Here is a 228,737-nt window from a genome sequence, read left to right as displayed (position 1 = left end):
CAAAATCTCTCCAGATCCTTCAAATTATGAGGTTCACGCTGGTGGACTCTCCTCTTCAGTTCATCACACAGGTTTTCTATGGGTTTGAAGTCAGGGGACTGGGATGGCCATGGCAGGATCTTGATTTTGTCAGGTCCTGGTCAGTAAACCATTTTTGTGTTGATTTTGATGTGTTTTGGATCATTGTCCTGCTGGAAGATCTAACCACGCCCATTTTTAGCTTTCTGGCAGAGGCAGTCAGGTTTTAGTATCTGTTGATATTTGATAGAGTCCATGATGCCATGTATCCTAATGAAATGTCCAGTTCCTCTGGCAGAAAAACAGCCCCAAAACATTAGAGTGTCACCACCATATTTAACCGTGAGCATGAGGTACATTTCCATATGGATGGGGCACCGCTAGGGTTTCTGGTAATTTGTACTCCAGGCCCCAAGCCCCCACCCCCAATTATCTTTTCTTATTGCCACATGTAAAAAAAACAACAATCATTATCAATAAGCATAACAATTATTGCGTATTGCGAATAAAGAACTACATTTGAAAAGTTTATTAAATTAACTGAAATTATGCATTTATAACGATATACAAATAACTATATATACAATACAAATAATTAACACCATTGTACTCTCTCTCTAATACACAGACTCCATAGAAACTCTGTCTGGATGTCTTTATAAGCAGTCGACTTGTAATTTCTCATTCACCAAGTACCAAGAACAATGAACTTTACTATTATTATTATTATTATTATTATTATTATTATTATTATTCATCGAGTGAATAATAAGTTTCACACACCAGCAGCTCCAGAAAGAAATGTGGAAATGAGCTAAAACAGTGACAGTATCACTGAATCAGTGAGTTGAACTCGAGAATCAAATCGGTTCTAATCGGGAGTGAATCACTCAGACTGGTTTTATCAAGGGGATTCTCCAATTCATTGAAATGAACCACTCAAACAAACGATTCACTCACGAATCGGACACCATTACAACAATTCTCTCACAAACTCACTCAGGAAAATTAAAGCAGATTTATATGATTACATTCAATTTCGATCGATTCCTCACAGAAATCTTTTGCAAGGCTTCAGAAAGCTTGTTTTATTGTCGCTTGGTGATTTTCCATCCTTTTTCTATTTGATGTTAATTATAAAAGCTTCATATGGGCTAGCTTCAGAATCATAGCACAAAACAAGGAACATAAATCACCTTATTTATTTGAAAAACTGGGTGTTGTCACTGTTTGTAGTAATAACAGACAGATAAAATAAATAACTTTTCTAACTAGGCTAGTTTGGTGTCGCTAGCCATGGGTCGGCACAATGTATGGGTTTAGCTGCTACAGAGCCATGCAACGTACATTATCTTTCCTTATGCTCTGCTCATATCATGTTCATGTAAACTGGAACTCATATAGACATTTACATACCTTGTTTTCACAATCAGCATCAGACGATGTTACTGTTTCAGTTTCAACCCCTTTACTGGTTTTAAAAAAAATCACACTGACTGTGTGAGCTAGTGTTTGGCAGAATCGAGATCTGTCAGCCAATAAGACATGATTGTTTGCAGGTATTTTCCTGTAAACCCTGTCTGACTGGTTTCACCTCCATTCACTGAAGATATAAAATTACAGGTGATCTTCTTTTACTGATGTTCAGTTATGTAGTGACAAACTGCTCCAAGTGGAGAATTATTCAAGGCTAAAGAAAAAAATCTTCGGTGCAAAACGTAATTTATTTTAAAGTGCATTTTACTTAATATTGTTTTCTTAACAATAAATTTGTAACGCAAGTAATGTAATTTTATTGACATCAGTAATTGTAATCAAATGACACAAATTTAAAACGTAATGTGTTACATTACTAAAAAAAAGTAATTAGATTACAGTAATGTGTTACATTACTAAAAAAGCAATTAGATTACAGTAATGTGTTACTTTGTAAAGTTCAATATACAAAGTAGTAGCCTAGTTAGAACGCTAGTGTACAGTGTTAGGCCGGAAGTCGGTGGTCATGTGACTCTCTACGGTGTGACGTTTCTCAATGAAAAGTTGAAAAGAGAGGATTAGGGAGGCAGGACCAAAACATCTTCTGCTGCCTGTGTAAGACTTCAGTCACTGTTCTGTAGATCAGGGTAGTCAATATTCAGCCATGGATCTGAGTGCAATTCTGATGCAGATTGAAAACGGGAGCGATGAGGAAATTGAAAGGCGTTTGCAGGAATACAACGTAGAGGTAGGTTTCTGGAACATGCTAGTAGCTTGCTAGCATGGCTCAGTGTACTGCACTGGGCTGTTAGCTAGCTGAATGACAGCAGTGATTAGCAGTGTTGGTAAACAAGGTAGTCATCGGTGCAGGTGTATTATTTCACCTCTGTACTAACATCAGACAGACTTTACGATCATGAAGTATATGAAGCTGTCATGAATCGATTCTAGACGCTTCCTGGCTTTATCAAGTTCGCCTGATAGCCGTTATCAATCTGTTTACATTAGCTGTTTGCTATCTAGCTCAGTGGTTCTCAAACTGGGGTCTCTAATTTGGAAATAACAACACATCATTATTAATGTAATAACAACTATTATTATTATTATTATTATTATTATTATTACTGTCCAGTGCGAGTGGTCCCTTGAATTGAATGGGTTTAATCTCAAACTGACAAAACAAACAAACAAAACCCCATGAAGTAAATAACCTGTAAAGTTGGAAAGTAGAAAGTGGAAAGTTCTGGCAGGAAAAAAAGCATAGAGGTTTAATAAAGAGAGGGAAAAAATACTGTATGTATTTAAATAATGTTCATGAAATAAATCTGTAGTGAGATTTCTTTCATGCTTGAAAGGATCCCTGGCTACAAAACGTGTGGAGAACTCCTGATCTTGTAAACTGAAAGTGATTTCGCGGAGCCATGTTTACACTACAGTCAGAAAATAAGTTGTATTAAGTAGGTATGGGTGATATGGACTTAAAACTATATCATGATATTTTCTGGTATTTATTGCGATAACGATATCGGTGATGATGATGATGATGATGATGATGATATAAATACAGTGCACCACTGTTTTTGGCTATAAGTGATATCTGTGATCTTGAGAGCCTCAGAAACATAAACATTAATCTAAAAGTAAAACTGAATTTCTGCAACCAAACCAGTTCCAGATTGTCGAGGTAGCTCCTCGTTTAGCGATAAACTCCTCCTCAGCTTCATATCTGCCTTCCTCCATACTTGTTTTCTCTCAGCACATGAGCTGAGAAAGGGTCGCACACATAAATACGTCATCAACTAGACTTTATCGTTATTATCACGGGAAGACTCGTTGTTATTGCGGGGAGAATTTCTACCGGTATATCGCAAACGGTAAGGTATCGCTCATCCCTAATACTAAATTGTAGAAGCGTTCATTTAAATAGTGCAGTGCAGCTTAGTAGTGGATTCAATCTGCTTGTGTCTTTTGTATGTTGTTTTGGTGTGTACGGCTAACATGACGTTAGAAATGACCGGTCATCGTTTGATCTTCCAATTTATTCCATGTAGTTTCTTGTCCATCCTTTTCACTTTGTGAGCGCAACAACTCTAATAAATGGCTTATTGGTGTGCTGAAGTGTTGTCAGTGTGCTATAGAGCAGAACAAATTAATCATCTACACCTTGATGCACGTTGTATACAGTTGTGTACAGGTATAGAGTTAATGACTGCTTCTATCTGTCAGTCAATAGAAAAGGACTACTGCTAACCTTGCCAGTTTACCTTGGATGCGGTTACAGCTCAGGCCCTTTACTTATTGTTCAGTTCCTGATTGGAGCACCAGTCATGGCTTTAAAAACCCAGTAATGCTCTGCCACCTGATACACTCTTACCCATAACACACATACCATGTCAGTGCTGTAACTGGTCTATCACCTGAATAATAGCAGATTTAAAAATATATATAATAAAAAACTAATATATTAATTTATTTACAAAATGACATATTCACAGGGGCACGGTGGATTGGTGGTTAGCACATTTGTCTCGCACCGCCAGGGTTGGGGGTTCAAATCATGCCTCTGCCCTGTGTGCATAGAGTTTGCATGCTCTCCTTGTACTTCCTCCAGGTACTCTGGTTTCCTTCCCCAGTCCAAAGACATGTCTTGTAGGCTGATTGCCATTCCCAAATTGTCCCTAGTCTGTGAATGCGTGTGAGATTGTGCCCGTCCAGGGTGTCCCCCGCTTTGTTCCCCGAGTTCCCTGCGATAGACACCAGGTAGGATAAGTGTTACAGAAAATAGATGCTTGTATTTTCTCATTTGTAAGTCGCTTTGGATAAAAGTGTCTGCTAAATGAATAAATGTAGATGTAGATGGACTTGCATACTCTACCGGTCAAAAGTTTAGACACACTCATTCTTTATTTTATTTTTTCCCCCACATTTTATAATAATAAAGTCATCAAAACTCAGGAATAACACAAATTGGAATTATATTGTGATAAAAAAAATCAAAAATAATTTAGTATTTTAGCATCTTCAAATTTCCAGAAATGTATTCTTGGCATTTTCTCAACCGATTTCTTGAGGAATCCCCTGAGATGCTTTTTAAACGAGTATTAAACGAGTTCCCACCTACGCTGGACACTTATTGGCTGTTTTTTGGAATATTCCGCTCCAAGTCATCCGTTTTAAAAAAAAAAAAAATAATAATTATATAATATATAATATATATATATATATATATATATATATATATATATATATATATATATATATATATATATAATATATATATATATATATATATAATTTGTAAATAAAATGTTTTTTTTATAAAAACAGGTAATAAAAGGTTTTCTAATGAAAGAAATGAAAATGTTGGCAAATTTATATTTTTGTCTACAGCACCGATTTCAAACATTTTAATCCTACACCTTCAGATCAAAAGGTTTTTAAAAATATGAGAAACATTTCAGTCATGTGTCTCCAAACTTTTGACCGGTAGCGTACATGCATTTAAACTGAGAATATATGTTTGCCTGTATGTATGTATGTACTGTATGTTATTATTATTTATTTACTTATTTATGCTTTTTAAACAGTTCTGTGTCTGCAAAAAGTTGTGCAGCTTTTCTCCTATTGAATAGTCACCACAGCCTATTTATCAAGTAAACAGCCTCAGTGTGTTTCTTAATTGTGTGATTAATCTGTAAATGATGTAATTGGATAAGAATCTGTACTCTACTAGAATGTTCATTTTTTTTCTTTCAGAACTGTAAGACTTTTGCCTTTGACTGCAAACAAGAGGACGCTCGAATAGTGAGTATATGATTGACATTGTGGCTTTAGGTAACCTGCTGAATAATCGAATGAAAATAAGGACAGTTTCTCATGTCCAGATTGCTGAGTGAAATTTATTTGGACCCATTAGGTTTTCTCACCTGACAACCACAAAAACAGGACACGTTTGCTGAGGGTTGAAAATGTCCTCTGAAAAGTCTCAACAAAAAACATGCAAGCACCAATAAATGACAGAACTCAACTGAGCATGGAGACTAATCATTTATTTATAATTAAATATTAGTATTTTTTTCTTAGATCAATATTTGCGCAAACTGTATGCATCACTTGGTATGCGTCACAGTTGTGCAGCAGGTAGTGTTGCTGCCTCACAGCTCCAGGGTCTGAGGTTTTATGCTGGGTTTGGGTTGCCATCTACTGTATAGTTCAACTTGTGTGGGTTTCCTCATGGTTCTCTGGTTTCCTTCCACCTGTTAAAAACATGCCAGTTGGAGGATTGGCTAAATTGCCCCTAGATTGATCACATCAAAGTAAATAATAGTCACGTATGTAAAATTGTCACTATTCTGCTGCTTATCTGTGTTTCTCTCCTGCAGAAGCTGTGTCAGGGCATACTCGCAGTGCTCGCTCAGCCTGTGCGGCCCCAGTGTCAGAGCACCTGTCTGGAGACCATGCGCATCCTGTCTCGTGATAAGCGTGTCCTTGGGCCTGTAGCCACCCACGACGGCATTGTTACTCTTGCCCGGCTGGCGTGCGTCCCACTGCCTGATGTCAACGTGGAACCTCTGAAGAAAACCGAGTCAGCGGCTGAGGAGCGAGTAGTGGTGGAAGCACTCAAGTGCCTGTGTAACGTGGTGTTTAACAGCGTGGCAGCGCAGCAGGTGGGTGCAGACGTGCAGCTGGCGCAGGGTTTGTGTGCCCGTCTGCGCTTGGCCAGCTCCGCCCACCATGACATGGAGCTCTTCTCTCTCCGTTTGCTCTTCCTGCTTTCTGCCCTGAGGCCCGACGTCCGGAGAGGGCTGCGCCAGGAATCAGACGCTGTGGAGCTGCTCACTGGTGTACTCGAGCGCGCCTTGGATGTGCGCTGGGCGGGGCCGTATGAAGTCACGTGTCCTGACTCACAGGCCCCACCCATTCCTCTAGAGAGGAACGAGCGGGCAATGGAGTCACTCAAAGCTCTGTTCAACATCACCATGGCTGACTCAAGTGATCAGGTGAGCACCTTTTCCTACTACTCTGTGACAAGCAAATTATTTATTTTTTTAAATTATTATTTTAAACTAAACTATTTATTTAACAATAATGTTATAATACAATGCCCCTGATTTGCACTACTAGATTTAAAGTAAGCACTCTTTATTACATTAGCATTAGGAGGGTCGGTAGGTAATTGTTCTCTCTCTGTAAAGCCACACTGAGTCAGACAAAATTAAACAGTGTGCTAGGTAACTAGTAGTACATTTACCTTGTGTCTTGTGAACAGGCACTGTCTGGCACTTTAAGTTCTGATATGAAAAGCTAGCAGCTATAAACAGTCACCAGTCACTTTAATAGGAACACCTGTACATCTGCAAGCCATTCATGTGGCAGCTGTAAAATGTGTAAAATCGTGGCATGGTTGTTGGTGCCAGATAGACTGGTTTATGTATTTCAGAACCTTTTACACAGAATGGTGTGATAAATAAATAAACATCCAGTGAACAGCAGTACTACAGGCGTTGTTGATGAGAGAATGGCAAGTTTGGTGATGACAGGAAGGGAATGGTAACTCAAGTAACCACTGTTTATGACTGTGGTGAGCAGAAAAGCATCTCAGAAAGCACAGTAAGTCAGACCTTGAGGTGGATAGGCTACAACAACAGAAGACCACATGAACATTAACTGAAGCTCTTGACCTGTATGTGCATGCTTTTATGTCCATCATTGGGTGTTTTGGATAATTGCATAAATGCATACGGTGGTCCTATTAAAGTGGCTTTTGAGTGTATACTATTTGGTCTATTTGTGTCCACAACTCCAAGAGCTCTAGACATGTCAAGTATTTAAAAATCCTCTCACAATGGAGACAGTTCTTTTATACAAACAAATTTAAACATATAAATATAAAGTGATTTATTTGTTTAAATATTGATTCATTCCTTTTTAAAAGGGATGACATGGGGGAATTTGTCAACCTGTAAGCAAAGCATAGCACTGTTGGTAATTGAACTCTTTGTCATTAGTCAGTAGGTTGCTGTGTGGAGGTGAAGTGAGATTTTCTGGCCCCTTTTCAGTCACACACACTTGAGTTGCAGTGTAACACTCTGGTAGTCTTTTGGCTAACAAATGTACCAACCATATTCTACCCAAATTAGTGTTTCCTGTAGGTATAAAGCAGTAATACATTGAAATAAAACATGTGTATATGAGGTCAAAGTTGAATTTGAGTTAATGCTCCTGTGCAAAATTTTTTTGTACTGTGATATCAGTCCGTGTCCAATTTACTGTTAAACCATTTAATCATTTTCAGTTTATAAAGGTGGATTCTGCTCTGTATATGTACGCCTCCATTTATTCAGCGGCGATACATTCCCTGTGTATAATTATAGAAAACACATCAGCAGCAGATGCATTTTTTTTTCTGTAGCAAATGTGGACATGTGTTTGGAGGGTTGTTGTGTTGTTACCTGTTGGAGAATTTCTCTGGTATTGTGCTGCGCCTGCTTGAACGAATTATCAGAAACTAATAACAACCCCAGCAAACACACTAAATGTGCATAATTTTTTTTTATTAGATCAAAACAGTGCTGTGAAAAAAAACCCCAAACAGATTTCTCATAATAGTTTTTGATCGTCAAACAAAATACAATACAACACAAAACAAAGGCAACCTGAGTAAACACACAATACAGTTTTTATTTATTCATTCAATTGAAGCAAAAAAAGTTATCAAACACCTATCACCTGTGTGAAAATCTAATTAAACTTAAAATTAAGTTTCATTTGAATTACATTTAAAATCTGGTTGTGCCACCTTTAGGAGGAATAACTGCAACCAAACGCTTCCAATAACTGGAGATCAGTCTGTCACTTACTTCTAGGACTAGGATTTACTCCTATGCTTTGGATCATTGTCTTGCTGCATAATCCAGTTATGCTTGAGTTTTAACTTGCAGATTGAAGACCGGACATTCTCCTTTAGGATTTTTTGGTATAGAGCAGAATTCATGTTTCCCTCAATTATTGCAAGTTGCCCAGGCCCTGAAGCAGCAAAGCATCCCCACACCATCACACTGCCACCACCATGCTTGACCATAGGTATGATGTACTTTTTGTGGAATTCTGTGTTTGGTTTACCAGATGTAATGGCACCCCTGTTTTCCAAACAGTTCCACTTTCGACTCATCAATCCACACAGCATTCTCCCAAAAGGTTTGAGGATCATCAAGGTGTGTTCTGGCAAAATTCAGACGAGCCTTAATGTTGTTCTGGGCTAGCAGTAGTTTTCACCATGGATGCCACTTTTGCCCAGTGTCTTTCTGATAGTGGAGTCATGAACAATGACCTTTATTGATGTAAGAGAGGCCTGTAGGTCCTTTGATGTTTTTGGCTCTTTTGTAACTTCCTGGATGAGTCATTGCTGTGCTCTTGGAGGAATTTTGGAAGGTCGGCCACTTTTGGGAAGGTTCACTACTGTGCCGAGTTTTTCCATTTGGTAATAATGGCTCTCACTGTGATTCTTTGGAGTCCCAGAGCCTTTGAAACCTTCCCAGACTGATGTATTTCAATCAACTTCTTCCTCATAATTTCTGGAATTTCTTTCAACTTTGGCATAGTGTGTTACTGGGTAAAACCTTTTAACCAACTTCATGCTGTTGAAAAAGTTCGATTTGATTGAACAGAGTTTGCAGTAATCTGGTCAGCTGAACCTCATGAACGCAGTTTCATAGATTTGGGGAATTAGTGACTACGGGGGCAAATACTTGAACTGTATTTTGTGTGGATTTTTTTGTGTGTCCTTTGTTTTATCTTAGATTTTGTTTTAATTTCTGAAACAATTTCGTATAAGAGATGCACAAAAACAGAAGACATCAGAATGGGGGCAAATACTTTTTCGCAGCACTGTATATCTGGTGGCCAAACATTTTTTTATCACCAGTACACAATACCCTGCATTTCTTTGGTGTCAGTTTATGTGTTCATAATCAGTTATATTTAATTAGATTTAGCTCACTCTGTACTTGTGTCTTTATTTCAACAGCATAATGATCACCAACTGAGGCGTATAGCAGCCATAATGAGGCATATTCTAATGCTGAGGGTTCAGACAGAGGAGAAAACAGAGGAAGCTCATAGGTAGGTGCTCATGATGTCCTTAACTCTCACACACACTGGTGTTCCTGAGTTTGCATATTTAGGTGAATGATAATAACAGCATTTGAGTCATGCCTCTAATGAGACTTGTCTAACTGGTGTTTCAGTTTGGTAAACTTCTAGTTACTGAGTGTGTGTGTTTTACATAGGGTTAGTAATGCTATATTGAAATCCTTACCAAAGTCAGTGTGTATATATTTGAAGGCATCAATGATAAAACGATCAAAGTCACATTGTGCTCGAATTCCAGAATTTGAATTTAAAAGTTCAGAATCTTCTTATGTCATAATAGTTAAGAACAGAGAAAATCTTGATGATATGTTCACTAGACGCATTCATAGTCTTTATGAAGACACCAAAAGTTATCAGCCATTATTGTTTACATTGTGTTAATTGAAGCATGAAAAAATGCTTGTGCGGACTCTGATCTTTCTTTCGTGGGTATTCACAGTAATACAGTGATGAACTTACGCTAATTTATTTAACTGAGCATCAGCAACATCACTTAAATACTGAAAACTCACAGAATATACATTATACATCAATCTCAACTTGAATATTATACACAATTCTGTCATTTACAGGGAGTTCATCATTGCCTTATTCTGAATTACTTCCATGTATCTGTCTCTTCTTTGGTTTATCAGACTGTTGAGGATACTCATCCATGTTTGATCTAGTACTGAAGTTTGCTGAGTGCAATTACTAATGAGATATGTTGAAGAAATTTGACAGTAAGTTAACAATGAAATTCACTCAGCTGGGTGTCCACCATTACTCAAAGAAAATTGGCTGATTTCGGTCATGTGACTGGACTGTGATCATTTTCTCACAGTAGGCTATGGACTCGGATCATTTTTCCATAGCATGGCTTTATTTTAAATGGAAAATTCTGTGACCCTGATCTATCATCCAAGTACATTTATGAGATCATTCTTCAATGCTCAATCAACAGCCGTGGATGCACAACTCCAAAAATACAATTTTGTGACACTGTTCGTTTTTTCATTGTGGTCTTTGTTTACATGTCTGAATTTCAGTTTGGTTAAAAACTCCTTTGAATGCTGCAGCAGTAAACAGTAGGTATGAGTGAAGGGGTGTTATTTTTAAGTGATTAATGACATCCCTTTTTGCCCTGCAGAGAGAAGCCAGCACAGTCTGAATTCCCCGTACCACGGTTGTGTGGGTTTGACTCATTGTGTGCCCCATAGCTCAGTCGCCAGCCTTTTCACACCTCTGGAATGTCTTGCTTTCTTGACACAAACACAATGCCTTCTAGCACTCTCTGGCCTCGCTGACTATATTCTGTGCCTTTTTAAAGCAGACTGAATGTGCTGAAGCAGACTCGGGCACTGGTAGCCGGGCTTTTGTTATGCAAATAGGCTCAGGAGCTGACTTCTCTCCCTCTCCCTTTTCCGGCTTTGCAAAATGCTGGACACATACATGTTAGACAGCACTCTTACCATGACATGTTCGTGTCTGTCATATGGCTTGCACATCGATCAGTGTGGACACTTTGTAAAGAGGTTTGCAAATATTTAACAGTTTTTACTACGAGTCAGTATGGATGAATAATACAGAGATGACCAAGAGCCTGAAAAGTACAAAACATTTAAGTAAATGTCCAACTTTTCTGTATGTAGTTATTAGAGGCTGAGGATGTATTACTTCTTAATGGCAGTGTTTATAAACTTTGCAACTCTGAAAGAAATCAAGCCTTGTAGATAATGTGTGGTCAACTTCAAACTTATTGAGCCCCTTAATAAAAATGAGTAATAATTTATGCTGGTTTGAACACTATTTTTTTACAGCAAAGTTTTCTTCAATAATACAGTGGTTGCAGAATTATTGACTGCCCTTTAGTGAATATTCTGGAGAGAAGAACAACTCTGAGCCTGTCTCTCTAATGACAAACAAGATTGGAGAAGGCTTTTAGAGGGATCTTGGACTGCTCCTACAGTATAGGCACAACATTGCAGACGGTCTATTTCAATTCAGACCACAGACTTTCAATACAAATGTTCTAGAAGTCATGCAGATCAACAATCCGCAATCCATTTAATTTATGATTATAGTTTTTTTTGGTTGTTTTTGCTTTTTCTCTTGAAGAGTGCCAATAATTCTGGACTTGGTTGTAAAAATGATTGCAGTATAATCGCTACAATACTGTAATAGTAATCATCCATTATCGTGTCCATTAACCTCTTCCAGTCATGCCATAAATCTTCTGAGCAACCTTCCCGTATCCTGCTTGGATGTCCTGATCCACGTGCCTGTACAGGGAGGACTTGAGGAGTATGATGGAAAGAACATGGATACTCTGCAGGTGCTTCTGGACTTCATGGAGAAAAGAATAGACAAGGTACTGAAACAGAAACACTTTAATATAAGGCTTTGGTAACAAGCTGTCTGCGTGCTTTTTCCACCATGTGTGTATGGAAAATACAGGGCTTGTATTTTTTTCTGCCTTCTCAGGGGTCAAATTACAAAGAAGGCCTGACTCCAGTGCTGAGCCTGATGACGGAAGGTTCCAGATACCACAGGGAGATTCGCAGATACCTTAAAGCTAAGGTATAGTCTGCACCCTCATGTGTAAAACCCTGCTCTCTGTCAAGTAGCAGTCCACTCGATCGACTTTGTCCCGGATTTTGGTTTAGTCATTTAGCACATATCATGCCTGTTCTAACGGAAAGTGTTTAATGCTCAGGTTTTACCGCCTCTAAAAGATGTAAAAGAGAGACCAGAAGTGGGCAGCACAGTGCGCAACAAACTGGTGCGCCTCATGACCCACATAGACATGGGGGTGAAACAGGGGGCCGCGGAGTTCCTTTTCGTCCTCTGCAAGGAAAGTGGTGAGTGTTGGTGTGTCTTAAGGCAGAGTTCCACATAAGGAACCAGGATGATTTTACGGTTCTAGGCCATACAGTAGTTCTAGGAAATAAGTGTTGTGTTTTTTTTGTTTGTTTGTTTGTTTGTTTGTTTTTTGCTATTCTGAACATAGTAAATAAATGCTGTTTTTTTCGAAACAAATTCATCAAATGCAGGTTTTTAAAAGAGATTTTTTTATCCTGTAAATGATTTAAAGCTCTATGTAAGTGGAAGTTTTTCTTTGATTAAATAATTTGATAGCTGGTTAGAGAGCAGGTTTATGATCCTTCCCATGGTTCTGCCCTGAGTCGTTCTTTTTTTTTTCTTCTCTCTCTCTTTTTTTTTCTTCCCCCTTTCTTTTCTTCCGATCCTGCAGTGGACAACCTTTTGAAGTACACTGGCTATGGCAATGCTGCAGGGCTGCTGGTGGCTCGGGGACTGCTGGCAGGGGGCAGAGGAGACACTGAGTACTCTCCTGATGAGGATTCAGACACAGAGGAATACAAATCAGCAAAACCATTGTAAGTTATCAAAACCATCGTCCCATACCAATGGCAAAAAATCTATTTTTTAAAACTGTAAAATGTCAATTAAGGTCACATATAAGGTCATATAAGGCATTATACATGTTGCTATAATTATTTATGAAATATCATTGCAGTTCTTAATAATAATGATGATGATGATAATAATTGTTGTTTATTTATTTATTTATTTTTAACAGAATAAATTATAAATCATAATACCAGTATCAACACATTCAGGTCCGTTATATTGAGTTGTAGACACAATAACAAGTTCTTTTCAGAATTTGTAATGTTATATAATATGGTTTCCTGATAATACACTATATGACTAAAAGGATGTGGACACCTGACCATCACACCCATACTGTATGTGGGCCTTCCACAAACTGTTGCCACGAAGTTGGACGTACAGCACTGTGCAAAAGTTTTAGGCACCCTATTTTTTTTTTTTTTTTTTTTTTTTACATTTTTTATTAGTACAAACTTTTGTTTTTATGATTTCAACATTATCGAATCGGTACAAAAACATTTTAGATTCCCAAACATTAGTTTTCCAGCACAAAATTCAATTTTACAGCTTTCTTTACTTACATATTTGTATGTCATTAAAGAAAGCAGCATATTAAGTGGTAAGAGAACACTTTTCAGACAAAGAACACAGTGAAGGCTGCTGGGTTTTGCTGGAAAAATAAAAAGCAAGTGCAACAGTCAAAGTCTGCAGAAGAACTGTGACTGGTTCTGCAAGATGTAACAGTAACAATTACAACTCATTTCCTTATAAAATTGCCTGAAATACTACCTGAGACTACTTCTATTTATTTATTTATTTATTTTATTTTTTTAAGTAAAGTGTCGTCACATCAAATATTGCCTTTGTTTCATTTATTACTGTTTACTGCGCTTTGTAGTATTATTTTAAATGGAGAAATATAAAATTTTTATTTCTCTTCACTGGAACTAAGGTGCTCAATCCAGTTCCAGTATGACAATGCCCCTGTACACAAAGTGAGGTCAATGGCTTGCTAAGGTTGGACTGGAAGAACTTGAGTGGCCTGCACAGAGCCCTGACCTCAACCCCACTGAACACCTTTGGGATGTATTGGAATGTTTTCGCACCCCAGGTATATCAGTGCCTGACCTCATTAATGCTCTTGTGGACAAATCCCCAGAGCCACACTCCGAAATCTAGTAAAATACCTTCCTAGAAAAGTGGAGGTTATTATAACTGCAAAGTTAAAGTAAATCTGGAATGGGATGTTGGAAAAAGCACATAAGGGTGTTCTGGGCAGGTGTCCACATACCTTTGGCCAGATAATGTATCTCTGTTATTATTCTTTAAAGGAAAAAATAAAGTCTGGTCTCATGAATAACTACCCAAAGGTAGTGTCTAATAAAGGTAACTATAAAGTTAAATAAAAATAAAAAAATTTGTGTAATGCATTTCCTTATGAATGCATTATAACGTGACGTGAATGTTTTTATAGTTCATTATAATATCTCTTCCCCCCTCCCCCTTGTATCTTTCAGCATTAACCCGATTACAGGCCACATAGAGGAGCCAATGCCGAACCCTATCGAGGACATGACAGAGGAACAGAAGGAATATGAAGCTCAGAAACTTGCAAACATGATTGGCGAGTTGTCAAGGTGGGAATTAAAAAGTACAGGCCCCATAAGCACTCTTGTAAATGCTGATTTAGTTCAGCTTCTTTTAGTTTTAGGCAGTTCACTCTTGTTCTGGCAAATACACGCCAAGGAAGGGAGGTGATTTTGGAAGAGCTAGATTGAGAACTATCTGCAATATTGCACATAAAGCTCTCCTAATATCTCTCTAATCTGTATTCAGAGCAAGAATTTGTTCCTGCACTAAAAATGGTAGGGGAAAGAAGGAATTGTGCTTTTTTTTTTTTTTTTTTTTTTTTTTTTATAGCAGATGACCGTTTGGTGTATACTTTTTAAAATAAAATTAAAATAATAATGGGCAATTAAGGAAGTAAAAAATTGTGACGCAAGATAGTGGGATTATAATTTACAGTATACAGTTGGAGAAGAGTATTTTATTCTCTATTATATTCTATTCCTATCTAATCCTATTTTACTGACTGTTCCCAGTTTATTTCTATGGGTGGTTACAGGTGTGACATTAGGTCTGTGCTCACTGGTGTTCTTCAGGGCTCAGTTTTAGGCCCTTTACTTTTCAGTATTTCCACTTGGGCATCTGCTGCGATCGCTCAGCCTCCGTTATCACTTTTATGCTGATGATACCCAAATCTATATACACTCAAAATCTGGTGACACAACTTGGTTTGTTTTCTTTCTGACTGTATTTCTAAGGTAAAAACATGGATGAATAACAATTTTCTCTGCCTGAATAGCGGTAAAACCGATGTTATGCTTATAGGTTCCCGTCATCAAATTCTCAAAGGAAAATGGGGAACCTTGGAGTCATTTTTGATACCAGTCTTACATTTGATTCTTTTCTACAGAACACTGTTAAAGCATCCTTTTTTCACCTCAGAAATGTAGCAAGATTGTGCCCCAATGCTAAATTTCGTAGCTAAATTTCGTAGTAATTTTGTAGCTGAAAAGCTGATAAACTCAATCATTGTCTCTCGGATAGATTACTGTAACCGTTTTAGCTGGAGTTTCTAAATCCACAATCAATAAGCTCCAATATGTACAAAACTCAGCTGCAAAGATCCTGACTGAGACCAGGACATGCAATCATATTACTCCTGTTTTGGAGTCCTTGCATTGCCTCCCGGTCAGATTTTAAAATTATGATTCTGACGTACAAAGCATTACATGGCTTGGCTCTTCATTATTTATCTGCATTGTTAATCCCTTACACCCCAAATCGCAGACTGCGCTCCTCAGTCTAATTTGTTAACTGTTCCACAAACCCGCTTAAAATCTATGTGTGACAGGGATTTTTCTGTCTATTCTCCTTCCCTTTGGAACTCTCTTCCACTTGAACTTAGGGAAGCTCAGGCCTATGACATTTTTAAAGTTCAACTCAAAAGTAAGCATCAGCAAGCATAGTTTTAAAAAAGTATGTCTTATTTATTTTTCTATGTACTGCTTATTTTGTGTACAGCGCTTTGAGAAGCTGCTTTTTATTAAGTGTATTATTATTATTAGTAGTAGTAGTAGTAGTAGTAGTATATTGTATGTCATTTTGTAAGGCATCCAAAATTATTGGTCACTGAAGCTCAGTCACCATAAATATTCAAAACAAAAAAACCTCATCAAAAAGTTAGACGATCAATCGATTAGTTGATCATGCTGATTCATCCCGTAAATGTGTATTACATCCACTGATGAAATTCTTTATTTATTTATTTATTTATTTATTATAATGTATTCTGCACTATGTCTACCCATTCCAAATCCTTGCAAATGAGAGCATTTGTAAACTGAATCAAGTGCATCATATACTTCTTGTACTCTCTCTCATTAGACTATGGTTAGAGCAGACTGCCTCCATGTTCCATGTTGACCTTTCTGTTAAAGACCGGCAGCGAAGGCTAGTGAGGCTCCAGTATGAGGAGCTGTCGCGTTGCTCTGACAGGTTCCTTACCAACCGCTTCATTAAGGCAAGAATCTCTCGCTGTGTCCTTCTGCCTCATTTACAGCTGGCCTTCCTCTTCCACATCAGTCCTGCTGCATTAATTACCAGCTAATTGGCACACACAGTGAGCTTTTGGTCTTTTGCGTGCACAGATTTTTTTTCTTCTTCTTGTAAATACATATACATGCCTCTTTTATACATGGATCTCTGTATTCAACAGGCGTGTCAAACATTATCGCAAAATAAGAAGTGAACAAGGGTACTGGCTCAATTAGTGTGCGTGTGTGCATGTGTGCGTTTTTAACTGTTTGTGAGGACCGAATACCCTCGCGTTGATCGGATAGTGTCAAGATTTTATTTATTGATGATTACTTGTCATACTATTACTCCGTCCTAATTCACCTACTATCCGTCCTAAATAATAAATAATGTCCCAAATCGTAGTATGTTGAAATGCGTATCCCAAAGGTACTGAGATGGCCTACTGTTTCCAGTCGATTTTCAAAGTGTGGATAAATGGACACTTTTTCTGCTAATATTGCATGCGTGAGGTTTGTGATTTTTAACTGTTTGCTTCGCCGAATTCATGGCGGACGAGTGTAACGCATTTACAGAGGTGTAAATGAAATGTGGAAAAATAAATCAAGGGCATGGTAAATTAAATGATGTAGTATAAATTATATAAGGAATAACGAACGAAGAAAATTCAATGAGGAGTTTGTTTGCGGTGACCGTGTGCATAACTAGGCAACGACATTCTCTTCCGACGTGTTCGCATGTCCCAGTACTTGCGTACTCTTGCTACACACTCAAAAGTATGTACATTTTCTTCAGAAAAAGAGTCAATAACTTTAGTGAATAGTATAAGTAGGTGAATTAGGATGCAGCATATGAGATGGTCCCGGTAAATCTTGGCCCTAAAAAAAAAAAAAAAAAAAAAAAAGGTATTGTGTAAACAGAATTCTTGTGAGCTTGAGATGATAAGGATTTATTTTTTCTGTCCTTTAGTATGTTTTGTTTACATACTGCCATTGCCGCTACTTTTATTTATAGCTGTCCCATGAGTTTCATGTAATCCTGTGTCGTCCTCCTATTGGTGGCTTTTAGACGAGCATCATATCCGCGGTCACTCTGAGTCACATCATCTGATTCATCTTTGGTCACATTGGCACTAAACTGTTTCGCTGTTATCGCGTTATTCATTCTAAGATCATCAGTCTTGATACAGCAGTATCAATTATTAAAGCAGGATTTTTTTTTCAGGTTTTTTTTTTTTTATTTATTTTTTTTTAACGATACCTCAATATGTAATAATAGAAGTCTGTCTCCTGTAGAAAAACTACTATTTCAGACACCTGGAAAAAAGTCAGTGAGTCTGTTATACAAGGTTCTTAATGCTACATTTGAGGGAAATGTAGTTCTGAATACTAGACTTGCTTGGGAGAGAAAACTCTGTTTCGTTATGTAATCGTGCCAAGGCTATACAGGTCAGAATTGTATATAGGATGCATATTTCACCAAACCGTGAAATATGGTTTGGTCATATCGAAACTGGTCGAATCTCGGGACTGAATTGTCAACTATTCTGCGGCGGCGTTTACGTATTCTTTTTTTTGTTTTTGTTTTTTTAAATATTATTTATTTATTTATAACCTTTTAAGTGGCCTAGGTTAAATGTGCTCTTTATTACTTCTGCCATTTTATTTATTTATTTTTGTTGTGTTTTCTGCTAAAGTTGGGAAATGTTTAATAAATATATTTGGAAAATAAATTAAGACCAACAGTCTCACCTCACAACCAAAGAATTTTTTTTTTTTTTTTTTTTGGATGTGCGAGTTTTGTCTATGAAAGCAAGAAGCTGGCTTAAAAAAATGCAGAAAATTTCCTTCTGATCACTGAGATTAAGGCCCTCACAAAGATAGAGAAACGTGAGTGTAAGACAGACCGAGAGATATGTGGGGTGTTAAATAAGTTTGCAAACACAAGAGGACATCATTGTTGTTGTCCATCTATAGGGTGGTTGAGCCATAATGAGCAGCGTGTGCCCAGGAGAAGCAGATTCCTTCCTCGAAAGGATCCTTCTTTCTTCTTTCTCCTCACCTATTCTCTTCATTGAGGAGAAAGGAGGTGATGTGGCGAGGGCACAGGGACAGTCACCAGTTTCCCCAGTACGGCTGCTCAGGAGACAGCTCAGCCACCTACAAGAATGTTCCCCCACCTTCCTACAGCTTGACTCGCTCCAATTAGCACTGACTCAGGCCCACCCCCAACGCCCTCACTCATACTCATACTTCTGCTCACTGCTTCATCATCTGTGGAACTAATTAGTGGGGGTGATTTTTATTTATTTATTTATTTATTTATTTATTAATTTTTTTTATAAATGGACCGGGGATGCATCTTTTTGTTCTTCTTGGCAAGCATAATCATTATCCAGTGAATATAACTTGAATAAAAAAAAAAATCCTATCAATTTCTGACAGATGTATTGATCAGTGAGTGCATGGGGCATTGCATTTTAGCAAATTTACAGAAATAATTTGTGTCCATGTCAAATACACACATTAAGGGCTTAACATGCTTTGAACGTCCTTTTTTTTTTTTTTTTAATAAAAATCAGTGTTTTTAAGGTGGCTTCTTAAATTCATGTATATATTAGCAAAGTTACCTGGTGTTGTGCTTAATGCGTTCAGCTTCATTTGCCTTCGACATAACTTGGAAATTAATTAGTCCATCATGTATTTGCTCCACATCGACCCAGAAATGAATGTAATTGAGATGTTTGATTTTCAAGCTTTGATTGGATAATGTTGTGATAATCTTGGGTTTTGCTTTGATTGGATAATGCTCTGATGAATCATCTTAGGCTGTGCTAGTGACACATAGTGCAGATATAATTGGATTAGTGTGAAGGAGCAGCCGCAGCTTTGAAGAGATTAGAATGAGTACTGATCCTGTAATTAAACTGCAAAGCGGGGGGGAAGGTAGGGTGTGCACAGCTAAAGGGCTAGGTTCTGTGTGTGTGTGTGTGTGTGTGTGTGTGTGCGCGCTCGCTCGCTTGAAGGGCTGTCTTTGGGGCCGTGATTCCAAGAGCTCTTATGTAGCCGGATGTGAAGGAAAAGAAAGATGTCCTACACATCAACAGGCCTCTTTAGAGGAAGGACCTCAATGGTATTACAATGGCAGACACAATGGGTTGCTTTCAAAGAGCAGGTGCATTGTAGTGACAAATTGGTGGCTTGAAAAACTGCATTCACGAGATGTGAGCGCAACAACTGCATCAAATGATTACCCCAAGCAGCCATTGTCTTGGCGATTGTGTTGTATCCAATGACTTGCTCCATTTTTGCATAGTAAGTGTATACAGGAAGTGCACCTGGAAAAAAAAAAATGTGTATATATAATATATACATACACATAATTGGATTGCAAGATTTGTTTTTGCATGTTTCTCATGCAGTTGTTTGCGAATGATCATTTTACAATTCATCTTCTATTATAAGTAAATTACTGACCGCACTCTTCTCTCCCTGCAGACAGCAACTGATCAGGCCAATGGGAGTGAGGAAGGATGGCACACTAGCTCCCCTAGAGGAGGCGGTACACATGTGCAACGTTCCAGACAGCAGCGACTCGGACACGGATTAAGACACACGGACTCTTAACTCGCTCGTGCGCTGAAGCACCACAGAGTCAGCGCTCCATATTAAAAGAAAGCATATAAATCAGTTTGTGTTGTGTTCATGTTAGAAACAATACTTTTTGGGCCTGTTTGATTTTTGAGACATCACGCGTTATACGTCAGTGCAAATGAGTGACCAAGAGTGGAGTCATGGTGTAGTGAACATGTAAATCAAACAGGCACAGACTGTTTTTGTCCAGCACAACCAGGAGCGTGATGTGGTGAGCGCGACCAGAAATTTACAACGGACGATAGCTATTTTATCTCAGAAACCATACTAACAAGAATTTACAAGGTACAAATGTATACGTTTTATTACATTTCTTTTGCAATGTTGGGCCGCGTTCACCGGGTACCTCACTGATGCTCAGGACAAGGCCAGTGCAAGAATCTAACAGAACCCACACCAGTCTCAGACCGTAAACCATCCCACTATCCCCACTCAGAAGCAGAAAGAACATACTCATACCTAATGCCTTTGTTTTTCTGTGAGATCAGTTTGGAAGTTTTCTTTACCTTGCTCCATCGGTAATCATTCCTTACCTTATTCGAGGTGCACTGAACTGTTAACAGGCATTTACGCCTAACGGCGATGGAGAAAATGAAGGATGTTAGACTGTTAATATTATCTTGTAAGTGAAATTAGGACAGCTAGCGTGGGCTGCTCCTGCTGCACGTCTCTTTATAAAAGGTTTGTGAGCAGTAACCTACATCAATAAGCGTATTGTAGTTCAATAGAAAAGACACAGGTATATACACACCAGGCTAGTCTATAATTCTAGCATGATTTCATTACTTCAATATTACATTTGGACAATCTACTTTTTTTTGTATAAGATTAAGCCATAAAATTTAATTTATTATTATTTAAAAAAGAGATTTAAATACTCATTTAATAGATTGGTATTATTAACTAAAGTGGATTTGTTAATAATACTAAAGAGAATGCTGGAATCACACGGAAGTGGGGAAAACTTTTTTTTTTTCTTTTTTTTTTTTTTTTAAAAGAGATGCACCAATACAAAATTTCTCGGCCGACACCAATAGTTATGCCTTCTTTTAAATTAATAATAATTAATTCCACAATTCTGAAGGAAATGGAAATAAAAACTATTCTCTCCATTTCAACAAGTTGTTTCACAGTAACTGGTCTCATAAAGAGAAAACACATTACTCACATTAACACAATTTATTCTCAGAATTTAGTTCAAGATTTCTTAACTTATTGATTATTAATTCATATTAATATTCTAAATTCTGAACTCTAAAAAAGCAGTGCAGAGCTTACAAACTGCAGTTTTGTCGGCATTGTCACCCAATAGACATCTTTACATAAAGCACAAATTTGATGTTTTTTCCCCACCCTCTTTTGATTGACAGGCTATAATTGGCCCTGATCATCGGATGTTTTTAAACTATCGGTTGATGGCCCATAGCGTGAAAAATTGCCTTTATCGGCCAATAACGATTATCAGCAGATACATCGGTGTGTCTCTTTTTTAAAAATTTTTTTTATTCAAAATTCAAAGTGTTTAAAGAAGAAAAGATTAGCCGTCACTATGTAGAGCATAACGTGTCTGTAACACTGCTGCACAAATGATCTGTAGTTCTGTTCAGAGACATTCACTGACCTTCATTTCTGTTTGATCAAAAGCCTTATTTCTCTTGAATGGGAAACCATGAGCCTCTTTCCTTTGTGCTGAAAAACATTTATCTAAACATCTATGGCCTTACAGTGAAATCTAATGTTTGTTTTAAAGTCCCTTGTTTAGCTTCTGGAACATCAAATTTTCCTGGTAAACTTTTTTTTTTTTTTTTTTTTTTTTTTAAATAATAGTAGTTCAAAATGGTTCACAACAAAAAAGAAAAATATTTAGTGAAACAAAGTCATTTTCGACGGTTCACAGAACATTTATCTATTTGCGCATTCACTTCTTTTAACTTAAAAGCCTTTTAACTGACTGCTTCTAGTCAGAATGATCTTTTTGTTCATGTAAATGCATGGTCTTTCTGTAAATTTGCTTATTATTTTTATTCTGAAAACTGGGAAATCATGGGCTTTCGCTTTGCATTATAAAGTGCTGGGAACATGAATGCTAGATTCAAGTGACTCATTTAAAAAGTTGCTTTGCCTTAGGAGTCAAGTTTATTATTTTTATTATTAAAAAAGCCTGTATGGTGATAAATATAAATTGCATGTAAATTAAGCAAAACATTATCCATGCTTTAAGAATTGTTTCCACGTTTTTATACTTTTGTTTGTTTGTTTGTTTCCTCACCCTCATTAATGCTACAGTTCTGCTTATAGATCATCGCTGATGGTATGTCCCCACATTCAGTCACAACAAAATATTCCTGACACTTTTCTGGAATTCTAACATAACATAGATTGGTATTTTCAATATTTAAGCGCTTTTTTATTTTTATTTCCTTGATTATGCACGTGTATGATAGATTACACACACTGTGTCTATTTGTCATTTTTTTTATACTGTACTAAACACTGTTTAAATTAGGAATTGGTCAGTCTGTGTTCTGTTCAACATCCTGTTGCATTACTGTTTGTTTTTAGTGCTTATAGCTGAATTTAGTTTAACTGCTGAAATATACACCATGTTAGACATGCCCTGCGGTCTGGGAAGGACATATTGTACCACATGAGGCTGATACTGTTGTAGACAAATGCTGATTAAAAAAAAAATACAACTCAATTACATAATCTAACACAAGCTACATCATCTGTTTTGATTGGGCAATTTGTAAAAATATCTAAACTAAATGAACATGGCCTCTTTTCCAATATGCATCATAAAAGGATACTTCAAAACAGGGGTTAACAACAATGTTTTCAGAAAAAATGAACAGGTAGGTAGACCTTAAATACTTTTAATATCAAATTGATCAAACAGATACAATGCATGTAATGTGGGGGGGGGAAAAAAACAAAAAAAACCCAGCAGCATCTGATAATCCAGAATAACTTTTCCCCGAACTGTTCAGATCTAGAGTTACCGTCCATACACCAAGTACACACCAAGAACACTTAAAATACTTTTAAAATGAAAAATTCCATACTTCAGTCTGAAATTGAACAAATCCAAAGTTTTAAGACACACGTTCTGACTTCTTACGAGTACCTCGACATATGAACCAAAAACAGGTACGAGCAGATATGATGAGGATTACGTGATCATTATTTAATCGACTGTGCAAAATGGAATAATTGCTTTCTCTCAATTACACACTGGTGAGCAAAATTACCGTTCTCTCACACACACCCTATTGACAGCCATTTACTCACACTGACACAAAGAAGCAAAAACACATTTTCACACAAACACACACACACACACACACACAGCAGCAGGATATTGGGTCTTTGTTGCCAAGCAGAGACATTTATTAGAGTTTTGGAGGGAGGCCCCAGCTTGGAGACCGCCGTGCCTGTGAAAACACACACAGCGGGACACTACACACTCAGGAGGTCACGCCTCCCATGCTAATTTAGCACTGTCCTCTCGGAGCTGGACCTGCTCCAAGTTCCACAGAGTACACTTCGACCCAACACACATACATACACACACACACACACGCCTACGCCATGGGTTATGTCCATTAAAATTCCTACTTTGTCTTGTAATCGCATAAGGTTCAAAACTCTAAATAAAACTGATGGAGTACAGAAAAGTTCTGCATGTGGAGATAATTAAAATATTTTATTTTAACAATTAGTATTTTAATATCCTATTCAAATGTTCACAGAGGTAAGAAAGTGCCTTTGACACATCAAGAAAGACACCCACATAATATTACCTTAAATAAAAAGAAGGATAATGTGGCCAGTATCACTATTGTAAGTGTAGAGGTCTGGGACTGCAGGTGACTGTAGTTTACTCCATAACTCAAGTGCTCTTACTGTCCGTCTCTGACGAGTCACTCTCTTCACTGTTGCTGGAGGAGCAGGCTCTGTGCTGCTGTCCACTTTCTGAGTGAGGAGCAGATATCACCATAGGGATGGCCTGCAAATCCTAAAGGGGATTAAATTTGATTATATGTCAAATTAAACTCCAAAGAGTTAGAGAAAAGAACAACGTTATACAGCGGAACGCTACACTCCTTCAAATTTGTTATTTTCCAATTCTTAGCCTCAGAAACGCCACCTGGAGCTCACTTATTGGCCATAAGAGTCTAAAAATCAGTGCACACCAACCCTCTTCCTTGAGGTCTACCTTCCTGCAGGTTTCATCTCCAAACAACATGTAATACACCTGCTTTAGCTGATCAAGAACTTCTTAAAGCAATGATTGGATGGTCAGATGGGCAAGATTAGGGTTCGAGTTAAAGTCTTCAGGAAGACAGATCTCCAGTAACAGGGTTGGTGATAACTGGTCTAAATAGTGAAGGTTGCAATCTCTGCACTTCTGTGTCAGGAGGGGAAAAAAGCTTTGGAAAACACTGACACAATGAGCTTTTCGGAGAAAGTGAAAATTAGCTCAGGTTTTTGTGGCAATTAGTAGATAAATCATCCCTTATCGTTAAAGACAGGAGTCGCCATGTATGCAGACGCAAGACTAGTTATTTTCTGATAGGAGGACCTTGCTAATTTCCAGTGTTGAAAAACAGTGAACAATTTTTATTTAGTTAAGATTGTAGCCCTCTAAAGTCTATCAAATCTCCTATATGTGCAAATGAGGAAAAACACCGACAGTAACCCAAGATCAGGACTGAACTGTAATAAAATGAGCAGAGCATATACTTGGCAATTTATACTTAATGCCTTGGATACATTTCAATACTGCTGAGTAGCAATGATTTAAAAGTGTAATTACATATTTGGCTGGATCTGCTTATAATGTATTAAACCATTTTCTACAGCCATTATATAGCACTTTATTTAACCAAACACATGGACCCGAGTTTATACCAGAAATTATACTAGCTGAACACCACTACATACCCCGTTCCCATCGCTGTTCATCAGGTGTTGAATCTCCGCATGCCAGTCCAGAATCTCAGCAAGTCTTCTGACCAAGTCCACCAGGTCTCCCAGCTCCACGTAGTCTCCTCTCCTCAGGGGCTTACGCTCAAATGGCCCAACTGCATGTCGGTTCAGCAGCAGACGTAAAACTCTGGACTTAACCGTGTTCACCAGGCTGGCAAAGGGCTCGATCTACCACAAAAAAAGGAAAAAGGAAAAACAAAAAGAGCGTACTTTAAACTAGCCTTGTGTGTAAAGTGAAAAAGCTGAGACTGTGTTTCTATTATCATTTCAAATTGTTCCTGAAGGTCTGTGATGATGATGATGATTATGTAGGAGTCTGACCTTTAGAGAAGTGCCCATGATGATGAGCAGGTCTGCTTTGGGGAAGTCTGTTTCATTTTGGAAATATTTTTCAGGTAGATCCTCTCCGAAAAACACAACATTCGGCTTGACTGTGGCAGAACAGAACGTGCATGTGGGGACACTGTCACTCATGATGGCTTTCTGAAATGAAAATTTAAAAAGGACATGAAATACAGGTGATCATTATGATAATGTAGAGCCGTTAGGGTTAGGCGCCATTTGTGCTTCACCTTGGCTTCATCGGCAGGAAACGGTGTATAGCACAAGTGACAGGAGGCCGTCGCAAAACTTCCATGAGCTTCCACTAGTTTATCATCAGGAATACCACACACTAAGAAAAGAGCAGAAGACATACATGCATCATTGCTGCTGGTTTTTTTTTTCTTAAAAAAAAAAAAAAAAAAAGTGGCTGTAAAGCTCTATTAAAATTTCGTTCAACATACTTTTCTCCAAGCCGTCGATGTTCTGGGTGTACATGCGGAGCAGCAGACCTTTCTGGTGCAGCATGCGGATAAAGTAATGGATGTAATTGGGCCGATGTCTACCAGGGTACAGCTCTTTGGCCAGCGAGAAGAAAGGACGAGGGTCATCAGAGAAGTAGTCAATATTGAACACGGCTTCAGGGTAGGGAACGTTGTACTTTTCCAGGTTGGCGTATAATCCTGTGCCTGGCGTTCTGATGGGGGAATAAAAGAACCACACGAACTAATGGCAGTGGAATAAATAACTGAAAAACTATATGCAACAGGAAATGAGAAGACAGTTGTATTTAATTACGGAATAAAACACGATGCTGGATGCCATGCTGAATTTGATTATTATTTAAACAGCAGGTCCCAAAAGTGGCTTATTCTTCTAATATCCAGTGGTTACAACTGTTTAAAAAAGAAAGGCGTATCAGTTTATAGTTACACATAATGTTGTGGAACGTTCACAAAACAAGTCTCCCCACCCCTTATAATTTTTTATTACAAAAGCTATAAACAGCCGCTCCATTAGCAGCCTCTCTCAAGGTTAACAAGACAAAGAATTGCAGCTTGTCTTGTTACAGAGAAACCTCAAATCACAAAGTCCTGTGTCCTGAAGGCTGTCCCCCTCAGAGAGGACAACTTAAAGGAACAGCTTCATCGCAGACAGGGACTTTCAAAAACGATTCTTCTTTCATAAACAGCAACTTACAAAAAGCCTGATCAAAACAACAGCTATATGTTATTCACCATTAAATATGTTTAAAATACGCTTATTATTAGGCCTAAATTATGTGAATGTCTACCACACAAGTCCCTGATTTAGCTGACACTAGGCCAGTATTGCAGCTGACACTACAGCGAAGTCATGCTTTTCGACAAAATTAATCAATACCTTCTGACCAATCAGATTAAAGAATTCAGCAGCACTGTTGTCAAAAAAAACCAAACCACACATTAAAAATGGAAGTGGAGAAATACATGCAGTGCTTGGGACAAAGTGGAACTCTTACCTAAAGTCTGGTATGCCACTGGCTGTGCTGATTCCAGCGCCGGCCACCACTACCACGTTACGCAAGCGACCCAGCTTCATCAGTCGCCCCACAGTCTCAAGAGCTCCTCGTGGGACCGAGCGACCTGACGTGCTCTTACTGACGTCAGCGCCCGCTTTTGATGGCTTCCCTTTCCTGAAATGATAAGTAGAACGCGTGTAATTTTTACAATTCATAGTAATTAGTGCAATTAAGAAAGCCACTGCACTATCTCACCGTGCTAATGAGGCCTGCAGCTCGCTCACTCTCATCAGGCTCAGGTCGTTGAGCAGGACCGAGTCTGAGGGTTTGCTCTGCTGGGAGGAGGATGGAGTGGACTCCTGAGAGGTGATGGAGCTGCGCGTCACTCTACCAAATCCAGGCTGGTTGCTCCGTCTCTCTCTGCTCATCTTCGCTTTGCTCATACCTGCACCTGCAGAAATGGATATGGTACGTTGTGACATTGCATTATACCGCAGTGCTGTTGAATTCTCACATGTGATTGGTCAAAAGATGTTGATTCATTTTTTCTAACTGACAATAATACAGACTGTAAAGCAAAATCACAGGTTTATATTAATGCACTCAATGCAATACATTTCCTTTTCTATAGTAACAGCTCATTCACGGGGACTCACATGGCACACGCTCCACATAATCTATGACGAATAATAAACAGATTTTTTTTTTAAAACAACATGTAATTGATTGATAAGTTGATATTGTCAAACTTTCTGTAAGGAGACATTCATTTAACTTTTATGGAAGCAGTCTCCAGTATCAGTGCTTTGTAACAGTCTGAGGTAAAGCAGAGGCAAAGCTTTTTTTTTCCAGACAGAGTTTTTCAGACAAGTCTTCAGGATAAAGAAGTTACAGTTTCTTGGTAACAGGAACTAACTAGTTTCACAGACGTTCCACAATATTAAATGTAACTATAAATGGAGGTAAAGTATGATGTGATGTTCCTTAAAAAATAAAAATCTGTAATCATTGACAAACTGCTGTAGTATAAGACAACATTTTGGGTGCGCTGTTACAGGAAATAACTCGACGTCGGATTGGTACCAGTCAGTCCACACGGTCGTTGTCTATTCTCTTATAAACAGCACACCCTGTCATGATTTATTCCTTATTCACAAAATTTACTATGATTTTCTTGCAGCCTAATAATCCATTAACAGTTTAATTGACCACTCAGTCACAAAAACACAGAAAGCAGAGGCTAAACAAACAGAGCAAAAAGATTTAAATTTATATTCAATTAAAACAAGTGGACCAAGCGCTTAAAAAGATATTAACCGTTTCTCACAGTACACTGGCAGTACACCGTTCCACCAGTATCAGTCTAAACAAATTCGTTATTTTATCGCCGCAAGTCCGTTATAAGATTAGTCAGGATACCGTTGGGTTTCTGTATGTAATCATGACTCTGTGTTTAGCTGCTGGTGAGCAGGGCGGTGGGAAATGGGAGGGGTGTGAGCCCAGTGCTGTGCAAACAATTCACACCTCTCCACAATAACACCAGTACAGAGATCAAATGGACAGCACAACTAAAGCTTTAAAATAAATAAATATTTTTTATATTATATTATATTATATTATATTATATTATATAATAATATATATATATATATATATATATATATATATATATATATATATATATATATATATATATATATATATTTTGTATACAAGTGCCACAATAAAAATGATAGCATTTAAATCTAGTAGCTAGGTAAAAAAAATAAAATAAAATACTTACGAAAAACTGCAGATTCTTAAATTCTTCTATGAACCACTAACCACTACTGTGGAGTGTGACATCACAAATAAATTCAACTTTGAACACACAGGCACCCCAAAAGAGATGGAAATTTTATTTTTGGCCTCTGGAATAACCAACTGACTGACATGATGGGTTCAAATCCTGCTCGTTTGTGGAAACAATGCTCCACATGCATGTAAATAGACATTTCACGATAAAATTAAATGATCAAAACCAAATGCATTCATTCATTCTAACTGATGAAAATTTGCATCTAAACTGAGTCTTTTCTTCCCTCAAGTGTCTATAGTGCTTCAAAACCAGATTATTTTATAATACATAATTACACCATCAGCTGCAAAACGCCCAAAAAAGACTGAAAGACCTTCCCCCCCCCCCAACCAACTAAAAAGGCCATGGATTACCATGTGGTTTTTAACTCCATTAATGTATGCCATGATTATCAAGATGTTTTTACTCTATTTGTTCCTTTTCTTGATTTGAGCAACAGGTCCCTTAGTCCGTCTCTGTACTATCTCGGATCCAGAAGCTTCAGAGGCTATATTTAAACGGCAGTTAAACCAAAAATCACAGTGCGGCTCTTTTGTCTTCTCCCGCTTTGGTTAGTGAAAAGCTTCAATGTTTTAAAACTGTCACCTCACAAACAAAAGCTAATGGCTGTAATATATTTAGTTCCCCCCCCTCTTTTGGGCAGCTATGCTAATACAGCTCACAGCTGTGGCAGCTTTACTACCCAGAGAAGGTGGAAGGAGGAGGCATGTTTATTTAAAAAAAAAGAAGAAAAAAAAAAAGAAAGAAAAAAAAAAAGTGGGGGGTGTTGGGGTCCAGGATTGACCGTGTGTCAACAAACCCAGCTGGAACAGAAAGGAGGAAGCCCCTTAGAAGGCCCCTTGCACAGCGCAAAAGGAGGGAGATTGAACAGAGATAGATGATTCAGAGGTAAATTTCAATAACGAGAGTGCACAGGATGCTACAGAGATGTGGGAGTGTGTTGCCAAAACCAGCAAAATATTCAGCCAAATGAGTACATGTGTCGACAGTGTGCTGAAGCCTGTATCAAATTACCACATGATTGACGATGCTTGCAGCTTTAAACATCACCAGAAAGGCGTTTAACTGCTTTGAAAGTTTTGTAGCTAACCAATGTATCTAACACAGATTGTATATTTGATATGGAGTGGAAATTTACTGGCAAACAAGATTGAACACATCCGTCAATTTTCCATACCACTTATCCTACATGGGGTGGCGGGGGAGCCTGGAGCCTGACAAAGCTTTGGAACTTTTACTGGCATGAAAACGAAGAAGCTAAAAACACCTCACACGACGCCAAATAAATATGCATGCACTTGAAGATTAAATAAGATTAAACTGTGTACCAAAATATAAAATGATTTACTTTTAATCTTCAAATATAATATTTACTTAAACTGCATATTTACTTATAAACAATATTAAAGCAATACACGGATGTAACATGTATTCCTAGAAAAAGTGTGAATAATTTAAGCAGCTTCCTCTTCAGTAAGCACTTCATCCTGGTCAGGGTTGGGGTGGATCTGAAGCCTACCCCAGAAACACTGATCCACTGCAGGGCAGCACACACACACACACACACACACACACACACACACACACACACACACACACACACACACACTTACTTTACAACCAATCCAGTGACTGACATTTTTTTGAGAGGTTGGAGGAAACCGGAAGACACAGGGAGAACATATGAAACCTCACGCAGACAGTAACCTGATCTCTTGATCGAACCGGGGACCCTGGTGATGTGAGGTGGCAATGCTCCTGCTGCGCCATGTTTAATTACCCTACCCCAAAAAAGAGGTAAAAGGTTGTGACCTTGTGCTGGTATTTTGGTGCTGGTTTACTGTGATCTGGAACTCTTTTAAACCACGATTTTAAGACAAAGAAATGCATCCAATAAAGCGCAGCCTGCGTCATGGCATACAAACGAGATAAGTCAGTCCTTTTACTGAAGAACATTAAACTTATCACAGGCTGGAGAGGCACCATAATCACATTCAGAGAGACAACAAGCCTTGTTTCATTGGAGTGATAAACCCATCTACTCTGGGCTGTTCCAGAGCATCTGACAAAACTGTCTAAAGTTGGCAGTCTTATGAAGTTTAAAAAAAAAAAAAAAAAAAAAAAAAAAAAAAAAAAAAAAAAAAAAACAAAAACAAACAAAAAAAAAAACTCCACAGCACACCAATAACAGGTTGATTTTGACTACTGGTGACACACCAGATGCTACTTGGGTTTAAAGCAGATTAGATGTCTTTTTTTTTTTTTAACGCTTCAGTCTTTTTTTAAAAGCATCCAGGCTTACTCCTTATGAGATTAAACTTCCCTATCTTCATTACTTTAATACCCATTTCTGTGGAGCTATTAAAAACTACAGGTGGCAAGAGATCACTGCTTTTGTGTCCTGTCCACCCATAGAGACACTGCTGAGCAGGGCCAATATATCACAGCAGATCTTAATACGACTCCACACAGAGCGTTCTAGTACATCTCCCCCAAAAAGAAGAACACCAAGAATGAAAAACACAGACATGAAGTAAGCTACAGATGAAATCAAATGAGATGCTGCATCAGGGAAACTCCTCGTTCATACACTTTCTGCACGTCACAAACGTTAGTTTTAACATGAAGAGAATTACTGTATAAACCGAGGTGTTGGCTCACTGCAATCATCTCAAGCATCTCGAAGTAACACACTGATGGGAAACGACTTCAGGAATTCCCCAAAACCCGTTACATATCACATACACGCACTTTCTGGTTTAAGCACCACCTAACGTCACACAACTATCAATCACATGACAACAGTGTGCACTGTCAATCGGGCAGACCAGCGTTTATGCCATCAGCGAGCATTGGAAAGGGTAAAACAAGTGACCCGAGTTACAGGATAGGTGTTTCAGTAGTACGATTAGGTGTTGCAGTGTAATCAGCCTCCAAACAGTTGCTGTCGTGGGCTTTTCATCACACAAGTCGCAACCATTTCATGTGTTTAACTAGAATGGCTTGGAAAGCCTAAAAATCAATAAGTCACAAAAATACATGCATAAATACATTCTGTAGAAGCCACCAGGGAATCAGAGGGGCCAAAGGAGAACGATGAGGATTACGCCTAAAAACAGACAGGCCACAACCACACAAATTAATCAACCAATCTAAATTCAACTTGTACCTCAAATGATAAAAATGGCAATTAATGTCAAATGGTTGAATCCTTACACAAAGCACTGTATATCTATAAAACTGACCACTCAGTGTATAATCACTATAATTAAAAATGATTCCAAAACAGTGTTTGAGAAAACAGTACCCCAACTATATTTTTATTCCTCAAAGAAATAACATTTATAGATGAGACAGGAGCAACAGTTTTCAAACTCAGTACTGAGAAATTCATGTAGACCTTATCAGTCCCTCCAGGATGTCGCAACTTTGCGACTGCAGAAATTAATCCCTTATCAAGCAAAACAAAAAAAGTTTGTTTTTTTTTGTTTGGTTTTTTTTTTAAGTCCCGCAGATTCGGGTCAAGATGCGTCATGTGACATCACAATGCACATTCAGCCAATGCCCTAAAAGGTCTCATTTACCAACAAACATCATTGCGAAAGACCAAAACCATTTCGTGCAACTGCAATTTCACCAATTCAAGTAATTTTCCACAAAAAAAAAACCCCAAAAACAACTAAAATTGCATCACAAATTTTGGAAAAAAAAAAAAGACAGCAAAAATCAAGAATTTTTGGCCGCAACAATCACACACACACAAAAACTAAATCCTGCATGGTCTGACTTATAACGACGTCTCTGCTACATCAACACAACTGATTTCTCTCTCTGTCTTTAGATCAAAACTTGCATGGCTTCAAAAATGGATCAGAAATGCATAGCTTCCGAATCACCCGCACCTTCATCATAAAGTGGGGTCTCTCCATACTGTTCGATTACTGCAATTGAATTAATATGTTGCCATGGCACCCTGGATCACTTTAGAGCTCCTGTCTTCCAATGCACCTAAAACCCAATTTGAAAAATCACTTGAAAACTTCATTCTTTATTTCTTTCATTCGAATTTAGTCTGATATCTGCCCCATCTCAAAGTGCTACATCTGTAAGCAGCTTCTTATACGATGTCTGCTGTCCCCGTTCAAGTTCTGGCCTCACAGCTCCGGTCACCACGGTGATCACTTCAACACCAAAAGGTCTCCTCTTGTCTGTCTTCTCCATTGCGCTAATGACATGTCCCTTTGGTTTGGCTCTTTGTTCAATTCTCATATGATACAATGCAACTAATTTGGGCTCAATGTACTATTTGTTCAGGGTGGGTGCAAGTGTGTACATAAGAAGCAGCAAGCAACTGACTACGGCATTCAGTAGACTGGATTAAATTAAGTTACTGAGAAAAGCACATACTGCACAGAGGGTGCTGTGTCATCATTTGGAAATATGTGATGTGATGTTACAGTGCTAAAAATGGCCTGGCAGTGGCTTCGACTCTGGAGTGCAGTCTCTCAAAATACACAACTTACCAGACATTGTGTTCAATGTGAAACAGGTGAAGACCACGGCGGAGTGAAAGCACATTTTTTTTTGTATGGTACCGACTGACATTATATATTTTAGTGCAATGATTTTTCCTCCATTACTAATGTTGAACTGATTAAAGGAAAGACTTGTTCTCTTGTGGAAAATCTGGTAAAGACTGACATCTAGTGGTGCATATAAACACACAGCAACGTGGGGCTGTAATTGCCTGGCCTGGCCTTTTTTTTTTTGGCGGGGTAAGAGTGATCTTAGTGATTTTGACCATAGCATGGTTGTTACTGCAGGATGGGCTGGTCTCTAGCGTTCACACAGAATGGTGTCAAAAAAAAAAAAAATTCCAATGAGCAGAATTTCTGCAAGTGGAAATACTTGGTTGATGAGAGAGGTCAGGGGAGAGTGGACAGACAAGTTTGAGCTGATGGGAAGGCTACGGTAACTCAAATAACCACTCTTTACAACCATGGTGAGCAGAAAAGCACCTCAGAATGTACAACACACTGAACCCTGAGATGGTTGGGCTTCAACAGTAGAAACCACATCAGGTTTCACTCCCGTCAACCAAAAAAAGGGATCCGAGGCTACAATGGGCACAGGTTCACAGGAACTAGACAGCTGTAGAGTGAAAAAATGTTGCCTGGACTGATGTATCTTGATTTCTGCTGCAGCTTGCAGATGGATCATGGACCCTACCTGCCTTGTGTCAACAGTTCAGGCTCATGATGGTGGTGCAATAGTCTGCGAAATATTTCAAGTGGGGGTGGGGGGTGTTCAAAACTTGAACCGCATAACCCTGCAGATCTATCCCAGTGGGTTTACGCCAAATAATTAAAAGGTCACCTAATGTTTAGTGAGGGAAACATAATAGATCCTGCTTTGCTTCTAGGTGGCATTGATCTCTTAGGTAGGAACTGCAATAACAAACATATTCGCAAGATTTTTCAAATGAAATGTGACACCATGGGGTAAATTTCACCTGGGATCCTTCATGACGGATATAGATTGGAAAAGGGACTGGATTTTACCCAAGTTTTATATATCTAATAAGGTTAAGGAAGTCTACTTGTTTTAAAAAAAAAAAAAAAAAAAAATCTTCATAAAATCTAACCGATTAATTCCTACATTTCTACATATTCTGGCAATGATGCAACATGACCATTTTGTAATCTTTTAAAAGAAACAGCTGCCCTTTTTTTTTTTTTTGGAATGCAATAACAAAAATTCTGGGCTGATTTAAGACCCTGATCACTTGTCTCTTGAATATTTTGCCAACTCTATTATACACCCATCCATTCATCCATTTCCTTTACCGCTTTTTCCTACACAGGGTCACGGGAAGCCTGGAGACTCGGGAGAGAACGGTGTCGACACATCACAAGACACAGTCGCAAAAAACATATTCACACACTACAGACCATTTTAGAGACGCCAATCATCCTACAACGCATGTCTTTGGACTGAAGGAGAAAACTGGAGTATCCGTATTAAACCCCTGAAGCACGGCAAGCTCCACACGCACAGGACAGAGGTGGGACTCGACCCCTCCAACCCTGGAGGTGCGAGGCAAACATGTTAACCACTAAATTTCTTCATTCAAACAAAAACAGGTCAATATCTCCATTGTGACTTCCAACATTCCTTCTTGAATTCAACTCTCTAATTTCATCCCTCAGACTTCAAATAAAAACACCAGGTTTTTGATGTTTTTTGAGAGCTTATGTAAAGCTGGGATATAACTTTCATATCACTCTTTTTTTTCTATTTCAGTGTGACTCAACAGCTGTGATTTCTGTTAGCTACAGCTCCAGTTAGCATGTTCACCGCCTGAATTAGCCGTTTACACAAAATGTTACCGTGTTATTTCCGGTTTGTTTGCGTCACACACATCAATGTATCTGGTAAAAATAAAGACTAGCTAATCATTCTGTGGTCAAACCTGCCTCCGGTTGGTGTTCAGTAGTCAGGTAAATGTGCAGGGTTGAGATGAACAGCTCAGCTACAGCCCAAACAACAGCACCAGCAGCTCCGTGTTCTCCTCTCCTAAAGCACTGGCAGTTACAGACACTTACATTACACCGTGTCGCGACTGGGATAACGAGAAATGAAAGTTTATCAGTGGGTTAGTATTCAACCAGACAACAACAAACGGACAGGAAATACGTCACTCTAAATAAGCGCGGGAAAACAGGACGGGTGCATATTCAAACAACACTAACAAGCTGCACTGCGACGCTTCTGGAAGGGGAGCGGAAATGAGGAAAAGGGTGTTTTTTTTTTTTCCTGTGGAAACGGCTTTATTTAATTTTTTAAAAATTATTATTGCAAGAAAAGAAATACAATAATATACAATAACTTTTATGGCATTGAAACACAATAACAAAAGAAAAAGGAAGAGAGAAAAAATAACAGCATCTCAATCAGTAATAAAAATATGATCATAACACTTCAGAAACTGTAGTGAATAATGTGCTGTTTTGGGAATATTTTTTTAGAAGTCTGATATGAAACGTAAAATCCTCAGTGCACTACATTAGGTTTGTGTCCAAATTATTTACCTTATTAGGTACCTCAGGGCAGAAAAGACAGAAATGTCCAAAAGCCTTGCAGTCTGTTGCAGAAATAACCAGTGACTAAACCAAAACTATTGCATTCTCTGTGGCAAAGAATGGGCCTACATCTTCACAGCCCACAAGCCTAAATATGAAATACCAAGACTGGCATTTGGGAAAGAGATACACAAACACAAATGTGATTTAAAAATCAATAACAAAGGAACTTTCATTCACTCTTTTCATTCACAAATGGTATCTTGTTAGACTAGTTCTTTCCTGGCTTTCATTCACAAATCAGGCCTTATTAGACTAGATCTATTTGACTTACAACAGAGATATAGAATCTGATTCAACCCACTGCAAATGCTGCTCTGAGTTTTTAATAAGGATTGGAGTAAAAAATAATATAGGCAGGGTCATATGAGTATCTGTTGAAAATACAATCATTAGTTTCCTTGGGACTATTAGGACAATGCTTAATATGAATCAACAAATATTTCCAGATCACCTAAAAATGAGGAAACAAGTATATTTGATGGAACTGGTGACCATCTGATGACCTTTGACTGAGACTGCAAAGCAACTGGGGAAAAAAAAGAAACAGATAAGTAATACCTTTCAAACGTAGACATGCATTTCATACTCTATCAGTGTGATCCAATCCTTCCTTAGGAACCCTAGCTAGTCTTTTACTGAACTTCTATTTCAGCTTTTTTTTCTATCCAAAACAAAAAAGTACTACTAACTGATTCAGGTGAGCTGTGAAAAATAACAGCACAAACATTTGAAACCAGACCCACTGAAGGAACAACTGTAAAATCTGCACAGCCTCGGCTGAGTGGGGGTCTGGAGAATCAAATTGCTCAGAAAGAAGAGAAATATAGGCCAAATGTGATTGAGTTTAGGTCAGTAATAGCATTAGCAAGTGTACTGTGGGTCACAAGTGGCCCAATGGTCTTGGGCATATTTAAAATGATTAACAGCATTTGGAATGCGGTTCCGTTTTGTTCTGGACCTGGGCATAACACCTGGCAGGCCTGCTGGAAACCTGTTACATATATGTAATGTAATCTCGTTTTCACAGGCTCCATAGGAGGGTTTAAACTATACTACTGCCCTAACACATCATAGCACAAAAGTCATTATTAAATGGATAGATTTTTAAGATTTAAGTATATAAAAAAAAATATTTATCAAAAGCATTCATTCATTCATTCAGTAACCACTTTATTCTAGTCAGGGTCGCAGTGGATCCAGATCCTGTCCCAGGACCACTGTGCACAAGAGGAAATACATCGTGGATGGGATTCCAGTCAATCGCAGGACACCATGAGCATTCACACACTCATTTACTCCTAGGGGCAATTTAACGTAAACAATCTACCTGCCACCCTGTTTTTGGGAGATGGGAGGAAACCAGAGAACCCGGAGAAAACCCAAGTGGACACAGACCCACAAAATCCTCACAGACCATAGCCCAATCCCTAATTAGAAGAATATTACAGAAGAATTTATATTTAAATGTTTATAACAGTATGTTATTTTCATGATTAAACAATAAAGAAAGTATATTCCAACACACTGTTCTGTAAGTCTTTCTGTTGAAAGTGGAATATTTCACTGTGAAATAAATATTTGAATCTGAAGAAAATCTAGAAAAATATTTTTGGTTTTGTTAAAGTCCCTGTAAAGTGCCCTGAAACGTACAATGTTTAATGTGTTGATATAGAAGTGTTGCAATTTCCACTGAAACAGGAAGTCAGGGCAGGACAGATTGAGTAGCTCCTCCCCCTTTTTTTAAATAGCCAATAACATTTAGCTTACCTCACAGCCCAGGCTATGCAGGTACTTGACAGTTAGTACTGTGGAACCTTAATATTGGGGGCAGGACACTTCAGATTCCAGAGAGTATTTGATTCCATATATCCATTTTCTATACTGCTTATCCTACAGGGTCATGAGGACCTGGAGCCTATCCCAGGGAGCATCAAACAAGGTGGGGAACACCCTGGACAGGGTGCCAATCCATCGCAGGGCACACTCACACACCCATTCATACACTATGGACACTTTGGACATGCCAATCAGCCTACCATGCATGTCTTTGGACTGGGGGAGGAAACCGGAGTACCCGGATGAAACCCCCACAGCACGGGGAGAACATGCAGACTCCGCACACACAGAAAAGCAGCGGGAATCAAACCACAACCCTGGAGGTGTGAGGTGAATGTGCACGTGCTAACCACTAATCCACCATGCGATGGAGAGCATTTGATTGGAAGTGCAGAATGATGTCATCAAAATTGTTGATCCGTATTGGTGGTACAGAGAGAGACTGTAAATTTTTAATATGTATGTCTTCTAAATGCAAATTTTGTCATTGCTTTGCAGCACACTAACTTATGGATAACCTTAAGCCAAACATATTCATACTAAAAGCACAAAACTTAAAAATATATATTTAAGTATACAAATCTTTAATTACATAAAGCTTAATTTGCATAAATAAATGTACAATATAGAAAAGTTCCAGCACAAAAGATACAGAGAACTCTTTGTGCCTTAAACATGGAGTACTGCTGTGTTTTCGTTGTGCCAGTGTGAACGATAAGTGTTGATTCGTGTGAGTTTTGAACAAACGCTCGTGCAGTGTTTAATCGTGTGGAAGTTCTGAAGTACGAGACTGTAAAACGTCACTTCCTGTCTAATGCGGCCACACTGGCAAAAGAAAAAGGAGCAAAGTAGAGCGCCACGTCCACGTCACGCAAAGTGTGAGTGTGCTGTACGTGAGAAGGGCGGAGAACTTAAGATTATTTCTGAGTGAAATTTTTTATATTATAAAAAAAAACACAAAAAAAACCCCCCAAAGCTCCAGGTTACTGTAAGAGAGGCAGAGAGAAGCGGGCAGAAGTGCAGGTTCAGAGGGAAAACAGCTGCTACTAAAGTAAGTACATCACGTCGCTAACGTTAGCTAGCAGTTCAGAAAAGTTTTCATGTTCTGGAGGGCAACATTTACACCGAGCTGTGAGGTTAACTAGCTAGAATAACTGTATAGGAGTCATAACATAAGCATTGTTCTGGTTAGTAGTGGTAGATATTTCGGTTATCGACATGTGTCTATACATATATATATTTATATAGGCCTATATATTTGTATTTTGCTGGTTGTTGTGATGGCCCATTTTGGGCTGCAGAATAACAACCTCCCTTGTGCTGGATGATGTCCCTAAACATGCCTTTTATTTATTTCCCTCTTAATTTCACTTTCTAACCTTTTACAGTCAGTAGCAGTGTGTTTGTAGCCCATTATAAAAGACACACTTACACTTTACTGTCTAATTAGCATTTGAGCTTTTGTTCATGTTACACGCATTGATTTCTGATTTATGTAACTTATCAAGTCAGCCTGTTCGATTTTCTTGTTAAATAAGGGCATCCTAAGTGAGTTATTCCGTAATAAATAATGTTTTCTGAAGTCATTTCTAGCCAGATTGATGGAACTAAGCCCTGAAGAGAGGCACATTGCTGTACCCTTCATGCCTACGTGTAACTGCACTCAGTGCATGACTTGTTTTTTTTTCTTGGGCTTCAGGCTCATGTTCAGCACACTCACTGGAAACACTGAAGGCCTGTATTAAAGGAAAACCTCGACACCGAATGACTTTAAAAACGTGATCTATGGTGTGATTTTTCAAGAGCATCCAAAGATTTATTTTTGTAATGAAATTCTGAGATGCCTATTTATTTATTTCCCTTTACTTTCTTTGTTCATCTAGCTGTCCTTAGTATTGCTGGTGGGAATTAATTGCGCTTCACCTTGACCAAAAACGAGCGCTGCAGCAGCGCTTTAGTCCTTAAATCTGTCCAGATCTCTCACTTCATCATCTGTACACCATCATGCTCTTCATCTCATAGCTCACTATCTAGCCAGGCCTCTGCTTTAGCTCAGGGCAGCTGTCTCCTATACCTGTATAGCGTTCTCGCATTTGAACTCCTTCAATATTTACAGTCTCCACTATTACTACACTGGATTTCTCATAAATATGACACTGAACATCACTAAAATGGTGAGTGAGAAAAGACGTTCATGCTGTTTTATTCTTAGGAGGTCTCACGGTTATGCCTATTCCATATAAATGGCATTGTAACTGCGCTAGCAGTGTCCATCTTTGATATCAGCATGTAACATAATCCATACGCCCTCTATATTGCCTTTAAAGAAAACAGAACGCTTACAAATGTGTATTCAGTGGTGTTTGGATGTGTAGAGTAAACACAATCCTGACTGGCTGTGAACTGGTCAGCCTTGTTCTTTGTTGATGTAGGCAGCACACCCTAAATCTTAGTTAGTGCTTTGGTCCGTTTCATAAGTGTATGTTAAAAAAACATGTGAGTTTAAAGACTTTATTGTCATTGTACAGCTGTGCAAAACAACAAAATTTTGTTGGTATCACACGTTCTCAAACATTTACAAAATTTGCAGATGACGTAACGGTCATTGGCTTGATCACGAACAGTGATGAGTATGATGACCGCATGGTGCTCCAACGATAATCTCATCCTTAACACCAAGAAGACAAACGAGATCGTGGTGGATTTTAGGAAGACAAGGAAAATTGATCTGAGTCCGGTGTTCATAAGCGGAGTAGCTGTGGAGAGTCACCTGTTTTAAATTCTTGGGGTTGAACATTACAGAGGATTTTTCTTGGACTACACACACCTCCACTGTCATGGGAAGGGCACAACAACGTGTTTTTATTTTCTGAGAAGATTAAAGAAAGTAAGGTTGCCTCAGTAACTTCTTATGAACTTTTATCGATGTGCAGTGGAGAGTGTACTGACATCACATCTTGGTATGGTAGTTGTATAAGAGGAACGCTGCAACAAGCTACCAAAATGGCACAAAATATCATTGGCGCACAGTTACCATCAGTTGAGGACATTTTATTTGTCCAGATGTCGGAGCAGAACCTCCAAAATTATTAGAGATCCCACTCACCCTGAACATTATTCCTCCCTTCGGGTAGGAGATATAGGACAATTTATTCTCGTACCACAAGACCGAAAAATAGCTCGTTTGCTAGAGCCGTACAACTTTTGAACATTTCCTGACTGGTATCCACCTATAAGTTATATTTGTAAACATTCTGATTTACCTTCCACAGAGCCACAATGAGCAAAATAGATGAGCCACAGCATGATGAGCCTGCATACTTAAAGGATGAACCTCCAGCAGGTAATTAGTTTCTTTTGAGGTTTTTTTAAAAAAAAAATTACTTTGGCATATGCCAATCAAACCTGGCATATGCAAGGGGTAGTACCTCTGTGACTTCACACGGTGGTGCTCTTGTGCCATCTAGCCCTCCATCTTCCAAGCAACCCCTATATTTAGATATTGTTGAAAAAACAATATCGACCTAATTTGCTAACTTGCACTATACTCCCCATTATCCCTTTTGATTACATTTAGTTGAAGAAGCCAAAGGTTGCGATCACAGTTCATTTATATTGCATCTTTTCTTCAGTGTATATCAGTAGGAAAATTCTTGGTGAAGGTCTATGAATGCAGACCTACAAACCTTCACGCATTTTATCTCGGAGCTCCACATGTTAACATCAGAGTATGCTAGAACATGATATTACTCAAAAAGTTAACTTTTTTCAGCCTAATTAAAAATGGCAGCTAAGCCTGTCAACACATAAATCTGAAATGCTTGACAATTCTAGATGTTTTTAACTCTCCAATATTAACTGACATTCTCTGGTAGCCCCGCCTCCTTCCCTTAATCTCACATATGTACTTAGACAAGTATATGGTTAAGATCAGTTACCTACAGTATCTCACAAAAGTGAGTACACCCCTCAAATTTTTGTAAATATTTGATTATATCTTTCATGTGACAACACTGAAGAAATGACACTTTGTTACAATATAAAGTAGTGAGTGTACAACTTGTGTAACAGTGTAAATTTTCTGTCCCCTCAAAATAACTCAACACACAGCCATTAATGTCTAAACCGCTGGCAACAAAAGTGAATACACCCCTAAGTGAAACGTCCAAACTGGGCCCAATTAGGCATTTTCCCTCCACGGTGTCATGTGACTTGTTAGTGTTACAAGGTCTCAGGTGTGAATGGGGAGCAGATGTGTTAAATTTGGTGTCATCGCTCTCACACTCCCTTATACTGGTCACTGGAAGTTCAACATGGCACCTCATGGCAAAGAACTCTTTGAGGATCTGAAAAAAAGAGTGACTTACATTTATCTCATTTATACAACTGAGCAGTTGAGGGTTAAAGGGCCTTGCTGGGATTTGAATTCATGGCCTTTCGATCAGTAGTCCAACATCTTAACCACTGAGCTACCACTGCCCATTTATTGATCTTTATTATTGCTATAATTTATGGGTAATTATTGCTGATCATAAGTATGTTATATTTTCCATTCTACAGATACAAATAAAGACCACCCTCAGGTTCAGCCGGGCATGTTTTCCAGAGTGACAGGAGGTCTCTTCAGTGTCACCAAAGGGGCTGTTGGGGCCACTGTTGGTGGGGTGGCCTGGCTTGGAGGGAAGAGCTTGGACCTCACTAAGACCGCAGTCACATCTGTTGCTGCTGTTCCTGGCATGGGAGTAGGATTGGTGAAAGGGGGCGTATCCGCAGTGGCCGGCGGAGTAACTGCAGTTGGCTCAGCAGTTGCTAATAAAGTTCCCATTGGAGGGGCCAAGAAGAAGGACAAGTCTGATTGAAGTGTATGAATTGTTGAGGGAGATGCTGTCATCAGTGACTTTGTTTATATGACTCCTCAGTGGATTGATGGCTGGTTTGATATTCTGCAAAATTATTTGTTGGAATCAGATCTATACGCTAGATCTGTTCTATGATTGAGCGACTTCAGTGTACTAGGAGCTTCTATCTGCTTCTCAGAAGAGGATGTTTCTGTGTCCTAAGTTTTGTCCTGTGTCCTGTGTTTTGGAACATGACAAGATGTGAATGTTTTGATCCTAGTAATGGCAAAATATTTTAATTTTTGAAGTATTAGTTGTTGAAACTTTGAGACTTGGGTGTTTAGTGAGGGACCACTGTAACATTGTCATGTTTCGCTAAGCCACATTACACCGGGTTTGTGTCTTTGACCATAAACTGGGGAACACACATATCTTTTGTACCAGAGCCTTAGGGGAAATTAGTACCATGAGCCATAAGTTGAATTAAGACTGGCATCACTTGGGTATCCCTCAATATACTGCAGGAGAAAATGTGATACTGTGGTGGGTTGATGGAAATGCTTCATCTCTCTGATTGATTCTGTTTGTGAGATACAGTCTCTGGGGTCCAGGCTGAACCTCTCATACAGCTTTGCTCATCAGTCCCTTTTTTCCACCAGCAATACAGAGAAATCCTGAACCTCCAGCCACAAACTAATGTGTTTACTGTGCACCAAAAAAAAACAGCTAAGGAGTTATTCCTGTGAGAATCTGAATACTGGTAGGAAATGTTCCTTAGCAAAACAGTTTGTAAGATTATTCAGTGAAATAGCTGTTTAGGTTAGATTATAATATCTGTTAAATAATGGGCCATTTTTCTGCTCTAGCCTTGCAGTGAAGATTGTCTATACAGGTTAGTATGTTCGACTATACTTGTTTTATTTATCCTAAATATTTTTCTCTCTCAGTGGCTTTCAACTTTTTTGTCCATTTCATAAATAGAAGTATTTTCCCAGGCCAATACTGCATTACATTTTTATATGGTGATAAAGTAAACGAGCAAAGACAGTATTTTCTCTAATATGTGTTCAAAATCTTTATTTTCCTACAACCAAAGAATGCAGAATGCTCAGTCAGTATGGGTCTTCTCTGTAATAAGCAATATGCTTTCTTTCCCCTTTTTTCCTTTCTTTCTTTTTTAAATTTTATCAATATAAGTGTATTCATTTTATACACAAATATGTAAGTCTACGCTTGAATATATAATGTGAATTAAATAAAGAAGTAGGGTTCAACATTGCATTGCATTGGTTTTGCCTCATTATAAATGGTGGGTAGTCATGGAAGCAACGCTTAGAGATCAAAAGTCACGCTTAGTTTCAAGGTCATTCCAAATCTGAGCACTGTGCAAGATACAGTGCCCTCCATTAATATTGGCACCCTTGGGAAGTATGAGTAAAGATGGCTGTGAAAAATTGTCTTTCTTGTTTAACCTTTTGTTAAAATTCACAAAAATACCCTGCTCTCCTGGTTATAAAAAAAAATACATACTGTGATGGGCTCTCACTACTAGACGTCATAGATCTTTTGCTCCTCAGAAAACCTTGCATAAACAACGTCATACTAACTAGGGACAGTAAGCTTGAGTTGATAACATTTCTTCTTGCCAAAGCAAAGGAACTACATGCCTAGCTTTTCTTCTTGGTTTACTTACAGGCACATCATTGAGACAGACTTTCAATAATGAAACCTATCTATCACTCTGTACACCTCAAAGCTCCTGTTTAAATGACTAGATTGTCAAGAGAGTAGGGAGAGCCAGAAAAAAAAGTCCTGCTGCCAAAAAATAAAATAGTTCTGACTTTTAACTGAAGTGCTCAAATAATTCAATTATATACAGTATGTGCATATAAAAACATTGTGTTATTTAATCAATTGTAATATCTCTGTGGATGTTTAATAGTTGCAGTATTTATGTAATTTAAAAAAATTATTCCTATTATATTTGTATTGGTTTAAGGTTTCACTTAAGTCACTTACCACTGTGGAAAAGCCTTTTGTCATGTTTGAAATTTAACAAGGGCAAAAGTTCATACATCTTAGAATTAGAGAAAAACAATAAGACTGATGAATCTAAAATGTGTGCTGTTATTGATATGCACCGATCTGAAAAGGCCTTGATATGCAGTGGCAATGCAAAAGGGCTGGCTGTTTAACCAGGATGAAAATAAGCGTTCTACTTCCTTATGTTTAGTGGGATGTTCCTCTATGCTCATTTACTTGTTGAGTACCAACAATTAAGTCCCCACCTGGGTAGCCTATTAAAGGTCCGTGTTACATCACACTCATCCTCTTTCTTATTCCAATGTCCAGATGTCATATACTATTGCACTCAAATCCTTGTTTCTTGCTAATTTTGCTATTGTTTAACCTGCACCATCAAAGGCGTGTGCTCTGCTGCACACCTTGGGTGATGCTAATTCTAGTGATTGACTTACAGTTATTCTCACCATGGTTGACCTAGAACACATGTATCACCATGTAGCTCTAAATGACGCATTTTTCCTGAATATAATTGAGCAAATCTCCTTAGCCGCACTTGCCAGTCATTTCACTGCTGTCCTAAGTTCTAATAATAACCATCTAGCTATCGTAAATCTTAGTCTTACTGCTTTTGGGAATAGACAGTGGTGGAAAGAGTACAAAACACTTGACTTGAGTAAACATGCTGTAGTAATAATCCACTTGAGTTAAAGTAGTGATAAAGAAAACTACTCAAGTAAGAGGTATTCTGCATTCCTGACCAAGTAGGACCTGGGAAGTGTCTGACTTCCCACTAGGAAAGACCTCTCCAACTCATAATTCTTATTCAGAAAGTTGGATTTATTTATTTATTTATTTTTTGAGCGCATCCAGTTAAAAGTCCATGACATTACTTCGACAAGGTGGCGCTTATAAATATTGTCACCATAGTAATAATTCACTGGAGTAAAAGTAGTGATCAAGAAAAATGTTGAAAAACTACTTGAGTAATTACTTTACAAATGATGTGTACAGATGACATCTAATCGGAAAATGTTCAACTGCAATTTGAGGAATGCATTTTTGAATAATTATGTTAACTAACCAAGTAAGTTATACTGAAATGAACGCCACCTAGATTGTCAACAATATAAAAAGAAAGGGAAGGATACCACAAGCTGGACTGTGAAATGCAAGTACCTCCACAGGTATTTTCAAAGGAGTTAACAAAGGGGTTAAAATTATACTGCAGCCAGCCTCTAGATGGCCTCAAAGACATTTTGGCTTAACTTTTGACCCCTTTTACAAAAGTGCAATTCAACAGGCTTGCTATTTAAGCTGACTTTTTTTTTTTTTAAGAGACACCTAAAATTAGAACTTGTGCAGCTTAAATCCAACCAACATCTGCTGTGATCCTTACTCATGTGGATTAAAGCTTCTTTGCAGTTTTTGCAAAAAGGGCTTTGGAAACTCGCTCATTAATACAGTATTGTGAATGTAGCCACGGTTAACTTGGATGGAAACTTCACTAAACCACACTCTCATCAGACTCCAGACAGAGTATAGGCTCTGGTGGGGCTTAATGTCCTATCAGTTAAACTGGTTTACACTAATTATATGTGCCATTTGTTGTCACTGTTCTCTCACTCCCATAACAGATACACTGGGAACCAAGGAAGTGAAGCAAAAAAATATGCTCAGCGAAGAGCTAGTAAAGGCACCACTGTGTATATACCATCTCCTCTGAAAGAAGAAAATATGTACACCCCATGGAAATTGTTGGCATTTTTGACATATTTGGACAAGCAAACATTTCATCCTCTTTTGACATTTTGTAGTAATGTTCACAATTGAATTTTTTAATTATAATGGAAAAAGTAAGTACCCCCATACATTTATCACACCTTCAAGTCCTTAAAATTAGAATCAGGTGTTTAAGATTGGGTGCCAGTGATTAGAAGCTGCTTAGGGAGTCTTATTTATAACCCTCTCATATCTAGTGTCTGGCATTCCCTTTGCTGTTGAGATGTGTGGTGTCATTATGCCAAGATCTAAAAAGTTCTGTAAGACCAGGACTGGCTGTCCCAGCAAATTCAGCCCAAGTGCAGACCATCTGATGCAAAAAGAAATCTCCAAGAACACCAAAATTTAATCACAGGATCTGCTAGTAAATCTTGCAGTTGTTGGTGTCAAAGTGCATGCTTCTACAATCAGAAAGAGATTGCACAAATTTGCCCTGCATTGGAGGCATGCCAGGAAGAAGCCGTTGCAGGACTACAATTTGCCAACGAGCATATAGGCAAAGACCATGCATTTTGGGATAATGTACTCTGGACAGATGAATCAAAGATAAAGTTGTTTGGCCACAGTAACAGCAGACATGTTTGGTGCAGACCAAAGACAGCTTTTCAGGAGAATCACCTCATACCAACTGTAAGTATGATGTAAAGTATGATGGTGGAAATGTTATGGGACTTCTGGAGGCAAATTGATGAGATATGAAGATTACACCTGATAGCAAGGCGATGAGCCTGGTGTTACCAACAGCAGGAGATGAAGAAGAAAGAAATGAAGCAGAGTAGCAGGCTGGTGGTCCTGAGGCACAGAACAATGATCAAGTCAAGACATGGCATGAAGCAATGGTATTGTTCATGTCAGTTATAGATAAGCTATTGGCAGGGATGAACTTGAGTTCTTGCAAAATAAACGTTTAGAATGACTTTTAGAACAATTTGAAATTAATTCCATCTCTTTTGGCCTCGTTTGATTTCATTGTCATTTCCTTTAACCAAATGTAACCATTTGTCATTTTCAAGTCAAACTGCTCTTACAATAGGCAAACGTTCCCCTCTTCTAACTGACCCCACCACATCTGCTGAATCTACATATGCTTCACATCTTTAAAAAAAAAAGTATATGAAATCACAGCAATGTTCATAATTGACAAGAAAAAAAACGGTAACGATATGGTATAGCCACTAAATGCTTGGAATGTATAATTCTTCAACTGTGATTCCTGTAAAATAAATGAAAATTTAAACGCATAAAAATGAAAGAATACACTATGAAGTGCAATAATTTATTTAAGTAATCATCTGTTTATATGAACATCAAGATTTCTCACTATACTCTCTCTATTCCTCAATAAGAAATAGACTGTATTAACAACAACAACAAAAAAAACAACTGCAAAGCAACTGCAAAGCATCTTGGTTTTTATTTCCAAGAAGTAGAGCCTAAAAACACTAATACAACATGCTTAAATTATTTGTAAAAACCCTCTGTATCTTTTTTCTCTTCTCACCTCTTCTCCAGTGTTACATTTCTGGATCAGTTTATGATATTAATACGATATCATTATGCAGTTGTAAAGATATTTTTTAAAAGCATTCCCATTATCCATGAACCTGATTTTATGTATTTTTATAATATTGCTATTGGTGATATTCCTGAATTTAAAAAAACTGTTTTAGTAAGTAAAGTAAGTGTGGATTAAATTGAAATGTGTCAACAGCAGTAAAATCATTAAGACTGGCAAGTCTTATCTTGGTTTGTGATCATACTCTTTATGTCCTTCATGTGGAATACACCAACACATTCCTTGCTTTCCTAATGGACATGTAATGCAACAGTGATTAAACTGCAGCTTAGTTTACTCTATTCAAAGAATTGACACCCATAACTGTAACTAATGTATAGGTAAAAATCATGAAATTATTCTCTTTTAAATGCTCTATGTTCTTCCATTTCTTCATCTGCTGATGTCTTGCCTTTGTTGGTGTTGAAACATCAGACTCTGTCTAGTTGCCATGGGCCTGTCCGTGTCTATAAAATGCCTCCATCTCATAAAATATAGAAACAATTAGAAATTATTTCAGATTGTAATATTGCTAATTACTCATTACAGAGTCCAGGTGCTTTAGCAATCACATTCCATCAATGAGCACAGTGGGGCAGGTAAGCATTTCATTATTCTAATTACAGACTTGCGATTTAATGTAAATTTAATTTTATTTTATTTAATTGTTAATTATTAATTATTAATTATACATTTAATTGATTTAATTTAAAGTTTCATAGGAGAGAAACAAGCTGCAACACACACTACATATTAAAAAACATCCTACACAGTTGTTACTAATGAACATTTGCGGTAGTATTAAGTTAATAATTTAGTGAAAAAAACACAGTAAATGAGTTACTGTAACACTGCCTTTTTGCGTGTAATCACCTCAGCAGAAACTGTGAGAAATGCATGCCTTGGTGATTAGCTGTCTTGCATACATTGGTGGCCAGATGATTCGAAAGTGGTTAAATCCAGGGTTTCTGCCCAAGATCATATCGCCCAATTTTGTTGAATCAATCAACTGACTTCACAGCATCCCATGAAGGTGAACCTACAGAGTATTCTTGTTATGTCCTGTACATTCACTATAATACTATTTGGACTGCACAATGGCGATTCAGTCATAAGATCACTTGGTCCATCACAAATAAAAGATGTGAGGATTGTCCCATCTAAATGGAGACTGGCCTACTATGTGATGGACGTCATCATCATGGCCTACAGACTGCATCATATTTCACTTTGTGATTTTTATTGAAAGGTCACGCCATGCAACTGTCTCAGTAGTAGCCAAAACAGAGTTGTCTATTCTAATTTGTTATCGATAAAATGATTGTCATTTATATGTAGCTGGAAGGGGTTAATGTAAATACAGTAGTGTACATTCACAAAATTGGGTGGTAGGAATTGAGAAAAATATAGTTTTGGCCTTGTATCATTGCCAAGATAGGGTCCTGGTAAGTGGAGATATTGGTGCAACTGTGGACAGTGGGTGTATTTGGCTTTATTACATTCTATTCAGCTAAGAAACTTTGAAAACTTCTTTAAAAACAACCACAGGGTGGGTGTTAAATTGGAGGTACAGTGTTACGAAATGAGTCTATAAACAGAAGCAAGCGCAGATCAAAGTCTTTATTCTCAAACAGAAGTCAATAAACATGAAACGCGGTCTAGACTGGAAGAGATAATCGAGGTTTAAATATGAAACTAGATTCCGAGGCATGGAACAAGAACAGGACACGAAAACACGACCGCTTGGCATACGTAAACGTATTCACCTATACATTCATTCAATACTGCACAAAGTGCACAGCAACACAAGGGCTTTAAATAACAAACATAATCACGCTTGAATACAGACAGCTGGGACCAATAATGACACACCCTCGAACATCAACCAATACCTGAACAGGAAGAGAACAAAACCAAAACAAAGGCACATGTCCATAGGAAACAGTCCTCATTATGTAATCTCATGCACACACGCGCGCTCTCCAGCTGTCCGTGCACATCGATGCCACAGTGCCATCTGCCGGCGAGATCGTGACATACAGTATATGTAGAAATTTGTGAATTTTCCTTTTAGCAGACACTTTGAATAATTCAAAGCACTGCTCATTACAGGATAAGCTGGAACATTAAAGGGTTATTTATATATTCCTTACAGTAAAGCCCTCACCAATGGGTTTAAATCACATTTAAAAATTGATTATTGAGGCTAAATCACTATGCACTTTCAACATGATTACTGGGAAACTGACCTTTACCTTCTCATTTTTTCTTCACAAACTAATTAAAAGTCCTTGGTTCCACTAAACTATTTGTTATGTTCCTCAGCTCCACCTCAGACTGTGCTATTTTGTAGCCCAATAAAGCCAAAGTATTATTACATAGTGTCTGCACTGTCTTAACAATGTCAAAGCCCAGATGCAGTCTCCAGCTCTCTGGTGTGGTTTTGGAGTCTCTGCTGGTGGAGAACCTTGACTTACTAGAGGAAGTGGCATTGGTGTTTTGAGATATCCATGTAAGAACTTTATTGTCTATATTCAAATCCAGGAATTTGTAGATCTCCTTGGCCTTAGCTTCGGGATTAATTGCTAGATCCTCATAGCGCACTAGTAGATACCGTCCTTGCAGCCAGGCTGGCTTCTTCAGACCAATATCCACAGAGTACACCATGTCTTGGCATGTTCTCGTGATCTGTGTCAAGTCCACATGATTTGGTTGCTTGTCTGTGGCATTCCAGATCTTCCAGGCAATGAACTGTTCAGTGAACGCAGTTATGCGTGATGCCAAGATTGCTCTGGGATCTCTTACCAGGTGAATAATCCTCAAGTCTAATCGTGGGTCTTCTGTTAGGATGCGGAGGTCACTGACCTGAGGGATCCGTACTGTCTTGATGGCCACGTGGCTTCTGGAATGGCAAACCATGGAGGCTAAAGTGAGGTTTAGGATTCGACACTTTTTGTGACACCAGCTCTCATCTGGCTGCCCTTCCATAATCTCCTTTTTACCCTCTTGACAGATGGGTGGTGAGCAGAGAGCATGGCTGGAGGCCTGACGGAAGAAAGAAGTTGTCAGGTGATCTTTAGGCTCTGGCTGGATGTAGTTCTCCAGGACATTAATGTAACAGGTATATAGGTTGAAGAGGAGGTCTCTGTAGAGTCCCTGCATAAATCTGTCAGTGGGCTTCCCAAGACACTTGCTGTAGTTGAAGATGGACTGTTGGGCATGGTAAAGTGGCTCAAACATGTAAAAGATATCTGGGTGTTGATTAAACAGCTGGCCAGCGAAGGAGGAGCCACTGCGGGTTTGTGAAAAAAGATGGATGTGCCTCCGAGCAGGTGCAGTGGTTGGTCTTGTGGGTACAGAGTTGTTTTTATAGGAAGATTTCAAGCTGTGATCTGGGAATAAAAATAGCAGACAGTTAGATTTTATGAGCTTATGGGTCACACAAAGCTCAGCAACAAAATACCCAGTTCCTCTAGTTTTTCTAATCAAACACCTCACAAATACAGCTTGAGAACATAAAGTTTTCCAATAAGTAGAGAATTACTCTATCTAAGCTCAACAATCAGCACATTTATGGCAACAAATGTAACACAATGTTAAAGACTACATTGTTGAGAACAATTGTGATAAGAATGTCAAAAAAGAGTAAAGCATTTGATTGTGTTTGACTTTAAATCTTAAATTAATAACTTCTAACTATAGCACAGAGTCAGACACACAAAGTGTAAATACAACTGATGAGAAGCTGATACGTGAGACTCTAGGGTGTGTGGAAGCACTTTGAGAGTAGACTACTGCATATCATTTATGAGATAAATGTGAAACCAATTACAGATATTACATCTTTGTGGCACAGCCAGTAGCTTCGCTCCCTCACAAATCCAGGGTCCTTAGGTTCGATCCTAAGCTCACGGAAGTGGTAGCTCAGTGGTTAAGGTACTTGACTACAAATTAGAATGAATGAGTAAGACACTGACTATACTTCTCACCCACTGACAAACCAAACAGCTACACTTTCATGAACACTGAGATGTGCATGATACTGGCATGCAAATCCCCAGCAGCAGTGATCTTTGATGCATGAGTCTATTCATAGCATAACCTACATGCCAAACATAGTCCCTAATTCTGTGGCACTGAAGGTGCTGTGACTCACCTTTCTCAGGGTATTTCTGGCATTGACTGAAGTCCTGGCATGGTCTAGGGAAAAAATCCTGAATGGAGCGGAGGGCTGTGTACTGCACCGCCAGACAAAAGAATACCAGCAACAGCACTAATTTCCATGAGCACTTCATAGTGGTCTGCTGCCATTCCATTCTCCAGTCTGCCAGACAGGATGCACAGACAAACAGGACACTCTGTTACTGCAATACCTATTTTGTCTAACCTTTAAAGTCTGCTCACTCTGCCCTGGCTTGGCTCTGGCTTCTGCTCTTTTATTATTGTTTTAATAGAAGACAGTGCTGACATTTAAGGCACCAATCAAAGATCCGGAAGGTGGTGAGAAGGAGGAGCTAGAGACTTTTATTTCCATCAGTGAGCACACCAAAAAGCTGAGTTTCTTTCTTTTGACAAAATAGTCAAACCACAACAACTGTCATAATCAAAAAGAGTCCTTATAGCCAAAAAACATTACCACTTGCATCCTTCTTTTCGTTTCATGTTCTGACCCCTTATAAGACAATTGTGGTGCTGTTCATATTGCACTGGTGAAACAATAAAATCCTATAAAAGATGCATGACACATTAGTCTGATATGGGGTTTTAAATTAAATTTAATTAAAATAAAATAAGTTTTCTATTACTATTACTATCTATTACTGCTATATATTACTATCTCTGGTACACTTTGTGTAGTTTTATAATGAAATGAGCTGTAAGTTTTATTGAGCATCTTGCAGAACCAGTTCTTCTGGAGACTTTGACTGTCACATTTGCTTCTTATTTTTGTTTTTAAATGTTTTTTGTACTGACTTGATAATGTAGAAGTCATAAAATAAAAAATATATTACAACGTTTGTACCTAAAAAAAAAAAGTATTATTTTGTATTTTTTTTGTATATTGCTAACATTTGATAGCGAATACTTGATTAGCTAAGTTAGCGAACACAACAAAAGCTACAGAATTTACAGATGAGACTGAGCTGCACTTGAAGCCCTGAACAGGTCAGTAATTTTGCTACATTTCCCTGCTTCTTTTTGGAGGGCTTTCCTCTTGCATGCCCTTTCCCTCTCTGATCCACCTGTCTGCTTCCTCTCCATCCTCAGTGAGGACCGTTCGCCAGAGCTGAGGCCAATGGTAGCATTGCTACCAAGACAAGCAGATTCATGATTTATTATTGATTTATTATTGAACGCCAAATTCTTAAAAGATCACTTGAGTACATGTCTTGGTCCATTGGAGAGAGGACCTCACCCCCACGCAGCGCCAAGAGCTAACAGAGCTGGTGGACCAGCTTACAGACATTTTATCATCCACCCCAGGCCTGACCCACCTGGTCCAACATGAGATCAAAACCCCAAAAGGAGTGGTGATCAGACAGCGGCCCTACCATATCCTAGAGGCTCGCCGTCAGGCTATTGTGAAGGAAGTTAGCCAGATGCTACAGGATTTTTGTAATGACTTCCGGAGGCTGAATCAAGTCTCAAAGTTTGATAGCTACTCCCTTCCCTGAGTTGATGACCTGGTAGATTGCCTGGGCAGGGCCCAGTTCATCTCCACCCTGGATCTGACCAGGATCATGATTCTGTGGTTGTCCTTGGATTTGATCTTATAACTCATAGTCACTAGCACAGAATTTTAACCACTAAGATACAGGTGGCTCAGGGCCGTCGCCAGAAGATACAGAATGGGGGGGGGGCATTTCATTTTCATAGGGGGGGAACAATTTTTTATGGTCTGAGAAACAGACCAAAACAACCTGTATTTGAAATAGACCAAGTTCTATATTAAAACAAATCCCTCTGCTGAGGGATTGATGTCAGATCCATCTAAGGTAGAGGCAGTACGGGCTTGGCCTACACCTAAAACCCAGACTGAGGTGAAGTTTTATAGGATTAGCCTCCTATTATAGGAGATTTATTAAAGGGTTTGCGGAGATTGCTTGCCCTTTACATCAAAAAAAGAGGAAAAGATTCTGTTTTGGGGAAGAATGTCAGGAGGCCTTTCAGCAATTAAAAGCCAGTCTTATTAGTGCTCCTGTCTTGGCCTATCTAGACCTTAAAATGTCATCTATTTTTGACAATGATGCCAGTGATGTAGGAATCAGGGCTGTATTGTCTCAAGAGGATGGGGGCTTGGAGCGGGTGGTGGCATATGCTAGTAGAGCCTTGACTAAACAAGAATGGAAGTACGCCACCACAAAGGAGCTTCTTAGTGTGGTAACATTTACAAAGTATTTTATACATTACTTGCTTGGGAGGGAGTTTATGTTGTGAACTGATCATAGCTCATTGTGTTGGCTGCATAACTTCAGTGGGTTGGAGGGGCAGTTGGCTCGCTGGGTAGAGCAACAGGCCAACTTTCAATATAAAATCATTCATAGACCAGGATGCCCTCTCAAGCCTGCCAGGGTCTGTGGGTGGAGGTACCAGGGAGGGGGGTGGTAATTTCCCTCAGTCTAGGGCTCAAGTGACAGTAGTTCGGGCTGTGAGTGAGGCTGAAGGAATAGGGTGTCCCATAAGAGATATGCAGGAGAGTGAGGATGAGTTATTTAAGGCTCAGCAAGAGGACCCTAATATTCAGCTGCTGATTCAGTTGAAAAATGGGTCAGGTGATAGCCGTAGGGAAGCAGAGCTAAACCCTAAAGTATTTGCCAGTGTGAGATCAATTGCAGGTCCAAAGTCAGCAGTTGGTGAGAATACCTCCAGCAAATTCTGATGCTGCTTCTGTAGTACAGGTGGTTTTACCTAGAAGTCCGGTTCCAGGGGTATTGTCCATGCTCCATAATGCACCCACTGGGGGGCATTTAGTGATTCAGAAGTTACAAGCTAAGGTGAAGTATTATTTTTATTGGCCTGGGTTGTTTGGGGATGTAAAAGAATTATGTAGGGAGTGTCATGATTGTGCATCTCGCAAGGCTAAAGGAAAGGCTCCTTGTGCCCCTCTTCAGATGTCTGTTGCATCCCACCCATATGAGCGTGTGGCTGTTGATACACTGCATCCGGAAAGTATTCACAGCACTTCACTTTTCCCACATTTTGTTATGTTACAGCCTTATTCCAAAATGGATTAAATTCATTATTTTCCTCAAAATTCTACAAACAATATCCCATAATGACAACATGAAAGAAGTTTGTTTGAAATCTTTGCAAATTTATTAAAAATAAAAAACCAAAAAGCACATGTACATAAGTATTCACAGCCTTTGCTCAATACTTTGTTGAAGCACCTTTGGCACCAATTACAGCCTCAAGTCTTTTTGAGAATGATGCTACAAGCTTGTCACACTGGGCCCATTAACAGAGACTCTAACTAAAAATAGATATATTTTAGTTATTGCTGACTATTTTTCTAAATGGACTGAAGCATTTCCCCTTCCTAATCAAGAGGCTCAGTCCATTGCTAGAGTGTTGGTGGAGGAGAGGGTGTGCAGCTATGGAGTACCTCGGAGTTGCATTCTGATCAAGGGAGATACTTTGAGTCTAGCCTGTTTAAGGAGTTGTGTAGATTGTTGCAAATAAACAATTCTCGTACTTCTCCTTATCGTTCTCAGTCTGACGGGCTAATAGAACGGTTTAATCGCACTCTATTATCAATGCATTCATTGTTTGTGGATGACGATCAGACGAATTGGGATAGGTTGTTGCTGTATGTGATGATGGCCTAACATAGTAGTGTGCAGGCAAGCACACTTTTACGTTTACACTATATAAAGTGTTATTTGGGCAGGAAATGGTCCTTCCAGTGTATAGTATGTTGGGTGTAGATCATTTGCAGAAATTTCAGTCTGTAAATGAATATGTGACTGGAATAGCAGAAAGTTTATCTACAGAAGTAGAAGCAGTAAAAAGGCATCAGAATCAAGCTTCTAAGTGACAGAAGACATGTGCTGTGTGTGTGGGGGGGGGGGGGGGGGAGGTGTGGGGCGGGTTATTTAGGAGCACTGGCTACATGTTCCATGAGCACTTAAAAAGACTGTGTGCACAAAGAGGACCCATCACCTGGAATAAAGTGAAGAGCGTGTGCTTTCTCTGATCTGGGGACTGATCTGGCATGGCTGATTCCTTTCCCTAGACCCCGGGGTGGGGTCTTGTTTCCTGGAAGAGGGGAAGTGTTTTATATTTTCATTTTCTGTTATGGGTTGTGTGTATGTGTGAGTATGTATGTTGTGGTTGTGAGTTTTAAAGTTGATATGAACATGATTACTCCATGTATGCTGGGCAGGAGAAGTGCTGATTTTTCCACATTGATTAGTGTTTGATTACAATTTCTATTGTGCCGTGTGGGGCGGGGAATAACCATCAGAGTGCATTGCAGTGTTAGAGTTTGTGTGTCACTGTTTGTCCTAGTGAGGGCATACAGAGTAAATGTTTGTTGAACTTTCTTGAATGTTTTAATGGTTATATTTTTCTAAATAAAATTGTTAATTAAGTGATATTTTTCTGTAAAGTCCCTGTGGTGTCATGTACCCTCTGTTCTCCATAAATCTGGTTAAAACTCTTAAAATAAATACATAAATACATAAATACATAAATAAATAAATAAATAAATAAATAAGTGTGTGTGTGTGTGTGTGTGTATGTGTATATATATATATATATATATATATATATATATATATATATATATATATATATATATATAGAGAGAGAGAGAGAGAGAGAGAGAGAGAGAGAGAGAGAGAGAGAGAGGTTTATTACAATATTAGACGCCCAAAGGCATTCTTATACTCACTGGTTTGCATTTATGAGCCTACATCTTAAAGGTTATATATTTTTTCTATGTACTATACAGTATATAAAGAGTTATTATGGCTTCTTACTACCAAATGTAGAGACAATACTAACATAAAGCATGATTCCTTTTCATTTAAAGAATGTGTATTTACTCCAAAGTATATTATTGACTTGTTCTTTGTTTCTACTAAGTTTTTCAGTGTTAATACCGACAGAAGGCATAAGCTATGTTTCATTTTATGATGCTGTTGCACTGTATACAGCACTCATTAATCAATATCTAAAAATATGAAAAACAAATGTCTAGGTCACTATTTAACTTGAAGCAAATTTACGATATTGACCATGTAATGCAATTTTATGATATTGACAATTCAGATGTCACTGAATTAATTTGATCTAACATGGATCATCAGGTTTTACACAAACTTGTGTTGTCCATTCCAGCTCGAGTGCACGCTGTCATTAAAGTAAAAGGGGGACATACCAAATATTAAGAAATACTGAAGTTCATGTAGATAATTCTTTCTATGTTTCATTCAATTAATTGCTGATAATATAAATTGTAATAAAAATTATTTATTAAATTAAAAAAACAATGTGAAATTGAAGCATAGCACTTGTAATGCACGAGTTGTCTCAGACTTTGGACCCCATCGGATAAAATTAATTTGTGTTGTTTATTATAACCAAGAGATAATCACAAGCTGAGAGTTTGCAGATATTGTACTGTATGAAATATTTGCACAAACACACTTTACGGAAAATTATCTACACATTGTAATCACATTTAAGGAAATCGAAGGAATGGCTCTGTAGAACAAAATATATAAATAAATTGTCTAATAAAAGATTATTTAAACAGTTTCTCCTCTTCAACACAATTTCTTAATATACCCACTGTCTGAAATGTTTTTTTACTTACTTCTTAGCAGATTTCTTTGCCTGCTGGTTCAGTCCCTCGGGGTTCTCATGCAATTATATTGAAATATGGAATAGTTTGCTTTGCTTCTTTTTTTTTGACACGTATGCAATTTGACCAATAGCCACACCCACTCAAGGATCCCACCCAACTTGCTGTAAAGAGAGGCAGATCTAAATACTGATCTGCATAAAAAAAATATTCTGATAGCCTATATAGCTACTAAAAAAGATATATCACACAAGTTCTGTTTACAATCTCAATTAGTATTTTATAAAAATGTTTTTTATGAGAAGAGTACGTGTTCCACGTTATGTCAAGGTTACGTGTAAATAGTAGTTAGACAGTTGAAGGATACTGTCACGATTTGGAAATATTATTGAAGACAATGGGCTGTCCAAAACTTGTTATAAAGGAAACATTTGGTAATTGATTAATGAGAAGAGCTACAGTTATTGAAAGTATGTAAATGATTAGCATCTATGTTTCTTTTTTAAAGATAAAACATTATTTTTCATTTATAACCAGTGAGGAATACATGGTCTCCTTTAAAGTTTCTCAAAATGTAGTGTGACTAAGGCTTAGTACTGTCATAACAAAGATTATGATATAGCTCAGGTCTAACAAAGTAATCATTTTGTGCTCATTCTGACAGTTCAATATGCCACTGTAAATAAAGCATTAATAGAGATCATTTTATTCCAGTGCAAATACTGACATTTCCAAACAATCAACCCATTAATCTAACATTATATTGTATTTTTTGTTTCTTCTTTTTTCTCTTTTAAACATTACTTTTGGATGGCAGTGAGCCCAGATGGAAGACACTATGGTAACTGCTTGCTGCCTACAAAACCAGAGTTGTTTCCTTTACCTGTTTTTTCCCTCTCCTACAGGAACATGTTCCTGCAGCTTTGTGCACATTAATTGGGCCCCATATCACTCTGTACTCAGATGTCATTATCCAACCTCCATCCTCTCGCTTACTACATGCTGTTCAGATTATAGACATTTTAGGGCCATTTACTGTTTGTACTTTATCATGATCACAGAAAACATAATGAAATTAAACATATCAATCTAGTTACCATTAAATATTTTACTTCAGAGATGTAGTTGAACAAAAACCAAAGCAGTAAGTGACGTCTTTTTATGGCCAACTTCCAAAAATGACTTCATAGGTAGTATGAAAGCTTATTTTGGCTTAATTGATGATTTTATTTCAGGGTCTTCTGATAATGTACACTACTTATACAATAAAACAACATGACAGAACACATAGATACAGTATAATTGCTGACACATAAGAACATAGAGTTAAATGTTATTAGCCATTAATTTCATTCATTCGTTTATCTTTAGTAAGTGCTTTATCCTGGTTGGGGGCATTGTGGATCTGTAGCCTGTCTGAACTCATAGTGAGGACACATTCCATAGCAAGCCTCCATGCAAACACACATTTATTCACTCATTTATACCTAGGAGCAATTTAGAGTTATGCTAGCTGATCGTTATAGGAAGCTAATGTAAACTATCACTAACATTAATTGACAACATTAATGAATTTCAGTATTAATAAGCTAGTATAAAAAGTAACAAAGTAAGTTAAATAAGCAGTATCACACTCGTGATAGAGTACGGTTATCCTGAATATCTGCATGGTATTCAGTGTAACCACATGACTGCGAGTGTAATATTGCTTTTATACAACAGTTCTGTAAACAAGAATATCAGACATTTCAGACACGATATGGCTGAATGTTCTGTTTATTTTTATATCCTATAGAAACCATACTCACTTTATAGCACATCGGCTAGCTGGCTAGCTAGCTCTAATTGATTTGGATATTCTCATTAAAGGGTCATGAAACACTAAACTACATTACTAAAGACAATGTTAGCATCCATTCATTTTAATCGTAGGAGAAATCTGGTTAAATTTGAGCTTTTTTCCACTATTTTCATCTTCCAGGTTTAAAATCTACATGATGTGTGATATGTCAACATCACAGGCTGTGACTTGGCAATGTACTATAGTACTATATGATGACACATTGGTGTCTCATAATTATTAATGAGACTGTGTGTTCTTATCCTATGAGAAGAAGCTGTCTCTTAAGTATTCATGACAGCATGAATTTCCTATGACAGACGTGTCACACTGTAAGATCATGTAGTAGATGAGAGACATTCATGGGTCGCAAGTGTTTGTTTCAGTGGTGTAAGAGTTTGAGTGTGTTGCATGGCTCTCTCCATGATGCTGCCACCCACTCCCCTCCCTTCTTCTCACAGCCATCCACACCCATTTAAATTGCATTTTTCAAAAAGATTGTGAGGTAGACTTGAGCTAAAAGAGGGGGGTTTCATGACCCTTTAAAGGTGTTTCCATTAAAAGTCCCTTCTTCCTTTCCATTAAACTGACAAGCTTTCATATTTTCAACCAAAAGTTATATGCCTGAAAAGGATTGTTTGCCATGTCTGCTGATGATGTCGCTAACAGTACTGTAGTAACAGTTTCAAATTAGGCAGTGGAATTTTACGAGGCGAACTCAGATAAGTGGAGTGATACACACAGTGACACATCCCATTGTGGTTATAGGAAAGATAAGCACTCTTGGAACGCTGCATGACCAATCAAATTAGTGGACCAGAACTAACTGTTGTACAATATTTGTATGTATACTTTGACATTTGTTTAAATGTTAATGAAATATACCTGCATTCCATCCATCCATCTATACCGCTTATCCTACTGGGCCGCAGGGAACCTGGAGCCTATCCCAGGGGGCATGAGGCACAAGCCAGGGTACACCCTGGACAGGCTGCCAATCCATCACACGGCACATACACATTCACACACCCATTCACACACTACGGACACTTTGGACATGCCAATCAGCCTACCATGCATGTCTTTGGACTTGGGGAGGAAACCGGAATACCCTGAGGAAATCCCTGCAGCACAGGGAGAACATGCAAACTGCGCATACACAGGGCCGTGGCAAGAACCGAACCCCCAACCTTGGAGGTGTCAGGCGAACGTGCTAACCACCTGCATTGACTAATGTTTATTTAATACATGACTAAAAATTAATCCACATAAATCAGCAAACATTGAATTTCACTGCTACTAAATGTGGTTAATTTACTGAACTCTGGTCTCCAGGTGCAAAAAATGGAACTTGCTTCTACCTCAGTTCTGAAACTTTGCCAGTTAACAACTACACACTTGCAATTAGGGTGCTGGTTTATTTGGTCAATTATGGGTAATTTTAGTCAATGATTAAATAATTGAACTAATTGTGGGTCATTTTATTAAAATGATTAAATAATTTCAGCAATTGTGGGTCATTGTACTCAGTGAGTAATTTTACTCATTGGTGGTTAATGCCACCATTTTCATTAATTTTTATTTTATTTTTATGCTAATTCATTGCTACTCATGGTGTATTAAATCTTGTTCATGTTAACTAATAAATTAAATAATGTCAGATAGACCTACAGGCAGTAACCTGATTTCACGGTCTGACCACGTACCTCGAAGCTGTGTAAATGCTACCCGCTGTTCCTCCGTCCCGCCCAAACAGGAATTTGAGTATCAAAATACATAATTACTATGGACTTTCTGTGGTATCAGTAGTTTGTGAATTTCCCTCAAAAGATGCATAATGCACAAGAACGTTCACACACATCATATATGAAAACCCTGAATCCTTTATGTAGTTACAAAATACAACTCTTACTAATGTTAAAAATGTTAATGGAACTTTAAAAATTATTTTTACAGTTGGTGCTAAGGAATTTGATCTATGTACATATATTTAGATGACATTGAAACAAACCAACTGTTCTTATGAGGATATGTCACTTTTTTGCCCGGAGCTGTTTCGCATTTTACACCCATGCCTGATTACAACTGCATAACCGAGCCAAACTTTTCCCAGTTCCTTTGTCATTGTCTACAGTGTAAACTGAGAATTCAGATCACCTTTTCTTAATACAGCAGTTAATATGCATGAGTGTTTTCTATCTTTAGTCCTAAACCTGCTTGTGCACTGCGTAGTTTCTTGTTTTGCTTGTTTTAAGAATGTGATAAGGGTGTCTCAGGACTGGAAGAAATATTAACAGACAAATGTACATGAGGATTTCTTATTTTCCACTGAATGCCCTTAACATTTATCCTTGGTAAATATTGACACATTAGGACCTCTGTTGAAAAGTAAATATGTTTACAGATCTGTATTTTTTTGCCAATATGAATAGGCATTTAAGTGAAAGAGGAGACAGGTATGATATATGAGAAATGATATTAAGTTCTAGGCTACAAGCATTTACAAGGACATGAGTGGTGCAGATACAGCTGAGTCCTTTTGCTGTGCTGTGGGCTCAGCCCTAGTTGAGTGCAAGGTTTTTCTCTTAACTCTCATCTTCACCACAACCACAACTATGATCAGCCCCAGTATCACTATACCAAGCACGCCCCCAATTATAGCATACGGAACTGGACTAGACTCAGACACAGACTCAGTTTTGGAGCTTTTACTAATGAGTGGAATCTCCAATTGCGTCACTTTCTTAAAAATGCACGTTTCTGTATTTTCTTCCTGGTCTAACCATTCAAAACTATAATCCATATTGTCATCTTCCTCCTCCTCCTCCTCCTCATCCTCTAAGGAATCAACAGTATCCTGTCCTACACTCTCCAGCAGCACTACACACCAATATGTTCCACTGTCATTCTGATTAAGTTCAGTGATTATAAGTGAGGCATTTGACTCTACAATATGCGTTCTGCCTATCATATCAACAGGCATGTCTATAGAAGGATCCCCTGAGTCATAGATGAGTTCCGTAATCTCTCTACGTCTGTACCACAGGATGTTAACAGGCAGATCTTGAGTCAAAGTACAAGACAGGATAACCTTATTACCATTGTACAACTGGACATTATCTGACACCAGTGCAGAGCAAACAGTAATGTAGTATTCTAATACAACTGAGTTCGACATACATATATATTCCCCAGAGTGATTGAGAGTGATAGAAGGTATAACCAGTAAGTGATCTCTAGTCTCTTCACTGTTTGATATATACACCTGGCTGTGTGGTGTGGTTGGAGTAACATTTCCAAAAGGTGTTGTCCAGTAATTTTGCTGCTGATGCAGATGTTCCGATATACACAACAGAGCGGCCTTCTCTCCCACACCATAATAAACAGGCTGCATCTCAGGCTTATTGTTCTCTGGCAGATGTATTTTCTTCAAGCTCTTGCATTGACCCCTATTCATAACAAGGCAGTAGAAATTCTGGTTGTCCTCCAGGCCGGCCTCTGAGATGTAAAGTGAAAAGCCGTTATCATGCACTTGGAGAACATCATTCAGTTCCTCCTCTAATGGTTCCTGTGACCTCTCAGTATCAAAAAACAAAGACATTTTGTATCTAGGATACACGTCTCTGAACCATTTGATACTAGTGCTTTCATGTTCAGAGTAACTGATGTCACAAACTAGCATTGCACCTCCATTTTGTAAGAAAACATCCTCAGATGGGCTCTCTTTTTCACACATGTACAGGTAGCTTGTCTGACTGATAGTAACATTTCCTTCAAGCCAGCATTCTCTCAAGTATACTCCTGAATCGGATACGTTGAGATCCATAATTTTCAATCCAAGTAGTCCGTGGAAACTGCTGGAAGCATTGAGCCGGTTCTTGGAAGCCTCAGAAGATGAGCCTGAGTTTGAGGAGTTCCACAACAGTTGCTTTTCTCCCTCATTTATTTTGTGCACTGTCATATAGTCCACTCCAAAGCAAAAGCCCATCTCCATTGTTTCTCCTACTACTTTAAAAATGGGCAGTGGGTCCTCCTGGGCCAGAGACTTAGCCAGCAGCAGAACCAGTATTAATCCGAATTTAGGCATCATGTGGAAAGCTGCTTGTCTACGAAACTCCCAAGCTTTCTGAAACACTGTCTCTTCACATTGTCAGAGTGAGGTCTGAGTAACTTGTTTGGCATTAAGGTCCGCCCATTTAATGGTGTGCAGTACTTATTGCTCTATTCATCTATATTTGTTAATGCTTTTACTTTATTTGCCCCTTTGTTCACATGTTTTGTGTTCCAAAAAAATGTGAGAATAATTTTTCAATTGTGCTGTTGTCATGTTGCATGTTGCATGTGCTCCAGTTTTATAACTTTGTATTCCGTGAATAAAAAGAGACACAGGTTGCATGTCAGTTTGTGGTCGGACAGGTTCAGTGTTTTTCAGCAGGTGCAGGCATTTGTGTATGTGCATGTGTGTGTGTGTGTGTGTGTGTGTGTGTGTGTGTGTGTGTGTGTGTTTGTGTGTGTGTGCGTTCATGTGTGTGGGTATGCGGGGGACATGCTGGAATGTGCAAGGAACTTTGCACAAGGAAAAATACACCACTGCATACCCATAGAATCACACATTGTGGGTGATAAGTACATTATGTTTGGAATGCATTTGTTCTCTGGAATGCTGAATATGAAATTAAAAAAATCACAGTCCAACCCATATACCTATCACATATTATAAGACACATGTCCAATGTCAAGTACAAAAGTATGCCTTTTTGCTTATATTTGGGCTTCACTATGTTCTTAGAGCTCTTTAGGAATGTCTTGCTTTACAGACCGAACTGTTTCATCATGGCTGAACATTTTGAGCTGTGAGATTTCTCTTAAATGTGCACAAATAAAAAATAATCCAAATAATAATAACCTTGATTTGTGTGTTTTTCTTGAACTTTTTGTACTAGTATGGGGATATTTGATTTTTGATGGACTATAAAGCATAAGGGATAATGGTGTCTGCCAAATGCTGTAAATGTGTTAGTGTTAGAGAGTGGGGACAGGTAACAAATGCTATTTTTTCAGGGTTCTAGGTAGTTTTTATTAATGTTTTCAATTATATACAGTGCTGTGAAAAAGTTTTCTTCTGATTTCTTTTGTTTTTGTGTATATCTCATACTAAACAGTGTTAGATCTTCCAACAAAATGCAACATAAAACAAAGGAAACCCACAATAATTGTGAGTAAACACACAATACAGTTTTTATTTATTTTATTTTATTGACGCAAAACATTATCCAACACACCTATCACCACTTAGAAAAACGAATTACCCGTTTAAACTTAAAACGTGGTTGTGCCACTTTTAGCAGCAATAACTGCAACCAAATGCTTATGATAACTAGTAACTAGAGATAAGTCTTTCACTTAATTCTAGGACTAGGATTTACTCCTATGCTTTGAATCATTGTCTTGCTGAATAATCCAGTTGCGCTTGAGTTTCAACTTATGGACGGAAGACCGGACATTCTCCTTTAGGATTTTCTGGTAGAGAGCAGAATTCATGTTTCCCTCAATTGTTGCAAGTTGCCCAGGCCCTGAAGCAGCAAAGCATCCCCACTCCATCACACCTCCTCCACCATGCTTGACCATAGGTATGATGTTCTTTTCGTGGAATTCTGTGTTTGTTACTCCAGATGTAACGGGACCCCTGTCTTCCAAACAGTTCCACTTTCGACTCAACAATCCACAGAACATCCCAAAGGTTTGAGGATCATCAGTGTGTTTTGGCAAAATTCAGACGAGCCTCAATGTTCTTCTGGGTTAGCAGTGGCTTTCACCTCGCCACACTTCCATGGATGTCATTTTTGCCCAGTGTCTTTCTGGAGTCATGAACAATGACCTTCATTGATGCAAGAGAGGCCTGTAGATTATTTTTATGTTGTTCTTGGGTCTTTTGTAACTCCCGGGATGAGTCGTTGCTGTGCTCTTGGAGGAATTTTGGAAGGTCGGCCACTTCTGGGAAGGTTCACTACTGTGCCAAGTTTTTCCATTTGGAGATAATGGCTTTGGCTGTGATACTTTGGAGTCCCAGAGCCTGTGAAATAGCTTTGTAAACCTTCCCAGACTGATATATTTCAATCACCTTCTTCCTCATAATTTCTGGAATTTCTTCAACTTTGGCATAGTGTGTTACTGTGTAAGACCTTTTAACCAAGTTCATGCTGTTGAAAAAGTGCTATTTAAGTGTTGAATTGATTGAACAGGGCTTGCAGTAATCAGGCCTGGTTGTGTCTAGTCCACCTGAACCCCATTTTGAATGCAGTTTCATAGATTTGGGGAATTACTTACCTGTATTTTCACAGGTACTGGATACTGGTATTGGATAACTGTTTTGCTTCAATAAATAACATTAACAATTAAAAACAATATTTTGTGTTTACTCAGGTTGCCTTTGTTTTATCTTAGATTTTGTTTTAATTTCTGAAACAATTTAGAAGAAATACTTTTTCCACAGCACTGTACCTTAAATTTGCAGTTAGATTAATGTGCAGGATACTTTACTTAATAATAAAATGTATTTTTCTGTTAATTTTCCTGTATATTTATACATATAAAGTCCTGGGGATGGAAATGGCACCCAATCAGTGGAATGGCTCATATAGTCTTGTTACAGTACTTATGTACATGGTTCACTGTAACAGTATGTTGTAACATTTTTTGTAACATATCATGTATCATGTAACATTTATCACTGTAACATTCCTTTTTGATGACCGTTACAGAATAAAGAAATATAATGCATTTAACTCTAAGAATATAAGCCAATATAAAATAAGCCAATAAAAAGACAGTATGAAGTTTAAAGTATAAAGAAACTTCAGATGCCAAATGCTTAGACAACAGCAGCAGTATCTGAGACAGTGGAGACAGATGGGTATTCCTGGCCCATGGTTCCTCAGCTTGTAGGTAACGCGCAGGATAATGTGTAAGAGAGCTAACTATGTAGCTAGAATCGTGTATGAATTTACATGAACTGAAACACCACCAGCATGTGGTTAAGTTACCTAGCCTGTTAATGTTAACTATTTATATACTGTACAGTATACTGTTGATAATGAAGGTGGTGCTCATTTCAGCATAGCTTACTTGGTTACTGTTGAAAAATTCCTCAAAAATAGAACTTTTTCAGATTAGTTGCGTCGATTGTAGACTTATAAAAAGTAATTTGCAAAGTAATTATACAACTAGTTTTTCACCAGATGACTTTTTTACTTTTATCTGAATAAGTTCTATTAATTTTTACTTTTACCCAAATGGATTATTACTGTAGTATCTGTACATTACTCATCACTGTGCTTTGTTCTCTTTCCACCACTGGTAAAAAGAAATCTTTACAATTTTTATTTATTTATTTATTTTTACAAACATTAGAAAGATACTCTATATGACCATCGCATTCATATGTGTTCGTTGAACATCTCATTCCAGATTTAATCCCCCTTTACTGTTATAATAACCTCCACTCTTCAGGGAAGACTTTCCACTAGATTTTGGAGCATGGCTATGGGGATATGTGCCAATTCAACCACAAGAGCACTCGCTGATGTTGTTTGAGCAGGCCTGGTACATAGTCAGTGTTCCAATTCACCCCAAAGGTGTTCCGTGGGGTTGAGGTCAGCACTTTGTGAGGACACTTGACTTCTTCCACACCAACCTTGGCAAACCATGCTATTATGGATCTCCCTTTGTGCACAGGGGCATTGTCATGTGGGAACAGGTTTGAGCTCTTTACTTCCAGTGACGGGAAATCTGAATTCACAGCATACAAAGATATTGTAAACAATTGTGTGCTTCCATCTTTGTGGCAGCAGTTTAGGGAAGGCTCACATATGGGTGTGATGGTTAGGTGCCCACAAACCTTTGGTCATATAGTGTAATTTAAATGGTTCCAGTGATTCAAAAGAACTGCAAATACTTTTAGATGAGCAGAGATATGCAAATTGTCAAGTAATTGATTCAGCATGGAGAAGGATTTTCCTAGATCTTCTTATTCCACATTCATCTAGCAGATTTTTAAGATCTTCTGATAGGTTTCTTTTGTATGTCCCTCGATCCCGTTTAAAATCTAAGGGTGATTGGGCTTTATCAGTCGCTGCCCTTCGTTTATGGAATCAATTGCCACTGGACATCCTCCTTGCACCTTCTATTATAATTTTTAAAAAGAGGCTGAAAGCATATCTTTTCTCCCAGGCCTTTTTATCTAATTTTAGTATTATTTTATTGTCGGTTTTCTATTTGGTTTTATTCTGTTTTCTATTTAACTTTTTTCTTACTCTGTTCAACACTTGGGTCAGCTTTGCTGTGTTTAAATGTGCTAGGGTCTATATAAATAAAATGTACTTACTTAATTTACTTTACTTACTTACACTCCTATCCTGAAGGGGGCAGACGTGCACCATCATATCATGGCGGTCACAAAAACGGGAAAAACAGAACAACAATGTTCCTTTCCTCAACAGCTGTCTGGTGTAAAATCTGTTAATGATACCTGGCAAATGTTTTATTCACAAATGCACATTTTAGGGTAAGATCCCGCTACGGTCAATTTTTCTGGTAGACTATAATTCCTGTTTTATCTTTGATGTTCATAAAAAAAAAATGGCTTTGAAAAGTCAAAGATTGCTTTCAATGTTTAACCTTATAACCTTGTGAAATATGTCTTGTTTTTTTTTATTGTTCTTGCTGTCTGGTGTAAATATATTGTACTAAATAGTGTGTAGAAGCTGTTTTATAATACCCTATTTAGTGGACTGTGGATATGAAACAGTATTTGTGATCGTTGAAGGTTTTTTTTTTTTTTTTTTTTTTTTTTTTTTCCAAAGGTTTGGATTGGTGCTTGTGGATCATTTAGACTTTTATTGAATACCGTGTAAACTGGGCAGGTAGTATGTTAAATAATTCACTAATTGAGCCTGATGTGACTCACTGTTGTAAATATTTTATTTAGCCACACCAAAGATTTCCAAATAAAGTCAGTAAAATCTAGTCAAAACCTGTTTTAAATTGGGAACCCGCCTTTATCTTTATACCTGCTTGCCCTTTGGTGTGTATGTCTAACTGGCTTTAATGACAGTTGAGTGAATGAGATTTTCATTTTAAGGAATGTTTGCATGTCCCACAGGTAGCAAAAACACATCTGTGACATGTGCAGACATGCTGCGCTCTTTCACAGTGTCCCTGATGTTTTCCTGGCGGGTCCAACTGCTCCCCAGCATGCATTGCTCGTCCATCAGGCAGCCTGAGAACACATCTGCCATTGATGCACTTTACAACCTGTCAGTCAACATCTCAAAGATCCGTAAGCTCAAGGGCTGGGTGTTGTACCAAAGCCCAGTTTATGTGACGGAGACTGTGACAATGCTGAGAACCTTGGGAGCCAAAGACCCGCTGATCGCGCAAGTGCTTGAACACCACCCAGAGGCAATCCTCTGCCCACCTGAACATTTGGAGGTTCAAAAGGAACTGTGGATGTCCATCTGTGCCAGCCACAGTGATCTAGTTGGGATCATTGAAAAGTTCCCAGCCTCATTTTTCACCCCACCATGCTATATTGACCACCAAAAGGCCAACATCGTGCTCTTCCAGAACCTGGGCCTTAATAAACGTGTCATTGCTAAGCTGATGGCGAGCGCCCCGCAGAACTTCAGAAGACCTGCAGAGCAGAACAAGGAGATGGTCCATGCCCTTCAAAATGCATACTTGGATCTAGGAGGAAATGAGACCAGTATGAAGGTCTGGCTACAGAAGCTGCTCATTCAGAACCCGTACGTGCTCATGAAGTCTCCAGAAACCATGGGAAATAACCTCAAGTTCCTGCAAGAACGGGGCTTCACGAGCAGTGAGCTCCTTCAGCTTCTCTCCAAACTTAAAGGTTTTGTCACAGAGCTTCACCCAGAATCAATGGGTCTTACTTTGTGTTACTTGCTGGAAACGCTGTCCTGCAGTGACGCCGAGCTTCGACAGGTCATGCTGCAGTGCCCAGCATTGCTGTACTACTCTGCACACATTTTGACAGATAGATTCAAATGCCTACTCAGTGCTGGAATTAGCCAGCAGCAGATCATACAGACACCCACAGTCCTGGAACTGACCACACAGATTGTTCAGTATCGCATTCAGAAGCTGCATTCTTATGGTCATGATATTAAGACAGGGAGCCTGGAGCTCCTCAATGGCACTAAGAAAGACTTTGAAATGAGCTGTGGAAAATTGCTCCTGAGGCGAGAGCGTCCGCAATTTAACCCAGTAGCACCTCTAAGGACAGACGAGTGAGATTGCCTGTTGTGAAAAGGTGCTATGAGCTTCTTTCTAATCAGTAGAATCTCAAAGTTAACTACATTTATTATCCTGCATCTGGTGCTGAATAACAGCTATATGTGTATAATTACAGAGATTATGATTCAATAATTATAAGTCCTTAAATCTGTGTTTTAAAAAAAGTAATATACAAAAATCAATAAATGGACCTTTGTGTCATGGGTAGGTAGAATCTGATTTGAGGTTGTTTTTTTTTTTGTAAAACTACTTTTTAAGCCACTGTGTTGTGTTAAAGTACTACCTTTCTATTTTAATGATACAAGCTGTGTAAAACTGCACAAGCTTTGTTAATAAGGCATAATAATGCTTAGTTGTAAAGGCAGTTAATTTAGTCATTGATATATAATATATAATATCGTAAGAGTGAGATCCGGTGTAATCATGGCAAGCTAGTATAAATGGGCTAGCAGGGTTAGGCCCTCCTGCTCTTTTAGGGAAAAATACATGAAAATAATGCTCACATTTTTGTCATCCGTATCAAATAGTCTTCCAAGTGGTGCAATAGAAAAGTGTTTGCTCTGTTGTCAGGAGATTGTGAGTTTGATTGTAGGTAAAAGTATACAGGTTGGGGCTTATATGTTCTAGACCAGACTGTAGATTCACACAGACTATCATTGACAGTCATGTCAAGTTATTACACTTGCTCGCTAGATTTCATGCTCATTGGGGCTGCTTTATTTAAGCCCACTTCTCTGCCACAACTCGTCATCAACAATGATTGAGAAGACTCGTGAAAAACAATGAAAGAGATGAATTACATTCTTGATCACCAGTTTTAAAAAAAAATATCTTCGGAGGAACTAGAAGTAAATACAAACGTTTAAAGTACAAATTACAGGAAGGGACAACCGGCAGAACTGTCCATCTAATAGCAAGGTCAGCTTTTATGATTAACATGCCTGCTATTTAGAGGAAACACAGCATGATTACAGACTTAAAACACATGACTTAAAAATATCAATCATGAATGGTGTTGCCTATCTGTCTTTTAATAATAGTGTGTATGCATAAAAGATTTATGCCTATGAATCTGTGTTACAAGGTTCAGCCGAGTTACTGATAGATAGGCATCCCATTCAATATCGTGACCAGCCTTCACTGGGTATAACAGACACTGTTTATTCTCTCAGTTTAATTTAGGGCACTATGTTGATGTATATCTGCACCAAGCACCACAAACCCCCCCCCCCCCCCCCCGAATATAATCAGATATGCTAGATGATTGATTGCTATTTTCTAAAATCAAAATGATCCGTTATCAGGAAAATTGAACGGCTTATTTCTACGTCCATTCTTGTATTAATCTCTTGTTCTCCATGCTTTATCCTCTCTCTGCCCATGCTGGCTGATAGTCTTCAGCTTTCTCCCCAACCAATGACAAAGAATTATACCCAAAAGCACAGGAGGTTAATAAGACAGGGTATAAATAGTTCTTTTTTCATTTAAGTCACGACACTGGGTATTATTAACAAGTGTTACACGCTTTATGGCTTTATGGGGCATAACTCAAGGAAAATATGAATACAGATGACACATCCAATTAAAAGCTCTCATTTCCTGCCCTGGCCACAAAATGGTAGAATATTATTAAGGTGGTAAATATTCCATGTGTGGGGTCATGCAGTTCATACATGGATTATGATGGCTGTCGGACCAGTGCTTAGTGCTTCCATTTTCTCAAATACTATTCATCTGAAAGCTCCTAATTATAGTGGCTTTGGAGGAAATTGACCTCTTTCAGGAAATGCTGTATTTTACAGGTGGGATATCAAAGATGGACAATAAATTGCAGTTATACATTTTTTTGTATTATTATAAATTATCAATATAGAATATGAAATTCAAAGTTTTATCACATTACACACAATGAATGAGTTTTTGATCTAATAAATTAACTAGTATTACACCTATGTATACAGTGCACAGCTGTTAAAAAAGAAACTGCAATTTGATTTTTATTTTTTACTCAGGCATTATATCAGGCATTATTTTTACACTAAATATGAAGCTGCAAGTCTGAGGTTTTGTGAAGGATCAATGCTTACCTTGATCAAGGTCTCCACCTAGTGGAAATATTCTTGTACATTTTAGCGATCTGCATGCTGGAGTGATACATAGACTTTACCTGAAGACATTTTTTGATATAAGTGATATATCAATTATCACAATATTTTGATATTTAACAAGCACGGAAAGCATTTATATCAAAACCCAGAAGATCATAGATTTGTTTTTGTTATTCAGCAATTACAAAACTTCATGTAGAACAAAGGAAAATGAAATTTTAATGTTTGGTGCACAAAAACAGCCAGACGATATCAGTGATATCTCAGAAAAGTGTACCATATCATATAATGTATACACACACCATCCACTTTATGAGGAATACCTGTATACCTGCACATTCATGCAGTTATCTAGTTTAATCTAGCCAATCAAGTGGCAGCAAAGCAAAGCAAAAAATCATGCAGAAACGGGTCACGTGCTTCAGTTAATGTTCACATCAAACATCAGAATGAAGAAAAAGTGTGATCTCTGTGGGTTTGATCGTGGCAAGGCCAGATAGGTTGGGATGAGTATTTCAGAAACTTCCAATCTCCTGGGATTTTCACACACTCTCTCTAGAGTTTACACAGAATGGTGCCAAAAAAAAACAAACAAACAAACAAAAAAAAAAACCATTGCATGAGTGATGGTTCTTGTTGATAAGAGAGGACAGAGGAAAATGGCCAGATTGGTGGTGAGCAGAAAAGCATCTCAGCATGAACAAAACATCAGAATCAACAAAGACCACATCAGGTCCCACTCCTGTCAGTCAGTCTGGGTGAGTCTGTGCCCATGATAGGCTTAGATTCCTGTTCTTGGCTGACAGGAGTGGAACCTGATGTGGTCTTCTGCTATAGTAGCCCATCCACCTCGAGGTCTGATGTGTTTTTGTTTTTCACACCATTCAACTGGGATTTGATTTAATTGGGATCATCTTTATCCTGAATCTACATAGACTAGCTCATAATACTGAAGTGGGAGTTAAAATCTATATAGTCTGTAAAATTATTTACCAATAAAGCATCAAAGTTGTTTGTACAGACTCACCACCACTGGTGTGAACCCCTAAAATAGTTCTGGTGCAATCACTTGCCATTAGAAGTCAAATAATTATTAAAATATAAAAATAATTATTAAATAAACATCTAATATATAAATAACAGCTACAGCTTTAATAGACCATCCACCAAACTTCAGTAACTGGGTAGGGAGGGTATTAGTCAGAGAGGTAGCCAAGAGGTCAAGGGTAATGCTGAACTTCATGCTACCACCACTCTGCTTCACTGTGTGGATGGTGTTCTCAGGGTGATGAGCAGTGTTGGGGTTTTGCTAAATGTAATGGTTTGTGCCAAGGCCAGAATGTTCAGTTTTGGTCTCATCGGTCCAGAGAACATTTTTTTCATGTTTGCTGAATTACCAATATGCCTTTTGGCAAACTCTAAACAGAATTTCATATGGCTCATCACTCTTCCATAAAGCCCAGGCTGTAATGTTGCAAAATATGGAGAAATTTAAGGGGGTAAATACTTTGGCAAGGCACTGTATAATGCTCTAATGAAGGAAAATATAAATATATATATATATATATATATATATATATATATATATATATATGTGTGTGTGCGTGTGTGTGGTATTTTGTAGTCATCATACAATTTGTACTGTCGGGGACTTTGATAGTTCTGGGACTTCAATTCACATTATCAACTAACACAATTAACAAAATACAAAATTTGATTAAAAAAATACAGTTACAAATACAGTTTTTATTTTTGAGTCACTAATTCAGTGAGCACAATAAGACAGATTATGTCTTGCCAGAAATAGCACTTTCAACTTTTTATTGTAGCTAACATGGTCAGCTTTCTTTCATGAAGACTTGAAATCGAAATTTGATTCCATTTTCTTCTTGAATCTCATTTGGCACACCAGGGAACCTGTGTAAAATAATAAATAATGACTGAGTTCAGTAGGGCAGAACAAAATTAACATCAGTTAAGTAGATAAACTTCTTAAAAAACTGAGGCTTTTCACAGAAATACAACACTTACTTATTTTGTTTCCTGTAAAAATTTTGGTCAAAACTTGGGAAAAAAACATTACAGTCAAAGTCAGCCATGATGTCAGTGAGGTAGATGAGGTCACACCAAGGGTGCTCCAGAGCTTCCTGTAAGGAATGACGTATTTCAATGGATTATTGTTTTGTATCCAAAGTGTGGAAATGCCATGTAAATGAAATACTCTAAAACATGCATTATATGACCAAAGGTTTGTGGACAAATGACCATCACACCTATATGTGAGCCTTCCCCAACCTGTTCCCACAAAGTTGGAAGCACACAATTGTAAAGGATGTCTTTGTATGCTGTAGCTTTATAATTTCCCTTCACTGGAACTGGAAGAGGCCCAAATCGGCTCCAGCATGACAGCGATCTTGTGCACAAAGCAAGCTCAATGAAGATATAGTTTGCAACATTTGGAGTGGAAAAAATCAAGTGGCCAGCATAAAGCCCTGACTTTTCACACCTTTGGGATGAACTGGAACACCAACTGCACAACAGACCTCCTCAACCATCATTAGTGCCTGACTTCACTAATGCTGTTGTGGCAGAATGAGCAAGAATCCCCATAACCACGCTCCAAAATCTAGTGGAAAGCCTTCCCAGAAAAGTGGAGGTAATTATAACAACAAAAGTGGACTAAATCTGGAATGAGATGTTCAAAAAGTATACATATGGGTGTGTTGGTCAACTTTTGTCCATATACTTGTTCAATAATATATGTGGTCATTTCGAAAGGCAAAAAAGGACATTGTTGATTTCACAGTTTTTCTTTAGTGGAAAAAATGTGAAGCTCTTTAGGAACTTGTTCTGCTTGTGATATTGAGAAACAACTGAATGGAGCAATTAATAATTAAAAAAAAAAAAAACCACATTTACTGCTTGCAAGGTGAATTGCTATTGCAATGAAAACATTGAGGAGCCTTCGGTTTCCCCAACCAAGATATCTAACACTTTTAACTGTTATTTTATTTATTTTTTTTAAAAATGTGTACAAACCCCAAAAATAGTAAAAAAATACAAAAAAAAAAATGCTATTTTTGTACAAAAATAGAAGTCTATTTTGAAAACATCTGCAAATTGATAACATCTTAACTGCACTGTGTTTACTGTATTTATGTACGTATGAACTGTATGTTTCCTTTTAGAACATTTTAGGTCTTTTAGTGTGTTTATATTTTCAGTATTGTATCTTTTGTTTCAACAATGATCAGCTGAAATTAATAGCATTTTCATTTTGTTGCAATGAAATGAACACTGTTTTAGTGGGGGGAAAAAAGCCAGGGTTGAGAAGCATAGTTACAGCTGGGGGTGGAGCTAATTTCTAGGCCAGAACTATGTAAAGAAACTAGCAAGAGCCACTGCATGGCAATATTACACATCACAGTTTTTATAAACTATTTTTAGAATAATAATTATATGATTCATATAGATCTAGTAACATTTCAAACTTGTATTAGCATTGCATAGCAAAACTGTTGACCAAACTCTAGATAATAGCACACACAGGGCTACACTGTCTTTAATCCTAGATGCAATTTTAAAACAAAAAGGTTGTTCATGTAAATGTTTTTTGTTTTGTTTTGTTAGTGTGCAAATTTAGGTGTTATTATCACTACATTCTAAAGTGTATAGTGTATAATAGTGTAATATTTATTGCATAGTACACAATATACTGTATGAGTTGAGTTCAAGTCTTTAACTGCTCAGTTCTTTGCTTGGATTGTACCCTGTTTCAACTGTAAGTTTGGATAAAAACATCTAAAGATTTTAATCTAAACAAAGGAAGTTTGTGATTCTAATTCTCACCTTGTACACCTGCGTTCCTCCTAAGATCCAGATGGTTTCTATAAGATCATTAAGAGGAGGATGAGAGGCCAATTTAACGGCACTGACAAAGTCCTCACACACGTAGTGAGCACGCTTTGGGACAGACCTGGGAATGCAGTGATGAAAAATGAATTGAATTGTTGAATAATTTTCAAACATATGTTTTTCTGAAATATGTAAAGGAATGTCCTGACTATATAACTACTTAAGCTCAATAATGCTAAATAGTAAATGAACTGCTTTAGTTCACACATTGTTGTTTTATTTGCCAGTGTAATGAACTAGCTTACATCAGCTTTTTGCTCAGAACCACATGGAGACTGTTGGCCAGGGGGAAAACACTCTCTGGGCAGGAGAACCAGCTGTATTTACCCCATATGATCAGGTTCTTCTTTCCTAAGATAAAGCAGAAAGCATGTGCTTTTAAGATCTGTGTAATGATTCATCTAAGCCACATGTTTCCAACCCTGGTCCTGAAGTACCCCCATATCCTGCACATTTTAGTGTTCTCTCTATTTTATTCGAACACCTTAACCTACTACTTAACTACTGTATTAGAACAATAAAAATGTTAAATTGTGTGGTTGGTACTCCAGGACTTTTAATCTAAGTCAATCGTAATGTACTCAATATGTGCCTAAGTGAATACTGCCTACTTCTTTGCATATGAACTATCAAGGAGAACAAATAGTACATGTTTTTAAAAGTTGTACACTTCAAAGTTTTCTCACACGCTAAAACTTCCAAGGTCAATGAGTGAGTAGGGTACCGATGGCATGAGGAAGTTTCTAACAAATCAATCAGTGTTTCCTTAAAAGAACAGACAACACACTTTGCCCAGCCATATCACTGCAGTGACTTACAACAGGGCATGCAAGCATTAGGGTAAGCATCCAAATAACACCGTTTCTTTGTATGCCTTCTGAGGTTGTTAGATTCTGTCACTGAAATCAGCAAAATGAAAATAAATAGATAACATGTTTGCTGTGTGTACACTACTCACCTGATTTACACACAGCTGTGATGGTATTCAAAAAGAACTGAAACTCTGTCCTAGTAGATTGCAAAAAGAGATATATATTGTGGTAGTGCAGTTTTCACAGTTTATACTCAAACATTATATTTTGCCTCATTACCCCCCAAAATCAAGGTGGTGGGGTGTCAAACTCATTTTAGGTACCAGGCAACATTACATTTAGTCCAATGTCAAGTGGGACAAAAACACTTCCCCTCCCCAAAAACAACCACAACAATAGCAAAAAAATAAATAAATAATCAGTTTACTAGACAATAAATAACACATCAGCTCTTCCTCTTCAGTTTGTTCAAATATCTAAAAGATACATTCTAAACGCACAAACAGATCACCAACAAAACAGATGAACGGGCTTCAATTTATTACCAAGGAAACAAATTTCCTTTGTATATATTTTTCACCTAGTTTTCACCTAATACACCCTCAGATGAAACACTTTGCCTGCACAGCCGATGAAGCACGTTTGTCTGAAATTTTGTGTACACCTATGTCATTACTGAAGTAAAATGTAGTTACATAGTCCTAGATTCTTCATATAAGCCCAGGTAACATTTTTCCAATCAACTGACAGTGAGTTTGTGCCCACGTTGTAGCCTCAGATTCCTGTTCTTTGCTGATAGGAGTGGAACCCAATGTCTTCTGCTGTGGTAGTGAATCTGACATGTTGAGGGTTCTGAGATGCTTTTTCTCTTACCATGGTTGTAAAGACTGATTATTTGAGTCACCATAGCTTTCCAGTCAGTTCAGACCAGTCTGGACTTTGTCCTCTGACCGCTCTCCTCAAACAAGGTGTTTCTACCTGTATATTACTGGACTCCACTCACTGGATGTTTTATTTGTTTTTCGCAACAACAACAACATTACCACAGTCAAAGTCACTGAGATAAATTTTAATCCCATTTGGATGTTTGATGTGAACATTAACTGAATCTCTGTATTTTTCATTACAAATTATATTTTGGAACCTGAGGGAAAAGTTTGAATTTACATGACATCTCAAGTTTATGCAAAACCTTATAACCCAGTTTAGATCACATCCATTTGTTTCATTTGAACACATGCTTTTAGAAATAGTCATTTAGGCGAAACCCAGGGCTCAAACCAAGAGTAAATATTTAGAGCTATTCATTGTTTGAGCAAGAATTCTAACAGGGAACACCTGGGCAACAAGAATATGTTCCAATCTATGTTATATGTTGGTGTATGTGGTATATGTATGTATATAATATATGTTCTGTCATATGTTCCAATATTTTTGATCACCTGGAAAAAAAACCCGCATGTGTTGTACATCAGGAAATGAAATCTACTGTTTCGTATTCATCTTTTGATCTCAAACCCAAATGTCTTCAGGGTATAGTAAAAAAAATAAAATAAAATAAAAAATCATTCCATAATTTTAGAAAGGTCTGTATAATATAAATATATATATATATATATAAATATATATATATATATATAAATATATATATATATATATAAATATATATATATATATATAAGTATATAAATATATAAATATATATATATAAGTATATAAATATATAAATATATATAAATATATAAATATAAATATAAATATAAATATAAATATATATATGTGTATATATATATATAAATATATATATATATATAAATATATATATATATATATATAAATATATATATATATATATATATATATATATATATATAAATATAAATATATAAATATATATATATATATATAAAAATATATATATATATATAAAAATATATATATATATATATAAAATATATATATATATATAAAAATATATATAAATATATAAATATATATATATATATAAAAATATATATAAATATATAAATATATATATATATATAAAAATATATATAAATATATAAATAAATATATAAATATATATAAATATATATATATATATATATATATATATATATCAAAAAAACACTGCCCATCAGTAAACTGTAGTATAATACACCCGCGTCATCCTGAACATGCCATGTATTTATTTATTTTGTGGGGGAAAAAACACATCAAGATGTCTTACGGAAGATTCCACGGAAGGCGACCGTCCTTGCCTATTCCCATATTTCTGCACGCTGCCGCCATCAACCGAATCGGCTTCTGTACTTCATTCCTCGGCTTCATGTTTTTAACACGACTACCACACACACACACGGATGTTCTCCTCTACTCCACTCCACTCTCCTGTTGAATCGGCGTTTTGAACATCTGTAGTTTCACTGGAGTTGCCAGATCGGAATGAATATTTCTTGCTAAATTATTGTTTTAAACACACCAAGCGAAAACAGACGCTTAGTAATATTCCTGTTTCAGGTATTCCTCAATAACATGTACGCCAGCGCGACGGGATTTCTCTGAACATGACACATAGAAGGAAATCCATCAATCTGGCAACACCTAGTGCGCCTGGGGGCTGGCCACGTCCCTAATCCTCCTCCTCTCTGTACAAGTGCACTAGTCTGTGTAATAACGCCTACTACACCCTATTCGGAGCACTCGGTGTTTAAACAGAGGCCATTTGGGACAGAACCCGACCTTGGCGTTTGAACAGGGCAGACAGGTCGTACCTTGATTATTTCTAGGAGTTTATCTGCGTGGGTTGAGGGGTCTGGGTCGTTTAATAGCGGTGTTGTATTTTGCCCTAGAACAGGCGATTACGCAACTCAACTGCCATTGGAAAATCAGGACACTTATTCTAGATTAAATTACCAGTAAAATGTTATATTATGAATTTTTGATTTAATACCTATTAATAAAGAGCACATACAAATAAACAGACAAAAACTGGTATTGTTTTCCATATAAAAATATATAATGTCTGCCAATAAGCCAAAAATTTACATGCATATTTACATAGCAGGCTGTACTGTCCCTGTAATTGTACAAAAACAGACTTGCTCAAGCAACCCCCCCCCCCCCCCCACACTTCAATGATCAATGTTGTTAACGCTTTCCACAAAAATAAGCAGTGGGGTCATTTTAGACACTTCAGGTGTCACATGAGACCCTTTTTTTGTTAGACGGACTCCTCTTCCTCTTAACATAGTAAATGCATTCATGGCTATATATTAAGATATTATATGAACAATAATATGCAAAGTGTCTGCACTGCACATCCTTATGGCACTGATACACCAATATGAAAGAAAAAAATGCATGCAAATATTTACACACTAGTCTGGAATACTGACATGGAGGCTTATGCATGGAAATTTAGTGCATGGACACACAGTTGACTATACATAAAACCAGTGTACATAAGCATTTAAAAAAAAAAAAAACATTTGCACAAACACTAAAATGTTGTACACAGTGCTTTAAATGCATATAATATCAAATGAATATGCACAGCTTATGAACTGGATTTACAGTCAAATATCTCACATATCAAAGGTTTACTTTAAGTAAGCACTTTAACATACAGGGCACATGTACAATGGAAATTAAAAAAAAAAAAATGACGTTAGATCTTTTCCCACCTTTAAACAATTGCAAAGTATACAAATAAAGTGAAAAACAATCAAACTTTTTAGGAGGAAAAATATCATGGAACATCTTGACTTGTCAACATTTCCCCACTATTTGTTGCAAAAACATTTTAGATCAATCAAATTGAAAGGGCATCTCCTGTACACAGGCCACTTCAGGTCACTGCACAGTTTTATAGTTGGATTCAGGTCTGGGCTCTGGCTAGATCATTCAAAAACATTGATCTTCATTTGGTTAAGCCATTCCTTTGTTGATTTGGATGTATGATTTGGGTCATTTTTGTACTGGAAAAGTGAAATTCCTTTTCATCTTCAGCTTACTAGCAGACACCAGAATGTTTTGCACTAAGTCTGCTGATATTTGTAGCTATTCATGATTCCCTCCACCTTGTTAAAAGCCCCAGTTCTGGCTGAAAAAAGCAGCTCTAAAGCATGATGCTGCCACCACCATTCTTCAGCATGGGTATGGTGATTTTTTTTTGTTGATGTGCTTTCTGTGCACTAAACATTCCTTTTGGAACTGGCCTAATCAGACCACAAAATATTTCTCCACATGTTTGGGGTGATTTAGTTGAGCTTGGATGTTTTTTGTGAGAAAGGGCTTCCGTCTAGCCACCTTAGCCCATAACACAAACATATGAAGAACACAAGAGATTGTTGTCCCATGCAGAGAGTCAGCTCCATTAATGTTACCGTTGGTCTCTTTGCAGCCTCGCTGGTAAGTTTTTGTCCTTTTGTAAATTTTAGACGGCTGTCCTGTTCTTAGTAAGGTCACAGTGGAGCTCCATTTTCTCCACTTGTTGATGATGGCCTTCACAGTGTACCACGGTACATCTGATGTTTTCAAAGTTTTCCGCACCCCTCTTCTGATCAATTATTTGTGACAGTGAGACCTGGTACAGGCTTTGTCAATTCTTTGCAGACCATGGCATCAGCAGTCAGACAAAACCAAGTTGATGTATGAAATCAAATTATGAAGATCAACAAAATTATCTGAATAATGTCAGTGATGACAGCTGCATGATAATTATTTATGAACAGGAGCTTGACACAGCCACACTCCCCTTATAAAAAGGTGTGCACACTTATGCAACAAGGTTACTGTACCTTCTTTTTTTTTCCCCTCTCCTATTTTTCCCTAAAATGTTTTTGATTGTTTCTCATTTAATCTTTATACGTTATCATTTCACACTGAGGGTGGGAAAACTTCTGACATGATTTATCTTAAACCAAGTCCCCCCCATCACAAAAATTTGCCATTTTAACAGGGGTGTGTAGATTATAAATCCACTGTAGCAGATAAGCAATATCTAAAAATTGCTTAATGGTAGTCCTAACTACTACCATTGGGACTACATCCTGCTCGCCGCCTGAGAAGTGTGTGCTGTGGTCACTGTGAAGGTGGCTTATCACTGTTCCTTTTCTGAATCTTGCATCCACGGTTTGATACGGACTCTTCACTATGTCGCTTTAGCGTGTCTGTTCTTCTGTCTAAAAAAAAAAAACCCCAAAAAACATTCCAGTCAGCTGACAAGAGAGTACACAATGTTCCCTTGCAAAGGTGTGACTGTTATCTGATCTTGTTTGACTAAAAGATGAAATTCCATCAACACACATCTTGCTAAACAGTACAGCCCAGCCCTTAATTATAATGTGTTCCTGGCACATTATCTGTGTATGGAGGTCAGAGCTGTTTGGCTCACCTCTCTGTGTTTGCTTTGTGTCTTGTCTCCAAGATTTTACTCCACCAGTTCCTGATATACCTTTTAGGAAAGCAAGATCAATCATTCAAACAGCTGAACACAGACCCCTTTCTGCACCTTTGTCCCTAACTGAAGGTTTGACCGATATCTGTAAATTCAGAATACTGTGTATAATAAAAATCAGTTCCTTGTTGAAAAAGGAAACAGTTACTATGGAATGCAGCTCCCACTGTATATACACAATTCCTGTCTTTCATATAACACACCTGTTATTAGTCCCATGTTTGACTGTAAAAAGCAGCTATAATACACACCTGCTGGTGACTGGGAACTAGTGCCAGTTAGTTGGTCAGTACAGGACAATGGGCTTGCTGACAAATCTTCTTGAATGTTGGCCGGGGTTAGTTGCACTGGTAGATAGAAATAAAAACCTCTTAAATAAAGTCATGAACAAAACACTTTATCATTTAAATCTGCAATGACATATGACAAGGGTGTGTCTGCCTCGTTTGTGTTACATGCCATTTTCTGTGACAACTGGATGTTATGTGACGCACTGTTATGACTGGTACAAATGCTATGCAGTAAACATGTAATGAAATTACCTGCAGCACTGCTCTCCTGTGTGCTGTCTGTCGGGTTCAGACTTGCTCCTGCACCTTCGCCGTTACCACTGGCATTGGACGGCACAGAGGCCAGAAGCCCTGAAAAACATGAAGATTAGTAATAATAAGAAACGTTGGTGCCTTCAAACGTGTTCGGGAATGATAAAGTTTACAGGACAAACTGGAGCAAATCCGGTCATCTCATTCCTGTGTTTATTTTGCACTGTAACGTTTTGGACTATACATAGTGTATGCGATTGTGGCGGCATGGTTGAGCAGCAGATGTTTTCAGTGCCTTCCATAAAAAGAAAGAAAGAAAGAAAGAAAGAAAGAAAGAAAGAGAGAGAGAGAGAGAGAGAGAGAGAGAGAGAGAGAGAGAGAGAGAGAGAGAACAAGCAGAGATGCATGTGCACATGCAGAGAGACTGTATTTAGGTGTTCAATTGTGAATGTACTTTGTCTAAAGTTTGCGTTGTGTTGATATTTTTACCGGACATTGTGTCTGACAATTTTTGAATTTATCCGACTAAAGTTTTTAATAGTAAAAAACCCAAAACAAAACGGTATTTACTGGCTAACAGAAATTCTGGTACAAGCATAAACACTGAGCTTCTGTGTTAGCCAATTCCCTCCCACTGGATAGTTCTTCCATAATCACACAACATCCATCAACCCAGGTTGGTGAAAACTAGCATGCAATTCCACTGAGGCACACCGCTCAATAATAATGGCGCTAAACACATTTGGAGGATAGGACTAACTACCTTATTATTGCACTATTCTGCATACATAATGAACATGATTTGCTAATGCTGTCTTGATATATGAGGGAGAGGAAGGCCATCTCTCCCACCCAGCCAGTAGCTCAGTTATTCTCTCTTGGACTCCCATCCATGGGTGACAATGACATGCAATCCTACTGTACACAAGCAGTACACCATTTTTCAATACCTATGCTTAAATGGTACCTAATAATCTGTAGTGGTCAATGATGTTACAACTGCTAAGCCTTTAGTTAAAATTTTCTTCCAGTTGTTCACAATCAAATATCAAGTTGAATACCGTTTGAACCAATCCTTTACACCATCTACCCAATACTTACCAAGGCCTCTGTAACACGACAGCTGCTGGTAAATTTGTTTCATGCGCTCAATGTTCATTCTGCTGGCCTCGGCATGGTTCACCATGGGCTTGGGGTAGTGAGTCCCAATGATGCACTTAGCAAGCTTCTGTACACTTTCTGGTGCATTCCAAGGGTCGTAGATGTATTTGGCAGGAAAACCCCTCAATATAGGCAAATACCGACTGTACACAAAAATGTCAAAACTTTATATTACTGTTTTGTTTGGAACGTTCAGTACTGTTACTTACTAACACTAGTAAGTGACCTTGTACAAAACAGTTATGAGCAGCATCATAAGCATAAAATTACATGCAAGTGGTATATCTGGGAGAGAAATACTACCGTATATAATCTCCATTGGGATCGGTGCGGCGACCAAAACCCACTGGGCAGTAGCAGTGGAAGAACTGCTGAAAAAATGAACTGCAGGAGAGCCACATCCAGCTGCCTGCATTAACACTCCAATCTGCATCCAGCAACAACTCTTCAAACACCTGACAAACACAAACAGAGACAGAGACAGAGAGAGAGAGTCAGTCAACCGACAATATTCAAGACTTGTTACAGTCATTTGATGCAACTTCATGAATGCCTTTTTTGTTCTAGCTCAAAATATTTGAAAGAAAACAGTAATACAAATGTCAGAATAAACAGAGGCATAGAGGCCAAAAACAGACAGTGATCGAGCATGTGAAACGTGATGCTAACTGCAGGCAGGAAAAGTAGCAGCACATTGATTCAGGCACCTATAGAATGCCAAACTAAAGTTAGCTAGCAATAGTAGTAAACATACAGGTTTATGCTGTTATCTTGAACAGATGCTCTAATGTCTTGAGGGTAGATTGTTTCCCCAAGTTCTTCCCTCATGATTGAAGGGGAACCCATGAAATAAATTCAGCAAAACAAGCAGTAAATAGATGAATGAGAATTACAACTTGGGCTACAACTACCAATTATTTTGATTATTGATTAATGTGCCAATTATTTCTTTGATGAATCGATTAGTTGGGTTAAAAGGCCAATTTTTATTTTCTGTATTTTTAAGAAACAAAAACATTTTTTCACATTCTGCCCGATGTTGTCCTTCAAACATTGTGTAATTTGAAGGCTATGAAAAAGGTATTAAATGTATCTATGTGGGCTACAGTATAGATTGTGCAAAGGATTAAAAAAAATATTTACATTATATTTAGAAAAAAAAACAATTGATTGTCCACAAGCTTTAAAGCAGACGTTAAATCACTATATTAAAATTGCAACAAAAAAAAACCAACAACAAAAAAAACTAAGTTTGAATGTTCTGCAGTAACACACACATTCACTCATCTGAACAGTAACGTTAATTTATTCTGTAAATGACACTTCTTACATTTATATACAATCACTCCACAGTGACGTCACAGACCAAACTAATCCATAATCAAATTTGTTGTCGATTATTTTAATTATCGATTATTATAGATTTAATCGATTAGTTTTTGCAGCCCTAATTACAATATACTGTGTACTTTTGTATTATTTTATGAAACATACTAAGGGTTTGTCTATGAAACAGACAAACAATTATATTTTATTTGATGTACTTCAGTCTCTAAAACACAGTAAAATGCTTGCATTCAGATATAGTTGTGATTTTATTTGCTTTTCAGGACATATGACAAATGAGTAAAACAAACAGCCTTCTCTTCCCACCTTGACGCCTTCCTCCCAGCTGATCCAAAGGTCTCCTCTGGTGAGGAAGCATGCAACAGCATGCCGTGCCAGGTGATGAATCCACCCCTCCTGCCTCAGCTGAGTCATGATCGCATCAATCCAGGGAAAACCTGTCCTGCCTTCTGCCCACTTTGCTAATGCCTCTGGGTTACGGTCCCATGAGATCTGCACACAGATTGGGTTGCCCTCCATTTTGTCAAAGCACGGCCTGTTTGTGGCAGCTGTGTAGAAGAACTCTCTCCATAGCAGCTGGCCGTAGAGAGACAGTGGAGGGACACTATTTTTCATTACCTAACAATGACAGAGAAAGAGTGGATAGAACAGTTGTTGAAGATTGAATGAATGCTAATAAATAATAATCGACTAATTCCAAACAGTATACACTTGACAAGAAAATACTGCAAGGAACTGAGACAAAGTGGCTATATTACTATATAGTATATATACTTTTACTAAACCACTTAATAATCTACATTTCAAATTAAATCTAGCTTGTAGCCTTATACTCACCTTTTTGTACAAGTCTGTGAGTTTAAAGTAGAAGAGTCTACAGGAGAGGCAGCCGAAGCGAAGATAAGGGCTCAGACCTGTAGGGCTGGCTAGTAATGAATTTGCATTCATTCTGGGACGCTCAAAGTTAGCCACCCATGCCTACACAAAGACATAAAATATCATGGATTTTTCAAGGAGGACATAATGCACATAACTTAAGTGCAAGAATAAGCATATGGGATTTTGCACAAGAGATCTGCTACTTTTGTGAATATGCAGACAGCTGAATGTTCTGAAGGAGAATGATTGTTACAACTCATTAAAATGGAGGGAAAAAAATAATCGATTTATAGCCACCATCCAACAAACAGCATTACTGCCAGAACACCATGTCACTACTCGCCTTCGTAAAGCCTTGATGGATGTGCTCCCAATGTCAACAAGCATGGAATGCACATGAACATAATCCATATCGCTGCATCAGTACCATCAGAGTTTTCAATTCACTCCAGACATTATTTTCTATATTACTGAGGCATATAATCCGCATTAAACTGAATCAAGTCCAAGATGCTTGTTAATAACAAGTCTCTCTTCTGCTCACCTTTCTCTCCAAGTGTCTCTCCAGACGAGTCAGAGCCTCAGTCTCTCCTCCTGGCCACACAGCAGATGGTAGACCTTCTGTCTCAAAGCCTACACCAAAAAGACAGGTTAGGAACTAGCAAATTACTATAGAGCACACACACACACACACCAAGCAAGTAAGTAAATAGATAAATACTGTAAATCATACCAAGCTCCTCCAGTGAGGGCACACCAAACCTCTCGTCATGGTCATCACCAACAGTCATGATACATTTGCTTAGTATCTCAGCAGTAATGGTCTCTGCTGGTATTTCTACAGCATCCATTCTACTGAGTATTGTCTGAAAGCGCTTATATGTGAGAGGTGACTGCCCACCATTCAGCTCAATGATCCTAATTTGAGAGAGAGACAGAGAGAGAGACAGAGAGAGAGACAGAGAGAGAGACAGAGAGAAACAGGATGTTTGGTCAGGGAAGGTGATGGATGGAATAAAAACCATTTAGAAACATTTAGTGCCATCAAAACATATATAGTTTCTTATGCAGTGTTATTTATTTATTATTGTTTTATAAAGGATTTCCATTTTCTGTATGAGCTTGAGCTAATTAACCACCATTTTCCAATAACCTTTTCATCCATCTTTATATAGGGTGCCAATAATTCCAGAGGTGGTAAACTATTACACTATTCATAAATAAACAAGGACTGGCACCCTGTCCAGGGTGTACTCTGCCTTGTGCCCGATGCTCCCTGGGATAGGCTTCAGGTTCCCTGTGACCCTGAAAAGGAGTAAGCGGTAGAAGATGGATGGATGGATAAATAAAGTAAAAACCTGTTCCATATTGTTTGATTGTGAGCTCAAATGAAAGAATGACACCCACAACCTACTTGTAGCCCCATGCCTGAATTAGACTGTTCAGCCCCAATGCTTGAATTTCAAGTTGCTTGAGATAAAAAGAAATAAAATAAAATTTAAAAAATAATAATAAAAAAAATTGTCTGCCAAATGAACAAATGTAAATGCAAGATGACAAGCCATATGGCAATATGCACAAATACACACTCACTTCTCTGGATCATAGAGTGTGTGGGAGATTCTAACAGTGACCTCCACCCCTGCCTCATTGGCCAGCTTCTTGATGGCTGCATCCCGCTCTTTCCCAAATGGTTCGGAGTCATACTCGTATGACAGATGCGTGATCTTCCACTCCTGCAGTAAAGAGCAAAGTCTGCTTATTTTTCCCCAGGAATAGAACACTGAAAAGAAAATCCAGTTCTCACACGGATTAAATCTCTTAATCTTATCAGATGGACGATATGCATTCTGTAGCAAAAATAAAAAAAATAATAAATGGGGGGGGGGGGGGGGCTGAGCACAAACAGTGCTTGGTGCCACAAAACTGTTGCAGATCAACACCTACTTTCATGTTTATTCACAAAACACAGCTTCTTGACAGTCTGTCTATCATCTGCAGGTCTATGAAACTGAATGAAGATACACTGACAAGTTCATGTGTAAAAGCTGTCTGACAGTTTACCGCAAAAAAACTTTATTATTTGAAGAAAATCTAAGGAAAAAGCTTTTCTGTATTCAGGCTGCAACTGTTTGTTACAGTTTTATTCACTGCTTAATTAAAAATAGTAAAATGACACGTTTTCTGCTCGGCCTGTTTTTTGCAGTGGGCCAAGCAGAAAACATGGCATTTAGTATTTTTTAAAGGATAGTACATTTACATTTAGAAAAACAATATCAAAAGTGGTTAACCTTGAAAAGCCTGGGAAAGACGTCAGTGGGCTGGCCTCTGATAACATACAAGCGAGAGTTGAGTTTTCGAAGGCTGGCATCCAGGTCCTCCAGACACTGCAATAAAAACCTGAAATAAAGCAAATGACAAGAACAGTTCCAACAGAAAGTTTACTGTCATGTTTACTGGCATAAACTGGCAGTGGGTATTACAATTTTCAAAAAGTTTAAAATAGCTTATAAACAAGCAGACAATGTTTTGCAAGATGCTCTATATGCTGAACTTTGATCATTATAATGAAGGTCATGTGGGTTTGACAATGCTCCCATCACATGAGAAATGGGGTCTCTAAAGTATCATGTACAATACCAGCCTGTGAGCAATAAGTGTGTTATGAATGAAGAAGAAATAGATGTTCTTCCTCCAGAAAATTTTTTAACTATTACAAATATAGTATCTACATTTGTGATACTTCTGGGTCTATAGATAAAGTGTACCACTGGGAATGAATCTTTAAAAGCCGCAGAAGTCACCCTCATTGGTGAGTGTTCCTCAGTACCATTCCCAGTCTAAATAGTTGGCAAGCTAGTCAATCAAAGCAATTACATAACCACATCTTTAGAGGGAGCTGATTTTTCTCAAAATCATTTCAGCAATTTTGGCAAGTGATCTACAAACATTAATTCAGCAGCACAGACCTATATAAATGTCCTCTGGTCAGTTCATATTCAATATAATTTCAATGAAACACTAAATGACCTCCACTATTACACAAGGTCTAGGACGATTTTGTCCTTGTGGGACTTGTGCATGTTTAGCCTCATAAGGGCTAAATCCTGTCTGAGCTGCATTTGTACCTCTTTTGGCCTGTCAGGGGAATCACATTCAGACTGGGTCAGCAGGTCAGAATCCAGTACAGTCTGACAGCAGACTTCCCAAAGATGTCTGATCCATTCAAACTCCTTCCAGCTAGGACACTTTTTTTTTTTTTGGTAAACTTCGATAGGCCATATTTACTAAGAATTGGCAGGCATGAACATTTTAGAATGTGACATGAGTACATTACGAGTTTTCTTTTCCCCTAGCTTTCATTCAGACATCATGTGTTCATAGTGCTCAAAATGCACACTTGTTCCCCTGCTTTTAACCTTAAAAAACAAAACAAAAACACACAAAAAAACACCACATCTCAAAATAGCTCACTGTTAAGGGACCGATGTAACCTGTGCATTTGTGAAATGATTCATCAGCTTTCATGAAGGGATGTACTAGTCAAGACTTTCACAAGGAAATTATCAGTTTTTATTTAATAGCAGAGTCCTCTACTTTGAAGGAGTTCAAGTATCTATTCTCAAGTTCCATCATGTTAGGAGAACCTGACAGCAACACTGTGCTATTGTAGCTCTAATGAAAAGCACATACCGATCCTTGCTGTATGTCTGTCCATGTTTGTGTGTTCCAGCAGATGGACTGGTGTGTGTGTAACAGGAGTGGTGGCGGCGGCAAAAGTAGGTCAGAGCTGACTGGGGAACGTGGTAAGTGCCACTGCTGACACGATGACCCAGTTATATCTGTCCTGTTCTAGAGCGGGAGACGTGGGTCCGCTCCATGTTACGTCATCGGCATGACTGTCAGCGTAAAGCCTCTTACTAAAGATCTCCCACCACTATACACAGATACTGCTTTTTAAACACTGAGGTACCATGCCAACGCTATCCTACGCTCGACTCTGTATTTGGGTACATATTATCGTCAGAACTTTTAGTTCACGGCATGCCAGTGATTTACAAAAGATAAGACTGCAGCTGTATTAAAGGAGACAAGCTGTGACTTGAAGGATCTTGATGTTCAGCCAACGGTGTTATTAAACTGCCGATAGCACAATCAACAGTAAACTTATAAACCAACTTTACTCATAGTGACTTCATTAGACCTTCCTGTACGTAACCAAGGATTAGAACATGATAAGTGTTGGAAGAGCTGCCCTTAACAACCGAATGTTCATTTACAGAGGACAGAAATCAGTTTGGGGGAAACAGTGGAACTGACTATCTAGGGACACCTCCCCGTTTTAGGATTTCCCTACTGAAAGACACTGATTCAACCCAGCATGTAACTCCCAGGATTAGTACATGTGCTAGGACAGGAAATCACCAAACTTGGCTGCACTCCAGGATTGAGATTAAGGACCTTTGCAGTACTTTGGCAAATATTTAATGCAACAAGAGTGCTCTAAATGAGGAGCAGTTTTTTTTTTAATCCAAACACAAGGAAATCATATGTTTGAACAGTAATTTATATATAACAAATATACCTAAACCTACTAGATCTGAAGCAACAGGCATGCAGCCATTTCAGCACATCAAGGTTTCCAAGTCTAATAATAATAATAATAATAATAATAATAATAATACACTACAGCATACACTAAGTGTAACCCTACTGCTAATTAGTAGACTGTCTTTTATGCTTGGTTTTGGTCATTTGTCTCCCATGCACTACACCTTTATGGTTCCCCGGTCTCCTCCATGGTTTGAAAGGTTGAGCTACAGGTCTTACCTCCACCTATTGATTCCCACGTTGGATGAACCTGCAAACCAGGGGTCAAGAATGTAAATACAGCGTAAAGAGTCCGCCCCTACTATACTCTCCAGGAGTGAGGGGTTATCATGCAGCCTCAAACCCTTCCTGAACCAGTGCACCGCGTTAACCACCATTACTCCACTCTGACGTCCTTCACACACGCCTCCTAGAATAAAGCTGGACAAGACTATTCACAGGTCCAGAACACGCTGGGAGGAGAATTTGACAGCGGACAGGAGTAGCCCAGACGTCCCAGTGAACTTAACCTTGCTCGAGGAAATCGTTTTCCATGCTCTCGCTGCTGATGGATCTGAGGTGAATTATCCGGGACGACTTCATAAACACTGGTCACATATGGTGCTACTACAGTGGAACAAAAAATACCATTCGCTCAATTGTTTCTTCAGTAAAACTCACAACTCAGCAACAAGCTATAAAAACAAAAACGACGACAAAAACTCCAAAGAAATGTCTGCTTTGAGGCAGCAGTTAGCCGGTTAGGTCTTTTTAGGCTTCGCTAGCTCAGACAAAGCGGCGTACAAACGTCAGGACGGGAATAAAGGGGAAATAAACACGCAGGAAATAAAAGGAAAAAAACCTGCCCGTCGTGTCGGTTTGCACAAACGGGTACTTCAGTTCAACACACGCGTTTCTCGTGTAACCGACCAGCTTAATATTTAACGTACTACTGGCTGGACTCTCGCGCTTGAGCATCCGTTTTATTCCAGCTCGAGCGCTCAGGCGCTAGCGACTCCGCCCACACGCCCACACGCTCGCGCAATCACGGCGTGACGTCACCCTGATGGTCCAAACCACACATAGCTACTAGATGTCACGTTTTAACGCGTCTCGTCAAAAAAACAAATTAAAGAACATTATATAAGTCCTACATTAACTTAACTCACATTGTACATTATATGGCATAATGAATATATTTAACGCGTTTTAATGTACAACAAGATACAACGATTAAATTGGGTCTGCAGACAGACTTGTTTGAGTGTGTTCCGCGCTGATCAGATAGAAACTCAGTACCCGGATGTGCACATGACCTAGGGAGAGTCAGGAGTGTTTACCCTAGTCAGGGCTCCTGTGGGGTGTTTCAGAAAGCTGATTTAGTTCTTAACTCCGGTGTGTATACACAGAGGTCGGGAAAACTCTGAGTTTTCCATCTCAGAAACCAAAATGATTCTTATTCAGTTACTATGGTGCTATTAGCTGAGATGCTAACCTGCTTGGTGGCAAGTTTAATTAAACTAAACCTAGTTTAAAGACTCTTTAACTCGACAGGTGTCAGAAAGGCCATGCCCTTTCATCAAGGATACTGTAGATACTGATACTTACATTTTTCACAGCTTTAGGCCTATTAAACCTAATCAGATATTCCTTAATTAATATTTTCATAATTTGTTTGAATAAAATCAATTTTCTTTATTTTAAATTGTCATTTTTTTTAATCATTATTATATTTACTGTCTGGAAGCATGTTTTTTTTTAATGTGGCTAGCAGTTTACTTCTTTAAAATTTTCACAGAACTGCTGGTTTGACAGTTAAATCAAAATTTATGAAAATGCTCCAGCCAGTGAGGAATTTAGCGCCATGTCATATTTCAGGATTTTCAAATGTCAAAGAAGGATATTATTCATTCATTATCCTATTCTTGTTCAGCTTTTTTTTTTTATCGAGATGAAAGATTTAATGCCACCCAATGTTAATGGTGGTAAGTGAGTTCAGTACAGCTCATCAATCAACAATAAACAATACACTAAACAATAAAGTGCAGGACAAGACAACAAGACAAAGCAAAAATGTGCATTAATATTTAACAGATAGCCAAGGCCCTTTACTTTAAACCACACATAACTGTGCTCAAACAATTAGATTTCTAGCCCCCCCCCCCCTTTTTTTTAAAAAATCATACTTTTTATTCGGTTCTTCAGATATTGACCTTGCATAACTTATTGATAGGCAGGTAGGAAAAGGTGAAACATGAGGTTCAAAAGACCTACAGTAAATATTCCGCTGAAGCAGCAGCACAGTCTCCTCACATTTGAATTAAAATGCATCATTTTGGATGTGGGTTACTTAAAGACATGAGGAAAAATCAGTGCAAATATAATATACACATGTGTGAGTGTCTGATGCTGTACTCCTGTATCACAATCATTGTTGATGTCATCAAACATGTTATGTCTGTCCTGTTACCCTTATATATGTCCTATGTCAACTCTGTCACTGAGATGTATTTTGGTAGGAAATGCTAACCATTATAAAATCAATAGATTGAAACAATTGCATTTCAAAATGGCATCCATTTGACTGATGATGAAAAGTTGCTGTTTGTCAACCAACTTTGTTTACTATACCAGACTGTATTAGATACTAATATTACTCATTGGATGTACAGTATATCGTATACATAGAAATGCAATTCTGTTATAATCTAAACTTGAGGTCAATGACAACACTAGATGGCAGGATAACATCAGAAAACTAAATCTAATAGGCCTATGGGATGTGTACAGTGACTACATATGGTGCGTAGAAGACAAATGAATAAATAAGAGAAAATGTGATCAGTGGGTTGAATATTCTGTTGGAAATTACTTTCTAGATTTATATCTACTGTCACGTGACTGGAAACAATGACCCTGCTTTCACCATAAAGGCAATTCTTATAAGAGGATGCTAAACGGATCAGTTTCTCGTAGCCTACTAGTTTCTGATCTGAGAAGTCCGACCATGTTGTCTCCTGAAAATATGAATGAACCTGTGGGTAGCATAATTCTCCAGAGCTTTCATATGTTTATAAAGCTTACTCAAATTGTTGAATATTTCACTGTGTTTTTAATCTTCAGCTCCATCTAGAGAAATAAATGACCTTGACAGACAGTGTAAATGCTTTTGAGCTCACATGGAATTACCCAATTCAGGATATGTGATACATTATGCATTCCATTAAATATTAATCAAGAAGAGTCTTGTTGCCTTAGCCAGGTGTTCATCTGATCCCTATCACTTTTCTCCAGACATATGTTGCATTTGAACATCATTTTAAGGAGGTTACTGATCAATAAAGTAGCCTGCATTTGATGTATCTATCTATATAAACAAATCTGGCCTATTGAAAGCATGCAGGATGCACCACTTGACAAGCTGTTCATTACTTCTCTACAGACTGCTTGTCTGTTGTGGCTTTCAAGGACAAAAAGGGCCATTTAAGACAAAGTGTTTTTCATTTAAGTGGCGATTGGGTCCAAATGTAAAATCTTGAAATTCTGGGGGGAAAAAGTCCAGACAACAGAGGACTTACTTTCAAAGATGACAATGAATGCAAGTAATGACACACGATTCAGGATTATTTTATTTTAAAAGCTAGTTATATCCAAAACCGCCTATTACCGCAAATAACTAGAGTATATAATGCAGTACTAAGGGGTGTTTATGGTACTGGTACGTTTTTAGTACGGTTGTACGGGGATTTTCGACGTCGCCACACACTACTTGTTTACAGCGATTCAGTCTTCACACGAGTGTATTGGATGTATGCTTCATCTCTCTTATGGCCCCTCCTTCCTTCCACAGCTACTTCAGCGCCTTTAACTGCGGTGCATTGAGCGCGCTATACACACCGCTGCAGGCGACTTTCAACATCACCTCAAACCGTCTGAGCTCTTTATTTCACTTTCTCTACTGCTACAGAATCACTGTTTACATCGAAGCCCACTGTCTTCTCTTTCGCCTGAACTTTATTTCTGTTGGCGCCGAGCTCGCGGGACACTATGCGGCGCAGCCATGGCGAAGAGGGCTAAATCGGTCACAAGGACCCTGGAGGATTTGACACTCGACTCGGGTTACGGCGGAGCGGCGGACTCGTTCAGGTCGTCTAGCTCCTCGCTGTCCTGCTGTCCCGAGGCGCACGCAGCGTACGCGCATGGAGCGAACTGCTGCCGCCTAACCGACCGCATGCGCAGTCGCCGCGGTAGCTCGGACACGGTGAACGCCGCGCCGGTCGACGACGGCGAGACGCTGGAGTGCCACTGGGCCAGGCTTCCCGAGCTCGACGAGGTACCGTGGAGCCTCGTGGAAGTGCAAGCGGTGCTTGGCAAGCAGGGCGACCCGCGATGCGCCACCTCGAGCCCCGAGCTGCTCGCCAGGCTCTCTGCGCTTGTGAGTCGCTCGCTGGTGCGCATAGCCATGGAGGCGCGGCGGCTGAGCCTGCGCTACGCGCGCTGCACCAGGTACGAAGTGCAAAGCGCCGCCAAAATCGTGCTGTCGTGGACCATCGCTGCGAACTGCGCTGCCGCCGCGCTCGGCGCGCTCTCCATGTACACCATGAGCACGGAGGACAGATACAGCCGCGGCAAGTCGGAGCGCTGCGGGCTCGTTTTCAACATCGGGAGATTCTTCCGGTGGTTGGTGGACAGCAGCGTGGCGTCGAGGATCCACGAGCACGCCGCCATCTACCTGGCCGCCTGCATGGAGAGCCTCTTCCGCGAGGTGGTGAGTCGCGTCCTGAACAGCGCGCTCTTGGAGGAGAGTAACGGCATGCCAGCAACGGTCACTGTGGAGGCCTTTGAGCAAGCTATCAACAACGATTCGGAGCTCTACGGTCTCCTTCAGCCTTACCAGCACCTCGTATGTGGCAAAAATGCTAGTGGTAAGTCCGAAAAAAAAAATGTTCTGGACCAGAGCAACAGGTTTACTGCCCCATGGTAAAGTTTATACTTCTAATATAAAGCTGTACACTTTAAATTATGTTCTTTAAAGATCCATTCATGTTTCTAGAACTTTTGCAGCAAGGTGCACTGGTAAAACAACCTCAAGAGCCCTAAAATGTCTATAGATCTTTAATGACCATATGTTTTTGGTTACAGTGCCCATGTTTAAAAGAAAAGAACAAACAAAATTGTGCACTTAATCTTTGTTTTTTGTTTTTTAAACCTGAAATTAGGGCTCTTTAAGGAAGCATTTGTCATGTTTCAATAACTTTTGCAAGGTCCTAGAGGCATTTTAACTGGTTGCATTGGTAGCACAACCTCAGTAACCCTAGAAGATCTTCCATGACCTTTTGTTTTTAGAGTGTAGCACACATGATTTAAAAGCAAAGCACACAGAAAAAAGTACACATGGATTAAAATAGCAGAAGTTATAGCTACAACACAAATAACAGCCATTTTATATAAAATTTGGAAGACTTGATTAGTGGAAAGCTTTTGATTTGTTTTATTTTTCAAAAGAGCCGATGTTGTCTTTTCTGATTTTGATGGACCTTGCAAGGAACCCTGCTATTATGTTTATCCAGTTAAATGATCTCCTGGGCCACTTGCCCAGACACTGACATCATCTCTGTGTGTGTGTGTGTGTGTGTGTGTGTGTGTGTGTGTCTGTTTGTTTTACTGTAGTGTTACTGTATTCTGCGTGTGGACGTTTGGGCCAAAGTCCAGGGATTCAGAGTCTCAGATACACGATAATACAAGCTTGGAATTTTAGTTTGAGTTTGCGTGTGTGTGTGTGTTACAAGTGTTTGAAAGAGTGATTATGACAGCAGGGATGTTTTATGGCTCTGTGACCACAGATGCTTGTTTGTGGAGCCTTTCCACTGAATTAAGTGTAGCAGTTGAAATGTGTTTGGATTGGACTTTAAAAAACAACATAATTTGGGTATTTATGAAACAAAATGTACACAATAAGAGAACTTTATAAGCAGAAGAGGCTATACTAGCAGAAGTTGTTCTTTCAGACTTTGATTGGTTTGACATGACAAAGAAATGCCAGTGACTCAATGTCATTCATGCTGTGGCTGTGTTGAAATCGTTTAGTTTTCTTATGTGACACAATCAAGTTATGCATCCTCCAGCCAACTTCCCATTCTATGGCTAACATTCCTGTGGTGCTTGAGCCACATTATGTTTGCAGTCACAAATGTGATTCAGAGGAGACAAATGATATATTCAAAGGAGCCTTGATCTATCTTCAGGCTAGGGTGATTATTGCTGATGAGCTTATTCTAAATCTGGCACTGCAGCAGTTTTTGCATTACAGCTATTGTAATGATGGGATGATATATACACACACACACACAAACCATGAACTTGCATTTTATGAAAATTAAGGAAGTTTACTGGAGAGTTAGAAAGAACTCTGTGCAGAAGAAGAGCTGTATTATTCAGAGCTCATGAGTCAGTACAGTGCCATGCTCCTCTTGCAGCATATAGTGTTGATACCTTGAACGTTATTTTAAAATGTAACTGCTGTGACAGTTTAATTTCTTTTGTGCTCCTGGAGATATGTCATTTTGTATGCAGATGGTGTCAATTTTTTATCTTTGATGGTCAGGAGAGAACACTACAGCCCAGTGAATGTTATGTACAATCACTAGCCACATTAGGAACACCTGTACACCTGTGCATTCATGCAGTTATCCAGTGAGGCAATCATAAAACATGATTTAGCTTAGCCTGTGAGCCTGTGGCTAGTGTAGCCTTTTGGTTGACTGGAGTGTAACCCAATGTGTTCTTCTGCTGTTGAAGCTATTCACCTCAAAGCTTGATGTGTTCTGAGATGCTTTTCTGCTCACCACAGTTGTAAAGAGTGTTTAATTGAGTTACCATAGCCTCCCTGTCAGCTTGAATAAGTCTGCCAAATCTTCTCTTAGCTCTCTCATTAAAAAAAAAAAAAGAAGAAGGAATTTCTACCCTCAGAACTGCTGCTCACTGGAGGGTTTTGCTTTTTGGCAACATGTAAACTCTAGAAATATCCCAGAAACCAACAGTTTCTGTGACACTCAAAAAAGCCTGTCTGGCACCAACAGCCATGCCATGGTCAGAGTCACTGAAATCACATTTTTCCTCATTCCGATGTTTGATATGAACATTAACAGAAGCTCCTCACTTGTCTCTGCATGATTTTATGCACTGCACCGCTGCCACACCATTGACAGAATGGATAACTGCATGAATGAACAGGTGTACAGGTGTTCCTAATAAAATGGTCGGTGAGGGTATACGCCGTGTATATATAAATAAACATATTACTGTGTTCTTGCATGTAATATGTTGTACTATGCAAGTCCTACACAACCTCCCCAATGGATATGTATTAATGTTCAAAGTATGGTCCATAAAGGAATGTAGGCTTCCTCCACCTCGCTGAAGTAGATGTGGGGGCTGAGGTGCAGCTGCAGACGTAGGCAGCTTAGTGTCACAGGTCTATTGTGCAGCTATGTTTGCTCTGTGTCAGGCACTGAAGGGTGTGTATGTGTGTTCAGTATTAGCTGGTGTAAGTGTGTCCAGGCATGTCACAGCGACCAATATAGCTATGAGATATTCAATAGCAGTTTGCAGACAAAGTTACTTATTGTACAGTGTACATTTGCATAGAACAAACTCCAAGACCATGGATTTTCAATGGACTGACCTTAACCTCGTGCTTAATTGCTACAGTGATTATGTTATGGACTTCTTAAAACACTTCCAAGTCCTGCATATACAATCTAGTGCCAAAGTGTCTGGAAGTCAAATGGGTAGTAGAGACTAATTAATTCATTCTTCTACAACAACTGCTTTATTCTGGTCACATTCACAGAGGAACCTGAACCTGTTCCAGGACACTGAGTGTGAGGAAGGAATACACCCTGAATGGGACACCAGTTCATCACAGGGCACCATGCCCACATACATTTACAATTTATCATAGCTAGTTCATCTACTAGCATGTTTTTGGGAAGTTGAAGGAAAACAGAGAACCCAGAGGAAATCATCCTAGACAAATATTATCCTGATCTCAGGATCGAACTAGAGACACTTAAGCTTTGAGGCAGCAACAGTACCTGCTGTACCAATGTGCCACTGCAGAGCAAATGTTGTAAAGAATAAAGAAGAATTGTTCAGTGTTTCCCACAGGTTGAGAATATACTTGTGTCAAGAGCAGCGGTGGTCGAGCGAGCTAGACGGCGAATGAGGAGAGTGAGCGGTGGTAGCGAGAAAGCCGGTGAATGGAAGAAATAAAGCGTTATTTTCTGATTGTTAATCCTATAGGAAGGTGCCACAATGCACGATTTGGTGTGAATATGGCCCACAGCTACATAACCTTACATGGTGGTGATTGAAAACACTCACAAATGTCCGGTGTTACCGGTACCACCAGTGCTGTCATGAGTTTATTTCCTCATTGTGGCAACCCTATTAACATTACCTGTGTTGCTTTTTGCCCCTCTTCATCTTCCTGGCGCTTTCTTTTTCACTGGAAATATGATTCAATGCCATTTACAATGGGATTCATGGCTGGTGGAAAAAAGAAGTGACCGTCATTCTGGTTATGTTTGTCCAGCTTTCCATGAGGTCACATACACAAAAGTTGGTAGTTGTATGCTCTTGATAACGTTACCTAACGTTAGTAAGTGTTTGTCTTAACTTCTTGATAACGTTAGAGCTACGTCACTTTGCACGGAGTGTTTAGATCGAAGCTAGCTCTACCATTACTAGACCGCTGGCTAGCCAGACCAACTAACGTTACTGTACCCTCGTAAGTTAAAATAATATGTATAGCATTAACGTTTAACGTTAACACATTAAGTACAAAGAAGCATTCTTTTTTTAGGCATCCAATACACAAACTACTAAGTGTGGTGTTTTTATTACCGAGTTTTTCTGTTCCTCAGAAGAAGTTGCCGCTGCTAGTCAACCGTTTAATTTTGACGTACCAACTGAATCGCTGTGTCTCGCACGCCTGACATTCGCATTGTCTTGAGAAAGGGGGGGTTGGAGTGGAGGGTTAAGGTCTGCTGGTTTGTGTTCATTATGAACTGACAATTGTGTGTCTTGATTGAAAAGAAAATTGGAATTCTGATTTTATCTACATGGGTGGGACTTAATCTACCTGGGTGGGCCGCCCAAGTAGAGCCTATGTATGGGAAACGTTGTTTAAAGCACATATTGATACTAATAGACAGTGATGCACCACATGGATCCATTTTATACACAAGCATTTCCTTACATATTGTTTATTATTAACAAGACTTTGATTTGTGGTCAAAATGGGCAAGGCATCTCATTTTATCCGGAAGATATCCGTTACATAGCTAGCGACATGTATATCTATAGTGTGGCCATACCACAATAGCTTGGAGCACTGAAACCATAGAAACCAACAGTAAATAAATTATAGAAATGCCTATTAGTGACTAGCATTGACCCCTTTTTTCATTGTGAAAAATCTGTGACAGTGTTAAATTCAATACACTCGCTCACAGATGTATAAGGTCTAGACTACACTTTTGAAAAATGTATAAAATTTTTACTCCCTGTTGTGAATAAAAAAGACTGAGACAGAATATCAAGTGTAAGCAGCGTGTTTATGTATTTTTCAAATGGGATTACTTATTTATACCTTTGAACATTGAAGCTGTAGTATTTGGAAAGGGTTAGCTTTTTAGTTTCTAATCATGTTGTTTTATTATTAGGGATAAAAGACTACGAAGTGCAAAAATACAGATTTCTTTCATTGGGTTTTATGGGTTAATTGTTCAGGCTTTGTACAATGATTCTGCCTGGAATCTTTTCTGAAAGGGAACCCTCTGTTGTAGGGTTCTACCTATGACCTTTATGGGATTCACTAGAAGGTCAAACCTGAGAACACTTAACGGAACGTGTTTTTCTGAGAATGTCACCAAAACATAATCTTTTGGTAGTTATTTCAAAATGGTAAAACACAAAAATGTGAGAAACACTTGATCATCTTATTCATTTTTTGAACAATGGGCCTCAATTATTAAGCTCGATTGATTGGCTTCAAAACATGAAGTATGGATTTCAATGTGAAGTTTAAATAGTTTATGTATTTCAATTATGCAAATTTAATGAATAGTTTGTAACACCCAGTTCATATTAAAGTCATTAACTAAAGCAATATTAATTTTGAAAAAAATAACGCAAGCAAACAAATCCATAATTTAAGACAAATAAGACCAGCCATTGAATTTAGAATACTTCTGTATAAAAGGAGGAAATACTTAAATAACTGCAGTGTATAGGTTCTGTTTTCCACGGCATCTTCTTTTAATCCTGTGCAAACACTTTATTAAAGCCGGCACTAAGTGTCCAGTAGTCTGATGTGCCTCAAGCTGCAATGTGCTGTATACTGCATAGTGTGCCATCATCAGGCTTCCTGTGACACTTCTTGCTTTTGCAATACGCCATTGGGGAGGGTTTATTGGTGCATTCTGGGGGACACTTTGCTTTGAATAAAAAAGCATTTTTCCCTGCTTGATGTGCTTGGTGCCCATGATCACATGGGTTCAGTAGATATTTCATGTCAAACTGTTTTCTTTTCATTCCCCTTAATTTACACCTAATTTGCCTTTTCTCTCATTTGACTCCAGATTTTGGGCTTTTCATGGGGTTACACTGTTAAATAATATGTAGTTTTTTTGGGATAGACCTGAGTCAAGATAACTTTCACTTCCACCTCTGAGTAACTCATTTCTGCTCTGTGAACTATACCATTTATGGTGTCTGTGGGCATCACCAAATGCAAATTAGCAGTGCTGTGTGTGTGTGTGTGTGTGTGTGTGCGTGTGTGTGTGTGTGCCTGGCAATTTACGAATGATTGGCATTCATCAACGCAGGTACAAAGAAAATCAGCGTTTCTGAAATTTTTGTGAAAAGGGGGAACTACAAACAACTTTACTAAATATCGATAAATGAGGCTCAATATTGGGAGATTCTGACCACACAGAACCAGTTAGAGACTTTGGAAAGGTTCTGTTATCAAGAAATCTTGCATGTTCTTCTGGTTCATCTGGGAACTTTGTAAGATTTAGTTAAAAAGGATACAAGAGATGACATTTTTCTGAAACCCAGAAGCTGAATAAATAAGGAGACAGTGAGAAAGGATAGACAGTGGTCGGATCATGCTTTCATGGCTTCACCCTCCTTGAGGTAAATCCTGTCAGACTTGACTGGCTGCCAGAAGGAAGTGTTGTGTGACAAATAAAATGTGAAGTCTGACTAGTCAGGATGGTGATATACTTTGCTGGGGACTGGGGACATTCCAATATTGTCTTACTGTGGGTAATGGTGGAAGAGGAAGGAGGAAGTGCAAATCCCAGCACCATCAAGCTGCCACTGTTTGTCCTTTGAGGAAATCTCTTAACTCACCTCCTTTATTATAATTCTTGCCTCTTAGAAGCCATGTTTGTTGCATGGGTCTCAAATTTGGCAAACTAGCATGTACAGTAGATTTCCTTCTGTAGGCTTCTCATGGCATTTATGACACCGTGTTGGAGCCGAGTAACAGAAGGTTCCCAGTGTGAAGTGGCAGGTCTGGACAGGAGGTAATAGATTATTGCTCTACTGTGAAAAACAGTGAGACATCTATTACATACTGTCTCACTCACACATTCAAAGTACACAGACTCACGTAGGCTTTCTCAGAAATATTTCTCAACAGACATCATGGATATGAAAGCATACCAAGCATACTTATTTATATTACATAAGCATTTGCCTGTGTCTTTTAAAAAAAAAAAATCTATTTCAAGATAACTAGCAATCTGGTTACAAAGAACTTCTTGTGTTTGGACAAAAGCTTGAGTGGTATTACCAGTAGTCTTCACTGAAAATAATGCACAACACAGATCACAGAAATTACAACCATGACTACAGAGTTTGAGCCAATAGAAGTTTCCTAACAAGCATTTTCTCAGGAGTTATCTTGGGTCATCAGGGATAATGAATAAATCAAGCACAAGATTACTGAGAAAATGCTATGGGTATGCCGTGATGATGATGTTAGCAGTGAGTTGTGACGAGTAATCACAAAGATAAAAAAAACATACGCATAAGTTGTAACAAGTCTGGAAGTGTTTATTATTTCCTGTTCCACAACTAGTGTTGTAGATGTTTTTGACAGTGTTATGAATATCTTTACTGTAACTTTATAACCGAATATGAGTACAGTATTTGAAATGAACAGTTAATATGTTCTAAAAAGATACAATTACAGATATGAATAGTAGGTGTAGTATTTAAAAAATAATTTTTTATTATTTTTTATTAAGCTTGTCGGAAAGGTTCCCAGGGCATCTGGTTGAGACTATAGACATCGAGACTGGGATGTTGCAGGACACAATGAAAAAGTTGTGCGAGTTGGAGATTTTCATTTTCATGCAGTCAGGAGCGAGGCTACTAGTTTGTTTAAATATTGGTATCGTGGGCAGGTACAAACAAAAATAATAACTGTATAAGTGGGATTAAAAACACTCCAGCACACATCTCTAATTGAGATCAGTTATAAACTCAAGTGATGTAGTTGAGGTTGAAGAACTCTCCTTGCCAGAATTCACATGACCATGCTGACAATGCGGGTATTTCTATCGACCTTCCAGTTTAGACCACACTAACTTTAGGTGTAAATCCTAATACAAATACAGATACGGATATTTGGAGTGCTAAACAAATACAGATACGGACACAATAGAGGCATTGCATTACACCCCTAATTTCAGTAGATCCCTAAAGCAAAATAGTGTTTTCTGATGTACTGTATAGTTACCAAATATTCATGGTGCGGAGTTTTCCCAACATGGATAAACCATTATTCATTTAGCTCAGGGAGATAAACTGCCATCATCTCATGTCAAGTTGAGTGTTACTTCTATAGTGAGTTCTGGATGAGTTCCATACACTCCAGGATTTGCAGCACCTCCAGCAGAATAGACACCCAGGCAAGCAGACAGAAAGCAGTTGACCATGGCCTAATTACACCTATCTGGGCCTTATGTACATAGACGATGGAATTACACTTCTAATGGTGCATATGATCTCATGTCTCTCTGAAAAATTGCAAGAGGTATCCTTGAGAAAGAAAGAGAGGGAGAAAACGTCAGATTTTTTTTGTGGCTTCTTTATACAGGTGCTGCACAGCTGTGACTAGTGAGGAACACAGATGTTAACCTGTGTATGTGATTAGCAGTGTGTGTGTGTGTGTGTGTGTGTGTTTGTTTTTCGCCACTTTGGTTGGGCTGTAGTTGTACTATCAACACACACTGGTTCTTTCAGTGCTAATGTTACACTTTGAAATTAAATATACATTTCACTCTTCAAGGCATGGTATAAATATAGCGCATGCTGTCATGAGCGATTGAGTAATAAAAGCGGTGTTATGTTCATGAACACGTGATAAAACGTGCAAACAACCTGAACATGCCAGACACCTCATCAGCGCATAGAAAAGGTCAGGGATCCTTCTGGGTTGATTTCCATAACATTTTACATGACTGTCACATGGGATACATTACTTGAATGTGTGTGCCTAGTGTTTCTTTGGTTTTCATTACACTTTTATTGGAAATACGTGCTTGTTCTTGTTCTCATTTCATGGAAAGAGTTAAGCTGCATGCTGACAATGTAGAGCCCATTTTTAAAAAGTTGGCAGCATTTCCATGTATATTAATTGCTTTTATCTTTCAAAGAGATCATTATTTGGTAATAGTTAGAATTAGAGTAAAAATTCACCTTTTTAAAGAATTTTAGGCTTCGTATCCCCACCAACTGTGTGTGTGGGGGTGGGTGGTGGGTTGTTGTTTTTTTTTGTTTTTTTTGTGGGTGAAGTTTAGTCAGTGGAAACGCTCTGTGACTGAATAATTAGAATATTCATAATTTGTCCCATGTTGACAACAGTGGAACTGTTCCTGGCTGGGTGTCTGTAATTAAGCTGATGGATGGCCGAGTATGAGACGTATGCAGGCAGTGAATTCATTAAGGCCTAACATGCTAATTAGCTTCCGTATTTAAGGCTCAGCCCAGGAGAACACACAGGGATCTTGAGTTGGGGTTCACCAGGTTCTTCATCCCATGCGGCGGAAACTGCAAACTTGAGGTTGCTCAAATATGGCTGCATTCGTCTCTTATTAGTGTGCCATTTTCCGAGAATATTAAAAAGACTGCAAGGCAGGAAGAGATGAAATATGACTAATACTGACTAACAGTGATCCAGGCATTTCTTTGTAGTCATTACAAAAGAAAGGGTGCTTTCAGTTCTTTCCTGTGCCTTTTTTTATTTCCATTTCTAGTGCAACTCCAATGCTATTAGTGCATGGGCTTGGTTTTTGCACAACATGAGCGGTTCCAGAGACTTACTTCAAAAGTCTTATGTAATTTCAGTGGTTCAGGTGCCTAATAGGAGAATTAGGCAAAGCGACTTACAGGCAGATGGTTGGAAATCATATTGCCAACATTAATCATGTGCATTTTAGGCATCTAAAAGCTCATTTGTCTTTAAACGCCTTATGACTTTCACATTTATTTCTCACTTCCAATATTTCTTTTGATAAATGGTGTAGGAGAAAAGCAATTACAAACAAACGGTCCTGAGTCTTGAGTGTACAAGGGGAGTTATAAGCAAATGATCGCATACCCAACATGTTTACTGTTGAACAGCTATTGGTAGTCTTAGCAAGTTAGCTGGAATAAAACATGCAAGCTGACAAAATCATGCTGATAAGTAGTGATGTACCGAAAGACCGAAAGGACAATTCTGGGCCAAAACTGAATAAAAAAAAATAAATATTTTTAATAAAAATAAAAAAAAATAATAATTTTTTTTTTGTATAATTGTGTTAATATTAGACTTTTTCATTCATTTCATGAATTCAATGAATCTGAATTGAAAAGCTACAAACCAATAAAACAATCACATTTTTATTGAAATTAACACACAAAACAATATTAAATATATTATTCTTCATTCAGTTCTGTAACAATCAAATTTAACAGATTTTTTTTTTTTTATCCAATTGTCCAAATAATGTAACGTTAACTATTATGATCTGCAAAAGAGCAGTCACGTAATGAACTTAGCAGCTTTAGGCTAGCATCTTGCAAATACAAAAAGTTTAAATATGCTACACAATCATTTTAATGAAAACAGCAGGCAGAACACAGAATGGCAGAGGGCCTCTGTTCTGTCGTTGTTGTTTTGCTGTACTGTGCATATTGAACGGGATGTTGTGTTTTCAGTTGGTGTAACAAACATGTCGTGGAAAAGTGCTTCGGCACCTTACCCCCTCTTGAAATTTCTGCGGAACAAACACTGCAGATGGCAAATTTGATGTCCTTATCAGAAACTTTGAAGTATTTCCAAACCGCTGACATGATCGCCCTTTGCCGGGTAGTGCCGTGATCGGCGAGATCGAGAGTGAAATCTGAGCACTGAGCATTGAGGGGCGGGCATGGCAGCATATATTTTAGGCCTTTTTTCTCTTTCGGCCAAAAACCGAAAATGCGGCCGAAGTTTCGCTGCATCCCTTCTGACAAGACTTGTACAATGTCTGTGTGCTATGACGTGGTTGCTGCTATTGGCCCTGAGCAGCTGTATTTTGGCCCATAGTTCACTTTCAATTATTGTCATTCACAAATGTCCTTAGGAGTGAGAGAGTAATTGAAAATGACCTTATCTCATTATCATCATCGTTGTCGTCTCAGCAGGGTAATCTCATTTACAGCAACACTGAGTCAGGGTCATTGTCATCCTTTCAGATGACTCCTTCTTGCCATCATTGCCATTCTGCTTTGTAAACCACGATTGTTTGCGCTACACAAGAAATTACCAGTCATTTTAAAAATGCCTCGGTTCCTAATTTGCTCCTGTACTACATTTATGGAAGTTTCCACAGGATTATACTTTTGTAAGAGGATCCCAATAGCAGGAAAAAAAAGCCTCTTCTGTTCTGCCCTACCTAAAAGTCTTACAGTGAATTTTCAGGGTAGACTGCCTGCACAAGCAAGTGAAAACTCTTCCATCCAAATTAGTCCATTTAAACTCGCTGCTGAAGCTGAAAGTAGGCCGGCCACTGTCTAAACACGAAGCCACCAAATTGTCCTCATGCGTCTCTGTTTGACAGGAAGGTTGAAGCTAGTGCTGGCAGTCCCTTAGGCCTTGGCGGGGCTGTGAGATGCTCAGTGAAGAAACGGTGGATTTGTATAAGACAAGCGCAAAAGAAACCCATTTACACCAATCTCAGAATGCAGCCGAGCACATTTTTAATAGAACGTTCATAGAAAGCTCATGGAAAGTCCAGGATTATAGAGAATGTCCCCACTGAGTTCACTACCCAGCTGTGTTTGTCTTTAAAACCAAACCAGGTGGACTTCAACCTGAGATTTTAATTTTATATTACTTATAAACTACACACAAGATTTTCAAGACTTATACCTTAACACAAAGAAGTGTATATATCGTTCTCCCACAAAACATTACAAGAGCTTGTGTGAATATTGTATGTGCTGCTTTTTTCCAGACTTCTCAGCCATTGTAACACACAAACACATTTTTTGTGTTTCTAAAACACAATTTTTGGCACAAGATCCGTCATTAGCATATGGTGTATTTTATATTGGCCTACTTTTAAATGACAAAGAACAACTAGAAAGACTGCTGGCTCTTTTGTTTCCGTTATGAGTGATTATGTAATTGTGAATTATGCCGAAAATAAAGGGGGAAAAAAATTAAGCAACTTTTTGACAAGTTTGATGTGGAAATCATGTTATTCTGAAAGATTTTCATTTTTAAAATGTATTTTTTGCTTACATCAGCTTTTGTCGCTGTGACAGTGCTTCGTGAGAAACAACATTTAAAGAAGGAAAAAGCTATTTTAAAGACATGGCAAAGAGGAAGGATCAATAATTCTCCCTTTATGGGCTGGAGAAGAGCATTTAGTTGTTCCTCTCTGAAGGTGAAATGAATTTGAAACATTTGGGGGAGGGGTTCGGTGTTGTGAATGATGTCACCGTTGTCTTCATGACAGAGTCAGGTCAGAAGAACATTGATTGTGGGTTAAGTGGTGTGTCTGAACCCCTGCACATGCATGGCGATTTAAAAACTTGGTTTCTCTCACGTGAAAGGAGAATAAATCAATGCAGCTGTAAAGAGGTAGCTGTTTATGATTACAGAGGGCTGAACATTGGCACTGTTAGGGGTTAGTTAAGGTCTAGTGCATAATAACATGTAGACAGAAAAACAATAGCGTAGGCATGGATTTTATTGAATGATTTATTGTATGTCGAAGCTGATGGTGGCCTGTAAGTTCAAAACATGTTAACAAACAACAAATTTGGGCTGCAACTAACGATTATTTTCATAATCAATTAATTGGACGATTATAATTTTTTTGATTAATCGGATGAAAAAACAAACATTCAATAACAATTTTTCATTTAAAAAAAAATAAAATCCACAAACTGAGTGTTACAAATGTAAACTTTAGTCTAAAACTTTACATTAAAACAACAATTCATCCATCCATTTTGTAGATCGCTTATCCTACAGGGTTGTGGGGAGCATGAGGCACAAGGCGGGATACACACTGGACGGGGTGCCAATGCATCGCAGGGCACACTCGTACACATTCACACACCCATTCATACACTATGGACACTTTGGACATGCTAATCAGCCTACCATGCATGTCTATATGTGTAGATATATATATATATATATATATATATATATATATATATATATAAATAAAAAGCTAGGCTAATCATGAGAAAGAATTACAGCTATATTATAATAATGCACAGTGCTGTGAAAAAGTATTTTTCTTGTTTTCCTCTATTTCTGCATATTTGTCACACAAAATGGTTTCAGATTCTCATACAAAATGTAATTTAAGACAATGAGTACATGAAGAAACACAAAAAATAGTTTTAAATGAAGGAATATAGTAAAATAGTTTTATTGAAGGAAAAACGTTTTCAGCACCTACACTGTATGACCAAAAGTATGTAGACACCTGACCATCACACCTGCAGTACACCTTTCCTTTCACTGGAACAAAGTGGGCCAAACCTGTTCCAGCATGGCAATGCACCCATGAACAAAGTGGAGTGCATAAAGACATGGTTTGGCAAAGTCGGTGTGGAAGAACCCGAGTGGCCTGCACAGAACCCTGGGTTAAACTGCATGCCAGGCCTCCTCGTCGACATCACTGCCTGACCTCACTAATACTCTTGTGGCTGAATGGGCAAAAATCCCCCCAGCCACATAGATATATCCCCCCACCCCCACAAACGTAGTAACTGCACCTTTTGCAGGAACACTTGCAACCAATTGCTTCCGATAACTGGAGGAATTTTGGGCACTCTTCTTCGCTGAATTGCTTTAATTTAGCCACATTGAACGGCTTTCATGCATGAACTGCCCTTTTAGGGTTTTTTCCAAATTCGCTGTCATATTTTTGGTTTTGCTGTTGTATGTCCTGATTTGCTATTGTGTTTTAGTCATTTTGTAAAAAGTGTTTTGCACTTGCGCCCAGATCCAATAGTGCCAAAATATCAATATTCTACTGATTAAATAGTCCACATTGTGCATGCATACTAAAAATATCTTCTTTTGCATATGCCAAATGAAACATTCAGCCTTGATAAATATCACTAAATTCTGTATGAGCAACCCTGTCAGGCTATTAAAGAGAGCGTTATAAAAAAAAAAAAACAAGGACATTAATTACCCCTGTCATCCCTGTACTCTCCTTTCTCATTTTAAATTCTTCTCGCTAAGATACTTTGCTTTTACTGAGAAATGTGTTTACATCGAAAGTAGCAGTAATGCTAAGATGCCCGTGTCAAAAGACATCAGAGAACAATAAGCCAATGCCCCTGCCAATCCCTCTGGCTTTTGTTCAGAAGTCATGCAACCACCCCATCTGTCCCGAGATGCTCCATCAGAAGTGCTGCTGTCTGGCTCGCTTTATATTTATGTCCCTGCCAAGCACCGCATTCCCCCATAGTCAAGCTGCAGTGCAGATTGGAAAAATGTGTTGTGCCTGTGATTATGATAAATGGCACATGAACCTCTGTTTGCATCCTCTCCATCTCTAAAGTTCAGCTTTAAATCAGTTGCTTGTTTTCAGGAATGGTGCTGTATTTTAGCCAATTTACTTAAAGGCTATGCTCAATTAAGGCTTCTGTCGTGAGTGCATAAGAGGATTGTTCAATAACCATTTCAACACGAACAAATAGATTTAAGATGGATGTAAAGAGGATGTTCACTCAAGCTGAGGAGTGTACTGAATGTAGTGGTCTGTCAAACGTCATTATACTTTTATAGAGAGATTTTTTAATTTACTAGGGTATGGGCTAAGAGCTTGTGTTTCAGAGCCAAAAAAACAGCAGCTCCAGTACAGAAGACAGCCAAGGATGGAGATAAGTTTGCAGGGCTGGAAAAAGTACTGAGAAATTATACGTAAGTGAAAGTATACGTAATGTTTCACAATCTTACTCAGTTAAAAGTGGAAGTATCCAGCCAAAAATGTACTCAAGTGAAAGTACAAAGGTTGCTACTTCTAAATGTACTTAAAAAGGCATTAAAAAGAAAAAAGTACATCTTTTTTAATTCATGAAGTTAAAGTAACTTTTATTAGCTTCATTTTAAAGCAGCTGTGCCATTTTGCCTGAAAACATTCAATCTCTGTAGGTTTGCTAGTCTAATATGGCATAATTATAATAATCTAACGCTGCATAATTTGATAATGAATTAATCAGAAGTAAAATATCATGTAAATAACCAGTGTTTACCAATCTGACTTTCTGTCTTGCCAATTTGTATTAGCTACAGGAATTGATGCTAAATGATAATGTATTTGAGCTGCTTTTAAGATTTCAGAAGGTCCCAGTGAGAGTGATTAAGGATTAATCAAAACTCTGGGTTTAGTTGCTGACTGATGGGCAAACCTTTTAGCCCAGGTATCTTAGTAGGGGAGGTTGGTACAGGGCTAAGTCCCATCTGCCTTTCAAAGAATATAAGACCTCAATTTAAGGTTATTTTAACATCCACAACAGTTTATTTGCTCTGGAGGAGAAAGGCTAAGCATAGACCGTACAAATGAGTACAAATTACATGACATGCATGTCTAACCCTGCAATAGCAAAGAAACAGGCTAGCCAGTTCATTTGAACAGATTAGTGAAGCTTACCTCGACATGCTTCTAGGAAGGTAAAGTACAATTGCTCAAGTATTTTCCACTTCTGTAAATATGTCAAAAGAATGGACAGAGCTAGAGATGCTGGACTCAATAATTATTTGTAAACAATAATGCTTGCTCTGTTTGTTTGTGCTTTCCTTATAGGATCCATAGGTAAATGTACAGTAAAAAAAAAGTATGAATTGTTGTGAATCAAGTATTTGTTTTGGTACTTCTTTAATTCTCTCCTCATATTAACTGTAACAGTCTTGACAGTATTCTCACTTAAAATACTTTTTGCTTTATTCAGCAGCAGTTAGTTTGGAGATGTCCTGTTTTATCCTTCTGGCTACAGTGCCTCAGAGACCAATATGTGGCGAGAGAGAGAGTATTTCCTATCCTGTGTCAACATCCGCTGTGCTGTAGATTGATCGACATTTATTTGGTTATGCAGCATTATTCCAGCCCTCTAAAAATAAACCTCTGGCAGCCTCAGCCTCAGCTGCGTGCGGTTCATGATACTGGACTCCCTTGTGCTCCCAGTAGAAGCCTGTCATTTACACAAAGCACATCTCTCATCTAATAAAGTAGCTGCAGTTAAAAACATGACCTACAGAATTTGTACGGAAAAGACTTTGAATACCTTTATGGGGTAAAAGACTATAATATTTGAATCATTAAAATATCATTAATATAAATGTTTCCGTGTAATTGGCCAGGGGAGAAATGACTCCAGAGAAATGAGGCTAGTTTCCATTATTTGATACAAGACAATGACGGCATGCTTGGATAGTTTTTTTTTTCATGTCATTTATTTCTCATTTGGTAAGCTAATGTTAGTTATTCATTGCCCACGGCAAGGCTTCTGAAATAGTTAGGCATCATTACAGAACCTAATAAGAAAGCAATTTTTTTGGCATAACTACTACACGTTACCGATATAATTTTATAGATATATCATATAATATATATTTTATTTACTTGGTACCACATGAATTTGCAGTTTCGATGCCTGGTTCAGATGAGTTTCATAGAAGGCAATGGATTTAAAGACCACCCATGTATAGGTAAAGGTCATAGTTTGCATAGATAATCAGGTTATCTCATCATGTGTGAGTCATGCTTTAATTTATAATTCATCCAGTCTCTGAAGAGGCTCATCCTGTGGACTGGCTTCACTTCTCCCCTCCATTTGGAAACACTGCATGGAGCGTTCCAGTTCTGTGGTCTCAAACATTGCATCACTGCAAATCCTTGTAGGAATCTTGCTCTTACCCAGCAAACTGACATCACCCATGAATTATCCCAAGTAAACAAAACCTCCTCCTCACTATACTACAGCATGGGCTAGTAGTTAATTTGCTTTTCAGTGCTTCTATACCTTTTGGCATTATGATATTGAATACATTTTGTAGCTGTTAATGCAGAAGTGGACATACTGACCATTAGTGACCATAAATATTTCTAAAATGATAATGTATTCAATCTGCTTTTAAGATTTCAGAAGGCCCCAGTGAGAGTGATTAAGGATTAAGCAAAACTCTGGGGTGTAATTGCTGACTGATGGTCACACCTTTAAGCCCAGGTATCTTAGCAGGGGAGGTTGGTATAAATGGGCTAGCAGGGCTAAGCCCTTTCTGTCTTTCAAAGAACATAAGACATCAATATAAGGTTTAATTTTTAACATCCACATCAGTTTATTTGCTCTGTTGTGGAATATTTTGGTCAGATATTAAGTCTATCAGTGAAAGTCATGTTACGTAAGGAATGTGAATGATATGGCTTATTTACTTTTGCCTTTGACTCTTTTTCCAAAATGCCTGTGGATGAGAAACACTACGCAAATTACATTAGATGACAGCCAAGTTTAATGGTTTTGTTGTTGTTGGGTTTTTTGGGATATATATATATATATATATACGTGTGTGTGTGTGTATATATATATATATATATATATATATATATATGTACGTATATACATATGTATTTAGCGAAAGGGTTACATCTTTTTAGTTTATCGTGTTTGGTATTTGAAAGAAACAATAGAGTTATGGGCATGAACAAAATAAAAAATGCCCCCTTCCATGTAATGATGACTGGCCATGACCAGCAATAGTGAAAAATACATGGAAATATACAGTAGATACTTGGGGAAGGTTCTTGATTGATTTTGCTGCCAAAATTGGCGGGTGTTTTCTAAAATTACATTGAATTAGAAACGTGGAAGAAGTCATTTGTGTGGAAATGATTCAGAAAGAATTCCTCAGATCCCTCAGAATGAGACAATGAGAGAAATGGTGAGCAGATGGAGAGAAAGTAAGAGATGGAGAACTGGCACAGAGAGGCTCACGCTCTGAATCACATGGATCAACTGCATTTCTGGATGGAAAAATAAACCAAAGAGTCAGGTACAGAATATGGACCCAGTTACCAGTCTTAAATTATATTAAACCAATGTGAATATGAGTATACTGGAGATTTATGTTCTCTCTATACCATTACCAACTACAGCTTGATGTAATACTTCTTCATTAATAGTGTTGTGCCACATAACACTTGTTTAATCAGAACATCTGTTGTGCTTTTCTGGCACCAGTGAATAAAACCAATCAATATAAGCCTTAGCTGATCTCATTAGTAAGCACACCTGCCAGTATCAATGCATTAGCATAGAAAGAGCATACTGTGGTTTATTGTGTGTGGCTAGTTTTTAATATCTCACATTTTGGTGTCCTCTCTGATCATTTTTGACACTGAATTATTATCACTAAAAATACTTTTAGTAGGTCTGTAGATTTTACAGAGTAAACATGTCATATATATACAAGGCAATGATGTAAACTACAGTATGTACTGTGTACCTTTACTGTTTTAAGGAAGTCTTTTTAAAACAAAAACATAAGTCATTTTGACACTTTTGTCCCGGTCATTGTGAACTGTGAAGGTTTAACAAAACTTAGACCATGCATACATTTAGTTATTTATACAGATGCACAGATGAATCTGCCAATAATCGGTTTCGGCCAATAAAGACAATTTTTCACATTTAAAAATATGTGATGATCAGTGCAGATTATATCCTGTCAATCAAAAGAGGGCAGGAAAACATCAGTTTCAAGCTGTGTGTAAAGATGATGTTTCTTGTGTGGAATGATGACAAAACTGCAGTTTGTAATCTCTGTAAGCTCTGCCCTGCTAAAATTTTACACTGGACGCTGCAGCAGTGAAGTGGGAGTTTCGGCCCCAAGTCAAATTTATTTATTTTTTTGCCGCGCTGCTCACGCTGAATTAAAGCACCAGTACACTGTTGACAGATTTAAATGATGAGTTGACAAAAAGTATATATTGCACAGAAAAATTTGTAGAGTTAATATATAAAAAATTTCTATTATATATTACCAGTTTGATGTTCAGTGATGACGTAGAAATGCTTTTGTTAGTGATGAGTGAATATGAAGCCTAATAGGAGGTTTTTTTAGAATTCAGTCAATGTTAATATGAATTAATAAAATTCAATAAGAAATCTTAATTTAATCTTTAGAATTTAGTTAATGTGTTAATTTGAGTAATGTGTTTTCTGTTTATGAGACCAGTTACTGTGAAACAACTTGTTGAAATGGAGAGAATAAAGTTTTCATTTGCATTTTATTTTTTAGAATTATGGAATTAATAATTATTACATTAAAAGAAGGTATAAAAGGCAGAATTTTCGGCATCGGTTATCGCCATCGGCCGATATCAATCTGAATAATCTATTATCGTATCGGCTGAGAAATTTAGTATCGGTGCATGTCTAGTTATTTAATGCATCTCGGGTACAACAAAGATTTAACGCTAACACTATGCAATCAAGACACGACACACGACACATTTTTTTGTAAATATATCCATCTTAACAAGCCACATTTGACACAAACACAAACTATTCTGGTACATTAGAATATAATGCATGAAATTTGGGAACCTTAAGGAAATTAAAAACACCATGCAAAATCAGATTCTGATGCAGTGTTTTGCATACAAACTAGAAACAAGGAATAACATACAACGTTGGTGGTAAAGTCACAACCTTATTTGCATGTTTCAAATAATACGTCAATACAATCAGGTTGTTATTGTTGATAGCTCTCTATACAATACAATACAATCTAGATAAAAGGTCGATAAAATGACCAGGGGTAAAGTGGGTCATAATTTCCTAGTGTATGATTCCGAAGGGCCCTTATTCATCAAACGAGTGTAGATTGAGGCTCCCAGTATGACACATGAACAAATCAGTGTCTAATTCATGAAACTGTCATGTGAATGGTGAGTTGAGCGTAATTTATGAATCAGCTTCAGCTCCTATTCATTAGTTTCTTCCATGTAATCTAGAACTATATGAATAGGGTGTGCCCCAATTTACCCTCATATACACCCAATTTATATGAACACATTCATTTATGTAAGTGTTGCAATGGTGAGCCGATTTAAAAAAAAAAAAAATCATTCAGAAGAGTACAGTTATCTTATAAGTGAGCAGTAAATCAAACAGGGAAAAATGAAATTCGGTGATGCTCAGTTAAAAGTGCTCCAAGGTTGCTGATCATATAACTGTTATATACCCACACATATAGTATACACTGATTAGCCATAACATTAAATCCACCTGCCTTATATTGTGTAGCTCCCCCTCGTGCCACTAAAAGAGGTCTGACCAGTCGAGGGATGGACTCCACAGGACCTCTGAAGGTGTGCTGTGGTATCTGGCACCAAAACTTTAGCAGCAGATCCTTTAAGTCCTGTAAGTTGCGAGGTGGGGCCTCCATGGATCGGACTTGTTTGTCCAGCACATCCCACAGATGCTCGATCAGATTGAGATGTAGGGAATTTGAAGGCTAAGTCTACGCCTTGACCTCACACCATTCCTGAACAATTTTTGCAGTGTGGTAGGGCACACTATCCTGCTGAAAGAGGCCAATGCCATTAGGGAATACTTGGTTGGCAACAATGTTTAGGTAGGTGCTACGTGTCAAAGTAACATCCATATGAATGCCAGGACCCAAGATTTTCCAGAAGAACATTGCCCATCGGAATAGACGGGATAGCCTTCGCTTCCAACGTACACCAGTGAGGCTTGGGCGCCCATGGCCAGTTAACTGTTTGTCCTTTGGTGGACCACTTTTGGTTGGTACTAACCACTGCATACCAAGAACACCCCATAAGACCTGCTATTTTGGAGATGCTTTGACCCAGTCGTCTAGCCATCACAATTTGGCTCTTGTCAAAGTTGCTGATATCCTTACTCTTGCCCATTTTTCCTGCTTGCAACACATCAACTTCGAGAACTAACTGTTCACTTACTGCCTAATATATCCCACACCTCGACAGGTGCCATTGTAACAAGATAATCAATGTTATTCACTTCACATGTTTTTTAAGTCAAAATTAAGAACACAGAACTGTTTTCCACCAGAGGGTAGTTATGTGAACTCAATTTATGGTTAGGTTTTTCTTCATTTTTTAATAGGTTAGATTTAATTAAAGCTTCATTGATAAATATTGGTGAGCAAATGCTCCATCTTGAACAAATAATCAAATGCTTATTTCATATAAACAAAACACTGGAAGAAATAAATTGAGCCAAAATGAATAAAATCTGGGAGGATTTAAAAAAAAAAATCTAATTATTAGGGGTTTATTGATACATAAAATTCAAATTTGATATGATAGAATTTTGATACAGCAAAATAAGCATTGCTTAAATATGAACCTTAGGTTTCTTAAAACATTCATCATTATGAAAGTGCAATAACTGAAACTTAATGACAGTGTTTGAGTGATCCATTCAGATTTTTAGCAGCATAAAATGAAACTGGGGGAGAATATGGGTATAAGAATGTAACAAGATTTTATTTAGTTAAAATTTAGCTCAACGTTTTGTCTTGGCAAAATATTCACCCCAACTTTAGCTAAAAAAAAAAAAAAAGCAAACAGAAAAAGGGAGATGAATGTTTCTTATTTTCAAAGTCTTTGCATCTTAACCAACTTCATTTTTCCACCCAAATTCCAGTCCGATTTCATATCAAAATATGTCATCCTGGCAACCCTGCTGGTGTGACTCTCATGGGGATTTGTCTGAAGTCACACAGCTCTCTGTAGATCAGATGTGTTTTTGAATCCTGCATTCTCCACTATACCTTGTGGAGTGTCATTTCTGTAACTATGAACTTCCTAAATACCGCTCTGATTTCTTTAACCTGGATTCAATGTTGGAAAAAAGCAGCAGAGAGAGAGAGAGAGAGAGAGAAGAGAGAGAGAGAGAAAGAGAGAGAGAGAGTGTGTGTGTGTGTGTGTAATCATAGCCTTTCGTGATACAAGATGAAGGGAAAGTTACATTTTCAGAGGAGGGAGTGTGGGCTTGATTAAGTTTAAATGTTTATTTTACCTCATGATTATCACTTTGATTTTTATTGTTATTAATTATACTACTTGAAGTACTATACTTATACTATACTACTCCTTGATAATACTTGAAATGCTTTAGTTTTTTAACCGCAAATCAGATTGTTAAAACGTTATAATCAAATTTACATCTACTATAACCAGATGTGAGTTTGACTATACAGAAACAGTATGGCAAGATTAAATGATGAATATGGAAACTGAAAGTGGAATTTAGTTTATGGTACACTTGTTTCAGATTATACCGCAACTTTGAATAATAAGGCCAGTGTGTTTTATTCCAAACATGAAAATGCCCCACAAAATGTAGTCAAAATATAAATAATAATAAGCAGCAAAAAAATTTTTTTTTCTTTGTCTCTGAGTACGAGAGTCAATAATCAATATATTTTTTACCATTTTTTTTTTTTTTTTAATAGATTTTGTGAAGGTCAGTTTTATATTTTGTGGGTGTGAAAGCTGCTGAGGGAAATGACTCTAGAGCTGACAAAGGAGTGATTATATTACATACGCCCCTGCAACAAATCTCTGCTTTTCCTGTGCAGGCAGTCCTTTTATTTCTATTAAAGGACAGTTATTTTTCTGTACATCTCCTAGCTCAAAACTGCCTATCATATCTGCCTGTCGTCTTCATCTGCACCTGTCTATAAAGCCACATTTCATAATCATAGACATTATTCAAAAACAGAGAATGAGTGGAGATATGGAGTACAGAAGTAGATTTTGTGAGAGACACATTGGAATGCCTTACCGTTTTAGTTCTGTCTGCATAGAGGACTGTAATTTCTTTCATATTATTTCATATATGGCTTTTCTGGTTACTGTCATTACAAAAATATCTTCCATTAAAAGGCAGATGTTTTCTTCGTCCTTATTTCCTGTGTATGGTAAATGGATTTGAACTTTTGTGAGACATTTTTCAAGAGAATAATGTATCCAATGCTTTTAGAATCTCTTACTTTTACAGTAAGTCTGCGTACCAAGCGACACCAAAATGACCAAATGACATTTCCATGTGGCAATGCAATGACACGTCTCAGAGGATCATTTGTACGTTGATTAAACTAGCTGCTGAGCGTAGAGGAATCTCATCATTCCTTAGCTTGGGCATGTGTGAGTCAGAAGGTTGGTTTGTAAAGGTAAATATCAAGGCATCTATTGTGTCTAATATTTCAACATTTTAAATTTTTCTTTTTTTTTTTTTTTTTACATAAAAAGGTTAGGTGGAACCTGATCTGAGTGTTATGAATGTAAATTAATTGCATACGATTGTAGGCTTTTACTAGCAAAGGTAATTAATGTGCTTAGCAGTTAGAAGACTAATTGCAAAGGCCAAAATCATGACCGTGGTTAATATCTGTAGTAATCCATCTGCTACTGACATGCACGATACATCTTGGTTTTTCTGTTTGAGTTGAGACATGAACAAACAAGAAATGTAATGGGAGTAGATGAGCTATTGATCACCTGAGAAGGGGCCATGCCTTACAGTGATCCCAGAGCTCAATATGTATTTATTTTTGTCATCTAAGGATCAGATAACAGAGATGTGACATATAAATATTCTGATTTATGTTACTGTTACAATGTCTTTTTTCTCCATGATTAAGACAGTTATTTTAGGGCCTACTTCAAAAAGGCTTTAGAATGTCAAATGTAAAAGTCCCCTAGCAATAGTTTTCATGAACATTATTCCTTAAGTATTTTTCATTAGGATCTGACATGGCAATGTATGCATGAGCTCTGAGACATGTTTATACTTTTAAGACCTGCTGTCATTTGTAAATGCTTAATGCTTTAATCGCTTTATTTATCTATTTTTTTGCTTTGTTTTTTCAAAAGTAGTAGGGCACGCACTGTTAATCGTGGGTGCTAGTGGATGTGGGTGGAGGACATGACAGGCACGATGAGACATGTGAGGGATGAGTATGATGAATGGGACAAGAAGATTGCTTGTCACACTGGCAAGATCTGGTGTTTTCATCACACAACAGCATTCTCATACGCTAAGCCATGCGAGGTGCTTCTGCTCTATGCGTAGGCAACATCAAAAACCCCATGGTGCCCACACAGACAATGACAAAGCATTACATACTGTGGTAACACAACATGTTGTCAGATAAGTATGATTTTAACTAATATGTTAACTATTTGACACAATGGGTTTTTTTTTTTTTTTTAGGAAATGTGTAGGGGCTCTTTGTGTTGATACACACAATCAACCACACACCTCAGTGTATAATAAAACAGGCTCTTGTGTGTTGACAGATACTTCAGAACATATATTTTAAGTGTTGTGTGTAGGACTATAAAGAGACCTCTGTGATGTCCAAGGGGATCGGTTTTTCAGGATATATTCGTGTTACCTAATACTGTATCTGTATCTTTATTTCTGTGGCATACTGTCCTTCAGACATGCTGAATGTTTATCTGAAACAGCTATTTCTACCTGTAGTGAAACAGCAGTGTCCTATCATCCTCTACAGTCCTGCTACAGTTTATTATGTATCTGTGTATCCATTGAGATTGACACCAATACAACCTCTCAGCTGAGAACAGGGTCACATTGTTAAGCTGCTTTGTGTGAAGCTGTCATCTCTTGGCACCAACCAATTAAAAAAATACTGAATGAATGCACATGCAGTGTACGTGTCACAGATGAAGAGTGTAAGACCACACTGTTTGTCAGTACTGGTTAAATTTGATGATCTTTGAGTCAAATTGCAAAAGCCAAGGATCGGGATCCAAAACATTAGCAGCAGATCCTTTAAGTCCTGTAAGTTGCGAGGTGGATCGGACTTGTTTGTCCAGCACATGCTACAGATGCTCGATCGGATTGAGATCTGGGGGAATTTGGAGGCCAAGTCAACACCTCAAACTCTTTGTCATGCTCCTCAAACCATTCATTAACAATTTTTGCAGTGTGGCAGGGTGCATTATCCTGCTGAAAGAGGCCACTGGCATTAGGGAATACTATTGCCATGAAGGGGTGTACTTGGTCTGCAATAATGTTTAGGTAGGTGGTACATGTCAAAGTAACATTCACATGAATGCCAGGACCCAAGTTTTCCCAGCAGAACATTACCCAGAGCATCACACTGCCTCCATCAGCTTGCTGTCTTCCCATAGTCCATCCAGGTGCCATCTCTTCCCCAGGTAAGTGACGCACACGCACCTGGCCTTCCACATGATGTAAAAGAAAACATGATTCATCAGACGAGGCCGCTTTCTTCCATTGCTCCATGGTCCAGTTCTGATACTCACATGCCCAGTGTAGGCGCTTTCAGCAGTGGACAGGACAGTATGGGCACTTTGACCGGTCTGCAGCTATGCAGTCCCATACGCAGCAAGCTGCGATGGATCGTGTGCTGACACCTTTCTATTATAGCCAGCATGAACTTTTTCAGCAATATGTACTACAGTAGCTCTTCTGTAGGATCGGATGAGACGGGCTTGCCCGTCGCTCCATATGCATCAGTGAGCCTTGGGGCCCTGTTGCCAGTTCACTAGTTGTCCTTCCTTGGACCACTTTTGGTAGGTACTAAATGGCGCACTTATATAGCGCTTTACACTGTGTCTCATTCACCCATTCACACACACACTCACACACCAATGGTAGCAGAGCTGCCATGCAAGGCGCTAACTTGCCATCGTCTGACATCGTTCAGTGTCTTGCCCAAGGACACTTCCGTATGTGGAGTCACATGGGCCGAGAATCGAACCACCAACCCTACGATTAGTGGACAACCCGCTCTACCACCTGAGCCACAGCCGCCCCACTAACCATTGCATACCGGGAACACCCCAGAAGACCTGCTGTTTTGGAGATGCTCTGACCCAGTCGTCTAGCCATCACAATTTGGCCCTTGTTAAAGTCACTCAGATCTTTACACTTGCCCATTTTTCCTGCTTCCAACACATCAACTTCGGGAACTGACTGTTCACTTGCTAATATATCCCACTCCTCGACAGGTGCCACTGTAATGAGATAATCAATGTTATTCACTTCACCTGTTTCTAATTTAATGATCTATATCATTAAATAATATTTCCCGCCACTGTAACGAGGTTATCAATGTTAATCACCTGTTAGTGGTTTTAATGTTATGGTTGATCGGTGTATAGCCTCATTTATTTATAGGAAAAGCAACATTACTGCCTGATTTAAAGAATCTTAATAGAATCTTAAGAATTTTAAAGAAAGAAGTTTATGATGGGAAATAGTTCTCCCTTTGATTATCAGCTTCATCCACATCAGTTTCTGTCTCTTCACATGAGGTAAAGTCATTTGCAGCATTTAAACATTGCATCGTAGCATTGTCATCTCTGCACGTGACTGCTCTCTGTCTTACATAATTTCAGAAATAATCATTGATCCATTTAGTCAGTTCCATTCTGTTAACTAAATTTCAATTAAAACAAATAATATTTTATCCATACAGAATGTGTGAGCGTCATGGACATTTTGAAAGCTGGTATCTGATCACACACTGAATATATTAGGCTTAGGCCACATTTTGCTATGATGTTGACTGATATAACTTGATCATGAGAAAAGCACATTGGGCTAGTAACGTTTTAGATTGCTTTAGGCAGACTGCATTTGCTGCTGCGTTTGTTAAATTGAATTTTTACTCAACATGATCTTTGCAGGCAGACAGCCAAGGCAAGGTTAAAAATGAGCCTAAATAAAACATTTCCACATTGTTTTGCAGAAATATATTTACGCTTTCTTAAAGGACTGTTGGCATAAAGACTCAATTTTGAAGCCAAAACATGATTTTTCATAATCTATGGCTTTTTTCCAGAATTCAGTCAAAGTGATATCTGACAGGATTTTGCAGACTGTCACACATATGTGAGCACTTAAAACATTAATCAATGACCTACCATCTAAACAGAAAAACATTAATGCTATTAGGTCACTAATATTATAACTGGGATGCAAGTTTGGAAAAGTCTCTCTGAGACTAGGTGATTTTCCTAATGGCTTTTGACGATTCTTTCCAAAACTCAACTCTTGTGACTAGCTTGGCTGTAATTTCTCTGGCAGTCCTTTCAGTATTATGTAACATGTTTGAATGTGTCTGTTGTGGAATATGTGACAATATGATTTCAGTGGATAAGGCTGTAATGTGTAGCCTGAATGGTAAAAAACAAGCTGACATTTATAAAATGGTTAATAGAGTGAAACTGAGGTAAAAAAACAAAAACAAAAAACAACCCAAAACCCACACACACACATCATGCATAACAGTAGTACAAATACCTGAGGAGGAACTCAAGTCCAACCTTAGTTAGTCTTGCCCCTCAGCCGACATGCCAGACGGAATAACACTTACACTTCTGTTCCGTAAACATTGCTTTTGTTGCTTTAAAGGACAGAAATGTGAAATTTATTTAAACTTTAGTCCCTTGCCCCAGCTGCAGAGCAGCACACCAGCTGTTGTTGTACACTCTCAGATCTCATAGTGTGGCTTGTTTATAAAGGTCAGCAAGCATGGGCTATGTGAACTCATTGAAGCTGGCTGATTGGTCTCATTATTCATAAAGTCATTAACGTGCCAAGATGTGTGCCAGTGGAGCAGAAAAAGCAGCAGTGTTAGCCTGTGACTGGGAGATTCAGAGTTCGCCTGCTCTTGGGTCATGGTCACTCTTAATAGGATGTAATCATCTGAGCATGAAGTGCCTCATGTGCTCCAGAGGCTCTCTGCTTTGTGTGAACTGGAGTAGGGGCTGATGGGAATGCTACATATGTCCATGCTGAGGGAGAGCAGAAAAAAAGTTACTATACAACATGTCAAAAGCAACTGTTAAAATAAAATGATGCATGGGGGAAAAGTGACTGGATAAAAAGACTATAATCCTGGCACCAATATGCCAGTATGGCTGGTACTTAATCATGCAATGAGATATATATATATATATATATATATATATATATATATATATATATATATATATATATAATATTATATTATATTATAATATAATATAATATAATATTATTATTTTACAGAAAATCAGGGCACACTGGACTGAAAACCAAAACTGGAAAACAAGTGCTAGAGGTTTTTCATATTATGATTAGTTCACTTTATGTACCATTGCATAAATTTGAATAATTTGTTTAGCATTTTGTGCTACTGAAAATGAAAAGGATTCATTTAATTAATGTTTTCTACAAGGCAATATAAAAAACAGTCTATTATTAGCAAGTCTGTCCTTTCAGTAAGACATTGCTCCACAAAACCAAGCTTACAGTAAATAAAACAAATAAAATCTAAAATGTTATGCATGGTCTGCATATTGACCAGAACGTCATGCCTTCAGGTGGTGTATTAAATCTTTGGATGAAACTTTTTCTTTCAGAGTATTTGGCATTTTTTTACACTTTTAGTTCATCCATGTATGTGCTACACATCATTTTGTATGCTACCCCTAGGTCAAATTATTCGTAAACATGGAATTAGCTTCCACTGTTATGCTGATGATACACAGTTGTATGTTTCAGCGAAGCCAGAGGACAGACAGAAGCTTAGTAAAGCTGAGGATTGTGTAAAGGACATTAGACATTGGATGTTAACTAACTTCCTTCTACTTAATTCTGATAAAACAGAAATACTTTTATTAGGCCCACGTGTAGCTAGAAGTAATCTTTCTGATCACATGGTTACTCTGGATGGTCTTTCTGTTTCATCATGTGCAGCAGTTAAAGACCTTGGAGTGATTATTGACTCCAGCCTATCATTTGATGCTCATGTAGATAATATTACTAGGATAGCCTTCTTTCATCTCAGAAATATTTCTAAAATAAGAAACATATTGTCACTACATGATGCGGAAATACTAGTTCATGCATTCGTCACCTCTAGATTAGATTACTGTAATGCCTTACTGTCTGGATGTTCCAGTAGGAATATAAATAAGCTCCAGTTAATCCAGTATGCAGCTGCTAGAGTCCTAACTAGAACTAGAAGGTACGACCATATCACACCGATATTATCAATACTGCATTGGCTCCCAGTAAAATCTCGCATTAACTATAAAATACTTTTATTAACCTATAAAGCACTAAATGGTCTCGCCCCACAATATCTAAGCGACCTTTTGGTTTTATATAATCCGCCACGCCTACTTAGATCAAAAGATGCAGGCTATTTGACGGTACCTCGAATAGTGAAGGCTACAGCAGGGGGAAGAGCTTTCTCTTATAGAGCCCCACAGTTATGGAACAGTCTTCCTATTAGTGTTCGGGACTCAGACACAGTCTCAGTGTTTAAGTCTAGGCTTAAAACGTATTTGTTTACTCAAGCCTACCCTGACTAGATTCTGTTCTACTACTTCGCAGTCATAATAATCTTTTTTCTCCCTCTCTCCTTTCGCCGAGCCCCACATGAATTTATGGAGATACTAGAGATCCAGATCCTTTCTGCCTCTGGATGGAGCTCAAATCTTCTTTAATTCCAGACTGCTGGGACTACGGCTGCTCCTAAGGCCATACAGACTTCATATAAATCCATAATGAACTTTTTCACACTATCTGTTGTTACCCAGATGAGGATGGGTTCCCTTCTGAGTCGGGTTCCTCTCAAGGTTTCTTCCTCTTAAAACATCTTAGGGAGTTTTTCCTTGCCACCGTCGCCACTCAGTGGCTTGCTCAGTTGGGATAAATTCGCACCTTTAATATCTGTATACCATGTTGATATTTCTGTAAAGCTGCTTTGAGACAATGTCTATTGTAAAAAGCGCTATACAAATAAAATTGAATTGAATTGAATTGTAGATGGTGAATAAGAATATTAAAGATCAGCTCCAGACAGAACAAACTACTAACTATCAAGTGCGAGTGCTTCCAAGTTGAGTTAAAAGTTAAAAGCAATTCTAATAAGCTAACAGAGTAGGAAATACAAGCTAGCTACCATTCATTCACCCACACTACTGTCACTATCATTATACTACTCTGGAACAGCAAGAACAAGTTTATTTCAACATGCAGAGACCTGTACTCTGTGTGTTTGAGTATATCGCAGACGTTTGAAAGAAACACCAAGTGCATCTTCCCAGGACCAAACTGACAGAACTGAATGTAATTAACTATTTTCTTCTCTATTATCTTGCTAGAAAATATAAAATAAAGCTAAAGCACATGATATACACAGCCACATCATGTTTACTCTGATTGTTTATATATATATAAATATTATAATAATACAATCAGAGTAAACATGATGTGGCTGTGTGTGTGTATGTGTATATATATGTATGTGTGTGTAATATATATATATATATATATATATATATATATATATATATATATATATATATATATATATATATAATATATATATATATATGTATGTATGTATGTATGTATGTGTATATGTATGTGTGTGTAACATTATATTATATTATTAATATATATTATTATATTATTATTTCATTATATTAAATCATTTTATTTTATTACCAGATCTGGCAACCTTTATGCATTTTGCATAGGAGTGACACATGTAACATCAGAATACACTAGTATGAGTTATCACTTAAAGAATATGGCCAAAGAGCAGTACTTTTCTCTACAATAAAATGGCAGATAAGGGGGGTGTGCTTGTTCAACAGGAACACACAGTATGTGTCATGTTCAGGTGTCCACAAACTTTTGGCCATACAGTGTATTTCAGTATAAATATATTTAATGTGTTTTAGGGTAGCGTTGACTATAAAAGAATCTATTCCATGTTTCTTATATAAGGACAGTTGTGGATGTCTGCTCATGAACATTATTGAAATTCCTACCCCTGGCCTCTACAGATTTGATGTGTATCTTTTCTCCCCTTCAAGCTGGCTGTCTGGTATTGGTCAGTATTTACATTGGAGTACTTTTATTAAATTCAAATATTTGACTTTGAGATTATGAAAGTGAATTGCAAACTAAACATGCTAGTGAACAGTTTGTATCAGTTCATAACAGTATAAGACTATGAAAGACCTCAATTGAGAATGAAATGCACAACTTCTTCAGCATTCTTCAGAAGCTGTGGCTTCAGCAGCTGTCACAAAGCATCTCATAGCTCTTTGTACCTTCAGGACATATTTAAATTAGAATGTGCTTATTTGGCTTCAGACAGTCGTTTCAAACCTTCCATGCAGACAGCAGGGAAACAGGTTACCTTTATGTTTGTGAACAGTCTGTATCTGTTTCAACTGCTATGGACTGACGGTTTTCCCTAAGACCTGATATCAAGTGTTAGTATATTAAAGCAAATATGTCTATGATGCATTATTTTAATGTAATAGATGATCATCACATCAGTTAGCAAACAGATGAATCACCGTTGCCAGGTAGTTAGCGGTAGTATTAGTTAGCCAGCTAGTTCTATTGAGTGGGAATCAGTTTTGTGTTAATTTTACAATTCTGTCAACTAACCTTAAAAACAATCATACATAATTGCATATTCATTTGGTACTTCAGTTTCTGCTAAAGAAGCAAACATAATTTAGCAATGCTAGCTACCTTTTAGAGAAATTATATCTGTCAGCTCACTAGCTGGCTTAGATTAGCTAGTAGGCCTATAAATGTTAACATGGAGTTTACAACAGAAATTCTCACAAGTCACTTTATGCAACTTTCAAGTCTGCACTGCAGTCATGAACTTTATTTAAGATAAAAAAACTTGTTAACTGTAAGCATTTTATAGCGTATACGTAAAACATTGCTATATTATTTCTAAGGAATACATTGCAGTCCACATTGAACATGGTACAGCCATATTCTCATTTCATTTCTGAAAAAAATGTCCACACACTTCCTCATTTGCATGCATGTATTAAAAACAATAGCAAGTTATTGGGTGTTGCAATAAACTACTGTACACAAATGTAAATTTTTTTGTTTTTGTTTTTTTAAAGAGGTTTTATTCACTTACTAAAGTATGTTAAGTTTAAGGCTTCTAATAGTGTTTGCTCATGTTTTTAGCCAGATTGTAATTTCAGGAATACTTGTAACAAGTCAGAGCAAGTCCAAATTTGAGCTGCTAGCTCGACTTCTCATGCTTAATTTAAATATACACGACTGGAATAAATGCTTGGGGCAGAATTTTCTTCCAGAAAAAGTTTGCTATATCCTCTTGCCACTGCATACCACTTTTCAAAGTCATCCCATCTAATATGCCGCTGACACAGTTTGGACGTTTGCAGATTCCACTGTCCTTGATTTTTGCAAATTGCAGCCATCTTGCTCTAATGAACAAATCTTCTTAAAAAAAAAAAAAGCTGCAGATTTCTGGGACATCTAAAAATGAATTTCTAATGCCTTTTAAAAGAACTCTCATAGTTGTTGCACTTTAATAAGATTTCAGTGTATATATAAATAAAATGTATGGCAACAAAACCAGCAATATTATCGACTTTATGTTAAATTTGACCATTATAACAAGTTTATAATATGAAAGACAATGAAAAAATACTCAGTAAAAGTGCAGTGTTCTTTTTACTGGAGGAAACTATTTTTAATATAATAAAAATATTTTACATAATTAAAATATAATTGAATGTAGTATTAATCACATAATTAACTGTATCTATCTATATTTGTCCAGCGATATGGCTAAATGCATTTTTTTTTTTTTTAACTTTAGAATTTCAGAGATCTACTGTATCTGCTGACAGTGCATTACTGACGCATTTCCCTGCCTAAAAACAGCAGCATTATGATAGGCTGTTTAAAATGCCTCCCAAAACCAGACAAAATTTTGTTAACTTAAAGTAAGAATTATATAATTGATAGATATTTTCTGATATTGTCTTTCATTGTCCCATTAAAACTAAGTGGCCAGTTAAAACATGGAGAGTTAAAACATCTTACTTCCACAATCTACTCCAGTTGCTGAATAGATTTTAGAGAACACTTTAAGCCAGGATCATTCTCATTTGAATGATTTAAAAACTTTTAATGAGACAGAATATGTACACGGGTGGCAACAGGTACTGTTGAAGCCTCATAGCACTGGGTTTGATCTGGAGCTTGGGTTACTATCTGTGTGCAGGTTCTGTGCATGTTCTCCCCGTTTTTGTGTGGGATTCCTCTGGGTTCACTGGTTTCCTCTCAGCCTCCAAAAACATGCCAATAGGTGCATTAGCTGTGCTAAATTGCCACTGCATGCTGCCCTGTGATTGCCTGGAATCCCATCCAGGGTATATTCTCATCTCATGCCCAGGGTTCCCTGGATAGGCTCTGGATCAATAATGACCCTGACCAGGATAAAGCACTTTAAAAGTACTGAAGATGAATGAATGAATGAATGAAGGAAGGAAGGAATGAATGTGCACACAATAAATATACAGATGACATATACATGGAATCTAACTTGACAGAAAAATGGGATGCTTTGTGTGGAATATTGTAGGCAGTTATAACTAGATTAAAAGTGTCAATTTGAAACGCATTTTATTAAAACGTAATCCAAATTGTGTTAATTTTAGAATATTAAGATTTAAGGTACCATTAACTAACTATACCTGATCGAGCATATTTGTGTTTTTAAAAAAATGAATGCTTTTTGACATCTTTACTCTGGGTAATATAAAATAATGTGGGCAAATAGCGGGTTGTCTGCTGAGTTGGCGTGTTTTTAAAGAGCAGACCGGTTTTATGACAGCTTCTTTAATTTCCTATATATGGTTGGCCCACTGTGTATGGGTATGCTTGTGTGTGTGAGAATGTGTAATATAACTATAATCCCTTAAGGCATGTAGGACAAAATGAAATGGCAAACATAGACCTCTCTGCTAGAGCAAGCTATTTAAAACTGGTGCATAAGATTTATTTTGTGTTTTAAAAAAATGGAAGCATCATCACTGATTTAGGAATTAGGTCATAATGCGCCAACATTAGGCAGAAAGGACGTCAGGCTAGTGTCAGTGTTAGGTGTTCCGACAGATACGTTAACAGAATAGAGAAGATCCGGTAAACCAAACAGGGGCCGTTTGTACATATTGTTATCCAGTTGTTCTTGTATCAAGCAACAGCAATTCAATCAAAGCAAGTCCTTGTCTTTGCTATTTGTTTTAGCTAGCAGGGTAACATTAACCAGTTAGCAGTATGTGTTTGGCCTGATTTTTGTGTTTTGACCTTGTGTATATTGCACAAAGTTCCTTTGGTGTGTGTATTTGGTAAATAAATGGTAAATGGCACACTTATATAGCGCTTTTATCCAGAGCACTTTACACTGTGTCTCATTCACCCATTCACACACACACTCACACACTCACACACCAATGGTAGCAGAGCTGCCATGCAAGGCACTGACTTGCCATCAGGAGCAACTTGGGGTTTAGTGTCTTGCCCAAGGACACTTCAGCATGTGGAGTCATGCGGGCTGGGAATCGAACCACCAGCCCTACGATTAGAGGACAACCCGCTCTACAAACTGAGCCACAGCCGACCAGCCGTATTTGTTTTTAATTTTTTTTGTAATTTGTGTCTTTTATTCTCTGCAAGCGAGCTAATGGCATATTATAACCCTCTGTGAACAAATTCTAATGATTTATTGTTTGCGTATGTAACTAGCTAGTTTTCATAATATTGCATCATTACTTGTAGATAATAGTGATTTAGTATATATTATAAGGTTTGCAATGCAGCCATAAATATAGGGTGTCTGAAAAGTCAGGAACCAATGAGAGTAAAACTACATATACTTTTGTATTTATTATTGTATTGTATTTTATTATCTTAATTGTATTATTTTTTATTTTATTAAATACAACATATGCTCTTCATGTTCACCCTTACACTCTAGACATTGGACATTTGGGCATGGACATTTGGACATTGGCAGCAGTAGCTCAGTGGTTAAGATGTTGGGTTACTTAGGAAGGTTGTGAGTTCAAATCCCAGCATTGCCAAGCTGTCACTGCTGGGCCCTTGAGCAAGGCCCTTACCTACACCTGCTCAGTTGTATGAATTAGATAAATGTAAGTCGCTCTGAATAAGGGCATCTGCCGAATTCTTTAAATATGCACCTTTTCTCAGCTGTTGCAGTCTTTTTGCGGCTTATGCTCAACATATTCAAGTTCAAGTTCACTTTATTGTCATTTCAACTGTATACAGCTGGTACAGTACACAGTGCAACGAAATAACGTTCCTCCAGGACCATGGTGCTACATAAAACAACACACTAACCGCATGAGACAACATAGAACTAAATAAGATCTACAAACATTTTTAAATAAAGTGCACGTGCAAACGTGTGCTAACAACACAGGACAGTACAACACTACTAAAACAAGACAATAGGCACAGTAATTGACCGTGTAGCACCGACCAGTACACAGTTTTAGTGTGGAAGTGTCCGATAAAACAGGTAGTGCAAAAGATAGGTGCCAAAGAGTAACAAAATAATTAAAAAATAATATAGATATAAACATAACATGCTATAAACATAACATCTAATTGCCATTGATTACTGACTTTTCTGACACCCTGTACTTCTTATATTTGTATGGCATTCCACTGACAAGCATTATAATAATTCCTATGGGGATAGTCAGGAGCGGCCTGAAACATAGTTGATTGCAATAACATTTTTCTACCAGAGACTGGGGTGTAGCCAGATCTTTTACAGTGGTTTGGGCAGGTTTTTCCCCCAATATATTGGGGTGGCAATCTAGGGTTTGGTAAAAATCTGTACCAATAGACAATGATAATATTTATAATAATATTTCTATCTCTATCTGTGTATGGCCTGTGTAGGTTCCCCATTGAACATAAAACGCAGACACTTAAGCAACATTTGTTTGTCCTCTAGCAAGCTACATAAAAGCCATAGTCTACATAAGATTAATCTGCATCTTTTGATGTACACTAGCTTTATGAATTCAATTTCATTGACTAATGGCAGCTAATAATGAACTGAAGAAATCCAATGTTATGCCTTCAAATAATTAATATCATTAATGTAAAAAAAAAATGTTTGACCAGTGTTTGCTCATCTATTTGTTTGTTGTGGTCTGTGGGGCCTGTGAATAGTTCACTTCTGTGTTAGCTAGCTCTTAACTATGCCCATGACCAGAAAGGACTCACATCTCCAAAGTTTCATACTATTGCATAATTTGGTGTTGTCAGTGTTGTTTTCCTATCATTCTGCATCAAAATAAGGTTGATATGCATAAAATACCTGTACTCTATCATAAGGGACTGACTCTGTAGAGGTTTATGCTCATATGTTTGTGTTTCCTAATCATAATAGATCTAGACCTATGTTACTTGATTGCAACGAACATTGATACTATTATGGATACCATAAATTGATGTATTACTACTATATTTGTTAGTTTACTTTGACTTGCCATTTGACATGACACACCTGCAACTTCACATCCATTTAAGTTTTCAAAAAAAAAAATGGAGTTGTATTCCAAGTGAAGTACGCACTCAGCTCTTCCCAAGAGGGGACAAAGACTTTAAAGGGCGAACCTTTATGAGACTATATAATATTATCATGCAGTAAGCAGTACAGGTATGCTCTTGGAGGGCTCCAGCAGGCCTCAGTCCCATCAGTCACTGGCTACATGTTCAGCCCACGCTCAAGCTCAAGTAACACATAGAGCCCCTCTGCTGAGTCAAAATGATGAATCACACAAGCGCAGATAAGCAATTACAGCACAATTTAAAGTTCAGCTGCTCGCAACTTATCGCCTGACTCTAGGAAGAATGTGAAGAATAATAAGAGGAGACTCCAAAAGAAAATAAAAGTCCCAAATGACTGACTCAGTGGAAAAGCCTCTCAGGAACGCGCTATGATCCACTGGACTTTCTGACCCACTCTTTCATCCAAGTGGACGAATGGCAGAGCATAAACCTCACGGGCATCTTTGCTCATGTGTCCTACAACAGCCTTCTCTGTCTGAAAAGAGAATGGTACGTACGGCGGGGTCGGAACAGAGCGCTGCTGCGTGACCCAGATTACTGATAAGTGGATGGCTGTGCCTGTTTATGAACTGCATGCTGCAGCAGGGAATTGAGAAGCCTGAGTTTTACTGGATCATCGATGGGTGATGTAGCTGTAGGGGGAGTGTTACTGCATGAGACAGTGATTTCCATTGTGGTTTTGTTTGATTTTTCCAGGAAGAGGTGCTGTCTGTGTCCCCCGGGCTGGCCATAACGTGGACATTTAGCTCAATGTCATGCTGGCACACAGAGAGTGCTTATGTCACAGTCATTACCCAGCAGCCATAGAGAGGAATTGTTTCCTCATTCGAGGATATATGCGTGTGTGTGTGTGAGAGAGAGAGAGAATTCTGCCCATTCATCCACAACTTGCTTGTCAATAAAGCAGTCTCCAGTTAAATGTCAAGTAGGAAGTCCGGTGTTCTTTTTCATATGGAGAATAATGAGACACTTATAGAATAAACTTATGCTCGTAATAAAAATGTGTGCTGTTTGACCTTTTCAGGATGTTTGACCTTTTGATGATATTCCTTAATGCTTATTTGGAAACATCAAGGTTACATATTTCATCCATCTTTTTGCCAAACCACTTATCTTACACAGGGTCGCGGTGGAGCCTGGAGCCTGTCCCAAGGAACTCTGGGCACAATGGCGGGGACACCCTGGATGGTGTGCCAAGCCATCGCAGGGCACAATCGCACACACATTCACACACCCGTTCACACTCTATGGACAATTTTGAAATGCCAATCAGCCTACAGTGCATGTTTTTGGACTCAGGGAGGAAACCGGAGTACCCAGAGGAAACCCTCAAAGCATGGGGAGAACATTCAAACACCATGCACACAGGGCAAAGGCTGGGTGCGAGCCCACAATGCCAGAGGTAAATGGTAAATGGTCTGCACTTATATAGCGCTTTTATCCAAAACGCTTTACACTGTGTTTCATTCACCCATTCTCACACACACACACACACACCCCCAATGCAAGGCGTGTGAGACTCCTTGCCATGCAAGGTGCTAACTTGCCATCAGGAACAACTTGGGGTTCAGCGTCTTGCCCAAGGACACTTCGGCATGTGGAGTCACGTGGGCCGGGAATCGAACCGCCAACCCTACGATTAGTGGACAACCCGCTCTGCCACCTGAGCCACAGCCGCCCCAGAGGTGTGAGGTAAACGTGCTAACCGCTGAGCCACCGTGCCCCCCTACATATTTCATATTTAATATAATACATTCTCAGCAGGACACCAGGGTTCTCATTTTTCCTAAATGTACATAGAACATTCTAATTCTGTGTATAAGAAGAGCCAGTACACACTAGAAAATTGGTATTTATCACACATGCACACCTGTACACAGTGGATGATGATAAATTCTACACTTTTTAACAATTGCTATGTTCAAGCAAATAGGTTTACATAAACTGTAGAAACACTCCCAAATCATCATATATGGTAAACTACAGTATTTCCCTTTAAATGGGTGATCTTATGACCACATTTGTGCAATTGATTGTACCAATCACATTATGAAAACTTGTTTTGGCATGAAAACTCTCCATTATTGTTGTATTAGGAAATGTAATATATTTTGGCATAAGTGATATGAATGCAAGGGGGGGCACAGTGGCTTAATGGTTAGCACGTTTGCCTCGCACCTCCCGGGGTTGGTGGTTCGAATCCAACATCCACCCTGAGTCCATCAAGTTTGTATGTTCTCTCCAGACTTTAGGTGTTTCTTCTGGGTACTCCAGTTTCCTCCCCAAGTCCAAAGACATGCTTTGTAGGCTTTGGCATTTCCAAATTGTCCGTAATGTGTGCGATTGTGCCCTGCGATGAGTTGGAACCCTGTCCAAGGTGTCCCCAGCCTTGTGTCCAGAGTTCCCTGGGAAAGTTCCCACGCTCCCCCGTGACCTTGTGTAGGATAAGCAGTACAGAAAATGGATATGAATAAATATACAGGGTGTCCCAAAAAGTCTCTATACATAGGGGACTATGTATGCCAGCACCACATCAGTTGTGCCTTCATCAGTGGATATTTGTGGAGGACCACTTCTCAGTTGGAAGTGTCACTTGGCAACACTTCCAGTTTTTTAAAAATTTGTTAATAAGTTTGGCAGCAGTCTCGTGTGTGTGATGTGCTTGCCATGTTTCCTGTTAAAGTCCATCGCAACCTTGCGACAGCTTCCCGATACAGCCACGAGAATGATTTCAATACGTTCTTCTTTTGGCAAAGGCATTCTTAAAGGCTATCTGAAAAAATATATAATATAAACTAAGTATGAAAAATTTTGGAAGGCATTTTGCTAAAAAGTGTTAATTTCCCCTATGTATGGAGACTTTTGGGACACCCTGCAGAACGCCATGATTCACCTCATAATTGGTTGGGAAATGCTCTCATGGTTGGGAAATTTCTCATTGAAATGTGCCCATAGCTAAAAACCTTTCAGTAGAAGGGTCCTGAGTGTACATAGGATGCTATTGGCCTCTCCAAAAATGGGGTGACGTTCTGGCAGATCAGCTAAAATTGCACTGGGTAAAATGAAATCAACAGATGAGTCACTTATCCCTCTCAGCAAAGATGCCCCTGTGTTTCTTTACCTGTGCAAAGCTGCATGCGTCAAATCTTCAAGCAATGCATCATCTCATTCAGTCTTTAGGTATGCATTTTATGTGGTTATAATTTACATATCATCTGATCACCAATCTGCACCTTGTTGTGAGCACCATAGTCAGCAAGTTCTCTGTCAGTTATGCTGACATGATTGACGAGCGTTTCATAAGAAGTTTACCTGCAGCTATGCTTTTCTCCACAATTCTGCATACATGTAGTCAGGAGTAGTTCTAAATATACGCACATTCCCATGCACAAAAACTTGATGAATCACAGTCTGTGTCAGATCATGTTGTAAAATGACATGAATTAGTTGACTAAAGCCAAAAAGTTCCTATGGCAGTTTTTCAACACCGCTTTTACAACCGAAAAAAATTCCGAAAAAGTTGGGACAGTATGGAAAATGTTAATAAAAACAAAGAGGAATGATTTGTAAATGTACTTTGACTTGTATTTAAACAAAAAAAGGTATAAAGACAATGTATATGATGTTTTACCTAATCAACTGCATAGTTTTTTGAAGATAAACATTTATTTTGAAATTGATGCATTCAGTCTGTTCCAAAGAAGTTGGGACAGAGGCAATTTAGGACTAATAGCGATGTGACAAGTTGAAATAAGAAGGTGATGTCAAACAGGTGAGGCAATCGTCTAATCATAGTATATAAGGAGCCTCCAAAAAAGGCATAGTTCTTCAAGAGCAAGGATGGGTCGAGGCTCACCAATCTGCCAACAGATGCGTCAGTGAATAATCCAGCACTTTGAGAACAACATTCCTCAAAGACAAATTGGTAGGATGTTGGGTATTTCACCTTCTAGAGTGCATTTTCCATACTGTCCCAAATTTTTCGGAATTGGGGTTGTATTTAACTCATACTGGCTTTGATTGGCAGCACATATTATAGAAATGATTGATGCCTCTATTACCTTTTTGTGTTTTATTTTAACAGGAAATGTCCACTTTATAGTATCCCAAGTCTTCTTTTAGTCTGTCCTTTATTCAAGTGCTTGGTTTGCCTTTCTATATCTCTATTTGACTTGTGGGATTTTTGAAAGATCTGAAATGTCATCATGATTCATGTCTTTAATGTAAACAGACACCATGCAGTCAACAATACGCTCCAAATATATCCAACTTTCTGATCACTTAACAATTCCCTATTGCTAAAGGGCTTGTGGTTGGCCTTTCTTGGAGATGTATAGTGAATGTAGACATGGCATGGCTGCACCCTCCTCCCCTTCTGTCTCCCTTTTCACTAAGACAGGCTTCCTGGTTGCTATACATATGGTCTCCATCTGCTCTGGCCTCTGAAAGATAGCATTTTTTCAAAAGATAGTTGGCTTTATAAGTATGTGTGATTTAACCTATTAGAAACACATAATCCCTTGGCTCCTCTTTGTGAGTATGCTAGATGACTTGATTGTAGCATGTGGGCTGATACTGGAGGATGTTTAAAAGTAGCGTAGGAAAGACCATCGCAGTACAGATTTCGCACTCCCTAGTAGTGTCATTAAAATACCAGTTTACACTGTCGTTTTTTCATGTGTGATTTTAGCTGAGTGTGCTTCTGGTGACAGAGTTGGACAAGCCCATTGGTGTGATGGCAGTAGGTGCGGTAGATTGGGTGTCGTTTTACATGATGTTGATGAAGTTACAAATGAAGTGAGGACGTATAATACCCAGTTGGGGGCTGGCCTCTGTAAAAAAGCCTGAGAGGTGTTTTTCCATGCATGCAGACAGACAGCAAGTGTGTGTGTGTGTGTGTGTGTGTGTGTGTGTGTGGCAGACTTGGCTCCACTTCCCTTCAAAATAGATTTAAATATATAGTGTGAACCGCAGTGAGGTCAGTGGCTGATCTGCACTCAGCCTGGGAACACTGGGAAATGTTCCTGTCTCGCCCAACAGCTCTTCTCCTGCATGTTGGACTGTCGCATAGCACAGGCTTGCATTCAGCCAAGAGGTGTGTGTACAGCCAAGCTAACACTAGAGCACAAGATGTAGTACAGTGCAATACATTTCTGCCCCCATATAAATCACATTTTTGAGGGTCTTGTCCAATCCAACAGGTTTGAAAGGATATAATATATATATCCTTTTGCATTCTTGTCAAAAGCTCAGGCATGTTGTTCATTATATATTGCCAGTCTCAGTTACTCTTTGACATTGTTGTGGGGCATGGGATCCCCACACAATCCAGCACAGTCTCCAGCTGGTTCACACATGTTTATTCATGTGATAGGTGGTCCATATCTTTGTATAGCCTGCATCTAATGAACCATAGTCCACATTTCTTGGCAGGCTAAACATATAGGGTTGATTTTATAGGAATTTATCCGCTGTAATTTGGAGATCCTTTAAAATACTGATTGCCAGTAGTTTTTTTTTGGCTGATGTTTGTAAAAGGTCAGTATGTTCCACAGATTGACAGAGCAGTTCGAGGTAGACCAAAAGGTTTATTTAAAAAGCAAACTCCAGCCTATTATTACACCTATCACTTTTATAAAAACTGACCTTTACTGTAATGTGGGATCTAGACCAGAGGTCAAGACAGAGAAAAGAACTGTGAATCATTTCTGTGAGAACATCTTTCCCTGACCTGCAGGTAGTAGTAGGAGGACTTGTATTAGAGTATTGATATATACCAACCATATGTTCTGTATAGATCATCACCTTCAAGTGTTCAACAAATGTTAATCTTCATAAAGTCAATATATTTTAAAACTAATTCTGTCTTTTTGAGTGAACAATGATTTATAAAAAAAATATGTTGCTATTTGACAGATATAAGCTGATATTCCATTGATTTACTCTCCTGTTTATATATTGTGCATATACCTGTCAGGATAATGACATTATTGACTTATCGTACAATATATGGACATGACCTTGATCATTTTTGCTGACCTCGATATTGTCCGTAGTGTTTACATGCGTGTTGGTATACATAAGAATGAAAGTCACCAAAACCAACACTGCTCTAGGGCTGTCATGAATGCAACAAGATGTGTAGCAAGCACCAGAACCAATTTTAATTCAAACATACTGTTGAAAAAATCACCAGCAAGATATTAACAATGCACCAAAATTGTTTTTTTAATGAAGAAAAATAAAGAAAGAATAGTTCTAATGTTTCAAATAATCCAGTTATAGTAATTAATGTCAGGGATTGAGCCGCTTAAGCTGCGTGAGCTGAAGCTGAACAGTGAATGGAGAGCGGGAAGCTGAAATGCTTTACTAGCAGGTTAATTAACTCACCCAAACGCATCCTATAACACATTAATTGGACATATACACAACATAAACCTAATGTACCTTCCTTCTGCACAAAATGACGCAAATGCACAAGTGAACTTGAACTTAAGTAACGCGTTGTGAATACACTCTTTCCGTAACAATGCACTAAAACACAGAAAATGAATAACTAAAGCATAAAGAATTCACAATATTGTATTACAATAGTGTACTCATTACTCAGAAGATCAGGTTTTCAAGGGCAGATTTTACATGTTTTTGTTGATACATGTTTAAGTTAATCTATAAATGTGTGAATATTTGGTTTCATTTTTGCATTGTTTCATCAAATAAAGATCTCACTGACTAATATTGAATGCCATTTCTGAAATAATGTCTTTTAGAATTTGAATATAATTCAAATTTTCAAACTATTTATGTGAAAATTAGAATTATTGCATCAAATAGTCTTAAAATGACAATAATATTGTTTATTGTCACAATATATCATCCAACAAAAGTAGTTAATGTGACAGGCCTAGCTGCGCAATCAAGGGGCAGTTAGCTTCCATAGTCATTATTGCACCTAGTGGTCAAAAATGGGAACTGCAGCATGTGCTAACAGAGGCCCATTGGGACAGGAATCACTGCAGGAGTCAAAACACAGGCAGACTATATCATGTAAGGAATAACACATAATAGACCATGCTGTTATATGAAAATAATGCACGCCAGGGGGGTTTCCCCAACTGGAAAGCCTAACCTCCTCTGTCCTGAAGACTCTGTGGAAAGGGCCGGTGTGGGTGCAGGTTTTCATTCCAACCAAGCAGGATCCACACCTGAGTCTATTGAAAGCCAAGATCAACTGATTAAACAGGTGGAATCAGGTGTGGCTCCTGCTTGATTGGAATGAAAACCTGCACCCCCACCGGCCCTTTGCGGATGAGATTGGACACCCCTGTTCTAACCATTCAGATTCAATAATTCAAGTGTGCTGTGGTATAAACAAGAATAATCCACAATCATAAACATGAGAGTGGTCAAAACCAGGAACTCACATGAGAAACAAGTGAACAACAGAACGAAAGAACTGGAAATTCACATACCCATACACTCACTGAGCACTTTATTTATTATCATTCATGCAATTATCTAATCAGTCAATCGTGTGGCAGCAGTACAATGCATTAAATCATGCAGATACAGGCCAGCAGCTTCAGATAATGTTCACATGAATCATAAGATGGGGAAAAAATGTGAGTTCAGTGATTTTGACCGTGGCATGATTGTTGGTGCCAGATGGACTGGTTTGAGTATTTCTATGCTGCTGAACTGCTGATCTCCTTTGATATTCACGCACAACAGTCTCTAGATTTTACTAGATTTTTTTTAGAATGCCACAATAAAGAAAAAACATCCAGTGAGCGGAAGTTCTGCAGATGGAAGCGCCTTGCTGATGAGAGAGGTCAACAGAGAATGGCCAGACTGGTTTGAGCTGACAGAAAGGGTACAGTAATTCAGATAACCACTCTGGGCAATTGTGATGAGCAGAAAAACATCTCAGAATGTACAACATGTTGAAACTTGAGGCGGATGGGCTACAACAGCAGGAGACCATGTCGGGTTCCACGTCTGTCAACCAAGAACAGAAAGCTGAAGATGCAGTGGGCACAGGCTCACCAAAACTGGACAGTTAAAAACTAGAAAAACATAGCAGGGTCTGATGAATCTTGATTTCTGCTGAGGCACACAGATGTTAGGGTCAGAATTTTTGCACAAACAGCATGAATCCATTGACCCTACGTGCCTTGTGTCAACAGTACAGGCTGGTGGAAGTGGTGTAATGTGTGTGGAATGTTTTCTTGACACACTTTGGGCCCATTAATACCAATCAATCATTGCTTGAATGCCCCAACCTATGTGAGTATTGTTGCTGACAATGTGCAGCAATGTCATGGCCACAATCATGGCCACAATTTACCTTCTAAAGGCTACTTCCAGCATTATAATGCACCATGTCACAAAGCAAAGTCACTTCAAACTGGTTTCATGAACATGACAATGAGTTCAGTGTTCTACAGCAGTTTTCCCAGTCACCGGAGGATCTGAGTCCAGTAGAACACCTTTTCGATGTGGTAGAACGGGAGATTGGCAGCATGAAAGTGCACCTGGAAAATATGCAGGAATTGCGTGATATAATCCTGCCAACATGGACGAGAATCTCAAAGGAATGTTTCCAACATCTTGTGGAATCCATGCCACAAAGAATTGAGGCAATGGGAGTCCCTACAAAGTATTAGATTAGTGACTTTCCATCCAAAAAGGCCCTACCCAGTATTAGTATAGTGTTCCTCATAAAGTGCCTGGGAAGTGCATACCATGACAAGATTTCACAATGAAACAAAGACACAGAAGAGCGTAAATAGGCAAAATAATGAGGAACTAACACGAAACAGATGCTCACAATCACAACACAATAGAGCCATAAACCAATGATGAGACAAGGGTGGAGACAAGACTCAAATCAAAACAAAGCGTGACAGGAACTCAAAACAAAGCATGCTATGCTATGCAATGCTATCTGCGCTGGGTGCCATGACATATGCCGAGACTTACAGGGCACACTGAGAGAGGAATTCGTCACATGATTATGCAGAATGAGACATTTCAATTTGCTGTTATGTTATACTCACTACTACCTGTATGCCTTGGGCATAGACAACGAGTCACAAATCAATTCTCCTTCAATTGAAGTGTTCCGCTTCAGGCTGTCTCTCTATTTTTCTCTGTTACACCACAGTCAATGAGACTCCATTCTTCCAAAGACCCAATTATTCAGTGGAAGCGCTATTATGGACCTCCTCAGAATAGTTGCACAGGGCCCATGGGCTGTTGTCCAGAATGAGTTCAGAAGATGGGACAGGCTTAATGCACTGTGGCAGTGCTGTTATAGTCAGAATACTCAAGAGTGGAGATAATAGTGTTTGATGATAGAACATAATTGCATATAAGGATTGATTTGGTTACCAGAGTACCATGTAAATGTTTTTTCAATGTCCATTTGTTCGTTTGATTTTGGCATATGGAAACTCATGAAAGCAGAAACCAATTAATCCTCTCCTGTCCTTTGTTCATTTATTCATGGTCTCTCTTAAAGCAAATGTTTGGAGGGCAACCTGAACTTGCCAGAGGTTGCTGTGGCTGAATTCTAAAAAGCAGCTGAAAAGAAAGAAAAATTAGGTTTTGACCAAAATTGAGTTTTTCTACCAGTAAAATACTTTGCCATCTCTACTTTTATTTTTTATTTTGCATCTCTGCTTTACTTTTATTTAGGACAGTTTATAACCTTGCCTTGACTTTCTTCTTTCAAAGAGCATGTTGTGTAAGGAGTCATTTTAACAAATGTAGAAGTAAATGCAGTCTGTCTAATGATGTCTGAAACCTTTCTGCTACGTGTAAATATTTTACGGTTTGTTCAGGTTTTTGGATAGTTACATGTTAGTCCAAAATGGACATAAGCCAAATCAATTCAGTGTGTAATCAGATACCAGCTGTCAGAATGTCTACGATATTTCTGGGCCATTACATCATCAATATGGAGAAGAGCAATTTAACCTCAGAGTGATGAGACAGAGACTGATGTGGATAAAGATGATGGTCAAATAATTTATTTCTTTTTAAACTAAATTTAAACTTGTAAGTCATAAAAATCCAGCAGTAATGTTTTTCCTAAGTAGATTAGGCTCTAAATGTAGACGTAGGTGGGGCATTTTTCTCATTGAAATTTGAATGAAATCTTTTAAAATATTTTCTCCCTTTTCGCTTTTGGGGATATCCAGACTTTATAAAAAGCTAAAACTTCACTTGTGGTTGAGACATGGGGAATATGATTTCAGTTCAGGATAGCATGTAGTTGTCAAAACATATATATATATATATATAATGTACATACATATATGTATGTATATGTATAGTAGAAAATGTTCAAACATTGAGAAGGGTTTTTGCAGGCTGCCAGACAAATGTAGGGAGAAAAACTCCCAAGGGTGATATATTAATGTCGTGATTTGTTACTTGTGCACCCATGAGACACATCAAAGTCATTAGCAAAATCTGTTTTACCAAGCACCTGTTCATCTATTTATCATTTCCTTGCTGGTAAACAAATTTTTATTAGTTGACAGTGAGCGGGCTTTACGAACAGAGAAAAATGAAGTTAGCAACTGTCTTTGTTTACTTATGAAAAGGAGCTGGATATACAGCCACGACCTTGTTCTTCATCGTCTTTGGCAAACAAGAGATCCATGCCAGGCATTTGTATGGACAACACATCAAATGTGTGCATGCCTGTGTAGACTTTACGATTTTGCGTGTCACAGCCTCCTGTAATTTGAACCGTTTACCCCAGGAGCGAGAGGGAAAGGTTGTGGGGGTGGGGGCTAAGAGAAAGCGTGTGTGAGAAATGCCAGCTGTACCACCCGCTGCTTTAAATGTTTCCGGCTGCGCTGGAGCCTAGCACCCTCATTCGTCATGGAGAGCCTTGCTGGACTCCTGGAGTGTACAAGGGTGTAAGTTCTTTCACTATACATGCTTTTTTCTTTTTTCCTTTTTTTTTTGTTTCCACTGTTTTACTTTACCTGCTTATAGTGGACAACAAGGAACTTTGAGCAGACATGGCATTCAGCATCATTATGTCAGTATAGCTAAACAAACACCTACGTTATGTAGCTTATCTAACTTTATTCATAGCGAGATAGTTATAAATGGTTACTTACTGTCTGTCAGGTGATTCTTGCTGTGTCTGAAATGATTTACTGTTCAGTATATAGTGCTTTATATTCAAGGTCATTAATTTTCATGGAGAATATCCCACACACTCTTATAATCTCATAATTCACAGTGATACACTACATGGTCAAAAGTTTGTGACACTTGACCATCACACCCATATGTGGTTCTGCCCCCAAACTGTTGCCACAAACTTGGAGGCACACAGTTGTATAGGATGTATGCTGTACCATTATAGTTTCCCTTCACTGGAACTAAGAGACCCAAACCTGTTCCAGCATGAAAATGCCCCTGTGCACAAAGCGAGGTCCATGCAGACATGGTTTGCCAAAATTGGAGTAGAAGAACTGGAGTGGCCTGCACAGAGTCCTGACCTCAACCCTATTGAACACTTTTTTGTTAAACTGGAACTCCGACTGCACCCCAAGCCTTCTCGCCTTACGTCGCCGCCTGACATCACTAATCTTGTTGTGACTGAATGAGCTCAAATTCACCCCGGCAATGTTCTGAAATCTACTCAGTTCAATTCAATTTTATTTGTATAGCGCTTTTAACAATGGGCATTGTCCCAAAGCAGCTTTACAGAAATATACACACACACACACACACACATATATATATATATATATATATATATATATATATATATATATATAATATATATATATATAAATATATATATTCAGAATATAAATTTAAAATTTATGAATTTGTCCCTAATGGGCAAGCCAGGGCGATAAAATCTAGTGGATAGCCTTCCCAGATGAGTGGAGGTTCTTATAACATGGTGGTATAACATGATGGCGTCCACAAACTTTTCGCCACATATAGTGTAGGTAGTGAAATAGTAGACATGAATTTCTCCATAATGCATTCCATTGTCTGGTTTGAATTGAGTGCACCGTCACTGAGTAAGACAACAGCCTAATAAAATGACCCTCTTCAGATTTCTCAGACTTCTTACAAATGTAAGGTGCATATAAAATGTTTTACCAAATCATCTCTATAGTAAAATTTTGCAGCTCAGTTACTTTATTGACTTAAGTTTTGATATGGGTCAAATAATTATGCGGAAAGCTACTTAGCTAATGTTTGTGTTTATATGGCAATCAAGCTCATGGAAGTAGTGAGGGAAGACTATTTGAGAAGCAGACTACGGTAGAGATTTCCATAGTTTAATAACCATGGCGCAAAAATATCTGCTTCCTGAATGAAACGGAGGAACAGTAACTGTACTGTAAATTGTCAGTGATAAAGCCATGCATGTAGAATACTGCAGTATACTGTATAATATGACTGTTTAATACAGTTGGAGCAACATCTTGTTCAGTATGATCTGCAATGTTGTGTGATTTATTTATTTTTTGAATTATTATTTTTTTATGAATGAAATGTAGCCACCTCTCACACAGACACATACACACACTGAGTTTGGCTTACATCCTCAACGGATATCCTTGATATATCAAGCTGTGTTTTGTGAGCAGTGAGGTGTGGTTATGCATCTCTAAACACCTGAAATCCCTCCCATGCCGCAGGCAAGCAACCCACCCTGACACCCCTGCCCCGTCTCTATGGCAACCATGGACTAATTCTTCAAGGCTGTATATTTTACTTAGCAAGCAAAAGATGCTGATTGAATTTCTGCTGTTCTGATTTTCAGCTCTATAAAAGATCAACACCAACATTGCAACTCAAAATGAAAGAAGCATACTGTGTGTATGTGTGTGTGTGTGTGTGTGTGTGTGTGTGTGTGTGTGAGCGCGCGCGCGCATGAGGGAGCGTGACTGATGGCAGACCATTTTCACCTCCAGCCATCTGAAATTGTGTTTACTTCACAACTATAAATGAAACGGTTCTCACCAAAAAGCTCCCTTGTTGACTGGACAAACAGTCATGGTTTTCTGTTACACAATAATTTAACACACAACTGGCTCCATCAGCAGAGCAAAGAGAATATAACAATAGAGGCAGATACAATTTTCTTATGACTAGGGTTACAGTGCCACAGTTTCATGGTTAGTCACAGTGTATGCTCGAATGATTACCTCACCGCTGATTTCAAAATGCTCTTCCAAGTATTACCGTCAGCCTGTTTTTATCTTTTCTACCTAATCAAGGATACGTGTTTAAGGATCTGCAAAGACACCTATGTACAAAGAGTTCATGATAAAGTTTCATTATAATTTATATCACAGGCTTGTACAGTATGTTTTTAAATGGTTGAATTCCACAATACTGTGAGACCAAGATATTTTGAGATTAGGTTGTAATGCCGTCATATTTTTAAACCAAATCCAAATTTTTAAAAATTTTGACGGTGATGCGAAAACCAAGTGGAGTGTCTGCCTTCAGAGGTTTAGCTTCATGTACTGATGAGTGGTGCAGAGTTTGTGTGGTAGCACGAAAAGCGGAAAAGTTTGGCAATTCAGATTGTGATCTGAAGAGGACTGATCAGCTTGAACAGTTTGTTAAGAACAAGTGATTACAATTGTATCCACTGCCAGAGACAGGCACATACTCCTCCTTACTGTAATCGCTGCGTGTTCTGAAACATAATAGCGTTTCCATTCACCTTGTCAAAGATTGCAGATGGAGAGCAGTCAGCCAAGTCTTTGAATAGCAGGCTGTCTAATGGTACAGAGCTCTTCATCTATATAGACTTACATTATAGAATCATTAGGTCTATCGTCAGTACCAGTCATTAATTCAGCTTAAAGAATGCTCTTTTAATCTCATAATTCACTGTCATACAGTATATGGTTAAACTTTTGTTGACACCTGACCATCACACCCATATGTGATTCTTCCCCAAACTGTTGCCACAATCTCCACAAACTGTCTTCCACAAACTGTTACACAATTTTATAGGTTATATGCTGTTAGTTGTACACTTCATTAGAAGGAACTAAGATACTAAGATATCTGTTCAAGCATAACAATGCCCCTGTGCACAAAGCGAGGTCCACGAAGACATGGTTTACCAAGGTTAGAGTGGAAGAAGTTGAGTGGCCTTCACAGAACCCTGACCTCAACACTTTTTTTGAAGAACTGGAATGCCGACCGGATCAATGCCTGACCTCACTAATGCTGTTTGGCTGAATGCTCAAATCCCCATCATATCATTAGGTCTTCCATCAGTATCGGTCATTAATCGAAGGTGATAAAAATCCTCAGGAACGGTGTATTTTTACATGTTTTTCATTGGCTTAGAGAGACATCTTTTATAATAATAATAACAATGACTGAGTCTCAGTGTTCACACCTGCTTCTTTGTGGTTCCCAGTAAAACATGAGACCCATACACTCTTATCTTGACTTACTACTTTAAGTGACATTCATCCGACATTTTGTGTTTGAGTACATTAGTAGGACTAATGAATTGTGACCACAAGCCATCTAATTTCAGACTTGTAATATGAAGGCCACAAGAAAGAGCGATGGCTTGGATGTCCTTCAGCATTTCTCTCAAAGGTCCTAACTCTTTCTGTCTCTCTCTTAGGTATCCTGAGTCTGCCAGACAGTTTTAACCTGCACAGAGAACAGCAGCGGTCAGGGAAGGCTGGTGATGCCTACAGTCAGGCCGAGCTGCGCACTATAGAGCAGTGTCTGCTGGCCACACGTGTGGGGAGCATCGCTGAGCTCAGTGAGTGAAAGCCATAGTCTCTTTTACAGCAGCTGAATCAAAATCTCCTGTGTTAAAAATAGTGTTTGTTCCACGTTCAGTTCCATGCCTTAAGGAAAACACTGTTTGTTAATATTTGTGCTTCTCCAGTATCTGTATGCACAAAATACAGTATTAAACTGCACCCTTTAATAGGACTAAAGCCATATAAGGACAGAGCATGTTTACATAGCTGATGCAAATCTGCTTCTCTTTTTCTGTCACTTTTTTCTCTGTGTGCGTGTCTCTCTCAAACACACTCATACACATGCAAACACCTCCTCCCACCTCTGTATATTCAAACACGTGGCCTTATTTCAGCCCACAGAGTCTTTCTACCACATCCCTTGTTTTACGAGTTACTATAAGGGCAAGATTACTGCCTATAACTCCATGACTGTGCTTAGATGCATGCTTGCCATGAAGCACATAAGGATAAAACACATTCCCTAAATACTTCACATTCCTTTGATATGAGTATTGGAGACTTCTGAGATTTATGTCAGAAAATTCTGGTTTTCTTGCTCATGCAAATATCTGAAAGCTTTAGAACTGATGTTTGAATTACTCATCTGGATTTGTATTTTGATCTTTTGCCATGTAATCTATAATATGTCATATAAAAGGAAGACACAAATTCTGGAAACCATTAGTATAATAATAATAATAATAATAATAATAATAATAATGATTATGATGATGATTAATATTATTAGCTAGAAATACTATCTGTTTTGCTCATGTTCATGTGGCAATATGACTCATAAGTGCTACAGCCTCATGCCTTGCACTGACTTCACACTTTGTGATCACAACCCATGTCTGTGTTGGTATGCATGCTGTTTGCATAAAATTGTACGCTTTTATTGCCCTGAAAAACAGTTGCTTGTCATCAGCAGGATTACATTAATGGTTGAATTATTCTTCTGTAATTGGACAGCAGAGTGCACTGTCCATTGCCTCAAAATGCCCCCTGCACTTAAAACCTCGCCAAGCCCATTTTCATACCTATAATTTCAGCACAGCATGTCTTTCAACTTCACCAGTGTCTCCTTTGTATTTTATATTTCCTTTCTCTTTTTTTCATTCTACATCTATCCATGGCTGCTGTTGTCTGTAGCCCTGAAAGGGAGTTTGATTGCGCTTGCATCTACAACACGCACATAGCAACTGTGCTGCCTGCCTTAGGGCTGTCATAGAGAAACTATCCTTGTTTGGACAGCCATCACAGAACATACTAAAATGGCAAAAGCTATTTTAAGATATTCATTACAGTGTGTTTGTTACATGAAAACAATTTTATTGTGTCCCAAGCTATTTAGGTAGTAGTAATTTTCATAATACATTGTATTTATGTCTACAGTGCCCTCCATTAATATTGGCACCCTTGGTAAATATGAGCAAAGAAAAGGCTGTGAAAAATTGTCTTTATTGTTTAACTTTTTGATCTTTTATTTAAAAAAAAAAAAAATTCACAAAAATACTCCTCTTCAGTTTACTCTACAGGTTTTCTGCCAGAAAACTTTCTGCACTGTATTCACACAGAAATTGAGTGGTACCGTAGCTGCCAAAATGGCAAGGTTACTGTGATCTCTGCCTTCTATCTCAAGGGAAGATTAAAATTAAATTTAGTCAGACATTAGTTGCAAACATCTAAGTAAAAATAAATTTAACCTGCAAGATGCACTACTAGTAATGTTGACATGCATTCTGAGATTTTCTCCTTCCTTAGTATCCATGAACAAAATATAACTGAATAATAAATTTCTCTCTCTCGGATGAGGCTTGGGATTCTGCAGGATTCTCAGGATTCACTTCTTCCATTCCGTGTTGGAAATATTAAGTGCTTAGGCACCAGTATCTCACTCCACTGCTTAAAACAATAGATAATGACCTTAGACGCTGGATGAATCTTCCTCTCTCATTAATAGGACAAATAGCAACTATCAAAATGAAAATTCCACCTCAGATTACTTATCTCTTCTCAATGCTCCCTGGGCGATGGGAGACCTCCTGGGGAAAACTAAGGTTGCTGCTGGAAATGGTATTAGTGAGGCTAGGGGGGGTGCTCACCCTGTGCACTGTGTAGGTCCTAATGCCCCAGTATAGTATAGTGACGGGGACACTATACTGTAAAAACAGCACTGTCTTTCAGTTGAGACGTTAAACCAGGTCCTGACTCTCTGTGGTCATTAAAAATCCCAGGACATTTCTCGTAAAGAGTAGGGGTATAACCCTGATGTCATGATGAAATTCCCCCATTGGCCTTTATCTATCATAGCCCCCTAATAATCTCCATCCCTGAATTGGCTACATCACTCTGCTCTCCTCTCCACCATTAGCTGGTGTATGGTGGGCGTTCTGGGGCGCTATGCCTGCCGTCATGTCATCCAGGCGGATCCTACACACACTGGTGGTGGTTGAGGAGATTTCCCCCTATACAATGTAAAGCGCTTTGAGTGCCTTGGAAAGCTCTACATATAATGTGTAGGTGTGCGTAAGTGGCGTTTTTTAAAAGTATTTATTTATTTATTTGGTCATGCATGAAAATTTGACAATTCGCATTTTTGTCAGGCAGGCAGCGGTATTAACTGTAGATTTCAGATTATATTGTGGTATCAGATTCATTCCAAAAAAAAAAGAAAAAAGAGCTGGACTCTTCAGTAAAAGAAAGCAGGCATAACTTGTCTGATAGAAACGTGCTTCATGGTTTTGTTACAGAGTTGGTCAGAGTTGGCAATTAAAACGCGATGGCTGGATGGTCCTCAATGAGTGTTTCCATGTTTCCACTTTGTTTTTTCTTCTGTTTTCCTCTCCTAACTCTGATAACGACCCTATTTCTTTGGTCTTCTCTCATTACCCAGCATGCCTGTAGGAGTTCTTGGCTTTGTTGCCAGTGCCTAATGGCTAAAATATTAGCATTGCATGTCCACTTTCCCTGCATGAAAAAAATAATCCTTATTTTGCTGTTACAGTTTCCGATATTTAAGATTAAGCTGTGTGGATGTTTCTGTGAAATACCAGATAAATTGAATTACCAAAGTATACAATGTTTTAACTTTCTTTTTTAAACCAAAAATTAAATTTATTAAAATTGTTTAAATTCTGAATAGCTACCCAAGTTTTACATCAGAAAATGTATGCTGATATACCCTGTCCAGGGTGTCCCCCGCCTTGTGCGCCGAGTCCCCTGGGATAGGCTCCAGGCTCCCCGCTCCCCTGTGTAGGATAAGTGGTACAGAAAATGGATGGATGGTATGCTGATATCTCTGTTAAATGTTAAATGAGGCATAATATATTTTGAAATAGAGAGCTCAGCTCAAGAATTCATAACCGTTCTATGTACTCTAATGTACATATGTTCATTGCAGTACATAGAGCAGATGAAAATACTTGTTTGGCCATTTGCTAAGGGGATGTTGATCTGATTAAAAAAAAAAAAGGCTGTTGCATACTTCAGTGACAGTGTAGAGCAGAACAGGCCTTGCACCTGGCGCTCATCAAGGCGCTCATTCTTTATTTATGCTTTAGAGGAGGAACGATGAGCCATCAGTTGAAGCTCAGTTTTCCCACTTAAAGCCTGTTCTGTTCTTCATTTGCTACTGTATTCCCACTTTGTGCTTTCAGTCATGAAGGTCACCTTCGTGGCCATTAAAGCTCCTGGATATTGTGTTCATCTAAAGACTGGGAAAAGCACAAGGGGAGAAAAGTGCCTTTAGATGCTGCAGAGTTTCTTCCTGATGGTTAATCTGGAGTGGATATCACTCTCAGTCAGCTCCTACTGGCCTTTGGACTCACAGGAAATATCACAGGCTATCATGAATAAGAGATGAGAGTACTGATCATGGAACTGCCCTCTGAGAACAGCTTTAAGTCTCCTTATCTCATTTCCAAAGCTGCTTGTCATCATATATACCTCGTGCTATGCTTATTTGGTGTCTGCATGAGCATGTAGCTACTGTAGTCTAGCGCCTACATGTCCGCAGGTGTATGTCAACACTTGGGTGTCTTTTTGTGAAAATACGTGACTTCTATTTTTTCCATATTAACCGCTGAAACAAGAGTATCTCGTATATCTATGTAATCCTGTAATTGCTGGATAATTGCTGTCTCTTTGCTGTCTGCTGTCAGTTAATTCACGTGTTATGCACAGCTTTTACCGTGCTCCCTTTACTACATTCTTTATTGAGTCCTGTAGCCTTGGCTGTGAGGGAAGAAAAACACAATTATGTCAGTTAAACATCCCCTTGTTTTCTTTTTCTAAACGATTGGGCCTGTTGGGTCTGTCACGCACTGGCTGTGTGGATGTTAATTCATTGAAACAAAGAAATATGTGAAATGGAGAATAGCTGTGACTGCAGCATTCTGATTGTTGTGTAATTTATAGAGGCGTTCGCTCACTATGGTCTCGCAGCGTGGCACTATTTATTCATTGCCGTATGCAGTGTGAAGTGCCGTTGTATTCTTCTGAATGGATTTAAAAGTGCTAAGACCCATGGATTCATTCCCACATAAGTTCACACACAGATTTAATATTGGAGAAGATGATGAGTAAAAGACAGAAAGTGATGCTAAATGTCTGGTAAAGTCATACTGAATTCAGGCTGAATTTTTGCATTGAGTAGTTTGGCAATAACTTACTCAATTTGTTTATCATCTTTCATGCTATCCTATCTGTAGAGAAATATCGAGAAATAATATGAACACAGGATACACGCAACAGGAGAGTCGCACAACAGGTGGAGATGACAAATGACTTGAGTGAACAGTTTCATCACTGAATGGCTGAAAACAGGACAGCCCAAAACCAAACACCATAAAAAAATAAATAAATAAAAAAAGTGTGACTGTGATCTAGGACTGGGCTATAGTATATGGATATAATATTGATATCATGATAAGTTATGTCAGTATACAAAATGCAAGTATTGTGATAATGTGAATATCATGAGAACACTTTAAAATTTTCATAGTGGTTACAAAATCTGAAAGCAGCTGATTTGATGACAAATTTCATGGTTTTCAAGTTTGCTAGCAAAACTATATATTGTATATCGTAGAAATGTCTTCAAGTGTCATGATGTGATGTTTTTGTGATATCGCCCACCCCTTCTGTAATCACATGTAATGTCACATGACCCTCATTTAGCACTAATAAGCACAACTTCATCTTCTGCCTACTGCTTCCAGGTGACCTGGTGTCCAGAGCCATGCATCACCTTCAGCCCCTGAGTATCAAGAACCATACTAACAGCACTCCTGTGCACCAGAAGAACAATCTGCTCCACTGGGAGCCTGAGGCTCTCTACACTCTCTGTTACTTCATGCACTGCCCTCAGATGGAGTGGGAGAACCCCAATGTAGAACCCTCCAAAATCACTCTTCACACAGAAAGGTGAGATCACAGGCCTGGATCTTCAGTCATATGTAAACTGTGGCAGATTTATTGTAATGAGTATTATGTTTTTGCACTTTTATCTGATGTACAGTAGCTTACACATGAGACAGGATACAAGGACTGTGCTTAAGGGCTGAGTAGTGGTTCTCTTTGGGGGAGGATGGGGACAGAACCTTAACCACTGATCCACAAAGATACACTGGCAAAGTTGTCTATTCCAGATGTATGTCAGTGTGCTTCTTTGTGTAACTATTGACTGAAATATGCTCAAACTGAATCTATGACGTACCCCAGGATGCAATAACTATTCATGGATTTATAGAAGTCAGCTTCCAATTCTTACACACACGTGGAAATGAAAACACGTAAGTGTTTTAAATAAGTTAAGCTTTATGATGTGCACACATTTCCAGAATTGCTACAGGATTCTTTAAAGAATAGGGGTGGAACACTGTCACTGTCTGTGGAGAGCTTTTCTCAGTTACATCAATGGAGTTCATAATCTCAAACAGAAATGTGCACAAACTGTTTTTTAATTCCACTTGTGCAATTTTTGTTTGTACCTGCCTGTGTTTTGGCCTTCCTGGTGTGTGCTGCCTCCATCTGCAAAGAATTCCTCTCCCCTGCTTCCGTCCCCTCAGCCAGGATCTCCTCCAGGGACAACACCTCCCCCTTCCCCTTCTTAGACTGGTTGGGTTCTATTTTTCAAAATATTTAAAAAAAAAACAAGCAAAACACTGTGACCCTGACCAGGCAGTTAATAAGAATGAATAAACGGATGCTGTATATTCATGTTAATGAACATGGTCCTTCTTTGTCCATTATATCTGACTACTCACCTGTGCCTGAATATGACTTTTTTTTTTTTTTTTTTTTTTTTTGCCGTCCCAAGGGATCCCAGTCCCCATGCATACTTCTAGCTTCAACCAAATAGCCTTTGAACCTTTATGTCAAGCTTTTAAAAAAACAACAAAAATCGTTTATGATAGCAAAACTATTTTATATTTATATCATTTAAACAAACCTTAGGCAAGATGCTTTAAGTTACACTTCTAAGAAAATATCACAATATTTCATTTAATATAGTTGTAAGAGCTGCATATGCTAGAGCCGTAACAGCATGTTGAGGTGCTGGGAAGTGAATAATTGAGATTCTGCTTATTGTCTCTCCCTGCAGGCCATTTATGGTACTGCCTCCCCTTATGGAGTGGATCCGAGTGGCCGTAGCCCATGCCGAGCACCGCCGCAGCTTCTCGGTGGATAGTGATGATGTTCGGCAGGCGGCCCGGCTCATGCTGCCAGGAATGGACTGTGAACCTCGGCAGCTAAAGTAAAAGGCCATTTCAAAATCATACACCAGATACATGTGTAGCAGCTTTTGTGGAAACAGATTTGGGGCTGTTGAAGACAGATTTGGGACTTCATTGTGTCAATACAAATTTTGTAGCACACATGGCCACAGTGAGATTGCCACTGAGACATACCTGTACACAAAACAGTGGTTGTTTTCAGAACTTACACAACTTGGTATTGGTTGTCCGTGTGTTTTGTCAGCAGAGCGAGTCATTGTTTTTGTATTTGTCTCTGCAGGACAGATGATTGTTTTTGTATGTCACGGAAGCTAGATGCTGCATCCACTGAGGCAAAGTTTCTGCAGGACCTGGGGTTCCGCATGCTCAGCTGTGGCCGCACGGACCTGGTAAAGCAGGCCATCAATCTGCTCGGACCTGAAGGCATCAACAGCAAAAGTGAACAGGTGACACACGTCACACATATACAATACAAACATCATACCATTCGTCCATAATTTAAAAAAAAACAATAAATAAAAATGGTTTACTCTTAAATAAACATCCAGCACAATAGCAATCCCCTCACTACAGACCTCATAAACCTCATCCATATTTGTCCTATGAAGACGTACTAAGAGTCTCTCATTACATCAGCACAGTTGTGCCACTTTCATTTCACAGTGTTTTATGGTTAATCGTCTCAGTGGGAGCCAGCATACAGGCCACACGTCACCACTCTCTCCATCATCCCGCTAGCTTGGCTTGCACCGCTGAACTCTGGGAGGGAACTGTAAGCCGTTCCCGGCCTTTTTCACAGAACCAGGAATGGCGTCAGATTTTCCATGGGCTCTTGTACTGGATTAGGCTGGATCCCCTCTAGTCTCTCTGTATACAAAGACTTTCAAAACCCTCCTTTATTAAGTAAATATTCCGTGTCTACGGCACATTTAAATGAAAGCAACTGGTGTTATTTTACCGTAAGATAATAAATAAGTAATGTTTTTCAGTCAGTGTGACTTCTCTGTATCCATGTGTGTATGTTATTTAGGGTATGACTCCGCTGATGTATGCATGTGCTCGTGGCGATGAAGCCATGGTTCAGATGCTGTTGGATGCAGGAGCTGATATCAACAGTGAGGTCAGTGATTACAAAATGTAAGGTGTCCTTATACCACAGCGCCATTGCGTTCTCCAATCCGATTGGTCAGAAGGTGTTGATTAATTTTCTGTAACAGCACGGCTCTGGCTGAAAGGCAAATCACAGGTTTATATTATTGTGCTTGTTCTAATACATTATCATTTCTGTACTAACGGCTAATTCACAGGGACTTGGTTCAGTAGATGATTTACATAAACTAAGCCTAATAATAATTAGACTAACAGATTTTAAGAACATTATTTAACAAAGACAATTTTATAATCATTGACATCTCTGTAATTGAGCATTTATGGATGGAGATGAAAAGAAAAAACTGGTGAGGTAACAACTGTTTATACAGTAGCTGTTTTAATGTGAGTGATAACAGGAACTTGTTTTGCAGACCTTCCACAACATATAACAATTTATAACTATAAACTGTCGAAAGAGCATGATGTTCAGTCTTTAAGAACTTACAAGTTATAAGCATTGGCAAATTGCTGTGGTATAAGAGGAATAAAACATCCCAGGACATGCTGTCTTTGGAAAATAATCCATTTTGGTGTGGTAACAGTATCTTTGCACCACCCCATCGTTGATTATTTTCCTACAAAAGCACATGCTGGTTTTATTCCTTCCTTAGCTTCCTCATGAACCCATCAAACCCATGCTTCCATTGTATTCCATATGTTCCACTGTATGCATTCTTGTGTACTGTGTCATGGCGTAACAGGTACAGTAAGAAAGCCCCAATTTATTTCCCAAGAGTTTTTTCCCAATCTGTCTTTCTTAGTTTGGAGTCATCACGGCAACTGTTGAGACATCAATCAGCTGTTTAGCTGGAGACTCCAAAGCAAAGAATGATTTAGTAGTGATTGCATGACTTCCTGTTGTGGCTGGAATCGATCACACTTGAGTCATGCTGTAAGTCAGCAATAGCAGCTCACAGATGTGGGGAAATGTTATTATACATTCTGATAATATTGTTACTTAACATCCTGAGTCATTAAGTTTAGACATGAGTTAGACATGGGAAGTTTTAAGCAGAAGTACCACAGACAGACACAGAGACCATTTGGAAATTAGAACTGAATGGCACTCTATACTATCTCTGAGCTTTTGCAGGCAAAAGCTAATTCTAACAATGAAAGTGTCAGACGTCGTCTGGGAGCCGTATGCCAAGATTTTGCTGAGTGCAGGGTGTGTATGAGTTTCCCCAGGCCAGCACATTTCCTGGCTGCTTATTTGTCTGTCTGTGTGTGTGTGTGTGTGTTTATGCCCTGACTGTCCCCTGTACCTCCTTCAGGTGCCCAACACAGTGCACCAGCACCCCTCAATCTACCCCGAGACTCGGCAAGCCACGGCGCTCACCTTCGCCGTGCTCCTCCAACACGTCCCCGTGCTGCAGGTAGAGGTTCTCCGCCTGCTCTGACAGCACACTGACTATACACTCTCGTCCAGAACACACAACTTACCCTGCATTGTTATTAGGATTATGCATTAGGTCTCTCTTTTTTCCTGTTCTCTCTTGACATTTTGGTCAGTTGTGTGTGTGGGTGTAAAAGCTCTTCTCAGAGTCTTTGCCTAGCGACCGTGCTACACCCCATTTACCATGTTTCTCATTATCAGCCATTTTCACTGTGTTTTGCATAGCAGCTAAGGATGCTCAGTGTGTTTTTTTGTGTTTTTTTCTCTCACTCAGCAGAAAATGTGTCTTGTAAGCACTTTAGTTTACTGTCTAGATCACATTGCAGGAAGCTGTTAAAAGTGATCAAATTTTGAACTCTGTCACTTTGTCTTTCAATCTCTCGATCTTCTCTTTTGCCTCTCCTTTCTTCTCTCTCTTTCTGTCTATCAGTTGCTGATGGATGTCGGGGCAAACGTGGAGGGCTCTCTGCAGGACGGGATGGAGAACTACACAGAAACACCTCTGCAGTTAGCCGCCGCCGCAGGTAATCTAATACTGTAAACATCACTCAGTAAGGGCAAGACACAGTCAGTGGAGAACAGCGGTGAATGCAGATCTTACTTGTTTGTCGGCAGGAAACTTTGAGCTGGTCAGTCTGCTGTTGGAGAGGGGAGCTGACCCAGTGGTGGGGACTATGTACCGCAATGGCATATCCACAACCCCACACGGCGAAATGAACTCCTTCAGCCTGGCCGCAGCACATGGACACAGGTAGCACACATACACGTAGAGAGTCATATTACAGCAACACTGCAAATTTATCTTACCGGAAAGTGACAGCATAGATTTAAAGTAAAAAAAATAAATAAATTGATTATTAATAATTTAATTTACTGAAGCAGTTGTAACCAATTGGCAAGCTACCCTAAAGAAACAGTAGTTTAATTGTGACTGCTGAATTTTTACACTGTTTCACTTTACTCTAAAATTTACTGTACTGTAAGATTTACTGCAAGACCTGTACCAGTGTGTGTATATATTTTTTTCTTTAAAGCTGCAGTACTGAACTTTTGCCTCTCTATTGCTATCACTGTTTGAAATGTAAAATTGCAAGATACGTTACGTGGGTTGTGCTTTGGCACTGCTCCTCTGCGCGGAGGAGTCTGATGGTTTGAGGTATTTGTATGGGTTGTATATTAGCTCCAATACTTGTCAACGAAGGTAGCGGCGGATGCAGTTTTCTTGGAGTAAAGGTGAATTGCTCTCTCTCATAGCTAGCAGAAAATAAGTGCAATTTACCAGACTGACCATAGCAAAACAAAAAAACATCATCATAGGAAACCTAGATGAATCAAGCGAACAAGTGCGCTAATGTTTAGCTAGCTATCTACTGAACCACTGAAATGTCTTACCTGTTCAGTCCCTTCAGATCTCAGAGTTTCCGCCACCTCTCAAAAGCCATGCCGGTGTATATATTCTCATTTTAGCACGGGCTCTGTCGATTTCCCTTTTTGACTGCAGGCTCTCCTCAGTTCAAGGTTTCTTGGTTTTGACAACAGTTGATTCCCCAGATTTCAACGATGATTGCGTTTAGAACTATCCAGATTAAAGCAGCCGTCTATATGACCAGTTTAAATTCTAAGCAACTGTTGTAAGAACAAGCTACAAACACTCCACCATCCTCAGCACCCACACATGCAATAGTAGCTCTTTTTCTTTCTGTTTACGGACGTGATGTAACCACCCCAAGGCAAATGACGTCATTTGAACTGACATTTCCCGCAAAAGCTGACCCAACAGCTCAAATTATAAATCATTATTATAAGCTTACCATTGCGAATCACAGTAAGGAGACAGTTTTGAACACTAATTTTTATGCACTTGCTCAATAATTGATTTTTGTTCATTTTTAACCAAAAAAGTTCCATACTGCAGCTTTAATGTTTTTTTCTTCAATTTTTAGGGAAGGAAAGAAACAAATATAAATGATCAAAATAAAGTTACTTGTAATTTTTTTTAACCTACCATTAGCTCAAAAAGTTTTAGATGGGCGCAAAGTAGCAGTACGTCCTAATATTTCAAGCACCATTTTTAGATAAATAGCTATCAGTAATTCTAGGAATAACAGCAACTCACCAATTTCTCAGCTAAGCTAGCAAATTCAAAGTCCAGAAACTATTATTGGAGAGCCGAATAAGGCAGCTAGCAAACTTAGCTAAATGAGTTGGATGTCAAATTCTGAAGTAAACAGCACATGAAATAAACATCACTGTGCCTGTGCGGTTCAGGAATGTGTTCCGTCGGCTACTGTCCCAGTCTGAGAAGGGAAAGGGGGATGTGTTGTCCCTGGAGGAGATCCTGGCTGAGGGGACAGAAGCAGGGGAGAGGAATTCTTTGCAGATGGAGGCAGCACGCACCGGGAAGGCCAAAATCAGAGCTCTGAAAGAAGCCATGTACCACAGCACAGAGCACGGCCATGTGGACATCACACTGGACATACGCAGCTTAGGTTAGTATTAGTATCTCAGGGCCAAATCCTTCCACCATCATATTTTTCCAGGCACCATATCAAATTTATTTGGCGACCCCTGATATATAATATCATCAGAAATGGACAAAAGTACATCCAAATTAGTTGTGATAGAAAATACTAAATATGCCACATGTGAACACGTAGAAATAACTAGGTTAGCTTTTTCTAAATGGTTTTAACTATTTTGTATTCGTCTGTTTTTTGTTTTTATATGTTTTGTGTTTTTTTCGGTGTATTTTTTTTTTTCGGTGTATTTTCTTATTGTGTAAAGTGCCTTGAGAAGCTGCTTTAAAGGCGCTATATAAAAATAAAGTTTATTATTATTGTTATTATAATAAATAAAGTGCAAAATACTGAAAGTGAAAATCTATCAAGATAAAATAAGGCATTTTGTATATACATTTTATGAGGTGTGCATAAGATCAGTAGCATCACTTCAACTGATAAGGGTAATGTTAGCATATTGTTGGATGCTAGCTAATGCTAACTGTAGGAATTTTCTCAGGAAGGCTCAATTACACTGTCTATTTGGTTTCTAAATTATTACCACAAACATTGACTTGCTGTTCTATTTCTCTCCTGTGAGCTTAGCTACAAGATCATAACAGCTTTGCCTACTAGCTAGCATCCAATCTACTTGCTAGTTAAAAGTATGATGAATAATAAAAGGTGATTACGTGAAGCCTTTTAAGCATTCATTAAACATCCAGTAACAGCAGTTAAGTTGTTTTGCAACATGCTGGATAGAAACAAATCAGTCAGCACATTGCTAAGACTGCATTTCCTCCCTGATGAGTCACTGAAGCATTAGATAGCACTGCAGCACTGCTCATGAACTGTTCACAAACAGAAGGTGCTTTTGATAAATCTTTGATGCTGCAAAGAATTTCTAGCCACAGAGCAGATCTTCAACCTGTACCTGCTCTAAAATGCGACAGAATCGGTTTACCTGTATGTCACTATGTAAAAGTAAATGCAGAACACGAGAGCATTTAATAGAAGTCACATACCTAGGCTTGCTATGACTATAAATACAAATTATAAAATTTGGAACAGTGGGTAGTGTTGCTACCTCACAGCTCCAGGGATCCTGGTTCGACCCTGAGCTCGGGTAACTGTGCAGAGTTTTGCATGTTCTCCCCATTTCTGTGTGGGTTTCTTCCCACCTCCCAAATACATGTTCAGTGGCTTGTCTATGTTAAATTGCCCTTTGGTGTCAATGACTACATTTACACTACGTTTGCATAACAATATTCCAAAACTAATCCAAATTTGGCAATATTCTAACTAGTATTGAGTCATGTAAACACCGCAATCCAATTGCCTGATTCAGATTAAGACAATATTCTGATTCGCACCCCTGGGATATGCCTGTTTTAATCAGAAATTTGTTGCATGTAAACACCTTATTCATGTATGCTTGGTGCTCAGTCGGGAAGGAATTGCAGGTAGCGAATTTCAGCGTCTTGAATCTCCCGAGAAATAATGTTGGGAAAGGAAAAGCGCATGTGTCATTCGGCAAACTTACAACATCCCTGTATACAAGAATATTCCGATGCCTCTGTGCAATTAAACATCGTATTTGGGCTATGGCTGCAAGCGAATAGAGACCTTAAACGGAATTTGACGTGCATGTACACATAGTCAACGAGTGTGTGAATTCAGGGTGTGTTCCCCAGGTATTCCTGATATTGACTCTGGATCCACTGTGACCCTGACCACGATAAAGCAGTTGCTGGGGATGAATGAATGTATTTTGTATTTCAAATATATAGCAAATGTATAAGAATTCTTGTTCATCTCTGAGTGCTACAACATACGTACAATACAGGGTACAATCCACAAAGATAGTGCTCATTACGTCATAACTGTGATGTGATGTTAAAACTAGTTGTTATGTGTGTCAGGAGTGCCATGGACGCTACACACCTGGCTGGAATCTTTGCGCACGTGTTTCCTGCAGCACAGGCGGCCGCTGATCCAGGGCCTGCTGAAGGAGTTCAGCTGTATTGAGGAGGAGGAGTATACCGAGGAGCTCATCACACATGGCCTGCCTTTAATGTTCCAGATCCTCCGTGCCAGCAAGGTCTGCAACAACCTGCACCATCGCACATACACACATCCCACTCAGCCCACTCTGCCTACACACAGCATTCTGAAACTTTACCACAGATTTCTTATTACTTGCAGATAGGGAGAGTAATGTAGCCTGTGATCCGCTGAACACTTTAAACGGGGAGATTTGCTTGGAAGCAGAACTGTGTTATGTAAGAGTGTGGGCTTTGCTTTGACTCTGGTGGAGCGGTTCAGTCACATACCTGCTCAAAGTGCAGTCTTCCTGTGTGTATAGGAGAAGTGAGAGACTCCACTTCCAATCAGCCTGTACAAATCACCTGCTGTCATACCAGCCCTCTTCTGAATGTGTGTATTCGGTTGTGTGTTTGATTGTACACTGCGGGGTGTGTATGTGTGCATGTGTCCGAGGCGATCTATGGGAAATCCTATCTTCTGCAGTGATGCAGGGATTCAGTCCTGTCTTCTGAAGTGATGCAGTACATATACTGTGATATGTATATGAAAAGCTTATATTCATATCACCAAAAGACCGAGAGATAGAGATGGCTTGGAGGAAGAAAGAGGCTTAGAGAAGGATATGTAAAAGAAAACAGCAATGCATTCAGGGTGAAAGCACTGTCATGTTGATGAGGAGCTCCTCAAAGTTGCACTCATCAGTCAGACTACAAGGAGAGAGCAAGTAATTCAGCTGGGGATTTAGTCTATCCGTTTTCCACCCACCCATACAAAGGAGAGCTTGCACAGATGAAAATAACATTAAACTCTCCTGATTTGCATCCCGTCTCTCCACAAAGTTCATGCATCCCCGCCCCTGCAGCACTTCTGTTCCAGCATTGGTTAAGCACGTGGCCACTTATTTCTGATGTGTGTCGTGTTTGTGATGTTAATTTATATTGTAGAATGAGGTGATCAGTCAGCAGTTGGCGGTGATCTTCACTCAGTGCTACGGACCTTACCCTGTTCCTAAACTCACCGAGATCAAGAAAAAACAGACCTCCAGACTCGGTGTGTGCTGCCATAATACATCATTTTTATTTTTATATTTACACATAGTCATGTATATTCATTTCCCAGGTGATATATTTACTGTATATTTTGCTTTTACTGAGCTTACTGTAGGTGGTCACAGTAAACTTTTCAGTGTCTTTTTTGTATAGCTACAGCAAATGCATCCATGATGTTTTTCTTCTCTTTTGTTTGGAGACATCACAGTTCTCAAATTACAGTCGTCTCTCTCATATAAAGGCCCCTCTGCCATCTAGTGTACAATACCTTTTCAGCACTTCTTTAGTTTTTTTTTTTTGCTTTTTATTTTATGCTTTTTCTATTAGTCTGGCTGTTTATTCATGTTGCCTGTGTTTGTGTCAGATCCACACTTCCTGAACAATAAGGAGATGTCAGATGTGACATTCCTGGTGGAAGGAAAGCCATTCTATGCTCATAAAGTTCTGCTCTTTATTGCCTCCAACAGGTGAGCCCATGCACTGCGCCCTCCTTCAAAGTCAGCTTTATGCATTATGTTTATATTGAAATGTTTGTGATGTGTTTAACTATTGTGGTGCTAATTTGTTGGCTGGTGCTGTATTGCTGTATTCCTCTAAGAAGTTAGCGGTTGTTTGCCATGTTGATGTCACAGAGGGACAATGTTAGTGCAGTCACAATGCCATTCAACAGATGAAAAACAATTCGAATTTTAAATCAAGGAAATGAAAGTATAATGGTCATGTTTGCTGTTAGGTCTTAAAATCTAAAGAGCAAAAACTGGAACCTTGGATTCAGAAATGAAGAATACTATGTGGGTTACATGACACAGCAGAGAGTTACAGTTTTGTCTTGGCTAGTCAGTGATCTACGGTATGACAAGCATGATGGTGTTAATTGTGGTATTCGCGTGATAGGTGATGTTCTAGAGCTTGATCAATTTGAGAAGAAAATACAGATGAGGAGGTACGAGAGCTGGCCAGATTAAAGATTAAAGCACTGCTGCATTGCTCATCATCTTTAGGTAGAGATGAAGCAAGGGTTAAATCCCACTGGTTTCACTGTCAGCTGGTAGTCGAACAGCATCATGGGTTAACGCAGGGGACGCAAGTTGATGAAAGAATTTTAAACAAAAAGAAAACCCTCAGATTTAGCTGCACATACATTCTGAGTCCAGAACATTTTTTATATATATATATATATATATATATATATATATATATATATATATATATATATATATATATATATATATAGATAGTGTGTGTGTGGGGGGGGGGGGGCACAGTGGCTTTGTGGTTAGCATGTTTGCCTCACCCCTCCGGGGTTGGGGGTTTGACTCCTGCTTACTTCCACCCTGTGTGCGCAGAGTTGGCATGTTCTACCTGTGCTTCGGGGGTTTCCTCTGTGTACTCCGGTTTCCTCCCCCAGTCTAAACACATGCATTGAAGGCATCTCTAAATTGTCCATAATGTATGTGATTGTGCCCTGCGATGGGTTGGCACTCCATACAGGGTGTCTTTCACCTTGTGCCCCAAGTTCCCTGGGATAGGCTCCAGGCTCCCACACCACCCTGTATAGGATAAGTGTCACAGAAGATGGATGGATGGATGTGTGTGTGTGTGTGTGTGTGTGTGTAATTGCTTATACACCGCATAATATATTCCCTTACACTGTAACTCTTTGTCTTTCATATAGGTTTAAATCTCTACTAGCAAACAGACCAGCATCAGAGAACACCTGCATTGAAATTAGCAATGTGAAGTATAATGTATTCCAGGTTTGTGCTTTTCTGCATAGACAAATATAAACTGCAGTGTTGAACCGAGTCTCTATGCACCACATTTGTAGTATATGTGTGATTACCATAGGAAATATTCTTGACACATTTTTTTCTATGAACAGAAAACCTGCTTGAGACTCACTTGTGTGTGGATGTCTAGCTGCCGTGGTTTAACTACACCAATAAATGGCTAAAGTATGCAGATATACTGTTTACAGTTTAATATGAATTCAAAACTACAGCCATTACACTTGTGTTTTGTGTGTGTCCTTGAGCCATCAGACCCACACATACGGTATACTGTACACTGGTGGTTTATAACCACAGATTCTTCCCTATGAAAGGATGTATTATCTAGATTTAGAGCTTAATGTACAAACACTAAAAAAAAAAAATCATAAAAGGTTCTATAAAATTAAGTATTATGCCTAAATATTTATTGACTGCTGAAATAACGACCCTTATGCTTCCACCGTAAACAAATTTTGAGTATTTTCTTTCTCAGTACAGAGTACTGAATTACCTAACCGTGTTAATCGCACATACACTACATGTGTGTAAATAGTGTAAAGGCTGTCATAATGCATTTGATCTCTAAGCGACATTAATTATGCATTTTCTTACAGCTTGTGATGCAGTATCTGTACTATGGTGGAACAGATGCGCTACACATCAGGAATACTGAGGTTATGGATGTGAGTCCTGTTAACTTCTTCATACTTCTTTGATGAATTCTTTTGATGAATCGTTATCAGCAGATGATCCATGTGATGTCATGTGCTAATAGCCTCTCTTGTCCATCAGCTTTTGTCTGCTGCTAAGTTTTTCCAGCTGGAGGCACTACAGAGGCACTGCGAGATCATATGCTCCAAGAATATCAACACCGAGACCTGTGTAGAGATCTACAATCATGCTAAAGTACGAAAGATAAACTTCGGATTATTATTTTTCATTTTTTTTCTGACTCATTGCCGCCAGGGCCATATTCAGAGTTGGCGAATTATGTCCCAAAGTTATGTCAGTAATTACATGGGGAAAGTTATGCATATTCAGAGATGGTTAAGATACCTTTTCTGGGCTCACTACTGAAATTATGCAAATCACCTGCGTGTAGTTCAAGCCAATGTAATTGGGAGATATTTTTTTTCAGTAGCACATTTTAGCACATCTAGTACAGCAGAAAAAAAGACTAATATGCTGATGATGATAAGATGGCAAGCACTGAAATAAAATAATCTAGGAGTCTAGTATATTACTATATTGCTGCAAGTATAACCCTAACTGTAATGATCACATTCCTGAAAATGTGCTTTTATTTGCACTATATGGCCAAAAGTTTATGGACATCTGACCATCACACCCATATGTGGTTCTTCCCCAATCTGTTGCCAAAAATTTGAAGCACTCAATTGTATAGAATGTCTTTGTTTGCTGTACAATTTCAGTTTTCTTTCACTAGACCTAAGAGGCTCAAACATGTTCCAGCATGACACTACCCACACAAACTCAGCTCCATGAAGACATGGTTTGCCAAGGTTGGTGTGGAAGTTGAGTGGCCTTCACTGAGCCCTGACCTCAACCCCACTGAACACCATTAGGATACCCTGGAACACCGTCTGCACCCCAGGCCTTCTAGTCTGACATCAATACCTGACCTCACTAATGCTCTTGTGGCCAAATGAGCACAAATCCCCACGGCCACGCTCCAAAATCTAGTGGAAAACCTTCCCAGAAGAGCGGAGATTATTATAATTGCAAAGGGGGATGTTCATAAAGCACATATGGGTGTGATGGTCAGGTGTCCACAAATGTTTGGCTGTACAACGTAAAAATATGACTGCCCCTGTCATTATTCTCAGTTTGCAGTATAAGCTGACTGAGTACTCGTCTCCTACGCTTGCAGCTCACTTTAATATTATTCATAATTTTATCCATAAATGATTCCGTCCTGTCACTGAGTAAGATGCTGTGTTCTCCAGTGTCCTCCATGCAAAATAATAATAATAATAATAATAATAATAATAATACATGGAATTAAATAAGACAATATTATTAATGTTGTCATATGTATGCATTTAATATTGACCTCTGAATAGTGCGTGCTTAAGCCTGTAATTGCGTCTGAGGTTTGAATATTGATGTATACGATTTCTCTAGTAAATTCCGACTACACTTAAGTGCATAACTCTGCATATGATCCTAATTGTGTTGTTTTCTCATTAGTTCCTGGAGGCACCGGAGCTCTTGTCCTACATTGAGGGCTACTTCCTGAAGAACATGGTGGTGTTGATCGAACTGGAGCCATTCAAGCAGCTTCTCTATGACACCCCAGTGGAGAGCACAGGCCAAGACGTGCTGCATGCCCTGGAGAGGTCTCTGGCCACCCGGATTCACTCCATCCACTTGTCATCATCCAAGGGATCTATAGTTTGAGACTGTCACAATTGCTGCTCTGAAACATTTGAAGCTCATGCGAATTTTGTCCAGTGCTGTATAGCAGGGTAGGTTAAGTGTGTGTTCTGTTTGTTAGTGTAGCAGTACTCGATACGTGCACTGGCTAAATCAGCAGCCGTGGTAAATCGTTCAATGGAGAAAATGTTAACAGGAGCTCAGCAGGTGGTAAACTGCTTCCTGTTAGGAGCTATTAGATAAACGGCATCATTGATTTTTGCCATTACGTTTCTCATTTTAGATCTATTCGCCGAGACACCATGCAGTTCAATACATATTTTCAAATTACTGTTATTGTAGTACCACAAAACTGCAGTGAAAGAAAGAAAAAAGTAGTACCTTTTTGCAATGTATGATAGAAAAACTCCACCTCACATATGCTAGAGAGCACTTTTGCTTTTGTAAATGTCTTCAGTATCAAAGGCTTCTTAAAAGTGCCACCGTCGCCATCCAAGAACCAGACACACACTACCATGGCAATAATAAATACAGTTATAATAGCTGGCCATCAGCCTATCAGCCATCTTTGTAGATGTTTTGTGGCATGCCTGACTCATATACTTGCTTCCACTCAGCTCTACGTTGTGAAAGTGTGTGCCTTTAGCATCAAAAACGGTCATCTGTATAGCAAGAGGACAAAGCTTAAATAAAATACGGCTATTTTTGTAAATATACAGTGTAATATGGAGCGCTCTCTCCACCTGTAATTATATGTATATAACAGATTTGCCCACTCACCATATATGTACAAAAGTCTTCAAATTAGTTAACAGTTGTAAATGTGCAGATGCATGTATTTTTTATTTGTTTTATTTTGTATTTCTTTTATCAGTGTTAGGTTCGTGTATGTGGAGTATTTTGTGTTAGACAAAAAGAGAAAGAATCCTATTATGAGCATGGGGTTAGAAAGCCATAGCTGTGAATATCTTCGTTCCTGAGGAGCTGGGATGAGATCCTCGACTCAGTAGGTGCCTGCAATATGTCGTGTCTCTTCTCATGAAGTTTGTGCAACTATGTGTAAATCCCTCTGTGACTAAATCCTTTTCTTTATAAAGATTAATACAAAAAAAAAAACACATCTGTGCTTCAAGTTATTTTATATGTGAACCTGGTTAATATATGCAGTTCAGCTCTGGGTTTTAAAGACGCTTGCATGCAGACTGAATTGCACTACTGAATGTGAATTGCTTTGCTGAATCTCTTTTTTAGATTCTGAGTAGTGGCTGGCCGTGATAGTTGAGTGCACCTTGCCTGCAGCGGTTTCACAGACAAGACAGCTTTAATCTTAGCAAACCAGACATTTATGGAAAGAATTTGTTTTCCGGAGTATTGTTTATCGCAACATCACTTCACACTGCCCTATGAATTAATCCGCATTATCGTTGTCTTCTCATGACCAGCAATGAAATTAGCAACATACATAATGCTATTCTAGTATCATTTATAATAGATTAGTGCAAATTAAATTAATGCAAATCTTATTCCTGTCTCAGGCAAATGGTCCACAGTAGACATAAATGCACAGTGTAGTGAGGAGAAAAAAGTGAGAAAAGGAAGTATGCATGATGAAAGAGTTTTTACAAAGAGGACCCACGAAGCTGAAAAAAAGAAACAGATTTGTGATAGTAAAGGAACAGAGAGGCATTGTTCTGTGTACTGCCAGAATGGAGAACACATGGTTAATACACTCCACATCAATGAGTGCATCAACTACAACAATACGGCTTACATCATCTCTTCATTGAAGAAGAGCAGCAAACAAAAGGATGAAACAAGCTCTGTATTGGTGTAGGAATGTTATTATCTGTATAAACTCTCAAACATTTTCGAGCCTTTAACTGTAAAATTCATTCTGTGGATTTCCTCAGTACATATTTATTTCATGAACATAACACATAAATATTATTCAATCTTCGGTCCATTATTCAAACGTGTACTGTATATCCTGGCTATTTATTAGACTCCTAGAGCTTTTTTTTTTAGTCCTATACTGTCCTCCAAAAGAACACATTAAGTCCAAGTTGTCATGATTTATATGCAAACCTGCTTTTTGTGACACTGACATTTGGATTAAAACCATTCAATTCAAGTGTCCAGTCCACCCACTAACTCAATACCGAATGTAATAACTTTCATATTGATGGAATATGATTACCTGTAACAAAATATGGAATAAATGCAGCCCCCTGACTGTTTCACAGCTTCCTGCGGTGCCTCCAACCCCCACTTTGAGAACCATGGGTCTATAACGTATTTACACTGTGGTTCAAAATGTCGATCCCTTCAAAATGCTAAAATTTGGATTTAGTGCTTGACCTTAAAATTGGCTTTTAGAAAGCTTCTTCTCACTAATGAACATTTTATGTGGAAATCGATTGCAGAATGTGTTCCTGAGAGTTGTAGTACTTATAAATATTACACTTTTATTACGAGTTTCATCAGATGTTCTGCCAAGCTGTCATTGCACTTATATATTATATTTTGGACCTCATGAACCAACTTGTATTTCACATGAAAGTTCACTCAAGTTTCACTTTCAGAAGCTGACTCAGTGAATAAGTACAGGATGTACTGGTATTATTGCAGACCAGAATACTGGTGGGAATTAAACATATTCACAGCAGGAATAAAACTGTGAAATAAAAGTGAGTGAAATAAAAAGGGGTAGGTTGCAGTGGTGGACTATGGGTAGATGAATAGTAAATCTAAAGAATTTAGGCGAGATGTGATTAAACATTAAAGGGAATGTTCAGACAGCTAGAACAACTTGTAACTGGGTTACTCCGCAAATAATACTTTGCTTCATCAGGACATCAAACTAATTTTTGCATGTCAGTGGAACATCCTCACAAGGATAGTAAAACAAACGTGTGTATACTATATTTGGAGGGGGCAGAGGAATGTGGGGAAGGGGGAAATAGTGGGAGTTGTTCAAAAGGTATCCATGGATACCCACCATTCAAGGACAATAGTGAACTGAAACTGTACTGCTGTGTAAAGCATGCAAACTTGATCTCTTTAATCTTTCTCTCATCTCTCACCCAAACTAAATTCCCCAGCAAAACAGCACCAGCCAAGTAGCTGAGGAAGTCTGATCTGGTGAATGCTTTATATGAAGCTGCATGAAACACACCAGGCTGCTCGATGAGACAGTCTGGAACACGTGATTATAATCAGTACCACTGCTCAAGGCATTTCTAAAGCACAGTAGGACAGCCAGCTTTGCTGGACTATTTGTTCTCTATTGGGAACCAGTTATGAAGGAAGACTGTATGTGTTTTACAAGATTCCAGCTACGAGAAAAATTTATTAATATGAATCCACATTGTGGTAACCTGTGTGTTGCTACGTGTGCTTCCATGCATATGTGAAAGCCTTTGTACTTTCATAGAACAGTGAGTGTTGGGTAGCAGGGGGTATTCATTTGTTTGAGTGTTCTCCCGGAGTTGTGTAGGACAGTCTGAAGTTTTGGGTTGTACAGCCCCTGCTTTGAGCCCCATCCCTCTGTTTTCCCCTCTTCTATCTCTCCTCTCTTCATTGGCATTCATAGCCTGTCCCTCTCTGGCACACAGACAGCTTGGCACAGCCACACACTCGAGTTTTTTGTTCTTCTATTTTAACTGCTCCAAAAGTTTCAGAGGGATAGTGAGAGAGGAGAGGGGGGCAAGGAGTGGGGACTGGGGAGAGAAGGATTTTGTTAAGACTACCACCAGACCGACGCACTTGAATACCATGTGTGCGCCTGAACGACAGTTGGTGGGCTGATATAAACTGGAACAGCACGAAGCTGAACAGGTGAGTGTGGGAGATGAAGAAAGACAGGAATAAATAGATCAGACAGGTCTGAGGTATGAGAAAAAGTGGGGCTGACAATGAAAAAGCACAGGAAAAGAGCAGGGGAGGAGGGAAGGGGGTGCGTGTTTTTGTGCACTTTAATGAGTCAGTGCCAAGATGTGTTTCTTTCCAGGATTCAGGATCTCATCCTATTTCGGTCACGTTTCTTTGATCAGCATGCAAATCAGTGTAAACTTTTGTATTCTGATTAGTTACAGTGCTTTATTATGTATTAAAAAAATCCTTAAAATAGATCAGAAAGGGAACTAATATCATTTAGATATAGAGACATGGAAAAGTAACAAAATGTTAATAATATTCAGCTATCATGTACATGATTCCAGTGTTTATATTAAAGTTATGCTAAGGATGAATATCATTACCATTTTTCTTTTTTTTTTTTTTTTTGCTTTTATAATTGCACTTATGCTAATGTCTAGTCTAACTGCTTTCCCACTAAAACAGTATTATAACAGAATAATATTTTGGAAATCCAATTAATAAATAAATATGAATGTCTCGGCTTGAATTTCAATATGCATTGCATTCAGAGAGCATTTAGACCCTTTCATTTTTTTTTTCTTCTTGCATCCATCATAGTCTAAAATGTATTATATTCATTGTTTCTCATTAATCGACAACAAATACTCCATAGCGAAAAAACATAAACAGGTTTCCAAGTAGTTTAATTAATAATAAAAAATAGAAACCTCACATTTACTTTGTGGTACTTTGTTGAAGCATCATTGGCAGCAGTTAACAGTTTTTGAGAATGATACTACAGCATAACACACGTAGATATGGGGATTTTCTCTCATTCCTCTCTGAGGTACCTCTCACGCTCTGTCAGGTTGGATGTGGAGTGTCGCTGTCATGTTGAAGTCATGGCTCTGGATGGGCCACTAAAGGACATTCTCAAAATTACACAGGATTTAACGATTTTTTCAAATATGTCTCTGTATTTTTTATCCAGAACTTTATACAAGTTTTCATTCATCCAGACAAGGCATCTAGTAATGGCCAGGTAATAAGCAGTGCCTGATTTCCAGAGGTAACTGTTCACATTCAAGCCGAAGGGTTCATACCAAACCACTGAATTGTCTTGGTTTTCTAACATAACGACCTGATTGCTGAAGTGCTGCAGAGATAGCTGTCTCTTTTCCAGGTTCTCCCATCTCAAATCAGGATCTCTGAAAGACTTGTCAGATTGATCCTTGGGTTTTTGGTCACTTCCCTGACTAAAGCCCTTCTCCTCAGTGTGCTCATTCTGGCTGGGCAGACAGCTTTAGGAAATGTTTTGGTGTTTCTAATATTTTTCCACTGAAGAATGATGAAACCATTGGGACATTCAAAATCGCAAAGACTTTCCATTCATCAGATCTGTCTCTTGGCACAATCTTGTATAAAGGACCTGAGGACAATTACACAGAGCTTGTTTTGTACTCTGACATGCATTTATATGGACAGAGACATGCCTTTCAGAGTTATCCAAACAACTGAACTTACAAGAGGTGAAGTTTAAACATCTCAAGGACGATCAATGACAACAGAATGCGCCCAAGCTAAATTAAGAGTGTCCTAGCAAAGGATGTGAATGCTAAAATTTGAAGAAACATAACTGACAAAATATTCTTGATTAAAGCATCATTGAAGAGTAAAAAATTAATATCATAACATGAGGGAAAAGTGAAGGGGTCTGAATTCTTTCTAAGTGGACTGTACTCTTCCATATTCCATGTGTGCGATGGATGTGTGAGAAATCAAAAATAGTTTCATAATAAATAACTATGATTGATACATTACTTGAAATCATTCACATGAACTGTAGATTTTGTCCCCATTGCAGAAACAGAATCCTTTCCCAAGGTTTGGATTTGAAGGCCACAGTAGTGAAGCATGATGCAGAGGGAGGACGAGTCTGCACGGGAGGAGTTTAGCTACACTCATATCCCCACCCTGGAGCGAGCAAGTGGGGGTGGCACGCTGAGTCGACGGCTGGACCGAGAGAGGGACAGAGTGGAAAGGGACAGCTACATAGTGGACGTGAGAGCCAGTGATTTGGAGCTGGACCAGGCTGAGCCGTTACACCCCTGTTTCAGCTACAGAGCCTGGCTCTACAGCATCCTCATAGGGGTGAGAGCTCATGGCCTTGACAGCATCGCTAATCACACTACCATTTCTGTTTACCCTAAGGGGCTAATAGCGTCTCTTAATTTGTGTCTGTGTGTGCCTCTATGTGGGTATGGATATGATTCTCAGTGTAGTCTCCTGATCACAGCGGGTTTCTCTCTCTACCTGGGTAATGTGTTTCCTGATGCGATGGACTACTTGCGCTGTGCAGCTGGAGCGGTGAGTGTGTGCTACACAGCAGACACAGAATTCATATCTGTATGCAGAACTAGTGTAGTTCTCTCCCTCCTGTTTTCAATAACTTTTTGAACTGTGTTTTCTTTTGCAGAGTATCCCAGCTGCAGTTGTGAGCTTTGCCATCGCCACAAACTGGCGAGTTGCAGTAAGTATATGACAATGAGAGATGTGAACTTTATTTCCTCCAAACTTCCATCCACCCGTTTTCTAGACAGCTTATCCTACACAGGGCTGCAGGGGAGCCTGGAGCCTATCTCAGGGAACTCAGGGCCAAGGGCACGGGATAACCTGGATGGTGTTCCAAACCATTCCAGGGTACAATAGCACACCCATTCACACACAAACCCCCAAAGCATGGGGAGAGCATGCAGGCTCTGCGTACACAGGGAGGAGGTGGGATTCAAGCCCCCAACACCAGGGGTGCAACAACAGGCAAGTATGTTAACCACTAAGCCAACGTGCCCCCTTTCTCCAGACTTTTGTTTTGAATGCACTGTGTAGACAGTGACAGCAACTGAGCAAAACATAATGGGTTTCAAAGTTGAATATCAACTCCGACATTATTCCCATTTCTGACCATGTAGGCGCTATGAAATATTTTCAAACCCAAAGGAGACACCTTCAACAATTACTGGCAACTGAATCAGCATGCCTGGTTTTATTAAATCACACCGAGCTGAATGCCCAGTTGAAGTGTATGTAAAGGACAAAACACTTTTAGTAACATGAAAATAATCGGAAAATAATCAACAACAGCGTGGTGAGATGCCCTTACCACCCCAGTGTTCATTTATTTCTAAAAACAGCATGCCACAGAAATAATATTTTTAGCTGTTTGTTTAATGTTATGTTTAATGTTATGTTTATTGTTCATTCACAAAATTAGTTATTTCCTGTTATCACTTATGTTCTAGCAGCTATAAATGTTCCCTCAACAGTCTCTTTATTCTCCTGAAGTTATGTAGACAACCAACCCCTGCCCCCTGCCCCCCCCCCCCCACACACACACACACAAGCACAATAATATAAACCTGTGATATATGTTGAGAAGGTGTGTTGAGAAGGTGTTGGTAATAATGAACACCTTCTGGATAATCTGATTTGAGAATTCAACAGTGCAGTGATATATGTATAAAACCTTAATGTAAACTAAGGTGAACCCTCAGTAGCAGTCAATTGCCTTGTCAACAGAACCACAACAAACACTTATTTTGTAGCAGGGTTAGGCAGTAGCATTTTTCCGAATCAGCATGGCAATCATGTTGTTCCAGTTTGCAAAGAATTAATGATGCTGTGATGCACTGAGACTGAACTAAGCCACTCCGAAATGTAGGGATTTATAATTTATTGTTTCATTTTGCCCCAGCAGCTACATTGGCAGCTAGTATACCTTGCTATAAGGAAATGACAACGCAGGTATAGACTAACTATAACAACAAAACAAAAATGGTGTAATGTAATTGCAGGTGTCTGATTTTCAACTGGTGTATGTGTCCACATTTGCTGTGACAACCACATGCCTGGTATGGTTCGGCTGCAAGCTGGTTCTTAGCCCATCCGCCATCAATGTGAGTAGGTTACATTCATCCAAATGTTATTCAAGTGTTACGTTCATCCAAATGACAACAAACATGGCATACAGGTGTCAAAATGATCTACATAATATTTTTTTTTTGTAAAACAACCTTGCGTATGAGAAAAACACTATATAAATAAACTCTTTTTACCAGAGGCCAAAAAAAAAGGAATTTCCATCTGTTTTGGGGTGCCCGTGTTCAGCATTGTATTTATTTGAGATATCACACTCCACAATACTGTTTAGTGGGTCATATGAAAATAGACACTCAGGGCTTTAAGAATTTGCAATTCAGTTTAAATGTTATCATTTTATTATGGCAGTTGAATACAGCATTTTACTTTCAAAAAAGCTTCAGTTGTGCTGTACGTTTGATATGTTGTTGTGGAGAGGTGTGAATTGTTTACCCCCCTCCACTTTTCCCATCACCCTGCTCACCAGCAGCTAAACACAAAGTCACAATACTCTATACACAGAAACCCAATAATGTCCTGACTAATCAGAACAGACTTGTGGTGATAAAATAATGAATTTTTTTATAATCATTGAAAATGTCAGATAAATCGATTTCTATTCCGACAACGAAATGGAACGCCAGTGTACTGTGAGAAAGGGTTAAATAATAATAATAATAAAACAATCATAATAATACTAATAATGATAATAATAATAATAGTTATTATTATTAGTAGTAGTAGTAGTAGTAATAGTAGTAGAAATACCACTACTACTACTACTACTAGTATTATTATTATTATTAAAATTATTAATATTATTATTATTGCTGTTATTATTTATACTGACACAGTAACTGTTTCTGTCAAGATCAACTTTAACCTGATCCTTCTTACTCTGCTGGAAGCCCTCATGGCCAGCACTGTCATCCTGTCAGCTCGCTCTGTAGAGGACTGCTGCAGTCACAGCAAGGTGTGTGTGTGTGTGTGTGTGTGTGTGTGTGTGTGTGTGTGTGTGAGTGTGTGTGTGCAACACTTGTGTTTATATTTTTATTACTAATATTATTATTATACATAAGGACAGATATACTTTATTCCAGAATGACATCTATATTACACAATACTGAGATATATAATATATTATTTCTTTTCTTCAGCAATTATATGATGGTCCTGTTGCTGTGATTCCACCTAAATTCCCTTCACGTCTTCTCAAGGCTTATTCTGTGAGTCACTTCCTGAAGTTTTCTGCAAAACAATGTTTTTAATTTTATCAAATATGTGATGCCTGATGACTGAGTCTCTTCCTTTAACAATGTTGGAGACATTTGTAGAGGGATCTTGGTCCTCTCCTCAATTTTAAGCATCTTTATTGTTTTTTTCCCCCTCCAAATTTATACCCAATTTAGTCATCAATTCCCACCCCACTAGCCAGCTCTCACCTGTTACATGACAGCTCCCAATTTGGGAGGGTGAGGGCAAACACATATTTCTTCCAAGACACTTGATGTCAACTACCGCACCTTTTGAAACCACACTCATTCTACACCACAGGGCAGCATGACACTCTGCGGAAAGCACTAACTGCCCTCTTCCGCATATGTGAGCTCACAGATTCCCAAAATTGGTTAGTACCACACTGATTGACTGACTGACAGAGGAGAGAGTAATGCTATCTCTCCCAAACATGACCAACTATGCTCTCTAGGACTCCTGGCAGTGGTTGCATTGTGGGAAAAAAAAATTATTGTACATTTTACAGTAATTTACTGGCAGGAGGGTTGCTGTTCTAAGCTAGTTCAAGTGTTCAAATCCCAACACCACCAAACTGCCATGGTTGGGTCCTTCAACAAAACCTTTAACCTTCAGCTCAGTTGCATCCTGCACTAATAAATCCATGAAATAAATCCATAAAATAACAGAAAAAGTACTGGCAGCTCATTGCACGGATTTTGTCCCGTAATTTTGTCCTGTAAAAAACTGAAATTTTCTGTTAATTAACAGTGAACCCACAGTAAAAAAACAAAAAACAAAAAACAAACAGTTAATTTTCTGTTATTTAATGGTATACCTTCTGTAAAAAAAAAAAAAAAAAACCCAGGACATTATCTATTATTTAATAGTGTATCTATAGTAAAAAAAGAAAAAAATCAGGACACTTCCTATTATTTAATAGTATACCTACAGTACAAAGACTGCAAATGTTAAATAAATCCTTAAAATAACAGAAAATATACTGGCAGTTCATTACCTGGACTTTATCCTGTAATTAAAAAATGGAAATTTTGTGTTAATTTATGGATTACCTAAAGTAAATAAAAAAAGACAATTTTTGTTCAATATTATACCTATAGCAATAAAAATTTTGTTAGTTATTAATTTCTGTTAGTTACCAGTGTACCTACAGTGATTTCTCTAAAAAAAAATTCAAACAAATTTTCTGTGATGAAAACAGATTTTTTATTAACTTATAGATTGTTCAGAATTCGGTAAAAATACTAAACAAAGAACAAAAACAAATGTCCCAACGGTAAAAATGTCTTATCTGTAAAGTGTTTCACATTTGCTAACTGTCACGAGTTGCATATATACCGCGCGCCTCCCAGCACACAACGCGGAATGTTGAATGAGTGAGTTAGATAGTAGATTAGTTTAGAGTCCTTACGATAGAGAGCCACGGTCCATAGTTTCTTGTTTCGAGTCTTAGTCTTAGTCTTAGTCTATAGTTCATAGTTCATAAGTTCATAGTTCATGTCATGTTTAGTTTCGTTTGTTAAGTTCACGCTGGTTTCTCCGCTACCAGTCCCTCGCCGTTGTTTATGTTTCATGTTTAGTATATCAACCCTGTATCCCGAGACCACGACATTGATTCCTGCCTTGCCTCGTTTATGCCTGTTTGCCGATCGCCTGAACCTTGCATGTTACTGGATTACGTTTTTGGATCACGTTCTGGATTTACCTGCCTGTGTGTCTCTCAATAAAACTGTTGTTCAACCTGCGATTGCATCCTACCTTATCTCCGTTGCATCATGAAACGTGACAGAACATTTCGCCGATCATGGATGCAGCATGAGAACGCAGAACCCGGAGGTCCACGCCAATCATCCCCACCTTGGATTCTATGCAGTTCTCGCAATGGACTTTCATGGACCTTCGCGATCGGTATGATGGCTTCTTTAGTTATCCGGACTATTTTTTGATAGACTGCCAGAGTTACTTCTCAAGCCTGTTTGACCCGAAGCCAAGGGAGAGACGATGGATTAAGTTCATGATGTCCCGATTTTTTTGGCCCAGCTCGCAAGTGGGCACAGCGAGTAGCAGCCATGAGACCCTGGGTACTGGAGGACAGTAGGCAGTTTTCAGACTTGTTTCTGAGGGAGTTTGGAGAACCAGGGCAGAGCTACAACTTGGATAAGCTGTTGAAGGGAGTTAATGTGGTGAACAGTGCTGATCTTCCATTCCACATGCATTATGAGCGGATGAGCCACCAAGTTGATGTTAACATGGACAACCAAGTCCAAGTCAAGTCTCAAGCTTCTGAAGTCCAAGTCAAGTCTCAAGTTCCTGATGTCACACCCAAGACTACCGACACGGTCGCCTGAGTTCAGCCCACGCCCAAGACTACCGACACGGTCGCCCAAGTTCAGCCCACGCCCGAGTCTGCCGACACGCACGGCCCGAGTTCAGCCCACGCCCGAGTCTGCCGACACGCACGGCCCGAGTTCAGCCCACGCCCGAGCCTGCCGACACGCACGGCCCGAGTTCAGCCCACGCCCAAGTCTGCCGACACGCACGGCCCGAGTTCAGCCCACGCCCGAGTCTGCCGACACGCACGGCCCGAGTTCAGCCCACGCCCGAGTCTGCCGACACGCACGGCCCGAGTTCAGCCCACGCCCGAGTCTGCCGACACGCACGGCCCGAGTTCAGCCCACGCCCAAGGTTCACTTGGTGACCTCAGAGCCTCAGCCTCCTGGTTCAGCCGAGGTCGTCGCTCAGCCTCCCGGTTCAGCCGAGGTCGTCGCTCAGCCTTCCTGCTCCATGGTGAACATCGTTCCCCCCTCCTGCTTCGAGGAGACCCACGCTCCTCTCCCTGGCCTCACGGAGACCCACGCTCCTCTCCCTGGCCTCCCGGGACTTCGCTCTGCCTTCCATTTCAGCCGGGGATGTCGCCCCGCTTTCATGCTCCGACGAGGACGTCGCCCTGCTTCCCTGCTCTGCTGAGTATGGCGCTCTGTTTCCCTGTTCGGCCGAGGTCGTCGCTCAGCCTGCCTGCCCAGCAGTAGTCGTCGCTCTGCCTACCTGTTCAGCCGGGGACGTCACTCCGCTTTCATGCTCCAACGAGGACGACGCTCTGCTTCCCTGCTCTGCCATGTACGTCGCTCTGCCTTGTTGTTTCGCCAAGAAGGCCGTGCGGTCTCCAGGCTCCGCTTGGGACCTTCTGCCCAGGGGGCCGGGGCCGCCAATGGAGATGGATGTTTCATGGCACTCCGGGAGGAGTGCCCTTGGGGTGGGGGGGTTCTGTCACGAGTTCCCCTTTATGCAGCGCGCTGTGGAGCATGTGAGCGCGCGTGCACGAGCACGTGCGCGAGCACCTGCTTTCCCCTTGTGGACAATCGTGACATTTCTACACGTGCATTTGTTTGTTTCTGTCATGTCTCCTCCCCGTTCTGTCATTGGTTGTAGTCTCATGTGTGTCTGAATCGTCCTCAGCTGTCAGCCATTACGAGGCTGATTATCTTTGCATATATACCGCGCGCCTCCCAGCACACAACGCGGAATGTTGAATGAATGAATGAATGAGTTAGATAGATTAGTTTAGAGTCCTTACGATAGATAACCACAGTCACAGTCCATAGTTTCTTGTTTCGATTCTTAGTCTTAGTCTTAGTTCATAGTTCATGTCATGTTTAGTTCCGTTTGTTAAGTTCACGCTGGTTTCTCCGCTACCAGTCCCTCGCCGTTGTTTATGTTTCATGTTTAGTATATCAACCCTGTATCCCGAGACCACGACGTTGATTCCTGCCTTGCCTCGTTTATGCCTGTTTGCCGATCGCCTGAACCTTGCATGTTACTGGATTACGTTTTTGGATCACGTTCTGGATTTACCTGCCTGTGTGTCTCTCAATAAAACTGTTGCTCAACCTGCGATTGCATCCTACCTTTATCTCCGTTGCGTCACGAAACGTGACACTAACTCATTACAGTCTCTACTAACATTACAAAAAAACAAATTACATCCACTGATTAACCCTTGTGTGTCAATTAAAAAAAGTTGCACATAGGTCCATAAAGGACAAAAATGTCCATGTCCAAAAATATTATATATGAATATTTTTTTTCCACTTTCACTGACGTCAGTTTTTTTCACCAGCATCAGTTCTGATCATAATTACCAAACATTCATTCATTTTCAAAATTGCAGCCCTTTAAATGCTGGTTTGTTTACATAATCCCACAGATTTTTTTTATGAAAAAAGAAAAATAGTAATTATTTTCCATATACTATTAGTCTTTGATATGTCAGTGATTAACAACAACATTAATTTTGATGCATCAATATTTTTTTATGCAGTCAGATTAAAAACAAAAAGCAAAACAACCTACCACTCAGGTCCATAAAGGACAAAAATGTCCATGTCAAAAAACTGTCATAGAATTATTATATATTAACATTTTTTTCTACTTTCACTGACTTCAGTTTTTACCAGCATCAGTTCTGATCATAATTATCAAAGATTCATTCATTTTCAGAATTTTAATCCTTTAAACACCAGTTTCTTTACATAATGCAAACATCTTCCAAGCTTAGTAAGCTTCTTTGACTCGTATACATGGGGTGGGATTTGTGATTTTCAGTACAATATAATTTCTTTCTTTCAAACTGTTCACACACACAATTTTAAGTACACACATACAAACCACAATGCTAATATCCATACAAACACACCCACACAGTTATAGGTGCATCATTTATTCAGTTGGTCTGCAGTGCTCTATAATACAGCAGAATCAGAAAAAAGGAAAAGCATGTTTTTTCTCCAGAGGCTAAACCTGAGAAAATAATACGCATTTCAGACATTTTTTTTACTTCAATGTTTTGAAACCTTGTCAAAAAATAAAAACTTATTAACACAGAATGCATGATTTTATGGTTAAACATCACAGGGAATAAATATTGCAGTTTCAATAGGGACATTTTTGTCCCTAAGGTCCTGAATGTAACTATTTTGTGTACCTAGTTTAAAATAGATTTATGAAAGCAAATGAGGGTGAAATATTAAAATTCCAATAAAAATTCACACTTTATGCTGTCTGTATTAACATAGACAAAATTATGAAAAAATAAATAAAAATGAAAGAGACAAAAATGTTCATAAGGACACACAAAGGTTAAGACCTAATGCACAGATCCAATATACTGACACACATCCGATCCCCCCTATTTAAGCCCCTCAAAAGACACCCCTAATGGACACCACTAGCACATTAGTTAAAGTGCACCTATTATGGTTTTTCAACTATTACCTTTCATGTAGTGTGCTATATCGCTGTTTGTGAATGTAAAAAGTCTGCAAAGTTTCAAAAATCAAAAGGGCATGACAAACAGAGTTATTGACTCCCAAAAGAAGGAACCGATTCTGAACAGCTGAAACGAGTTGTTAGTAATCGCAGACTTACTTCCTGTACTAACCTATGTAGGTTTGTAACAAAAAGCCCCGCCTCTGGTCTTCAGCGGCTGCTCACAAACAGACGGAGCTGAAACTCGTTATGGTAGTGGGCGTTTCCTTTTTGAAACACACTGACAACAGTAGACCAATCACAACAGACTGGGACATCTGACCAATCAGAGCAGCGTATGCTCTCTGAACGGAGGAGTTTTGAATGAATCCTTTCGAACGGATCATTTAACGAGTCGTTTGTAACACTGGGGGGAAAAAGTAATGCTGCAATTTAAATTATGAGCACATTAAAGTGTTTTTTGACCTTGAATGCATGTAAATCTATTGTATGAGACCTTTTAAACAAAATTAGGCACGTTTCATAACCATAAAAGGTGCGCTTTAACACAACTGTCTTACCGACCAAACTAGACAACAGTTACAAATTTAAAAACTGTTAGCGTTAGCTACTTAATTTTCCATAAAATTACTTACCGCTGAAACAGTTGGATAAATTTTTTGCTGCCACCAAAAGTTGTCAGAGCAGAGCTCAATAAAGAAAAATGTAAATAACCAGAAAAACACCTGCTATGGACACATTCTGGTGAAATATACAGATATTTCTTACAGTGTGTATCAATTACAAGTTTCTTTAAAAAAAACATCAGGAAAATGAACAAATGATACTATAAGATACTATAGAACTTTAATGTTAACATGAGCCCCAGAACATCACTGACCCACCTCCATGTTTTGCAGTGGCCTAACAGGTGCTTTTCCTTGTATACAATCCCCTTTTATTAAAAAACAAAAAACAAAAACATGATTCCATACATGGTTTGGAAAAGTTTTTGGTCTGGTCTGACCACAGAACATGATGTCAGCTGTCACTCTAATGACACTTGGTGAAGTTCAAGCAAGTTTAGAAGTTCATCCATGTTCTGCGATCTAGTAAATAGTGGAGTTTAAATTTGATATAATTTATTTGCAAGTATCAGAAAATAATTTGACAACAATAATTAAATATATAGTATAGATTTAAGTCTGTATTGTGCCATATGTTTTTCTGTATTTGTATCCCACTAGCATTATGTGTTCTGTAGGTGATTGAGGTGATAATTGGGATCTCTGCAGTATTCGGTGGTATTATTGCTCTCAACATTGATGCTCTGCTCCCGGGTCCCTACGTCTCTGTCACGTTCTTCTGGATTCTAGTGGCTGTGAGTCTTGTCTGCTTTAAGAACAAGAAAAGTCTGTTGTATTCTTTGAAAACAAAGTGCCACAGTCTAATCAGACTGCTTCCATTTTCTGTAAAAGCTTACATAAATATAATGTCAACAAAGTGCTCAGCTTAATATTCCCCACAGTCTGTTTTTTGTCTTCAAATGTCCTTTGCAGTGTTTCCCGAGTGCCATAGCCAGTCATGTGGTGTCAGAATACCCCAGCAAGTGCCTGGTGAGTTTCTTAGCTTTTCAAGGGTTAAATCCCCATGGGACATCTCCATGCTTATTACTTTAGCTTATTTTCCTGTCTGCTCAACATGAGGATAAAAAAGATACTCACTATTCTGTTACTACTCTTTCTTCTTCACTGTCTCTCCTTCTCACTTCCTTTCTGTCTGTCTGGCTGTCTCTCTCTCCCTCTCTCTGCTGCAGGTGGAGACATTGATTGCCATCAGCAGTGTCACGTCACCACTGCTGTTCTCTTCCTCTGGCTTTTTGTCTAACAGTGTGTTGAGTTTTATTGAGATCTTCCAGCATGAGGTTCCCACAGCCAAGGTGAGTCAATTTCCAGTCACCAAGCAAAAAAAAAAAAAGTCTTGAAAAAGGTATATTTATGACAGTGCATTCATTTCACAATATTTCATCATCAGCAAAGGGCAAATTCATCAGGCTTTTGACAACTGCTCCATTTATTATGTGCTTCACCTGTGGGACTTGACATTCACAGCTTTAATAATTAAGATCACAGAAAAAAATATATGATTAAAAAGAGACAAAATCATTAATTTTGTTAAAAGGAAATATATTTTGACTGTAACAAAATGACAAAACAGGTGTGGGTGAAAAATAACCTGTTTTAATTGTACAAATAAAGCTAACACATTTCATTAAGAAACGTGTAAAACTATATCCATCATATTTAATATGCTATGCAATTGGCTAATGCATAAAGTGATAATAAAGATCCTTAACTCCCTTAAACATGTTCCAGTGTTGGGAAAAAATACAAGATTCCTGTTTTCCTCTGTGCAATATACCTAAAACCAAGGATCCAGCATATTATTCAGTTACTATAGTTATTATTTTAATTATTCAGGAATTGTTATGAATCATTCAGTAACTACAGTGAAACATTCTTTTACATCCTTATATTTCTCTATAACTTTTTCTTTTTTCTATACAACAAACTACATATACATTACTATTCATTATTCCACATGGAACCAAATGGAATGGGTATTTTACACATTTACGAATCATCTTTCACAGCAGATATTTTGTATTCCTCTACTTTTGGGAATCTCTTGCTTCATCGTCATCCTCATCATCACTAGTGCAGTAATAGATCTAATTTTTTCACTGTATTTTGCACCCATTTTTTCTCCCTATCATTGAACAATAACATTCAGAAAAATGATGTGTAGAAAATGATAATACTGTTTATATTAGACTTTGTATTTCGCACATTCAAAACTACAAGGTGTCCCAAAAGTCTCTATACATAAGGGACTATGTTTATCAGCACCACGTTGGTTGTGCCTTCATCAGTGGATGTTTGTGGACGTCCAATTCTCGGTTGGTCTGTAACACTTCCAGTCTTTTTGAATTTGTTAATAAGTTTGTGTGTGATGTGCTCGCCCTGTTTCCTGTTAAGGTCGCAACCTAGTGACAGCGTCCCAATCCAGCCATGAAAATGATTTCAATATTGAAATTTTGTCAAAGGCTATCTGAAAAAATATACATATAAATTAAGTATGAAAAATTTTGGAAGACATTTTGCTAAAAAGTGTTCATTTCCTTTATGTATGGAGACTTATGTATGGGGACACCCTGTACAATAAACCCATAAATGATGAGTCAAAATTATCTAGTTAGAGGTTAAAAGAGTCCTTACTCTTCCCCTTTGGTAGGAATGTTATAACCTTACTCTTCCCCTTTGGTAGGAATGTTATAATGTTTCATTTCATCACACTGGTTTCAGTTTTCTGTATGCAGCTGGAGGCTGTGCTATGTTTGATCAGCTGTTAAATGTACATTCTAATGAACATCATGTCTCAGGTAGTATGACAACAACAACAACATAAAAGCATGATTAGTACATTATTCTTATGTGTGTGTGTGTGTGTGTGTGTGTGTGTGCATGTAGCAATCATACAACATCCTCCTGTTGATTCTGATGGTGCTGCTGCTGGTTCAGGCAGGCCTGACACTGGCCACTGTGGTACACTGTGCCTCCTACAAGGGTCAACTGCGTATAGGATCACCAGAGTGGGATGACAGTCCACATCTGGAGCCACACCAGTGCGAGGTAGTATAACACACTTATACATCCTCATAACACACCCACACACGCAAGTATAAACGTGCACATGTTCATGAATCAGCCACAGCTTCCTCTGAGGACAGGAAGTGTCTCAGGCAAGCAAGTGAGTGATAGGAGAGGTGGTATATAACTCTATATACTGTAAATCATAACATAAACAGAAAGGTGCAACACAAAACAACACTCAGTGTTGGGAACTATTTTGATTGACACGTAAATAAAAAATCTTGACATGTGCATATTCCAAATCCTCCCTCATCTTTTTTTTCCTCGTTCCTAGCAACAGGGATCCAATGGAACACTGCGAGAGTTTGACAAAGAGAAGGCCTGGAAGGCGGTGGTAGTGCAAATGGCCCAGTGAGCACATGCACAGGGAGTAAAGAGAGCCAATGGGAATGAGAAATATATGTGAGTGGACAAGGACACATGATGGTGAGAGGAAAGGAAGGAGAAGTGGAAGTCGACGGTGCACAAATATGGGAAACTAGAAGAGGACATAACAAACGCAATCAGAAGGAGGAGTACGTCAGTGGCGGTTCATGAATTTGTCAGTATGTCCTTGTCAGGGGAGTTAATGCCATATATACCAGAGATTCTCAGTGTTAAAAATACAAATAAAGCATTTAAATTCTGGCTATGACCATACTGTATATCTAGTCTTAACAGTAACGGAAAATGAGTCATCATCCTGACTGTTCAGAATTCTCCAGAAAAGGAAAATCAGCAGACTTTGTTGGCGCTTTCACACCTTCTGCAAAGAAATAAAACTCATGACTCATGCTTTGTTCATATGTACAGTAAGCCTGGGTTCATATTAAAATGTGAGTAAACTTATTCCTGTCAAGGAATCCACTTAGACTGTAGATTTCAGCCATCGCTATACTGCATGCATACATTCAGGAACCTAATGACTACATTTATATAATACATTTACGAATGTGAGCCACGTCTATGCAAGTCTAGCATTTTCTAGCAGGATTTTCCACTATACGATACCCTTAATGCACCAAGTTTACACATTATTTTGTAGCCAGCATTTCTTTTTTTAACAAAATAAAAACTGTATGTCTGTGCTTGTGTCAAATTTGCTCATTCAGATATGGAACAGTTTACAGTTAAACATTTTATTTACTTAACATACACTTCATAACATAATTCATAACACTAACAGCATATTTAACGATTTACTGTATTTTATGACCTGTAGGTAGGGACAGAGTAATGGTGCCTTCTCTATGACAGACAATCTACACCAACAGACAAGAAAAAAACATTATTGGGCAATTTCACCTACCTAATTGGGTTATTTTTAATCACATTAGACAGGGAAAATGGCTTTGGGCCACTTAGATATAATTTAGTTTCAGTTTGGATTAATTTATAAAGAATGGCCTGGGTTTAACACATGGTTGGGCTGGAAAAAGTGACAATCCAAGTATCTGGTAGTGTCTATGTATTATAGAATGAAGTCATTTGCCCTAACACTGATGACTATATTTTACTATGTCGAGTTCTGTATAATTTCCTAAAACAAAGAGCTATGTAATAAGGGTTTGATTACTTTACGCGATTTAACCCATGTAAATGGAACCTCTGTTGAATTAAAGCTGACACTCTGCACTTCATTTTTTTCTGCACATTATTTAATTTCATATTCAGTGTGCTGGATTGATCCCGCAAGACCAAAAATAACACTACTGCATCACTGTCCTGAACAGACTTCTTTTAAAACAACCAATATGTTACTACAGTGCCCTCCAATAATATTGGTACCCGTGGTAAATATAAGCAAAGAAGGCTGTGAAAAATTGTCTTTATTGTGGAACCTTCTGAACTTTTGTTAAAAACAATTCACAAAACTACTCTGCTCTCATCGATATCAAACAATTGCAAAAAAAACACAGGTTTATCGCAATTTTTTAAATCTTTGTTAAATATAAGTGTGCAACAATTATTGGCACCCCTATGAATTCATATGAGAAAAATATATTTAAAGTATTACATTAAAGTAATACAGTCATATACATGACTTCCTGTTTCACAGGGGTATAAATATGAGATAACACACAGGCCAAATTCCCTTATTTATTCGTCACAGTGAGTAAGAGTAAAGAATATACTGTAGCTGTGATGTACAGCAAAAGGTTGTTGAGCTTCACAAAAAGGGAGGTGGCTATAAGAAAATAGCATAAGCATTGAAAATGCCTATTTCCACCATCAGGCAGTAATTTAGAAGTTTCAGTCAACTGGAAATGTTATGAATCAACCTGGAATTGGACGTGTGTCTATATTGTCTAAACGCACTGTGAAGAGGACAGTTCAAGTGACCAAAATATCTCCAAGGATCACAGCGGGAAAATTGCAGAAGTTAGTTGCATCTTGGGGTCAGAAAGTCTCCAAAACTACAATCCGAAGTCACCTACATCACCACAAGTTTGGAAGGGTTTCAAGAAAAAAAGCCTCTACTCTCATCCAAAAACAAATTCAAGCGTCTTCAGTTTGCCAGACACTACTGCAACTTCAAATGGGATCGGGTTCTATGGTCAGATGAAACCAAAATAGAGCTTTTTGACAATAAACACCAGAGGTGGTTTTGGTGTACACATAGAGAGGTAGCCATATGGAAAAGGACCTCATGCCCACGGTTAAATATGGTGGTGACTCTTTAATGTTTTGGGGCTGTTTTTCTGCCAGAGAACCTGGACATTTTGTTAGGATAAATAGCGTCATGGACTCTATCAAATAACAACAGATATTAAATGAAAACCTGACTGCTTCTGCCAGAAAGCTTAAAACGGGCTGTGGCTGGATCTTCTAGCAGGACAATGATCCAAAACATACATCAAAATCAACACAAAAATGGTTTACAGACCACAAAATCAAGGTCCTGCCATGGCCATCCCAGTCCCCTAACCGGAAACCCATAGAAAACCTGTGGGGTGAACTGAAGAGGAGAGTCCACCAGCATACACCTTCAAAATTTGAAGGATCTATCAAAGGGAGGTAGCACAAATTGTTGCACACCTATATTTAACAAAGGTTAAACGATAAAGACCATCACAGCCTTCTTTGCTCATATTTACCAAGGGTGCCAATATTAGTGGAGGGCACTGTAAGTTTATGATCATGAATAAAACTTGCCAGGCAAGACACTACACAGTAAAATCTCCAGTGTTTAACTCCTTAGAGTGTTGACTAAACTCTTTCAGAGTTCATCTGTGTCCAATTGGACATATACAGAATCAACACTGCACGTGTTAATTCAACACTGGAGATTTTGCTGGGTAGCCTACAGAAAAGAACAACAGTTTGGGTCACATCAATCATTTTTCATATTTTTGGATAAAATGAATCTATAACATGTTTTCTCTTAAACAAAATAAAATTAATATGTTTATCAAAACCCAACCCAAAAATGTCTTAAATTACACTCATTCCCATTTTAAACTTTATTACTTTTTTTATTATTATTATTTATAACAATTAAGTCTTAAGCTTTCCACACATTCACAATTACATCTTACATCATCCTGTACATCCCTCATAACTTTATGATCACACTGTCAATGTGGAAACACACCAAATCATATTGTATTTTTAAAAATATTTCCCAAGCGAATCACAGGGAAATTTCCTAAAATGTTGAATATTTAAGCATTATCGCCTGAGCAAGAGAAATGTGGTTATACCAAATATTGATTCTGATTTGGCCGCAGGGTGAGTGCGATATTCAGAATAACCACATAATTGCTAGTGAGATATTGCTTTTATACAACAGTTTTATAAACAAGTGATATTTCAGACACAATATGGCCAAAATTTCTCTTTACTTTTGCTCTGCTACTGGAAATAGGTCCTGGATAAGCCACACTCACACTCACTTTATAGCACATTGATTATCTGGCAAGCGAGATCTAATTGATTTGTACATTCCTATTAAAGGTGATTCTGGTTAAATTTGCATCCCTTCTTCCTTTTCATCTTCAACTGACTAGCTTTCATATTTTAAGTCAAAAGTATAATTTACTGATGATGTCGCTTACACTATTGTAGTAACTGTACTTTACTTTGGATGATGTGACTGATAACATCATTCAAAGAGTAAAAATTTGTTTTTTATGTCGTACACAAATTTAATTCTATGAAGCCTCAATTGTATAAATAAATGTATAGTATTTTTTATTTATTTATTTATTTATTTATTTATTTTACATTTACAAAAAACAAATATTTCCAATGAAGCCTACTTCTAAGAATGTGAGCAATCAATTGGGAAAGGCTGACTGTGATATCTAGGCTATTGTGTAGAAATAAAACGACCCTATTCACCTATAGTATCTTGCCATAACAACCAACAGCATGTGTTATCCATGTATTATGCTGATTATAACCCATATTTTCACTGTCGTTGCAAAAATCCGTCGCAGTTTTGATGCACGTGGTTACTTCAACGCGAAATCCAGCTGCTGCAGCGGTGTAGTGGAGTCTATATTTGGAAACAGTCGTAATGCGCGTCGCCCTAACCGGTATAAACTGGTTTGGGAGGGGGTGGGGTGGGGGGGATGACATTATCGAGATAGAAGCCGTTTGTCTAGGGACAAATGAACTCCCTTTTAAACAGGGATATATCTAGAAATCAGAGGATATCAATAAAATAACTGCCGGCTTTTTTATTTATTTTTTTTTATTGAGCTTCCCCATTAATAAGCAGGCTACTGCTGAGTCTGAATAAGCAGTATTTGTCCTAACTGTAGGCATGTTTGCTAGATCAAGCCTATCGTGTCGAATTGTCGTATTTGCTATAATATAGTCTGCAACCTGTAATGAGCCAAAAATATTGCCAAATGTATGGATCGATTGCCATTACTGAAGGTCACCGAGCGCTGCTTAGTGAACGAGGTAAGAAGGAGAGACAAATACAAATGCGCGACCCAGGCGATTCTCCTTGAAGTTTGTGAGGATGAGAAGAGATGAGCAGGAGAGAGGAAGAGTGAAAGATTCGCGGGAGAAGGCGGAACAAACCGGTGCCCGGATACACGCTATAACCGCTCGCCCGCACTGCAGATTAACTCTTGACTCCCCGAGGGATGCTCAATACTGGTAAGTAAAAAAAAAAAAGGCACATCACATACTTGGTTTTGCATCTGTGCTCGTGGACAGGTGTGTCTTTTCTACGTGACGTTATTTGTTGCTGAGTTCAGGTAGACGCAAAGCGCCGGGGTACGGATGTGGCTTTACTGTAGAGGTGAGAGGTCTGGTAGCCGCTTTCAATTTTGACTCTTAATGTCAGGCATATTATACAACAACCTAAGCTACAACGTGTCAGTCAAAAACGTCCGGACATCATCGCGCGCTTAATCCTCAGGACCATGCGGTCCACTTCAGCACCAGGGTTTGGACAGCTCCAATCCAAGCGTCACGCGCTATCTGCTCTTCATTCTCATTTCAACTAATTTCCTGGCTTTCGTATGTTCTAGCAGGACAGAATTGCTCTGAACAACACATCTTTAAGTTTACAAATATGACTGCTTATAAGCCTATTAATATATATATTTATACTTTATACTTTTGTGACTGATATTGACTCTGATATCTTGATAAGTGTAAGTCTACCATGGCCACTGACGAAACTAAACCAGGAATCAGTCCCAATAGTTTCTAGAGAGGTTTCTTTTGTAAATATAAAACATTTTTAGAAACACAGCAATGTGCTCCCTAATGTTGTGTGTGTGTGTGTGTGTGTGTGTGTGTGTGTGTGTGTGTTGCATGTACCCTCTGATTCAGAATAAGTTAAGATGTTGTGTAAGTATAATGAACAAGCATCACTCAGAAATTATATAGATTTAGAAGATTTGGTGGCATTGTGGTGGTCTCACAGCTCCAGAGTTCCCAATACAATCCTGAGCTCGGGTTACTGTCTGTGTAGAGTTTCGCATGTTCTCCCCATGTTCATGCAAGTTTCCTCAGGGTTCTCTGGTTTCCTCCCACCTCCCAAAACATACCAGGAGGTGGACTGTCTATTTTAAGTTGCTCCTACTTAGGTGTGAGCATGCATGTTGCCCTGATGGATCACATCTCGGCTTGCGCCCAGTGATCCCCTCAAAGGCCCTGGATCCACTGTGATCCTATAGGATATAGCATATCCATCCATTCATTTTCTATACCGCTTATGCTACACAGGGTTGTGGGGAGCCTGGAGCCTATCCCACGGAACTTGGGTATAAGACAGGGGACACCCTGCCAATCCAGAGCACAATTACACACACATTAACACACTACAGACAATTTGGAAATGCCAATCAGCCTACAATGCATGTCTATGGAATGGGAGAGGAGAAAAAGCATGGGGAGAACATTCCAACTCTTTGCACACAGAGCGGAGGCAGAGATCAAACCCCCAACTTTGGAGGTGCAGGACAAATGTGCTAACCACTAAGCCACATTTCTTGAAAATTAATAAATTAACAGTGAAAAGTGATTTATGGTTTGCATTACGGAGGTCAGTTTACCCTTGGCCACCCAATGGCATTCTCCCCGAAGAGTTTACCCACACAAGCACTCTTCAATAGCATTAAAGTAACATACTATTAAAGAGTGTTTTGAGTCTGGGATAGTCATACTGCTTGTGTTTTAAAAGACAATTTTTTTAATTAATATTTTTTACACTATGAACTACATTTTGTGGTTGAGGCTGGGTAAAAAAGTATGAGGCTGGGTAAATTTATCTAGGACAAGTAACCATTTGCATTTTTTGAATATATAGTGAACACAAAGTTTATATACAACCCCAATTCTGAAAAAATGCTAATAAAAGCAAAGAGGAGTAATTTGTAAATGTACTTTGACAAGGTATTTGATGTTTGACCTAATCAACTGCATCATTTTTTGAAGAGAATTGTTTATTTTGAAATTGATGCATGCAACATGTTCCAAAAAAGTTGGGACAGGGGCAGTTTAGGACTAATAGCAATGTGGCAAGTTGAAATAAGAAGGTGATGTGAAACAGGTGAGGCAATCGTTTAATTAGAGTTTATAAGGAGCCTCTAAAAAAGGCCTAGTCCTTAAAGAGCAAGGATGGGTCGAGGCTCGCCAATCTGCCAGCAGATGCTTCAGCAAATAATCCAACACCTTGAGAACAACATTCCCCAAATACAAACCACTTCTGAATGCACATGATCTGTGATCCCTCAGACGTCACTGTCTTAAAACCCGTCATGCGTCTGTAATGGATATCCTGACATGGGCTCGGAAATACTTTGGTAAACCTTTGTCAGTCAGCACCATTCGCCTCTGTATCCACATAAGCAAGTTAAGGCTTTACTATGCAAAGCAGAAGCCATACATCAACACTGTCCAGAAGCACCACCAATTTCTCTGGGCTCGGTCTCATCTGAGATGGACAGTAGCACAGTGGAATCGTGTTTTGTGGTCCAACCAGTCAACATTTCAAATAGTTTTTGGACAAAACAGCCGCCGTGTTCTCTGGGCCAAAGAGGAAAAGGACCATCAAGCTGTTATCAGCATCAGGTCCAAAAGCCAGCGTCTGTCATGGTATGGGGGTGTGTCAGTGCCCATGGCATGGGTAACTTGCCATTAATACAGAAAGTTATGTACACATTTTGGAGCAACATATGCTTCCATCCAGAGCAGGACAACGCCAAATTACATTCTGCCCAGATTACAAGTGTATGGTTGTGTAAGCAGAGAGTGTGGGTGCTAGAATGGCCTGCCTGCAGTCCTGACCTGTCTCCAATTGAGAAAGTGTGGCGCAAAAATTGAGCATTATGAAGCGCAAAATAAGGCAACGAAGGCCCGTACAATTGCGCAGCTGAAGAAATGCATAATAGATGAATGGGGGAAAATTCTGCTTGCTGAACTTAACCAACTGGTGTCTTCAGTGTCCAAACGCTTAATAAGTGTTATTAAAAGAAAAGGTGATGTTACACAGTGGTAAACAATCGACTGTCCCAGCTTTTTTGGAATGTGTTGCAGTTATCGATTTGAAATGCGTGTATATTTTCAAAAAGAAGTAAAACATCAAATAATGTGTTAATAATGTGTTTTCAATATAGTACAGGGTGAATTGAATTTTCAAATGACTTTTTTTGTTAGTTTTTTTGCATTTTCCATACTGTCCCAAATTTTTCGGGTAGTATTTCTGCCTCACAGCTCCAGGGTAACTGGTTTGATTCTGAGTTAATAATAATAATAATAATGATAATGGTAATGATGATAATAATAATAATAATAATAATAATAATAATAATAAACTTTATTTTATAGAGTGCCTTTAAAAGCAGCTCCTCAAAGTGCTGTACACAAAATAAGCAGTACACAGAATTTTTTTTTATAAAAGTTGATAAGAATAACAACAACAATGATAATAATAATAATAATAATAATAATAATAATAATAATAATAATAAAAGTAGACATCAGCAGTCAAATGCAAGTTTAAAAAAGTAAGTCTTAAGTTGAGCTTTAAAAATGCCATAGGCCTGAGCTTCCCTAAGTTCGAGAGGAAGAGAGTTCCAAAGGGAAGGAGCATAGACAGAAAAAGCCCTGTCACCCGTAGATTTTAAGCAGGTTTGTGGAACAGTTAACAAATTACACTGTGAGGAGCACAGTCTGCGATTTGGGGTGTAAGGAATTAATAAGGCAGATAAGTAATGAGCCAAGCCATGTAATGCTTTGTATGTCAGCATCATAATTTTAAAATCGATACAGAACCTGACCGGGAGCCAGTGCAAGGACTCCAAAACAGGAGTAATATGAGTTCAGGTTAAAGTGTGTGTATAATTTTGCATGTTCTCCCTTGTCTGTGTTGGTCTCCCCTGGGCTCTTCAGTTTCCTTCCAGCTCCTAAAATCATGCTGGATTTGCTACTATAAATTGTCCTTTGGTGTGAATGAGGTGTATGTACATGGTACCCAGTGGACTGGGATCTAATCTAGGTTTTATTCCTACTATGACCCTGACCAAGTTACTGAAGATGACTAAATGCAGTAAGGTACTCTAAACTGCATTCTATTATTGTAAAAAACAACAACAACACAACAACAACAACAAACAAAAACGAATCATACATACATGGGGTGCAGAGAAAAAAAAAAAAAAAAACCTTTTTGTGACATTTTCCTACTTTTCCCCCAGAACATCAGATATGTTTTATTGATCCATAGACACTAAGCAAGTTAAAATGATTTTAGCACAAAATAATTTTAAAAAGGACTTGATTTTAGCTCTCTCTAAAAGACAACATGTCTGCAATGTGGTGCAGTGGGTAGCATTGGCAGCTCACAGCTCCAAGGTCTGTAGTTCGATCCTGAGCTCAAGTTACCGTCTATGTAATGTTTCCATCTTCCTCTCATCTTCTTAAAGCATGCCAGTAGGTGGACTGGCTACTCTAAATTAGCCTTGCATTTTGAATTTGTGTGCTTGGTGCCCTGTGATGGACTAGTGTCCCATTCAAGATGTATTCCCACTTCATGATCAGTTTTCCTAGGATAGGCTCTGGATCCACTGGCAATAAAGTAATTACTGAAGATTATTGAATGAATAAACAATGAAAAGAGATTTAGGGTTTGCAATAGGGAGATTATTAGGCCCACGTGTAGCTAGAAGTAATCTTTCTGATCACATGGTTACTCTGGATGGTCTTTCTGTTTCATCATGTGCAGCAGTTAAAGACCTTGGAGTGATTATTGACTCCAGCCTATCATTTGATGCTCATGTAGATAATATTACTAGGATAGCCTTCTTTCATCTCAGAAATATTTCTAAAATAAGAAACATATTGTCACTACATGATGTGGAAATACTAGTTCATGCATTCGTCACCTCTAGATTAGATTACTGTAATGCCTTACTGTCTGGATGTTCCAGTAGGAATATAAATAAGCTCCAGTTAGTCCAGAATGCAGCTGCTAGAGTCCTAACTAGAACTAGAAGGTACGACCATATCACACCGATATTATCAATACTGCATTGGCTCCCAGTAAAATCTCGCATTAACTATAAAATACTTTTATTAACCTATAAAGCACTAAATGGTCTCGCGCCACAATATCTAAGCGACCTTTTGGTTTTATATAATCCGCCACGCCTACTTAGATCAAAAGATGCAGGCTATTTGACGGTACCTCGAATAGTGAAGGCTACAGCAGGGGGAAGAGCTTTCTCTTATAGAGCCCCACAGTTATGGAACAGTCTTCCTATTAGTGTTCGGGACTCAGACACAGTCTCAGTGTTTAAGTCTAGGCTTAAAACGTATTTGTTTACTCAAGCCTACCCTGACTAGATTCTGTTCTACTACTTCGCAGTCATAATAATCTTTTTTCTCCCTCTCTCCTTTTGCCGAGCCCCACATGAATTTATGGAGATACTAGAGATCCAGATCCTTTCTGCCTCTGGATGGAGCTCAAATCTTCTTTAATTCCAGACTGCTGGGACTACGGCTGCTCCTAAGGCCATACAGACTTCATATAATCCATAATGAACTTTTTCACACTATCTGTTGTTACCCAGATGAGGATGGGTTCCCTTCTGAGTCGGGTTCCTCTCAAGGTTTCTTCCTCTTAAAACATCTTAGGGAGTTTTTCCTTGCCACCGTCGCCACTCAGTGGCTTGCTCAGTTGGGATAAATTCGCACCTTTAATATCTGTATACCATGTTGATATTTCTGTAAAGCTGCTTTGAGACAATGTCTATTGTAAAAAGCGCTATACAAATAAAATTGAATTGAATTGAATTGAATTGAATTGAGATTATTTTGCCCCTGAACATCCAATTACATAATCTCTGGACACACACAAGCACACCTTCTACAGTTATATCTTTCTTAAGTCTTTCTTAATCTGTGTCTTTTGTTTTTTACAGGTGTAATGTGAGGAAGGACTCTAAGCAAACCTAACACAAATTCACACTGGATTTTATGCCATTATACATGGATTAAGCACAGCATTGAACATGCATCAGGAGCAGGATATTTGGCCAGTAGCAATGGTTCTACTGTGACTGTGTCTGTCATAATCCAAAAATATAGAGCCCTCATATATCATCACCATCTAGAGTGTGATGGACAAGAACCTTTAGCCAATAAGGTGGCAGGTTTGAGGGTGAACTGGTCAACTGTTCAACCAGGTGCATCGTGGATTTAGCTGTGGGTGGGCTCCAGTTGCCGGATGCAGAACCTCTTTGAGCAGAACTTAGACATGGCCACCGCTCTGCTTGCAGGGGAGAAGCTGAAGGAGTTGATCCTGCCTGGTTCCACGCAGGATGAGAGGGGTGGTGCACTAGCTGGACTCATGGTGCAGCTCAAACTGGAGCTGCCCTTTGACAGAGTTGTCACCATAGGAACGGTCATCATCCCCATCTTATTAGTCACTCTGGTCTTCACACGGAACTTTGCAGGTTGGTGCTTTGAGTTCGGGTTTTCTGCAGATCTCAATTAAATGTAATTGATTTGTAGGTGATGTCAGCCTGGGTTACTGAGAGATGGAACTGAATATGAATCCATTTTTCAGAACGAACAGATAGAGTGTTCAAAAAAAGACACAGAGGTGAATTGGGACTGGGATTGCACCACACACACACAACAAAAAAAGTTGTGGAGGTTTTTTTTTCTTCATGCAAGTGTGAGTAAGCTGCCAGATGTGAAGCTGACGGGACAAAGAAGGACCGCATTTGTTAAACATGAAGGGGAACACACTGAACAATGCATTAGTAATTGGCTGGTCAGGGTCATGGTGGATTAAATTAAGCTAGGGGTTTAACTAAATTAATTAGAAAATATTGCAGGCAGGTACAAACAAACATAATAACTGTGTAAGCAGGATTAAAAACAAAAAACAACAACAAAAAAAAGACAGTCATGTGTACAATTTGAGACCAATTATGAACTTGAGTGATTGAGTGAGCTGATATTGAGGAAGTGTCAGAGCCAGAATTCACAGATCATTCTGAGAGTGCTGCCATTTCTAGGCCATGCCCACTTCAAGTTTAAATCCAAATACAGATATAGATATTCAAGACTCAAGAATCTAACTTATTTGTCACACACAAAGAGTTACACAGAGCATAGTCTGTTCTCAGTGAAATTTTGTGCAAACTGTGCAGCACATTATGAGGTAGACGTAGACATAAAATAAACACACACACACACACACACACACACACACACACACACACATATATATATATATATATATATATATATATATATATATATATATATATATATATATAATTAGCTTGGAACTACCATGTGGTCCTTTTTTCTTTCTTACAGCCTGAACAAGTGGGCTATAACACAAGGTATGCTCAGGTAGTAGAATAAAATAAGATATACTGTAATTGTAGAAAATATAGATATATTTGAGATAGATCCCAATCCAGATACAGATACAGATGTCATTGTGTGTACTGCAAACACATAATGTACTTCTTTCAGACCAAACTGAAATAAAATGAAATATGCCATTTTAAAATGATACAATCACACTACTATTCACAGCTTTATTGTGTTTCACCTGAATCGGGCACCTGCTGGCCAGCATTATAGAGGGGTTAAGTGTACAGTGCTCATTTTTTGAGTATTAGAAATCAGTGAAGAGATTAAAAAATACGGAGGGTAACAGAGTGGGAGCAAGAGAGTGCGTAAAGAGTATGAGGAAGTGCACAGAAGAAATGGGGACTTTAAGCTAAATGCTGAGTCAGTTTGACTGCATAGCAGTAGAAACCTGCTGTGAAGTAGCACAGAGGGGCTAGAAGAGGATAATGGGACTCAGGATAGGTTATTAAATAATCTGAATAGACGTTAGTAATAGGATAAGATGGCTCCTACATTTACAAAGATTGAAATGTTACGAATTTCTAATAATGGGTATCTGATGTGTAGGTATCTGCAATTTTATACCTTTATTTAAAATATAAAACACTATAAAACACTAAAATATACACTATAAAACACTAAAATATAAATGGCAGGTAAAATAAGTCACTGTACTGGAACCATATGCTGTATACCCTTGCACCCACAGGAAATAATGTTTTGTTGCTAATGTACAAATCCTTTCACACCTACAGTATTACATCAGAATTGCTAGCATTCCTAACGGCAGGATTGGCTCCTCTGCTGTCAGATTATGTACAGCATAATTTAACTACAAGAAACTGATGACAGAGGATTCTCTAGAAGATGGTTCTCAGGCTGACACAAGATAATTCTGTTAGGATATTTTTGTCATATGTGGCATACAAATCATCTTGTAAAAGGATACATTCATAAAAGTTGTTTCTAATGCCTTTTTGCTCCTATGATTCTGTTTCAGAGGAGTCAATATACTGTTACACCCCACACAATTTCACACGTGACCAGGCCCTCTATGCCAGAGGTTACTGCTGGACAGAGCTACGTGATGCTATTCCTGGTGTTGATCCTGAACTCCGACCCTCTCTGTTTGAGCATAAGTTTCTGCCCTATGCTCTGCTAGCATTTGCTGGTATCATGTATATTCCAGTACTAAGCTGGGAGTTCCTTGCGTCCACACGCCTTACCTCTGAACTCAACTTTCTCCTCCAAGAGATTGACAACTGCTACCACCGTGCAGCTGAGGGCAGAGCACCCAAGATTGAAAAGCAGATCCAGTCCAAAGGGCCTGGGATCACTGAGCGTGAGCGACGGGAGATCATTGAGAATGCAGAGAAGGAGAAAAGCCCAGAGCAGAACCTTTTTGAAAAATATCTAGAGCGGCGAGGGCAAAGTAACTTTTTAGCCAAGCTTTATCTAGCCAGGCATCTAGCCATTATCTGCCTCAGTTCCATTCCCATCACCTACCTAAGCACATACTATGCTCGGCAGCGGCAAAATGAGTTCACGTGCATGCTGGGTGAGCCACCTGACATCAGCAGCATCCCTGAGTTGCGCCTCAACGTGAACTGCAAGCTGCCAGCTGTGCAGCTCCAGCGCATTATGGCTGCTGTTGACATTGCACTGCTCTGCACTGTGAACCTCATCATTTTAGTTAATCTACTGCATCTGTTTGTGGTGCGCAAATCCAATTTTGTATTCGACAAGTTGCACAAAGTCGGCATCAAGACACGGCGGCGTTGGCAGAAGTCTCAATTTTGCGATATTAACATCCTGGCCATGTTCTGTAATGAAAACAGGGACCACATCAAGTCTCTAAATAGGCTGGACTTCATCACCAACGAGAGTGACCTTATGTATGACAATGTGGTGCGACAGTTATTGGCTGCATTAGCTCAGTCCAACCATGATGCCACACCAACTGTTAGAGACTCTGGAATTCAGACAATTGACCCCAACATGGATCCTTCTGTACTGGGGGTTGGAGAAATGGGAGTAGAGACAGTTATCAAAAGACCACGGAAGAAGATGAAGTGGATCCCTACATCTAACCCTCTACCACAGCCATTTAAAGTAAGCTAACATGATTCTGTTTATACCTTGCCTATGCATGCCACTGACCAAAAATTATTTCATTATGCAACCAGGAAGATGGTATTGCATATGTTGCACTGGATACATAAAAGAAACTAATTATGTTGCTCCCACCTATTCTAAAAAATGGACAGATTACATCACCTCAGTATTATGCAGATATTATTTAAATGGTAATGTTCCTGCTTAATTTGCAAGCTAATTTTAAAGCATTTTTGCACTGAGGACCTAGTGCAGCACTTAACAGACGTACTTTAGCAGAAAGGTTAGTCGTTACAATGCATAAGCTTAGTCGAAAAATCATGCTAGAATATGTTTGGTTGTCCCTGTCTCAGTGAATTAACTATTTTAACATTCTAAACCTATATCCGTATTTCTACCTTGACTATTACAAGTAAACTCTCTTCTAACTATTCTAGTTCAATAATTAAAATAAAATTCATTTTTGTTTGAATGATTATCCAGGAACCTCTAACTTTGACACGGTTGGAGAACAGCATAAAAGCAGAAAAACCTAAACCTTTGCGGAGGAAGCCTGTACCAGATAACATCATTGCTCCTATACTGGACACCAAGAGCACACAGCATCCTCCTCAAGGTAAATCACAAACAACTGGAAAACACCAGACAGCAGAATGGTTTTTAAGATCAGTTTCTACTCCTGGATTTCAGACCTTCAAAACAAAGTGCATAGTATGATGGTTTACACATTTAACAGTTCCTGGTTGGGGTTTTAATGTGATATTGTGCTTAATGTATGTGTGATGGCCTGGGAAAACCCACTGTATGTTGCTTTGGCTGAATCCTGGCAAAAAAAAAAAAAAAAGGCAAAAAAATATTAACTGTTGTGGTTTTTTGATAGAAAAGTGGGTTTTTTCATATAGTAAACTTTGAAACCTCGACTTCTATCAATATGTTTCAACAAAAGAATGTGTAAATGTTTGGACATTTTAATCTTAGACTATCTTTCTGCAAAGATCATAGTGTAATTTTCTCCCTTTTCGCTTTTGGGGGGTAATCAGACTTTAGTTGTGATTGAGATACATGTTTAAAAAAAAAAAAATGAGAGAAAAGGAACCTATTTCAGTTCAGTAAACACAGTAGAAATTCACCATGTAAAGGGCACTAGAAACTTTTGAAACCCTAGAAGAGCGTTCTCAATTGTCCTTTCAGTAGTTAAGCATTATTGATTTAATAAAGGGGTACAGTTTTCCAAGCTCATTATGTTCATGGTATTCAAAAGTTTCTAAAAGGTTGGGCTGTTTCTAAAATGATCTTCCTGCAATGTTCTAAACCATTCTGAATAGTCTGAATGAACATTTCTTTCAACTAAAACAGTACTTCAATACTTGAACATTTGAATGTTTTTAATCAAACATTCCTAGAACATTTCTCATGACATTAAGAAAACATTCTGCTATAATTATTAATTGGATTGAGGTATAGGACAGGGAAATACGCTGGCTGTTTCTCAAAAAAAAAAGAACCGACTTGCTTTCTCGTGAAGACCAGTCATGCCAAGCTACCTTGAAAGAACGAACTCGGAAAGATAGGAGGACATAGAACGCATCTTTGCAAGAATTGAGATGTGCTGTGAGCTTTCTGTTCTGCTGTGGATTGTCCCAGCACATTTCTAGTAGTAGGACAGGGTCCTCATCTCTTCAGTGCTCTGTAGGTAATATGTATCAGCTGGTTAATAGATTTACTGTTAACTGGCTGATTAACCAAAAGTTAATTAAGCATGCTTTAATGTAGTAAGCTCTCTATTTGCAGCTGCGACCTCACGTTAACTGAAAACCAAGCTAACAAGTTTACAGGTACCTCAGGATAGAAGGTAGCGTAGTTTAATTAAAATACTTCTGAGGAATAAATTTGATTTTTCAACAGCCTCATATATACAGTATCTCAATCTAAATCACATATCAAAATCATTCTTTTTAGATGCTTATTTTGATTTATTTAGATTATTGTCATTAAAAAGATGATTTCTGGGAGTTCAAGTGGGTTTGGTGCGCTCAGGTCTGCAGATGATCCATTCTCGATATCAAGAACACATCCTGTACCTGGTACTTGCGTTTTTGTGTATTGGAATTGAACTTTGGCGGTGGATGGTGACGTAGAACGAGATCACAAGGAGGCAAGATCGCATAAGAACACATATTGAGAAACGGCCTCTGTTGTAGGGTTTTATGTTTCTAGATTTGACTATTTTTCTGAAAGGAAAACACTGTTGATGGGTTCTACATAGAACCTAGATCCCCTAAGAGTTCTATTTGTGACCTTTAGATAACTGAACTGATTTGATCTTGTTTGTTATGACTCCTGAAATCTACAGAAACCAACAACAGGACAGAGAAAAAGCACACTCGTAATTTCTCCCTGGATGTCCATCCGTACATGTTGGCCATCCAGAAGCCTAAATCAGAAATGAATAATCCACAGCCCCCAGCTGCTGACCATCCTCTGGACACTACGTACATAGAGGGCACACACACTGTAGTCCATGTCTCCTCAACACTCACTGGTAATTCTTTTCTTAATTATCTAATGAATAAAACATGATAAGGCATGCTGTTATAAGAATGCTTATAACAGTGCTGCCCAACATGAACCCCCAGCATGCAACCCTGAAGTTGATTATTTTCCAACAACAGAATGCCCTGAAGTGTTTTATTCCTCTTATAATACCGAAATTTGCCAAGTTACAGTTTTTTTAATTCATTTTTTTTCAAATGACTTTTATTTGTTTATAATTATGGAACGTCCGCAAAGCAAGTTAGTTCCTGTTCTCTCTCTCTCTCTCTCTCTCTCTCTCTCTCTCTCTCTCTTTCTCTCTCTCTCTCTCTCTGGTATGACCAAAAAATGCAGCTTTTAAATAATCGTACAAGTCCCTGTTTAAGTTGTTTCTATAGAATTTGAATGAATGCATTATCATAAACCTTGCACACAGAACTATTGTCAGAGTTACTGTTATAAAAAGTTAATCAACACCTTCTGACAAATTAGGATTTGAGCATTCAAAAGCACTGTTGTGTAAGAGTGCTTAGCATTAGGGTTACAAAATCCATTCAGCTGAACACCATTCTATTCATTAGACATTAGACTAACCTTTGATTTTTAAGTCTGTCAGTGGTGGTTGTTCATATAAAAAAAAACAAAATGCAGTGACAGGACTTGTTGTAATAGTTTAGGAACAGGGATGTATATATATATATATATATATATATATATATATATATATATATATATATATATATATATATATATATATAAAGCTATTATTAATTGTTTTTTTTTGTTCTGGCTTCATTCTCTTCTTAAACCCTTTAGAAAAGAATGACCCTCCTCCTCAATCCACCACGAGTGCATTTTCCACTGTGACCCTGTCCACCACCTCTTATATGAATGGACGAACATCTAGTTTGCCTCCTTCTGAATCACCCAAAACCAATGAGCCTCTCATACCAAACCCAGAGCCTGTAAGTCAGCCTGCATCCTACAGCTGTAACCCCTCACATCCTCTGCTCAGCATCCACCACACTCTCTATGAGGAGGAGGAGGAGCAAGACCACAGAGACACACTGGTGGAAAGACCTGGCGAGCTCATCGCTGCTGGAGAGTGCTGAAGACACACACAAAAAGACAAGCACATGTTCACACCTCTCATCGTTTGACCTTAGCACCAAGCCATAGAAGGGTAAATTGTTTATAACCACCTCACATGGAGCAGTAACCACACTATATCACCTACTGTGCTTAAAGTAGAAACATTGAGGTCAGAGAGTTGTACTGTTCACCAGGGAGAGGGACAGTGAATTGATTGGACATACAGGTATTTAGAAAACATCTTTCTTTGCAAGTAGATAACCAAGTATAATGAAACATATCACTCAAGAGTAAGAGGTCATTTCCCTGACTAAGTGCAAACACTGGTGCTTATTTGTGCTCACAACATAAAAAAAAATTCAATAAGAATTATGTTGTGCTTTATACACCTCAGTGTACACGTCTTACAACCCCAATTCCAAAAAAGTTGGGACACTGTGTAAAATGTAAATAAAAACAGAATGCAATGATTTGCAAATCTCATTAACCCATATGTTATTCATGTTAACAGAACATAGAAAACATATCAAAGGTTTAAACTGAGGAAATGTACCATTGTAAGGAAAAAATAAGGTAATACTGAATTTGATGGCCGCAACAGGTCTCAAAAAAGTCAGTGTTACTACAAAGAAACAGCTGGAGGAACATTTTGCAACTAATTAGGTTAACTGGCAACAGGTCAGTAACATGATTGAGTATAAAAAGAGTATCTTAGAGAGGCAGAGTCTCTCAGAAGTAAAGATGGGATGGTGCCCATTCCATAGGCACTAATTCACCCCCATACAATCAGAGATGCAGGCTTTTGAACTGAGTGCTGATAAAAAGTCGAATGGTCCCCGTCCTCTTTAGTCCTCTTTAGTTTAGAGGATGCGGTGTCCATGGTTTCCAAAAATAATTTCAAATTTCGATTTGTCTGAACACAGAACAGTTTTCCACTTTGCCTCTGTTCATTTTAAATGAGTTTGGGCCAGAGAAGACGGTGGTGTTTCTGGATCATGTTCACATATGGCTTCTTCTTTGCATGATAAAGCTTTAGCCAGCATTTGTGGATGGCAAAGCGAGCTGTGTTCACAGACAATGAGTTCTGGAGGTGTTTCTGAGCCCATGCAGTGATTTCCATTACAGAATCATGCCTGTTTTTAATGCATTGCCGCCTGAGGGCCCGAAGATCACGGGCATGCAATATTGATTTTCACCCTTGTCCCTTGCGCACAGAGATTTCTCCTAATTCTCAGAATCTTTTGATGATATTATATACTGTAGATGATGAGATATTCATAGTCTTTGCAATTTTACGTTGAGGAACATTATTCTCAAATTGTTCCACAAATTGTAGATGCATTTTTTCGCAGATTGGTGAACCTCTGCCCATCTTTATGTCTGAAAGACTCTGCCTCTCTAAGATAGTCTTTTTATACCCAATCATGTTGCAGACCTGTTGCCAATTAACCTCCAGCTGTTTCTTTGTAGCAACACTTGCTTTTCTAGCCTTTTGTTGCCCCGGTCCCAACTTTTTTGAGATGTGTTGCGGCCATCAAATTCAAAATTACCTTATTTTTCCTTAAAATGGTACATTTCCTCAGTTTAAACATTTGATATGTTTTCTATGTTCTATTGTGAATAACATACGGGTTTATGAGACTTGAAAATCATTGCATTCTGTATTTATTTACATTTTACACAGCGTCCCAACTTTTTTGGAATTGGGGTTGTACATCAAACACAACTTTCCAAGTGATTGTATCCTTCTCGATATATTGTTCTGTGGGTTTCATCAGGTATCCAATGCAATATAGCATATCCTCAAATTATGCAAATGCACACAATCCTTGTTGCAATAATATGCATATTTAAAATATCCATACTGTATATACAGAACATATAAATATGTCGAATTATTTTAATCATGTGATTCTTCAACACAAGGATGACTAATGTTTGTCATAGTGTGGTTCATAAATTCAGGTCCAAATTGTGAGTATTCTCAGTACCACTAAATAAATTCATTTTGGGAAATTACATATCATATGACACAACAGTAAATACAGCATCTTCATGTAATCTAATAGCTGAACACTATTTTTTAATGAAAAAGTCTGGAGTTATACAGGAAAACTGCAGCCTCTCCAACAGAAGCACCAGCTGACCTTAAGAAGGCCATTACCTTTACAGATAAACGCCACATTAACGCATTTGAAATCCATTCATTCAACTTGTCCCCTGACATACAGCCCATATTCTGTATTGAAAAGAAATACAAAACACTCCAAAAAAATTCTCAGAAGCAACTAAATTATAAAGAACATCTGTAATTACCAATAACGCCTCGCTCTAGCATTTCCACAAGGCCAGTGCAACATTTTAATTGCAACTCTGGCCAGAACTCAATAGTACCAAAATGCACAGAGACACTTTTATTCTGTATTCTTATTACTTGTTTGAATGTTGTCTGAAAAATGTAAGACTTCATATAATGTTAAAATTATGTACTTAGTATAGCTAATCAAAGATATATGAAAATCAAGCTGCCAATCCCTCATGAGCAGTCACTCCATGGACATCCATTCAGCACACTCTTCTCTTTCTGTTAAATATTTACCCAACATAGAAATATTTGCATTATTATCAAGCACAATTCTGAGTGAAACAAATTAGTCTCTTAATACTGTATTATATGATATATAATTGTCAGGTCCATAAATATTTGGACACCGGCCAGGTTATTGTTATTTCAGATGTCTACATCAGTAAATAGGATTAAAAGTAAATAATGAGTATGAGCTTAAATTGAATGGAATTTAACTTGAACCGTGTAGAAATTGCAGCAAGGGAGCAAAAGTAATTGGACAAATTAAAATAATCATAAATTAAATTGTCATTTTGAATAATTGGTTGCAAATCTTTTGCAGTCAATGACTGCCTGGAGTCTGGAACCTATAAACATTACCTGACAGTGGATTTCTTCCCTGGTGATACTTTGCCAGGTTTGCCAAGCTTTGCCTGCTTGTTCTTGTTTGTTTTGCCTTCAGCTGGTGAAATGCATGCTCAGTTGGATTTAGGACAGGTGATTGACTCAGCCATTGCAGAACATTCCACTTTCTTGCCTTTCTTCTTCAAAGTATGCTTCAAGTCATCTGTAGTCTGAAGCACCTTCCAATGGGTTTTGAGGCATTTGGCTGAATTTGAGCAGATAATATCACCCTGTACACTTCAGACTTCATCCTGATGCTTTTGTCAGCAGTCACATTATCAATAAATACAAGAAAACCAGTTACACTGGCAGCCATACACACCCACGCCATAAGATGAGGTGGTATGCTTCGGATCATGAGAGTTCCTTCCCTTCTCCATACTCTTCTCTTCCAACATTTGGGTACAAGTTGATCTGTGTCTCATTTGTCCAGAGGATACGATTCTAGAACTATATGGATTTTTAAGATTTTTTTTTTGGCCCGAATCTGATCTTCCTGTCTTTTTTTTGGCTTATCAGTGGTTTATATCTTATGGCAAATCCTCTGTGTAATCTGGTGAAGACTTCTCTTGAATGTTGACTTTGACACAGATAAATCTACCTCCCAGAGGGTGTTCTTGAACTGTTAAGAAAGGCTTTTCTTCACCGGAGAAGAAATTCTTCTGTCAGTTAACACAGGTGTTTTCCATGGTCTTCTGGACATTCTTTCTATTTAAGAATGTACCAAATAGTTGATCTGGCCACACCTAATGTTATTGCTATCTCTCTGATGGGTTTGTTTTGATTTTTCAGCCTAACGATGGCTTGCTTCACTTGCAGTGACAGATCTTTGGACTTCATATTGAGAGTTAACAGCAACAGGTTCCAAACGCAAATGCCACACTTGAAACAAACTCTAGACCTTTTATCGGCTTACATGGCCATGGAACAGCTGAGCAGCCAATTGTCCAATTACCTTTGGTCACTTAAAAAGGGGCACCATATAAAAAGTGCTGTAATTCCTACACCGTTCACCTGGTTTGTATATAAATATCTGGATGTAATTGGGCCGACTGGACCTGACTTTTATTGGGTGAAGTCCGACTTGAATGTGGCAATGTCATTTCTTCATATTGCACCTATAGATCCTAGAGAAACTCAGTTTTGCTGTTGATCAAGAAGGTTGCCAGTTTTTAAGCTGGTAATATACAAGCAAAACCAAGTTAAAATGAAATGTATGCTGCATGATATGTTGATCATATTCAGTTACATTAATCAGATATATTATGGATAAATATCACCTAGATTGTCTTGTATAAGTCTGCCCATTACTGTATTTAAATTAAGTCCACACTCAGACACACTCAACTGCATTTACGGTATAAACTGTAGTTTAGAAGGGTTTGATTGTTGTTTTGCAGACAGCTCCATGGTACTTCTACTCTACCTACTCTAATTAGTGTAGATAGAGATTACTTGGGTCAGATTATTGAACTTTAATGGTTATCACTGAGAAATGTTCTGAATGTAGCTATGTAGTCACAGAGTTAGCACTTTTAAAGAAAATAAAAAAAATTAACCAAGCATGACTGTCTATTGATTGTTTCTCGCAGACCTAACCAACCAAAGCTGCAGCACTGTATAGTGTAAACAGGGATCTTATTTTAGTGGCACATACTGTATTGTGTCCTTTTGTGTAATTTGTACTTTGAAGGACAATGTGTGCTTAGTCTATCTACTTTTAGTTTCTCGTCCAAAGGCATTTTAGAAGAAAAGACATGGCAAAGTAAATAATCAATACACATTCATTTCACGTGTCTGTTTCACATGTGCCTTCTCATTCACTGCTGATGTTTTTTTTTTTTTTGGTAGATTATGACTTATTTTGACTATTTGCTGCCTTCAAATTAAATTAGTTGAATATATGACTCAATCAAACCAGGTATCCAAAAAAATTATAATGCTATGTGAGGAGGTCCATTTGTACTGATCATAACAATGGTATATCTCATGAAACAGTATATAAATGTTTCAGCATGATACACAATATGCATAATATTTTACAATGTATCTACAAAAATTTTGTATAAATATAATGTTAAAAATGAAATGCAACATGAGCACTTAAGAACAATCTATAACAATGGCTTTTCATACTGATAACAAATCATGTAATTCAATAATTACAACATTAAACAGATGGAATAATTAACAATAAACTGAAAAATCATTGGCAATAATGTGTATAAACCTATAACAAAGGAGAAATGACTGGTTCTGTCCATACCTAAAATTATTTCTGGATATTGTAGCATTCATGAATTATTTCCCAAGCCATTGTGATATGTGGTTAATGTACATTTTAACCTTACCTTTAATGACTTTTTTTGTTGGGTCCTGGGCAGAGGTGTAGCTAGGGGGCGGATTTTGGGTTTGAACCCCCTGATCATTATGGTTCCATATTTAATCTCCACAAACATCAAATGAACCTTCATTTGTTTAATCACACTATACTGGCTACCAGCTGCTATGGTGAGAAACAGGATTAATCAGTCAAGGCCATACACACACACACACACACACACACACACACTTTTTTCGGGAGACTATGTTTTAAAGATAATTTTGTAAAATCCAAATAAGCTTTACAGATCTTTATTGGAAAGGGTTTTAAACAAGGTTTTTCATGCTTGTTCAATGAACCATAAACAATTATTGCACATGTACGTTAAGACACTAACATTTTACAGGTGGTAGGCAATTAAGGTCACAGTTACAATAACTTAGGACACTAAAGAGACCTTTGTATTGACTCTGAAAAACACCAGAACAAAGATGTCTAGGGTTCCTGCTCACCTGCGTGAACATGCCATAGGCCTGCTGCAGGGAGGCATGAGGACTGCTGATGTGGCCAGAGCAATAAACTGCAATGTCCGTAATGTAAGAAGCCTAAGACAGTGCTACAGGGAGGCAGGAAGGACAGCTGATCCTTGCAGTGGAAAATTACATGTAAACATGTGTGTCCCCAGACATGATCGAGAACTTTTAAATGCCTTGGTGGAAGAGTGGAGTAACATCTCACAGCAATAACTGACAAATCTGGTACAATCCATGAGTATGAGATGCACTGTAGTACTTAAAGCAGCTGGAGGCCACCAGATACTCACTGTTACTTTTGATATCGACCCCACTTTGTTCAGGGACTCATTATTCCATTTCGGTTCATCAAATGTCTGTGAAACTTGTTCAGTTTATGTCTCAGTTGTTGAATCTCTCTATGTTATTACAAATATTTACACATTTTTACACAAGAAATTTGCCAGAAATAAAAGAAGTTGAATGTGAGAGGACTTTTCTTTTTTTTTGCTGATTATATCAAGTTCAAGTGGTTTTTATTGTCACTTCAACCATATACAGCTGGTACAGTACACAGTGAAACGAAACAACATTCCTCAAACATGTGCTAACAAAACACAAGACAGTACAATACTACTAAAACAGGAAGGTGAACTTGAACATTTATTATGAGTAACATGTCAGTGCTGAAGTAAGCAAACAAGTGATGAAATTTTCCAATTCTACCATTCATACCATTGCATGATTAACCTTTTAATAATTTTATAGAGTACAAAGTAAAAGTAAATACACGCTTCATATCGTAATAGGATTTTACCAAAGCATGCTTTGCTTAAAAAAAAAAAAGATTTGAAGGTTTAACATGAACTGAGAGAAGACCCCAGTGTTCACACATCTGGTAGGATTATGTTTGGTCTGGGGGAACATAATTTCCTAAAGGTTACACAAATAATGACACAATAATCACAATTCTGAGAAATAGCCCTTTTTATACTTGATCTGTTTCTATTTCCATGAAAATTCATCCCGCAGTGGTATGTGTGTATGTGTATATATACACACCTCAGTATTTACACGTTTATATGCTCTCAGTGGCTCTTACTCAGTTTTACTTGCCCTTACTTCTAACTTTAGCTTTTAGGTCGAAGTTTTGTGAATGTTCTCCACCACATCATTTTGTAAATCTGACTTATGAACACTACAATACCCAGAAATCATTCAATGGGCGGAACCTGAGACCGGTCTGTCGTAAGTTTAATCGTTTCTCCTTTGTTGTGGGTTTATTCACATTATTGTCAAGTTTTGCAGTTTATGGTTAATACTTCCTTATGGTTGCTCTTGTAATAATTGAATTACGTGATCAGAAAAACTTTGCGTGAACTCTGGGGTGGTGTAATTGAGCTGAAGTCAGCATTGGGTAGCTGGGCTGGATAGCTAGCCCTTTACCAGAAAAGAGCTGGCTGAATCTCCTCGCTAGCTACAGCTGCTACGTCATTACGCTAGTTGGATTGTCTCAAAAAAAAGTGTTTGGACTGAAACAGCATGCTGACAGTAATAAAGTAGGATAGTAATCACGTGGAAATACCCCCCCCCCAAAAAAAAGTAACCAAGAAGTCCAAATAATCTGGAGTGCACTGAATTGTTAGTGAAATCACGAGAAGTTAGCTTGCTATCTCGCTAGCCTAGTTGGTTAGCTGAAGCTAACGGGCTCCTGTTTCTGAATTCCCAAACTAATGAATAGCCAGGTAGCCAAATAATGGCTACAGTATCTACCCTGGTATTGCTTTCCCGTATATTGTTGTCTGATTGTGTGTTCAGAAAATGTCAGAGTTGTGTTAACTTGCTGAGTTCATTCTCGGCTTCGGTTTTTCGATGCAGTATGACACATACTGGTTATAGCTGACGTTAGCACAACGAAATATATGCTGCTGAATGTTGATACAAGCCAGAACAGGTGAATGCTGCTTAAACTGGACATTTTGGATATTTTATTGTAAGAATAAATTTGTCGTTGCTGATTATGGAGCCGAGTTTAACGTGTTACCGAAATGAACTCTCTCTCTCTCTCTCTCTCTCTGATACTGAAGTCAACCTTGGATCTCAAATGGCTCTAATTCTCCCTTGATAACTGTACTACATAGTGCATGACATAATATCTCTTGCACACTAGCTAGTGCACCTTAACTCCGATAGAAAGTGATTTGGAATTTAGCCATGCCGAAACGCATACGTGGTCCTGGGATCCAGGTGGTAGGTTTATCATAGACTGTTCGCTTGACTCTGTTGTTGCTCCCTGTTGCTCAGCTCATTTTCAGAAAGTTATGATTCAGATATGCGTCGTAACTTGTTGACTTTTTGTTGTTGTTAGATAACTGAGGATTAGTTTTATTTGACGTCGCTCCATGGACCAGGACAATAATTCAGAGGTAAGACCGGAGGGACTTTCATATCTGTAACTGGTCTATTTTTATGGGACAGACATGAGACATCCTTATAGTCTTGTTTTGCTTTTAATATATGTCCATTACACATCTCTGCGTGCCCCTTATTGTGCCACATTAAATGAAGCATATGCCAGAATTTTCTCCTCAAAGGTGTAAAATCACGTGACTCACTCACTTTAAATTACATAACACCACCATCTGAAGTGACCAATCTAGACCCTCCTGCAATTATTTTAGTTTGTACCTGCCTCAGATTATTATTTTTTTTATTTAGTTGGTTCTATTTCTCACATTTAAAAAATAAAATAAAAATAATCACAGCAACCCTAACCAGAATTAAATATATAATGAAGATGGATGGATGAATGAATGTGGTAAATACATCATGCTGCACTGTGAAAGCATCCAGCTGTGTCCAGTACACTTATTATGGTAATAAACATGGCCTTTCTTTATCAGACGGCTCCTGCCCCCATGACAGTAAAAACCACCTGGTCCCACGATCTCCAGTCCCGATGCACAATGGCAACACAAATTGTTCTGTAAAACCCTTTCCTGTAGTCTTGAAGGAATCGTGATCATTACAGGTTTACATTCCTATATGGTGCCCTCCACTAATATTGGCACCCTTGGTAAATATGAGCAAAGGAGGCTGTGAAAATTTGTCTTTATTGTTCAACCGTTTGATTTTTTGTTTAAAAATTTCACAAAAATACACTGCTCTCATGGATATCAAACAATTGCAAACACAGTACAGGTTTATTAAAAAAAAAACTTTGTTAAATATAGGTGTGCAACAAGTATTGGCACCCTTTTAGTCAATACTTTGTGCTACCTTCCTCTTGCCAAGATAACAGCTCTGAGTCTTCTTCAATAATGACTGATGAGGTTGGAGAATACATGGCAAGGGATCTGAGACCATTCCTCCATACAGAATCTCTCCAGATCCTTCAAATGGTGGACTCTCCTCTTCAGTTCACCCAACAAATTTTCTATGGGTTTCAAGTCGGGGGACTGGGATTGCCATGGCAGGACTTTGATTTTGTGGCCAGTAAACCATTTATGTGTTGATTTTGATTTATGTTTTGGATCATTGTCCTGCTGGAAGCTCCAACCACGGCTCATTTGAAGCTTTCTGGCAGAGGCAGTCAGGTTTTCATTTAATATCTGTTGATATTTGATAGTCCATGATGCCATGTGTCCTAACAAAATGTCCAGGTCCTCTGGCAGAAAAACTGCTTGTGCTATTTTCTTATAGCCACTTCCCATTTTGTGAAGCTCAACAACATCACAGCTATATTCCTTGGTCTTACCCATTGTTATGAATGATTAAGGGAATTTGGCCTATGTATTACCTCATATTTATACCCCTGTGAAAAAGGAAGTCATAGTTGAACAATTTCCTGTTCCTAGTCACCCAGGTGTACTAAAAAATGTAAAATATCGTAAATGTAAAATATGGGAAATATGTAAAATGTAAAATATGGGAATATACTTCAAATATATTTCTCATATGAATTCATAGGGGTGCCAATAATTGTTGCACACCTATATTTAACAAAGATATTTTTATAAACCTGTGTTGTGTTTGCAATTGTTGGATATCCATGGGAGCAGAGTATTGTGAATTTGTTTAAACCAAATATCAAAAGGTTAAACAATAAAGACAATTATTTCACAGCCTTCTTTTCTCATATTTACCAAGACTACCCCGGTGCAGCACTGTTTACTGCTTTGCTTATGTTGGTGTGTAGTGCTGTTGATGGTTTATAATTAAAAAGACAACTTAAGGCCTGTGATACTGCGTGTCAAAAAATAATAATTGAATAAATTGATAAAATAATAAATAAACTTTAGTTACACCATGTATTAGGAGTGCTATAATGTCGTAAACCTTGATTAAGCCCATTTTAAGGTAAGTTATCATTTTCCTGTTGTCTTTATTAATATTTTTCTTCTTTGTGTATAGGAGGAATCTGTCGGTATATCAGAGGATGACGCACAGAATCGCTATTCACTTGAACTCTGTGAGTTTTTGCTATTTATTAAATAGATAAGTTTACAAAGTACTTTGCAAAGCACTTGTTTAGGCCAAATACACAATGAATATTTGACTACTATATATTACTACCAATATTTGACTGGTGCATGTACTGGAAACTTCCACTGATATTCTCTTTCATTCTTTCTCTCTCTCTCTCTCTCTCTCTCTCTATCCCTCTCTCCCTCTCTCTCTCACTCTCTCTCTCTCTCTCTCTCTGTGTAGCGGACATGGAGGCGGTTGAAGTGTTGTGGAAGATGCGGGCTCAGAGGAGGCAGACCAACCCTGACCTCCCTGACACTGTGACTCGGCTCACTACACCAGAGGGCAGTGTGGTCTATCTGGTGGGCACGGCTCACTTCAGCGACAGCAGCAAGAAAGATGTAACTACGGTGAGGATCTTAAAGCCAATCAAAGAGTGGTGAAGCTAGACTTCTCGAAGAGTAACTCTTTGCTAACTGTCTTATCAGTTAAAGTGTAATATTCTGTTTTATAATTGTTTTAGTAATGTAGATTGCATTTAATGAAATATCATTTATTACACTTTTATTATAAGAGCACTCCACTGGAGCACATGACTACAGAATTGGACTGCAGCCAGTCTACTATATTTTTGTTTGGTATTGAAACAATGGACATTATAAGGATATTAATCAGTTTCGTTAGTTTTTATAGAGAGCTGTGACTGCAAAAAATAGTGCTTTTCATTAAGGCAGTTTGAATACCTGCTGGTTTAGTACCATATATAAAGAATAGCATGTAGGTTTAAAAAAAAAATGTTACAACCTTTTGATGTGAACAAATGCTGCTGCAACATTAACATTAATCACGATTGACTGATGCCATTAATCACAACCTCGATCGACAAGCATCCAGTGAAAAGTACCAATATTTGATGTGTTTGGCACGGTGTAAATATATGGAGCCAGTTGTAGTGTGTGTTTTGACTACAGCATGAGAGTCGCAGCATGACCGCCCACATTTGCTGCTTATTAAATAATATTTTGTAGTGTTTTAGTGAGGTGATTATCAGGTTGAATGGACAAGAGTCTTCTGTACATTCTATACATTTATGGAAGTTACAGTGGTGCTTGAAGGTTTGTGAAATGTTCTGTATATCTGCATAAATATGACCTAAAACATCATCAAATTTTCACACAAGTCTTAAAAGCAGAAAAAGAGAACCCAATTAAACAAATGAGACAAAATGATTATACTTGGTCATTTATTTATTGAGGGAAATTATCCAATATTACATTATTGTGAGTGGCAAAAGTATGTGAACCTTTGCTTTCAGTACATTTTAAAGAGTTCACAAGCTTTCAAGCACCACTGTAAATGCAAACACGGCAGGCACAATAATATTAATAAAGAAAAGCTTACTGTATTTGTCAATGCAAATATGTACCACCTTGTTGTTTTTACATTTATTTAAATATCGTCTATCTATCTATCTATCTATCTATCTATATAAAATCCCCTTTTTTTTTAAACAAAATGTACCTGTAATCTGATTTTGTTTTTTGACATAACTGTAATGGATTACAGTTACCATTTTTTGTATCCTGATTACGTAACGCCGTTACATGTATTCCATTACTCCCCAAGCCTGTTCGAGATAGACCACACCTTCCCGTGAATCTAAGCTCAACTGTGAATCAACTGTGTAGCTTTCCGCTATGAAGAATTTCTCACCACCAAATTTGTCTATTACGACATCATGTTCAGGGAATATTTACAGCGACCATGCTTTAGATACTTTAGGTACAGAGACATGGAATCATTTTTACCAGTGCTCAGGAATATTTTCTCTGTCCCTCACAGCAGTCACAGCCTTAGGCCCCATGCAGGAGAACAGGAACTAACTTCTAACTGTTTATCAAAGTGTAGCAAGGATTTTTTGAGTGAGGTAATAAAAATGTCAGGTGAAACATTAGGTTGGAGACACTTCTAGAGGGATCTTTGTTCACTCCTATATGCAGAACATTTTAAGCTCATTTATCTTCTTCGGTTTGTGTGCATGTGGACTTCAATTTAGACCACAGATTTATAGAGCATCAGGGTTTTTCAGGGTTCAAAACATAAAAATTGGACCTACTACATGACACATTTTATTCATTTATGTGCTCGTTTATTTATTTTAGACAATCCGTGCAGTGCAGCCAGATGTGGTGGTGGTGGAGCTGTGCCAGTACAGAGTGTCCATGCTAAAGATGGATGAAAAAACGCTGCTCAAGGAGGCCAAGGACATCAACCTGGAGAAGGTCCAGCAGGCCATCAAACAGGTGAGCTATACAGCAGACATTGTGATGCCCTGTGAATCGTAACATGTCCGTCATTCACGTTCTCTCCCTCTTTGTCCTGTTTTGCTTCACCAGAATGGCTTGATGTCGGGCCTCATGCAGATCCTGCTGCTAAAAGTCTCTGCTCACATCACTGAGCAGCTGGGTATGGCGCCTGGAGGAGAGTTTAGAGAAGCCTTCAAAGAGGTTGGCATAGACACGCTCCCACACAGTCATCTCTCATTCACACAAGTTCTTGATTCTGATGATGAGACAGCAGATGGTGTTTTTTAATATTGTATGCTGCCTGATTTTGTTTGTTTATAAGATTGCTATCTGGCACTCAGATCACAGCAAGAAAAATGTCCTCATCTCTCACAGGCAGGTAAAGTCCCTTTCTGTAAGTTTCACCTCGGGGACAGGCCAATCCCTGTGACGTTCAAACGTGCCATTGCTGCTTTGAGCTTGTGGCAGAAAGCACGGCTTGCCTGGGGCTTGTGCTTCCTGTCTGACCCTATCAGGTACCTGCAGCACAGCCTCACTCTGTACTCCTGCCTCCATATAGAAAGTCTGTCATTAAATATCTTTTTTGGGATTACTATGAGTTTCTTTTTAAGTGAATCATGTTTTGTTTATGAAAACTATGCACTAAGCTTGCTGAAACTTTAATGCCTTTTCTTGACAAACTTTCTGTTCACCAAGGCATTTGAAGTCAGTGTGTGAGGTGTGTTTGTTTGCATGCTTGTCAGTAAGGAGGACGTAGAAAAGTGCAAACAGAAGGATCTGCTGGAACAGACGATGTCAGAGATGATTGGCGAATTTCCCGCATTGCACCGCACCATTGTTGCAGAGCGAGACATCTACCTCACCCACACGCTCAGACAGGCGGCTCGCTGTGTTGAGGCGCCACCTAATGGCCAGAGTGAGTAATGCACAAGCCATCACATGCTTGTACGGTTTAGGGCAGGGACCCATCCATCCATTTTCCATACCGCTTATCCTACATAGGCTCACGGGGGAGCCTGGAGCCACAAGACGAGGGACACCCTGGACGGGGTGCTAACCCATCGCAGGGCACAATCACACACACATTCACATACTACGAACAATTTGAAAATGCCAGTCAGCCTACAGTGCATGTCTTTGGACTGAGGGAGTAAACCCCCAAAGCACAGGGAGAACATGCCTAGCCCCGTGTGCACGGAGTTTGCAGGATTTGAACCCCCAACGCTGGAGGGGTGAGGCAAATGTGCTAACCGATAAGCCACCGTGCCCATGTAACTAAAAAAACAACAACCAAAAGCCGTAAAGCAGTTCCGTTTTTGAACTTTCCACTCACAGAACACAATTTTAAAATTAAAATAATTTTAAAGATTCAAGGTGACACAATTTGTAGGTATACTGTTTTTGAATTATTGAGATTTGGATTAAACTCATGCAATTCAAGTTAATAACGATAAGATCCCAATAGTAAATTAATTTAGCTTTGATGATAGGGGGGGATGTGATTTTTACCACTGCAACAAAATTGAAAAAGGAAATGGACCACTGAGTCCCCACTTTGACAACCATGCTTAGGGAAGTGACCTTTTTTTTAATGCTGAAGAAGAACCTGAATTTATGACAGTAATTACAAGACTATTTTGGAAAAACTTTCTTTGGTCAGAGCAAATAATAATCTTCAGTAATTGCAATAATCTTAATTTGGTTGTCATTTGTGTGGGACAAACACCAGATAATACTTATAATACTTTATTGTAGTTCAGGATGTACATAGTATTAAGTGCAGGTTCATGTGTTATAGGTCTGGCTTTTTCTTTTTAAGAGCCATTTAACAAAACCTGTCTTCCAAAGTATCTTGTACATGTTGCATATTTTCGCAGAAGTGCCTGCTGTGGTGGTGGGAGTGGTTGGAATGGGCCATGTTCCTGGAATTGAGAAAAACTGGGATGAAGAGCTTAATATTCACGAGATCATGAGGTGTGTATGTTTTCAGTTCTGTTGAATCGATTCCACACTTATTGCATTTTATTATCACTTGCCTCACGTAATATCTTTCCCGCAGTGTGGTGCCACCGTCGCGATTTGGCTGGGTGTTGCGTACTGTGATGAAAGGGGCCTTGCTTGGTGTTCTGGGATATGCCTGTTACCGTGCCGGAGGGTGTGTGGGGAGGGCGTTTCTCTCCCTACCTGCTGTCCAAACGCTGGAGAATATACGACCGCCTCCTGCCTGACCTAGATCTTCAACAAAGACTTAAATAAACAGTATATAACACGAAACACCATTTGCCTTAAGATGAGAGATGGGGCGGCTAAGAGGGTATGATATGGCTCATACTCTCTAAAACATAAACTGGGATTTTGGAACGGGGGAACTTGGAGCAGACCCAGTAATCGCCCATCTCTTAACATTGAGCTCCTGCAAACATGGAGCTGTACTGCCAAAAAAAACTCGGACAGTACTTCCTGTTCCCTTTCACTATTTTCCCATTTTCTTACACTTTAATACAAGACAGTACTGTTTCAGTATAGCATGTGTACTTCCTTTGGATTTTGTTCTGACATTTTAAATGATAATGTGGAAAGACAAAAGTGTGAAATTATTGAATGCCTTGGAGTTTATATACATGTCTCAATTTAGGTAGCAGAGCCATGGATATGCAACATAAAATCCCAATGTTCTATAGTTTAGTAGAGATTGCTGTCAGTGCTAAAGTAAACACATAATTGATGAAATTTTCCAATTCTACCATTGCATAATTAATCATTTAATAATTTTATAGAGTACAAAGTAAAAGTAAATACACGTTTCATATTGTAAGAGGATTTTACCAAAGCATGCTTTGCTTTTTTTCAAGGTTTGAAGGTTTATCATGAACTGAGAGAAGATTCCAGTGTTTGCACATCTGCTGTAAATGCTGTTTCTTTAACTGTAGGATAATGTTTTTTTCCTAAATCATTTCCTAAAGGTTACACAAATAACTGTCACAGACACAGTAATCACAATTCTGAGAACTAGCCCTTTTTATACTTGATATATTTCTATTTCCATGGGAAAATTCATCTTGCAGTGGCAATAAAGAATGCCAAAATTAATGGAGGACTATAGTCTCACAAGCTATACCTCTATGAGCAGAGCGTCTGAGACTACTGAAGCACCACTTCAGCGGTACCTGTAGTACTCCTTAGAGTGTGGGGTTAAACAAAAGCGAAGCATGCAAGAAGCATGTTCTAGCTTGAGATGAAGCTATGTCCAGGTCATCTGACAAGTGCCTCCCATAATGTTACTTGAAAAAGGGCTAACAAACACAAGCTGACCAGATCGATTTGATCACATTCCATCAAATCATAAAGAAATGTGTGGTATTTGCTCTTAAATGACACACATTCCATCAAATCATAAAGAAATGTGTGGTATTTGCTCTTAAATTATCTGTTTAATGGATAGTCCTGATTGTAGTCCTCTGCTTGAGCCTTTTGTATTGTTTTAATAACATTTGATTTGCAGACTAAACATTTGACCAGTAACCAATATGATCAGTCTTGTCATGCCATCATGCGTAAATATTCACCCCTCTTGAACTTTTCCAGATTTTGGAACCAACCAAAAACTGAAATGAGCTTGGTTGGGATTTTTACAATTTGATTTGCACAATTTGGTCATCTGTCAATTCCCACTCACCAGCCAGCTCCATCACACAACAGAAGGTGAAGTGAACACGTGCTTCCTCCGAAACACGTGAAGCCAGCCAATGCATATTTTCAAACTGCTGCTCATGCTGCATCACAGGGCAGTGTAACACACTCGGAGGAAAGCGCTATCTGCCCCCTTCCGCATACATCACAGGTGCCCATGATTGGCTAGTGTCACTGTGATTGACAAGGGAGAGAGGGCATGGCCAATTTTGCTCTGTTGGCTTCCGGCCATGGATGGCTATATCGATGGCAGGATTTAAACTCGCAATCTCCCGATGATGAAACAAATGCAGTTTGTTGAGTTCAACGGGGGTGAATACCTATGCAAGGCACTGAATGGTAGGGGAAAAAAAACGACACAATTAAATGTCTTCTCCTTCATCTAACTTTTAAAATGCCTTCAAACTTTGCTGTAATTATATCATTCTCTGCCTTTTTTAAATGTACTTTTGTATCATTCATATAGCAGTATTAGAAAATAATTCACCACTGATTTAAAGAAAACAATATTTTAAAAAAGCAATATTACTCACAAATGTGCTTAAAGTTAACTTTGATTTTATTTGACTTCAAATCGCTTCAAAACTTTTAAAATGCCTTCAAACTTTGCTGTAATTATATCATTCTCTGCCTTTTTTAAATGTACTTTTGTATCATTCATATAGCAGTATTAGACAATAATTCACCACTGATTTAAAGAAAACAATATTTTAAAAAAGCAATATTACTCACAAATGTGCTTAAAGTTAACTTTGATTTTATTTGACTTCAAATCCCCCCCCCCCCCCCCAATAATGTGCAGCAAATGTCTGTGGTTTAATGTGTCTCTTTCTATTGATTACCGATGTTCATTGTATTATATGAGTGGATAGTAACAGGGAGATGAGTTGTTGCATTTTGTTAATAAGCCCAATGCCCAACCAAAACAACAGAACAGAACTCCCCCAATAAAACAGACTTTTTACTATGGGCTTTTGTTTCCTGTCTCTTGCGTTCTTCTTTTAGAGTTCAGGAGGGGATTTGGCTAAGTAAGTACTGTGCTGTTCAAGGAGTAAAAAAAAAAGGTCTAATGTTAGAGCTCCAGTCTTGACTTATTTAAGACTGGAGCTCTAACTTGACAAGTTTAAGACTGCGGTCAAGCCAGCCCCAGCTCAGAAAAACACAGTCAAGCCAGCCCCCAGGAGCAAAATATTTCTGTGTAAACAGATTTTTCAGTGACAATTTTAAGTGCTTAAATGGTCTTTGGAAATGTATTCTTTTATGTTTGCAGGTTTTCCCCGTGCTGTGGGGGTTTCCTCCTGGTACGCCGGTTTCCTCCCCCAGTCCAAAGACATGCATTGTAGGCTGATTGACATGTCCAAAGTGTCCATAGTGTATGAATGGGTGTGTGAATGTGTGTGTTTGTGCCCTGCGATGGATTGGTACCCTGTCCAGTGTGTACCCCACCTTGTGCCCCATGCCCCCTTGGGATAGGCTCCAGGTTCCCCACGACCCTGTAGGATAAGCAGTGTAGAAATTGGGTGGATGGATTTTGTTTTATGTAGTTATTTGTGGGTCTCCCCCACCCCTTTATTCAGTATTAACAAATTGACTGACTGTTCATCAGAAAGTCGCTTTGACTTTGACATCAGATCTGACGCGCTGTTACCATAATCTCTAGGAGTACTTTAAATTGAACGGTGTAACAGCTGCGTCAGTGAATATTAAAATATTGTTCAATGTTTTTAAAAATCTCTCACTAAAAGATGCAATCTGCACACTTTTCTCACCACGTTTTTTTAAAATTATTTTTATTTATTTTTTTTACTAAAAATGTAAATAAAAGAAATGGAGACGTTAATGGTAACTAGTCAAACATGGGATTACTACTAGTCTAGTACTACTGACATGGGATTTACTACTAGTCAAAAATAGTACGGTTAATGATATGATTAGTCTACATTTTATAGAAGATGTCTGGGATTAATATTTCTACTAGTAAAAAATTTTTATTGCAGGTATCTCTCGTTGGTGTTATTAATCATAACTGTGCTATGATTTGGATCACAACACGGATTTCAGGCTAAAATACGCTTTAAAACATTGGTTCCTACCAGTGTGCTTCTAGGGGGACCATAAACAAAGACGGACCGGATTTCAGAATGGCAAAAATCAAATAGCTGTCTACTCCCTATATCTATGCACTACATTGAGTATTAAATAACAACTTCTGTGCCCTATGAAGTGCACTGTGTTAATTAATGCGTTATGGTTTTGGTCGGTCTGCTTTCTGTTTTTAAGTTTGCCAAACATGACCTAACTCGTTTTAGCACAAGGTAGTTCGTTAATGGCTAGCAATGTACTCCGTCTAATACGACCTTACATTTTCAACTCCAACCCCGGTTTGTTGAGGTCTTACTCCATGGACGGTATGGGCACGGCGATCGCGACGAGTCGTTCCCCGCTCGAGCGGCTGGACTTCGATAATGTCGTGCTGAGAAAGCTCCCTGTAGAGGAGTCGGAGGCTCCGGGAGTGAGGACAGTCCGCGGCGCGTGTTTCTCCAGAGTCATGCCGCAGCCGCTGGAGAAGCCTCGCTTTGTGGCGGTTTCCGGACCCGCCATGGCGCTGCTCGGCCTCAGCGCGGAGGAGGTAATCAGTGACCCTCTGGGCGCTGTGTACCTGAGCGGCTCCAGGGTGATGCCAGGCTCCGAGCCCGCTGCCCACTGCTACTGCGGCCACCAGTTCGGCCACTTCGCGGGGCAGCTGGGCGACGGAGCGGCGTGTTATTTGGGTGAAGTGAAAGCTCCAGCTGATCAGAGTCTTGAACTGCTAAAGGAGAACCCCAGCAGGCGCTGGGAGATCCAGCTGAAGGGTTCTGGACTCACGCCTTATTCCAGGTAGACTTCCCAAGGACGTCATTTATTATTGACAAACATGGGAGTATTTTTATGGATGGATAAATTCACAAGACTGATGATTGAGGCTAAAATCATCATCAATCATTGGTTCATCTTCAGTAACTTTATTCTGGTCAGGTTCATGGTGGATCTGGAGCCTGTCCCGGGTGTGAGGATACATTTTTAATGATGGTAACTTACATTTACACAGATCAGCCATAACGTTAAAACCACTGACAAGTAAGTGAATTATACCTGTAGAGGGGTGGGATATATTAGCCAGCATATGAACAGTCAGTTCTTGAAGTTGATGTGCTGGAAGCAGGAAAAATGGGCAAGTGTAAAGATCTGAGCGACTTTGACAAGGGCCAAATTGTGATGGCTAGACGACTGGGTCAGAGCATCTCCAAAACAGCAGGACTTGTGAGGCGTTCCTGGTATGCAGCGGTTAGTGCCTACCAAAAGAGGTCCAGTGGAATTACATCCGGTGAACCGGCAACAGGGTCATGGGGGCACAAGGCTCATTGAACGGCATGGAGAGCGAAGGCTAGCCCATCTTGTCCTACAGAACAGCTACTGTAGCACAAATTGCTGAAAAAGTTCATGCTGGCTATAATAGAAAGGTGTCAGAACACAGTGTCACAGTTTGCTGTGTATGAGGCTGCGTAGCTGCAGACCTGTCAAAGTGCCCATACTGACTCCTGTCCACCGCTGAAAGCGCCTACAATTGGCACGTGAGTATCAGAACTGGACCGTGGAGCATTGGAAGAAGGTGAGCTGGTCTGCTGAATCACGTTTTCTTTTACATCATGTGGACGCTCAGGTGTGTGTGCGTCACTTACCTGAGGAAGAGATGGCATTAGGATTCACTCTGGGAAGAAGGCAAGCCAATAAAAGCAGTGTGATGATCTGGGCAATGTTCTGCTGGGAAACCTTGGGTCCTGGCATTCATGTGGATGTTACTTTGACACGTACCACCTACTTAAACATTGTTGCAGACCAAGCACACCCCTTCATGGAACTGTATTCCCTAATGCCAGTGGCCTCTTTCAGCAGGATAATGTGCCCTGCCACACTGCAAAAATTATTTAGGAATGTTTTGAGGAACATGACAAAGAGTTCAAGATGCTGACTTGGCCTCTAAATTCCCCAGATATCAATCCGAACAAGCATCTGTGAGATGTTCAGGACAAACAAATCCAATCCATGGAGGCCCCAGCTCACAAGTTACAGGACTTAAAGGATCTGCTGCCAACATCTGGGTAGCAGATACCACAGCACACCTACGGAGGTCTTGTGGAGTCCATCAGGTCAGAAATGTTAGAGCAACATTAGGGGGACTTGCACAATATTAGGCAGGTGGTTGTAATGTTTAGGCTGATCGGTGTACTTGGCTGGTCTACTAAAAAAAATAAAAATTTTGTATTGCACAGGAAGTGTGCAGTACACTGTGCTCTCTGCATGATCATTTCACTAGTGTACATTTTACTACTCAACCTAAAATACACACTGATCTGTATTATAACTGTGATCTCAGCCCAGTGTTTCTCATAACAAGTGTCATACCACTCCTCTCTCTCTTCAGGCAAGCGGATGGACGTAAAGTCTTGCGCTCCAGCATCCGTGAGTTCTTGTGCAGCGAAGCTGTCTTTGCCCTTGGGATTCCTACCACACGGGCTGGCTCTGTAGTGACCTCAGACTCGCGGGTCATGAGAGATGTGTTTTACAATGGCAATCCACGCATGGAGAGATGCTCGGTGGTGTTGCGCATCGCTCCCACTTTTATCAGGTCAGTGCTGTCTTATTCACATCACTGCCAGTGACATGCTATATCAAGCAAAAAGGATACGTTTTTACAGCTATACCTGTATAGCGATTGTTTAGTCATTTGTGTGGTAGATGGTGTCTGATTAATGAAAGAGAGCTGGTTGTATTGTTGTTCTTATGCAGGTTTGGTTCATTTGAGATTTTCAAACAGGAGGATGAGCTCACAGGTCGGCAGGGCCCCAGCTATAGATATACTGAGATACGAACTCAAATGCTGGATTATGTCATTGATACTTTCTACCCAGAGATCCAGCAGAGCCACTCAGACCCAGTGGAGAGGAACACTGCCTTCTTTAGGGAGGTATGCTTTACCTAATCAGTCCCTCCAGGATTTAGCCATTTTGCGATTGCAGAAATTAATGCAAAACCATGATAACTCACATTATTCGCAGGAGCTTGCAATTTTTTCAAGATTTCCACAGACTTGGGCCATGACGTCATGTGACGTCATCACAACGCTTATTCGGCCAAAGTCCCCTTCGATTCATGTGCACCGAACATGAGCACAGCTAAAAGGTCTCATTTACAAACAAACATCACCGCGAAAGAGCATGCAAAACAACTTCGTGCAATTGCAGTTTCATCAATTCAAGTAGTTTTCCACAAAAAAGCATCACAAATTTGGAATAAAGCAGCAGCTAAATCAGAAAAGTTTGGCCGTAACAATCACAAAAAACTCCTCGAAATCCTGTATGGACTGCTTTATCAGACTGCTTGATTTTGCTGCGGCTTTTTTCAAAATTTGTGATGCAATTTGCGATTTTTATTTTGTGTGTGTGTGTTTTTCTGAGGAAAACTACTTGGATTGGCGATATTGAAATTGCACGAAATTGTAGGGATGCTCCGATCAGGATTTTTGCCGCCGATATGATTACCTATTTCTTGTCACCATGTTCAGCCGATCCCGATCTTTCAAGCTTTATATAAGTGATATGTAAGCTTTCTGTTGACCGTCACTGTTAACCTTTTTTTCCCCCAGATAAAGTAATACCACAAATAAGCACAACAAATATTAATTTTACAATGAACATTTCAATAGGCCTTTAAAAATACACAGCAAATGACAAATCTTTCCTTGTTTCTTGAGACCTCGTAATAATTCCACACTGGTGATGACATGACTGCAGCGCTAAAGTTTAACGTCGTCGTGTTTTTTACATCCTCACGTGTTTTACGTCGGCCAAATTTAGAGACTACCGATCGAGTCATAGAATGTGATTATTGGCCAATACCGATTGGCGACTGATTGATCGGAGCATCCCTACAAAATTGTTTTGCACGGTCTTTCACAGTGATGCGAAAAATTGCAAACTCCTGTAAACATTGTGGCGTTTCCCACACAAAACATTATTAGATGTATTGTTAAGTATATAAGTATTCAAGGTTGCCAATGGTTTTCTTTCTGTCGTAGGTGACGCTGAGAACAGCCAGACTTGTGGCCCATTGGCAGTGTGTGGGATTCTGTCATGGAGTCCTCAATACTGATAATATGAGTATTCTGGGGCTTACACTGGACTATGGACCGTTCGGCTTCATGGACCGGTATGGTCTTACACACAGTCAGTGCTATCAGTGCTACATTGATGTCTTTGAAATCATCATTGTGTATTAACTTTCCATTGAATAAGATTCTACTTTAACTAAATGCCACTATGTTAAAAGATCTTGCTCAGGGTTTCTCTTGGCCGTTTATGAAACTGAAAATGATCTGTAACCTGGTAACCTGGGTATTTCACCCAGGATTTGGGCCGTGATTGGTCTTCTCTAGTTCCTTCTGATATCGACATGAATTAAAAAAAAAAAAAGTGGGAGGAAAAAAACCCCTTGACCTTAATTTGACTTGGTGTACCTCTGATTTTTCTGTGCACATGCATTCTGTTGATCGTTGACGTTAATGTCACTTGCTGTTTTTCCTTCTGAAGCTTTGATCCAGAGTTCATCTGCAACGCCTCTGATAATTCTGGCCGTTACTCATATCGAGCTCAGCCAGAAATCTGTCACTGGAACCTGGCTCGGCTAGCAGAAGCTCTGAACCCAGATCTGCCCTCGGACCGGGCGCAGGCGGTGTTGGAGGAGTACTCGCCCCTCTTCAACACATTCTACTTGAGCAATATGAGAAGGAAACTGGGCTTGCTGAGGAAAGAGGAACCAGAAGATGAGCTGCTTATCACAAACCTAATGCAGACAATGCACAACACGGGTAGGGACTGAGGAGACCTAGGCAGGAATAAACTTCTTTTGTTACGAGTTCCTCAAGGTGACTGCTCTTGGTCGTTATAATCCTTTCAGATTAGTGGAAAAACATCCAGTCACCTTAACTTACTACAACTAGACATTTCAAAAAGACTTGAATGACTTTAAGCTATGTGTTTTTAAGAGCAAAATATTCTGTCCTGTTTTCTGCTCTGAATAACTATCGTCTGTTTTGTGTGAATTTTCAGGTGCTGACTTCACCAACACGTTCCGCTGTTTGAGTCAGATCTCATGTCCTGCAGAAGGAGACACAGTGGAGGATGCTGAACTTGTCAAACAGGCCACAGAGCTTCTCTTGCAGCAGTGTGCCTCTCTAGAGGAGTTAAAGGCTGCCAGCAAACCTAATATGGACCCACGGTAAGGCAGTTTTCACTTTAAATATTCTTTCATATTCTCTGCATATATGTGGGGTTTTTTTTCACTTAGCAAACCTTTTATTGAATTGAGAGATTTCCTGCAGCAAGCTTTGTTTCACTTGTAAGTTTTCATATTTAGGTCAGCTACCATATATGCAGAAGAAACCTACCTATGCAGAAAAATAACGTAATCATGGTTTTAGGTGACGGTTATTAAAGGTGTTGCTAAGGGTTCAGTTACTAGTAAGTCATTTGCTGTGTCCATGGATGATATCGCTAACTCTGCTGTAGTAACCATTTCAAACTAGGAAGTGGAATTGTATGTGGTGAACACAAACGAGTGGAGTAATACACACAGCGAAACGTCCGCACTTATGTAGCGTTTTTATCCAAAGCGCTTTACAACTGTGTCTCATTCACACACACACTCAGACACCAATGGTAGCAGAGCTTCCATGCAAGGCGCTAGCTTGCCATCCGGGAGCAACTTTGGGTTCAGTGTCTTGCCCCAAGGACACTTCGGTATGTGGAGTCATGTGGGCCGGGAATCGAACCGCCAACCCTACGATTAGTGGACAACCTGCTCTACCACCTGAGCCACAGCCGCCCATATACTAAACATAAGCACTCTTGGAATGCCACTCGGCCAGTCAAATTAGTGGATCGAAACGAACTGTTGTATAAAAAGCTGGAACTTTTACAGAAACATTTTTTTCAGTTCAGGAAATTCTCAGGTTTTTAGCACTATATAGTGGAAAATGTCGACATTTCACAATGTGAAATTGTGTGAAATTGTTATGACCATCTAAATCAAACAAGACTCCATTGAGTAGCAGTGGTGGCTACTGCTGTTACTGATCAAAAGGTTTGGGGTTTCAAGCTCTGGTGCTGCCAAGCTGCCACTGTTGGGTCTTTGAGCAAGGCCCTTAACCCACTCTGCTCCAGGGGCACCGTGTCATGGCTGACCCTGCACTCTGACCCCAACTTCCTGGCATGCTGGGGTACGTGAAGAAAATAAATTCACTGTGCTGTGTCCAATAAACACTCATTATCATTATCATTAGAGTTGTATCCAATTTGGTAGATAATTTGTTCAGAAATGGATTCGAAAGACTTTGCTAGTCTAAAGTTTTTACTGTAGTTAATATCTTTGGCAGAAATTAGGTCACTTTGATGCTAAAACTGGCAAACATGGAGTACTTGAAAGTTAGTCTGGCCACCCAAAGGATAGTCTGCCCACCCAAAGGTAATTTCCATAGCTATGTTTCAATCCAAGTTGAACATTTAAACTATGCAAAAATGTTTTTGAATATCGCACAAAACATTTGCGAATAAACCACCATTTCCATCCCATGTGTTCAAGAGAACAGAATCATCACATCTGGTAGAACTGGCGCATCTCGCTCTTCCCACGTTTCAACTTTTCTGTACCAATTATCCAATCACATGATTTGTTGAGGAAAAGTCACATGACTTTTTTTGATGTGCGACGAGGAATTTATCCGGTAAATATTTTTCCATCGTGGTTTATGCACACGTCTTCTTATCGAATTTAAAAAAAACATCCAGCTCAATTGAGCACATAAGGTTTTTTTTTAAAATCCGCATTTCGGAGATTTTATTCACATCTGGTGTTTCCATCCAGCGTTTTTTATTTTTATGTGATATCCCAAAATTCGCATAAAAATACGTCTATGGAAACATAGCTCATGATACATAGGTGAGAGAATAACACACAAATTCAGTGGTACTGTTCCTACATTGTTCATACCCATGAAAGAAGTATAACGGCCCAGCTCGGAAATCTAATCTTTACCCCTGATTTACAAACTGCTGTCACCTTGTGGCAATATTGATAAAAATGTCTTTCCATTACTGAACTAACACAACCTGTTAATCTGTGTTTATTTGACTGATTTTAATTTTTATTTTTCCTCTGTGACAATTGTAAATGTTTTGATACCCTAGACAAGGGGTTCCCAAACTTTTCCAGGGCAAGGCCCCCCCAAATGGCATTGACATTTGACAGAGGCCCCCCTTTTGCAAGATGTCTTTAAAAGACATTAAAAGTACAGACTTCTGAATATATCCCCCTTTTTTATTAATAATTACATCTTATGTCTTTACATTACATTATATTAGGAATTGATTGTGTGTGTGTGTGGTTGTCTGAGAGTGAGAAAGAGAAAATCATGTATTTATTTATTTTTCACACCAAATTGTTGAGGCCCCCCGGGCGCCACTTTGAAAACCACCGCCCTAGACCAGTGTTTCCCAACTGGGGTGCCGTCTGATTAGAGCAGGGGTACCGTGTAAAAAAAATCCTTCGAACATTTTTAAAATGTGTATAAAACTTTTAATATATATGATAAATATCTGATGTCTGAAATAATAACACAGACTCAGAAATAATAAGACAGACAGACACGCAGATAATAATAATAATAATAAATTATATATAAAAAAATAATACTTCCCTCCCCCTCGACCCCCCCTCGCTGACCTGTCAGCAGCACGTCAACATCAGTATGCGTGACGATGCGTGTGTAGTGAAGAAGAATATGAACAGATTTCTTAAAAGAAAAGCTCCAGATGCTTCTGGACATCAACTTCATCCTGAAGTAGCTAACGCTGTCTAGCATTAGTGTTTGTGTAGGGTGCTACAATTTTTAAAAAATTTTTTTTAACATTTTCAAAGGGTGCCGTGATTGAAAAAAGGTTGGGAAACGCTGCTCTAGATTAAAGCAGGTGCTTATGTTTAAATGTCATTATTGGACTAAGTAAATAGAGCTAGATTACATGAATATGGTGTTTATTCCCAGGTATAGAAATGTATATTAGGTACAAGTATAGTATATAACCTCTGTATGTTTTTCCCCATTTTGTTTACTTTTACTTATATCCACATTTGAGGATTTAAAGCAGGAAATTGATTAATTTTAGAAAAGTTATGTGCTTTTAATCAGCCATTGTTTCCCCACAGTGAGTTCTCAATGCTGCTCTCCTTGGCCCAGAGTAACCCTGCGCTGTTCGGCATGTTGTCAGACCGGAGAACGTTGGCCCGACAGCTGGAGAAGCTCTCTAGGTTAAAGGAGCTGCTGGAAAGCACAGAGACGGACCTGAAGAACAAGCAGACAGAGGAATGGACCTGCTGGATTAAACAGTACAGGTACAGATAGCGATGAGGTGTTCAGTGCTGTCCATGCAGTCATACAGAGCCACGTTTGTGCTAGGCAGCAACAGGT

At 38.7% G+C, this 228,737-nt stretch overlaps 12 protein-coding genes across 25 annotated transcripts in view; 8 read left to right on the top strand and 4 right to left on the bottom strand.

Moving 5' to 3' along the window:
* The first annotated feature begins 2,057 nt into the window (after positions 1–2,057).
* Positions 2,058–22,368, top strand: ric8b (RIC8 guanine nucleotide exchange factor B). Of its 3 annotated transcripts, none has more exons than XM_053622890.1 (11): positions 2,058–2,242; positions 5,251–5,298; positions 5,880–6,494; positions 9,521–9,615; positions 11,845–11,995; positions 12,109–12,204; positions 12,341–12,485; positions 12,878–13,022; positions 14,556–14,675; positions 16,489–16,624; positions 20,136–22,368. In XM_053622890.1, exons 1-11 carry the CDS (start codon positions 2,159–2,161, stop codon positions 20,262–20,264), a joined length of 1,764 nt encoding a protein of 587 aa, XP_053478865.1. In that variant the 5' UTR covers positions 2,058–2,158; the 3' UTR covers positions 20,265–22,368. The 3 variants fall into 3 exon arrangements, with proteins under 3 accessions (XP_053478865.1, XP_053478864.1, XP_053478866.1); XM_053622889.1 differs by having other exon boundaries at positions 5,877–6,494; XM_053622891.1 differs by lacking the exon at positions 16,489–16,624 and having other exon boundaries at positions 5,877–6,494.
* Positions 22,369–23,151: 783 nt separating this feature from the next.
* Positions 23,152–35,699, bottom strand: si:dkey-103i16.6 (uncharacterized protein LOC557125 homolog). The gene is made up of 8 exons (XM_053622892.1): positions 35,440–35,699; positions 27,361–27,556; positions 27,106–27,279; positions 26,069–26,301; positions 25,856–25,956; positions 25,605–25,766; positions 25,239–25,451; positions 23,152–24,309 (listed from the first exon to the last, which is right to left on the bottom strand). The coding sequence occupies exons 2-8, from the start codon at positions 27,546–27,548 to the stop codon at positions 24,184–24,186; spliced, it is 1,197 nt and encodes a 398-aa protein (XP_053478867.1). The 5' UTR covers positions 27,549–27,556; positions 35,440–35,699; the 3' UTR covers positions 23,152–24,183.
* Positions 35,700–38,773: 3,074 nt separating this feature from the next.
* Positions 38,774–44,061, top strand: tmem263 (transmembrane protein 263). The gene is made up of 3 exons (XM_053622887.1): positions 38,774–38,995; positions 41,217–41,287; positions 42,505–44,061. Exons 2-3 carry the CDS (start codon positions 41,224–41,226, stop codon positions 42,801–42,803), a joined length of 363 nt encoding a protein of 120 aa, XP_053478862.1. The 5' UTR covers positions 38,774–38,995; positions 41,217–41,223; the 3' UTR covers positions 42,804–44,061.
* A 5,686-nt stretch (positions 44,062–49,747) lies between these two features.
* On the bottom strand, positions 49,748–52,771 carry si:ch73-62b13.1 (Carbohydrate sulfotransferase 1-like). Its single transcript, XM_053622258.1, has 2 exons — positions 52,298–52,771; positions 49,748–51,533 (listed from the first exon to the last, which is right to left on the bottom strand). Exons 1-2 carry the CDS (start codon positions 52,455–52,457, stop codon positions 50,419–50,421), a joined length of 1,275 nt encoding a protein of 424 aa, XP_053478233.1. The 5' UTR covers positions 52,458–52,771; the 3' UTR covers positions 49,748–50,418.
* Positions 52,772–67,950: 15,179 nt separating this feature from the next.
* mterf2 (mitochondrial transcription termination factor 2) lies at positions 67,951–71,964 on the top strand. 5 transcript variants are annotated; one of them, XM_053622886.1, is made up of 3 exons: positions 67,951–68,355; positions 68,654–68,713; positions 69,004–71,964. In XM_053622886.1, the coding sequence occupies exon 3, from the start codon at positions 69,012–69,014 to the stop codon at positions 70,101–70,103; it is 1,092 nt and encodes a 363-aa protein (XP_053478861.1). In that variant the 5' UTR covers positions 67,951–68,355; positions 68,654–68,713; positions 69,004–69,011; the 3' UTR covers positions 70,104–71,964. The 5 variants fall into 5 exon arrangements, with proteins under 5 accessions (XP_053478861.1, XP_053478859.1, XP_053478860.1 ...); XM_053622884.1 differs by having other exon boundaries at positions 68,953–71,963; XM_053622885.1 differs by lacking the exon at positions 68,654–68,713.
* Positions 71,965–73,940: 1,976 nt separating this feature from the next.
* zgc:153031 lies at positions 73,941–79,771 on the bottom strand. The gene is made up of 6 exons (XM_053622881.1): positions 79,172–79,771; positions 77,088–77,137; positions 76,375–76,480; positions 76,064–76,190; positions 74,246–74,361; positions 73,941–74,131 (listed from the first exon to the last, which is right to left on the bottom strand). Exons 1-6 carry the CDS (start codon positions 79,270–79,272, stop codon positions 74,053–74,055), a joined length of 579 nt encoding a protein of 192 aa, XP_053478856.1. The 5' UTR covers positions 79,273–79,771; the 3' UTR covers positions 73,941–74,052.
* A 1,377-nt stretch (positions 79,772–81,148) lies between these two features.
* cry1b (cryptochrome circadian regulator 1b) lies at positions 81,149–91,897 on the bottom strand. 3 transcript variants are annotated; one of them, XM_053622876.1, is made up of 13 exons: positions 91,162–91,897; positions 88,623–88,731; positions 87,925–88,067; positions 87,065–87,249; positions 86,876–86,964; positions 86,290–86,430; positions 85,759–86,070; positions 84,409–84,560; positions 84,046–84,248; positions 82,945–83,043; positions 82,654–82,749; positions 82,340–82,399; positions 81,149–82,127 (listed from the first exon to the last, which is right to left on the bottom strand). In XM_053622876.1, exons 1-13 carry the CDS (start codon positions 91,317–91,319, stop codon positions 82,027–82,029), a joined length of 1,848 nt encoding a protein of 615 aa, XP_053478851.1. In that variant the 5' UTR covers positions 91,320–91,897; the 3' UTR covers positions 81,149–82,026. The 3 variants fall into 3 exon arrangements, with proteins under 3 accessions (XP_053478851.1, XP_053478855.1, XP_053478854.1); XM_053622880.1 differs by lacking the exons at positions 87,925–88,067; positions 88,623–88,731; positions 91,162–91,897 and adding an exon at positions 87,746–87,762; XM_053622879.1 differs by lacking the exons at positions 87,925–88,067; positions 88,623–88,731; positions 91,162–91,897 and adding an exon at positions 87,570–87,586.
* Positions 91,898–94,791: 2,894 nt separating this feature from the next.
* Positions 94,792–167,850, top strand: btbd11b (BTB (POZ) domain containing 11b). Its single transcript, XM_053622875.1, has 17 exons — positions 94,792–95,846; positions 146,684–146,827; positions 152,036–152,240; positions 153,421–153,573; positions 153,834–153,999; positions 154,584–154,673; positions 155,980–156,081; positions 156,532–156,625; positions 156,717–156,852; positions 158,370–158,590; positions 160,522–160,700; positions 161,590–161,695; positions 162,059–162,161; positions 163,370–163,451; positions 164,081–164,149; positions 164,259–164,372; positions 165,678–167,850. Exons 1-17 carry the CDS (start codon positions 94,982–94,984, stop codon positions 165,885–165,887), a joined length of 3,039 nt encoding a protein of 1,012 aa, XP_053478850.1. The 5' UTR covers positions 94,792–94,981; the 3' UTR covers positions 165,888–167,850.
* Positions 167,851–169,216: 1,366 nt separating this feature from the next.
* mlc1 (modulator of VRAC current 1) lies at positions 169,217–185,299 on the top strand. 3 transcript variants are annotated; one of them, XM_053622874.1, is made up of 12 exons: positions 169,217–169,700; positions 171,586–171,872; positions 171,999–172,088; positions 172,198–172,251; positions 173,573–173,674; positions 174,508–174,609; positions 174,794–174,862; positions 181,399–181,515; positions 181,694–181,750; positions 181,951–182,073; positions 183,665–183,826; positions 184,122–185,299. In XM_053622874.1, exons 2-12 carry the CDS (start codon positions 171,636–171,638, stop codon positions 184,200–184,202), a joined length of 1,194 nt encoding a protein of 397 aa, XP_053478849.1. In that variant the 5' UTR covers positions 169,217–169,700; positions 171,586–171,635; the 3' UTR covers positions 184,203–185,299. The 3 variants fall into 3 exon arrangements, with proteins under 3 accessions (XP_053478849.1, XP_053478847.1, XP_053478848.1); XM_053622872.1 differs by having other exon boundaries at positions 171,586–172,088; XM_053622873.1 differs by lacking the exon at positions 169,217–169,700 and having other exon boundaries at positions 171,462–172,088.
* Positions 185,300–188,258: 2,959 nt separating this feature from the next.
* panx2 (pannexin 2) lies at positions 188,259–201,930 on the top strand. The gene is made up of 6 exons (XM_053622871.1): positions 188,259–188,941; positions 194,719–195,252; positions 197,172–198,283; positions 198,770–198,902; positions 200,640–200,828; positions 201,635–201,930. The coding sequence occupies exons 2-6, from the start codon at positions 195,024–195,026 to the stop codon at positions 201,928–201,930; spliced, it is 1,959 nt and encodes a 652-aa protein (XP_053478846.1). The 5' UTR covers positions 188,259–188,941; positions 194,719–195,023.
* A 6,670-nt stretch (positions 201,931–208,600) lies between these two features.
* On the top strand, positions 208,601–219,301 carry trabd (TraB domain containing). 3 transcript variants are annotated; one of them, XM_053622870.1, is made up of 10 exons: positions 208,601–208,957; positions 210,085–210,142; positions 212,130–212,187; positions 212,427–212,593; positions 214,346–214,486; positions 214,580–214,690; positions 214,865–215,004; positions 215,233–215,405; positions 216,367–216,463; positions 216,549–219,301. In XM_053622870.1, the coding sequence occupies exons 2-10, from the start codon at positions 210,119–210,121 to the stop codon at positions 216,715–216,717; spliced, it is 1,080 nt and encodes a 359-aa protein (XP_053478845.1). In that variant the 5' UTR covers positions 208,601–208,957; positions 210,085–210,118; the 3' UTR covers positions 216,718–219,301. The 3 variants fall into 3 exon arrangements, with proteins under 3 accessions (XP_053478845.1, XP_053478843.1, XP_053478844.1); XM_053622868.1 differs by having other exon boundaries at positions 208,602–208,964; positions 216,549–219,300; XM_053622869.1 differs by lacking the exon at positions 208,601–208,957 and adding an exon at positions 209,946–209,966.
* Positions 219,302–220,186: 885 nt separating this feature from the next.
* Positions 220,187–228,737, top strand: part of selenoo1 (selenoprotein O1) — a 12,126-nt gene continuing 3,575 nt past the window's right edge. The window contains exons 1-7 of one of the 2 annotated variants that reach the window (XM_053622865.1): positions 220,187–221,056; positions 222,642–222,845; positions 223,007–223,184; positions 224,295–224,425; positions 224,806–225,083; positions 225,325–225,493; positions 228,476–228,661. In XM_053622865.1, coding sequence (XP_053478840.1) covers positions 220,506–221,056; positions 222,642–222,845; positions 223,007–223,184; positions 224,295–224,425; positions 224,806–225,083; positions 225,325–225,493; positions 228,476–228,661 — 1,697 coding nt within the window. In that variant the 5' untranslated portion in view covers positions 220,187–220,505. The remainder of the gene's footprint in view (positions 221,057–222,641; positions 222,846–223,006; positions 223,185–224,294; positions 224,426–224,805; positions 225,084–225,324; positions 225,494–228,475; positions 228,662–228,737) is intronic. The other variant, XM_053622864.1, reaches the window with a different exon arrangement.

Source organism: Ictalurus furcatus, chromosome 4 (assembly GCF_023375685.1).
Source record: "Ictalurus furcatus strain D&B chromosome 4, Billie_1.0, whole genome shotgun sequence".
NCBI classification, from domain to species: domain Eukaryota; kingdom Metazoa; phylum Chordata; class Actinopteri; order Siluriformes; family Ictaluridae; genus Ictalurus; species Ictalurus furcatus.
The sequence above is the reverse complement of the archived record's forward strand: the minus strand, read 5'-3'. Positions and strand labels throughout refer to the sequence as shown.

Excerpts from the sequence above, each read along its gene's own strand:
- cry1b (XM_053622876.1), bottom strand. The coding sequence starts at position 91,319 with ATGGTGGTTAACGCGGTGCACTGGTTCAGGAAGGGTTTGAGGCTGCAT. Across the intron at positions 88,732-91,161 it reads GTGGGAATCAATAGGTGGAG|GTTTTTATTGCAGTGTCTGG; the intron begins GTAAGACCTGTA and ends GCTTTATTTCAG. Across the intron at positions 84,249-84,408 it reads CCCAATGGAGATTATATACG|TCGGTATTTGCCTATATTGA; the intron begins GTAGTATTTCTC and ends TTTTGTGTACAG.
- si:ch73-62b13.1 (XM_053622258.1), bottom strand. The coding sequence starts at position 52,457 with ATGGAATGGCAGCAGACCACTATGAAGTGCTCATGGAAATTAGTGCTG. Across the intron at positions 51,534-52,297 it reads CCAGAAATACCCTGAGAAAG|ATCACAGCTTGAAATCTTCC; the intron begins GTGAGTCACAGC and ends TTTTATTCCCAG.
- zgc:153031 (XM_053622881.1), bottom strand. The coding sequence starts at position 79,272 with ATGAAGCCGAGGAATGAAGTACAGAAGCCGATTCGGTTGATGGCGGCA. Across the intron at positions 76,191-76,374 it reads GTTCTGAGCAAAAAGCTGAT|GTCTGTCCCAAAGCGTGCTC; the intron begins GTAAGCTAGTTC and ends CTGCATTCCCAG. Across the intron at positions 74,132-74,245 it reads TTTTACAGGAAACAAAATAA|GTTCCCTGGTGTGCCAAATG; the intron begins GTAAGTGTTGTA and ends TATTTTACACAG.
- trabd (XM_053622870.1), top strand. The coding sequence starts at position 210,119 with ATGGACCAGGACAATAATTCAGAG. Across the intron at positions 212,188-212,426 it reads TCGCTATTCACTTGAACTCT|CGGACATGGAGGCGGTTGAA; the intron begins GTGAGTTTTTGC and ends CTCTCTGTGTAG. Across the intron at positions 212,594-214,345 it reads GCAAGAAAGATGTAACTACG|ACAATCCGTGCAGTGCAGCC; the intron begins GTGAGGATCTTA and ends TATTTATTTTAG.
- tmem263 (XM_053622887.1), top strand. The coding sequence starts at position 41,224 with ATGAGCAAAATAGATGAGCCACAGCATGATGAGCCTGCATACTTAAAG. Across the intron at positions 41,288-42,504 it reads AAAGGATGAACCTCCAGCAG|ATACAAATAAAGACCACCCT; the intron begins GTAATTAGTTTC and ends TCCATTCTACAG.
- mlc1 (XM_053622872.1), top strand. The coding sequence starts at position 171,636 with ATGATGCAGAGGGAGGACGAGTCTGCACGGGAGGAGTTTAGCTACACT. Across the intron at positions 174,863-181,398 it reads GTCTTCTCAAGGCTTATTCT|GTGATTGAGGTGATAATTGG; the intron begins GTGAGTCACTTC and ends TGTGTTCTGTAG. Across the intron at positions 183,827-184,121 it reads TGGAGCCACACCAGTGCGAG|CAACAGGGATCCAATGGAAC; the intron begins GTAGTATAACAC and ends CCTCGTTCCTAG.
- ric8b (XM_053622889.1), top strand. The coding sequence starts at position 2,159 with ATGGATCTGAGTGCAATTCTGATGCAGATTGAAAACGGGAGCGATGAG. Across the intron at positions 11,996-12,108 it reads TGGAGAAAAGAATAGACAAG|GGGTCAAATTACAAAGAAGG; the intron begins GTACTGAAACAG and ends CTGCCTTCTCAG. Across the intron at positions 16,625-20,135 it reads TTACCAACCGCTTCATTAAG|ACAGCAACTGATCAGGCCAA; the intron begins GCAAGAATCTCT and ends CTCTCCCTGCAG.
- mterf2 (XM_053622882.1), top strand. The coding sequence starts at position 68,934 with ATGTTTGCATGTCCCACAGGTAGCAAAAACACATCTGTGACATGTGCA.
- btbd11b (XM_053622875.1), top strand. The coding sequence starts at position 94,982 with ATGGCGAAGAGGGCTAAATCGGTCACAAGGACCCTGGAGGATTTGACA. Across the intron at positions 152,241-153,420 it reads ATCACTCTTCACACAGAAAG|GCCATTTATGGTACTGCCTC; the intron begins GTGAGATCACAG and ends CTCTCCCTGCAG. Across the intron at positions 154,674-155,979 it reads GAGCTGATATCAACAGTGAG|GTGCCCAACACAGTGCACCA; the intron begins GTCAGTGATTAC and ends TACCTCCTTCAG.
- panx2 (XM_053622871.1), top strand. The coding sequence starts at position 195,024 with ATGCAGAACCTCTTTGAGCAGAACTTAGACATGGCCACCGCTCTGCTT. Across the intron at positions 198,284-198,769 it reads CTCTACCACAGCCATTTAAA|GAACCTCTAACTTTGACACG; the intron begins GTAAGCTAACAT and ends ATGATTATCCAG. Across the intron at positions 198,903-200,639 it reads CACACAGCATCCTCCTCAAG|AAACCAACAACAGGACAGAG; the intron begins GTAAATCACAAA and ends TGAAATCTACAG.
- si:dkey-103i16.6 (XM_053622892.1), bottom strand. The coding sequence starts at position 27,548 with ATGAGCAAAGCGAAGATGAGCAGAGAGAGACGGAGCAACCAGCCTGGA. Across the intron at positions 27,280-27,360 it reads CTGCAGGCCTCATTAGCACG|GAAAGGGAAGCCATCAAAAG; the intron begins GTGAGATAGTGC and ends TTATCATTTCAG. Across the intron at positions 25,957-26,068 it reads CATCGACGGCTTGGAGAAAA|TGTGTGGTATTCCTGATGAT; the intron begins GTATGTTGAACG and ends CTCTTTTCTTAG.